The 243423-nt window shown below is 41.9% G+C and overlaps 14 protein-coding genes, 1 long non-coding RNA gene and 7 other non-coding genes across 28 annotated transcripts; 17 read left to right on the top strand and 5 right to left on the bottom strand.

Moving 5' to 3' along the window:
• Positions 1-1215: 1215 nt before the first annotated feature.
• krcp (kelch repeat-containing protein) lies at positions 1216-7080 on the top strand. Of its 3 annotated transcripts, none has more exons than XM_085351022.1 (13): positions 1216-1277; positions 1582-1743; positions 1830-1911; positions 2031-2078; positions 2188-2419; positions 2545-2634; positions 4123-4254; positions 4343-4530; positions 4617-4813; positions 4925-5019; positions 5117-5171; positions 6364-6461; positions 6851-7080. In XM_085351022.1, the coding sequence occupies exons 1-13, from the start codon at positions 1216-1218 to the stop codon at positions 7078-7080; spliced, it is 1671 nt and encodes a 556-aa protein (XP_085207148.1). The 3 variants fall into 3 exon arrangements, with proteins under 3 accessions (XP_085207148.1, XP_085207147.1, XP_085207149.1); XM_085351021.1 differs by having other exon boundaries at positions 2188-2428; XM_085351023.1 differs by lacking the exon at positions 2031-2078 and having other exon boundaries at positions 2188-2430; positions 2559-2634.
• Positions 7081-12581: 5501 nt separating this feature from the next.
• Positions 12582-64367, top strand: mark2b (MAP/microtubule affinity-regulating kinase 2b). Its single transcript, XM_085349672.1, has 21 exons — positions 12582-13910; positions 36102-36272; positions 37848-37901; positions 39909-39957; positions 40197-40262; positions 40651-40721; positions 40988-41044; positions 42766-43002; positions 44042-44161; positions 45073-45175; positions 45362-45474; positions 45717-45791; positions 46021-46078; positions 46396-46547; positions 47901-47995; positions 51365-51515; positions 53037-53038; positions 56237-56497; positions 62034-62072; positions 62788-62894; positions 63577-64367. The coding sequence occupies exons 1-21, from the start codon at positions 13860-13862 to the stop codon at positions 63924-63926; spliced, it is 2382 nt and encodes a 793-aa protein (XP_085205798.1). The 5' UTR covers positions 12582-13859; the 3' UTR covers positions 63927-64367.
• Positions 64368-69555: 5188 nt separating this feature from the next.
• On the bottom strand, positions 69556-77348 carry rcor2 (REST corepressor 2). Its single transcript, XM_085351020.1, has 13 exons — positions 77225-77348; positions 75690-75746; positions 74854-74934; positions 74509-74561; positions 74253-74414; positions 74036-74160; positions 73697-73763; positions 73354-73593; positions 73121-73198; positions 72760-72817; positions 71096-71163; positions 70641-70802; positions 69556-69903 (listed from the first exon to the last, which is right to left on the bottom strand). The coding sequence occupies exons 1-13, from the start codon at positions 77346-77348 to the stop codon at positions 69556-69558; spliced, it is 1623 nt and encodes a 540-aa protein (XP_085207146.1).
• Positions 77349-94568: 17220 nt separating this feature from the next.
• Positions 94569-94650, top strand: trnal-aag (transfer RNA leucine (anticodon AAG)). The gene has a single exon. It is a non-coding gene; the product is annotated as a tRNA-Leu (tRNA).
• A 2496-nt stretch (positions 94651-97146) lies between these two features.
• Positions 97147-104015, top strand: naa40 (N-alpha-acetyltransferase 40, NatD catalytic subunit). Its single transcript, XM_085349671.1, has 8 exons — positions 97147-97500; positions 99450-99545; positions 100364-100416; positions 100571-100666; positions 100981-101139; positions 101250-101333; positions 101573-101650; positions 102748-104015. The coding sequence occupies exons 1-8, from the start codon at positions 97495-97497 to the stop codon at positions 102893-102895; spliced, it is 720 nt and encodes a 239-aa protein (XP_085205797.1). The 5' UTR covers positions 97147-97494; the 3' UTR covers positions 102896-104015.
• Positions 104016-106925: 2910 nt separating this feature from the next.
• On the top strand, positions 106926-109497 carry b3gat3 (beta-1,3-glucuronyltransferase 3 (glucuronosyltransferase I)). The gene is made up of 8 exons (XM_085349670.1): positions 106926-107079; positions 107441-107548; positions 107677-107857; positions 107951-108134; positions 108232-108393; positions 108483-108569; positions 108711-108914; positions 109158-109497. Exons 2-8 carry the CDS (start codon positions 107455-107457, stop codon positions 109254-109256), a joined length of 1011 nt encoding a protein of 336 aa, XP_085205796.1. The 5' UTR covers positions 106926-107079; positions 107441-107454; the 3' UTR covers positions 109257-109497.
• A 6373-nt stretch (positions 109498-115870) lies between these two features.
• Positions 115871-120642, top strand: LOC146636729 (uncharacterized). 3 transcript variants are annotated; one of them, XM_085349668.1, is made up of 3 exons: positions 115871-115986; positions 117314-118059; positions 119456-120642. In XM_085349668.1, the coding sequence occupies exons 2-3, from the start codon at positions 117406-117408 to the stop codon at positions 119606-119608; spliced, it is 807 nt and encodes a 268-aa protein (XP_085205794.1). In that variant the 5' UTR covers positions 115871-115986; positions 117314-117405; the 3' UTR covers positions 119609-120642. The 3 variants fall into 3 exon arrangements, with proteins under 3 accessions (XP_085205794.1, XP_085205793.1, XP_085205795.1); XM_085349667.1 differs by having other exon boundaries at positions 117311-118059; XM_085349669.1 differs by lacking the exon at positions 115871-115986 and adding an exon at positions 116055-117146.
• Positions 120643-124528: 3886 nt separating this feature from the next.
• On the top strand, positions 124529-128478 carry LOC146636723 (uncharacterized). Of its 2 annotated transcripts, none has more exons than XR_014905484.1 (12): positions 124529-124544; positions 125114-125147; positions 125398-125428; positions 125790-125837; positions 126027-126072; positions 126337-126385; positions 126613-126662; positions 126860-126914; positions 127264-127307; positions 127819-127857; positions 128057-128139; positions 128338-128478. It is a non-coding gene; the product is annotated as an uncharacterized LOC146636723 (long non-coding RNA). The 2 variants fall into 2 exon arrangements; XR_014905485.1 differs by having other exon boundaries at positions 125790-125841; positions 126040-126072.
• LOC146636728 (small nucleolar RNA SNORD36) lies at positions 125240-125312 on the top strand. The gene has a single exon (XR_014905489.1). It is a non-coding gene; the product is annotated as a small nucleolar RNA SNORD36 (small nucleolar RNA).
• On the top strand, positions 126446-126510 carry LOC146636727 (small nucleolar RNA SNORD29). Its single transcript, XR_014905686.1, has one exon. It is a non-coding gene; the product is annotated as a small nucleolar RNA SNORD29 (small nucleolar RNA).
• LOC146636726 (small nucleolar RNA SNORD22) lies at positions 127029-127154 on the top strand. Its single transcript, XR_014905685.1, has one exon. It is a non-coding gene; the product is annotated as a small nucleolar RNA SNORD22 (small nucleolar RNA).
• Positions 127921-127992, top strand: LOC146636725 (small nucleolar RNA SNORD31). Its single transcript, XR_014905683.1, has one exon. It is a non-coding gene; the product is annotated as a small nucleolar RNA SNORD31 (small nucleolar RNA).
• LOC146636724 (small nucleolar RNA SNORD31) lies at positions 128196-128268 on the top strand. Its single transcript, XR_014905684.1, has one exon. It is a non-coding gene; the product is annotated as a small nucleolar RNA SNORD31 (small nucleolar RNA).
• A 433-nt stretch (positions 128479-128911) lies between the features above and the next one.
• Positions 128912-131118, bottom strand: arl2 (ADP-ribosylation factor-like 2). Its single transcript, XM_085351018.1, has 5 exons — positions 130952-131118; positions 130554-130664; positions 129796-129958; positions 129299-129379; positions 128912-129210 (listed from the first exon to the last, which is right to left on the bottom strand). Exons 1-5 carry the CDS (start codon positions 131014-131016, stop codon positions 129076-129078), a joined length of 555 nt encoding a protein of 184 aa, XP_085207144.1. The 5' UTR covers positions 131017-131118; the 3' UTR covers positions 128912-129075.
• Positions 131119-138320: 7202 nt separating this feature from the next.
• On the top strand, positions 138321-143059 carry batf2 (basic leucine zipper ATF-like transcription factor 2). The gene is made up of 3 exons (XM_085351017.1): positions 138321-138389; positions 139434-139553; positions 141995-143059. The coding sequence occupies exons 1-3, from the start codon at positions 138321-138323 to the stop codon at positions 143057-143059; spliced, it is 1254 nt and encodes a 417-aa protein (XP_085207143.1).
• Positions 143060-150093: 7034 nt separating this feature from the next.
• ppp2r5b (protein phosphatase 2, regulatory subunit B', beta) lies at positions 150094-196787 on the top strand. The gene is made up of 13 exons (XM_085351016.1): positions 150094-150297; positions 176276-176472; positions 179972-180073; positions 180564-180656; positions 181036-181166; positions 182994-183053; positions 187697-187805; positions 193189-193242; positions 194490-194540; positions 194675-194794; positions 195067-195194; positions 195888-195989; positions 196559-196787. The coding sequence occupies exons 1-13, from the start codon at positions 150105-150107 to the stop codon at positions 196785-196787; spliced, it is 1569 nt and encodes a 522-aa protein (XP_085207142.1). The 5' UTR covers positions 150094-150104.
• Positions 163786-163867, bottom strand: trnal-aag (transfer RNA leucine (anticodon AAG)). The gene has a single exon. It is a non-coding gene; the product is annotated as a tRNA-Leu (tRNA).
• Positions 196788-205102: 8315 nt separating the features above from the next.
• Positions 205103-206789, top strand: LOC146636718 (glycoprotein hormone beta-5-like). The gene is made up of 2 exons (XM_085351015.1): positions 205103-205303; positions 206601-206789. Exons 1-2 carry the CDS (start codon positions 205103-205105, stop codon positions 206787-206789), a joined length of 390 nt encoding a protein of 129 aa, XP_085207141.1.
• Positions 206790-213854: 7065 nt separating this feature from the next.
• On the top strand, positions 213855-217453 carry gpha2 (glycoprotein hormone subunit alpha 2). The gene is made up of 3 exons (XM_085351014.1): positions 213855-213963; positions 217071-217255; positions 217349-217453. The coding sequence occupies exons 1-3, from the start codon at positions 213855-213857 to the stop codon at positions 217451-217453; spliced, it is 399 nt and encodes a 132-aa protein (XP_085207140.1).
• Positions 217454-218978: 1525 nt separating this feature from the next.
• majin (membrane anchored junction protein) lies at positions 218979-230050 on the bottom strand. Of its 2 annotated transcripts, none has more exons than XM_085351013.1 (9): positions 229940-230050; positions 228094-228132; positions 227920-227995; positions 227636-227734; positions 227013-227029; positions 226630-226760; positions 222459-222525; positions 219498-219562; positions 218979-219024 (listed from the first exon to the last, which is right to left on the bottom strand). In XM_085351013.1, exons 1-9 carry the CDS (start codon positions 230048-230050, stop codon positions 218979-218981), a joined length of 651 nt encoding a protein of 216 aa, XP_085207139.1. The 2 variants fall into 2 exon arrangements, with proteins under 2 accessions (XP_085207139.1, XP_085207138.1); XM_085351012.1 differs by having other exon boundaries at positions 219498-219565; positions 228094-228139; positions 229950-230050.
• A 1004-nt stretch (positions 230051-231054) lies between these two features.
• On the top strand, positions 231055-232425 carry LOC146636715 (uncharacterized). Its single transcript, XM_085351011.1, has 5 exons — positions 231055-231343; positions 231470-231615; positions 231781-231920; positions 232005-232163; positions 232246-232425. Exons 1-5 carry the CDS (start codon positions 231099-231101, stop codon positions 232423-232425), a joined length of 870 nt encoding a protein of 289 aa, XP_085207137.1. The 5' UTR covers positions 231055-231098.
• A 571-nt stretch (positions 232426-232996) lies between these two features.
• On the bottom strand, positions 232997-237670 carry badb (BCL2 associated agonist of cell death b). The gene is made up of 4 exons (XM_085351010.1): positions 237530-237670; positions 236711-236857; positions 235453-235673; positions 232997-235351 (listed from the first exon to the last, which is right to left on the bottom strand). Exons 2-4 carry the CDS (start codon positions 236847-236849, stop codon positions 235235-235237), a joined length of 477 nt encoding a protein of 158 aa, XP_085207136.1. The 5' UTR covers positions 236850-236857; positions 237530-237670; the 3' UTR covers positions 232997-235234.
• Positions 237671-243423: the final 5753 nt, after the last annotated feature.

Raw genomic sequence — 243423 nt, 5'->3', positions numbered from 1 at the left:
ATTGATCTTCCGAGGTCTTCCTCTTTTCCTCCTGCCTAGAAGCTCAATCTTCAGCATTCGTTGTCAAATACGCGGCCCCTGCACATGTCCAAACCATCCTTCCTCTCTAACTTTGTCTCCAATCCACTCAGTCTTATGTATATGTATATGTTTCTGATGTATATGTTTCTAATTTTGTCCATCCTCCTCACTCCCAGTAAAACATCTCCACCTTTGCTTCCTGTCTTTTTGTCAGAGCCACCATCTCCAAAGCACAAAGGTCACTACCATCTTGAGTTTCACTCTTGCTGCTATCCTTCGGTCACAAATCACCCCTGACACTCATCTCCACCCTGCCGGCACTTCTTCTTCACCTCTTTTGTGCACTGTCGATTCCTTTGAATGGTTGACCGCAGGTATGTAAAATCATCCACCTTCACTATGTCTGCTCCTTGCATCTCCACTGTTACAGCTGTCTCACTCTCATTCACACACACATTCTGTTTTGCTTCTACTGACTTTCATTCCTCTTCTGCATACCTCAGCCTCCCAAGGCTCTCTTCCACCTGCTCCATGCTCTCAATACAGATTATAATGTCATCTGCAAGCATTAGAGTCCACAAAGACTCCTCCTTCATCATCTGTCAGCCTGTCCATCATCATTGCAAACACTCTTCCTGCACACCACTTGGTCCCATAAAGGTTGTAATTTATGTACACCCACTGTATATAATTTGTATAGTCTATGTTTCTATTATTAATTTGCTGTTTTAATTTCTAAATACCGGATATGTTTTCTTAATTAGTAAATAGAATTAACTTAGTAATAAAAGTAATGCCTTAATTAAAGTAGAATTCACCGTTTTGTTGAAGGTGTTATTGAACGCAGCTTCTGTTGCGTCTCGCAGCGCCTCCGAAATCAGGCCTGCGATTGGCTTGGAGCCCCCAAAGTTGCAGCCCTGAGTCTGCTTGAAATTCTTATCCGCGTTTGCCGTGCGGGCGGAGAACTGGTTTGCTGTGTAGCCTTCAGCGTCTACTAGAAACTGTGATGACAAAACACGCGCACCTAAACTGACCCCAGAGCTCGCGCGGAGTTCAGATACTGTACAAACAGCGGTGGCGGGAGATTGGGTAAAGAGTGATTTATTGAGATATTTAAAATCGTACTTTTAAATAAAAGAGTATAGTCGGAACCGGGTGGATGTTGTTTGTGTTTTTCAGGAGGACTTCGCGAGGATGGATGATTTCGGAGTTTATGCGGTTTTCGGAGTAAACGGGCCGCCTCAGAAGCTGCTGAGGTAACGCAGGCTTTCGACTCGCACATAATGTCATGTATTTGTTTTTCGTTTGTACCCGTGAGACGCTCATATGTGTCTTTAAATAGCTCAGTCGCCTTCAGCTAAAATTGCTGGGCTCAACAGCTCTGTCGCTACACTTTTATTGCTCCTCATTGGCGCCTCTTTGAATTAGACCTGTTTACACACAGTCGCTTAACTTCTCTTTCTTTAAAACAGTAAATACTTTTCGCCTCTCGTTTTTCTGCATGTAAATCGAGCAGTGTGCCTTTATTTGCTTGTTTCTTCGTTTGTTTTGCCGTGTCAGCGCTGAAGGCTCTAGCAGGGTCCGTGTTGCAGTTCCACCAAGCGTCCGCCAGGTGGTGCTGTTTAGCAGCGGCCGGTGGGGGGAGCGGATCTGCGTCAACGCAGAGCTCAGCGATTCTGATCGGATGCCCATCACTATTGGAAAACTGACTCCTTATAATAAGTAGGTTCGCCCTATTTATCCGTTTTGTTATTTTTTGTAATGCACTCTAACAGCCTTTCTGTGAATGATGCATATTTCACCTTCAGATGTTTGTCATGGGAGCAGTGGGAAGAGGAGACCTGGATAGACAGTGTGACACTGAACGTCTCTCTGGAGGGAGGAAACCTGGTAAATACTAAGGAAATCTAAAGAGCTTATGAAAACATTAGGATTTTCTTAAGTTAAAACTTTAAGATATGGACAGATGTCACAGGTTAATGTATATAATCTCCCTTTTTTTTCTTTAGTCAACAGAACCAGAAGTCATCATGGCCGTGAAGGAATACACTCCAAAGGTAATCTGATAAGGATGTACTGTGTCTTATAATATCACAAAGAAATGTTGCTGCTGTCGGTGAAAGCAGATAGCGATAATGACATTATTTCAATTGTGCTGCATCTCAGGACACGGCTGCTCCACCCGCAGCCCGAGAGCTCCACGGCAAGAGGAAAAGAGAGCAAACTGCAGAAGAAGAAGAAGGCAATGACTGGACAAAGAGAAGAGAAGAAGAAGAGAACACGTGTCCAAATGCAACTACTGAGAAGACCACACCTGTGCGCAAGGTCAGAGGTCAAGCCAAAGGCAGCCAAAAGCTGTTTGCAAGTGGTGCCGAAACCACCAAGCTGAAGGGAGCAGGTGGAAAAGGTGTTTTTTTTTTTGTTTTTTTTTTTCGTTGTGTTTTAAAAAAAAAAAAAAAAAAAAATTTCTTTAGGTGCTATTTCTTCTATCAAACCTGCTTTCTCTCTGTCCTCACTACACAGCAGCAGAGATGCAGGGGACTGTGGGAAGAACGCCTCCTCAGAGTGCAGTCCGGACGAAGAGTAGGCAGGCCAAGGCTCCCACACACACTGGTACTGTTTCTTTTCTTCTTCCTTTTTCTGTCATATTTATTTCCTCTTCTGTCCCAGCAGCTGACACAGCCCATCCCGCATTCACGCATCGATGTTTTCCATTCACTGCTCACTTGCAGGAAAGTAACATAAACCTGGGCGTGTGACTCACGCGGGGCTCGGCTCCCTCCGACTGTTTGATTTTTAGATTGCGCTGTTGGCATTGTATCGGTATTCCTGCAAGTCAAACAAATGAATCACTTGGAAGAGCATTTGGGGAATTATTAATCTAGACAGCGTTTCTCACTTTATTATCAGCATGTTGAAGCGCTGCTGTGTTTCATCAGCCAGAAATTCGAATTTGGCCTCTCTAAGGTGGCCATCAAACCAAGAGGTCAAACCAGGCCTTCCCAGTAAAGCAGTGAGCGAGTTTGCATTCAAGAGGCAATGTTGGGAGCATGTGACCAATCGCACCTCGTATGCAGCTATAGTCGAATATGTGAATGTGGCTTGTAGTGTAAAGTGCTGGTGTCAGACTGTGTGTGAGCACATAAACAACAAATATGAGACCTGTTTGCAATTACAAACAAGGCTCTGCAGTTTTAGGGCTATGTTGCCATATGTCTGTAGAATAATGAGACTGTCTGCTGCTTAATGAGAACTGCTTGCAGCTGGCATCACAAATGGGGGAATATAGCAGGGCCGTCAAACATGCGGCCAGGGGACGAGAGCAAGCTCTCTGCACGGCTATGCAAAGTGTAATAAATTGCAGTCAAGTCATTTTTTATGTCACCATTACTGTGTGGCCATACAATGTCACTATTACTACACAAACTTGAAATGAGAGCTGCATCCACACAGGAAATGATTCGTATGTCACTTTAAAGCTGAAGCCAGTTTCAGGGTCAAGTTGTCTAGGTAAACATCTAATGTAGTCATAAGCCAGTCAACAGTCTCCTGTGCTCTCATTGGTAGTTGAGAAAAGTTTATTTGTTATCTGTGAGTCGCTCAACTTGTTATCGCTGCTGGCTTTTTCACCTCCAGCTGCTTAAAGTCATTGAATATCACTTTCTGTGGTGTCTGGTTGTCACGTCACTGCCAGTGTGGACACAGTTTTAGGGCTTTTGTTGTTTGTTTTTTTTTCACCTTAAAAATACAGGTTTAACTGGTCGAGCTCACTTGAGAACTCAGTCAGTTTGACCCTGACTCTACAAAACTTGCACATGGAGGTCCAGAGCAGGTTATTTCTACAAATCAGGTTACTATGGAGATGTAATCCAGTAATGTAACACTAAAGTGAAGTCACTAAGCCCCAAATCCTGCTTGTAGTACACAGGATTCATATGATAAACATCCAAGCGCTGGAATGGGGAATACAGTTGAATTAGCTGACTTTGACATGGTTGTTGGTGACAGGCAGGCTGCTGGGAGTGTTTCAGAAACATGATCTGAGTGATGATCATGTCTGGCTACTCCCAACAGAACATGACATGTCGTGTTTTCTTGCAGCTCCGTTGGCCAGCCCGTCAGGTCGCTGGGGTCAGACGTTATGTCCCATCGATGCTCAAACAGCAATTCTGATTGGAGGCCAGGGAGCCAGGATGCAGTTCTGCAAAGATCCCATGTGGAAGCTCTGCACAGGTCAGTCAGTTCAACAGCATTTTAGACTCTCGTTGATACTACAGCTCAGGTGAGAGCCGTGTTTAAGGGGACGTTCTGTGTGCAACAGAGGACGTGTCCTGGGTGGCCGCGGAGACTCTGGCTGAGGGTCCGACTCCTGAGGCCAGGATCGGCCACACAGCCATCTACGACCCCGACTCAAGAAGGATCTTTGTGTTCGGGGGCTCTAAAAACAAGAAGTGGTTCAATGACGTGCACATCCTGGACACGCAGAGCTGGAAGTGGACCATGGTAGAGGTGCGTGGTGATCTGTGTCCACACGCTGTGCTCGCTTTATTTCTGTTTTTGTTTTTAAATGACTTCCTCCTGCTCTTCTTCTTCAGGCTCAGGGTAAGGTTCCTCCCCTGGCCTACCACAGCTGCAGTATGTTTCAGGGTGAGCTGTTCGTGCTGGGAGGGGTGTTTCCTCGGCCCAACCCAGAGCCCGATGGCTGTAGCGACTCTCTGTATATCTTCGACCCCCGCCTCTCCATCTGGTACCAGCCCATCGTCACCGGAGACAAACCCTCCCCCCGCTCAGGGTAACACGGCTCAGTCCAAAGCTTTATTTAACGCACACTTTCTAACTTTTTTCTTTTTAAATATAATTGCTCCATATTTTTAACCTCCTCTTTGTTGTTTTTGTCTTGCAGTCATTCTGCATGTGTGATGCAGGAGAGGAAGATCTATGTGTTTGGTGGCTGGGACACTCCTGTATGCTACAATGACATGTACATGTTGGACCTTGGTGAGCAACACACACACACAAAGTATCTAAATCAGGGGAAACGTGCAACTACACATCCATGCTTGCATTATTAAAATGCAACGTGTTTATGTCTTAGGTCTGATGGAGTTTTCTGCAGTCAAAACAACTGGGAATCCCCCCTCTCCTCGAAGGTATCGCACATAACACTTCAAAATATTATGTGAGCGTGTGAGACGTCAGAGCTGAGTTCAGTGTGACGATGGATCTGATCGTGTTACGCGTGCTTTGATGAACAGCTGATGGGCATCCTCTGGGGATACTTTCTTTATGTGTCTTAAGGAGCAGGCAGCTGCGCTTTATTATCCGCTGCAGAGCCATTTGGGTACTGTGTCAGGATGCTGTGAGGACATTTTCAGTTGTGCAGAGGTAGAAAGACACCAGGTTTTGAGGCTGATTTAATTTCCTCAGTTCTCAGAAAACAGACTTTTTTTCCCCCTAAATGAGGCAGTGCCTTCTGTGTGTCCATGGAAATCTTCTTTGATCCCAGAAACCCAAAACTAAAGACTCTTCACGTCCTCTCCATTTATGTTCAGTGACAGATGGTCATTCTGATTTCTCCTGAAACTAATGAACAGCTCTTTGTGTCTCCTCCAGTGATCATTCCTGTCTTCTTTTTGTGTTGTCTGCAAACTTAATGGTGCCATTTGTGTTGTGAGATGGTATCAAGGGCTCAAAACAGCCTGTGGTGCTCCTTTGGAGAGGATGGAGGGGTGGTAGGGGACCCATCCTGATCAACTTTGGCCAGGTTCTCAAGAAAGCTAGAGTCAGTGGGCAGATGGTGGTACAGTATAGTGTGGTGTGGAGGACACTGGAAATGGCAACATCTGTTGGCTTATTGGTTCTGTATAAATCCTGATGTGGGTCCAGAGTAGGTGGGAGTGTGCTTGATGTTTTTGAGGATCAGTCTCTTAGTGTTACAGCCTCTGGCCTGTAGTTACTGAGGCAATTTACTACAAACTGTCTGGAAACATGTGCTATAATGGATGTCTTTACCCAGGTGGGGACATCATGTACTGTGATGGGGAAAGACCGATGATGTTTGTGGGTAGCTCGGTTAATTCCACACTTTAGCCTCTGAGACCAGCTGCTTTTCTTTTATGTAGGCACAGCTGTATTATAAACATAACACAAGCAGTAACATTTAGGGACAAATGGGGGCTAAATGGAGACGTTTACGTTCCTCAAATTAAGGTTTAATACGATTTTAATAAGACAGGAGATTAAAATGAGAGCAGAGATTGTTACAATATCGTCTGCAGTCGTTTTAAGAACCTTTAAGCAACTTGAAGTTAAATGTGAACATTGTGTGCTCGTGTGTTTCAGCTGGCACGGCAGCGCTGTGCTGTCAGACACAAAGTTCCTGATCCACGGTGGTTACAACGGAAACAATGCCCTCAGTGACGCCTTCGTCTTTGATATAGGTGAGCAGAGGTTTGGTTTCTGAAAAGTAGCTTTTTTTGTTGTTGTTAATGACAGAGTCTGACTGATAGAGGATTTAAGATCAAGACAGAATTATTTTAGGGTTTTGGTAACGTAATTCCCAAACTAGGTAGGAGACACTGCTTATTCTACTGTTCCTGCACAATCCATACTGTAGGTCCGGTTGGTTCTGTGCCCAAAAAATATCTCCTTCACGTCCTTAATATTTAAAATAAAAGCCACAGACCTATAAGCAATAAATTAGCTTACATAAGTAACAATGTGTTAACCGCCACCTTCACCTGACTGTTGAGTTTATTCTGAACATAAAGTGTAAAAACGAGAATTAGCGGAAAAATACAAATTTCGTGCCTTTGTTTTGCGGTTTCAGACACCAACAGCTGGACAGAGGTGAGCGCGCCTGAGCTGTCTGTACCCAGGGCGGGGCACTCCATCATCACCATGGAGACGGCCGGTCACCGCTGCTTCTCGGAGGAAGATGAAGACGCGGATATGAACGGCGGCAGAACCCTGCTGGTGTTCGGAGGCGGCGACAACGAGGGCAACTTCTACTCCGACCTGACGACTGTCGCCGTGGAGGAGCTGCTCGGTGCTATTTAAAGAGAGAGCGAGTCAGAGGTGAATCCTCTCTGCCTCGCTGGATGTAAAGCTATTTTAACACCCTCACCCTTTGTTATTTATAATCCTGTGGGTTTTTATCCCTTTCTGTCTCCTTTCTTCTTTCGCTTTAAAAGGTTTCCCGGTTTTATTTGATACATCTGAGCAGGATTAAGAAAGATTTCTCTCATTATGGAGCTCCACTCATAAAAACAATATCTGCTTTAAAGGGCAAATTTGATGATGTAAATATGTTTGTTTTCCTCAGGTACTTTTTTTAAAATGTTGGTTTATATTGATTGTGTTTTTTAAAAACTGAGGCTAGTTCAGAATTTATTTATTTTTTCTTGCAGATATATGTAAGTGCATCAGAATTTTTTACAATGTTTATTCCTGCTTTTGTTTGTATTTGTCATCATCTTCAAACTATCAGCGGTGGGGAATTTTCCATTCATGTCACTGGGCTGTACCATTTTGCTTTTTAAAGGTAATTATTGTTTAACTATTGTATTTTCCCTTATTATATATATATATATATATATATTGTGCATATACTGGTTCAATGTATATACACTCAGCTTCAGATTTTGTTTTGTTTTTTTTACCTCTTGGATCAGTTTGATGTCAGAAAGAGCAGATATCCTTAATATGGTCATTATGGCAGAATGCCCCACCTACCTGCCGTGTAAAACTTCTTGCAGCCAGTGGAAGCTGGTTTAAAGGGAGTTATAATGGCTTGTATCAGACAGTATGAATTGATGGATGCACCTGACGCCCTACATAAAATAAACAAGGATTATTTTGAACTATGAATCATGCAAAGCTACTCTAGCAGAGTCCCAAGAATGAAAGTACGCAGCTGCATAATAACTGCTCAATATTAACATTATATCAAGTTAAACCCACTTGCATATTATTTTCTACATGGATAGTATGTAGAGTAGACTGTACAGTCTATGCATTACTGCATGGGAATACAAAATCAAACCAACATCAATTAAAAGAGGTTTGACAGCTTTAAACAGAAAAGGCCGTTCATGCTGCTGTGGTCACTTGACAGTAACGCAAGCTAACGTGAGACCTGCAGCGTGACACTGTTATCTTCAGAGAGCCAGAGCTAAATGGAGACTTTTTAATAAAAGATTAATGGAGCGTGGGAGGGATTAAGTTCATATCCGCTCGGTTCCTGATAACGGTGTCATGACTGTGGCTGTGTTTGAACTTTTTTCACTGGATTAAACAGACAGCCCCACGTTGGGTAACTTGAGATTAACAGAGGTCAGTAAATACACACTTAATTTAAAACAGAGATTCGTTCTCACAGCACTAAGAAAGAGTTTTAAGCGTGCGTCATCGTCATGGCCAACTGTTCTACGTACCTTAATACATAACCTGCAAAAGAAATGCGATCCACATCATCCCCAGCTGTAAATGTATTTACCGTAATGCAAAAGTTAGCAAACTTGCATGTTTATCTGATATGTGATGTATGGTGAACATGCCAGAGTCAGCTGATCCAGCCATAACGATAAGCTTTATCAAAAAGTACAGTTTGAAGCCTAATATTTAAAGTAGAGAGGCTGTCTGGATTCTGGTAGCTGAAGACTCCCTCTAATTCATGTTTTAGAAACTCTAGTCAGCCTGAATTCTCACAGTGAAGTGCTCTGTTTGTTTAACATGGTACTTTAGTCTTAACACCTCCAACTACCACATGCGACTTGAAAAACTAATATGCGAGTGATATCATCACAATTTCTAGTCCCTGTCGGGATTCTTGCTGCAGTGTTTTGGATCAACTGAAGGCTTTCCTGAGATCTTTTAGGGCAGAGGTGGGGAACTCCAGGCCTCAAGGACTGGTGTCCTGCGGGTTTTAGATATCGCCCTGGGTCAACACACCTGAATTAAACTATTAGTTCATTAACAGGCTTCTGGAGAACTTCAAGACATGTTGAGGATGTAATTTAGCCATTTAAATCAGCTGTGTCGGATCAAGGACACATCTAAAACCTGCAGGACACCGGCCCTTGAGGCCTGGAGTTCCCCACCCCTGTTTTAGAGAAACCTGATAAACAATTACATAAATTCAGCCTAGAAGTAACACGTTGAATAGCTTTTCAGCATCGTTGAGACAGGATGTTCTAGGACTGCTACATGTACATCAAACCTTTAGTTTAATGACCATCCAACTGAATATTTCAACAGTAAAATTCTGCTTTATTTTACATACAATTAAGACTTCAGTATGTTATAGATATCTTTGTCAAAGTGTCTCTTGGAAGGCGGCACATCTGCTGAGAGAGGCAGACATTTGCAATTTTTCTACCTTAAAAACTCAAAAACAAACTGGTCCCAATCAGTTGGAGGCCATCAAACTGCTTTCACCTACTCCATGGTATTTCCTGTGGCGATACAAAGGAAAGCCCGACTTCCTCAACATATTTTATTTTATACCTGTGGATATAAAACCGTCCTCACTTCATTATTTCACAGACTGTTGGAAAAAAAACAAAACGTGTTGCTATGCATCGTGCTTAATGGGCCACAAAACAAGTCTTTATTATGTTCATCATAACTAACGGTGATGTGCTTCAATCCGTTTATCTAATTACACGGTGTTGCACTTACTGTGATTATAGCACAGTGTGGATAAAAAGCCTGGTTTTTGGCTTTGGTTCTTTCCGTACTACTTTTGCCCACGCTGCGAGTCAGCAGCTTCTAAATTGCTAAGGTTAAGGGCAGGATTTTCACCCAGCGGACTGCTGAAGAAAGAATAATGGTTCTAAGGGAATCACTAATTTTATGTTTGTGTCCTCCACTCTTTTCCTGGCTTCCTTGGATTGCTCCATTTGTTTTATAGCCACCCCTGTGATACTTCATTTAATCTTCTACATGGTGGATAAGCAATATTACACTTTAATGGCCCAAAGCACTCCAGCATGCATACCTTTACACTCAATACAGGTGTTAATTAGAACTATTTGAAACATATGTGGGTGTTAATAATGCTTGAATTTGTCAGAGAACAGGAGATTATAAAGTATGACACAAAACTACAACATCAGTAGCTCCAAATACATGCATGTCATGCATGCAGTGACTTGAGCCATGGGTTATATAACAGTGTTGAAATATCAAAATTATAAAATAGTTAATAATTGCTTAAAATTTTGATTTTTCTCATGCTCCAGTGGATTTATAACTAAATAAGGGTGCTGCTTTAATCAGGTGCTGTAGTAGTAAAGATCTGTATTTTTCCACTGACTTACACACACACCCAGGCTGAGGTGGATTTCAGAGGGGAGTTGCTGAAAAGCACAACTGCTGGAAAAGCCTGACGATCACAGATCAAAGTGCTCATGGGTTTTTTTTGGGGTTTTTTTTTTTATCTGCTCTACTGGGAAAACTATTGACTGTATATCAAAAATAACTGTTACATATTACATCCTCAAAGCAACCACATACATTTGGCACATGGAAATAGTAATTGGAGACTCAAAGGCTGATATATTTTATTTAATGTTCCTCCAGTGACACTTAAAATATGCTTAGATTAGTGCAATTCAGTCTGCGACTCAGCCTCCTACACAGAGTGTTGTTTCTTCTCTACTGCAGCCAGAAAATGCGTTTCAGTGCAAATGGATGGATGGATGGATGTAATATAAGGAAGCCTCCTGCAGATGGCGACACTTCAGCACAGATTTGTCTGTAAGCAGCTTGTCTCCTGCTAAAATGGTCCATGTACAGTCTAAAAAAAGACTGTGGTGTCACTGAGTTTACATATTTACTGTTTTGCTATAGCTTTCTGACATTTCCCCCCCAAACTGGCATCCCTCTACTTTGATCCACCATGAAACTGGACATGATCCAGGTTTATGCACTGAGTGAAAGGTGCAGTGATTCTGCATTAACAAGGTTCATTATTAAATATATAGAGGGTAGATTGATATGCTAAAAGCAGGCGTGTGTGTTTCCTGGAACATACCCAGTGCACATACCCTGGAGTGCTCTCCCTCCATCATCAGGGGGGTGATTTTTTCCCCCCTTCGTTTATCGGGAAATCCTGCCAGTTGGATGCTCTCCCGGTCGTCCCCAACAACCTTTTCATACCCGTTCATATCCTGAATTCTTCTTTTTTATTTTGCACAACATCCTCACATTGTTCAAATGATGATTTTTTTTTGATATTGCACCTCTGCCGACCTCCCAGCTGACAGACTTGTGGCATCACTACTTCCAGTGGAAGTCATATTACCTTTGTCAGTCTATGGCTGTTGCTAAGTAACTTGAAAATGTCTGTACCTGCAGTCAGCATCTCACATTTTAAGATGGCATGAGTTTCTAGTTACATGTTATTTTTACAGCTGTGGCTGCCAAGAGGTACTGTTCTGTAATTGGCTTAAAAAAAAATCTGTCTTCAAATGGATTTGTATATCAACCAAAGTATTATTGTTTTAGTCCAAAATATCAAATCCTAGCCAATAGACTAGTTTTAGGCTTAAAGATCGAAGTGTTTATGTGCTCTCCATAAGTGTTGCACTGCACTGTAACAGTGTGCCTCACTAAATGAGCACTGGAATTCTTAGAGGTGTGATGGGAATAAGCTAAACGTGTGACAGATGAAAGGAAACAGGGATGTGACTCAGTGGTAAAAATATCTGGCAACTCTTGTATGTGTTGCCTGCAGAACTGGAGCTTCCAGGGATGAGCAGAAAGAGGCGTGTGTCCATAAGCCTGTTTACAGATGAAATGAATCTGTGCAGACATAATGAGGAAATACTAGTTACTCACTGAACGAAAGTCCAGCTTCTCTTTGGCTTTACTGAAAGGGTTCATGGGACTACGTGCATTCATGCTGTAGGCACTTCTCTGGGTTTTTTTTTTTTTTTTTGGTAATATCTGTAAAGATCAGAAACTTCCTCCAATCAGCACATTTATAAGTATTGAATATGACCATTAAATGCAGATTAGTGTAGTAAAAAAAGTGCAATCGCTCCCTCTGAAATGTAGTGGAGTACAGTCACATAAATCCGACATACTCGAGTAAAGCTTCTCATGTTTGTAAGATAGTAGACTTACTTGGGTGGGTTAAATTCCATCACAGCTGGAAGCAGAAACATGCACATTAACTTGTCAGGAGCGCTCTGTAAAAGACTTTGCCACAATATTAACAATGCAGGAGGCAAAGAGCCCGATAAAATATTCATCGGCATACTTAAATAAATCAATAAACCAAAAAAAAAGAGGAAATTAACTGAAAGACCGGTGAACTTTTGCACCCCGGAGGCTCCAAGTTTCTCTCTTCCATTATGTCTGGAGTTGAGCCTTCATTCTTGCCAGGTTGAGGAGAACAATTACAGTCTCCCGCACCTGCCATTTACCAGCATGGAGGAATTGCGGTCATTCAGCAGTAAAGGCTCGGAAAAAATCGAGTGAAGCCGAACTCAGAACTCCCTCCCTCCCCTTTCAAGTCGTGGTGCAAGCAAGCAGCCATGTTGCCGCGAGCTTGTTCCGGTATGAGGGCAGGATCGTGCGCATAGACTGCATTCGGGCGCAGCTCCTCGCTTTTCTCCCCCCTCCCCGTGACACGCACCTCCGAGCAAGAAAAGCCCACTTTGCTGATAATGGATTTTACAACTTGATGATTCCTCCTTCGGTCGGCTGGTGACTGGAATATTAGTCGGTGTACCGACAGGACGAACTGGTATATCGCCACACTGCAGTGCAGCACTGGTGAACGACCTTATTCCAATCACGCAACACAAGGAAGAGCGCCGGTGATTTCCGTGGATTTTGAGCTCTGTGGGTTGCTCTCTGGCAGTCACCGCCACTGCGGTCGCTGGGGAATAAGCTAACGAGCTAGCCTTACCTCAAAAAATCCTGAATTAGCTAGCTACATGGGCTAATGTCGACCAGTTAGCTAGCGGAACAAATTAATTTGTGATTCTCACCTGCCATGTGACCATTTCACAAGGTGCTGCTTTTATTTTTAGGATACCCTGGCCCCGGATAACTCACTGGGAATATTTGAATTTGCTTTGTGAGAGGTGGGAAGGTCGAGACCTCGCCGGGAAATAACTTTGGCCCGAAAGTTTGTAGACCTCGGAGCTGGTTTGAAGACCTAAAAGGAAACATCTCTGCCACAAAAGGAGAAAGACAAACGGCGACACTGCGCGATGAAAACGACGCCGTGTCAACATTTGCTGTAAATTTTGGCAAGCGGTCATTGGTTTCCCCAAACCTCAGTTGGCAACCTTACAAGTTAGCACGATAGCCACCTATCTGAACCTTGTCTTCTTTCAATACAACCATTGCCCAACTTTTTCTTCAGGCTAGCATAAGTAGCTAGCTGATCAAAACGTCACAGCAGCAGGTAGTTAGCTCGCGTCTTACATCCGTGCTATACCTCACTGTTCGCTATCGACGCAGATCAACTTGAACTGGGAACTGAATGCCTTCACACCCAGGCCGGAGCTGAAGAAAACATTAGTTTTTCCCATTTTCTGCTTGTTGACAAACATGAGACCTGCGGTTGCTGCTGCTAGCTAGTTTCGAGCTAGCTAGCTAACTCGGCTAGCCGCTGATGGTGGGATTCAACTTGTTGATTCACAGGCTGTCTGTCGCGCTGCTAGCTGGCTAGCACTGGACATCTGTTGGAGATTTTCCTCAGCTATCAACTACACAAGTTTTAAATGCTCAGCAGAGACTGACGAATCGTACTAGTTTCAAGGTTCCTTTTTCCATTTTTAATTTTTATTTTTTTGGCAACACAGACTCCTTCAAAAATGTCAACAAGGCCCCCACTGGTTCAAGTAATTGAAAATTCGGCCGGGCAGGTAAGATGTCCTTGTAAATGACTCTTAAAAATGTAATTATTTGTGATATTTGTCCACAAAATTACTTGAAGTTCTCATCTGCTGGGGAGAGAGGCCTTTGTTGGCCTTTTACAGGCTTTGGTTGTCTCTGGTTGCTTTTTTTCTCTCCTTCCTCTCCTGTGTCTCTGTTGTCTTTGCCACAGAGCAGTGATTCACCAGCTTGCCTACGCACTCACATTGGATTTCCCACTCCTTACAGGATAGCAGAGCAAATTTAGGTTTCTGTTTAGTCTGTGTTTAGACATGTCCTCCCACTTGACTTTTTGTCACTTTTGACCTTCTGCAATACAGGCAATCATAAAGCTGAAAGTCAGTTTTCAACACATTTCTTTATCACCAAGTTTGATGAAGACATGTAGATTTCTTTTTTATTTATTTATGCTAATTTGCAACTTACCTGTCCTTCTGGAAGAAAGTTGCTTGTTGCACTCTTTATTTGACAACCTTAAATGTGTCACAAAGCTATCAGACAGAAGAAGTGGCATTTAAATGGAAATGAGAATTTGTATTTCAAATGGGAACTTGCAAGGAGGTTTGCGCTTGGATATATCCTCAGTTTATTAACAATAAACCCTTGTAGATCATTGTTCAAGGGGAAAAAAGTAAAACTTGGATTGCAAGTAGGGCTATAGGGGGTGACTGAAGGCACTCAGGCTGTGCAAACAATAGGCATCTTCTGACCTAGTAAAAGCCTGCTAACCCCCATCCATATGTGAAAGAGCTCCAAAAAATCCCAATAAAAATTGAGATTCATCAGTTGCAGAGGCTGTGCAGATATGGTTTCCCGCTTCAAGAACCCTTTTTTGTCTATACATTTGATTAGTAGTTCTTTGAGGTATGTGCTCCAAATCCATACTAGATCGCTGGAAATAAGCTTCCATATCTGCAGCATCTGTCTTAATCTTGCAGACAGTTTTATCTTTCCATTATGAGAAAGCCGCATTTGCTCACATGAAAGCTATTATAGCTTCTAGTGAAGAGTGTGACTCGGGCAGTCCATGTTCAGCATCACGTGGTATTTGCCTCCTCATTAAAATCTCTGAATGTTTGATGGGGAAGGAAAATTGTCTAGGTATTGACAGTGTAGCCACTGGATGATGTCAGCAAGCGTTTGAAGCTAAACCCACTTTGCGGTGCTGTCCTACGAATGCATCTGTGGTGAGGATTTGCTTTTAGCAGCTGATCAGCAGTTTTGACGAGCGTGGGAACTTAACTAGAACTATTGTTTCCGACGTGCAAAGTATTTTTAATGAAACCTTTGTGAAAAATTAGATGCGTGGCTATGTAACACAAAAGAAACACAATAAGGGGAGTGCTACAGTGCACTCTGTCAAGCTAAACAGAAACGACGAAAACCCCAAACTTAAGTGTGAACTGCTGATGCATGGCCCTACCAAAATACAGAACTTATTTTATTAGCCAATAGGAGTGTGTCTTGGTAGTAAACACTGAAGGGTTCAAAGATATTTTTTTCTGTCTTTACTTCCCATAAAAGCAAAATGCTGACATAAGTTTACCAGTAGATACAACGCACGTGTACCGCTGCCTGTCGCCACTTCTGTTAAACCACTTTTTTTTCCCTTACACATGCAGTGCAGCTGGAAACAACTTCTATTTATTACCTGATGGACATATGTGCAAGAATGCAAATGTCTGATCAGACAAACTGTCTTTAACCTACCAGCTTCCTAATGAGTCCACATGATCAGTCAGATTTCACCCAAACAAAAACTTTTAGACTTTTTCACCTGTTTTCTGAGTTGTTGTTTAAAAACAGCATCAGGGTGTAAAGAAAAGTGGACATACGCTTATATTCATATGTAGGCAAATAAGTAGACACAGTGAGAATGAGACATGCGTACACAGCTACACCCTTATGGGAACAAAGGTCAGCAGTAAGGCAGTAGAGTCATCCACTGTAGCTGCCTTTCGCACACAGTACAAACAGACAGGGCATTTCCATCTCCAGTGGGATCTTAAAAGTTGACGTCATAGTGAAAGCTGGGCGCTTTTGGACATGTTGCTGTAAGAGAGACACGTATAAAGTCATGAGCAGAAGCTTCCTCACTGTGTTCAGTGTGACAGCTTCTGCACAGGACCTTGCCGAAAGAGAAGCGGTTGATTAAAATGTCAGACCTGGCTCCACTTTAGCCAGATCTAGAATGGACAATCAAACATTGCCCATTCTGATAGGCAAATACTTGAAGGCAGAATATGGAGCAGTGTTTAGTTTGTAGCACAGGACACACAAAGCAGGAAGGGAGATAAGTGCTCCTGTGATATCTTGTCAGGCTCATAAGAGTGTAAAACCTAACTGCGGTACCTTGGCGATTAATAACCCCTCAAACTGAACTTGTTGTCGGACGCTGTTTGTGCGGCCTTAACCTTATGTCGGTTTGAAATAATCCTGCTGTTGTTCTGAATGCGTCCATTCTCGTCCCACAGCATCCAGTGAGGATTTAGGGTTGGATTTGAGGGGTAAAAAAAGAGAAAAGTTTGGGGTCATGGCAAATTCTTAACTAGGTTTGTAGGCAAAAGGCCATGGATGAATACTCCCACACAAGTCCAGTCTGTCTTTAAAGGCCATGTATAGAAAGCCTTTGGTGTCAGGTCTCAAGATACGGGACAAAATGGCACCGGGCATGAGGACAGGCTAAGTGTTGACGAGTCTCTCTGTGCCCGTCAGAGATTTAAGTCTAGGTTCTGATCCTTTCAACCCACGAGCAGGTTATGATCCGCTTGTATCTGCTAAAGACGGCTTGATTGCAGTGGTTTGTTTTAATATTTTGAGGAACCCTAATTGGGAGCTGCTTTACTTGGCTTCAGAGTTTGCAAGCTTTTCTTTTTTTCCTTCTTTACACATGACTGCCAGCTAATCTGTGAGTTAATGGTTCTACAGGTCTGGGGGGATTGTGAAGTAAAGTTACTGACCAACACAGTTTTCCATTCAGTCATCATGAACAGTTGCTGCGCACATATAATTAGAGAGCTGTCAAATACAGAGAAGTGACTTATGACATCTTTCTGACGGTGTGAAATGGCAGATATGTTGAGTGGCTTTGATCGGACACGTTCTCACGTTGTGCAAGGGTTCAGGCCTGCTGTTAGTTTGAGGAACTTATTTGTGGTCCACATGAGTGTAACAACATTTCAGTGTTAAATAACAGGATAAATGCATGTTTACTACGTGTTAGGTTGTATTTTTGTGTTTAAACTACCTGGTGTTAAAATATTACATGAGTGCAGTTTGAAATAGGTTTTGGCACAGGTCATCTTGTTAACAAGTTTGCACAGTTTGTCCACTTCCCTAGACATGATCACTGAACTGTCTGATTTCCTGTTTTACAGTGCTCTCCCTCTATTCATTAAGCCACGTCTTCTGACCCACTAATATAGCTAGAAATACTGGTATGGCTCTTCAGGTCTGTCAGTTCATCCTTCTTTGTTTGGATGGTTGCACACTATGCCGGATCTTCCGCACATTATAGAGCCAAGCCATTAATTTGTCAAAGTTGAGACATTTCCTTATTGGGTCATTGGGAGAAAATGTAAAACTAACTGAACTAGATTTGGAAGTGGCGTTAGAGGTTTTGAGTTTTCATGAGGTTTATTTACACAAGTCTTTATTCCCAAAGGACTTGCAACAAGGAACAAGGAAATAAAACACAATAGGAGATAAAGCACTTGCCCACCTCCAGCCAGATGTATATAACAGTACATACAGATGTTACATCCTCACACACTCCTATTAAAATCATTATAAAATGTGTGGGGAGAATTTCCTCACCTTCAGATCAGACATAAACATGTTTTGTGTAGCTCACTGTGGTTGATATGAGGTGGTGGGCACGCACAATGGGATGGAACATAGTGATCTAGTTGTCTGTTTATTTGTTGTGTAACTCCACTTTTGCACTGGCTTTTTCCACTTTAGCTCCTGAAAGAATTTAAAATTGTTTTGTTTTTTTCAAGCAAAAACAAAGGAATAAACAACAAGATAAGCAAACAAATATCTATATTGCTCTGGGGCAGACAGATATTTTTACAGTACAGAATATCATCATCGGTATATCGGTTTCTTTTCTTGTCGTGTACACAGGACTATGGAAAATTTCAAACTTAAGGCATGTTCATATGCTTTATCTTAAACGGCTATTAATGACAAGTGCAGTTCGTAAGCCTTTTTATGAACCGTCATTTCTCCCGTCATACCTCCTTTGTCAAGTGTGTTTCAGTGCTGGGTTAATCATTGAGCATCCTTCTGACGCTTAGTGTGATTGAGACTGGTGCAACGTCATTTTGCATCAGACTGATTGGAGTTCACCGAATTAGTGAATGATTGAAGGTCGTCGACCACGTCTGCCATTGCTTTCAGTCTTGACAGCAGTGCCTTGAGCCTATGGTAATTGGTGAACTTGAGTGGATGGATATTAGCTTGACAACTGAGGGTTAAACTGTATTAGATAGTTACTTTTGACTGTTTTTAATAGTTACTAACTATTCCAAGCAGGATACTTTTTTAACTACTTAAAAACTGTTTAAAAGTATCCTGATGAAAAGATGCGAATGTAGCTCAGGTTTTGTAAACAACCCCCCCAAATCTTATGGATAGTTTGATCCTTTTACCTGTGGAAACCATAATCAACATGAACTCGGGGTTCCCAGCAATATACCTACAAAGTCGATGTGGAACTCTCCAGGCTTAGGTTGGTCAGGGTTGCAGTTTACCCTGACATTGGTCACTGGCAGACACCAGGTTACTTCTAGTTAGTGAGTGGAAAATGTAACTTGTGTACCAAAAAACAAAGTCATTGAATGAAGTGCATGGTAGTTCATTGATCTAAATCAGTTTATTGATTTATAAAATGGTTAATATAACTTGAACTGTTACAGTTCATCAGCAGTAGTTTCTATTTTAGCTTGACCTTTGTAAACGCCACGAGAACTGAAACAGTGATGCTTGCAGATTCAAAATCCTGTTGAGCGTCACAACAGAAAACATGAAGGAAATAGGAGTAGAGCTGAGCACAGTTTGATGCTTTTCACTCGATACCTCAGGCGTATGAAAGAAGGCAAGAATGTCCCACCAAGCTGGGGAGCTGGAAATGTAATATAGATAAGAAAGGAGCACTGAACGTGTGAGTGTGTTTACTTGATCTGTGTTCACCTTTCTTTTTTTTTTTTTTTTCATCTCTACATTCATGCTCTTTTTGGATGAGTCATCGTGTAAAGGAGCTATAGGACACATGTATGCACACACAAGTTGCTGTAATGCCCAGGAAACCATAAACCATGTCTCTCCCGCTCCTTATTAGAGCCATCACTAGGCAGATGAACAGAGAGACAAAGCTGGCCAGGGCCTTAGCAACAGAGAACCTGCCTTACACACACAAGCGTTTACTTCCTCACACTCGGATTTGCTCCTGCCTATACACACACACACACACACACACAAGCACAAGCAGAAGCAGTCTCTCATTTTCCCCTTACAACTGGGTACGTTCAGTTAGTCAACTGCAAGTGCATTTATACCTGAAGGTCCGGGTGCAGGTGCTACCGAGGGATCTGACCGACATGCACTGAAATTCAGTGCTCAGTCTGTGTGTGTGTGTGTGTGTTTTGTGTCTTGAGGGAACAGGGTAAAACAGGCCCTACCAGTTGAGCAGAGTGGTAGGTGTGGCGGCCAACTGTAGATGTGCGATTTGAAGAGCCTGACGTCATTTAGGTGAAGGTGTGGGTTTCTTTCACCACTTCAATGTAATTCAGTCGCTTGATATCAGTTTGCTGTGAATACTTGGATTTCTTCCTGTAATCCAGTGTGCCTGGTTTTTGTGTCAAGGAAAAGTTAAAAACTTGAGAACATCATTAAATTGTCACATTTTTGAGTATTAACTTCTTCATAATTGTTTCCTGAAGTAAAGCTATTTATGTAGTTTGACCTTTAAAAAACAAACATCTTAGTTTCAGTTTAAAACGAGGGCTTTCAAACATGCATCCGAAGTGCTATTGTTTTTGCTCTCTTGACTACATTCATGCTGTTGTGGTGCAGCTCAGTATCCAAAACATATTTCCCAAGGCTGAGACGGGCTGTGCCAGAACTTGATTTGCCTACTTAACTGTCTTTGAAAGTGGTTTTAGTTGCCCAGCTTAATATTTAACTTCATACTGCACTCATCACTATAACATTTGTGTGGATTAAACACTACAGGTACATTGTTACCACAAACCCATCCAAAACCTTACAGTGTAACCTGTGTCATAACCTGATGGACACTTCCCTAGAATTTTGACTGTGTTGTTGCAGCCCGCACAGGTTTAAATGCTGGGAACGGCGTCAGGCACCTGCTCAGGCTATGTTATAGGCTTAGAGAGACGTCATCTCTGCTTAGGGCTGGGTGCTGCGGCCAGAAATCATTCAAGTACAAGGACAGGACTGAAAGTGAGTTAAACAGCAGCCAGTATCCAAAGAAAAACTTTGAAAGTCTTTCAGAAAACCTGGAGATCTATAAAAATGTAAATAACTTTAACTGTCACTGGGCTCCCTCAGTTGGGGATAGTTCAAAGTTTTTGGAGTTGGCATGTATGAGGTTCTGATCCAGTGTTTCCAAAAACAGATGGAAATCAGTACGCTCCGCATCATGGAGTACTGACCAGCACAGAAGCCAGGCGATCTACAAATGGATTTTAGTAACCTACAAAAAAAATCAATCTCTCTAAGTGTATGCTATATTAAGAACATTTTTAGGCCTTTACTTTCAATCAAAAACCCGTTATGCACCATCATCAAAGCAAACTCAATCGACAGTAATTTTACTTTGCATGATGAGTGAGTTTGCTGCTCTGTCTACAGCCTGCATTGGTTATGTTTTTGGTTTAATTTGTTAGTTTGGATCCGCAAGTTCAAATGACTGTTTGTGAGACTGATTGTTTGAAAAATAAATTCCCACACGACAAATTTCGTCGACTTTTGCCACATTGTGCATTTGTATCAGTTGTTACTTATTTGTGTGACCTAAGTATTGCAGTGGAGCTTTGAGAATGGGCAAGTAAATGTGTTACAGGGTTGTCAGAGAGCATCTTTGTTCAAAGCGAGGTGGCCGGTCGTGGTGCTTCATCTGCATGTAACACGCATGTAACCTTCAGCTTTTCCACCCTGTGAGAGCTACACAGACCTGTTTACTCTGGTGGCTCGCACACACTGCTCACACCCAGTGTTACATAGCAGCAGGAGGAGGGCACACAAGGAAGTGTTATGCAGTGTGTCCCAACTGTGACAGCAGTAGTGCAAACACAAACTCTGAACTGATTTGACATGTACACACACATTCACTTATCTAGGGAGTTTCAGTGTAAGAGAACACACACAACACTACATTGACAGCAAACTGAGATCGAGCGTGACACCACCTTGTTAAAGTTAAGGCCTCTCAAAGATTTACTTGGCCTCATGCTGGGTGTCAAGTTTGTTTGGCTAGTATGGCTATATAGTAGCTGTACTGTACATAACATGTTAGCCTGCAGGATTTTAGAAGGCATGACAAAGAAGCAACATTAACCAGTGTACTAATATTACAATTGCTTTTTGTCCTGAATTCAAATTGAGATGGAGCTACACCTGGATTTATGAATTACTGCTTCAGCTGAAATGTTGCTTAATCACGTCATTGTTCCCTACACCCGAAGGAAGGTGCAAGCTGATATGCATTGGCACATTTCTTGGCACTTGCTATCAAAATTATTTCTCCTTTGTGTTGGCGTCTAACTGTATTTTAAAAACTGTCCATTATTTATTTATTTTAATCAAATGAACGGTGCATTTTCATATCTGCTCTTAAGTGAGGCATTTTTCAGACACTCGATATGTAACATCAACATTCTGCAAAAGTCTCCCATTCAGACATGGCCTGCTTCTTTTCCTCGTGACTTCATTGAGACATATCATATCAGTGATTTGTGAGTCTGTGTGAGCTCGGTGCTGGCTGATGGGCTCAGAGATACAGATCCCTCTTCTGGAGTTTGAACAGCAAAAATTCATTGTAGATTAATATTTCAATCTTACTGTAAATTAGAAGTGGACACCAGAGATGCATGCTGTCGGGGTATTGTGTGTGCATGAGGTAATACTGCTGCTTTGAAAGTTTTACGTAAACGTTCCAGTCATTGACTGTTACAAAAACACGGCCAGGCTGCTCATTCAGGCATAAAGCATACGGATTCTCTCAGACTAATATTAAGAAATGAAATGTTTATACTGTCCATGGTCTGAAAGCTGAGCAGAAAGCACTCTGTTAAATCCCAGACTCTCCCAGGGGCTTTAGCAGTAGTTTATTACAGAGTAGCCAACCCTTGTGTGTGTGAGTGTGTAAGAGACAAACGCACGCCTTTGCGTTGTCAAGTGCCACATTTCAGCACCAGATCATGCCCTCCAGTATCTGAGCGATTGACCACTTGAATTAACTTTTATTTCCATTAGCGATGTCCCCACAGCAGCAGGGAAGTCAGTCTGTTTTAGAGATGGCACGATACCACTTTTTTATGTCCGATACCGATACCGATATCATAAATTTGGATATCTGCCGATACCGATATGAATCTGATATAATGTTTTTTAATCAACAAAACTGTTTTTTAAATATCTTGCTGCATTTTGTATAAGTTCATACTCAAGTTTAAAACAACAACTACACTAAAGCTATTCTGTTATACCTGTATGCAAAAAAAAAAAAATTTCATAGTTCAGCAATACTGATCAATCTAATAAACTTAAACCTGCACCATCCTCCCTATTCTGGTATTTTAAAGAGTACTTAGCATAAATATTAAGCAACCTAACTAATAGGGTTCCAACTCCCAGCAACAACAAAAATAAATAAATAAAAAATAGGGAACCACCCCTCACGCTCCACCTCATGATGCTTAATCGACGTAATCAACCTTAATTTGATGCAGTGTGAAAAAAAATGCACAGAAATCAATTATTTTTCAAGAAATATTAAATAGATTCAACATCTTTCTTCAACAAAATTGCAGACTGCACAGATAGTACTTTTTCCTTTGGGAAGGTACCATAGCTTACTAGGGTATATATATTAGACTTAATAGTGACTATATACAGTAATGGACTTCTATTCATTTTACATCAAATTAAAACTTTGGGTGTCAGATAATTATTTATTAAAAGCTAGACATTTTAAATGAGAATAAGAAAGAAAAGTATGTCTTTGTGCCCCCTTTTCCCTGTTAATGCCCTATCGGCCCCCCTGGCTAAACTTTGCTAGATCCGCCCCTGCACAGTTACCAGCGTCAGCTACGTAGAAAAAGATCCTCGAGTAGAAAGTAATATTAAATACATTCTAACAACAGCTGATCAAGCTTAAACGTGCTGCTGTTGTTCAGCCACTGGTTTCCTCTTTCTGGTGCAAAGTGGGCCAAAAGCAAACTAGAGACACGGACTCGCGACAGAAAAGCCGATCAGCTGATCATTTAAGCAGTTTCATGATTGAAGTAGCAGCAGGAGAGGCAGTCGCTTGTTAAGCTTAATGCAGGAATGCTTTACAAACATTCAGAGATGGACTTACACACTTGCTTTACTTCTCTCGGGGATAACTTTGTCGGAGATGAAATGCCGGGTTGCTAGCGAAGCTCCAAATGCTATCCAGACCACCTACAGGTCCCGCATGCCACAGCCGCTCTATCACGTGATGCATACTGCTCCGACGTGCTAACTTCTGAGGTGAGTTACGGCGTGTTGCAAGTTTTGTGAGGTGCTTTCGTGATATTTAATGGATCGGATTACATTTTTTATTTTTCTCCGATATCCGATCCAGTAATTTAGGTCAGTATCGGACCGATACGTAATATCGGATCGGTCCATCTCTAGTCTGTTTAGAATGAGAATTGTCTGCAGCTAACGTTAAATCTATTTACCGATCTCCAACTTTCTGAACTGTTTTTGCAACATTTAACAAAAGCCGTTCTTTTGTATATTCCTTTTCTTTTCATGCCGCCCACTAAGACTAATTTCTAGGCTATTATTCTAACCCACTTCACCGCTAAAGCCCTGATTTTGCAACAAAGAAGCTGTCTGATAAAATTCCTGTTCACATGAGTCCAAGTGTATAAAGGTCCAGTTCACCGAATGCCAGATGTTCAGAAGGCTTGGTTGACGAGGATGAGTGTAAAATGTAACTCTTACACTTGTACAGCAGTTTATTTTTGCCCTGTAAGTCATGCATAATGCTGATAACGAAGCCTTATTAATCCTTGTCTAAGATGGCCCACAGCTCCTTGCGTTTTATCATGTAGAATTTGTTTAATCTATTTTGTAGTATTCACAAATAACAAGGAAATGCATAGATTTCTGTCAAATAACACAACCAGGATTGATTGGAGGCTGGTTGCCTTTAGTACCAAAGCCCCATTCTGAGCCAGGAAAACCCTGACTATGGTGATTAGATAATAACAGTGTGCTCTGTTCAGATGGATTTTTTCTGACACTTCTGACAGTTATGATACACAAAATATTGCCATCTAAGGACAATTAACTCTCTTTGTCACGTACACTTTTTATGTGCTTTGATCTTGGGTTGAAGAAAAGAATTACGGGAAGGAAGAGAGCACAACGGGTAATAAAAGAAAAGAAGTATGAAGAAGAAACCAGCATTAAGATAGATGGCAGGATTTAGGAAGTGACAAATCTCCATGACAACACAGCCATCATGACTTCAGCTTGGTGTGTGTGTGCGTGCGTGCGTGTTCCCTCTCACTCAGAAAGTAGAAGTAATGCAGCTTCTGTCTGTAGTTGTTCTGTGTGTAGTAAAGTAAGTTTGCACATTGAGTCCAAATGTTGTTGGGGGATTGAATCCTTGATGCAATAGCAAAGTTTTTATGACTTTAAGACTTGAGTTATAACTGTTGTCCCCATATTACCTAATTTCATATTAGAAATGTGCACTAGTCAGCTAGACATGTAAACATTGCTGCCTTTGCTAGTCAGAACCAGAAATGCTCGTTAAACTAAATATTCTTTTTTGGAATAGAAGGATTATTTTTGTTGCATCATTTGCTGGCTTTAAGATGCTCTGCAGCAGCCTCCTATTGGAGCTGCATTTCTGCTAGGTGGAAAGTTGTGATGGATTACAGCTGTGAAAAGCAGCACATTTCTGCACTGTTTTGATCTAGAAAACCAAAGGTGGTATGTAGCCTGTGTCATAGTAAGCTGACATAACCGCTTGGTAGAAGCATCGCATAATTCTATTCATGAAGAACGCTGCTGGTGCTAGCATTTAGACCAACCCTTGGCAAACTGACGTGGCATATGCATGCCAAAAAGTGCTTATAGGAATATGATCAACGTTTTCAAATCGCACACGAATGGGGACCAGCAGCTGCTTTCAGCTGCTTTTTCACAGGGCGCCTGTGTTGATGCCATGAAAAACAAACTGTGCTTTAAGTATCACCTGTAGCGAGAGCTGCAAGAAAAGATTATTTTGGATAGTCAACTAATCTGCCAAATTTTTCTTTGATTAGTCAATGATTATTTCAGTAACTGTTATCACCACTTTCTGTGGGCAAACCTCCTGTTCCAGGTTCCAGTACCTCACCTGCTCAAGTCTGCCCAACTGTGAATATCACCCTGTTGTCTGGTCCCACAGGCAATAAAATTAATGACCCAGGAAACACGTGAATTTGAAAATAGTCAAAAGTATTTTAACATCACTTAATAGGACCGTCAGAATAAAAATTAAATAAAAATAGCAAAAATGAAAGTGCTAGTAATGTTTAAGCAAAAGCTAATGTACAAATGGGGAAACTAAAAAAAGCTTTGAAAGTTCATGAGTTTACAATTACAGTGGACATGCTAACGATGCTCTCTCTCATGACTTCAGCCATTTGTAGCCACTCCTGTTTAATGGCTTACTACTAGCTAACAAAATTGAAATGGTGTTCGCTTAGCAAACATCATTCGGACAAGTTTCTGACAGGTAAGCTAACATAAACACTACTGTACAAACATTAACATAAACTAATTTAACTATTCATTCTGAAACGTCACAGCTCCAGGGTGATGACGTTTTAAATGCTCGTGTGCTGCAGCACTGCTGTCGTGGAAGGAAATGTCCACGTTGCACAGTCTGCTTTAAATTAGTTTTCTGTCAAATGCTTTCACATTTTTAAAAAGAAAAAAATATATATATCTTGTTTCCATTTTCTTCCGTCCTTTGTTCTTCTTCATTGGTATTGCGTGCGGTCTTGACAGACGATACAGGCGTTACTGACCCCATAGCTTCCTGTAGTGTATTGCGGTTACAAAAACGCATTTATGTGACTTAAGGATATAACTCAGCGTCGACATCATCGATTACAACGACAAATCGTTGCAGCCCTACCGATAGGACATTAGCTTACTGCACAGCATTCAAGGACATTGGTAGTGAGCAATTGGGGGCAATAAACTATAGCTTAATAACTTTGTTTCTTTTTATAGCAGCGTGGCTGCACTTGATTAAGCCCAATTTAATTTTTATTAAATAAGATTAAGTTTGGACAAGTGTATTTAAGGAGGACTGCTCTCATCAACTACACATCTTGCCGCCAAATTACAGCAAGAGGCTCGTTACAGACCACCTCAGATTTCCTCACATGGTAAATTGGCTATTTGAAGGCAGCGTACAAGCCTGTTAGTAAGATCACATGTAACTGACATCGCAGCAGCTCTTTTAATGAAGTCAGAGAATCTGGCTGGGCTTGAAAATTTTCCATTTTTCTTGTTTGGATGTACAGGCTTTCAATTACAGCTGAGTATTGTTGTAAACTGTCTTTAAAATTGAAGAAAAGCGAAAATTCTGAGTTTTAACTCTGGATTTAATTGGAAATTGTCCAGCTCCATGCTCTCTTTATAAGTTATAAGCTTTATTTTTTGATTAATTATCAGCTGTTGTTTTCTTCATTTGTAAGGTTATATTCATTACAAATTTATGAAGGAGTAATGATACCTAGAAAGCACGGTTCAGTATAAACCTGCCATGGTTTGGTACATTTCTTGGCTAAATCACTTAAATGCTCCATACTGTCAATAAGAAAATACTCAGCTCTTTACTCTTCACTGCAAAGCAAATAAAAGTGCATTCTACATATAATGAACAGAAATAAGCAATTAAAACTAGCGATGAAGTAGCACTAGTTTTCTACTTTTGTTAACACTGAGGACATGGCTCGTTGTGTAGACAGCTGATTGTCTCCCTGCTTATTATCAGCTGATTTGTAGGTTTTTGCTTTAGGGTAAAACTACAGATATTGATGTGTTGTCAAATAGGAAACTCAGCTCATTACTCATGCATTTAAAAAAAAAAAAAAAAATGAAAAAATTGTTTATCAGTTACTTTTCAGTCTGAAATACTACAGTGCAGTGTGTTGTTTCAAGCTTTCTCTGAGCCTTCAACAACAAACTGAAGTTGTCTTTAGACAAGAATGAAACGAGTCACAAATTTTTAGTTAATCATTTCAAATGAGGGGGAACATTGCGAGAATGTTTAATTGTTAACAGCAGTTTGGGATGTGCAATTTAAAAATGTAATTTGGAAAGAAAAACAGCATCTAATAGTAGCTGCCAGTGTACCATGTTAGTTGTTGCCAACATTGGCAACAAAGTTGCAAGGTTTTAATTGTGTGTAATTGCATTAGTTGACATGTCTTTGTCATAATGCCGCTTTTTTAGAATTAAACTCGCACAGTTTGTTACACTCTACAGAGATGTAACAAAAATAATCCTTCTATCCGGTTGTTCAGTGATGACGCGACGAATCCTACTTCCGGGTCTAAAGTAGTCTGCGTTTAATATGGCTTTTGTGTTGTTAACATGTTTAATGTTATGTATTTTCTTCTATTTGATCTCAAAAAGCTCCTAAAACAGTCAGTGATCACTGTTGACCTCCCTCGGCTTTTATTACCACTAATCATTTATTTAAGCTCAGTCTTTAAAACCTTAGGATGTAACTACAGCCCAGCCTATGCAGCAGTATATGAATGACTAACCTTGTATTGTGGATGGATTATCTCAGTTGTTCTCCTGGCTGAAGTTTGGTCCTTTTACAGCATCCTGCCATGCGATTACATTTGTTCCTGACCACCGAGAACACTCACGGTAACTTTTATCGAGTGGAAAAAAAGTTAGCTTGTTTATATTATGCTAACATAGCTGTGTCGCTAGCGGTCACCTAGCACATCATTATATACCAGCTAGCCCAACTTCAGTAACCCTACAAACGTCACTGCTGTTTAGTTTTCTGTCTTCATTTATGCTGGAAGTGATAGCAGAGCTGTACGTTTTAATTTGTTTCCAAAACCCCGCAGTCAGGACATGCTATATTGTATTTAGATAGAAGCTAGCGAGCTAACTCCCTGCTAACTTCTAACTCCGTTAAATGTCATAAATTCCGTTTTCATGGATGCCTGGATGTTAAACTCAATTCTTACACCTGGTAGAGCAGAACGCTGATCATTTTATTAAAGATGAAAGACTTTAGACAGTTTTTCAACTCTCAGTAATGCCATAGTGATCGTTTGATATATGGACCTGCAGCGGAGTTTAGACCCAGACACGGCTAGTGACGTCAGACTGAACAACCGGATACTAATTTCAGGCCGTTTCTCTTATAAAAACTAAAACTTTCAGTTGTGATTACAATTGAATGTACACTTAACACTTAATCAGTTTAATAGTTGATAATTAACTGGCATCTGGTAGTGGTAAACTGGAAAGAATGAACAGTGTCTGTTTCTCTTAATGTGCTGCAAGTTGGGTAATTTTAATTTCTTACCCTAGCTCAGTTTGTAATGATCATTTTTCTTGGTGTGTTTAAAGTTCACCTGTTCCCTGTTTTTTAAACCTTAGGTTAGCCCTCTGTTGTTGAGGTCAGTTGACACAGGCCAATCTCACATTTGGTTTCGGCTGTCCTACTATTAGTGCATAACGCGTACTTCTTGTGCAGCCCTCCCTTACTTTCGTAACTGCACTGTTGTATTTAAAAGAAAAAAGGCTGAATCTGATTGCCTTTCTCCCAGAACTCAGACTAGTAAAGGTCAGTGATTGGAAGTCAAAACACAGGCAGTACCTTAGATTAGCTCGACTGCTTTGTCTGTGTTGTGGTCAATTGCAAATGCTTGTGCTTACAGTGTAACAGAGAGTGGATTTAAGCTGCAAACATCTTGTCAGTGACTTTCCATCTTGAGTGTGTGCTGGGAGGTGTGTTTTAGTTGGACTGGGTCTGAACACTATACTGCCATTATATTTGTTTTAGAACAGGGCTGTCCTCACTGCAGATTAGTTGAGACGCGGTAGCCAAAAAAGTGTGGCTCTGAGTTTTGCGGGTGGCTTATCTTCCTTTATTTCATTGTACTGCAGATGTGTAACAGGTTGGTAAACCTTGTGAACTTTCACAGCCAACCTTGTATTAAGTAACAACAATATGAAACGGCCAAATTACAAATGAACTAAACTGTAAATTCACTAAAATTTAAATATAACTTTGAATATGGGCATTTATTTATAGTGGGGAAAGGGTACATCTGAGTAGTGTCCTGTGTCACCCTTACTGCACAGGCACACAGTTTCTTTTAGTATGCCTTAACAGTGTCCCCACAGTCTTAAGTTGCAAAGTGTATGAAGATAATTAAAATAACCCCATGGTATCATGTATTGCTTTAAAATTCATTACTTTATACAAACCAGAAACTTGTGTAAACATGTTAATGTTTGTGTGTTTACTATAAGGAAGTGGCTTACAAAGCTGTCAAGACATGTGCACAATGTGCACGTTTTGGTTCTAAGCATTCTATAGATGCTGCAATGCAATCGCCACAGGAGTGTTTAACTAAGAGATAATAAAAATAAAAGTTTTACAGTCCATATTTGGACTCGTTTTTTGTTTTTCATGTCAGCAACATGAATCTCCAAGTACTGTCTTGGAACAGAAGCACATAGTTGGTCCAGAGAAAGTTAGGAGTCACCATGGCAACCAAGAAAGTGAAGTTTTTAAAGAAGTGGCAGCTGTTGTAAGTTTTAACCCAAGCTTGTGGTTTGGTAAACCTGACCCAGCAGCTTTTGATGCCTAAACATAACCAACTTGTTTTTCACATTCAAACCTAAACACGCCCTCTGTACTCCATACACATGACTAATTTGTTTTAGGATAATGCAAGAACTTAATTAGGCAACAGCATTTTAATTATTAGCGTATTTAAAAATGATAAAAATCTGAGATATTAATGACCTGAATTTTGGTCTCTGGTAAGACAGCCATCTCTGCCACCAGAACCTCCAAATTGTGCAAATGTTCACACTGATGGCTGGTTGATGGATGGTTTGTGTGGTTTTCAGTTTGTAGTAGTTAGAATTTTTTATTTGAAAGTGGAAAAACGTCAGTTGTTCATGTATATGTAAGAGAAGTCATGTGCAGGCATCGAAAGTAAATGGTGGTAAATCTTTCTTGAGGAGCATGGGGGGGGATGTTTAAAGTCCAAAAATTCTAATCATTAGTTTTGTAGGTTGTGACTATTTCATGAGATGACACGAGAATGAGTTGACTTGAAGTTGTCTGTAAAATCTGGACTAAATTAACTCTCAGACCTCTGAGATAGCATAATTGAATATTTCAGTTTGAAAATTAAGACTTAAAAGCATGCAGCTGGTTTCACTGGAAAGGTTTTTTTTTTTTTCAATTTCATCCTTAATGTCCCTCATTAATGTGCTGGTATTAACTAAGGTTTAGAATTGTGCCTTTAATTTCTGTCCTTATTTTAGCGTTGCTACGTAGATCTGTTGGGATTTTTGTCTCCAATTTACTACCTAAGCTTTTTCCACTGAGAATAGGATCAACTCTCCAATGACCTCTGATGGTCTTGACGGACATGAAAATGTATATTACGCTGAGTCTTTGTGTGGTTAAACTCTTGTCTAAACTGTGTATATTACCAGTTCCACGTTGGTATTCATGAGTCAGAATCAACTTCAGAGTAATATGAGTAGAAAACAATGATGTCACTTATTGTCCTCCGACACGTCTATAATTAAAACTGGGGGAAGTGAGTATGCATGTGTGTGTATACTGGGGGAGGGGGTTTGCATGGTCTGCAGCTGCCCAAAAATGAAGGAAGAATCAGACGACAAAAATAGTCAGACATGAAAGAGGATAGGAGAGGAGGAAGACTAAAGAGCAGAGAGGTGTAGGAAGCATGAAGGAACTTGGAGGAAACGCACTTGAATTGTAAAGACCAGTATTTGCCCTCAGAACTAGTTTGCAGGACGTGCTATCCCAGCAGGAATCTCCACTGATTGTAGCTGTTTAGAGCAGCCACAGTCCAGTGGCCGAGCGAAAAGTCGGCTATCACAGAGTCAGTGAGGATGCGATACTGTTTAAAAAGCCGAGCTAATTGTGCACTTCACATGAAAAAGGCCACAAATACAGTAAACAGGCGAAAAAAGGGAGAACTAGATGAAGTGGTACAATGCCCCTGCACTCTCTCTCTTCATCTGGGTGTGAATTTCAGATGGTATTGCCCTCAGAAGTGAAGTTTCATACTTTACACTGCCTCGGTTAGCCCGTTTACTTTAAATATGCTTTAATGTTCTTCTGGCTTCTGTTTTCGTGTGTCAGTTTCTGTTTTAATGTAATGTATCAAATTGCGTTGTGACAGCAGGCACGCATTAGCCCTTTGAAGTGTCTCTCACATTTACATTCAGTCATTGTTTATGAACTAATGTTAATTAATACAAAAAATAGAACCATCTTTACAACTCCCAAAGATTATGCAGAGTTGCTCATTCACATGTAGATATTGTTCAGTAACCTTGTTGTTACCTGAAATACTATGTGTTTAGAAAGGGGCTGTCCCTGGAGTCTAACATGCTTTTATGGACAATCGCACTGTGGTAGGGAGCTAGAAGTGTAACATCCAGCAATCGGGCAAGAGTTCAGGTCTTCAGCGCGCGTGTGAAAAATTGGCTTAAAGTGTGGGAAAGCATCCTAATGACAAATTGTCCAGTCTTAACCTTATAGTCATCTAGATTTTCCTCTCCTTCAGCAGGAAACTAAAGGATTCACACTCCCACAGACTAAACTTTTGCATTTGCAGTCTCAGTTCAGTGTACGCTTGTCTTTTATTTTTAAAGTTGCCACCCAGAAATTAAACAGCGTGAATGACTCCTGCTGCTGTCGCTCTGGCAGACACAAATTGACAGTTCCTTTACTGCTCAGCAATCGTGATTACAAACTGTTCTTAACTTTACACCGTCACTGTATTGACCCCAAAGCGTGCACAGCTGAACAGTGGCAGTGCTGTGCTGCACCTGTGCTCTCGATGCAGTTTCTTCTGGATTCACAGAGCTGTTCCTCTTTATCTCCTCTTGCTGCATCTTCAGAAGTGTATCTCTGATGGGGATTTTTTTTTAAATGCAGATTGGAGACTAGAGAGCAGCCCTCAAACAGGCAGCGTTGCTATAACTTTAATGCAAGTAAACATAAAAATGTAATGCAATGTGTGGAGGATTACTGAAGTTTGGTTAGTTGACATAACCTGATGCACTTCCTCGTGGTAGCTGCAGAGCTGTGGTTAGGCCGTTATAACCGCATTAGGGAACATGTAAGATGGGGGTTAAATTGTTCCTAATAAGAGGCAGGCAAATGCCATCATGTGACAGGAAGTAGACAGAAAACAGACAAAACACCTGAAACGACCTTATCCACAACACAAGGTTAGTCATTCTTTGTTGCCGTGTGATAAAGTCCTGATCCTAAGATTAGCGTCCACACTGAAATCTTAGATCGCTTCATAGTGTTTCTTTTCTGAAGCATTCAAATATTTGACACGTGGAACATCGCGATGTCTGTTTTTCTCTCTATCTGGCTGTAGAGTCTGAGGCTGACAGCTGAGTAGGTTTCGGTTCACTGGAAATGACTCGACTCTTCCCATGATTTACAGTGTCTCCATCGCCACTCGTGTATTGTAATGCGGTCTGTTTGTGTGCAGTTGTCTTTATTTATTTAACACAGAATGGTTGATTTATTTTCTTAGTCATTGTTGACAGCGACAGCTTCACCTGTCAGTCTGGCTGGTACTGTCATTTCAGTCATATCCGCTGCAGTGAAGTCAAAGCACACATCACTGATTCCTGCAAACAGTTCAGTCATGGAAATGTACAGTTTCTTGTCTAGCTGAAAGTGCACTGAGAAGAAAAAGCCATGATGTGATTTCCTATGTACACATGGAACGTTATTGCAGTATAAGAGAAGTACAGCAATTTTATGTCGTATACTGGGATATTTGTAATTAGAGCTGTTTATATATAGTAGAGCTAATTTGTTAAATTTTGTGGTTTTTATAATGTGTTGTGTTACGAACTCTGAGGACAGCCCAACTGATGTAGAAGCTTTGCACCGTCAGATTGGGCCTCATTGTCTCAAGTAATGCCCACACTGGACATTTTGTCTGTCTCCCTCTCCCACATGTTCCAAAAATAAAAATCATTTGCTTCGCCCCTCACATAAGTGCACATAAGCCCCCTTCTCCTGTCCTCTGGGCTTAATGTAGCTGTCATTTGTTTTTTTTTATCTCAATTCCCCCGATTGTGTTGGAGCTTAATCTGGCCTATTATATGTTATGCAGGTCTGCACTGTCAGGATGAGGATGCTTGAGCATGTGTGCGCGGGGGTTTGTCGGGACGCAGACGTTAGATCATACCATCTGGAGCAAGGAACACGCAACCATAGTGAAGTAATCACGGTTATCTTTCTTTCCCGTGGCACAAGATTTGCTAACGGTGAAGACGGTGTTGATAAAAACGTGGTCTGAGGGTATTTTGCAACCCAACGGCAGCTTCTCATTCGCGCAAGCCAAGGGGAGATAATTGGGTGATTAAATGACCGGTCAGTGGGAGACGACGAAAGAAAGGGTCAGTTTGTACTGACATCTTTACTCTTTACCAGCAGTGTGAATTTCACCTGACGCTTTCTTCTGTTGGTATCAAATCTCTGTGAGATGTGTGCAACTCACACCCTCACCTTTGTGTGTATTCTAGTGTGTGTGTGTGTGTGACTCGTCACCCTGGAGCCAGTCGTTCTCTCCTCTGACCCTGATCCCCGTCACCTGTCTGCTCAGATCACACACACAGACACACAATTGCTGTGACCCTTTCCTGGAGCTGAAATCCAATCGCAGTTGCCAGCCATACAAAACTTGCCAGCACAGCAAGGTTGTGTTTTTCTTTTTTTTTTAAATGTTGGGGGGTGTATGTGTTTGATTCGAACAACTTACTGTCTGCTTTGAGATGAACGAAGGCTCAGTACGACCATGTTAAAGGACTTAACACGTACACATTGACCTTGGACTGAGTCGTGCAAAGAACTTAAATGATGTCTAAGCTTTTTTCCAAAAAAGCCCAGTAGCTGAGTTAAACAGTAGTTACACAAAATATCAAATGTTACAATTCAGAAACTTTTCCTAAATCACTGAAAATATGCTGAAAAACAGTGTTTCATAAAGTCCATCAGCTACATTAAATCTTTTAGTAATATGTAAACATGCTTGTGAAATCTCAGTATGCAAGAGACAAATCCGAAAACCTAATATTAGATGATCTTCATGTGGGACTGCACTAAAAAATGATGTTTCTGTACTCGAACTCGATGGATCGGCTCAGAAACACTTGGAACATCTTTATTAAATGGATCAGTATTTATTTCCTGGTTTTCTACTCTGTATGAGTAAATGCAATTAAAATGACTCTGGGGTAAAGCAGAGAATTGCCATTTTCTGTGATGATATTGTGTGATAAGTGCAAAAGCCACAACTATCTCATACGTCTTGTAAGGCACAGTTTATGCTGAACCATATTTACAAATTTCAGTGCCACATGCTGATGTTCATGGTTTTTTGGGGAAGGCCTTGCATACGTCATCGGGTCCTAATAGCATGCTAAATGTATACCACATGTATGGCTAGCGTAATGGTCTGGGTGCCCTACAGTCCAGACCTGTCACCAGTTGGACACAAGGCCCCAAATTGTTAAAAGCTGAGAATATGTAAACATGTTGAGACTGGGGAAAAATATTTGGCTTTGAGGAAAAAAAATCTACTTAGTAACTAAAAACTTGTTGCTTAAAAACAGGGTCAGCATGTCTCGATTATAACCAACCTCTAAGGGTCTGCTTTTCCTAGTGACGTAAACTTGAGACTGAGCGCACAGGTTTGTGTTATGGGGATATCCGCGTACCTGCTAATTTTTTGCGACTTTACAATGCACCAACGTCACCTCAGGCAACAGACTTGAAGAAAACCTCTGAAGTGCAACAGGAATGACTACTCGGCCGTCACGTCTCCAGCTGCCTGTGACCACAACAGAGGATAATTGAGGCTTAAGCCCACAGTGGTAGCGCCTATCCTCAGTACATAAGAGAACCAGTTTATCAGACTGTTAGCTTAGTTTTAGAGTTCAGCAGTTCTCTGACGTCTACACATGCCTAAATAATAAGCACTGTCATAATGTGGTAGGTACTACAGGGAAAACTGTGAATTTGAATCTTAAATGTTAGAAAGGGTGTAATGTGAGCAGTCCACCAGCAGAACCGGTAACCTATACAAGTTTTAATAGGAGAAAAAAGGGGAGTTTCCATTTCTTGCTGTATTTTTAATCAGCATTTGCTTCCCAGCTATTTACAGATTTTCTTACATCTGAAGCAACAGATGTGGCGTTTTCTCTATAATGGTGACAGCTGTCGGATGAGGACGGTTTCCTATTACATCTCTAGGTTTAAAATGCGTTATTACTGTCTTCCTCCAAAAGTTCACAGAAAAAAACGTGTGTTTGTGTGTGATGCTTATTTTGTTTCACTTGGGTAATTGTTATATAATCACTGACCCAAATGCTTTAAAGTCGTGTCCTTTTTTTTTTTTTTTTTAATATAATCACTGATTCTGTGTTCTTGCAGTTTTAAGGAAATAGGGCTGGTCAGTGGCACTAAAAAGTCAGCGAATCACAAACCTTTTAAATGCCCTGTAATTTGTGCTCTGTCATGTTTCTTAGTTAAATTTCTTTAGCCTTTTGCTTACAAGTCATTACATTGTCTTTATGGTTAAACTGTACTCCCTCTTTCACAGGAGTCCAAGTTATCATCTGTCCGCTCCAGTACGTCGCGAGGTCGAAACTCCGTGGCCACGACCACATCAGACGAGCAGCCGCACATCGGTAACTATCGGTTACTGAAAACCATTGGCAAAGGCAACTTTGCCAAGGTCAAACTGGCACGACACGTCCTCACCGGAAAAGAGGTAGGCATGAGTGCACGCGCCCACACACACACACACACAGGCTAGATTGGACTGTACGCTTTAATCTTATCCTGCGGTTCCACTTACAGAGTCGTTCTGACTTTGTGAACTTGGCTTTTATTTTTAGCTGCTTCGATCACATTCAGGAGAAATGCTCTAGTATTGACTCTTTATTTAACCAGAAACAGGCTCGTCAGTGTTTCAATAACAAACAGGCTATGCTAGGGAAACTGCTGAGACATGCTGTCATGTTGTGATGATGAAACCTGATGATTACTGCTGGTGGTGATAATAATAACAATAATAATAGTAGTAATAGTAATAATAACAGAAATAGTAATAATAGTGTACTTATTGACAATACAAGTATACCTGGTAATTAGACTTTGACAGAAAAGAAGCCTCAACCTTTTCTTTCCAGTTAGCAAAGATGGTAAAAAGCAGGAAAAATGGCTGCTAAGTGTTAATCTGTCTTCCTGGTTGCTGAGTGTAGGGGAGGGTTCATGCTGTGCTACACAGTTTGGTCTGAGGCTTGCATGGCTTTGGAGACAGTGCATCTGCTGCAGGAGATTAGTTCACCATTGTCAGCCTGAATAGAGACGCCCTAAATGTCTCCGGTTTACTTTGAATTCCAGATGTGATGTAACCCGGTGATCAGTCCCTTTAAGGGAAAAGCTGGGACTGCAGTGAGCCCATGCTTGGTTCTGTCTGTTGCCCAGTCAAGTCGGCTCTCCAACTGTGTGTGTGTGTGTGTGTGCATGTTTGTGAGTGTGTGTGTGTGTGTGTGTGTGTGTGAGAGAGAGAGAGTGGGGTGGGCGTGCTCTGTCAATGTGTGACAACTCTGTGCCTGACACCCTGATAACATGCCATGTGACCTGCTGGCTGGCGCACACGCACTCTCGCACAAAACGAAAACAAGGGATAGTCAGAGGGCATGAAGGAGTCAGATAGACGAGCACGACCAGAAACGGTGAAAGAAAGACGTTAGTTGACAGGGAAAGACAATAATTGGACTGAGGAGTAGCCCTCCCTTTCCCGTGTCCCTTTGAAGACACGATTCTTTGTTCCCCCTGCCTTCATGTCCTCTCTCCTCATTTTCTGCGTCATCCTCTTTTTCCTACAGCTCTCACTTTGAATCCATCCCATCTGTGCATTTCTCTCTTTATATATATTTTTTTCCTCTGCGGCTATTTTGATTATTTGTCTTTGCCCTTATGGCTTTTTGTTTTTCAGTCTCCCTTGCTGGGGACTGCTGTTGGATTATGAGCTGTAGGCCCTTAAAATGGCATGGATAAAAAGCATGCTTGAGCTTGAGAGTGTGTGTGCCTCTCTCCTATTTTCTATCCTATTATGCAACTATCACCTGCTGCGATTGTGTATTTATCACTTAATGCTGTGAAATTGTATCGTGTGTGTGTGTGTGTGTGAGATGTGTCCCAAAAAGAGAGAAGTGTGTGGACATTTGTGTTTGTGCGTGGCTGTCGCAGGCTGTGGTTTTGTGGGTTTGTGTGAGCAAAATGTGCCATAATAAATGAATCAAAGTGTAATGACAAGTGAGCACATTCTTGCTTCTAGGTGGCTGTAAAGATCATAGATAAGACACAGCTCAACTCCTCCAGTTTGCAAAAGGTGAGTTACCTTGCTTTCTTTCTCTCTCTCTCTCTCACACACACACACACACACACACACACACACACACACACACACACACACACACACACTCCCAGCACAGAATTTAAACCTCAGTCCTTCTCATCCCTTTTCTCAGAAGTCATTTTAAGCCACTCTCCCTGCCCCAAGTGTCTTTTTCTCTCGTTCTCCCTCGCTCTCTCTGGCTTTCTGAAGTGGTCTAGTTTTCGGAGAGAGTTTTAATTACAGGAAACAAGCTGCAATTACTTCCTTTGATCGTGGCAGGGTGGGGTCTGTCCACTTACACGCACACACTGTCTAACCATGTATACGTGCACACTGAATGCACACACCAACCACTTCACAGACATATATATATATATATATTATAACATAACATAACATAGAGTATGTACTTCTATAAACGCCGACGCACAGATGATAAGGAAATGTAAAGACGAAGGGAAAAGGTCACATGGAAGTTAGAACAGGAATTGGCAGGGAATGCTAGTTAAAATACGCTATCATATCTTGAAGTGTCTTTTTCTTTCTTTTTCTTTTTTAAACATTGATTTATATAAAGGCCGAACTAAGAATACGTCAGTCTGAAGCCTCAAGTCTCTAAATCTAAAAAAAAAAAAAAAGCCAAGCAGTTTTAGTTTCATTCAGAATAAGATTTAAATATGTTTACTGTGGACTATATAATGTGGCGGATTAGTACACGTTTGCACTCCAGTGCAATGTGGCTTATTTATCTGTTTTATTTGGGTTATCAAACAGTTAATACAAGTTAGTTTGGATTGCAATCCAAACTAAGAGGCTGTATTTTTGTGTATTTTTTCTTCTAGCTGCATAGCACACAATAGGTGCAACAGTGTAGCCGCTTTCATGTTAACATAAGCATAAACTCAGCTTTAATGTTTTGATGTCGTTTTTAGATTACGCTCAAGGACAGCAGTCTTTGAAGAAGGTAACACTTGTAACAAAGCAATAAATATTTTACACTGAGATGCTGCTTTAGTGGTGCATTTAGGGCTGTTGGTAACTTTAATAGTTCCTGGTTTGCATAGTTTTTATATGGATAAATAGTTAATGTGCCCATAAAGTGCTCAGTCGGCCTCGCTTGACCTTATCTGCTGACTCAGAAGAAATATAATGAGCAGGGAGCAGCGCATCTTTACGCCCTTTCCTGATATGAAATATGCAATGTTTTATACTACATGCACGATTTAACACTACAGTCTAATACATGGACTCAGAACCTTTTAAAATTTGGGGTCTGTATTTTGATACTTGGCTATTGTGGTTATTAAAAAGGCCATACTCCCTTTATGCATTTATGGGAATGCAGGTTATTACAGCTTATAAACTGTGCCTCTGTAGAGAACACAATCTCTCATTTTGGAGAAGCTTATGAATAGATACTGCTGCTGCACGATGCTGGAGGCATGAAAGACTTTGAGAAACATCTGGAACCAGCAGCTGTCAATTTGGCCGTGCGGAAACAGACAGAAGTGTTATTGGGTCTGATCTAGAAAGATTACGGTTCTGACTTTAACAGAAAAGTTATTGAGCTGATATGTTCAGATGTTACCTGCAGGAAGTGCTTGTCTAGAAAACGCTAAATAGTCGCCTTTAACTCATTTCTGTTCAATTATGCAATTCTAAATTGCACCAGACTTTAGATTGGTAGCTGAGTTACTTTGATCTCTGTTGGTATATCATCACTAACTGTTTTTGTTTTCCTTCCTCCTCTTGAACAGGAAGTGAGTGGTTGTGTGTCAGTGTCAATTTACCTACCACAAACAGAGACTCTGGAGTCTTTGTAATCACACAGAAATTACAATACTGGCGTTTGTTTTCGCTCCCTGTCATTTGGAGCAAATGCACATAATCAAGTGATAGACATTTACACTGGAGAAATGACCGTATAAATGAGTGTCACAACAAGAACAACTCCCTCTGCAGTCTGATGGCGTGTTTGACGGTCTGTCTCGTTTCTCACAGCTCTTCCGGGAGGTGAGGATCATGAAGATGTTGAATCATCCCAACATAGGTGAGTCACCCTGAAACATGAGGTTCAAGTGTGTCGTCACTTGCTGGGAGCCAGTGTTTTTAAGGCCATGTAGCCAGATAATATTAATCCTGCTATTTGTTTTTGGTTTTTTTTTATCCCTTTTTGCTTTCATTCTTGCTCTTTTCTCTGCTTCTCCCTTTGTTCTCTTCTTATTCCCTTGCCCCATCACTCCCTCCTCCTCCATTCCTCTTGCTTTGCCTTTCTCTTTCCACCTGCAGTCAAGCTCTTTGAGGTGATAGAAACAGAGAAGACTTTGTACCTGGTAATGGAGTACGCTAGTGGAGGTAAGTGCGTGTCACTGTGAAATGATTCCCCCTAAAAGTTGTCATTCTGTGATAGACCATAAGTAAAGGAAAAAAATAAAGACCTTTATAAGCAGGATCATTTGCAAAGAGCTTTATTATTGATAAATTTGCTGAAAAAGAATGCCACTGTAAATGTTGTTATAATAATCTATTTATGTTATTGAGTCAATGTGATGACCAGATTTTTATTTATTTATTTTGGTACTGCTGTTGTATCATTATAAGTCAAGTCTGTAATAAAACAGAGTATCAGTAATAAACTCCTAAACGACAACGTTCAGTTCAGTACTCCTGACCCTTTATTCTGGAGGCAGGTATCCAGTTCCAGCACTAAATCTGCTCTCCTCCTCTTTCTGTCGTCTCCCAGGAGAGGTCTTTGATTACTTGGTGGCTCATGGCAGGATGAAGGAGAAGGAAGCCCGTGCCAAATTCAGACAGGTGTGTTGGGTTGAAAACGGCTTTTTCCCCCTCCTTTCACAGAAACTAGTCCAACTTTGTAAGCGTCGTATGTTTCAAGCCAGTTTGGACTGATATTAAGAGTGTACAGTTTGTACTAAGTCTTGCATCACTAGCTCTATCCCGAAATTGCTTTTTGGATGAACTCCTAATGAAGAGCTCACTGTTTGAACCTCTCCATCCTGTCATCCCTCCTCTCCCCTGCTTCTCCCCGTTCCCTCTCTCTCGCTCACTTTGTCACTCTCCAGATTGTGTCAGCTGTGCAGTATTGCCATCAGAAGTGTATAGTACACAGAGACCTCAAGGTGAGAACACACTCGAAGGCATTATTGAATTAGAGTTGGTGTCAAAGCAACCTCCTCCCCTCTCCTCACCTCCACATTTAATCTTCATACAATTGGCTCTTTGAGCTGAAATCCCACCTCTGCAAACGAGTCACCCAGACGATATTCACAAAGTCTGTTAAACGCAAACATGTATTGTATACATTTCTCCTCCTATGTCATCGTTTTGTTGTTTTTTGTTATTTTTTTCCTTTCTGCCAGCTCATCTTAGATTATCCCAAAAACCAAAGCGCACATTATGCACACACAGATCCAAGGCCTCTGGGTCAGTTTGGTTCATAGTATTATTCAAAGTTGTAAATCCTCTTATTGTCCCACCAGACAGACCTGTAGTCAACACATTATCATGATTAGTGGGACAGAAACCTCCTATTTCAAAGTTGTTTCTAGTCTATTTTGGGTTTTTAATGAAATTTTAGCAGCTTTTAGCAAGGTTGGATTTCCTACGGATAACAGTTACTAATGGTTGTCATTTAAAACACACACACACAATAAAAGGCAGGCTTAGAAGTAAGCCGTTTCTGGTTGAGACAGAAGGATTATCATAACGCTTGCCTTCCTTCACATTAACACAATCACTGTTGATCTGAGGGTTGTAAAATAAAATAAAAATCGAGCACAGGCTTATTTCTAAGAAGTGCTCCAAAAGGGTGGCTGTAGACCTGCTGGTATCACCCATATTTGGCCATAAGGAAATTGGTTGGCAAGGTTGTAAACATGTTGATCTTAGACCCTCATACTTAGATTGACCTACTTTTAGAGCCAGCCTCAAGTGGCCACAAGATGAACTGCAGGTTTAGGCACTAATGCCATGGCTTCATTTTTCAGGGCTGCTGTTTGGTCTTACAGTGAGAGCAAATTTTGATGAGTGTGCATTTTCACACGGAGACTAAAATGACCCCATTTGAGTGCCAAGACTTAAAAAAATAAAAATAAATGAATACTGTATCGTTGATGTCATGCTCTACTGTATCTCTGCTTCTTTTCATGAGAGATAATAAGGTTGATGTGGATGACTAATAGGTGATTAATATCAACAACAAATCATTAAAAACCTGTGATCTTCCTTTTTTTTAATTTATTTTTTTTAGCTCAGAGGTTAGAGATGATGTCCGTATTGTATTTAATGTGTGCATGCACACTCTCACACACTCAAACGCACAGAAGCTGCAAAGTATTCAGAGCAAGTGAAAAGGAGAGCGGACCTGTTGCTAGGCAACCCCAGCCTCCTTGCTCACTGGTTCACTTCAAGCTTAAAGATACAAACACGCAGGAAAAAACTGTGGTCTCTCACGTTTACCCATTGTGCGCTGCTTGAACGGCACAGACGATTCCTGTGAAAGCTCTCTTTCCCACACAGCTGTTTATTTTAACCCAAAGAAAAGTGTTTTAGAAATCCATCTGTACCATGAATGTGCTACCTACAAAGCCATTTGCATGTCAGATCATGTTACATTTGATCCCAAGCTAGTCAGTTTCTTAATTCCACTTTGTCAGCAGCTCAGATTTATACTTTTTGTGCCTCTGATCTGATGAGCCCACAAAGCAGATCTTAAGTGTTTTTCATTTTTTGGCACATTTGGTATGGCGTGGTTTCTTTCCTCCTCTTTATTTGCGCTCCTGTATTTTGAACATAGTAAATGCCCCTTCTTCTGACCTCTCTCCTCGCCGTTTGTCTGCAGGCAGAGAACTTGCTGCTGGACGCAGACATGAACATCAAAATAGCCGACTTTGGCTTCAGTAATGAATTTACTCTGGGGAACAAGCTGGACACGTTCTGTGGCTCCCCGCCCTACGCAGCTCCAGAGCTCTTCCAGGGCAAGAAGTACGACGGGCCTGAGGTGGATGTCTGGAGCCTCGGAGTGATCCTCTACACACTGGTCAGCGGCTCGCTGCCCTTCGATGGACAAAACCTCAAGGTCGGAAGGATGAGTGTGTGTGTGTGTGTGTGCACGCATTACATAAGTGGAAGTCTGTATTCTGTGGGTGGTTGTAGTATTTGTCATGCTGGTTTCTGTTCCCTCTTCCTGCAGAATGCAGAAATTGAACTCTAGAATGGGTGAAAGTTATTATCTCTCTGCCTGTATTGACTTTCCAAATTTGCATTCGTTGATGATATGTGTTCGGTGTTTAAAGAGAGATTTAATGTTTCCTGAACTGCTTTTGCTACCAATCATTCACACCACCTATCACACTGTGCATTCAGTCAGTACCCACATGAGTCATTCTGGAAGTGCAGACACATTTTGGGTGGGCGATATGACATTGAATGTGATGGTATTGATATTAAAATGCCAGAGAAATATAATCTAGGCTTACTGAGCATGCCTTTTGCTCTACCTCCTATTGAGTTTTATGAAAATGCAGTGCTTGACAGAATAAGCACATTCATTACAGCTGAGTTAACAAGCGTTACTACGTGCATTAACCTGCTCCGTGTCTGAGCACATGAAAGTTGATAAATGAGCTGAACGGTGGTGATTTAAAAAAAAAAAAAAAAAAAAAAAAAGTTAAATTGCGATGGTACTCTGTGCCTGGGAACTGGAAGTGCGTTCTCGTATTAAAGCTAAAGAAATACCCACAAGTCAGTGAATTTCATTTAATGCTTATATCACCCACGTCCTGTGCTGCAGCTCTGATTGAATCAGAGCTTTTTGAAATGCTAACCAGCTTATATGAATATGGTTCCTGTTTAATAAAACTGTAATTCATTTGTAAGCATAGATAATGTTTAGCTTGGCTATGTGGAGCCATATCTGATTGAGGTAGGAGAATACTGATGAGATTTCCTCTTCACTCGCATCATAAAGTGTTTAATCTTTACATAAACCTTTGGATGTTTAGTTGCTTTGCTTTGCCCAAATTTATTTTCAAAGCAAAGCTGTGTGTGTGTTTGTGTTTAAAATTGCTGATTGTTTGCGCTTACTGTTGACTCTTCATATACCTGTCCATCTCCAGGAACTGAGAGAGCGCGTGCTACGTGGTAAATACAGGATTCCTTTCTATATGTCCACTGACTGTGAGAACCTGCTCAAAAAGTTCCTCATCCTGAACCCTTCAAAAAGAGGCAGCCTCGAGGTATAACGCACAGCAGTGCCACACGCACACACACAAGTCACAAAATGCCTTTAATTCAGTTACTGCATTTGTTTCCTTGTGAATGAAACGATCATTTCAGCCACCTATATGTAACTGCGTGAGTCCTACAGATGTTTTGAATGTAGCTCGTTGCTAAGAATGGTGTTTACAGCCCGTATAAGACTGTAAAGTTAGACTTGCTTCATCAGCCATATGTGAGTTTGTTGCTGAGGTGCAAAGTGCTTTTTAAAGACTTAGTAAATACCTGTTAAGAGTAATTTAATTTGGTTGCGCTGAATGTGGATGGAAGGTAACTTGCTCGGATGAAAAATATTACTAAGGTGACAGGGAGGGGGGAAGTGTTGCTGCTTGCATTGGCTTGTCAGGTTGTAGGTTTTGTCAGCGTATGTAGTTATTCCCGATCCTTGATTGGTCATGCTAAAACAACCCCATAAATTCAGTTTAATGTTTTTAAAAATGAGTCATGTGCCTGTTCGTTTAAACCCACTTAAGATTGTACGCACTTGTTTCAATCGGCAAAGTGCATCTCGCTCAAACAATGAACGTACAGTCTATTCTGCTTTAAGAAGCCAGTGGATCAATAACTCTTAACTGAACCCTGCTGTGATTGCGCTCAGCTTTTATCAGACATACAGTCTTTATATAATGTCCATTTTCATCATCGTGGACTCTGCAGCGTATGAGCGATATTGTGGGCTTCATCCTTAAAGTCTAAATGCTTCTGTCAGTGTAGTATCTGAATTGTGACACCGTTAGTTTCCCAGGAGAAAAGTATGGGTGAACTACTACTACTCTGTTCATCTTTCATCCTTCCCCACACTCCTTTCTGCCCATTTGTCCTTTTTGCCAACTCATGCCTCCCTTTATCTGTTTGTTTGGCTTTCTACCAGCAGCAGATAATGAGAGACCGGTGGATGAATGTGGGCTATGAGGAAGAGGAACTCAAACCCTACATCGAACCTCAGCCAGATTATAAGGACCCCAGGAGGACAGGTAGGCAAGAAAAAAAAAGAAAAAAAGATGACTCTCTAAACCCCCTTTTCTTCATCACACACAGCAACACCTAAGCCTGTATACATTCTCTCTTTCTCTTCGTCTTCTTTTTTAATCTTTAGGAGTTATATAAAGTTGGTGTCAGCTCACCGTTCTATTTATAACATGGTTTTACTGTATGTGCAGACATCATGCTGCAGATGGGATTCTCTCAGGAGGAGATCCAGGACTCGCTGGTGAACCAGAAGTACAACGACGTGATGGCCACATACCTGCTTCTGGACTATAGGAACTCTGAGGTTACTCAGGTTTTTTTAAATCATGCTTCACCCTGTAATACCAGAGTCATAATAACTATGCAAGGTACTGTTTGTCAGAGCTGAGCTGTCCTTTATGAAGAAGTGACTCTATCTTTATATATCTTCTTTTTAATAATATGTATATGATTTTTTTTTTTTTTTTTTAGTCCTTTCTGTTTACGTGACCTATACCAGTTTCTTTCTCTCTTGTATTAAGACGTCTGTTTTGGTTTTTCCCTCAGCTTGATGAAGGTGGCATCAAACCTCGGCCGGGAAGTGATGTAAGCAACATAAATGCTCCCCCCCCGCTTCATAAGGTATAATGAGAACACATAATGTCTTCAGCTAGCGCTTAATGAGGTTTCCCCAACTCCAGCAAGCGACACAGATACACTGAGTTGACCACACACATGTAGCAAAAGCTCTTGATGTTTGAGGTTCTTAATCATACACATAGGTCATGGCTTCTACATTAAACTATCCCATTGTGTATTTAAGCATGTTAAATGCTGCTCTGACCTTTTGTGCATCTTTTCTCTCTTTAAGGTACAGCGCAGCGTGTCATCCAACCAGAAGCCTCAGAACCGCCGAACCACCGACCAGGGTGAGATTGGTGTGTGTTGAAGGGGAACGGGAACACTGGAGACGTAGTTGTGTTGTAGACATGGAAGATCAAGACGAGGATAAGATTTAGGCTGGAATAAAGGTTAAGAAGGAGAATGAACAAGGAAGAGAAGGTTAAGCGAAGGAAGTAGAAGAGTGAGTGCATGAGTAGAGGGCTTGCTATGACTGCTTCTTGATTGATTAAAGTAAAAAAGGAAGTGACAAACCAGCAGGCAAAGCAGAAGAAAGGTCCAAGGTTCAAGCCTATTAAGTGCTGGTCTGATGCACTGTCTTCCTTTTTTTTTTTTTTTTTTCCAGGCTCCTCCTACTCCAAAAGGGGAGGTCAGACAGACAACCGGTCAGCAGGGGAGGATTCTGGGAGGAAGGGTTCATCAGGCAGCTCCACCACCAAGGTGCCGGCCAGTCCTCTGGCCTCGTCCGACCGCAAGAAGAGTGGCACACCCTCCACCGTGAGACCTAATACCCATGCTGCTGATATATTTGCATTTAAGCCGTATCAAAAACACAAAGGGTTGTATTTGCGTCATCGCTTGGTACACACACAAATTCCCAAACATGCGCACAAGTAACTGCTGCGTCTGCAGAGCTGTAATGTTTGCCCTTTAGTGTATGCTGTCAACAGCCATAATTACTCACATGCTGTGGTCCAAAGATCAAAATAATTCCTAGTTAATTATCAAACTAAATAAAAACAAGTGGCTTTTAAACTATGAACATCTTAACTGCTCTGCGAAAGTGAAACTGTGCAGGTGTGAAGCTGTTACACTGCCGTGCTATGTAGTTGCTTTTACATTAGAAGATGGTTAAATAAGGCCTTTATCTTTAAGTTATGTACACCCAAAACGTCTCACCGGGGATGAGAGCAGCGTCCACAAACCTGATGAAGAACTCGATGTTTCACAGCCTTGTGCCGGGCTCAGGCCTCCGAGAACGAGAGCTCAGAAGCTCGTCTTTCCGGTTACTCACACAACCCTGAACAAAGAGAACATGCATTCCACAGCACATCCGCCCGCATTGGTTACAGCTTCGTTCATTTAATGACATAAGCACGTGTCACATGCTTTAAGTGCAGTCACCTGCTCTCATCTGCTCAGTCGGCATCAATTGGCAGAACCCTGAGGGAGTCTTATAACCTTAACATCTGACACAGGAAGTGCCTGACAGGGATCTGTATTTGACGCCTACCATTAAACTAAAACGTAACTGTAAAGGTCGAGTGTGCATATGAAAAATATTTTAGGAAATTTCATGTCCACCCGTTTTGGTTTAAAGCCCCTGGACAGACCTCTTGGTAGGACTGTGTGGGTGTTTAGAAACTTTGCTCGATGGACTTCTCTCTTGAGGTTTGTTGCACCTGTCAGCTCGACACGCCTTTAGACATTTATTAATCATTTATCTGTGGGCTTTGGTGACATAACAGACATGTATTATAGCTCTGCCCAACCTCAAGCTGTGCAGAGCTTAACTGTCATTCTCATGGAAAGTGCACACGTGGGAGTGGAGAGGTTTCAAATGACTATTCAACATGTCAAGGTGAAAATGAATTGGGTTTTTTTTTCTTGTGTCATTCACAGATAATTTGGACGAGGGTGCATGAAAATTAATTTGATCCGGGAAATTCTCTTGAGCGCTAATTACGGCGGTTTTTCATTCATATTAGGTTGTTTAAGCTGCTTGTCCTTTTTCCATTTAGAAGTTTGCTGAAAGGCTGTTCCCTGGATACCTTGGTGGGGTCATCAACCCTTAATCAAACCTTTGTCCCTTTTTTCTAACATTTCTATTTTGATGCTCCTCCTTTTCAGAATAGCATCCTGTCCACCGGTACCGGCCGCAGTCGGAATTCTCCTCTGACCGACAGAGCCACTCTCGACCAGAGCATTCAGAACGGCAAAGACAGGTACGCAAACGCACGCACACTAAATACACACACAGAATTACAAATGAGAGAAGACAAGGGCAAACGCAGCCACTCAGGCGTTCTCACAGGCACTCTTTCTTGTCATTCAAAGCCCAACTAGTTGCTTTGAGGCAGCGCCGCGTCTTCACTCATATACACATAATACAAACACACACTCACCATGGTTTGTGAATGAAGCAGCCCCACAGCTGTCTCAGTGACTGAATCCCAGACCTTGGCTGGTACTCTCCAGAGCTCTGCCAGCTGGCTCAGGGAGGCCCGCAGCCTTCCCCCAGGGTGGGGTGAGCTCTGCTGGACATGGAAATCGGGCTCTCTCTCGGGAATTTAGGCCAAACCTCCAGAAGATTACAGATTACTCGTGATGGCCTGATGGAGGCCGGGAGAAAGCCCTGACGTGGAAGCATCCAAGTGTGCAGGTTTACGTACGCGATCTTCAAACGCTATAAAAACGCACAATAGAAGTGTGACACCTCCAGTCCCTCCAGAGTCCCTTCAGGTGTCACACCCATGCTGCACCCAGGTAAAAGAAGGTGCAGAAGTGACATTAATCCTATAAAATCACAGATGGCTAAAAGCAGCATTTAAGTTAGATAATTGATTTTCTTTAGCTTTAAGTCAAGCTTCCATCTTTTTCCCCCCTCCTTGTTCACTGGAACGAGCTACTGTGGAGTTTTATGGAGTATTCCCCCTATTTTCCACTTTCTAATTTCTCATTTTAAACTTTCTGCGTGTGATTCATCCTCCCGGCTCTCCTCTCATCCTGGATCCCCTTTCGGTTTTTAAAAGAACGGTCCAAATCTTGTTGCCCTCTGACGGTTCTGCGCGTGCTAACTTCTGGTGTCAAGCAGCTCATAACACGTCCCCGCATACAGCTATACGCACATCACTCATGCTTAACCCAGCCATGTGCTTTGTGGGCTTTTTCATGAGCATTAAACATAAAACCAAACCATAATCCCTACTAGGACGCAGCATTCATGGTCATGGTTCATACTGCTTTGTTTACCTGTTCATGTGTCCGTCTCAAATGACCCCATTGTTCCCAACGTGGCGCACCACCTACAGTATGGCAGATTCAGTTGAATCCAAGTAGAGGCTGTAAAATCAAGTCTCCTCTGCGTTCACTGTTGGAAACGGTCATTTGAGACAGCATTGCTTTTTTTAGTACTGTGGGTCTGTTAACTATGGTAGGCTCTAACTCAGTGGTTGTCATCTGCTTTGATTTTAAAGTTACTTTATTTGATCATCACTAATGCTTTGAAGTTTGGGCTTTTATACTTGTTATACCCTACCCACACCACCCCCCCCTTTCTGTCCTTTTCTAATTTCCTTAATTTGGCTTCTTTTATCTGCTGCTGAGCCTCCCTCTGGAGTCGCTCACATTTTCTTGGCACCTCCTTCCTTTGCTTTATTCGAGCTTCCTTTTCCCCCCCTCTTCTTGTCCTTATATTAATCTTTCTTCTTATTTCTTTCTTTTCCTCCCCTCTCTCTAAGGAGATTAGAGACTTGTGATGGAATATTAACTCTTAGTAGCACTATATGGTCCTCGCGTTCACCTCCTAATAGGCTTACATATGCACAAATACATCCACTCACATGCAGAGAGGCGGCTGGGCATGCACAAATTTCAACACGAGTCATACACGCTCACACTCACTACACACTGGGTTATCCAGTTAATATTTTCCATCACCAGCCATGCTAATCCCTGTGTTTCTCTCAGCTGTGTGCTTGTTTTCTGTGTAAATGTCCCTCTTTCTCTGTGTTCATTCTTCCACACTCTCTTGATATCTCTTGTCTCTCCACAGTACCACTCTCCGCTGTCCCTTACACTCTGTGTGTGTGTGTGTGTGTGTGTGTGTGTGTGTGTGTGTGTGTGTGTGTGTGTGTGTGTGTGTGTTTTCTCTTGTGCATGTGGATAAGGTCAAGTTAACGCCGTCGGTAATGTGCAGAGCTTTGTAGGCTGTAGCAGCCTCCTGATTAGCAGAGGGTTCAAAGAGGAACTCAGCATTTTGTTTGTTTTTGTTTGTTTGTTTTCTTAAGTAATTCTTAAGAAATGTCAGTTGTGCAACTTTGTAGGTGATAAAATAGATGGAAAAAGTTTGGATTGTTTACATTTGAGGAGGTATGTGAAAGTGGTAAGTCAGGAACTGCAAGCTCTGATCTCCTACCCAGCTGGTTTACTGTAAGAAACTAAACTTGTTAACGTGTCATTTGCTGGAATCTGGATTTTTTGGCATGACTGTTTGCAAAGGAAACAGTTTGTTGTCAGAATTGACTTAATATAGCACATTTTGCTTCTATCAGTAGTATTTATTTTGAAAATGTAACGAAGCAAATTTGTCTTAAAAGAGGCAACAAAGCACATTTATCCACTGACGGGGGAACTTAACAGGAAAAATATTGTTTGTTATTTTACTGTGTACATAAAGGATGTCGAGCTTTCGAGTGTGTTTTTCGTTTTTCCCCAGTGATGTATACACGTAAGGGAAATTTGGCCGATCTCTGCTGAACGCTCTGTTCAGAGGTTTTGTCAGGCTGATGCCTTCTCGGTGCCAGTTTGACGTCTGTGTTGAACTCACAGATGCACGAGTGCAGGTGGTCAGAACGGACTTTGGGGCATTGCGCTAAAGATAGAAGCTACATTACACTAAAGCCTCGCGTTGTCATGGAGGGAAGATCTGGCAGATTTTATACCGAAATGAAGGCACGGATGGTTGTTTTATTTATCTCTTTAATTTATAGGCAAAACTTTGTTTTTACTGTGTTTATTGACTTTATCCACATAATTTGACTTTTTGCTGTGCTGTGTGTGAGAGATAAGAAGCTGGTCTCCTGTGCTCTGCCCTCTGTGTCACGTACATTTTTATATGTAAAGTTAAAGGGACAGGCAGCCTTTTGAATGAGGTTTCACAATGAAGCAATGTTCACAGCAATGCACTGGCCCTCCTCCTTTGTTCCTGTGTGTGTGTGCGTGTGCGCGCGCGCGTTTTCTGTCGCTCTTTGTTTCTACTTCCTCTGTTCTTCCTCTTGTGTCCTGTTTTCTCTGCTCTTCTCTCCCTCCTCCCCCCCCCCCCCCCCCCCCCCCCCCCCTACAGTGTATGATAAGTGCTGCTTCTAACCATACTCCACTTCACCTCCCTGCCCACCTACACACAAACCCCGCCCGGTGTGCTTGTGTTTTGTTTTTGTTTGTTTTTTTTGGGGTGGATGTTTGATTGTGTCTCTGTTTGGCGTGCCTGTCCTGTCTTACTCACGTTTGTGGGTGTGTTTGCATATACGTGTGTGTGTGTCTGTGTTGGGCGGGGCACTCCTCCTCCTCCTCTTCCTCCCCGTCCTTCCTCTCAGCCTAAACACTCCGGGTTCCCGCGCCTCCACTGCCTCAGCCGCTGCCGTCCTCTCCTCCTCCTCCTCATCCTCGCGTCCCCGCCACCACAAGTCCCTGTCCTCCTCCAATCATCCATGCCCCTCTGACCTGCACGCACCACGGCCCAGGCAAGTCTCTCACACTCTTTTTGTCTTTCACACACACACACACACACACCTCTCTGCTCAGATCATCATCTTTCCTGCAATGGACACAAAAGAAAAAGAAGAGATGAAGATGGGATAAAGTGATTTATCCCAAGAAAGGTCCTCAGATTGTGTTACACCTGCTCATCTACACTAAATGCAGAATTGATTAAAAGCTTCTAAAAAAAAAAATGCAGCTGATTACAGGACCAAACATCACAAAACAGTAAAGTGTACAGTAATCAGAAAAAAATCCTCTTTTTCTTATGATGGATATCCTGCATAAAGCTTACGGTCACTGTATAACTTCATGGTAACAATTATTCCCCCCATGACGAAGCAGAACTGTGAAGAAACGTGCAGCAGCAAACACACTAAGTAACACTGCCATAAGTGAGGCTCTGCTGCTGCTATTCTTGCTGTGATATGCACTGTCTGCATGTATACATTCTCCACTATAACATCACCATAGTGAGATGGTCAACATTTCTAAGGCTTGCAATCATAGGCTCACCAGTTACTTAGCAACGGCCAGGAAGTACATCGCGGAGCTCAGAAAAGCTGCACAATTGTGGAGATGTTGACATAGCTCGTCTTTGGCCAGTCACTCACATTCAAAGCTCTCATCTATCAGTGGAGACATAACTGAGCAGGCAGGATTTGAGAACAAGATGAGCAGGTTCATTTTTTTTATTTTGATTTTTTTAAGCTGTCCTGTACCTCTGACAGGCCAGAGCTGTTTTTCTACTTGTTTTTGTTTCCTCGCAGCATAAACCATCTGCGGACTAACAAGAATTATGTCTCTATTCTCAGAAGCCTTAATAGATTGCATAAGAATCTTGGTTTGATAATCCTACATCTATTTTCTCAGTCCAGCGTATGAAATAGAAAAGCTGAAGGAGCGGACAATCCCTGCGTTGTGTCATTTAGAGGAAGTAAAAGAATGTGCAGTTGCTCTGGGGAGAACCAGACAAATTACAGATGTAGCTGTGTTACTTTCTGTTTATGTGAAAACACCTTTGTGTTATCTGTTGCATGTCCTCTATAGGTATTTTCCCTTTGTCCCCGATTTGATATTATGGCACACATTGTGTTTGTTGATGAGGGTTTTCCCCGGCTGGTAGAAATGCTTTTCAGCTGTTTGTGGGAATTTATCCACCTTTAAGGTTTCCCAGCCTCAGTGTTTTGTTCCCAAAGGCTCTTTGAGGAAGATTTTCCCCTCATACAGTCTCCTTCTGATATGTGTAATCCTCCTTCAGTTATGAATTTGCCTGGGAAAACCCCATTTTCATCTATTAAGCATTAACTGTGCTCTGACATTGTTTCTGTGAGTCAGTGAAATGGAGTAATGACCCGAGGATCCTACTGGTCATATGTGTGTGAAATGCCTGTGTGTATTTGCCATCTGTGTGTTTGTCTGTATATGTTGCTCTGCTGGCTAGCTCCCCTGCTTCACAGTGTTTGTTTCACGGGCTACTTTAACATTTTTGGGCTTTAGTTCAGACAGCCGTGTCTCACAGAACAAGGTGGAAGGACTGCATGTGTCCCTCAGCTACCTTAACTTCAGTCTGCAGACCCTCCAGCCATTTTTCTGATAGCTTTCGACCCTTTTTTAAAACAAAAAAAGACGACTGCTAAATGTCTGACTGATTCCACCCATGCACGTGTTAAGGTGGCCCTTTTTGGCTGTATGTGGTTTTGTCTGCTCTATGTTGAAGTCTTGTTCTGTTGCATGCGTCGTTCAGCAGTCAGCTTGAGCTGTTCAGAACCTGGTTGGGAACGCTGGAGAGAAGGTACCGCTTCAACACGTAGACTGTACCCTGAGTGATGATTAGGCACCTTTTTTCCAGAACATAATCTGTACCCTTAACTAGAGCAGGGCGATATGGCCAAAAATATTTATCACGATATATATTTGAAAATTTGCGATAACGATATAACCGACGATATAATTGATGCGAGACAAAATACAACTCCACAACATTACTAGCGCAAAAAGACAACCTTCCATTTATATTCACTTAAACAAGAAGCTGGTTTTTATGTACATTAAAGCTTTATAAAAATGTAACAGTGCAAATGCAAATTCCTTGCTGAAAGTTTAACCAAAAGGCATTTCCACTAGAAATGGGCTGACATATCCTGAGCATAACCATGTATAATATCCACTGAAGTTAAAAAGAGGTGCTTTGCAACATTAAACTGCAGTGTGCAGTACGTATGTTTCAGACCATAAGGTGCACAGGATTATAAGGCACATTAAGCGAAACAAAGCAGTCAGATAAATCAAACTTTATTAAACTCATTCTTCTTGCTTCCTCCACTTCTGTAACATTGATTCATTAATGTTGAATTCTCTGGCAGCTGCTCTATTCCCATGTTGTTGCAGTATATTAATGACTAACCTCGTATTGTGGATGGATTATCTCAGTTGTTCTCCTGACTGAAGTTTGGTCCGTTTACAGCATCCTGCCATGCGATTGCATTTGTCTCTAACCATGAAGAACCTTCACGTTAACTTTTATAAGTGGAAAAGTGTTAGTGTTCGTCCTCCAGCTTCACTGTTTATGTTATGCTAACATAGCTGTGTCGCTAGCGATCACGTAGCACATCATTATATACCAGCTAGCCCAACTTCAGTAACCCTACAAACGTCACTGCTGTTTAGTTTCCTGTCTTCATTTATGTTGGAAGTGATAGCAGAGCTGTACGTTTGATTTTTTTCAGAAATCTCTCAGTCAGAACATGCAATATCATGCTTAGGTAACTAGCGAAACTAGCGAGCTAACTTCCGCTAGCTTCCTGCTAACTTCTAACTCCGTTAAATGTAATAACTTTTGTTTTCATGGATGCCTGGAAGTTAAACTTTATAGTTACACCTGGTAAAGCAGCAATGCTGATCGTTTTATTAAAGATGAAAGAATTTAGACAGTTTTTAACTCTAAGTGATGCTGCAGTGTTGTTTGACCTGAAGAATACGGAGTTTAGGACCCAGATTACTCCCAGATTTAAGAGCATCTTAGTCCGACAAATACGACAATAACAACGGCCGCTTGCATGTTCTGCAAAAAAAATGTGCTTTGTTGTGTATCTGACGGACAAACACCAAACCAGTTCCACATCACGGAAGTTGCACCATTTTTACAAACCAATTCTGGTTCATCTGTTTCACTCAACAATCGGCTATGTGCGTATGAAAACAAAGGCACTGCGCATGCGCGTTTTACTCCCATTCTATCGCGATATTTCATTTTCCTATCGTTGCCTAACATTATACCGGTATTACCGTGAACGGTATAATATGGCCCAGCCCTACCCTTAACTCACATCCATTCCTGTTTGATACATCTAGTCTGAAATCTTTCTGAGTGACGTGTTCATAACAGTACTGCCATAAAGCAGGTTGGTGCTGAAACGTATATAGGGTAGGAGCAGACTACAATATGACCCTGAACCACCTTAGAATAAGCCTTTTCTCCACTACTTCACTTAATGTGCAATGAGAAGGAAAATAGGTTGAAACCAATCAGAAATATTAACCAGTCTGATTAAGTTTATCATCTTCAACTAAAACACTGGATACTGGTCCCTACTAATCTGCCTCATCCAGCTTTTCTCTCCTTGAATTTGCATCTGTGTGTGTGTGTGTGTGTTGGATACCTTTGATCTACTGGACAGCATGATCACATCTACATCAAATTAAAGGACACCCTCGAGCTGTTTTTCGCTCGTCTCACTGGTGCTTTGAATGGAGCCCCTTCTTTGGTCTTTTTTCTTGATTTTGAAGCTGTCAGTGGGATTGTGCAGAACCCTTTGGTTTCTGTTGCACTTGAGAAACTGCATTTTTGATCAGCACCACCTGCTCTCATAAGAGCTCAGCAATCATTCGAGCTAGACTGTGATCATACCAGTTACTGGCAACAACTTTCAGCTGGTAGGCAACTGTTAAGATGGGTACCTGAAGCGTCCGAGCGGACTTGCTACATTGCCAATAAGTGTTCATTTTTGTATTGCTGCTCTTCTGTGTTGGTGTTTATCTGTGTGTGTGTGTGCATGCATTTGTGCTTGTTTGTTGCCATCTGCTGCAGGCGTGCCGCAGCCACACACTGTCATGGAAGATGCACATCCCTACAAAGCAAATCCAGCCTTTTAGCTCAGTGACTGCAACCAGTCACTGAGCTAAAAGCGTTCTCGTGTGTGTCTGTGTGCGTGCATGTGCACGGGCCACTGACCTCATGTGGCTCTAAATACTGACTTGAGGGATTAGATGAAACACGACCTTGCGCTGAAGTTAACAGCACATCAGAAGGTGATTTTTAATCTTTAACTGTTGGACTAATTTTATGTTCCTGTCCCACACTCTTCTCCACTGCAATCCTCTCTCTTCATCCCTTTTCTCTCCTCCTGCATCACCTCCCACACTTCACTTTCGTCTCCTTCATCCTTCTCTTTCCGCGTTTCCTTTATCTCCTCTCTTCTGTTGTCTCCTGTCCCATATCCATCACCATTCTTTTTCATTTTCACCTCCTCGTTCCCACCTCTTTACTTATCGCACCTTCAAACCTTTTCTTGCTCACAAAAAACGTTTCGCACTTCTTTCCTCCTCCTCATGACCACGTCTCCGCTGTCCTTCCTCTGTGTCGCCTTTTCTTTACCATCCTTCCTTCTCTTTTTCTCCTTCTTGTCTTTCCACCTTCTCTCCTGTAGTGCGCAGCGGGCACCCGGCGCCTCGCCTTCTGCCCACAACATCAGCAGCGCCGCCGTGTCAGACCGTACCAATTTCTCCAGAGGGGTGGGCATCCGCAGCACGTTCCACGCAGGTCAGCAGCGTAGTGCCCGGGACCAGCATGGCTCCGCCTACCCCGGCGGGCCTGCTTCTCCATCACTGTCGCATGGCAACAGCCAGGCCCGAAGAACACATGGCGCCACGGGGATTTTCAGCAAGTTCACATCCAAGTTTGTACGCAAGTGAGTAACGGGCGTAAGCCGCACACAAAAAGTAAACACTGGTTAGTTGATGTTTGATTCTGTAGCGTTAGAGAGGAAGGAAGGAAGGAAGGAAGTCGAAAAACCTGAAGTACAGGAGAGGACGTGTGGTAGAAGGAGGAAGCGTGGAGTTTGGTAAATGCAAAGCAGTTGTGATAACAGCTAGTCTCTTTATTATCCAGTTACCAGTGCAGTTTAAAGTCTATGAGGTTTCAGCTTGAACCAGAAAATGACTAAGTTTCCATTACAAGTCATTTTGATGTTCTCCGAGGAACATTGTACTCTGTGGCCGTATCATCACTGAGTACTTTTTTAAAGGGGCTGGTCTCGTCTGTCACTAACCACGCGCTGATCTGTAACTGTGCTCAGAGCAGAAAGGGAGAGGAAGGGAACAGCTGTGCGTCCTCTATAATTTTGCTTGGAGCAGTGGTGACGGAGGAGTAATTTTGGTTGTGGTTCCAGTCTGGCCTAGTTTTCATCTCAGTCTTGTAGTGCAGGTTGCAGCAGTGAAGCCGCTGATCAGGGTACCTGATTGTAATAAAAGCCAGCACTGTTTATTTCGATATTTATAACTTTCTCTGGAAGTAAAGTGAACTTTTCCTGGCTGTCTAACTCTGCTGGGTAAATACAGGATACTGATTTTTACATTTGTCAAATAAATAAGTTTTAGTTTCAGGAGAATTCGATGTTGCTGATGTTAAAAAATGTTTAAGTAATCAAATAATGAGGCTAATGTGATCTAAAGTGTTGTTTTGATGGGTATTCACGCATGTTTCCTACTTTAGCATTTCCAGCAGCAGGTCTGCGTATGTGGACTTTGGACCTGACTCCAAATGAACTGCACTGTCAGTGTTTGTCATATAGGAAGAAGAATAGCATTCTGAGTAAATGATGCAGATTTTAGTGGATTTATTATTGGTTTTATTGGTCTTAGAAGATTTGTTGACTGACTCATTCCAGTGAACTACCGTAAACCACATGAACACAGTTGATTTTAGATGCATGGCCTGCAGGTTGTTTTACACTCGGCAAAGTTGATCAAGATGTTACATTTAAGATATCATATACTTAATAAGAGGAGTTTTTAATGTAGCTACCTCACAGTGAGAACAAATGCTAGAATGAGAGGTGCTCAGGACAGGAAGTGAAAACCTCTGACAAAAGTGAGAAAAGTTCCAAGTGAGCAATGTGCCACAGCCACCATATAAGGTTTTTTTTGTTCTTTTATCCTGCGTGTGTGTGTGTGTGTGTGTGTGTGTGTGTGTGTGCGTGAGGAGGGAATATGTTTGCTTGTATTTTTAGTTGTTTTTGTCTGCTTAAAAAATGATCATATGTGTAGCCTACGTGCATGGTGTAGAGTCTGTCTGTGTGTAGGGTACAGGCACAGCCACTCTCCAGGCCTCCCACTCAGAGATACTGTAGCTCCGTGGCGACAGTATCCATGGTTACTCCGGAGATATCACTTTTCCCTCAACTATAAATACCGCTACTGGGGACACCTTGATACACATGCTCACACACACACACAGACAGTTATGTGCCTGTAGCACAGCAGGCAGACAGATTGTGTTGCATTTGTACATTTTGACCAGTCTCTCTGTCTCGCGCGCGCACACACACACACACACACACACACACGGTAAATCTGTGTGTTTTGTTACCGTATCATATAAGGTCCCTGGTCTGGAGAGCGATGGTTTGTCTGTGTTAAAGGAGATAAAAGTTGTTGCTTAACGTCTGCTTTTCTTTTTGTCATTTGTACATGTGTGATTTGTGTTTTTTTTTTATAGCAGCCGTTCTCTCGCCTTCTCTCTTTCTTTTTAAAGTTTTATCACATTTGAACTTTTCACCTCACAAACGCTTCTTTTCAGGATCATCCCGGACATCTTTGTGTAAGGGAGGGGAGTGTGTTCAGAGAGAGCCCGTTAAATCCCTCTGAGGTGTTTTTGTTCACACATTCACACCAATAAAGGGTACATCTAAACACGTTCAGATTGCACGTCGACAGCAGTGCAGTAACTTCTTCTTTTTGTTGTTGTTGTTGTCCTTCTTCTCTTTGTGTTAACTGTGGTGTTGTTTGCCGTTTCAATCCCAAGTGAGTCTGGACTGATTTTTCTTTTTTCTGTTGAAGTTGGCTCCTCAGAGGGCAGCTTTGTCTTTTACAAGAACGTCATTGATATATGCGTTTTACACATACGTTTTTTTTCTCTTTCTTTATCCCTCTTTTGTTTTTGTAGAAATCTCTCGTTCAGGTTTCCGAGAAGGTAGGCAACATCCCCAACGTTAAATATAACCCCTTGATTTATATAAACACACGTCTCTTCTTTATATATATTTTACATATATATATGCATATATATATAAATACTTCCTCCCCTTTTGGTGTTTCGTGCAGCTTTTTGTTGAGATCTTCCTTTTGTGCCTTGAGCCTTTATCTTTTCACCTTTTCGTTGTTGTTTTTTTTGTTTCTCTGTGGTTTGGCCCCTTTGTTTTTTGAGCCTTCTGATTTTGAGTGCTGTGTTTTGGTCCATTTTCTTTCTCTTTTTAAAAATGTATTTCATTTTACTAACTCCCCTCCCTCACCCAGCCATCCACTCACTTAACTCACTCACTCCATCATCACGTGGCACATTAACACCTCACTCATCTTCCTCTTCGTCCCTCCATCGTCCCTCCCGCCCACCTCTACTTCATCCTCACCCCACATTTGTTTTCCAGTTAGATTGTGTGTGAGCTTGCATCTCCCTGTAGAGTCCCAGATTTAGGTCATGACGAATCCATCATCAAACTCATCCATTCCCTCATTTAACCCGTTCATAGCTTGAGGTGCCAGTCATGTTATTACTCTGGATCATAGTAAAATGTAAAACTAGTGAGGCAATACTAAAACGTGTCATGTCGCTGACCACGGTTTACAATAAATAACTCGGTGTAGAAATAACAGAAGCACAGCAATAGAACCAGTAGTCTCTTTAAAGTGTGGCTAACCATTATCCCAGCTAACCAAACCATCACCCATTTCACCTTCCTGCTTTCATTAGTTTGGCCTCCGTAATCTGAATTGCCTTAGCCACGCAGGCTAAAGGTGTCCTGTTGTTAGATCCCAGTGGGGAGGTAGCTTGGAATAAGTCAGCATACGGTTGTAGTTGTGGACGAAGTCAGAGAGGAGGAGGAGAGGGCCCAGGAGGGACGGGGCTGCACTATTTCCTGGAGGCTGCACTCTTTCCACTCATTCATTGCTCTGTTCTCACTGTAGCACTGGCTCTCTAACAGCAGCAGAAACACAAGTGGATGGCTTTGACCTACAGTGGCTGGAAAAGAAGCTGTTTGTTTTTTGTTTGTTTTTTTAATGCTGTGAATATATAAACACAATTACATTTGTTTCACATGTACGCACACAGACACACTGAGCTCAGTGTGTCTGTGTGTGTACATTAAGATAAAAACACACACCTTATTTCCATGTCCATCTACATATTTAGTCTAAATGAAAGACACGTGTTGACACATTTTACATTTCTGTATGTACACAACCAGACTGGACATGTCTCCTGATTAGTGTGTTGGATGATTTTAACCAGCAGGTCTTAGAGTGGACCATTGCTCCACCTGCTGGCTTAAAGCTGTTACTTTATTATCACGGTGAAATTATTATAGCTGTGTTTTCTCTAAGCTGTTTAGTGACTCTAAAAATATTTCAAATTGAAAATGTAATAGTAGAAAATGTCTAACTATAGGGTGAAATCTAAAGCCACTGCTAAACACATGACTAAATAGTAGTCACATATTTCCAGTGATTATCATACCTGTATGTTGGGACTGAGTAAGCTGTATTTAAAATCAATGAATCATCTGATCAGTCTTTTGTTTTCCCTTCTACGGGAAAACAAAAGACTGATCACGGTCACGGTGTTCCTACTCTGGGAGCCATTTTGCATCCCTTCATATCAAGTTAAATGGCAATGGGATGCAAAATGGCACAATGACTTTACATTGTTACAGAATTCCTCATCTACAGTTTGTTTGGGGTCTCCCCACACCCCACGCTCCTCCTCGTCATTTCCACTGTGCTATATTTTTAACCATGGCTTCTTTTGCAGAAGGTATTTGACATGGTGTTTCTGGTCATTCTTCCCCACCCCCCCCCCCCCCCATTTTCTTTTCAATAATGTAAAACAAGAATTTTGTCTTTGTCCGAAACACTGAATTGCAAATCATGTGTTGAATTTTTTCCATGTTTGTGTCACTTTCCAGGCATCGTCTGCACGTGTTTGGCTGTTGTCTGTGTTTTTCTGTTTGTCGTCTGCTTTTCTTGCTTTAGTCTCGTTTGTGTGCGTTCGTTGTTGTTTGCAGGTGTGAGAGAGGATGCGTGTGCATATGTCGAATGTTAGATGGGCTGCAAGTTCATGTGTTGTTTACAGGGAGTGTGTGTTCGTGTGTGTGTGTGTGTGTGAGAGAGAGAGGTAAACAGCTTTCGTGTAGATCAAGTGTTACTAATACAGGTTTTAACGCAGTGCTGGGATTATTAATGCTCCTAACCTCCTCCTAGCAACAGGACTCGCCCTCACCATGCCGACCATTCTCTTCCAAACCATTCCGTTTGGGATCTAAACAGTTCCACTTCATGATGTGTTCCTAACTTTCCATGTTTTTTTTTGGATTCCACTCCACTCCAAAGTGTTACACCAGTTACCCCACCGTTCCATTCTGTGAAAGTCCGTGCTGTTCCATACTCTTCAAATTACCCCCTTTCTGGTCCACAGTGAGCCGTTCCATTTGTGTCTAGCTATTTCATTCGGACTCGCTTCATTCTTAATTTATTTCGACTCAAACATTTTCTCATCCATCCCAGAGCGAGTTGAACCAGTTCCTTAAATTCCACCTTATAACTTTGGGTGTTTTCTAGGTAGAGTTTTCTAACATTAAAACAGGTTGAACAAGTCCATAGTGACGCATTGAATCTTTTGTTGTCGTTGGGTTGTTGTTTTTTTTAGTGTTAGTAAATACATGTTAATGTTGGCAGCAGCAGATGGCTTCCCCTACATGAGCGAGGTTCTTCCACATGTTCCTTCCTGTTAAAAGGGAGTTTTTCCTTCCCACTGTCTGACTGTTGGGGATTTCTGTCTTATTGTAGGGTCTGTGCCTTACATTATACAACTATTTATATTGGCAACTGCTGTTTTGATTTGGCGTTGTTTAGATAAGCTGAATTGAACTTGTTAAATTCCACTGAGTGGTGGTACTATGATAGTGTTTGCTCACAGTGGACTGGTATTACCTGGAACACCTGCAACAGCAATGCATTGTGGGCTGTGGAGTCCTTTTAGGCAGTTGGAGTGGAATTCAATATTTGGCACACACTTGAAGTGGTTGGCTTGGAAGGTTGAGGCGGGCATGGTGAGCGGCGTGACTGTGTTCAGCCAGCTGGTTTCCTGTCTGTGTACGAGCCCACTTGTTGCCATAAGCCCTTAAAAAAATATAAAGACTAAACTTGTGTTGATTTTTTTTTTTTTTCGAGGGGTCCATATGAGGGAGAGGGTGATGATGAGGGGAGCAGGTGAGATACAGAACAAACAAAAAACCTCCCACAAACCTCCCAGACGCTACCGAATCGCCTGCCAATCAGTAGAGTGGAAGCAATGAGTAGATGATCTGAGCTTGTTGTGAATGGTGGGGGCCGGGGTGAGGGGCGAGCTGTGGATGTGTAATTAGTTGGTGATGGTGGTAACGGTTTAACCAATCAGGGGATGGGAGATGAGAGGTGAATGGTAGCATCTTAGAGACTGAGAGTGATGGTGCGGAGGGTGATGCTGCATGGTGGTGCCTGTGTGTGAAGGGAAAATCAGAATCCAAGCGCCCCCGATGTGCGTTTGTGCGCTCGCACACCCGAAACGCAAACGCGCACTCGGGCCTGATCGACCCGCGTGCTGCCCGGCGAGTCGCGTGCACAAACGCACACAGGGGTGCTCAAATTTTTCTTTTTGTCTTCATTCATTTCCACAATCCTCATTATTTCCTTCCTCTGCATTCCTCCTCCTTCCACCTTTTTGTCTCTGCTCTTTAAATAATTCTGATTTCTCACACTTTTATCCTCATTTTCTCTCTTTGCTTATGCCCATCCTCCCTCCTTTTCCTGCCTTCTCCCCTTCCTTCCTTTTCTCCACCCCTCTTGCCCCTCCCCCATCTGTCCCTCTGGCCTCTCTTTTCCCTTTTATCTTTCCTCCTCTCTCGCACTATCTCCTCCTCCTCCACCCTCCCATCGCTCCACACAGGCCTGTGCTGACCAGTACTGTAGACAAGTCCGAGAAGACGTCCGGTGGTTTGTCCTCCTCTTCTAACAACGATGAGAACAACTCGTCTCCAGGATCTGGAAACACTGGTGGGTTCATGACAATTTGACTCTTCTCAACTCAGTTTTGGTCATTTTATATGTGACAGATACACAACACAGCAATGGAGGACATCTAGGCGATAGTATACCAGGGTGGTGTTTTTTCTGCTGCCGCTTCCCTTTTTGCAAAGGTTAAAAAATGGCAGGTTTGATATTTCTGGAGGAGACAAGCTCATGACTCAGAGTGATGCCATTGAGTGGCCAATCGGCGGCATGCTCTCTGTTTACATCACATTTTCAGATCAACTCGGCTTGCTTGGAACCCTGATCGAGCAGGAACTAAAGTACCTGGTACCAGGTGCTACCACTTAATGGAAAACCCTAAAAACAGAGTCCAGACAAGCTGAGTAGGTACTCGTGGAAACGGGCTATAAGAGAAACTCTACTTTTGGCCACTAGAGAGCGCTGTTGAGATCAGATATGGCAGACTCGATAAGTTGCTACATTTCCTGAAAATTGATCATCTCCAGGATTTTAAAGTTTCCTCATTCAGGCACACTAAATCCACCTCTGGTGCTGTTGAGGTCAGCATTTCTTTGTAGACAATCGTCTTAACCCTGGAGAACCCATGGGGTCAAATTTGACCCCATGGGTTCTCCAGGGTTAGTGAGGTTTTAAATTAGACATTATTGCTTTCTCCTCTCACTGTTCTTCTTCTCCACTCTTCCAGGTGGCACTGGCACCCCTCCCGCCATCTCCAGCCAGAAGGACCCTGTCAAGCCGCGCTCGCTGCGCTTCACCTGGTCCATGAAGACCACGTCGTCCATGGAGCCCACGGAGATGATGCGCGAGATCCGCAAGGTGCTCGACTCCAACAGCTGCGAGTACGAGCTGCGCGAGCGCTACATGCTGCTGTGCATGTCCGGGAAACCGGCGCACGACGACTTCGTCCAGTGGGAAATGGAGGTGTGCAAGCTGCCGCGACTCTCCCTGAACGGTGTGCGCTTCAAGCGGATCTCGGGCACGTCCATCGCCTTCAAGAACATTGCCTCAAAGATCGCCAACGAGCTCAAACTGTGAGCGCAGAGGAGCAGCGAAGAAGAGATGCAAGGGTGAAGGATGAGGGCGAGAGGAGTGATGATGCTGTAGGTTGGGTTAGGACGTAAGCTAAGGGGTGGGATCACTTTAAAAACGACACGATTGTTACGTCAGGTCTGACGTCGGGCTGCCAGTTCTGAGACTAGAAAACTTTTTTTTTTCCCTTAGAAGTTTGTTCCATAAGTTCCCCGAGGCGCTCGGATTAGAGAACCGGAGCCGAATTCCTCTGAGTTGTGAAGAACTTACAGGCCGGTCTTCTTCTTCTCCACCCCCCTGTAGGGTGAGGGGTTTCTGTCACGTTCTACTTAGACGTTCCACTCTTCTGCATGTCCGATCTTCTTCTTCTCTGTTTTTTAGGAGGCACACTTTGACCACTCCTATCATTTCTTCCTGCTATTTATTCCGTTTTCTCTGCACGGTTCTGATGCCAGAACGGGACAGGGTGGGGTGGGGTCAGGCGGGTGGATGGGAGATCAAAGCAAACAGAGGGATGCTGTGGGGGGGGGATCTTTGCTCTGAATGATTGACAGAAAGTTCAGAATGGATCGTGGAGCCTTATTTTGCTGGAAAACTCAAAAAGAAGTTTTGCTCTGATTCTCCTCCAAACCTGAGTGGACTAGAGCCTGAGCCAGAACACACACACACACACGGATTTTGGATGGACAAACTCTGCTGTTAAAGATTAAAGGACACCCCCCCCCCACACACACACACACACACACACACACACACACACACACACACACACAGAAAAATCTAATCCATCCACCTCCCTCCTGCCCTCACACACTCTTCGCTGTCTCTTCCTCCGCCTTCAGACTGAAGTCAGCACAAGCACATCCATCTTCTCACCTTTTCACTCCCTTTCTCCCCCCATTATGTTTTTTTTTTGTTTTTTTTGTTTTTTTAAATCTTTCACACAGTCACGTCCGAGGAGGTCAGTTGATCCTGCGGGCTGCAGCTTTGTAAGTCCGTACTTTTAGTTCTGTTTTGTTTTTTTTAAACTGAATTTCTTTATCGGCTTTTAAAGAGTTGTGCACTGGAAAAAGATCAGCATCTTATTAGAGGGGAGGACTGATGATGATGGAATTTTTCTTTTCATTTTAAAGTTGCCTTTCTTTTGAAGAATCAAATCTGGGCGTTTGTTTTCATTGCCATTTGTCAGCACATAAACGCTCAGATGATTTCTGGTTTCCTGTGGTTTTCTTTGGTACCTCTTGGTTGGCATCACGCCTTCATATCCAGAATGTCAACCCAGTACCGACGCATTTATACGCCCCCCGCCCCAGCCCAGTGTTCCCAAAGAGCAGACACACAAGTCGTGGTTGTTGGTATGTGTGCGAGACTGTTGTAAGAGATCACTGGAAAAACTAAAAAGCAACAAAAACGATTAAGGACGACATTGACGAAGAATGGTGAATTATTTTCTTCTACTTTTGATTTGATAATATATTTTTGTGTCGTCGAGTTTGTACAGATTTGGGGCGCAGTGAAGGCTCACTGTCAGATCACATCATCGCTGCCTTTTTTTTAAAGTTTTTTTTTTTGTCTCCCCCCCCCTCCCAAAGTATAAGCGCACCTTCAACACACGGACAAACCCAGCCCCCCTCCTCCTCTCCGGTGCAGGACATGTCGATGTATTTAATGATGTTGATGGTGGTGGTGTTGACGACTACTGCTCGTTCGTTTTTGGCCTTTTATTTTATTTTAATTCGTTTTCTTTTTTTATATATATAAAGGACTCGTTGGTCCAGAGTAGTTTGGAGCAGAGAGAGGAAAAAGGAAGGGGAAAAAAAAAAAGCAGGAAAGACTTCTCAGAGCACACGTTCACTCTCGAAACCACAAGCAGAAGAAGTCACTTCCTTTAACTCGTTTTCTCGTTGCGTTTGATGCTCCGGTTTTGTCAGTGCAGAAAAAGAAACCACACACACACGCACGGACAGACGCAGGGGTCGGAGTAAGGCTGGTGCCCGTCAGCTGGTTGTACCTAACTGAACACTTTTCCTTCTTTCTCTCACAATGACACACTGTCGTTTTATTTTTTTATTTTAATTTTATTGTTTTAGTTCTTTCAGTTTTTAATACGTCAGATTTTCCTTTTAAAACGTTGATCATTGTATTAAGGTGCTGGGTATTGGATTCTAATTATTCTGGCTGTTGCTGTTATATTATCTCTTTCAGGGTTGATTTTATTTGACATTATTTCGTTTTACATTGCTGTAATTTACATTGATTTAAATGTGTTTTGAGCGAACTGTAACTGTAGTGGTGGGTTTTTTGGGGGGTTGGGAGGGGGTGATCAACTCCTGAAAAATGTATTATTTGTTTTGTTTTTTTGTTTCTTTTCTTTTTTTTTGTGCAAAGACAAAATGATGAAAAATTACAATGATAGTAATAAAAACAATGATATAATGATAGCCGGACTCTGAAAATCCATTATATGAGCAGCAGTTGAGGTTTAGTGTAGTAGCCGCTGTGAATCTATGTCACATCACCTGAGCAGATGTTTGTGTTCAAACTTGGGCAAGTGGATGTTGTACAGGAGTGAGACCTTTTTTTTTTTTTCTTCTTTCTCTTTCGGCTCTTCCCAACGTGACTGAATCTTGGTTTTCATTATGATTTTTATGAAAGCTTTGAAGTTCAAGTTTGCATATTTATCAGAATATGCTTTGTTTTCTTTCTCGTTCTGCAGAAAGTCACAGAGGTCAAGCTCAGCACGCTGGTGTCTGCAGCCCTGCATGTGATGAATGCAGGTGATCCAACCTGTTAGAACTAAACAGGGTTTTGATGATTTGGCATTACGAAGTCATGAAACTCCCCTGCAGCACTTTGGCCACTTTATTACATACACCAGTTTGGATGTCCTTTTGCTTTCAGAGCTGCCTCAATTCTTCGTGGCACACTCCATATTCCAGTGATTAGATGGCAGACTTTCTGCACTTTTGTCTTGATGGGATTCTCCAATTGCACCACATCCAAAAAGGGGGTGGGAAAACTGTGGTAAAAAGGATTTGCATAGTCAACAACCACACTCAGGTAGCCTCTTGATCCTAAGGGGCCCAAAAATGTGCCAAGGGAACGTCCCGTGCACCATGACACCACCAGGAGGGTGGGAGGGATCCATGCGTTCATGTTGTTCATGCTAAATTCAGACCTAAACATCTAAACGTTGAAGCAGAATTCAAAACTCAGACGAGGAAGCATTTTCCAGTGTTTCACTGTCCAGTTTTTGGTGAGCTCAGAGTTGTCCTCAGTTTCCTGCTTTTAGTTGACAGGAGTGGCACTCAAGTGTGGTCTTCTGCTGCTGTATCCCATCTGGTTTGATGTGTACATTCAGAGATTCTCTTCTGCACACCTTGGTCATAACAAGTGGTTTTGAGTTACTGTTACCTGCACGTCTTGTGGATCATTCTAAGCCCCTATCGTAAATCCTAGTAGAGCAGTATTTTTTTTGTAACACTCAGACAGTCCCGTCTGGAACCAAAAGCATGCCACATTCAAAGTTACTTAAATCACCTGCCTTCACCATTCTGTTTGAACTTCAGCAGGACTTCTTGAACATGCCTAAATGCACTGATTTGCGTTAACAAATAGTTCAATATGAATAAAATGACTATCTATGACAGAAAATATAGCTTAGCTGGAGAAATGTCTTCAAAAACCGACATCATGAAGAATTTGGTCATTTGTTTATTCAAAAGAAAAAACGCCTCAAACAGTTCAGTTTCCACAATGTAAACACCTTGGTACATACAGTACACACAAGCAGGGTTTTTTGGAGGAACAAACAAAACAGGTGAAAAAGGCAAAACTTCTATTAAAGCCAAACGTAGCGATGCAGTTTCCGTTCCTCCTCAGTGCCGCGTTCAACTGAACGCTGAAGGCCTCTGCTAACAAAAGTAGGTGATTTGAGGCTACGCTTGGGGCAACACCACAGTTTAAGGAAGCTTAACCACTGACCTCAGATCTGCATAAAAAGGCAGCGATGCAGACAGCTGGATAAGAGTAGTCTAAGACTAGCAACAGAAATAAACAACAAAGGTCATCCAGACAGATGCTTCAATCATCTGCATTTGTTCATCAGGTTGTGCCATACCATCACTTTTGGAAGCACTAGCCATGAACAGAAAACTGCACTGTTGCACAACTCAGAAGCACTCAGTTTATTGGATAAATGAATCAAGTGGCTGACGCTGCAGCAAAGATGTCTTCCAGATCTCCTTTGACCTCTGCGCCAGGACAGCACAGGACTCGAGGCTGCCTTATCTGGACTTGGGGGGGGGGGAACACAAAGTCATCACCTCTTTGTAAAGTCACTTCTATAAATTACTCAGACACACTAACCGAAAGTCGCAACTTGCACTATTTTGGGTTTAAATGACTTGTTTGGCATTTTGACGAGTGCAGAGAGATACCACTCTGAAGTGGTAATCGAGGCTGCCGCTCGGAGACTGAGACCCTGCGAGAGCACAAACGAGTGTTTCCAAAAATGTCAAACTCTTCCTGTGTAAGAAACAATGCAACCATGTGAAATGTCAGACTCCTCTCTGACGCTCCGTGCCTAACTCTGCGTTTAAAGCAACAATACACTTTGGCAGGCGCGGCTGTCAAAGATCAAACATCACTTATTTAGAGAATATTAACACCATTATTGAAACATCACAGACTGATGTTTAGAGCTGCACTGCAGATGTTGGGGATTGATCACTTCAAATATTCCTCCAAAGTAACAAGATTTGAACACTGAGCAAATGAACAGCTCCAGAAAGGTGAGACAGAGCATGTTAACGGGCTCTTTTTCTCCTTTACGCTCAGTAATCAAAGTACACCATCTAATCTACTTACAGTAACTAACTGCCTACCTCAGGCACACCTTTTAAAATTCTAGTTGAACCAAAAAAAAAAAACCAAAACACCACTCCAGTTAATACTAGCAATACATGGCTATGAGGGAAGATTTCGCCCAACGCAGAACGAAAAGAATCAACAATTCAAAACCAAAATAAAAGATTCAGCTTTGATCACAAAGCTTTTGCAGAAGTACCTCCGCTCCCCTTTGAGGGTCTAAATCTGAAAGAAGAAAACAAAATGCTGCGTGTGACGCAGACGCCCTCTCAGGAGCAGCACGTCTGGCTCAGCTGTGGGCCACTCTTCCTCTTTCCCTCATTTATTCCTTTTCTTTCTCCTGATGGTTGTGTGGATGACTAGACCGATGCAACTACAGCATATAGATATACATAGTGTTCATCCACAGTCCTCCAGATGTTCAAGAGTTGCCATGGAGACGTGCAGGTGGATTTGCACTCTTGTGGTTGTGGCTTTCTTTAACGGCTTCATGATCCAGTGTCTCTTCTGTGTGTTGTGTGCAGGTAGTGTTTGGAGTTCCTAGCTCTGTGTGTGTGTTGGAGGACTGTGTTGGAGGTAGGTGTTTGTCAGTACAGTAAAGGAGCTTCACGTCACTAATGACGATTGATGTCACACTGGGGACCTGAGCGTGTCATTTGATGTGGTCGTGTGATGGTCCCAGGGTGAAGGAAGAGAAGCTTTGTGTTTGTGTGTTTTTTATGTGTGTGCGCGTGTCTGCGTCTACTCCTACTGCTGCGTGTGTCTATCAGTGTGAGTTGGGCTGCTCCACTTTAAGCCCGACCAGTGATGGAGGCATCTGAACTGCAGCGGAGGAAGAGGACGAGGTGGGAGGAGAACCCCTGAGACTCCCGGAGGAGGTGGTGGTGGCGGTCACTGCGGGCCGGATGAGCGGAGGTGGGGGGTGGTTGTGGGGAGCTCTGTTCTGAAGCGGGCGCGTCTGAAGAGGAGGTGGCTGACGGAGGAGGCTCGGGGGTGCTGAAGGAGGAGCTGGACGCAGCAGCGGGGGAGGCTGGGAGAAAGAGGACGGGGCGTGAGCGGAGGAGGGGGGAGAGGAGCTGCCTGTGGCGTCTGAGGGGGGGTCCTCCATTTTGACCTGAAGGGGGAGGAAAGAGACAGATGGAGGAGCGTCAGGAGGAGGTGCAAACAGGATGTAGAGAGGAACAAAAGCGGTGGGCAGATAAAAACTTTACGTTTTGCAATCGGATGCTGCGTTTGGCTCTGTGTGCTGTCACCGAGTGAGCAAATAGTGTGTCTGTGAGCACAGAGGCCCCGCCCACCTGCTGGTGGGTCGGACAGAGGGGTTACACCGACACCCAGTGTGAGATACATAGGGATGAGTTTGAACTGTGAATCACTCAAAGTTGCATTACGAGGTCTGTCGTTTTAAATCTGTCAGTGAGACACAGGACAGGGTTGGTGGAGATGGCAAAGCTCCCAGTCCTACTACTTCCAAATATTACTGAAGCTACATGTTGCTTTAACATGCTGTTGCATGTCCTACACTCAGTCATGTGCTCTCCTGCAGCACACGTGTTAATCCACCGCTGAAAGTAGTTCCATCAAACTAATAATTATTTACAGAGATACAAATCTGTTTACAGCCTTTGTCGTGTGTTTAATCCTTTATTAAAAAGCAGAAGGTGCAATTAAGATAGAACAGAGGTGTACAGATTCATGTGCAGCACTCACATGCTGACAGCTTTATATTAAATACAAATAATATTCTTACAACCTGCTTCAGTTTCATGTAAAACTTCTCTTAAACAGATTTCACGTGACAACAAAATCTGAAACTCTTACAGGCACCTCTTGGGTATTAACTGTCCTCACCTCCTCCTCCTCTACGCCGCCATCTGTAGCCGTTGCCATCTCCTCACCACTCCTCCTGGGGTCTCTCTGGTCTCGGCTGGTGGCCACTTGCTCCGCCGCCCACTCCCTTAGCACTTCGTCTAGGTTGAAGCGGCGCCGGTAGCTCACGAAGAACGAGCTCACCTGAGCAAGCCGGGGAGAGATGGAGAGTTGGCGAGGAAGAGAATGAGGACAAAGTGATGCCGATCTCAAGGACACAGAGGCGGACGTTAGAGGGGAGAAGACAAATGAAAGCAGGGATAATGGAGATTACAGAGATCCTATAGAGGAAACCGTTAGGCGGAGGATGAAAGGGAAAATGGAAAAGAGATGAAAAGCTGATAGGCAGCTCGCTCAAGTGCACTGCTGGGTGAGGTCAGAATAAGACGAGAGGTGGTCTTCACACACTTTCAACATGTGAGAAAGAGGAAGCTCACCTGAGCCGGAGTCTTAGTCCCGATCACTTCAGCGATGGCGGTGAAGTCTTTACCATAACGCCGGATAGCTGGAAAAGAGAAGTCGGGTTAATGTCCTGCCTGTACCAAGCAGCATATAGCAATCAAAAGCAACAGAGTCAGCCAGCTTCCTCTCGCTCAGTGAGGGGTGTGTGGCAGAGGATGTGAGAGGAGGGACAGGAAGAGTCACGTATGGTGAGCATGTTTACAGTTAACCTCCATCTGAGCTCAGCTGGCTCAGTGCACCTGCTCTTTTCCCGCCCTGACCTGCTTCACTGCACACTTTCAGGGTTTTTGTTTTGTTTTTTCTGTTGGAGCAGCTGTACCACATGGAGGTACAGGTTTTGCTCAAAGGCACACGGGCTGCAGCTGCTAATTTTACCTTCCACTTTTGTGGCTGATACGCTCCTAACAACTTCTGATTTTCTCTCCTCGTGCTCGCTTTTAAAGCTGAAATAATGCACACGATGAACAGACCTGAAGTTTACAGCACTTTCCAGTCCAACTGCACCCTGTAGCTCCATCGTGTCATGAAAAACTGAAACAAACAGGGCTCTCCCCCTATAGACTGTATACTGGTGATGGAGTTAAACGTCAGAACTGAGTAGATTAGAAGTGCCTTAAATTTGCATTCTGTCTAATGACCAGCAGGAGGACTCATCTATGGGCAAAAAGGGCATTTTAGGTCTTAGAGGTATACTGGGAAACAGTCCCTGGTTCCCTTGCGCTTTGACCTCAGTGAGCACTTTCTTAATGAGTTTGAGCTCAAATGCTTGTTTCATACCAAATAAAATGACATAAATTTTTATGTTATGGTCTCCATCAAGGACAAAGCTATAGATTAATTAGGACAACCATTCCCAAAGTCAAGAGTGGTGCAGCCCAGTTAAAAAACAAATTCCCACTAGGCCCACCCAATCCTAAACCTTCATGCTAATCAAAATACAAAACAGAAGTGATGCATTTCCTAGGAAATTTGATCCAAAATCAAACAGTGCAGGCGGTTGGCTATACATGGCTAATATTATTATATTATATGCAAAGTGATGAGGTCAATGTGTGACCCTCCTGTCACTGGGACAAAGACTTCAACACAAGGGTAGAGTAATGAGTAACATCACAACCCAACTACCTCCTATTACCACTAATTTCAAATTGAATTTCTGTTATTACTGCGATCCACCAGGGGGCCTCGGCCCTCACTTTGGGAACGAGCTAATGATAAGTTTTTGTAAGTGCTTCACTCACAGTCAGATCACCCCATACTCATGTCTGTCTTTGAAAGAACTAATATAATGAGGGCAAATACACCCAGAGGCTTCACAATAGGACTTCGTCACTTTTCATGTCAAAATAAAAATAAAATCTCTTTTAGGGGCAAAATTAAGCTTTCTAAACGTTACCATCCCTGAAGACAAAAACTCCCACCAGCATCAGCCCATTGCAAAATATCCAAAAGTAGCTCCTGGAGAAATAATCGAGGAGCTTGTACCGTACCAACACATGAGTACAGGCAGCTCCTGTGTGTGCAGAATATCAATATGAATGTCTAATAAGACATCTGGCTGTGAATGGGAGGCAGGTAGAGGAGAGCTGATGACAAGAGGTGCCTCTTGGAGGGGGAGGAAGCTACAGCCTTCACTCACCCTGCACTGCAAGGAGCTGCTCCTCTGTGGTCCAACGAGAGTTCATCTTAGGGGCAGGCTAGGAGAGAAAGAACTAGAGATTAGAATGAGAGTGAGGTAGGTGGTAGGAAACAAGGGGGGGAGAGAGGGAGGAAGATGGCAGTAAGAGAGCAATGAGCAGGTTAAGACTAGAGTCAGTCCCACGAGGGGTGAAATACTGTCTGGAGGGAGTTGAGGAAGGGCCGCGTGAATAGATGAGGAAAGGAACAAACTGGAGCGAGATCAGGGGAGGAGAAAATTGAATACAGGCAAGAAATGAGGCAGTAAATAAGGGATATGGAAAGGAGGGAAAGGGCATAGAGAGGGGAGTTTCAAGACTTACGTCTGTAGGTCTGGAGCCATCAACACCTTCAGCTAGGCTCTGCTTAAAACTGCTGTTGTTCTGTTTGATAGACTGGACCTGAGACAGAGGAGGGGCAGTGAGGTAGGGTTATTTTTTAGCTGGTAGTTCTTGCAGCTAAAACCTGCTTTGAGAACATTCATGTGCATTTACTCTTTGCATTTATAATCTGATGACCAAAGACATCATTAAATCCACACTGAAAACCCTGGCACCTGTCTCTTGAGTGAAACCAGCTGTGTGTCCAGCTGGCGAATGGTTAGAACTCCAGCATCGTGAGAGGCCGACAGAGACATGATGTCCGCCTGCTCCAGGTGCATGCCTTTGGGTGGCCTGCGGCGAGCTCTGAGCGGGTGGTGTCTGTACTGAGCTCCGATGTTCTCCTTCTTCACTGGACCGGAGCGGCTGGGCGTGGCTTTGTCAGAGCTGGTGCTGCTCGCGTTCTGTTTTGCCGCCTGTGTGCACATCGAATCACAAATATCATTCAAGTGTCAAGGCAGCTCGGTCCTCACCTCACAGAAGTTGTTTCTCTGAATGTGCGCACACACACTTTCTCACCTCTTTCTTGGCATCAATTTCAAAATCACTGTCACTGGCCTGCTCTCCTTCTTCAATCTCATCATTACTGCAAGACAAAAAACATAAATTACACAAAGCACACCAGTGTTTAAACTTTGTGCTGTTTTATTGTTGAAATTTCATCAAACACACGTCTGAAATGCTCTAAAATGTCAGCTGAAAAGACAAGAAATAATATCAGCCTGTCTTATTTATATTCATGAGCCTAGTTTCCCAGGATGCCGCGCTCACTGAGTGTCATTTAACAAAAAAAGTTCTCCAAATGTCAGATCTCAGGTGAGCAGTTGTTTCTCCACGATTGGTGAAGGCATCTCAAACCTGTCATCTTTCTCTCTCTTGTTGATCAGCCTCCTGGCCTGTCGGTCCATGACTGATGTCCTGGTTCTGGTCTTCTTCCAGCTGTAGTAGTACTTTACCAGGCTGGAGATCAGCTTGTCTGGAAGCTACAAACACGAAAAAAAGAAAATTTACTTTTCATCACTCGTTTTAAATATTTAGGGTGGTAAGTGCATGTGTGTCTCTCTCAGTCACGCACCATCTGCTGGATGCGGTGGAAGCTCTTGCCGTGGAAGCTGAAGGCCTGCTCGAACAGCACTTTATCTTCAACTGTCCACTCATCCGGGAAGGGGGTGAAGTTTGCCAGGTCGGCCAGTGAGCGCTCCACGTCGTGTTTGTGCCACAATAACATGCCCAGAGCCTGATGGAGCCAAAAGTCAGGAAACCAGGAAAAGTTTAGGTCAGAAGACAGAAAGAAATATAAACATCTGAGCTTTTGTTTCTGATGCCCTTACCTGCTCCATGTTGTATCCGTGTTTCTCCTTAGCCATGAGGATGTACTCGTCCACTGGAAGAAGATAGAAAAACTGTTAAAATAATACATAATAATCTAAAGATGGTGAAGGAGAATGAAGAGAAGACTAAAAAAATGAATAGGGGGGAGGGGGGGTTGCATAATAACAGAAAACAGAGAGATGAAGAGGAAAAGGGTAAGAGAGAGAAAGACCATAAGTGCACAGGAAGAGACAGTCGAGAGTTTTAATTGCCACCCTCCAGTCAGCATATATCCATTAAACTGAAGGTCAAGTTTTTTAGCTCGCACACATGAATACAAGGTAAGGCAGGTGTGTGGAGCTTACACATAGCATCAGAGAGCTGGCTGTTGGGACACCAGACCAACATGCTCCTCTGGTCCTTCTCACTGTAGCGGGCTGGGCTGTCTGAAAATGGAAACAAACAACACAAAGCGAACACTTAAATCCACACTTTGAGGTTATACATATTTGTCAATCCCTCTTTTACTCGTTCATGTCAACTCCATGTCCCTCCTATCCACCACTTAAGCTCTCTCAATCCCCAGCATCTCTCTTTTCTTATCCATCTACCCATCTTTGCATGTTTCCATCTGGCTAAAGCTCCCTCTTCATCAGCTGAACTCTTTGGGAAGTCAACATTTGTGCACTCCGTACAACAGATTATGCTGGTTTGCCTGCTTGTCCCCTTCTTTGGTACAAGCTGTTGAAGCATGCCGCCGTTCCTCCGTGAAGGTTATGACGACTGTTTCCTCAGCATCAAAACATTTTTCATCTACTCAAGCAAAGCAACAGGGCTCTTTCATGGAGGACACTTAATGTTTTTGAACCTTCTGATTTTGCATTCAATAACACTAAAACACTGACAAATAAGCGTCACTCTGACGTCTGCATTACTGGACAAAGATGACAGCTCCTCGTTTTCCCCTCCAGCCTTCTTTTCATTTTCCTGTTTTTTGTTCTATTGTAAAATGACTCTTTTTGACCTTCACTCCTCTACTAATCTGCATTCATCCGTAGTCTCCTCCACACTTCTCTTCAACCTCTGTGTCTCCTCTTGGAAGGAGACACAGAGGTTATTCCCTCCCTCTCTCTCTTTTTATCGTCAATTTTAATGCCCTCTGTCGTCTCCTTTTGTTGTGCTTTTCTCCCTCCCAGCTCACCTGGTTTGAACTCTGGGATCTGAGCCTGGTAGTCTCCTCCCACTCTGATCATGCTGTCTGCAGAGACAAGCGTACATAAGTTTATATTTCAAGAGCTGCAATGCAGGGCAAAAACATTGTGTAACACACCAGAAAAGGTTCCAAGTTGCAAAACTAAACAAAGTGGATCACACCACTGAACATAAATGCAAACCTCTTGATTTACTAGCCAATCTATGTCCCTACTCCCACCTATGGTTACGAGCTCTGGGTATTGACCAAAAGAATGAGATCGCAGATGCAAACGGTGGAAATGAGCTTTATGTAAAGGATGGCTGGGCTCTCCCTTACAGGAGGAGCTCAGTCATTGGAGAGTGCTTCAGGTATCTCACAAAGATGCCTTCTGGTCAAGTTGTCTAACATCACGCAGTTGTCACTAAAACTTCAAACTAGCATCTGTAACCATAAATTCATTCAGAACGTGTTTACTGAGGAATCTGAACTTCTCTTTTCGCATAAACTTCCATACAACCAGGTGTCTTTTTGGCATAGAAGAGTCTTCAGGGCAGTAGAAAGAATTCATTCAGGCATTTTTGTATTTGTTTCATTTTTTTTAGACACACAGGCTAAATCTAACTTTTAAATATAGTCTTAATGTTCAAAACAAACCAATTTGTTTTTAAATGCATCTATTGTTTATTTTATTATGTATTAATCTATTCGTACATAAGGTCAGCTACATATTTTCTAATTAACCATTAGAACAAAACTGTACTACATTTGTAAAAAATACAGTAAAAAACAAGTGGGGGGAAAACACTGGTATATGAAGAAAACATTTAAATAAAGAAAAACTTCCATGTACAACTTCCATTAATAAATAAGTAAAAACAATAAATAAGATAATCCAGAAATGCCATTTAACATTTTGATATTGTTCACCACCCGACGAAGACGAGCGGGTAGAGCATCGATGGGTGGCAGACATCAGGTAATTATCGCTGCGGTAAAGCTAGCAGGAAACTAGGAAGCTGGAGAATGTGGAAAGCGAGGAGTGAAGAGACTGTGAGAAATGCAGGGAAGCAAACCTGAAGGAGGAAGAGACAGATTACAGGTTCCTCTGGGACAGAGGACAGGAAGGGAGGAGAAGGGGATGATAGAAACATGAGCAGATGGGTGAAATGAATGGAGCCAGAAGGAGCATGATAAAGAAGAAGGATGCTTGATAGAAGGAACAGAGGAGGGAAGAAAGGTAACAGAGAGGAAAACTAGTTGTGTAAAACTGCCATTTCTTATCTTAAAATGGGCTCCTCAAAGATCAACAGGAAGTCAGTGGGTGAAGGAGAGAATGAAGGAAGGAGAGACATATGTGGGCAGAGGACAAGGATGAAGAGAGGGGATGACAGAGAGCACTGCAGCAATGCAATGCATGCAACAGGAACAGCTGGCAAGAAAATGCCTGCAAGTATCAGATGTAGGTTAATGCTCCATGTTAGAACGTTTACCGTGATATCTGATAAATCAAACACTATAACGAAAAGTGTGTACGTGTGTACCGTGAGCATGCTCTTCATCGCTGCTCTCCTCCTCAGAGTGTGGCTGGCTATTCCCGTTGGTTACGGTTTTGGCTCTGCTCCTGGACAGGACCCCAGCCCCCGAGCGCTCCATCACTGAGGGCATGACTGCACACACACAGACACACACATAACATGTCACTAGTTAAAAATCCACCATTCATCAACATTTCTGCCCCAAGCGATTCAATCTCCTATTAAACTATGAGTTATGCCTTGTTTCATTAGTGCACTGGCTGCTATTTGTTTCCACTTGCAACCCTATAAAAACCAACTCACGCTTGTAAAGTAAAATGGGCCCTTATGTTGCCACCTTGGAGGGAATCCCATTATCTACCTGGAGCTGAGTTTATTTTCCAAAAAGCAGCTTTCTATAAAACAACTCATTCAAGACCTCAACTACTTACGATTGAATCTCTAAATGCAAGTTTTCTGCTCAGGTTCTGACTTATCAAGAGCAAATCCCGACTAAATCAACAGGAACAACTTCATCTTCAACAAAAGAGCCAGACTGATTAACCGGAGTCTTCCTTTGTCGCTCCAGCTGATTAAAGATGTCTTCTTGTCTGGGTGGAGCAATACCCACAAACAAACAGAACAGAGGCCTATTTTACCCACTGTTTACAGTTCAAGTGACATGTCAACATCCCATTTTTCCCCAAATGAACATCTGTTATCTCACCGCAGTCGCTCTGTAAGAGCCATCAAGGACACGGCACTGAGCTCTGGACCAATATCTGACAATTTCTTTATGACGCTCAAATAAATAATAATATTAAAGATAAATAATAATAAGCAATTGATCAAATCAGTTTGATTGCAGTTAACATAATCAAGTATTTCTCAGCTAAAAGTTTAACAAGTCACATTTTTAGAGCCATTTACAAAACAAATCCTTTTAGAAAGTCCGCTGTAAAACTCTGCCAACTCAAACATCCAGAGCTACCTGCTGTGTCAACACCTTGTGACAAAGAAGAAGCTGAAAGTAGCTTTCTTTAATCCAACATATAATGATTAGATGAGTGAGTAATTAACTAGATGTGGTCCTACCTTTGTGTCTATTCAGAAAAAAAAAAAAACAGAAAAAAGGGTGAACCAAATTTTAGTTCAATACTGGCACAAAATACTGATATCAATACCAATCCCTTATTTGTTAGGCTGATAATAGCTGGTACCAATATTTTACATATTTGTTTATTTTTTGTAACTTTTATGCATCTTATTTTTGCTACAAGGATGCAAATAGACATTTAAAAAACTGATTTGACACAACAAGTAAATATTATCCACCGAGATGCAAATTTTACTTTCCTATCAGTCAACAAGGCTGCTGTTGGCTGATACCAGTACACCACCCATCTGCTGGTGCAGAAAGGCGCTGGTTGCTACATTGCAAGTAATCACACATAAAGAGAAATCCATTACATGAGCCCCTCCAACAGCAAAGGCAAAGCAAAGGTAAAACCCGTTCAGTGGGGATCTACGTCAACATCAGTAAACAAAGAATATAATCGCTGATGAGAAGAAACATCTACAAACAAATAAATAAATAAGACCCTCCTCTAAGAGACGAAGTGTGATCCACAGCCATTACTATACTATTACATGATATTTGTCGTCTTCTCGATGTCTCTACATCTCTGGGCCAATGAAATATTGCAGAAAGTAGCCTATCTAAACTCCCTCTTCCTCCTCAAGCGCAAACGATAAGAGCCCCTAAAACAATGACTGGCGACACCGGGCACGAGTCCCAGTGCAAACGCACGTTAAAAGGCGCGTGCTTTCATTCACCATCTCACCCGCAACTTCACTTGTCAACTTGAACCGCGGCCAGAACAAAGCATGGACTCGAAGTTGGGTGACCGATGTAGTTACCGTACCCCCGCACAACATACTGAGCCAGTCAAGCCTCTGCGGGGAAACGAGTCGCAACCCTCACGATCCTCGAGATTAAAAACCATACACACCAAACTCAGAGCAGACAATACAAGTGTCTGAAGCTCTCTGGTGGTCTTTGTCTATCGCTGTTCCCGGTGGCCTCGGAAACTACAGCGGCTGCCCCCCGTCCGGCTTCACTGGAAACATCGCCACCTTCAACACATCCCTTCGTCTTTGTCGATATACTCAAGTTTACTTATTTACAAGAGAACTGGCTGCGTGAGACCGCCCCGCTTCACTTTCAGCGAGTTTCGTGGTGGAAGGGGGTGGGGGGAGTGTTGTGGTAGCCTCTATCGCGGTAGCCTCAATCACTGGCAGATTTATCAACCGTTTCAAGAACGAGAGCTATAACTACAACATATTAACTGATAACCTCGACAAGGACTGGATACTCGTAGTAATACATAATACTCAACTACGCGATTACATGCAGGCTTTCCTCTTCTACATCCTTTTCCCTCATATGGCCAGATTTCTAAACTTTTCCTCACTTAAACACAATATTGGGTCATCAGATATGCTTTGCACTGTAGTGAACAATACCACGAGCAATTCGATCGTTTCGTTTTGGGTAATATGTCTAAAATCTATTTAGGTTCTTCACCGCAATTTTTAAGTGGGTAGTCTGATGATGAACACTTTTTGACTCACAGTGGTAAAAGGAAAAACAATAGTACTCCTACAGTGACTAGTCAGGTGCTCATGGCTCGCAAGAGTCAGCACAGGATGACCTTAAAGCGGGGGGGGACATTACATGTTAAAGTTAACATTGTAATAGGCGGACTGTTTTATAATATGTTAAATCCTGAGATCCCACCACTAAAAATAAAAATAAAAAGAGACGACGGACTCGCACCGGGTGATTCTCAAATTTGAGTCCCGTTTACTAGCTTTAAAAAAAATCAATATTTTTAACAGCTTCGTTGTACAGTCATCTGTACGCTGTGTCTCACTTTGAAGTCCTTTTGTTTTCCCCACGCGTACGCTGCTGTTACTACCAACGCTACTGTCTGCTGCTGCCCTGGAGTGAAAAAAAAAACTCGCTCTTTATGTCATAATTGCCCAACTTGCCGGTATGTTTAGGGTCCTTAAACTAAAAATAGTAGCAATTTCCAAGGTCCAAGTCATTCCAAAAGGCTGGAAACTAGAAAATATATATATGACATCTGTCCTCATCACCAAAGTGCAATTTAAGTCTAGCCTAGTTGGTCGCTGGGATGCTAACGTTAGCTAGTTAGCTTGCGGCTAGTACCCTCGCGTTACATTAGTAACGCCAGTAGTTAGAAGTGGAGATAATAGTCACACTGTACCTGTGTTTCGCTTCTCTCCGCTTCCCCGCAGCCAAAACTTCTCCGAGCCTCTGTCTGCAGCTTGCAGTCCCCTCCGAAGCGCTCAAAGGCAATTAGTGTGTCTAAAAAGCCTGAACTCTCGCCTAATTGATGAGCACAGTCACACTACAATGATGAGAACTGCACGGATAGATGGAAGCTGTGAGTGTGTATGTGCGCCGGGAGACGGACAACACCCGGAGAAAAGTGAGGTGGACATCCGCTTGGATGCGTTCGCCTCTCCCAAGCTTAGGAGCCGTTTGGATTGACAAGAAGTAGTCCCTTAACTATTAACTTTATCTCAGTCTTGGTTTTGGATTTTACCTTATGTGCCATGTGTGTGAATTGACTTTTAAGCGTGCTCACGTCAGTGCGCGATACTTAAAATCTTTGTCCTAAAAATATTTTGCCTTTTAAATATGCCTGCCTGATAATTCACGTCTTGATCATTACATCGTTAATGACCTTTAAATGGAAGAGAAACGTGTCGGTATTTCATTTTGTAAAACAATAGGTGTTAGAGAGTCTTAATCCGCTATCTATCAAAATCCCATAAATTAGGGACTACTTGCCAGTGTGTCGGCGGAGGGATTCAGTGCATCTCTGTACTGAGGCAGGCTGTCCAGACTTGCTTGGTGGAGAAAAGGGCAGGAGCGGAGCACAATTGAAACGAGTGTTCGTGCGTGTGCGCGCGCGAGTACGTCAGTATGCGAACGTGTCTTCAGGCGCGTGCGTTACTTTGTGCATAAACTGACAGTGACTCAGATGAATAGCCTCAGTGTGCTCGTTTTTATTTATTTATTTAAAACAGAACAGTTCAAAGAGTTGCGACCTGGATGTGTTTGTGTGCACGAGCCTGTGCGCGTGTGAGTTCACAGGTGGATGAGTGTGTGTGTGAGCAGAATGGGGGATGTTTCAGTGTTAGCTTTAGCAGGAGCTCTCTCACCTGATGCTGGGAATAAACCCACTAACCTTCGCAGTAACACTCTCACAGAAGCCACTGCTCCCGTCACCAGTGCCTGCTGCTGACATGTAACAGCCTGTTACAAACTCCTCCAGCTCTTTCTCTCTTCTTTCTTTCTCTGTGGCATCACCACTTCCTCCTCCTCTTCCTCCTCTCACTTCTCACCTTATCTCCTCACTGCTGCTCTCTCTCTCTTTTTCCATTTCCTTGTTTTTGCTCCTGTTTCTTCTTCACTACTTTACCCCCTTTCTCTCCTGCCTTCCTTCCTCCCCCTCTCCCTCTTCCTTCCTAAATATCTGCCCTAATTCTCCTTCTCCTCCCCCCTCATCTCTTGTCTTCTCTCTGTGCCCCCTCCCTGTTTTTTCTCCTCCTTCCTCTCCCTTCCTCTCCCCCTTCCTCTCTCCATTTCCTCCCCTCTTCTGCTCTTCCACATCCTCCTCACCCCTTTACCTTCCAGTAATGACTCTTTTCCTGTCTTTCTCCCTTCCCCTCCTTCCTTCTCTTCAGCCTCCTCCTTACCCTCTTCCTCTCCCCTGTGTCTCCCTCTCATGTCGCTTGCAGTTTTCAACTCTGTGTGTGCGTACGTGCAAATTCTTCCCCTCCCCCATCAGTTTCGCTTCGCTCTTTTCTAACCCCCCCTCCCCTCCCCTGCTCCTCTTCTTCCTCCCTCCCTCTTCTTCCTCCCTCTCCAGTCTCATTTACACCCTTTCCACCTCCTCTACCCTCCTTTCCTCTCCCCTGGTGTCTCCCTTCCCTCCTCTCCTCTCATTAGTCAGTGTCCATAACTCACCCCTCCACTCCACTGTCTCTCCTCGTGCTCAGTCCTCCAGTCCCTAACACATCCTCACTAATGAACAACTGCTATATTTCTCCCCTCAGCCCTTCTCCCCTTACCCGTCCTCCTCCCTTTTCTCTCTGTCCTTTCCTCTCCTCATCCTCAGTCCTCCCCTCCACTTGTCACTCCATCTCCCCCCACCACCTTCCCTCCTCTTCGCGCTCGGTTTCTCTTCGATCTCTCAGAGCCGAGTGTACCTCCTACTCTCTTTTTTAGCTCACTCTTTCTTCCACCTCCTCCCCCCCCACCCCCCCCCCACCCCACACACAGACACACACCCAAGCTCTCCACTTGTCTCATTTCTCCTCCTAGCCCGTCTATCTGTCAGTCTGTGTGCTCTTCTCTCTTCCATTGAGGCAAAACGTGTCTCCCGTACTATCTCCCCAAGTCTTCAGTCCCCCTCCTCCCCCTGACTCCCATCCCTCCATCTATTCCTCCTTTGACTCCCCCGAGTCTCTCTGATCTCAAGAGATGCAAGGTGTAGAATCAGATGCGATAGAAAGGATTCTTCCTGCCGAGGTTGGTTGTAGCTGCCGTTGTACTGGAGGACCACTGAATGTTTCTGCTCGTTTTAGTGCCACGGTGAAATGCGATGAGGCCTCATCGGTTTGCGACAGAAATGGATCAGGGTATGTAAATTCAAGCTGAGTTTAAAAGGACAATAACATCACTGGAGTGTCTGCTGCACAGCTCGGCCTGCTGTATATCTGCAATGTCATCGTGTGCACAAGAAATTAGGAACTCTTGCATAATAGATATGCAGCCGTGTCTCAAGGCCTCATCACTTTTACCTTTTTTTCCCCTGTAAAGCACTCTCTGCTTACAGATCAGGTGTTAATTTCCTGAGGCTCTGTGCTCAGCATGTAGTGCTCAAACCCCCACAAGTAGGTTCCAGGCCTTAGTATAAACTGTGATACAACAAGATGAACTTAAAAAGACACACGCAGAAGCACTAACACTGACATCCATTATCAGCCATGTTAGGAGCATGACTGCACTCAGCAGATTTAGTGTCAGTATTGACTGATGCAAAACTCCAGTCTGATGCCGGTGGAAATTAGTCACCAAAGATAGTCAGGATCCCTGCTTTGGGGCATAATTTACTGAAAAACTGCACAAAAACACAACATTCAGTTTTTGAGACACCTTTCTTACGGTCAAAAGCGTTGTTAAGGTGGAAAAAATGGATTTAGCCTCCTTGGTTTATCAGCTTAACTCAGAGGTAGTTTATCCAGTACCAGTCACAAACTGTAGCTTAAGGCTAGAAAGCTGCAAAAGGGTGCAACTCATCCAAACCCTTAAAATAAAAAAAAGTAAAAAAAATAACACAAAAAGCATCATGGCCAGCTTTTGACTCTTACGTGGCTCACACAGTTTAATAATATTAGCATATTTAGAGAACAGAACGATCCAGCCACTGTTCATGCACTCTTAGAAGTTGAAGAGCCTCAGGCAATCTCTTAGGTTTCCTCATTTTTTGGGTAATATTGACTTTTTTCAACTAAAAAAAAAAACACCCTAAAGTTTACCCAGTAACAGCTGGGATCTGGGATTGGTTGTGTTTTTGAGGTCTGGATTCTTGTTTAATGCTGTTAATATGTCACTTTCTGCTTAACATCTGTTGTTGCTTTATTTGAGTTGGGTTTTTTATAACACTCTTTAGGATTTGACTTCCTGCTTGGGCTTTGTCAGTCTTGTGAGTCACTTCAGGTTTGTAATATTTTTACGTTTTGTTTTCTCCCTCGATTCTGTTATTCGATCCTCCCCAGGGTTTCTCTGAGTCATGTTTAATCTGGGGTTTCTTGTTTGCATCTACTGTCTGTCTTTAGTTTCATGTTTTAGTTTGGTAACATCTTTTCTTTTATTCTCTGGTATTGAATTTTATTTCCAGATTGTCAGATTGCCTTGATTAGTTTAAACTTTGTCTCTTTCCGTCTTATTTCCAAGCCCCAGTGTATCGTCTGTGTGTATTTACAGTCCTGTCCTTCCTCTTAGTCTTTTTCATATAGCATCAGTGTATCTTCCCAGGTGAATTTTCTCTTTTTCTGGCTTCTTATGAAGATTGTGGGTTTCTTTTGGTTCCTTTTTGGACTTTGCTTTTAGCCCTAATTTCCTTCGGGATTAATAAAGTATTCTGATTCTGACAAATTAAAGTTTGCTTTTGAGTCTTTTGTTCATTTCAAACTTTACACCTTAGCTGTCCAGCACATTTTTTACTTAAAAGCTCTAGTACATATTGACACGTTTACTTCTACTTATTCAGCTTTGTAGCCTAAATTGCAGTGTAAAGCACTGGGTCAGTAAGCACTATTGCTAATAAATCTGTTGGATTATTAACTATAACGTCACCAAAGCTGATGCAACTCAAATCAAGCACAACAAATCCCTTTGAGTCACAGTAAGCCGGTGATGCCATTTTGGCATCTTTTGTTGAAAAATGGTGGGTTGTCCTTTAAAAAAAAAAAAAAAATAGAGATACAGCCTGGTACAAGGGCCTCCAGGGCTCTGAAGAGGTACAGTTAGTGACTGTCAGGGCGCGACCCAGCATTTTGAGTTTATTTTGTATGCCTGATTTCTTATGATGTATTAGAGTAATGGTAAGTTCTAGTGTTATTATTAGCATGTCTTACACTGAAAAAAGGGATTGGCCAGCTCTTGGATTTATGTAAGCAACTTGCGTGTATTTAACACAATTGCCTCATGGTTTAAAGTTAAGTGTAACTATATAGTGTAAAAACTACATGATATGCAGAGCGGGTAGATTAAATTGTTCATATCATGTTCGAGTGAAGTAAGTCAATGATATAGCAATGTTAAATCTCGCGACACTGCACGGGATTTCAGTCTTGCACTCTTTGGATCGTGGTTTGAGGAAGGCATCCATCTCAGTCAAGTCGAACAGCCACCTCTACTTTTTTTGGTATACCGAAAGAAGTAAATTGGGTGGTTGTTACATTAAAAAAGTCTACTTTGTAATTTGAACACAAAATTTTCATGTTTCTATCTTGAACGTAATAAAATCATGTAGGATCTGTACGAAATTCAACAACTTAATTTGTTCTTGTGGAGATGACATGATACAATCTAGTAAGAGTGGTTAGTTGCTGGACTCATGAAATTAACAAGATCACATGAGATTTCTAACTGCGGGAAAATCACTGGAGTAATAAGAGGCAGACAACTACACACACACAAAGTGTATGCTATTGCTTTTTATTGTGGTTTAACCTGTCAAGGACAAAAACGTACAGAAAATTCTGCATCAAGCCTTGCAATCATAGCTTTCCTACTTTTGTCAACCCTGGATTGGCGACATGGTGGTTAGCGCCGTTGTTTCACAGTAAGCAGGTCCTGGGTTCAAATCCACAATCTGGCTAGTTTGCACTGGTTTGTCTCTGGGTATTCTGGTGTCCTCCCACAGTTAAAAGTCATGCAGTTATTAGAGTTAACTTATTGTGATTCTAAATTCACCGTGAATGCAACCAGGAAAAAGACAGGAGGATGTTAGTTGTTGTAGATCCATTCAACTTTTATGATAACCAGACTCTGGACTTTTTTGAACATTATGTAATATGAAGACAACATGTAGTATTTAAGTAATCAAGTAGTACTGTGGTAAAGGTTATTGAATAGTGTTGAAATAAAATGACAAAATTGTGAAGGATTAAAATATTCCAAGAGCTCAACTTACTTAATCTAAACATGTTTCAATCACGTTTTATGAACACAAAATGCACAGGTTTATTGACTATGAATAAGTTGTGTTGATTTAACTCAGTTGTTTAAGTTTCTGCCAAAGCAAAATGTTTGTGTGCAACCAATGTCCACTATTGAATCAAGTAAATCCAACATGGCCTTTTTTTCAGTGTAATTAGGTTTTGTTTAGTTAAAGTTTCATCCATGATCCCTTCTGTTGTTTTCTGTTTCCTGTGTAAGTCTCTTGTCCTCTATATGTGATTTTTAGTTATGTCTGTGCCTCGTTCCCATTATCTGGTTCCATGTTCCTCTCCTTGTGTATCATTCTGTCTCCCCAGTCTGTTATACCTTTCATGTCTGTGTTTTCCATGTCATATTGTCAAGCTCGTGTCGTCACAGTTTTCGTCTCATTATGTTTGCTGTTTTATTTTGACAGTCTCGTGTTTCCATGTTCAGTGTGTATAGTTTTGTTTCCCTTGTGTTAATTTGTGTCAGCTATGTTCCTCATGTGTTTCCACTTCCCTCATTACCGTTCTGTGTATTTAAGTCCTGTCTTCCTTTGTTCGGTCTCAGGTTGTCTGTTGAGTTCTCGTCATATTTCCAGGTTTTTTCATGTTCAGGTTTTTATCATGTTCAAGGTTTTGTTCTTTGTCTCTTCTGTTTAGCATTTAGTTGTTCCCAGTTTAGTTCTGGTTAGTTTAGCCTCAGTGTGTAACTGCTTTTTGTTTTGTACCTTTTCCCAGCCACAATTAAACGGCTCGACTTTTGTTAAATTATAATTTTGTTCCAAGTGTCTGCATTTGGGTCCTCCTCCTCCCTCCATATGGTCTGCCAGTGCAAACCGTGACAAGTGATGTTCATCGGGTTGTCAGTAAAAGTTCTTTAAGGGATGATATAATCGGTAGCCACAGCAATCTTAGAAGCAATCTAACACTCTGAGGTCCTAACATTACTGAAAAAAATCTTAATTATCAGGGGGTTGTTTAAATAACAATGTTAATATGTAATAATCACTTTTTTTGATAAACAGACATTGTTACCAGAGTTATGCTCTTATATGAAACTGAGCTTTGATGAGTTTTATCAAAATTCTGTTTATTAGGTATCCAATCAAATGGCACTTCTTTACATTTCAGAGGTGTTGGATCCACATACACTCAGTGGACATTTTATTAGGTACACCTTGCTAGCACTGGGCTGGATCCTCTTTTGCCTTCAAAGCTGATCCAATAAGGTGCTTGAAACATTCCTGAGATTTTGCTCCATATTGACCTGACAGTATCGCACAGTTGCTGCAGATTTGTCAGCTGTGCATCCATAATGTGAATTTGTCGGTGACTAGTGACTTGTCATGTTCAAGAAACCAGTTGCGGATGATTTGATCTTCGTGATGCGGTGCGTTATCCTGCTGGAAGCAGCCATCAGAAGATGGTACAGTACATGGTGGTCATAAAGGGATGGGCATCTTCAGCAACAATGGCTGTGGTGTTTAAACAATGTTCAGTTTGTACTAAGGGCCCAAAAGTGTGCTAAGAACACATCCCTAACACCATTACACCACCAAAAGTCTGAACTATGATACAAGGCAGGCTGGACCCAGCCTTTCATGTCATTTTGTGCTAAATCTCATTGTTTGAGCAGAAATTGGGACTCATCAGACCAACACCATTTTTCCTCTATTGTCCAATTTTAGTGTGAATTGTACCCTCATTATCTTGTTCTTAGCTAACAGGATTGATGTTAGGTGTGGTTTTCTGCTGCTATAATCGATCTGCTTCAAAGTTCGATGTGTTATGTGTTTAGAGATGCTCTGCATGGCTTGGGTGCAGTGAGTGCCTGTTTGAGTTACTGTTGCCTTCCTACCTGCTTGAAGGAGTCTGGCCAGAGAACTGCTGCTCGCTGGATATTTTCTGTTTTTTGCACCGTTCTCTGTAAACTCTACAGTATATTGTGGGGGGAAATCCCAGCAGACCAGCTCTTTCTGAAATATTCAGATGATCTATCTAGCACCAACAACCATGCCACCTTCAAAGTCACTTAAAATCACCTTTCTTCCCCATCCTACAGCATATAGACATCTTGACGATGTCTATATGCCTAAACGCACTGAGGTGCTTCCACGTGACAGCCGATCAGACATTCGCATTAACAATTAATCGGGTGGAGAATAATAAAAACAAATCTGGTGAGAGTAGCCTGAAAATAAATAAAACGTTAAATATTCCCAGTGAATAGAGATAGACGTGTGATTCTGGAGGCAGATATCAGATATTTCAGGTCAAATATGGATCCTGTGCTGCATTTTTAACAGTGAGACAGCCACGAACTGGATATCGAGTCTCTCTTTTTCAGTTCTACGCTGCAGAGCTCTCTGTGCTGAAAGAGGCCTCGTTCTCATCCACCATTCTCCTTCAGTCCTTTCCACACTGCATCTGTTGATTCCCTCTCTCATCCTCCTCCCCTCTGCTTCTCTGTGTCTCCCTGCTGCCTCATCTTTCACCTCTCTCCTCCTCATCCTTTCTCTTCTATCTTCATTTACTTTGCTCTTCACCCTTTCAAGTTTGGTCTCATCTGTCCTTGTCTTGATATTCTTGGTTTGTGCCTGTCTATATATCTATGTATGTATGCACAGAGCATTACTGAGCTTCACAGTTGTGCGCGTGAACGTTTATATATATATATATATGTGTGGGTGGTAGTGGGAGGGGGGGCAGCTTGCTTTTTAGTATCCCCTCATATGCTGGTCTCTGTGCATATTTAAAGACAAAACAAAAGAAAATGTAGTCGAATAGTTTCTGTTCAGGTCCTGTTTATAATTCTGTGTTTCTGCCGTGGCTATGCATCCAAAAATAAAAGAAGACCTGCTTGTTACAGTGAGTATGGGGCCTCAGTAGGCTTTGTCGCGCCCCCTACTGACACATGAAAGAAATAGTTTTTCTACTAACAGCCAAGAGACAGATTCCCTGAAGACAAAAGACTGTGGGCGGGGTTTAGAGACTGGGCCATCTGCGCTGGGGAGGTTACTGAGAGAGAGAAAACCCCCCATACACAGGGCCTTTATTTGCATTATGGAAAAGTGGGTGGGCTTGTGTCGGTGGCCATTTCATATCCCACCAAACCAAGAATTCCCAGAGTCAACAATCCAGAGTCTAATAATTAACCCTTTTGTTTTGGGCTGGCCTTATTCTAGTCAACGCCAACATGTGGAAAAGTACTGAGGCGGCGACCCTTCAGTCGGCTTCAAAACGTCTGATCAATGAGATTAAAATTTATTTGGAAAGGCAGTTCATGGTATTAAGAATTACTTCACCACCCTTTACTCACCAGTATGATGTCATAAACTACAAATACTGATAAACAGAGTCTTTTGGGATTTGAGAGCGTATGCTCCAGATATAGAAGAGCTGATCATAGATGATATGTAACCATAGTTAACAGCTGAAGACCCTTACATTTAGCAAAAACCCAGTACACAATCAGTACCCCAAACTGTTCATATGTACAGGAAACACTGTAGTTAACCTGCAAAATGTGGAAGCTTGCTCAAAACCTTTTATTCTCGTCTCAAATGAACTTTTAACAATAATAAAGGAGTGTCATCACTGACATCGAATGCCTACTGCACCAGATTATTATTTTTCTGAGGAGAATGTTGCTACTGTGCCCCAAAGTGAAAACTCTCCACATGCTGAACTCATGAGGACAAGGTTTTACTTGAGAATTAAGAGGAATTTGTATATGTGTTTGTGATCCAAATAGATTGTTTCCTCTCAGCAGAGAAGTAGCAGTCTGTGGAAATCATCACATGCACATTATGTCGTCTGCAGAGCCCCCAGGTGAAAGTCAGAAGTATTTAAAACAAGCAGCTTTTGCACATTTTTTGCTAAAAATGTTGATGTTCTCAATTCTGAAGCAGCTTTTCCCTTTTTTTTTTTCACTTTAAATGCAGCGTTGCCAGGATAGTTAATCATCTGTCAAGATTTATTTTTTAGTGTAACTAAAGAAAGTCACTTTCACCAAAATCCCAAATTATTTCAGCGATGTGTAAACCAATGTGTTTAAACTGTGAGGAGATGAAGTCAGAATCATGCAGGATTTCCTGAGTGAATATTCTTCAGGTGCTGATTTCACTGGCATGTTTACTTTGTACATCTTGATGCATTCTCAATCATCCAGGTAAGTAAATCTCCAAAAGTTGATTCTGTTCATCTGGTCGTAGCGTTTTGTGGGAGAAACGTTTCATCACTCGCCCAAGTGACTTCTTCAGTCTCAGGTTTAGTTTATACAAAGCACCCTTACACTGTGAGGGGAATACTTTTCCCTCAGTGGTCACACATTATAATCAACTACAGTTACAATGACAGGAAAAAACAACAACTTTATTTGTTGTTTATTTGTTGGAGGATTCATCTGTCAGGATCTTAGATGTCAGCTGCACAATAATACCACCTTTAATTTCTGGGACATCAGTCTTTAAAGTCAAAAGTCTTATTAATGTGGAAAACACAACACAAATATTGCATTTGCTTAAAAACAATACTTCTACTTTGCCCACATGTAAACTGTAGACAGTATATTAAGTCACTTGTGTTAATGTCTTAAAACATTTCCAAACAATAACAATGAAAAATCCTCAGTTTGAATGAAACGCCGTGAAGCATTTCTTATGTTTTCGATAACTTTAAACGCAATTTGAGAACGAAGCCAAAGCAACAGCGAAAAACTGCAACAAGCAGGAACCTGCATATAAATATTTTACCAGGGCTACCGTCTGCCCATGGATGAGGAGCCAGTATGTGTGGCGGTGAGAGGCATCAGAATATAGGAAGATGCAGACGAGTGCCGCATACATAGCAGTCCCTCCCTGATATTTTTCAAGGGAGATAACTGAGAGTGTGTGGTTACGTGGAGCGACAGGCTGTGACTCTGAGTACTGGGTATTTAACACCTAGTGGGGTTGTCACCTTGAAGTTGGTCCAGAGAGTCGTTGACCCACCCTCTGTCATCATGCGAGTCGTTACAGTTCACAGGAGCCAAAGTGTGATAATGTGTGACCCTTAACAAGTCACATGATGAGCAGCCGTGTGTTCTCAGACAAATATCTGTAGCTTGGTACAGCAGATATTTACTAACAAGTAGAAGACTTATTGAAATATAAGTCTTCTAATAGAAATATAAGTCTTCTTATATAGAAGACTTATATTTCCATAAGAAGACTTATAGAAATATAAGTCTTCTAATAGAAATATAAGTCTTCTTATATAGAAGACTTATATTTCAATAAGTCTTCTTATAGAAATATGTATTTTCTATAAGAAGACTTATTGAAATATAAGTCTTCTACTTTTGACCACTCTGTTCACACGGTGATAAAGAAACTTATGGAAAAAATATGGAAAACAAAAAACAAACATATACAGTGGAAATAAAATATGCAACCGTGTATTACAACAACAAAATAACTGTAATGTCTGTCACTCCATTCAGCGACTGACAGTCAGTCCTCATAAATCCCCTCCTGCAGTAAAAGCAATGAAGAATCTATAGTCTTGCTTCCTCTTTACCTGAGCAGCTCCTCCATGTTCATTCAGATTTTGAATACTAGATGGACTCTTCACCTTACTGGTTTAAATGTTTGCCTACCAAGTGAAAACTCTCTGGTTTGATCCTGGGAGGAAACACAAATCCCTTTGAGGGATCTATCAGGAAGGACATCTGCTGTAAAAACCCTGCCAAGCCAAATATGCAGAGCTACCTGCTGTGGTGACCTCTTGTGACGAAGGAGGAGGCAGCTGAAAGTAGCTTCTCATGTCACATGCAATTTCATTTAAACATACATATTATACAGGCAGTAACTATTCAAAGGATTGACAGTTGTGCCTAATTATTTGCCTGAATGTGCTGAAACATGTGCAGACACTAACAAAGAAGGAGAAATGCTCAGTAGTAAAAAGTATACCCTAACAAGGATAACTGATGAGGCAGTATAGGAAATATAAACTCTTATGTCAACCTTTACTGGCTTGGCTTCCATTTAGAGCAGACTGATCTAGTGCGAACAATCCAATTGTTGGATAAGGCATTAGAAAGAAGTCACTGTGGTAAAGAAACCACAAAAAAGCAGGAAAATCAAGGTCAGACCCCTGGCTGTTATTAGGAAAAACAGCAGGGCCGTCCCAAGGAGACAAAATGTTACCACAAGTTTAACCATCCTGCGATATTTACATGAGCTGGAAACTAATTTAAATCTTTACAGATTTATGCAAATCAAAGTTTTTCCTAAAACAACATGCAAAATCCTTAAAAGGTTTGTGTTACTTCTGCACAGCAGAATTCAACACCTGGCGACATGTGGGTAAAAAAAAGTCAGTGATTCTGAAATAAATAAATAAATAAATGAATAAAGTAAAGCCCTGAATTTTGACAGTAGTGGCCCAGGTGGAGGTATCAAGCATCACAAGCAAATATCAAATTTAAATATATTCTCTCTGTTTGACCTTTGACCCGTACTGTGACCTTAAATTTGTCCTTCCCAGTAGCAGAAAATGTGTAATGCTGCAGAGTAAAGTTGCGTGATTTTTTAAAAAATATATTAAGTGACATGACTCCCAGAGTGCGCACCAATGACATGCAAATTAAACATTTGCATTTTCACTGTTGGTGCCCCACATTGTTAAGTGATGAACTAAGTTTGGTTGTGGAGATCTACAGAGAGACATGCAGCCAAGAAGAAGAAACCAACATGTCATGTTACATGTCATAACATTATCCCACCTAAACACAACATGCTGGTCTGGCCTGGCAGGCTGGAGCCCAGATAAATTTACCGTTAACAGACCCTTTGTGTGAACCGAACTTGAACAACGCTGCTTTGTATTGTGGTGTAATTTTGTCTCTACGTGGAACTGTTTTTTAAAATTTATTTTAAAATGTTAGAACGTATATAAGTGTGAAATGTAAAAAGTTCAACATCGTGGGAAACCGTCAATCATGCATTTAAATTGTTATATTTGGATTCAGCAAAGTCAATAAGAAATGTCACATTTCATCTCTGAAAAAAACCCGCTGACCAGTGTTATAGTTTAATGCAGATAGTTTGTTTTGATAAACAGTTAAAGGTTTTTAAATTACAACCTTTTTCACATTAGTTGCAATGTTTTGCGACTGATTGTATGAGCTGTTTGGGGAAATGCATCTTGTTTTACAAACGCTGTAAAAAATTTGAGAGTAATTGACAAAAACTTTCATTTCTAGCTTCAGTAGAATGAAATAAGAGCTGTAGTATGAACTGGCTAATTTCCCAAACCTACACCTCCACCTATTGGTCACTGTGGCAAACTCCTTCTCCAGACATGCCAGATTTGCCCAGAGCAGCATGGGGTTTCACGCTGTGGCAGTTATCTTTCACTCGCATGATTAACTATGAGCTATAGATGCACAACTGAGAAAAGTGGAGTATTTGGTTTGTATTCTTATAAAATCTTAGCAAAATAGCAGAAAAGACACTGAAATTTTCTACTGGAAATTCCAACCAATAATTATGTAAATATACTTAGAAATCATTTTCTTTTATTCTTTTCCATGTAAATTATTAAATTATTTAACCACTATTACTATTAGTAATAATGATGATGTAAAGTATTGTGATGTAAGTGCTAGTGAAGTAGTGAGTATATATTGTGAGAAAGAAATATTTTGAAAAACTTGCCCCAAATTAGAAGCCTCCAACTCCTGGTGGGAGACAAAGCTGATGGAGGTAAGGTCCTGTGGGACTTAAACCAGACTGACAACCAGACATATTGGTGTTTGAGAAGGAGAAGCAGACCGCAGTGGTGATAAATGTGGCAATCCCAGCGGACAGCAACATCAGGAAGAAGCGGCACAAGAAAATAGAGGCGTACCAGGGGCTGAAGGAACAGCTGGAGCAGATGTGGAAAGTGAAGTCCAAAGTGGTCCAAGTGGTAACATTAGCATTAGATGCTGTAACTCCCTAAACTGGAAGAGTGACTTCAGAAGGCAAATGTGCCATAATTTCACTAAACCTCCGTTGCTGCACAGACAAAGCACAGGAAAATGAACAAGCTCACGCGTGAAATGCGGATGCTTTGTTTTCACGTTGAGAAAACTTGTTCAGAACACAGTCGGTGCTTTATAAAAAAGAAGGGTCTTATTTGAAAATACAATGCTTACATGCGTTTTCTGTCATATATGCAGCTGTTTGACACATGCGCGTTTGAGTGACGGTAACGTCTGATTTTGACTCAGATAACCAGAAGTGGAAAAAAATGTATTTAATGAGTTACCAGATTACTGTAGCTGCCGCACATGTTACTCCCAGCCTGTTATTTATGAGCCTTTCACGTTTTGAGCATTATTCTGTCATAGAAGTAGTAAAGGTCAGAGGTCATCCTCCTGGTACTGAAAGTGCCGCGTGCTTCCTGACCTGTGCTGTCTGGCGCTCTGTCGTCACAAACAAGGAAACCATGTTCGCGCTAACGCAGCGGTGCGTTCAGGTACTGTCAGAAAAGTGACCAACAGCTCTTTCAGGAAAACAGGTTCGCACGTGGTAGCGTGGCCGAGCGGTCTAAGGCGCTGGATTAAGGCTCCAGTCTCTTCGGAGGCGTGGGTTCGAATCCCACCGCTGCCAGACATTTTTCAAGTACACATAGAAAGCTGCAGTCAATACACACAGAATATACTTTAAAGGAAGAACATCATATATATATATATATATATATATATATATATATATATACATACAGTATATACACTGGGTGAATGTGCAGTAGTAGGAGCAAGCAGGTGAATTCTGTACATTAATATGAATAGACATCTGACTATTTTACAGGATAGACAATATAAACATATTTAAAATTAAAGGAATTGAAATGTACATTGTGCCTTGGTTTAGTGTCTGGAAGAGTCCTGTCTCAGTCAATTATAGATGATGTGAGAGGGCGGGTGTGTGTGTTTAGGGCACGGATGGCTTGGGGATAGAAGCTCCTCTTGAGTCTCTCTGTCCTTGCCCGGAAGATGCGGAACCTTCTACCAGATTGCAGAAGTTGGAACAGTTTGTTGCCAGGATGGGACGGGTCCTTCAGTATCTGCGCTGCTCTAGTCCGGCATCTCCTGGTGTAGGTGTCCTGAAGCGGGGGGAGAGCAATCCTGCAGCAGCGTTCTGCTGTACGGATCACTCTCTGGAGAGCTTTTTGGTCCTTCACACAGCTGTTCCCGAACCACGATGTCATGTTCTGTGTGAGGATGCTCTCCACAGCGCCTGTATAGAAAATCCTGAGGATCTTTGGAGAGACCCTGAACTTCCTCAGTTGTCGTAGGTGATACAGGCGCTGCCTAGCCTTTTTGGTCTGGACCTGAATGTGGGCAGCCCATGTCAGGTCTGAGGAGATGTGGACACCAAGATACTTGAAGGACTGCACCCTCTCCACTGGAGCTCCATTGATGATAATGGGCTTGTAGTCTCTGTGCTGACCCCTTCTGAAGTCCACCACCAGCTCCTTGGTCTTGCTGACGTTCAGCTGGAGGTGGTTGTCCTGGCACCACGATGCCAGATTCTTCACTTCATCCATGTAGGCCGCCTCATCGTTGTTGGAGATGGCACCCAACACCACTGTGTCGTCAGCAAACTTCACAATGGTGTTGGAGCCATGGGTGGCCACACAGTCTGAAGTGTAGAGGGAGTAGAGCAGTGGCGAGAGGACACATCCCTGAGGTGCTCCTGTGTTGATGGTGATGCTGTTGGAGAAGCACCTGCCCACCCTCACCACCTGAGTTCTGCCAGTGAGGAAGTCCAACACCCATGCACACAGACGGCTGTTAAGTCCCAGATCCCTCAGCTTTGTGAACAGTCTGCAGGGCACTATTGTGTTAAACGCTGAACTGTAATCAACAAACAGCATTCGCACATAGTTACCCTGTTTCTTGTCCACATGGCTGAGAGTGGTGTGTAGGACGTGGGCGATGGCATCCTCTAAGGGGATTTGCATAATGACTACTTTTATTTGTTTTATTATTGTTATTATTTCATTTCATCCCACAATGGCAGCTACAGTTACTCATCTCCATTAACTGGAATCACTGAACAAACACTGGATTGTTTCCACTGTGGCCATGTTGATTGCCAAAATCCACATGTGACAAGTACATGCCGGTTTGTGAAACCATACACTCACTGGCTGTGACTTGTGATTGACAAGTTAGCAAATGATTGTGTAGCTTTATACAGATCTATTTTGAAAGATAGATTGACTAAAAGCCAAAATAGGCTTCATTTTTTATTCAGTATAACTCCAAATGAGTAACTGAGATCATAAATCAAGCATCAACGTGCTTACAGAGGTCAAGACAGGAAACTGTTTTCCTTTAGACTTCAATAGGACCTCAAGTATTTTTGCAACACAGCTGTCGCCATCTAGTGGTCTTCAGATGGAATGCAGGCTCAAGACACTTTCACAGCAGCTGATTTGCTATAGTTTACGCTTTTCTCCAGTGCCACTTTTCATGTAGTAGATGTATGTGAGGATACTGCACATGATGTTTAGGTTCTATATTTATTGTTTGCCTTAAAAAAAGTCTTAATTTTCGTTTAATTTTGAATTTTCGTTTTCAATTCAGTGTAAATTCACTTACTTTCCAGGGTGGGTTTGCTCATTTCAGTTCACCTTTATATTGTTTGAACATGTTAAGTGTTTGGCTTAAAAAAAAAGATTATAGACGGTCGAGGTTTAGGAAGTTCAGATTAAATATTACACAAACACAACACTTAAAGTCATGTATACATCCAAGTCTAGATAAACATGCAGCAGAGGCTCCTGATGACCATATCAATAAATATTACAGCTAAGAGTTAAAAAAACAACAACAACTTATTATTGAATTGAATGATTATTGAAGCTTTGTAAACAAACAATGTAGTTTAAATTCGTTTTCCATTTTATATTTTTATTTAGGTTAACATTTTTAGGTTTTAGTTTTGTTTTAAACCACTATAGTAAATAGTGTAGGGAGAGGAAAAGTAGGGTTTAGGGTTAGGGTAACCCTAACCCAAAATAGTCTTCTTAAGACTATTTAAATCTATTTGGGGGCTAAGGGTGTCAGAAGTCCGAGGTGAGGTGGAACACGTGAACGCAGCATAGCTGGACGCGGCGGAGAGGAGAAAAGAAAAGGGCAACGAAGCAGCCCGGATAATTCAGCCTCGCAGTCTTGGCGCCAATCCGACTTCAGAGGGAAATTAAACGGCTCGGTTTTCACTCACGTTGGAATCAAATTCGCAGCCGGTTGCTGCTTCTTTCAAAGCCTTCGGTCGTCTGCTGTAGCCAGCCAGCCAGCTAGCTTTGTTAGCACACTATCCATCATTGTCATATTCATCTGGCCCCCTTATTTCTGCCTGTAGTCACGATACTAATAACTCAGCAAAGCACCGGGACAATAGAGGTGTGTTTCTCCAGGGGGATCGAGCAGATACGGCAGCAAAATGGGGGTGAGTTGCATGTGTTTTTCCCCAAAAATATATATATGAAGCGAGGTGGCACAAAGAAAGGTTTTTAGCTCGTCAGTGGCTGATTAAGCAGAGGAGATATGAAAGAAAGAAAGAAGGAAGGCAGGAGAGAGGGAAAGCGAGAAAGACCATGGTGGATGGATGTGGCTGAAGGTGCTGGTTTGGCTGTTAGCCGTCTAGCTGCCTAAACATAAACCCAGTAACATAGCATTGTAGCGTTAGCTCGAGCACACACATGGCTTTTTATGACGTTTTCAGCTGGGTTACTGCATCGTCCTTGGCGTTGCGCACACTTAACATGTCATGTGTGTTGTGACATTGTTAGCCCGCTAGCCTTGTTAGCTGTCGGGGAATGCCATTACAGCAAATGGCGAGTACGTTGCTAACCATTAATGCTAGTCACTTGTGTGTGTGTGCGTGTGCGTGTGCGCGCGCGCGCGTGTGTGTACATTTTCCAAACAGGCCAGGATGTGGGGTCTCTTTCCCACCTGGCCTTGGTTAATTCACACATGTTGGAAGTTGATAATATGAGCTACCTGTCTACACCAGCCAGGCCTGCACACACTCTGAAGCTGTAAAGCCGAGTTTATTAACTTTAGCTAGACTTGACTTTGTCCTTCTCTTTGGCTCCAGATAAACCAATCCACGTGTCCCCCCTTCCCCAGCTCAGTGTGCAGCCTCCCTGTGCTTGGTACAGAGTTAATGCTTGGAGCTAAAGTTGGCATTCCTTTTCATAATTGCTCAGCCCTGGAATGAAGGAATTCAGTTAATGCCTAGTTGTTTCTCCAGTGAAGCACCAATTCTGCACCCTAAACGCACCACGACCAACTCTAATAACTCATGGAGTCTTCCAACCAGGGCAATACACTAATACTACTTGTGATTGTTTGACTCAACCAGACAAATAAGTATCTAAATGGCATGGAGCCACAAAAAAATCACTACATCAGGTCCAGAGGATGGGTATAGGAACTGTTAAAGTGTCTAATCTCTCTGTTGCACAGCATAAACGCTATCAGGGTCATTTGTGTGAGTTATGGCTGCACCATCAATGCAGATGCTTTGGACATCAAACCAGGAGCAGGCTTAATGAGAGTAACGGTATCAGAGAAATTTCCCACAGGGAGCAGCACAGGCTATAGAAATACTATACCGCTGTAATGGCTTTAGAATGAAAGCATTTCAGAGAGACAATAATCACGTTATTAAGAGTAATAAGCTCTGCTTTTTCATTGTTTTCCAGGCCTTGATGTATTTTTGGAGCTTCGATCTTCCCGGATGTGCTCATGCGTAGTGTCTGAGGGTCGATCTGTTCTCTGATTGATTTGCCACGTGGCTTTGGGGTTGTAATTAAAACGTGTACAGCAGCACACGTCATTATTAAACAGAAATTCAAAGATCTGCTAATACTCAGATGAGTGGGAAAGACTGCACTCTACGTTTGATCGATTTTGTGTGTGTGTGTGTGTGTGTGTGTGTGTGTGTGTGTGTGTGTGTGTGTGTGTGTGTGTGTTGGCGAAAAAGTACAGTGGTATCCTCTGGCTACTACCTGCTTCTGTGTTTGTGGGCTCTGCTGCCACCAGGTTTCATCGTGATTTCTTGTGACCTGACAGGCTGTAGCTGCTGTGCCAGAATGCTGCATTACCTTGTCATTTCGTCAGCACAGGTTACACTCTTTGACAAGAGAAGATCGATTCACCAGTAAAGAAGTGGTGAAAAATGGCTGGCACTGATCACGCGAAGCAGAGAAGGGAATAAATTAAGTGGTAAAAAAAAGGCAAAGGGTTATAGCACCTCTTTGTCTGTAGTGATCTCTGGATTTTGCATTTTTTGTGTGTCTGTGTCAGGGTGAAAAATCTCATTCTGATCCATCTGTAATTCACCAAATGTCCCCTGCTTTTTTTTCCTCTCCGTTCATTTTGTGTCTTCAGAGGAAGTCCAACAGAGCAAAGGAGAAGAAAGCGAGACGTCTGGAGGAGAGGGCAGCTATGGACGCCGTATGCGCCAAAGTAGACGCAGCCAATAAGGTACCTCAGTTGTGGATATGAGTGAAAAGGAGAAATCTTCTGCTGTGGCTTTGCACTGAAGTTAAAAATGCGCGGTTTGATTTTTGTCTCTCTCGCACGCTGTTCCATTGTAAGCTTAAGGCACGAAAAAAAAGAAGCTCGGGGATGCCCTCCTCACCCCGATTACAGCCTTAATTGATATGGGCATGACAGGAAAAGGCAAATACCGCACCATGTGTGCCTTTATGCATAATTAATCTGCATCATTAAATCCCCCACCCGTCTATTCGAATGCACGGCTCCTGCAGCTTGGAGGTTGGCTAGAGCGTTGGCAAACTGGAGGAAAACAGCTCGCACAACATGATCTGAGCTGCAGCAGCCTCCTCATTGGGATCATGATGGGTTTGGCTGGGTCGATTACTTTTGTGTCACTTTGTTTCAAAATGAGTTGCCCCCACTGTGGTGGATGTGATAACAGCAAAGGAATGCAAGAAAATCTCCTAAAGTGGACCATAGTTTCAAATGAATAAATGAGCAATTGAACCTGATTTTGAGGGTCCGTCTTTGGCCTTCATACTTAAATTCTCTGAGCCTGAGTGTCTGTGGTTTCGGCCCAGTGTGCCATAATCTGTCCAAGGATGAGAGTAGTCTTGATCTTCATAGTAACAAGGTGAAGCTGACCTTTTGTGTCATCGTGACTGACTAATGGACGTGTAGCCTGTCCTGCCCTTATTTGGCTTTTCAGGTCATTGAGCGTAAAGGCTGCTTAAAGGACATGACTGAATGGAGAAGAGTGCTGATAGTTTAGCGTTTTCTCATTCTGCCCTCTCTTCTCACAGCTCGAGGACCCCCTGGCCGCCTTCCCAGCCTTCAAAAAATACGACAGAAATGGGTACGCACTGCTTTGTACACCCGCAGAGGATTTATTCAGTATCCCGTTCCATGAAATTCATTCTTGTTTTGTGTTTTCCGCATGGAGGGAACAGCCGCTTTTCCCAGAGACACAGACTCATAAACTCACACGTTGACTTGTCCTCCCATTCCAGGCTGAACCTGCAGATAGAGTGCAAGAGAGTGACCGCGCTTAACCCGCTGTCTGTGGAGTGGGCTTTCGAACTCACAAGAGCCAACATGCAGACGCTGTAAGAAGTCTGTTCTCGCCTCCTCTCAGAGTTCGAAGTAGTTCAGGAACAGAGTGACCTATCTTTTTCAGAGCAGAGTGCAGATAGGCCAGAAATTCTTTTTGTGACATGAGATAAGGGCAGATGGCAAGATGTGGATCTGAGGCCATGAATTAAACGCAGAGTATAAAAAGAAGGTAGAGATTGAGTTACTGTATTTAATATTGTCTCATATTCAGTTTTAAACGGTATTTGTCCAGTTTAGAAAAATCTGAGAGCAAAGAATTCCAATTATTGTGCCATGCTCGAGTTCGTCTGCTGTCTTTCTGTTGCAGGTACGAGCAGAGTGAGTGGGGATGGAAGGAGAGGGAAAAGAGGGAGGAGATGAATGACGAGAGGGCTTGGTACCTGCTGGCTCGCGACGCCGACTCCTCCCCCGTGGCCTTCTCCCACTTCCGGTTCGACATAGAGTGCGGGGAGGAGGTTTTATATTGGTGAGGTACCCAGCCGTGTGTTTGTGGATTTCAGAAAAGATTTCAAACCTCATTTCTGTTATTCTAAGTTTTATCTTTTTTAAATTTGCGCCTCTTTCTTTGCTCTGCAGCTATGAGGTGCAGTTAGAGAGCAGAGTGCGGAGGAAAGGGCTTGGCAAGTTTCTCATCCAGATACTCCAGCTCATCGCTAACAGGTAAAGAACTTCGGTTGTGTGACTATGGGAGGGAACATTGTGGTGACTGTAAAGTTGGTTACAGGTGACCTGCACTGAATACAAACACAACTGGAGGATGTAACATCGCATTCACAGCACATTTATCATAACAAATGCTAAAACATGGGCTACATCCATCTTTTATATACAGTCTATGGTCACGCCTTCAGGTCACTTTACACTAAAGACAAGTGTTTCTTTTTTTGTCCTCTGTCCAGTACACAGATGAAGAAGGTGATGTTGACAGTTTTTAAACAGAACAAAGGGGCCTACCAGTTCTTCAGAGAAGCTTTACAGTGAGTATGCCGGCTCTTTAACGCTTAGGAAATCTGGAGGGTTTAACTGTAATGAGACAAATATTCAGCCTTTGAACGTGTAGTCTGGAGTATAATATAAGGTTATAATATAATATATGGACACTATATTATATTATTATGGAATATGATATAAGGTTAGTTGTCTGTGAAGCTTCTCAGTCATCCAGGTCATCGTAGTCTGTAATGACCCCAAGAGGGTCATGGACCCCCTATTGATCCTCTACCTACTCACACGAGCCAAGGTGTGAAAACAGGTTTCGGGTGAAGCCATCACATGATAGGGTGGGGCTAGGTTTCACAATGGGTTCACCCGAAATCTTGGCTGATTGTGACCCACACCCTGACCCTCCCATAGGGTTTATAATCTGGGACTGTCCACCAATTGCTCTGAAGAAGCTTCTTGGAGGAGAGGTGAAACGTCTTCAAGAAACCTAAAGAAGTCCAGACGCTTTTCTTTCCAAGCCTCTTAGAATATGACGTGGTTCACAGCTCAGTATTAATGGCTCCACAGGTGTTGTGGGTTAGTCTCTTTCTCATGAAGTTGCTGTCTTAGATCAGAAAGGAATGGGCAAAGCTGGCAGTTCCCAAAAATGTATTTCTGGACATAATCCAGGAATTTTAACTCATTTAATTTAATATAAATGAAAGATGAAATCATAGAGAAATGTGGAACTTCTCTGGCCTTTATTCAATGTCGTAACACTGGAACAGAAGCAAAGATTGCAACCGGATTTCCCTTTTAGTCCCACACTGAACTGGCGACTTTCATTTTTAGTGTTCAGTTTTGTTATGATCACTGCGCTGCAAACACGAGGACTGTTGAGGGTTATTATTGGGATAATGGAGACATCACGGCGCTGCCTTATTGAATTATCTTTTACTTTCTCTTTCGTGTGGGACTGGCGGGTCTTACAGTTATGGCGTCTTAATGTGATCGCCATCATTAGTGCATTAACACTCCAGGAAGTTCCCACTTATAAAGGTCACATACAGGCAGGAAACGGTCCTTCTTCGTCTGAAACCCGACTTCCTTCGGTCTCCCATTAACGAAGCTCGCCGTCTCCCCTCACCTCCAGGTTTGAGATCGATGAGACCTCACCGAGCATGTCCGGTTGCTGCGGCGACGACTGTTCTTACGAGATCCTGAGCAGGCGGACCAAGCACGGCGAGGCCTCGGCGGGACACACCCACGGGGGCGGACACTGCGGGGGCTGCTGCCACTGATCGGCTTCGGTTACGCCACGCGATTGGTTAAAAGCCAGCAACTTTAACCGGCTGCGTGCGAAAGCTTCAGCTGCCTGCTAGCCCACGAGTGGTTTTGAATTATGGAGGCCGACAGGTGGGAAAACCCACCTGCGCATTAAAAGCCGGCATCTCGATGCAGCGTGCAGTGTGAGCTTTCGCACGCAGCCTTTTCTATGTTTTTGTTTTGTTTGTTTAATTTGTTTTCCAGCCCCTCGGCTCATTGTCCAAATCATCTCTTCCCATTCTCATAACGCTGTTATTACCAGAACTGGTTTCCAGTCAAGAAAAAGCTGACGGTCTCCATCACGGAGACCGATCCTATCCCATGCAGCTCTCATCATCTCTGTGTTGCTATACTGTATTGGATCTGCTTCTTAAACTGTGGTTCAAGACCTAAAGTTGACTCTTGGCCTCGAGCTGTATTGAAGAAACTCCCCACTTGTGGTCTCTCAAGTGTAAAACGGGATTAGTTGAGTCTTGAAATCACAACTAAAACCATCCAAAATAAGCAGATAAAAATAACTCAGAGTTAGTCAGTTTCTACAATCCAGCTCGGGGTTTTTCTGGGGCCTTTGCACTGAGACGACTTGCTTGTTTCACTGCACCGGGGTCCTCGGATCAGGCTTCATGTGAGAGCCCGAGTTTAGGTCCTGGTTAAACCAGCACGAGAAGCGCCGTTGCACTGTAATATTATCTGTTCTGACTCTAGTTGTAAGTTATTCTGTAACAGAAGACACTGCAGCTAGCAGCAGCTGGCACGTGATACTGCTGTTACATGATTACAATACACCATCGGCACCACCCGCCTCCTCGATTCAGGTAAATGTATCGATGTCTCCCTCGCTTTTAATGCTTACAGCTTATCAAATGAGATTTCCAAGATTGCCTTTTTCTTTCGAGTCTCTCAGTAAAATACGTTTAAAAAAATGTTTTCTCAACATCATCAGTTGCTGTAAATCTGCATCCGACTAAGTAAATATTCCCAGTTTGTCCCCACCTGTGTCATATCGCCTCATTAGAGATGCATGCTGTAACTGGATGCTTTTTCAGCTTCACAGAAGACATCTTTAGTTGTGAAAATTCATCATTTGACCTTTCGGCCTCCTTTTTTTTTTTTTTTTTTTTTTTTTTGAGTTTTTCCTGCTTCTTGACCTGCACCCACGGCTGCCACACAGTTCTCATTTTTACTGAGCTTTCGGATTTTCGTAGTACACCCGTTTCCCTCTTTGCTTTTTAGTTTCTGACGACAAATCTGACGCTACTAGGCCTGTTTAAAAACAACTAAGTCCATCCTCCATTGCACTTCTTGCATATCTTGTGGATTTAAGGTGGAATAGCATCAACAGAGGTCACCGTTTGATCATATAGCTGCTTGAAAACGACACGTGAATGGATGCAGATGAGGGTAACGGCAGCGCACTTGAGGGAGCTTTTTTTTTTTTTTTGCTTTTTAAATTGTTTGAGTTCTTCCACAGTCTTAACTTATTTTCCTGGCCCCCTCCTGTAAAATTAGGTATTTTTGGGGGTGGGGGCGGGTGGAGTAAATCTAGTCTTAAATTAGGATTACGGACTAGTGGCTTCTAAAAGGTTTAGGTCCACTGCGAGAAGCAGCATCTAAAATTCTCATGTTGGTCTAGAATAATCTTAATTCCCCGCCTGTTCACAAAGCCTTTGATGTGTTTTTGGATTAAATTGCTGTTTTTAAAAAAAAAATTGATTTAGAATTGAGATTGACTGCATTGAACGGGGTTCTGTTGTGCACATTTCCAGCTCCATGTGTCCTTTATTTTTTATTTTTTCCTCTGGCTTTGCATGATTCAGTTAAAAATAATCCTTATTTATCCTATCCTGGCCTCTGGTGCAGTTTATTTTATCCACTGTCTCAAATGAGCTGTTACAGCTCCTGTCCCTTTAATAAGACAGCTGTCCTCTCATTGGCTATCCCTGACAAACTGATGGTTTCAATTGTCATCTATATTAAGGCTCTCCTTGACATCGCACAAAGCCAGGAGTAGATAAACATGTCTGAAACAGTGCTTCTGTGTTAAACTCTGAGTTTTTTGGTTCACAGAGAGGACGTGTACATATGCTGGATCCACTACTGTAACAGCACACCAATGACAGACAATAATGGAAATAATAATGAAAAGCCTGCTACAAGTACGTGGAGTTAGAGGCTGTTATGTGAAGTAGACACACTTGGTGTAAATGCTTGGTACTAAAATAATCTGGTACCAAAAAAAAAAAAAAGGGTTTGAGGAGAAAAATCTTACGGGATCCTGGGATGAAAGCTTTGGTTGTTTCCTGCTAAACGTACATTCTGCACCTGGAGACATGGTGGTTTTTCTTGCTTGGTTGAACTCTGAGGAACAGAAACAACTAAACATGCTTGTTTGCGGGGACTAGACTATCTGATTGAATAGTACAGTAAAAAAATTTTGTACTTCATATGTTACAATTTCAAAAAAAAGAGGATGTTGTACATAGAGGTAGGAGATCGATGGACTGACAGTCTCTCTCAGGTTAATCAAACATAATCAAACCTCATCTGTTGTACTTAACAGCCACGCTGTCAGTCAGTCAGCCGCTGGCTGGATTGGATTGACCCACGGCTCAGTCTTGTTACCATCCTGTTTAAAGAAACAACCGGAAAGTAGTCCTGGTATTCAGGAGGAGATTTTTGTTTAGTTTTATTCTATTCTTTGAAAATGTGAAGTTGCATGAAAGTAAATGTAACAAAGTTTGAACAGAGACTGGATCTGCACTCGGTGGTCATATTCAATCCAGGCATGTGGGCAGTTAAAACAAATAATCATAAAGAATTTTAAAAAGGCTCACTGGGAATAAAAAATAAAATAAAATAAAAAATCTTATGTGAAAATGTAATTTTTGGAAATGAGCCTGAATTTAATTTACTTTGAAGTCAGTGAGGACTTAATTTTTTATTTTTTTTTTAATGGTTCCAGATACAAAAAATTCCAGATACTGCTTTTGGTCTTTTCTCAACATGTATATAAATATATATAAATATATAAGCTGTTGTGGATCCATCTTCATTTCTTGGCCTTTTACAGGAGAAACACTTTTTTAAACATGATGTTAATAAAAGGCAAAAAAAAAACAAAAAACCTCGGTGTTTGAGAGTGAGTGTTCCAGTCCTGTCCGTAAATGACAATGAAAGGGAAAACTAAGTCATTCTGCCTTGTCAGTGTTTTATGTTACAAATAATGTTACAAATAAAGGAAAGTTGTTTGACTTTTCAAGAAATGCCTCCTTTTCTTTTTCTTTACTTTTTTTTTTTTTTTTTTAACATAAGTGAATTTCCATCAGGAAAAGAGGATATGTATGGAAATGTTTAATATATTTAGTATTTTTCTTTTTATAGGTAATTTTTCAGATTTTCATTATGCTGTTGTTACACATGTAGCTGCGTCAAAATGTGTTAAGGTTGCCGATTTACCTGTATAGACCATTCACTAATGCTTAACATATAGGTGTGGTGTATATTGCCAACATATAGAACGCACTGTGGAGTGATTTAAAACAATATGTTAAATTTGACCTCTGACCTCTCCTCCAAAGTCAGTAGAACTAAAGGTCAAATAATTGTTTTTTAGTTTCATCCTATCACTGTTTCTACTGACAACATACAGGTACATATGGAATTTTATATATTGGGATTCAAAATATTTAAATTATAATTTGCATTCAAATACGATGGCACATTTGACCTCTGACCTCGCTGTTCTAGCTTTCTTTCAAGTTGACCCTATAATGCAACCTTTAAAGAAAAAAATCCTCTAACGAAAGTACTGTCAAGAAAATGAGCTGCCTATGTGAACCTCCTTTTTAAGATTTTAAAAAATATTTGTTTTATCAAAATGAGTGATAATTAATTTGATAAGTACTTTTTTTTTCTTTCATTTTTACGCTGCACAGATTTCTGTGCCGCTTCTGGAACTGTCTGTGTGGCTGTAAATGTTTCGAGGGGGATTCCTTTTCGCGTCGCACAGAAACCGGACGCTGTTGGTACATTAGCTGCAGAAAAAATGTCATAGTTGAGCCGAATGAATGGATGCTGTGAGGTGCCTTTGCTCACATCTGTCCAAAATGACATGAAGCTCTGAGCTTCCATCGCTCAGCTCCGCCGATTGTCGCCTCCGGTAAGAAAAAGAAAAGAAAAAAATGGGAATGTTTGTGCTTGTCTGGTTAATACAGCTTAGCTTCCACTGGTTTATCATTGAGTTCAGTTTAGATTCATGTTATTCGACCTCGTCGGGAGTTAGGCCACACTGACCCGTGCACAGCTTCAACTTTTCCTCAGTTAGCTTCTCAGAAACGTCCCGCTGCATGGGGATGCTTTCCCTCTTAGCTTGTTAGCAAGCTAAATGTTGCTTGTGTCAAATTGGGTACATTTGAACTCAGTTTAGCTCCTCGGTTACAGCCTGCACAACTTCATCAGAACATAAACAACTGGATTAATAAGAAAAGCGTGAACAAGTTGCACTTTCTGTCAACTTTCAGCTAGTCAGGGCACCATGGCAACGAGGATGAAGCTAAAGCTGAAGACTGTATTTTTGCTCTACTTCATGGTCTCGCTCCTGGGCCTCATCTATGCACTGATGCAGCTCGGTAAGTGAATCCTACCTATGAGCAGAATGAGTAATGGTATAAAATTTCAGCATCAGCAGGTGTAAAGGAGTCAAAAATGTGCAAACCTGAGTGGCAGAGCTTCACTTTGCTTTGATTTCTTTGTGCAGGCCAGCGCTGTGACTGTACAGAACATGACTTCCCTAAAGACCGCACCATATCTCGACTGCGTGGGGAACTACACCGTCTTCAGGAGGAGATGAGGAAGTTTGAAGTAACAAAGCAACCTCAGAAGCAGCCAGCCAAACCGTCCCTGCCCACCATCTTTGTTATCACGCCGACATATGCAAGGTAGTCTTCCAAGCGACCATTGCTTGGTGTCCACCCTCCGCTGTGCATTCCTGCACTGATCTCACCCTCTCTCCGATTTCCATCTGTTTTCAGGCTGGTGCAGAAGGCCGAGCTGACTCGTATGTCCCAGACTTTTCTCCATGTCCCTCGGCTCCACTGGATCTTGGTGGAGGACTCGCCACACAAGACGCCTCTGGTGACCGACCTGCTGATGAAGAGCGGCCTGACCTACACTCACCTACACATGCCCACCGCCAAGGACCGCAAACTACAGGAGGTTCGTTCAATTTTATTTTATTTTTGTCTTATCCATGCATGTTCTTGCAAATTTTTTTGTTCCTTATTTAAAAACACTGAGTCATTCTCCTGCTCAGGGTGACCCCAGCTGGCTCAAGCCCCGTGGAGTGGAGCAGAGAAACGAAGGGCTACGGTGGCTTAGAGAGGACAGGAGGGCTCAGCCAGGAGGGGATAACCAGCAAGGAGTGGTGTACTTTGCTGATGACGATAACACATACAGCCTGCAGTTGTTTGAGGAGGTGGGATATTTAAGTGTGTGACTATGTTTATTTCTTTCACTATTAGGCTTATTGCTGATGCTTGCGAACAAATGTCCTCTTTTCCTCAGATGAGGAGCACGCAGCGGGTGTCAGTTTGGCCGGTGGGCCTGGTTGGAGGGATGAAGTATGAGAGGCCTGTGGTTGAAGGAGGAAAGGTAAGGTCACTGACATTTTGCCATGCTGCTGTTTTAAAGATGCAAAAATCCCCTGCATCTAACTGCACCTAAGAGCTAAGCTTTTCAGCTTTTTCATTTGATCTAAAATACTGAGATCATATTTACGATGGTTTGTTTAAGGTCGTTCGCTTCCATACCGGCTGGCGTCCCAGTCGGCCCTTTCCGATCGACATGGCTGGCTTCGCCGTTTCCCTTAAATTGGTCCTGGCCAATCCAGAGGCATGCTTTGACGGAGAGGCACCAATGGGCTTGCTGGAAAGCAGCTTTCTTCAGGGACTGGTTACCATGGATGAACTGGAGCCCAAAGCAGACAACTGCACTAAAGTACGTGTGTGCGTTAAGAGATAAGAATGAAGACTTGTCTATAATTGTTTTAGAACAGATGATTCAGTGTGAAATGCTTTGTTCTGAAGTCTTTTTTCTTTATGATTTATGGAAATCGCAGAAAAAGAGACCTTTAAGAAAGAAGTGTTCGTGCATTGGCATTTGCAGTAGTTGCATTACGATTCTAGTAACAGTTTATATATAAGGTCACATGTAGTAATAGTGTGTTTGTGTGCTTTGCAGGTGCTGGTGTGGCACACACGGACAGAGAAACCGAAGATGAAGAGAGAGGAGGCGCTGCAGGCTCAGGGACTGGGTTCAGACCCTGCTGTGGAGGTCTGAGGGAAACGCATGCACATCAACACACACTCACACACACATGTGCACACAGTGTGTGATTATATCCTGCTGTTAATGCTGCATAGGTAACTGCATTGTAAATACTGTAAACACTAAAGTACAGGAGAGAACCTGGTTTTGAGAGACTGTTACACCCGGTTGTACATATAGATGTGTATCGAGTGTGTGTTTTGTCATAACTGTGCTGATTGTATGTTAGTGTGTGCGTCTTTTTCGTTTTTGAGTTTGCAGTACAGTCGGTGTCAATGTTAAACTACTACCCGATGGGGGCGCCAGTGTATTAGTTTGTGAAGCCGTGCTGCTGGAGCACTGCGGCTTAAAACTGGAGGGAGGGTGCGTCTCATAGCAGGGTCGTCTTGTATCACTTCTGTTTACTTGTAGCTCAGTTAGACGCCTGTGATGTTTCCCGTTCCCGGCAGCACTTAGATGTTTTTATCAGGGGCTGGATGTATAAATGATGTGACAGGCAGAAACCGTGTATATTCCAAAACATGGAGTGGTATTTTAAAAAGAAGGATTTGGTTTTTCATTTCATTATTTTTAAATAGTGAGTTGAGTCAATATGATGATGAAGAAAGAAGGGGGAAATACAGACAACCAAGCTTGTCATTTTTTGTGAGTGTCTCATTCACAAACTGCCTTGTAGGGGGAAAAATTACTAAATTTTATCATTATTGTTAGATGATCATAAATGTTTGTGGCTTCATGTTATTGTGGGTAAAACCTTTGCCTAGCATGCCAAAGATCCCCGGATTGGGACTAGGAGGTGACACAAATGCAGCGTCGGGGTAGAACAAGTCAGTGTACTCCTATTAGCAGTCCCAAGGGTTAAGTCTGCAAGGGTGACCCCATGGGAAGTAAGGGAGCAGCTCAAAGGACCCTCGTGTACATTTCAGTAGTGCGGGTGTGATAATGAAGTACGAAAGGTTACTTTGAAGGTGTTGGACTGTTTATCACCCCAGTTTTGCTCACACAGCAGATTTGGGCTGGTGATGATTTCAGAACACATTTATCTTTTTTTCAATTCTGGGTCTGAATTTTATGTTTAGTGATACTGAGCTGCTTATTTGAGCTCATGTCTAAGCGTTTTGTGCAAACTGTTATTTTTATATACAAATGATTAACAAGGGAAGCGTCTACTAGACTCTGACAGATACAGGACATTTGTGGTAGATACCGATATTTAGGGGGTTTAAAGCAAAAACCTGATACTGATATCTAGAGTATGTCAGTCACATGGATATAATGTGTACCCTGGTTTAGCAGTGCAGCCTTCAGTGTCGTTCCAGTTTTCAGGCCAAGGATCAGTTACAACTGTGCACTTAGTTCATGCATGGCTTCTGATTTTTGTGTTTGTAAGTCAATATTCAGGATGTAGACCCCTTTTTTTTTTTTTTTTTTTTTTTTTTTTTTTTTCTTTTTACCCCTAAAAACAAGTCATCAGCATCAAAGCAATGTCAATAATCTTTACTCAAACTGTAATAACAATGTCTAGGATTAAGCATTGTAGAGCCAAGGCAGTGAATACTTACTACCGGTACGTCTTTTTTAAGAATAAAAATATCCATGACTGAGACGGTGTTCTCTAAACACGCCGAGCAGTGAACAAACCCCACGGACGACTTGCTGTTGCGTCTTTATTAAGCCCTCAACAACCCGTGTTGCAGACAAAGTGGTGCAACTTAGCAACACGGGCACGACAAACACCCGTGTAATGGTTCCACACCCAACGCATAAGTTCTGGGTTGTAACTGGTGTCATCACACCACAGCTAGTTTAACCCAGTGTTTTGTGAGCAGCTTTAGTGATGCTTTTTAAAAACCACGCTCAAAGTGGAAACCATTTAAGGCAGTGATTAAACAAACATCTCTGCTGAAGCGCATATAAACGAGTTATGCAATAAACAAACGTGTTACGTTTCGACACTGCTGCGATCAGAAAAACACTTGAATTTGCCTCCAGCGGGCAGGAAATCCCTGGTACTTAAAGATTGCAGAATATGGAAACTCGAGCTGTGCTTCGTCATCTTCCACACTCCCTGCAATGCAACAGACGCTGTAAAAACAGCTAGTGCCTGCTTACGTGTAATTAGTGCCTGTAAGTAACTTCTCTACTGGTGTATAACGTATTTATTACTGTTCTTTACATTGTACAGTGTGATCATGTCTGTCCCTGGCCTTGGAAATAAAAGTAATGAAAAACACACTTTGTCACTTTTGTTTGTCTCCAGTTCTTTTGAACTTAAGTGAAGCTTTTTTTTTTTTTTAAACAGCAGTTATATTGAAAATCATGGAGGTAGTCTGCGGTGAGACAGGCTTTTGCGGCGTTTAACCTTTGCTGCCTGCAGCAACTTGACACACCACATTCATTGTGCACATCTGTTCTCTGAGCGTGTCACTTTCAGTAGTCAAGCTGTGATATATGACTTGGTCCCTCTCCTCTGACCTGTCACGCAGCGTGTCTGTTATTTTTATCACGTTGTCTGCACCTAGCATCGTCTATAACGCCGTCTTCCAGCCGGATGTTCTGCACATTCACCACATCCTCACCTCACCGTCCAGATACCGAGCCCCAACTTGTCTGTGCCTGACAGCGACCATTGCAACCTGCTCAGTCATGGGTGATTACTCTCTCGTGGGCGGGGATTCTCTAACCTCAGAACAGCTGAAGTTGCGTGATTGACAGCTGGTACGCCCTCTCTAAGGGGAAGCGGCCCACTTGGTGACTATATTTGGAGCGTGTGGAGGTGTACTCGCGGAGGGACTCCAAGATGAAGATGCAGTGGGAGATGAGTAAGAGGAGCTGAAGTCAGAGCTACATGCACGCCACTGTTGGACCTTGATGAGTCACAAGTGCAGCTGCACGAACACGCAGTAGACGATATTAGTGGTGATACTGAAAGAAGTTGTATTATTACCTGTAAAAGTATGAGCTTCACTGTCATGAATAACACATCATTAAACTCCTTTTAATCTGTGTGTGTTCCTGATGGTGTGTCATCACAGCTGCAGAGGAACCCTCTGCATGCGTTTACATGAAGGTGCACAAAGGGCTATTAAATGTGACACGGGCAAAAAAGCAGGCATTGACACGCGCACACACACACACACACACACAGAGATAAACAGCTCCCACTTCCAGTCCCACCCAGACCAAGTGTTCACTGTGCAAACACTACCATATCATTGACCAGGCTAACTGATTTTAATCCGTATACACACGTTCCTACTCCAGGGTTTACCTGCATTAGAAGTTAACAGTTCAGGGTGTTACACTGACTCACGTGTGGTTTTTAAATGTCTTCTTGCGGCGAGCAAATCAAGGATGCAACCAATTACGGGAGGTTTTGTGCAAGATTTGCAGAGAGATTAATGTGTTAGTTGTGTTTGGATGAATGTATCTGTTTTGAGATGATAACACGTTTTGCAGGAACGCCTTCAATTTGAATCACGACCAAGATTCGTGCAAGAGTGGAAAAACTATAGTTGTTCTCTACATATCAGTCAGTCTAGTTTAGGCCATTCAACAGGCCTAGTTTTCCTAGGGTGAGGCACAGGGTACACCCTGGACAGGTCCCAGCCTGTCACAGGACGAACACAGGAACTGACAACCGTTCACACCTAAGGCTAATTTAGAATGACCAATTGACCCACTAACTTGTAACTGTCTTTTGACTACGAGAATAAGCCAGAGTACCCGGAGAGAAACCATGCAGACACGAGGAGAAAATGCAAACTCCACACAGAGAGGCTGCAGGTGGATTTGGACCCAAGACCTTGCTAGCCAAGATAAGCACACTGGTAAGAAATAGTTACAATCTTTCAAGGACTCCTGGGGCACCAGAAACTTCTACTGATCCACCTGAGAACCTGTTTCAGACACTGTTCAGCCAGAGGCCAGCCAGCAGACTTCTGATTTTAGTAGGCATTTCCCATCCAAATTCAGGAGGCCTCTGGCATATCTGGAAGACTGTTTTCTCGCAGAGCTAGGAATGTGGGATCGTAGGACGGAATGTGCAGTCCGATATCGACGTATGGCACCGTTTTATGTTCAGACCATCTAAAAGGTCTCTGACACTGGCTTTGGTCTTCCTATGGATCATTTGACTCGTTTTGACGCATAGATTTGAAGTGCGATTGTGTCAATGCCGAGTGTTTGCAGACGAGTCGACGTCTTTCATACAAGCTGCAGATGGCGGTCTGCTAGAAATCCGAGCACAGTGAGGTCTTTGGTGCAACACCCTCTTTGTGTTCATCGTGTAACTAAAAAACAGGGATGCTCTACTGAATCCAGTTCATGCCATATTTGTATGCTTTGAAAGCGTTTGGTGGGATTGTCTGCACTGAAACGACACCTCCCTAAGTATTGCAAGTGTCCTGCATCGACCGCGTTTTCTCTTGTTAATGCACTTTAATTTGTGAAGCTCTTTCTTTCATTAAAACTTTCATTAGAATGTGACCAATTATTTGCCTTGTGGAGAGAGAACAAGGCCAAACAAATCATTGATCTTTGGGCGTGCTTGTCCAAATTTGACCAGAGAAGAGCACGGCATACCCTCCACGACACTAAGTTAGACGTCCAGGGGGATTCAGGGCTACATCAACATCTATTGTGCCATCTGTGAAGAGAACAAAAAGCTACGTACGTTTTAAGGGAGTAAAACAATACTGCTGTTGTAGAAATACCAGTGATAAATCAGTGCATCCACCGGTGCTCAGTGGAAACAACAGCAAATGTTAAATTGGCAAACTTCACCTTCAAAAAGTCAACAAACCCTCAAGACAGCAAGTTACTGATGTGTAGCACAGATCATCTCTTTCACTGTGATTTTTGATTCATTCAAAAACAGAGAAGCTATAGAAATGTTTTTATGTTCTCATGCTATTCAGCAGAACTAAAAGATTCATATAAAACTATTAATCGAATAATAAATGATGGTGTGACTGAGTGAATTAGCTCCAGCTGTGGTGTACAATTCAATGACTAAACAATTACACAGAGTCTGAAATGTTTGTTAATACAGAACATGTGTACTTTTACTCCAGAAAAAGTTTATGTACAACTACATTACCATTACCACTTTTCTATGTATAGGATTTATGGCAGGATACCTCTTCCCTGTGTTTCCCTGTGTTCTGTAGCTCCACAGCTGGAGACCAGAGTGCTGAATCTACAACAGACATAACTAAAGTTAACCTGCTGGTTAGCTGCACAGAGCTGCACCCACAATTCACAAAAATTAGCCCACCTAGCATGCAGCAGCTATAAGTTATAAGACCCTTTAGATCTGCACAAAGTGACAGAAACAAACGTAACTGTTTTATCAGATCAGGTCAGACTAGTGATGACTAAATGAGGCCTCACGGAGTGTGCGCTACATGACCCTTACCGTGTTTACGCCGTGTTGGTGTGTTGCTTAATAGCGACATCTGCTGGGTTTAAAAATCATTGCAGGCACGCTGGATAAATTCATTCATTCAGTTCAGAATGGTACATAAATGTTATATTCCTGATGTTAACAACACATTCTGTGAAGAAGTGATCTGGTGATCCTTATTTCGCCCTTATGGCCGACCATGCCACTCCACTGGCAAAGGGATACAGTCCAGCTGATCTTCTCATGGGAAGGAGGATAAGGACAACTATTCCTGTCATTCCATCACAGCTAATAATAAGCTAACAAACTTACAGACAAAAACAGAGAAAAAACTGCAACCGCAGACACAGACCACGTGACAGGCAGCCTGGATAAAAAGTGTGGAGAGAAACTGAAGTCAGTTGATTCATTCTGATATCTGGACACCGAGCGAGTGACGAATTGTCCTGTTAACGTAACCAGCTGATGATAAAGTGCTAACTGAATGAAAGAAAAATGTATATTCCAAATAATTAGATTATAAAATGATCGATTAATGCAGTATGTAAATGGTTTTTGTACTTTGGACAGGTCGCCAGACTGTCACAGGGCTAACATTTAACCCAACCTCACTAATTACATATTGTTGGACTGTGGGGGGAAGTCCTAGTATCCAGAGTAGTATCCAGAAAGTTAACAGACTGTTCAGGTAAGCCTCTCCAGGACCAACAGGATATACAGAGTCCCCACTGTATGTTGGTGTAATGCATAAGAATGCAATAACTGAGCTCACAGGCAGAATAAAGTTGATAGAGTTTTTATAAAAGGTTCATCTATAAAGAGCTGTTTAAAACAAAGTATGAGGTAAATCAGAGATTGAATGATCAAAGTTTCTAAGTCATAAGGCTTCGTGTCCATCTCCACCAATAAATCGTTTATTTGACCATGGAGACCCTGGCGCATTGAGCACTGAAGGCAAAACTCTGTTGCATCCCTGCAAAGCCTCTATAGCTGGATCCCGCGAGTTTACCCAGCAAAGGTAGGACGTGCGCTGCTGCTGCTGCTGAGATTTTTTTCAGTAAGTTAATATTTGACCTGTTTAATACATGGCTTTATCTCTAAGTCAGTGTGTGTTCAAGGATGTAATGACAAGGTGTGTGTGTAGGTGGAGAGAGGGAGAGTGTTTTACAGCGTGTGTGTGTGTGTGTGTGTGTTCGTACCAGTGACGAAGACTCTGCAGGTCTGGGCAGGGTTGGCGTGTGACGTGTATGAGGGCAATAAGCAGCGCTCCCGGCTCCGTGTCACTCACTCAGACTCACACACCGAGAGGGGAACGAGACGAGAGCGAGAGATCTGGTAAGGCTGCAACTATTTCTTCACCTGTTGAAGGCGTTACTGTTTAATATGTGGTAGCAGGCATTTCTGTTCACTCCTGTTTAATGCTCTCACTGTTGGGCTGCTTCTCAGCCCTGTTTAATTTTTAACACTTTAATTTAGTCATCCTTTTTTTTTATTCGCCTCCTATTACACAACACCTTTCAGTCTTTATTTTGCAATCTGCACATTATATGAAACGTTACCTGCACTTCGCAAGTCTTCGAGATTTCCAGGACGCCGTTTGTCAGAGCACAGAAGGACGTTTTTTGGTTTCCTCTTCTGTTTGCCACCCTTGTAACAATCCAAAGTCTTCATTTGTTTTAAAAAACAAAGCTGATCTGGAAAGGACACCAAATATGTCTGCAGTTTCTGGTTATTAGCAGGAAGTGTACTCCTTCAGAGGAGCATTAGTGTGGACTTTGTTATTATGTAACTTGCGGTGAAACGGTTTACAAGGTGATCACAGAGGGGAGGGGAAGCGATCTTGCACTTTTTCACTGCAGGGTCAAAACCCCTGAGTACGTCTCATTTCTACCAGCAGCGCAATCAGTGATGTCACAGCAGCTGATTTCTTGCCTCATCCTGGACTAACACACATGTTTGTTTGGCCGCTTTTCTTTTATTAATTCGTGCCAACGCCACCGGCACATAACCTCGTTGGTGGAGGTAATAATGCTGCTCTTCCTGCACAGGGAGTGGAGCAGTCATCAGCCACTCCAACACAGCCAGAATATAAGGAACTCATCTAAACAACACTGTGCTTACACGGGACCCCTGAAAAAAACATGTCGATGTTTGACGCAGATTGTATGACTGACTTTCAGAACAGGTGGAGAATGGACAGACAAGCAGGTCGCTGACACCGACAGTTAGTCTGAAGTCATTGATTTTGGCTGCACATCCGGCTGTCCGACTCCCTGTGTGTTTATCTTCAGCGCTAAGAATGCTGCGCGTTCAGTTTTTTGACATCTGTTATCATCACAACCCCGATAACATTGACTCTGACCTCCAGCCTCGGTCACGGCCACCGATATTCAAACACAGACATTCTTGTGACGCCTGCATAGCATTTCTGTTGTACAGTACTTACCATCCAGAGAGGCTGATAAAACACACACATACTCACATTGATGTGAAAAGTAATTATCTTTCGTCTATGGTCTTTTACGCTTTTTCCTTCAGCTTTTATCTCCTATCACTGTTCTTGAAATTTTGGCTGCCTGTATGGAAATGGATCAGACTGTGCGTTTGACAGAGGGCAGGGTTATGTAACAGCCTTAAACTCTAATCTCTCCTCTCTCAGCAGGAACAAACCAGGAGCAGAAAGAGTGTGTGAGAAAGTGCACCAGAGGCCAAAAGAAGTAACAGACAGAAACTCGAAGAAACTCCAACAAAAAGATGGCTATTGGCAGGAACTCCAGGATGAGCTCAGTCCGAAGCTCCATCAGGGCCCCAAAGTTTCTGGACAAATCGAGTGGCTTCTACGGTCGCCTCGACGAGCCCGAGGCCGCCACAGAGGTAGAGGAGACTGGTGTAAATGTTTGCAACATAGAGGAGGCAGTCTCGAGTGACCCATCCATCACAGCGGTGCATTGTTCTGATGAGAAGGAAGAAGGCGAGGTGTTTGGCTTCAGCGAAGGCATGATGGAAGATGACGACGAGAGCCTCCTGAGGAGGAAACCCAGCCGCCGCAGCAGCAGGTGGAGGAGAAGCTCCAGGAGGAAGCAGAAAGAGGGGAGAGCAGACGAGGACGCAGCCAGAGAGGAGAGGCCCAGCCTGGGCACGGAGGGTCCAGCTGACTTCCCCGAGGACATCAGGGTGAAGATTGAGATAGAGATGGAGAACCTGAAGAAGGTGGAGGAAGAAAATGAAAAGGCGGGCTGGGAGAAGGAACCCGTGCTCGTTCACTTCCCGGCTCGGGAGGACGCTGACGACCAAGTCCTTATCCGAGACAAGAAGAGAGGAAGAGAAGACGAAGAGGAGGAGGAGAGGAGGATGACGAAGGAGCAAGAGGAAGGGATGAAAGTGGTGAAGAGGAAAAATTACCGCAAGGTGAGAGAAAATGTGCGGTGTTGTTTTAGGCTGCAGACTTGTATCAACTTCCTCTTCAGTTTGTCACATTTACATAAACTCCATATTTAGCTTCGCTGCGTCGGGTTAAACTTTAAGCCGAAGCTGAAGGTTGTGTAACTGCACGCCCAGCATGTGTGGAACAGAGGGGTAAAGTTCTCCCTCGCCATCCTCCACGTAATGCACTCTGGGTTATTAACTGCCATGGAAACTATCTTATCACCTTTATAACATGTTGCCACTGCGCGTCCAAGGTCCAGCGGTCACTGGTGCGTGTCACGGCACATGAAGTCACCCCCAAATGAGTTTTTCCTCTACGTCATTTTTAATGACGAAAAATTAAGCAGGTTATTGTAAAGAATTTCTGCTCCTGCTGACAGACACACACACACACACACACACACACACACACAGGTGACATTCCTGTGGCTCCTCTATCATGTCCTTTGATCAGTGGAACGAGGTCAGGTGATGCTGACCCGCCTGCTAAACCCCACACCGTGAAAAAACATTCCAGTGCTGTTAATCAGCTCCGCTCTGCAGACGATTGGTTGGTTTCTGCTCAGTGTGCGGCGCTGGTTAAATATTTAGTCATGAGTTACCACAGCACAACCTGTTTCCAGTGAGCTCATTATTTTCCAGATGGACTTTTAGACAATAATAAAGCTCATTGGTTCTTTTTATAGAAAAGGTCAATAGCGTGTCTCTTGGAATTTCCCAGGAAGCAGCCGTGCTGCGACACAACAGAAACAATCATTAATTTGTATACTGAGCACAGGAATTCCAGTGAACTCCAGGAAAAATCCTTTTATTCCATGCACAAGAAATGAGCCTAGAGCAGGATAATGTCAAACATTAACATTCAGCATATGTAAAAATTCAAAGAAAACCTTCCAGTAACACATTTATATTAAGCAAATGGCTACTTCCAGGTGTTTATTACTATTTTACCTGTTTAATGAAGCGCTTGGCCAATTTAAATTCAGCGTCTAACTACAAACTCAATTCAAGACTGAAGAGCTCAGTCACAAAACAGCTTCATGGAGCTGCTTTGATTCCTGACTCATTATCGACACAAGAGCACTGAGGTCTCCTGTGGTGGGATCCTTTGGGTCCTAGCAGTTGGTGTTTGCTCCATTGTTTCACACATGCTCGATCGGACTGTGATGTAGAGTTTCGAGGGCGCTCGAGCAGCTGTGTCACATTCCCTGAGGTGTTGCTGAGCTGTTTTGTCTGTGATGCAATGTCCTGCTAGGGGAGACTGCTGCCATGGGGGAGTGCCTTTATCATTGTAACATTGTAACTACATCTGAGGTTCTTCTTGTCACCTGTCAGTGGCTGTAATGTAGCTAACCCTTACTCCTCCTGTTCCCACCAGGCCTTGGACCGAGCACTGCGCCGCGGCTGGGAGGCCTTCGTCGCCAACCTCTACAGCGTCACGCTCTCACCGGTGAACTCCTCGCCATCGTCGTCTTCACCGTCGTCGAAGAAGAAGCACCAGCACAATTCAGTGTTAGCAGAATTTCAATAGAAATGGAGATAGAGATGGACAATGAAGCTTGAGGCTTCTTAACTTTTTATAATATCAGGGTCATGCAGCGTTTTACCGCGACTGCTGCAAAGTATCGGACAATCCTGCCTGTATAACATTTACCACATGACGTGTCTGAGTCATCACCTCAGGAATATTAATCAATTATGTAACTTACTGAGTCTTGATTACTCAGCTGAACCTTTATCGCCTTATTAGGATGCACCTTAGTCAGGACACAAACTGCAGGGATCCACTTTAGCTCGATGGGCTGCTGGTTTTACAGTGAAGTCTATGAGACTGGCCTGAACAGAAATCCCTGGTCTTTATGTGACTGAGTTCAGCAGCTGCTCGTCCCCTTCTGATCTCCAGTTTTAGTCAAGTAAGAGCATTTTAGCTCTTAATATCCAGTTCGTTACTAAGAGCTCGTTAAATGATCTCTGCTTCCTTTGGTTTAGCGCTGTGAAACTCCTCGAGTGTTGATGTGTAACCAAAGGGGGTGGAAAGTTTAAAACGTAGCAGCTGACTGATGGACTTTAGCTGTGGAGTAATACATACTTCTGTAGGATTAACCGTGGTGCTCGTTGCCTAATCAGACAAGCTATTTATGAGTAAATAGTATGCAGTAAATCAGTAATTAAACTTTATTAGGGATTCACATTATTATGGACACATTCTATTATTTATGTAGGCTTTATTGCAAGTGAAAAAGACGGACAGGGTCCAACCTTGTGCAAAGGAATATGTAAGAGTTTCTATTAGAGCTTTTTAGCTTTTTCCTCATGAGGTCCCTGCGTGTGTTCTAGTGAAGGTTATTAAACCTGAAGGGACAGAGCAGGGAGGTGTAAGCTTAGATGTCCGTCCAGAAAAAGATAATGCTTATTTTTGGTCAAAAAAGTCATATTAAATAGTGCATATTTTCTCTATTTGAATGCAAAGTTGTGTCTTTTTTATGTGTTTGATTTGTAAAACTGACGACTGTATTTAAGAACTATTAATAATGGACGTTTGTAGATGTGACAAAAATGCAATAAATGGTCTTTAATTTTCAAACATTCATTCATCTATTTTTTTTATTGCCCTTATCCACTTCACAGATACTGAACCAAATTTTTCAGTGGTGCGACTAAAAATAAATATTTGGTCGCACAGGTGCGACCAACTGTTCCGGTAACAAAAAAAATCTCTGCAACTCTCCGTGTGGTCAACAGCAGACACACATTATGCCCCTATCGTGGACTAAACCAATCAGAGATAGTCAGGGGCGGGACCTCTCTGATTGGCCGTGGTCCAGTTGAAAGTGCAGGTGGAAGAGAGAGGTGAGTAGCTTGAATAAAGCGATATCAATTCATTAACGGATTCCACACAAAGACCTAAACACAGAGCGGACCCGACACATCAGAATCAGCTTCGTCTTTCTCGGCTTTCTCACCCGACGGCCCGAACACGGACACGCTGTCGGAGCTTAGCGATTCTTCGGGTCCGCGCTGTGTTTACGTCTTTTTGCGCTGATTCTGAGCTGCAGGTTTTGTCTCTCTCCAACCAAAATTCACCGAGCCAGCAGCAAAAGAAGCAGCAAACTGCGCTTCACATTTGATCAATGTCGTCATGAATTCCCTCTGACTTTTGCTGTTTTGCTTCCACCACGATATATATATATATATATATATATATATATATATATATATATATATATATATATATATATATATGTATATATATATATATATACACACACACACATAGATATATATATACATATATATGGGCATACAGGGAACGCCATAACCAAGTGTCCAGCATAGTATACAGAAACATCTGTGCCGAGTATGACCTAGAAGTCCCGAGGTCAAAATGGGAGACGCCCCCTAGGGTGGTGGAGAATGGCCGAGCTAAGATCCTTCCAGATACGGACACAATGGTGGTGGCTAACCAACCGTACACAGTGGCGTTAGACAAGCAGAGGAAGACGGCCATAGTGGTAGACGTAGCAATACCGAATGACAGCAACATCAGGAAGAAGGAACACGCGAAGCTTGAGAAATACCAAGGGCTCAGAGAAGAGCTTGAGAAGATGTGGCAAGTGGCTCCAGCAGATCCCAGGAACAACATCGGCGAGCTCTGTCCAGAAGAGCGCATATATATATAAATTTAAAAAACATACACTTTAAAAAAATTAAAGGAAATGAACACTTTAGATCTCAGTGGGAACAAATCATGCAGATCTATACTGATATGGACTGGGTAATGTGCTGGGAAATAAAGGATCCCACATTGATAGAAATGAAAATGATCAACCTACAGAGAACCTACAGCTCCAAAGACACCTTAAAAATCAAGTTAACAAATTATGCAGCAGCTCAAAATGATACTCAGTAGTTTGTGTAGCCCCCACGTGCTTGTATGCATGTCTCAGATTGTTGGAGCATGCTCCTAATGAGACAGTCTGGTCTCCTGGTCAATCTCCTTCCAGATCTGAACCAGGGCATCACTGAGCTCCAACTCAAACATAAAGAGCTGCCCACAGTGGGTGAACCTGTGAGAAAGGGAGTGTGAGTTTCCACCAAGTAATGTGTTTGGTTCTTACAGGTCGAGTCAGTGAGCATTTCTGTTGCTCCTCTGAAGGTCAGGCGGTCTAAACTGAAGTCTGAGCCATGGCTGAACGACATCACTCGGGCTGCTCGAAGAGAGCGCAGAAAAGCAGAACGCAAGTGGGAAAAAGACAAACTACAAGTGTCTTATGATATCTTAAGAGATAGCTGGCATAAATATCAGAAAATTGTTAAGAACCAGAAATCCGCCTATTTTGCAGGTGTTATTAACGACAACTGCCATAAGCCCCGTCTCTTATTTAGTATTTTAAACTCTGTTCTTAACCCTCCCCAATCCAACTGTACAGAAGCTTCTGCTGAAACTTGTGAAGCTTTTTTAAATTTCTTTGTTTTTCTTTAATAGATTTTATCTATTAGAGCACATATTTTACCCCCTTCTTATGACCCTTCTGTTATTTTTAGCCTTTAGCATTTTTTAGCCATTTTGAACCTGTGTCTCTGTCTTATCTGGGTAAAATTGTCACCCAAATCAAGTCTGGTTCTCCCAGGGATGTCCTTCCCCCTCGTTTTTTTAAAGAAGTTTGGGACACTATTGGACCTTATATTCAAAGGCTTATAAACAGCAGCCTGACTTTAGGCGATGTACCTGTAATTTTTAAACAGGCAGTGGTCCAGCCTCTGCTGAAACACCCTGGCTTGGATGGCTCCTTCAAAAGCTGCTCTGGTTACCATGGAACGTACTGTTTCAGGTTGGATTCATCATTTGCTGTCACTATCAGGTTATTTTGCCCTCACACATGAGCTGCTGGCTGGCAGGAAGTATCAGAAACACGTTGTTCATGTTGTGGTAGCACTTCATACTTCATCCAAGCACTGTGTGTTCCAGATTGATGGCTGGACGGTGTTTCATTTTCTGCCTTAAAAAAAAACAGAGAGAGAGAGAGAGAGATAAAACCATGGGGTTTTTTTTACACTTTGGAGAATCCGAGCATAATAAGTGAGACATTTGGACATTATCTCTTCATGGGGACAAGTCAAGACTAGAGAGGGGAATGAGAGATGATAAGTAAAAAAAATCATTCCTAATTTAAGGTTGTGTTCAAATCTTGAACTCAGTGAAAAGAAATCACTCCAGTAAATGAACAATGTTTAGTTTGCAATAGTCATACCCAGATCCTGATCTCGCCCACTGCTGGAATGGAGGATATTTACATGAAAGAATAACACTGTGGAGGGTGGAAGAGTAGAAAATCACGTGTTCTGAGTCAAAATTGCTTTTGCATTATTTGGCTACGCAGGTATTACTGATAGTAAAGTGCTTCGCTGTTTAAATATATGTTGTGCTTTAGCTGGATAATTCTTTTCTGTCTTGTCTGATGTAGAAATTGGATTTCCCCCGCACACACACTCACTAAGGTCTGTAAAATCTGCAGCCTGTTTCTGTGTCTTTGCTGCCATCTGGTGGAGGTAAAAATGGCGCTCAATCTTAGCGGAAGTGACGTAGTAAAATCCACTCTCTGTAGGCTTTCTCCAGCTACATGCTGAGAGCGATGTTCTTGCGTTAAAAATACAGAGTTTAGGTTGTGTACAAAAGACTCTATCCAGTTTAATTCACCCATAGCTGAATACAGATGAGAGGGTTTTTTTTTGTTTTTTTTAAATTAACTTTATTTATCACATTTTAGACATACAGTCAAGTAAAACAGGAATCACATAAAAGATGACATTGTGGTAGTACAATGAGGAACAGAGAGAGGGACAAGGACAGTGAGACAAAAGTGAGTACAAAAGATAAAATAAATTAAGGGGAACATAAATAAACAAAAGTTTGCAAGAGCCAAAATCAAGTTAGCAGTTTCAATCGGTTATAGATGTTAACAGTCTTGAGAGCCTTAGTGTTTTTTGATGAGGAGATTGTCCTTATATATTGTGCAAGTTCCATTTTTAATACAAGACGTTCAGGCTTTCTGCCGAGGACTTTGCTTTTGTGTATATGAAATTTTGCCAAAAATAAAACCAAATTTATAAAGAAGAAAGCATCATTGTCCTTGTCTTTAAAATTATAATAGCCAAAGATAACATCCTTATTAAGATTAGGGAGAACAGAGTCAGTAATAAACTTGTGGAAATCCTTCCAGAATTTACACGTAAATTTACAAGACCAAAACCAATGAGAAACTGTTTCAGGTTGTTCTTGACAGAAGGTACAATTTACATTTATTTCAGCCATAAATTTGGACAAATATTGTTTGGTAATACAGATGAGAGTCAAGATAAGCGTTAGCCACTCGGTGACGTTTGCCGGTGGGCGGAGTCCAACAGGCGGGACATAAAAACGAGATGCACCGCGCTCTTCTTCCACTTCCTTCGATGTTCTGGCAGAGGTAAGATTTGTGCAACACTTAGCCGCTTTAGTTTAGTTGCAGAGTTTATCCACTAACTGGATGATTTTACAGAAAGAAACTGCTGTAGTGATGCTGCAGTTTCACGTTAGTTCACGTCTCATTTTCAGCCATTTTAAACGCTGCGTGGTGTTTTTGCTAGAAGTTTCTCTTCATTGAGCACCGACCAGATTTTAGCGTAATCTTCAACCATCCACCAGCAGAATTTAAACATTTCGACTGAAACTTCTGTCACTACTAATAAAAATATGTTCTCTACCTGATGCATCCAGTATTGAGACTTAAACGTAAAGCAGGCTTGCATTTTAATGGCTTCAGAAGTGACCGCACGGCAACTAACAGCGTCTCTAAATGATGAAACTTTTCACAGACCTGTCCTGAATGGCAGTGATTGCACTCTTTTTATTCTGATTTGAGACGCTGTTAAACTCAGTTTTCATACTGTTTCACGCGAACAGTAGCACGTTAAATTCTAGCGGTCACGTGGTAAACGGCATGGCTAGCTGGTTGCTAGCTGCAGCATGCTAACGCATTCTTTCTTTTCTTTCCAGATGTGGAGCTGTTGGAAACGTGCTTCCTGCACAGGTAATGTCTGTTTACAGAGTCGCTTTATTGCATTATAAGATGGAGAGTAGGGTTATGTAACCGTATTAAATGGCATAACGTGAAAGGTCATGCTACTGTGATGACCTGTTTGAACTCTCTCACTGAATAAAAACGTTGAAGACAGCATTTCAAACACTGAGTAGCATGAAGGAATCACCACTGATCGTCTAGTGCTTTTTCTTTTACAACTCTCTAACGGCGCCATTTTTTTCTCCTCGTCTGGTTTCAGGCATGGCCTGTGAGGACACTTCCTACATCAGGTAATTAGAAAATGCTCCGACTGCTTCAGATTTTAATCTGGATTAGGAATTTAAATGATCTCTCTCAGTGGCTCTGCAGTTAAACATCTGTGTGGCTATAAATGAGCATGTTGTGCTGCGGTGATGAGTCTTGGAACTCTCTCTTACTGAATCAGCGTTTTGAAGAAGCTTCTTTACCAGATTCTGAGCAGCATGTAGGCTCCAACCTGATTGTGCTGTAATGGCTCTTAAAACACTTTTATAAGACAATGACTGTGGTTTAAAGTTAAGGGCAGTGATTGAATTGACAAATCTCTAGTTCTAATTTCTTGAGGGCTTAAATACAGATCTCATTAACAAAGATTAATTTTTTTCTGTGTAGGTCCTCTGATGTGAACCCCGCAGTGTTCAGAGTGGCTTAAATTCAGAGGTCAGTTAAGATTTTCTGCCGTTGTTAAAATTCCACAGTAGGGTTTTAAGCATGATGATTACCATTAATGACAAGCATATGCCTGATTAATGTGATGTCAACCTTTAATCTGATTACCCTTTAATTTAGGATAACAAACATGTAAATGTTAGTTATTGCAAATGATTAACAGTCGTATTTCTTTGCTAGGCTAAAGTTGGAGTTGTTTCAGAAGGAAGTGATGCCAAATCCGCATGTAAGTATTAAGCTTTAATTTTTTCAGGTTAATGTGAAATTCTAGAAATTGAATCTGAAATGCTAAATTAATTTATTGGTTCCATAATGTGAGGCATTTCTGACTGTTTGAAAGGATGAAATGGGTTAGCACCCATCAAACACCTGGACGACATATGTCACATGGCAGTTTGTCACCAAAGCCCTGATCAAACATGCAAGTCCTTAATGGCACAAGAAGTAGTCCCTGCTTTTTTTTTTATTAACGGCCCAACTTCTCCTTTAGGGACTTCCACCAAATGCTTGGGGAGGAAGGCAGTCGAGAAAGTTTCAAGGTAAGGATTCTTTCTGTTGAGCTTGTCGTGCAGAGACGAGACGTTTCATCTGCAGCGCAGTTTCAGTGATGATGATACTTAGCTCACTTTGACCCGATGTGAAACGACACGAACGTCTGAGCAACTGCAGCTTTTCACTTTGAAGGATTTCTATAATCTGTGTATTTTATTTGTCATAATACAATCTGCATGGCCGCTTGAGTGATGTAAATGATTTCTGTTGTCAGGTGACTTGATGACTGCTTCAGCAGCTCCATGGAGGCTTTCCGGTTTGAAGGTATGTTTAATAAAAAAAAAAATCTGTGCAGTTTTAAATATTCAGACCTGCTGAAAATGATGAGAGAAATTTTGGAATCTCGTTCGTCTGAACTGCTGTTGATAAAATTTAAATCTGAAGTCAGTGACGGTCCACAGGAAACACTGTGAGACTTGAACCTCCTTTCTGTACCTTGACTTGATGCAATCATTTTACAGGTAGCTGAAGTTTGGACTCCAGATGCTGCCATCACCATCCCAGCTGTTTGTCCAGGTGGGTGAACTCTGTAGCTTCGTTTTAGTGCTCATCTAGACATCTTTATGTAGGAGGCTTAGAGCTTGATGGACTCTAAACTTTTATTTAGACTGATGGGTGTCACTCAAGTTTCCTGTATGATGATACTTGCACACGTCTTACGCCTCGTGTCAATGCCAGACCTGAAAAGGTGAACCCACTGGTGTTGCCTTGGCAATAAGGGGATGACCTGTTGGGGTTACCAACAGTCTGAATGGAAACATACTGGAATTGTGAATCATCTGATGTTTATCTGCACGGGAACAAACCTGTAGTCTAACGTCATTGTGAGCAAACGTTGCTAATGTAACTTTGTGTCGTCCTTCAGGACAGAGCTGCCTGTCAAAGCTGTGAGCTGGACGCAAGCCCTAGGTAGGTGCTGTGCATGTTAACATCAACAGAAAAGTGATCATAGTGAAAATAAAGGATGAATGATTCTGGTATTAAGGTCTAAAACTGTGCAGTCATGCTTCCTGTCTGATAAGACTGTGAAAGCCCTGGATCTTGACTTTAGTACTGCTGGGTTTGTGCAAATGATGACATGCCAACACAGTCAAAGAGGGGGTTGACTCTACCCCCTCCAACTCAGTTGGTCTCCCCTCCTGTTGGCCTAGCATGGTGCTGAGAACCCTGACTGTTACCCCTCCAGGTGTAAGGTGACCTGCTGGTGCTCTGATGGAGAAGGAGTGCTGACCGAGGCATGGCTGAAAGGTGTTTTCTGATCGCATCCCAGAAATGTCATATTTAAATTTCTTTGGCACTTTATAACACAGTGGCTTTGAATGCTGCTTTATAGATTTGCTTCACTAAAGTGTTAGTCAGTCTGACAATTTCCCCAAAAGAGCTTCAGCAGGATACTTAATACTTGTCTGTCTTTAAACAGCTTTAAACACCAGATCGTCGGTTCAGTCAGTTCATGCTGGTGAGTACAAACACTGGTTCTGTTTTAACAGCATGCAGCAGCTTAATGTCCAGTTAAAAATTAAACAGAAGTGATGAGGTTGTTTTACCGCCCCAGTCTGAAGATTCGTGACTGATTGGTATACTCTGATCTCAGCAGCTAAAATGTGTTCTCAGTCACTCCACAAGCAGACTCTACTAACACATTTCATCTATTGCAGGTTTCTTGTTTGAGGCAATGGAGTCATGTGGTTTGTGTCCAGCACCTCATGTCATGAGACTGACATTGCGCACAGTCATGATGGTGAGTAACCAGTTTAAACTGGAAAAGTTACTTAATTAGGCAACGGTTTAGTGTTAAGCAGAAGTGATGAGGTTGTTTTACCGCCCCAGTCTGAAGAATTCATGACTGATTGGTATACTCTGATTTAAAACGGACATGATCATAACATGAGTGTTCCTGCCCTCCATGTTTCTAAGTGTTTGTTTTTAAACTTTGCAGATTGGACGGTATGTGCCACATCGTGACGATGTCCTGTGTGCTGCCACCAAGATGACTGCAGTTTGAACTACACTGGAATTGTGTGGACACCTGTGATAATGTTTACATTTGTGGGGTTCTGTCACTTAAAATTTGCAGTAACAAAACAATAAAGTGTTTAAAATTTAGCAGACGAAGCTGTTTTATTTCAAGTGTGACTGTGGGGAGACTCGATAAACCAGAACATTTTAATAGTGCAAGTTTTTAGAATGTCAGGTTTCTGGCTTAAAGGGATAACACAGGGTGCTTTGTGTTGTAGCACAAATTAAATCAAACCTAAATGCTAACTGTCAAAGAATTGGCTTGAGGCTGATCGATGAGATGACAAATTATGCAGAACTGGCCTGTGCAAGAATGGTGGAAAGCACCAAATTTCTCTGTAGGCGCTTGTGATACAACCAGAATTTGCAAAGAATTGCATGTCAAAGAGAACTTTAGACTACATAAGAACGAGCATAACAAGTTGTCTGCAAGAATCAAGTGTGGATGTTGTAAGAAGGCAACTGCAGTGTTTTGCCACAAGAATGGATGAACTTTTATTACTGGGTTCATACAAGTAAACTATGGTAAGTCTCCTTTAAATCAGTGCAAACCCAGGACTGCTGGGTAAATCCTTACTTGATGGGACAAGTATAAAAGCATTCAGTCACTAAAGGCGGCAGGTCATGAACAGAGACCAGCTGGTCTGCAGTTAAACATTCAGTCAGCAGTGAAGATCCTCGCAGCGATGTCATCTAATAACCAGTCCACGCCAGCTAACAAGTTCTCTCCTGTTACTGCACTGCAACCAATGATACACCAGTGATGACTTTTGATGTTATCCAGGGCCAGCGCCTGCAGAAGAACAAAGTGTCAGCATCCACCGTGATATATGCAACTATATCATTGCTGAAATGCAGTGTCAAGTGGGTGCAGAGCTCACCTCTCGTATTGCCTCTTTGGACAGAGCTCCTGGTAAATCCTGTTTGTTGGCAAAAACCAGCAGCGTTGCACCAGCTAACCTCTGCAAAGAACGGAGCGCAGCTTATTTAAAAATAGCATAACGTGTTCATACTGAAATCAAATATTTTGACTCTAGCTTTTAGGGGTCCATGGAGGCCAGTGTGAGTTGCCCAGTTTTGAAAATATCTTAAAAGATAGAAAGTCCAGACAACTCAGAAAAACGATTAAAGATTTGCTTTCTATTAAAGATAAATGGATACTTCTGATTGGTTTGGGCAAAATATTCCTTTTAAATGACAGGTGGAATACCAGGGTTAAGGCTGGTATTCAGGACTAGTGAGTGTCACATTTTTACACACCTACCCTTCTGGTCTAACGGTTACTGCAAACCTATTGCGTTTACTCTTTTATCCTTTAAAAAACAAAACAACCAATATAAAGGATTCTGTCACTCCACTGTGTGTCATTCTCATATACCTCCTCCAGGAGGAGTGCGCTGAGCTCCTGTCTGCAGTCTTCCAGTCTGAGTCTGTCTGCGCTGTCCACCACCCACACCAGCCCATCTGTGCTCTCAAAGTAGTTCCTCCAGTAGGAGCGCAGTGACTTCTGACCGCCTACGTCCCAAATATTCAGTTTAAACCTGGAAACACAAGGAGTGGGAGGCATGAATGGAAATGTACAGACTGAGCTAGAAAAACAAAAACAAAACAGGTCTAAAGAATACTTTTGTACATTAACACAGGAGGTTTTCAGCAAACGTTTGCCTCCCTTCTACTTTTAAATACCGTACGAACCACAAGTTGGCAAGCAGCCTGAGAGCGAAGTGCTCTGATATAGTCCCATTTGGTTTTATGGTAAGATGGGGCCTGATTATTTAAGAGATGAAGGATTTTAACTTTGATTCTGGATTTAACAGGCTGACACACAGAAATAAAAGCCAAATCAAAAGGCGCCACAGGCGGAAGGAAATAGAGGCAAATAGATCTGAAGGGATAAAGCATTTCCTGTGACTTTTATTCCTTTATTACACTGAAGCTTCATTTATTATTTGTCATGGTTTTCACACAAGACAATACACAATACCTACTTTCATATTCATATAGGCACATTTTAATTTTAGATTATTATATCGACCATCTTTGAAATTTTTCCTTGACTAGATTAGTTTTTTTTAAAGAAACATGGGTGTCAAAGCAACGTGCGTGTGCGCGTGTTTGAGCCAGTGCGCGCGTTACCCTTTGTGCTCCAGCGTTTTGATGTTGAAGCCCAGTGTGGGAGAGATGGTGCTGACGTCCTCCCCGTTGAATTTTTTCAAGATGGTCGTCTTCCCCGCGTTGTCCAGACCTCTGCACGCGCCAGGTTAAAGACAACTCACACACCTGAGAAGTTTTAATCGATTAATCAGCGTCTCGTATATTTACTAGAATACGTGTAACAGCTAGCATAGCAAGAAGGATGAATCCGCACAGAGGGAAAAATAAAGAGAAAGGCGTTATCCGGCATCTTTATCTAACGACACAGACACACAGAGAAGCTTGCGGGTTCTTATTTGATACATGTATAGTTATAATAAACCAAGTGCACGAATGCCACTTTGTTTTCAGCCTAGCCAAACCTGTCACAGAAAGGATACAGCATCAGCAGCCTCATCTCGCGCTCCTTCTGTTTCATCTTCTTCAAAATTGTTAGTAAACCCATCGTGACGCTGCCCCGTTTAACTGTTATACTGTAATAAATGTATGTTATAATTTTAAAGTTTAGTATGATAATGTTCGGCTCTCGTAAGCAGCATTGCAACTCAGGAAGAAGCCAGAGTGTTAATCCCGCCCCATGTAGCCACCGATTGGCTTGTTTTGCAGCAAGAGAACGTGGATTGGTTGCTTTCAACTTCCGGCGCCGGCAGATTGGTCAGTGTGCATATTTAAGGTGTGGCCGGGCTGTGGAGGCCAGAGAACTACTGTGATGGTTTGCGGCAGCGCCTACTTGTGTCTGTTGTGGAAATTACACATTTGAGTCGGTTTGGGGAATGTTCTAATTTTCAAAATATAAAATGTTAACGATCTTGTGAAAATGAAAACAAGCATCAGAAATGTGAACATTTTTACATTTAGGAGTTATAAACGAGTCAGCTATTTTTACCACAGTTTTCAACCACTGAATCCACTTTACAGATTTTTGCAAATATTTCTTAGGCGCTTCTTTTCTAACTTTTAACAAAATACACTGGAAAAATTGCAATGACACCTTTTTGTGAATTATGTGATAAATGTGATTTATTAATAAATATTAATAAATCTAATTAAAAATCGAATTAATCTAAGTTAATGTACAGAGAACCAAAGAAAATAAATACAGTTCAGGCTCTGTAGTCCAAAGCTTTACCATACCAGCTCTTTCCCTCTTCTTCTTATTCTTCTTAAAAAATAAATTAAAACAAAAACATAGTTTCTTAAACTGTAAAGTAAAATCTGAGTTGTTTCATATTTTTTTCTTGCGTGATTTACTTAAGATAACAAAACAATTTAAATTAACAACATTTTTATGTGGGAATTAAACAAGTCAGTTAATCTAAATGTAAAATATGAATTTGTTTAGAGAAAACATAATATATTTAAGTAAGATGTGACATTTCTAACAATAATTGGTCTAAAATAACTCATTTAATCTATTCACATTAAGTAAAACATATTATTATAAATAGCTCTCCCTCACAGGGAGCTGGTGTGGATGTGGTCAAATGTCATTGTATGCAAATACTTCTGCAGCGGTGCCTTCACAAGATGGTGAAAATCAAGATTTTTTTGTGGATATTTGTGATTGATAGTGATGCTGTTTTTCACACTCTGTACTTCTGCAGCGTTCCTAAGCAGTCAGCTTATTTTAGAACAGTTTTCACTTTCACTACTGACTTTAATTACTCTTCTCTGGCCCCGGTGGCACCAGTGTCCGGCAGCCTCGCCTATGTCAGTGCGCCCCAGGGTGGCTGTGACTACAATGTAGCTTGCCATCACCAGCGTGTGAATGGGTGGATGACTGGTTGTGTAAAGCGCTTTGGGGTCCTTAGGGACTAGTAAAAGCGCTATACAAATACAGGCCATTTACCATTTCTCTCCAGAGCATACCGCCACCTGCTCCCTGCTTTCATTACAGATTATAATGTCATGTGCAAACATAAGAGTTGCTGGAGACTTCTGGCTCCTCATCTGTCAACCTGCCCATCATCACTGCAAACAAGAAGGGGCAAGATGGTAATCCTATCCCCTGGCTCACTGTCCTCATACATGTCCTGCACCACCCTCCTGACTTCCTGATACAGCACCACTGTTCCTCTCGTCTGACCTATCCTATATTTTCTCTCGATCCTTAAGAACACAGTGCAACTCCTTCTGACCTTCTCTAAACTCCTCCATCAACACTGTCAAAGCAAACAACACCTCTGTAGTGCTCTTACTCTCCATACTGCTGCTCACTGATCGTCACCTCTGTTCTTAACCTAGCTTCAGCAACTCTTCAGCACATCTTTCCTGTAGCTTTATGGTATGGCTCATCAGCTTTATCTCTCTGTAGTTACTACAGCTTTGCACATTACCATTTTCTTCTAAATCAGTAGCTACACTTCTCCACATGTACATTACTAGTCAAAAGTTTGGACACCTTCTCATTTAATCTTTTTTCTTTATTTTCATGACTATTTACATTGTAGATTCTCACTGAAGGCATCAACTTGTGTAGTGAACACAAAAGTGTGAAATAACTCAAAACATGTTTTTCAAAATAGCATCCCCTTGCTTTGATTACTGCTTTGCACACTCTTGGCATTGTCTCTATGAGCTTCATGAGGTCGTCACCTGAAATGGTTTTCTAACAGTCTTGAAGAAGTTCCCAGAGATGCTGAGCACTTTTTTGCCTTTTGCCTTCACTCTGAGGTCCATCTCATCCCAAACCATCCATTGGGTTTAGGTCAGGTGACTGTGGAAGCCAGGCCATCTGGTGCAGACCTCCATCACTCTGCTTCTTGGTCAAATAGCCCTTACACAGCCTGAAGGTGTGTTTTGGGGTCATTGTCCTGTTGAGAAATAAATGATGGTCCAACTAAAGGCAAACCCGATAGGATGGCATGTTGCTGCAGGATGCTGTGGTAGCCATGCTGGTTCAGTGTGCCTTCAGCTTTCAGTAAATGCCCAACATTGTCACCAGCAAAGCATCTTCACCTTCCTTCTCCATGCTTCACGGTGGGAACCATGAACGTAGAGACCATCTATTCACCTTTTCTGTATTGCACAAAGAAACAGCAAGTGGAACCAAACATCTCAAATTTGGACTCATCAGACCAAAGCACAGATGTCCACCGGTCTAATGTTCATTCCTTTTAGACCCCATTCCTACAAAACTGCTCAAAGAAGTCCTGCCATTAATTAATTCTTCGATCTTAAATATGATCAACCTATCTCTAATGATCGGCTATGTACCACAGGCCTTCAAGCTAGCTGTAGTTAAACCTCAAAAAGCCATCTCTAGACCCAGCAGTCTTAGCTAATTATAGGCCAATCTCCAACCTTCCTTTCATATCAAAAATCCTTGAAAGAGTAGTTGTCAAACAGCTAACTGATCATCTGCAGAGGAATGGTTTATTTGAAGAGTTTCAGTCAGGTTTCAGAGCTCATCACAGCACAGAAACAGCTTTAGTGAAGGTTACAAATGATCTTCTTATGGCCTCTGACAGTGGACTCATCTCTGTGCTTGTCCTGCTAGACCTTAGCGCAGCGTTCGATACTGTCGACCATAATATCCTATTAGAGCGATTAGAACATGCTGTAGGTATTACAGGTACTGCACTGCAGTGGTTTGTATCATATCTATCTAATAGACTCCAGTTTGTACATGTAAATGGAGAGTCCTCTTCACACACTGAGGTTAATTATGGAGTTCCACAGGGTTCAGTGCTAGGACCAATTCTGTTTACATCATACATGCTTCCCTTAGGCAGCATCATTAGAAGACATAGCATACATTTTCACTGCTATGCAGATGACACGCAGCTCTATCTATCTATGAAGCCAGATAACACACACCAATTAGTTAAACTGCAGGAATGTCTTAAAGACATAAAGACCTGGATGGCCGCTAACTTTCTGCTTCTTAATTCAGACAAAACTGAGGTTATTGTACTCGGCCCTGAAAATCTTAGAAATATGGTATCTAACCAGATTCTTACTCTGGATGGCATTACCTTGGCCTCCAGTAACACGGTGAGGAACCTTGGAGTCATTTTTGACCAGGATATGTCCTTCAATGCACACATTAAACAAATATGTAAGACTGCTTTCTTCCATTTGCGCAACATCTCTAAAATTAGAAATATCCTGTCTCAGAGTGACGCTGAAAAACTAGTTCATGCATTTATTACTTCCAGGCTGGACGACTGTAATTCATTATTATCAGGATGTCCAAAAAACTCACTGAAAAGCCTTCAGCTAATCCAAAATGCTGCAGCAAGAGTGCTGACAGGGACTAGAAAGAGAGAGCATATTTCTCCTGTTTTGGCTTCCCTTCATTGGCTTCCTGTTAAATCCAGAATTGAATTCAAAATCCTGTTCCTCACATACAAGGTCTTAAATAATCAGGCTCCATCTTATCTTAATGACCTTGTAGTACCATATCACCCTATTAGAGCACTTCGCTCTCGCTCTGCAGGCCTACTTGTTGTTCCTAGAGTATTTAAAAGTAGAATGGGAGGCAGAGCCTTCAGTTTTCAGGCCCCTCTTCTGTGGAACCAGCTTCCAGTTTGGATTCGGGAGACAGACACTATCTCTACTTTCAAGATTAGGCTTAAAACTTTCCTTTTTGCTATAGTTAGGGCTGGACCAGGTGACCCTGGATCCTCCCTTAGTTATGCTGCAATAGACGTAGGCTGCCGGGGATTCCCATGATGCATTGAGTTTTTCCTTTCAGTCACCTTTCTCACTCACTATGTATTAACAGACCTCTCTGCATTGAATCATATCTGTTATTAACCTCTGTCTCTCTTCCACAGCATGTCTTTTATCCTGTCTTCCTTCTCTCACCCCAACCGGTCGCAGCAGATGGCCGCCCCTCCCTGAGCCTGGTTCTGCCGGAGGTTTCTTCCTGTTAAAAGGGAGTTTTTCCTTCCCACTGTTGCCAAAGTGCTTGCTCATAGGGGGTCATATGATTGTTGGGTTTTTCTCTTTATCTATGAAGCGCCTTGAGGCGACTTTTGTTGTGATTTGGCGCTATATAAATAAAATTGAATTGAATTGAATTGAATCCTTCTGTATCCTCGCCCAAACAAATCTCTTCTGCTTGTTGCTTTTCTTTGGAGTTGTTTCTTAGCAGCTATTTGACCATAAAGGCCTGATTCGTGCAGTCTGATCATTTGATGTAGAGATGTGTCTGCTACTGGAACTCTGTGTGGCATTTATCTGGGCTCTAATCTGAGGCTGCTGACTCAGATGAATTTTTCCTCAGTAGCAGAGATGACTCTTAGTCTTCCTTTCCTGGGCGGTCCTCGTGTGAGCCAGTTTCACCAGAGCGATTGATGGTTTTTGTAACTCCACTTTGGGACACATTCAAATTTTGACTGACTTAGATTCAGATCTTAAAGAAATTACAGACTATCGTTTCACTTATGCGATTGGTTGCCGTAAAATGAATTCTAACAGTTGTCAAATAAGACAGTCAGCTGTGTACCATCCTGACTTCTGCACAGTACAACTGATGGTCCCAACCCCGCATTAAGAAGGCAAGAAATTCCACAAATGAACCCTGACAAGGCAGACCTGTGATAGAAAAAACATTTGTCAACAAAGAAAAGCGTGGCTACTTTCAATAATCTAAAATATAAAACATATTTAGAGCTTTTTATCAATGTTTTCTTTGCTACATAATTCCATATATCTTGCTTAATAACATTTGATGTATCTACAATATAGAAAGTAGTAAAAATAAAGAAAAACCATTAAATGGAAAGGTGTGTCCAAACCTTTGATTGTGTATGTCATTTGGATGAACCACCTTTGCACTCTTCATTCTCTTCATAGCTGCCCTCACTTCATCCTTTCTTATCCATGTTCCACCCATCTTACTCTCTCTTACATTTTCTACACCCATCAGTTCCTCAAAAGTATTTCTTCCAACTTGTCAACACCCTGACTTGACTCATTAGCACATTTCCAACTCTATCCTTAATCACCCCAACCTGCTGCTCATCCGTTCCAGCTCGATCTCTGTCTAGCCAATTGACAAGTTATTTTCGCCTTCCTTTATTGCCGAGACTCAAATTCAATGCACTCTAAACATTTTTTCTTGCTGTACACTTAGCTTCTCAGTTCTTCATTGCACTTTGTTCATTTCCCACTTTTTTTTGTCTTTTTCTTTTTTTTTCTAGACTCTTCCTTCAAATGCTTTCCCGTATGTCTTTAATTCGCCACCAACTTTCCCTTTCTAATTTCCTGTCAAGAGGATACACCACCTACCTTGTTGGTACTTTCCCTCACCACTTCAGCTGGAAAACATTTTCACTCTTTAACACCAGGAATAGCAGCATTTGGGGGGTTTTTTGGTTTGTTTTTTTTGGGGGTTTTTTTAGGAAAAACCGAATATATCATACAGTGGATGTATTTAGAGCACTTGTCTTGTTCTACATTTTGTCACTTTACAGCCTTACACTAAAAAAAAGGATTACATTAATTTTTCCAATCATAATACCCCATATTTACAAAGTGAGAAAAATGAATGTATTCATTTTGGAATAAGGCTGTAACAATGCAAAAAGTAGAACAAGTGAAGTGCTGTGAACACTTCCCAGATGCGTTGTATTTTAAACTTTCCAGCCCTTCAAGCCCTGCAGTGAGCCGGATTGGATCCCTTGGTGAGTCTGGTCTGGTCCTCGGACCAAATGTTTGACATCTCAGAGATAAAATGTTACATTTCAAATTTGAGACAATAGTGTAAAAAAGTAAATAAGGGCAGCTTCTAATATTAAGCTAAGTTTAAAGGAGAGAAAGAAAATAGAATAGAATGCATTTTATTGTCACTATACACATGTGCAATGACATGCAGACAAAACAAACAAACCCTTCAGCCTACAGGCTGGATCAGGTATCTCTGAAAATCCCATGAGTTAGCCATTTTCTTCTCGGCTTAGAAGACCTGAAGCCATCAGAGCTCAAATGTTTCTGTGGAAAGTTACATCATTTTCTGCCGAGAACTCTTCCAAGCGCTGGCTTGTTTCTGGAGGCTTGGACAGCAATTTCCTGGCAATCCGCTTTAGAAATTCCCTGCACGTGGGGAAGGAGACACCTTAGTCTATATATGGTCAGCAGACCCGAGCGCTTCCTGCCCCTGTGAAACTTTCCCCAGCCATTTAAAATAACGCATTCACGTGCTGTCGGAAATTAGGATTTCACACGTTGGTCTTTTCACAATCCGGACCTTAAAAGTGTGACGCTAACATGTCAGAGATGTTAGCAGAAAAACACGGATTTACTGCGTGACGTGAAGCTGCACAACAATGTGCGCGTGTGAGAGATAAATCGAATGCACTTTGTAAGCACGTGTGGGGAGTGAAACTAACATGCTGCACCTGAAAGCAGCACGGCCACCCCCTCCAGCTTTGCAAGGCAACGGGTCAGTTTAAAATAAAGAGAAACCGAAAGAGAAAGAGAACCGCAGCATCATGTTGCATCATCTGTTGCCAGACCTGCGGAACTCATAAGTCATCAGATAAAGCGACTGAGCGCCTCAGTCAGCGCCACACAGTCACCAAGCAACACATCCGATGTTAGTCTGTAGCACGGCAACAGGTCCCAGCATTACCTGCTCTGTAACCTGCACTCCTGCTCTGTCCTGATATCCCGATAATCGCGTATGAATGGATACGGCTTCCCCTGCTGCACTCATGGTCCAAGACAGGTGAAAGCCTCGTGCTGCCGCAGGCGACCAGCCGACAGGTGAGCCAGTCTGCTGCAGGAGCGTGGGTCAAGATGTCCCCGTTATACATGGACTCCGGGTCCGGGTCCGAGTCCGCCAGCCCCAGCAGTACTGCAGGATCGGTAAGTTCCTCTTTCTCGTCTCTTGACTCGATCATCAAATCCCCGTATTCAGGTCATCCTATGGACCTTTTCACGCTGTTGATGCTAAGAGTAAACTTATGTGATGTGAAATTCACACCGATATTGGTTATAATTATGGGCTACAACAGGTATAACACCCATTCACTGTTTATATTGAGTCAGATCCTCTTCTGATTAATGAACCTCTGGCTTTTTTCCTTTTTACACTGTAAATAAAAATGATATATTATTAAAGCTAAAGTTATAATTATTATCATTATTGTATAGTAATATACAGCAATATATCGTAATATATAGTATTAATTATTAGTCATGCTAGTTATAATCATCATCCACTGCCTCTAAAACCACTATTTATCAACTCAGATCCACTTTAAGCCCTCCAAACAGATCTGTTTGTAAAATAAGTGATTTATTTAAATTTCATTTAAATTATTAGTACCTTAATTATCATTATTGTTATTAGTTTTTAAACTGAGTATTGGTCTTCCACCTCTGGTGCCCTGAACCCTCAGTTCACGTCCGGCTCAGGTTATTTACTGCAGTTATCGTGTGTGTGTTTGCAAAGTATACACAGATTGTATATACTGCCTGTAGAACAGTCAGCAACAGCTGTGCTGAGTGAAAATTGAACTCACGAAATGAATGGAAGGTGTAGTCTAATAAAGACCTGAATTATTGTGTGCAATAAAAAGAATCTTCCTTGTTATTTGTCATATGGTTTGTCAGCCCTCGCCTTTGCTTCGCATCACGCGCTGCATCAAAGCACTTCACGTATTATTGACCCGCTTTATTTTGAAGGGCCACACGCACTGTCTCATGTGATTGGTTTGTCTCATGACCTTGTAAGTCATGTTATACCTTTAAAACAAAAACGCGGTATCGAAATGAAATCGATACACGCCCTTTAAAAAGAAGAAAGCCAAAGTCAAAATAGAAGTGCATACTTGAACGCCCACTGTGTCACTGTGCGGTCTAATTAACCCCAGATATTTCTCCTTAATTCTGTTGTTGTTTTGGCAGGAGAGAGAAAGAGGGGGACAACAGATGGGACCCAGAGGGCCAAAAAGACGGGAGAAGAACAGGGATGCAGCGAGGAAGAGCCGCAGAAAACAGACAGAGAGAGCAGATGAACTTCATGAGGTCTGACTCCTTTCCCCCTCTGCTTCCTTCCATTGTCATCCTCTGACTCTGTCACTTTCTGTCTCCTTTTCACACACAGCCTGTTTGATGAGCAGTGTGTGTATGTGTGCGTGTGCACGCGCGTGCGTATTGTGTAATCTGGCAGCATGCTTGCAGGCGTTTCTTGTAAATAGCCTGCTTTAGGAGAAGGACTTTCACTCCCTCTGCTTTGCCCTCCCTATCAGCCCTCCCTTTCCTGTCTGCCATCCACACACACATATACACACGCACACACACAGACGCATTTGTTTTCAATCTGTACTTGCCTGTCTTTTTTTTCTCCCCTGGGGGGCGGGTGCAAATTCCACAGGTCAGGGTACACATCCGCACACACGGACACGCTTCCCAGAGCACTCAGTCAGATTTCTAAAGTATCTTTGATGACCGCGTGCTTACACACAAGCCTAACAGCACGTAGCCCTGAAAACTGTTTCAAGGTCATACATGCATTACAGTTATGAAGGGTTATTGTAAAAATGTGGTGTTCAAGATTTCTTACTGTGATTTGAAACCCATCCATTGAAGCAGAAAGTATTCAGGTGGTGGTGTTCTCTAAAATACTGAAATAATGTTAGCTACTAGTTACATGAAGAGCTAAATGGAACTAAGTTATTGTGCATCGTCATATGCTGGTGATTTTGATAAGCAGTGGCACACAGTTGTACATACAGTTAATCTGTTGATGTGCATCTTTAAGCACGGTGGGAATGCTGCATCTTAGCACGCTTCCTGTGTTGCGTTCACTTCGCTGGTCACCTGCTTTGGTTGTTTGTGAGACCTTTAATAGGTTCCTCTTGTCTTATTTTGCTAAACTTTGCACTTCTGTATTCCAGCCAGATTACTTGGCTCGTAGTTTTAAAATTTCTCCCATCACATGAGATCTGCAGTTTCGTTTGATAATTTGATAATTATGCTTCATATGTATATATATTTCTGTACAATTTTCTTTAGCCTAGGTCAATTTTTTTCCTAATACTATCTTAAACAAATTTGCCATTTCCAATTCCAAAAAAGTATGAGTGGACATGAGGATGAGCCTAAGCCACAGAGTCCTATTTAACCAACAGGTTGAGTTGTACAAATTCAGGTTTCTGTGCAGTAAAAAGAAGCATTTGTTCTCCTGTCATGTCACTAATCTGATTCGTCCGTCGGTTCACGCTCATAAATGTGTTTAATTACTCTCATTCTGACAAAGAGAAAACAAAACCTCCGGTTTGCTGTGCTGCACCCGAGCTCGTGCTCTTTTACTACCACTAAGCTCTATTTTCCTTTTAGATTACATCCTACCTGTTGTAACCTGCTCAATATGTCTGCGTGTACCAAATTTATGAATGGGTGTGAATGGGTGTGCGTGTCTTTTTTTGTGTCGGGAACTCGCACTTTCGCTTTCCCTCTTTCCTTCTCTTTCAGTTCTGCTGCGTGTGTGTGTGCTTCACTTGAAGTTCTGGGAAGTGTCGTTGCCTCAAGCCACTCGAACTTGTTAAAAACTCAAAGTTGTGTCAGCAGCTTACAGTTTAATGGGACGGAGACCGTGACTCACAACTGCATAGCACAGCTCTGACTCTTCTTCAGGGCAACTGTCAAGTTTACACTTTGATGTTAAAAGTAGACGAATGTTAGCTGTGCTGAAGTGACGGCTCATTAGAGTAGATTTGAATGGGTCACAGTTCAAAATAATCCTTAGTTAAATCTTAGGCATATCCCCGGCAGATCCAAGAGTAGAAAAAAACAGTCAAAAACAGTGAATTTTATTGTTAAAGACTGAGTTCATTAGTTGTATGTATTTGAAACTATGGCCACCAATGTAACAGTATGTATATAAGACCAGTAAAAAGAGGAAGAGCATCTCAAAAGTGCTTTAAGTTTACCGCTAAATGTAAAGAAAACCGTTGTAAATGCTCCAAAAAGGCACGTTTATTGAGAAAGCTTTTTGCCACATTTCAATTCAAAATTTTCCTAATTGGTCCCATGCATTAGTCTGCACTTATCAGCAAGGAATCACTTTTTGTTCTCTCTCCACCGCCTACCCACTCGTTTCATGCTGATCTTGCAGCGCTGTCACTTAGGAGCAATATTTCAGTTCTCCTTTGGGGTTCTGGCGTTGGCCACACTTCATGCCTCTTGTGCTTTCTATTGCTGCACACTCTCGGAGCCTTAAAGGAGCGTCATTAAGATTGTTTCGCTGTGTCGTTTTATTACTGCGCAGCACAGGCTTGGTGTGATATTGTTTGTCCTTTGATGTATGTCTGTAATAAGTTTTTATGGCTGGTGAGCGCCTCAGTTAGGGATAATAAAGATATACCTGACTTTTCTTCTTTACTATTGATCCCTCCGCTTTGTCTTTTTTCCCCCACCCCCTTATTTAATCGCTTCCTATTCCCCTTTGCCCTCTGTCTCCTCAGGAACTCCAGAGTCTTGAGCACTCGAACTCGGCTCATCATAAGGAGATCGCTGCATTGAAAAAGGAGCTGCACCTGTTAACGACGTCGCTGGAGCGTCACGAACCTTACTGCCGCCTCCCCTCCAGCCTTGCGGGTTCTTCTTCAGCTGACTGTCAGACCAGCTCCAACCATCACGGAATCGCCGAGGCCTCGGACTCCACCGTGGCTGCTTCCTCTGCGCTCCCCTTCTCTCTGACCTCCAGCCTGGGACTTCAGAGCCTTGACTGCGTCAAAAGGAACCATGTCTCTCCTCCAGCTAACACAACATTAGCCTCCTCTGCTCATTCTTCACCTAAGCTCTTCAATTCCTCCTCTTCCTCTTCCTCCAGCCCAGTGACAGTTCCCTATTCAGCATCTTTCACCACATACACAGCTCCGCACTCTTTATTTAGCAAAGAACCTATAATGACCTCAAGCACAACAAATGGTATACCCATCTGTGACGGTCTTATTTCAAACCCCGTTCCCTCCGGTGTGCTCTCCACAGCTGCGCAGCCCACGCTGGAGCAAGACACCCTCTGTGAAATGGGTTACACAGTGGACGGATTTTTTAAGGAGAAAACATCTTTTCTAAATGCTACAGCTGACGCTACACCCCCTTATTCCCATTTAGAGGCTGGAAGTGCGGGTGTAGTAGCACCGGGTTGCGTGCCCCAGATGCCTCCATGTTGCTTTAGTGGAAACCCAAGCAGTTCAGTTTCACCGTCTACTTTTTTACCATCACCTCTTCAAAATCCTCTTCCTCCTTCTCTTTTAGCTCCAGCCGTTTCAGGTTTGGAGCCATCACCCATGCCTTCTTTTTCCTCAAAGCAGAGTTATGATCAAGACAATACATCAAACAGTGTGTCTCTGCTCTCCCTGCTCACTGTCCCCGGTCCACTTGATATATCTCAAGCTACCTCCAGCAGCTTCGATAGGGCTCCGTCTGAACCTCCGCCATTGGCGCCACAACCAGGGGTTCCCTCAAAGGAACTTGAACTTTGTGATTTTTTCGACTGGCTCATAAGTGGGAATAATAACCAGTAGCGCTACAGAAAAGTCATTTTGATTCATGTGTTGTGAGGAGATGACCTCTGGACTCAAGCTAGTAACAAACCAAAGACTGAATGTCTTCTGTCATATTTCATATTCATACCAGATGCTACTTATTTATTGAGCTTTCTGTTACGAAAATGCAGCGATTTCATGATTGAGCTTCCATTTGGTTTGGTCACAGAAAAATTGTCAATCTGAACCCTGCGGTTTCCAGAATGCAACCAGTAGCTGACTAGATTCTCATGTATTTGTACCTCCAGCGTCACAGGTTATCTCATCCTCTCTGAGACTAAAGTAATCTTTATGTCTGCGCTTATTAGTAAGTGGCATAAAAATGCCTCCCGAACTTTGAGGGTCTTTGAGCAGAAATCTCTAATTTCAAGAACGAACGCAATAAATTCCAGTGTCTTTTTCCACAGTCAGTAATCATTTGCAGGCACCGCTCTTTCCTAAATCATGAAAAAGGAGACATAGTAAAACTGAGTCAACATGGTGAAACTTGTAACTTTTAATTTTAGATTGGGTGGAGTGGTCCTCTCACTTCCTTGCAACTTCACAGAAAGGTTACCAGAATAAATTTCCTTCTAAGCTGCAATACAAACACAGGGCAGTGCCAAAGTTAACAACACATCCTTACTCACTTTCTTCTTCTTTTTATTTATGTACCTTAATCTTAATTGAAGACACACATTCTCAGCACATATTCTGCTACTGCTGCTAATTGATATTTAAATCTTAAAGTGAAATCAGCCACTTTCATGAAATTGGTACAGTACAGTGGGATCGCTGGCCTTCTAAATTCCCTGTGAGCCACTGTGAAGGGCTGCTTTATTACAAGGTTGCATTAGAATGTAGTGATCCCAGCTATCAGAGCTAATAATCCGGTTGTTCAGTCTGACGTCACTAGCCGTGTCTGGGCCTAAACTCCGCTGCAGGTCCATATATCAAACGATCACTATGGCATTACTGAGAGTTGAAAAACTGTCTAAAGTCTTTCATCTTTAATAAAATGATCAGCGTTCTGCTCTACCAGGTGTAACAATTGAGTTTAACATCCAGGCATCCATGAAAACGGAATTTATGACATTTAACGGAGTTAGAAGTTAGCAGGAAGTTAGCTCGCTAGCTTCTATCTAAATACAATATAGCATGTCCTGACTGCGGGGTTTTGGAAACAAATTAAAACGTACAGCTCTGTTATCACTTCCAACATAAATGAAGACAGAAAACTAAACAGCAGTGATGTTTGTAGGGTTACTGAAGTTGGGCTAGCTGGTATATAATGATGTGCTACGTGACCGCTAGCGACACAGCTATGCTAGCATAATATGAACAAGCTAACTTTTTTTTCCACTCGATAAAAGTTAACGTGAGTGTTCTCGGTGGTCAGGAACAAATGTAATCGCATGGCAGGGTGCTGTAAAAGGACCAAACTTCAGCCAGGAGAACAACTGAGATAATCCATCCACAATACGAGGTTAGTCATTCATATACTGCTGCATGGGCTGGGCTGTAGTTACATCCTAAGGTTTTAAAAACTGAGCTTAAATAAATGATTAGCGGTAATAAAAGCCGAGGGAGGTCAACAGTGATCACTGACTGTTTTAGGAGCTTTTTGAGATTAAATAGAAGAAAATACAAAACATTAAACATGTTAACAACACAAAAGCCATATTAAACGCAGACTACTTTAGGCCCGGAAGTAGGATTCGTCGCGTCATCACTTAACGACCGGATGGAGCTAACTCTCTAACAGTGTAGCTCATTGACAATGGTCGAGTCAGATCATGTTTATAACATTTTAAAGTCTTGTATAGGAACGTGTTAGTGTTTGTTTGGTCTGTTTTTTTTGTCACGCACTCTTATGACTTGCTTATACAAGCATGACTTCCATGTAGAAGCACACTATGAGAATAAATAACCTCTTATGTATAACCGTTGACTGGTTAACCCTTCAAAGCCTGAACTGTGAAACGATTACCTAAAAATTCAAACTTTATTGAAAATGGAGTGTTTATTTAACCTTTTAACGACATTTAAACAAAAAAAATTTAACTATTAATTTGCACCCTGCATATTTTTGCAATTTATCCCTCATAAATGAATCAGAAGGAACATATCTCACTGATGATGTAGACATCAGGATGATGTAAACCCACGAAAACTTTAAAAGGTTGAAGACGGACCTGCAGCTGTTGTTGCTGAAGTTATTCATTTTATGTTTGTTCATAGAGCCCAAAAGGATAATTATAGATGACGTAGAAATAAAAATAATTTTTGGATGTCAAGGGGTGGGTGATGGGGGGTGCACACAAGTATGCTGTGCATGGAGTAATGGTTTTCACCCATTATTTTTCAGGTGGATTGGGAGCAATAATTACCCTGTAATTTTAATTCATTTGTAATTTTAAAAAATCTTTCTATAAATCAGATGCTATATTTGATGCAGCTCTTGCTTTCCATAAAAAATATAAAATTGTTGGTCCAAACTGACAATTTAACACAATTTATGTTTTAGTACATTTTTTGTGCTCATTTCAAGTGGTTTGACCCTGTGAACCAGGAGGTGGATTAATGTCTTTTAAAGAAACTGCTGCTGAAAAAAGTGTTTTTTCCAAGCGATCCTTTCATTTAATTATTTTTTTTATTTTATATATTTGCTATTCAGCCTATATGGTATACCTGTATATTTGTGCATATGGCAGTTGTGGGGCTTTGTAGTATTTGTATTTATCATGGATCAAATAATATATTGAACAAGGAAACTAATAATAAAAATTATATTAAAATCGGTTTTATGCTTTTAAAAAAATACTGTCCTGATTGAGTTTTTAAATTTTTTTATTTTATAATACAGTACAATTTTCAAGCAGTTCAGCTCACTCATTCATATGCTGTTACACAACATATGAATATTTGTTTGGGGTCTATTAGCAGAATTATGCAAATTCTGTAATATATAGCTGGATGTGCTTCTTGACACCAGGCAAGGCAGATGACTGCTCGGGGCACCGGGTGCCTGGTAGTGCCCTGAGGGCTGAGAAACCTTAAACTATGCAGTGGCATCTGGACCTTCAACGGATCCACTTGTTCACAGAAGCCTCGACAGAAATAGTCTCACTGCGATAAAACAAAAGGCAGTCAACATCCAAAGAAGAGCTTTGAATGTCCTTCAAGAAGCCTGGAGAACTTTTCCTGAAGATTACTGAAAATAATGTCGAGAAAGCTGCCTAAGAGAGTTCAGGCTGTGACTTTCAATAACTGTACAAACTCTATTTTTGGTATTTATATCCTCATATGTTTGCAAACCTTTCAGTAAACCAGTGCATCTATTCCTCTTGTTTCTGTCAAAGCATAACAGAATGAGGAGTTACTTTTGCACAGCACTCTATAGTATTAACACTGCATAACCAGACAACCTGGTCTTGGTCACTGTTGCTAAAATAAACAAGGTCTCTGCTGTAGTAATGTTTTCCTTGTTGTTTTAGAGGACTGCTGTTGGTGCTGTCAGACTACTCATAACATAATGGTGATGAATGCTGGTTGGAGGGGCCCCAACAGACTCCACAATGCCCACTGTGCACAGCTAACAACTGTAGACTGCTCTAATGAAAAGCTCCAAAATGCTGTTGAATGTCGGTTAACCAGCACGCGTCTCTAACAGCACCACAGCCTCCCTGATAGCAAATGTAAAGCAGAGCATCAATGCTGCCCTGACCCACACTGTAAACTCTGTGTGTGTGTCTTTATCCCGGAAGATGACTGGGTGAACTCACCTGATACACCACATAGGGGACAAGGGTGTAATGTAAAGCAAAGGACGCATGCGCAGTTACAGCACTTACTGCACTGTAGTCTCTATGAGACAAAATAGGCTTGTGTGTGTTTATGGGGAGAAAATCAGTGTGTGTGTGACTTTGAGAAACAGATGAAAGGCGCGGATAAATGCGCCTTTAAATGCACGTGCGTGTGTGCTTACACGAGAGAGTGAGCGCGAGCAAGTGGCTGAGCGGGCTGAAGAACAATGGATGGGACTTGATCCTCAAAGCCAGCTTCACCTCAAATAGGAGGAGAGCAAAATGGGGGAAAAGGGAGGGGGAGGAATGGGGGGGAGGCGGTGAGCGTCAAAGCGGTGCACTGATGGAGGATAGGAGGGGATATTTCTTTACTGGATGAAACGGCAGTGAGAAAGCCAAAGGTGGTGCGGCAAGAGCAGGAACGCCGATGAAACACCTGCTTATAATCGAGCGGCTTTAAAAAGCCAGGGCCGGCCACGCGTAAATAAAGGCAAATAAATAAATAACTCCATCATATAGCGTCATCCGCAGTGGAGGAGGCTCACTCCTCTCTCTCCTTGCACCACCTCAAGGCTGAGGAACCTGCGTCAAGACGCGGAGAGTGAGACGAGGCAGCATCTGCTCAGCGCTTTCAAAATAAAATCTTTATTTTTTATTTTTATTTTTTTTGCTGGCTGAGCCTGTACTCCGCAGTGAAAAATGCCAGAGAAGATTCATCATAGCTGACCGCCTTAGTGCTTAGTGCCTGTACACGAAAAGAAGTTAAACATGTTGGATTTTCTCTGTTAACCATGAAAGTATCTGTGTAGAACAGAACGAGTAAGAAGTTCTTTCTGCGCATCCATTATACTTATAAAGAAAGAATTCCTGAGCTCAGTTTTTATTTGGTACATCTTGCTGTTGTTGTCTAGACTGAACTAGAGAAATCAAAAAGAGACTTTCAACCTTGCTTTCATCTCTACCTGCACGTTAATGCTTCAGTCCAATAGCACTGCAGTTACCAAAGTAACCAGGCTTATTGACATCCATGATGATCCTGAGGAGCTGTCTTAAGGGGTTGCCGTATTAAAATCTATTTAGATCTCTGAAGTTTCCTTTTTTGTGACTACACAGAAGCCCTTAGGCTCCACCAGTAACCCTCACAGGCTAAAACAGCTTTTAGGTCTGAAAAGTTAAGCCACAATTGCTCTCACAATTACTCCTCTGGTTGTAAAGCAGAAGTACAGTTGTTTAGAATTACCTGGGACCAGGGACTAGAGGTCAAGGCCACTAGTTTCCAGTCTTATTTATTAAAGGGTGACGTTCATTTTATAAATTATGGTCACAGTTAAGGCATTTAGAAAAGTTTTGTGAAAATATATCGTTAATCAAAAAGATTTTTGGGATTCACTTATCATTAATACAGCCGTTCACACTGACCGAGTAATTTTGCTGGATGAATTTGCAGCATTTAATTTTTGAACAAAGCTCAATTTCCAGATCCAGACACACAGATTTAACCAATCAGATCACTGCATTTGGCAACAAGTGCACTTGTACTTCTTGTAGCGTACACCGGTACAACATACACAACTATATGGAAATAGCAAAATAATACTACTGGATGCTGCAGAGTCTCAAAGCACCTTAACGGCGAGCATTAATAAAAGTGACTGTGTGATGATGTTGCGGCGCTGGTGTACTGGCCTTATTGGCCATTATTATTGTTACTCTTTATTCTTTTGTGATTTTCAAGTAGCTGCTGATATAGAATAGGAAACGTCACTGACAAAAAGTGACGTCAGTTTGTCTACTATCATCTTTTATGTACAGTCTATGAAAAGGGGCTTGATTTCCGCAATCCAGACACACGCTTGCACAGGTAGCCTATTTTATTTTGAAAGTCATGAAGCTTCATTTCCGGTATGTTTCCGACTCATCGCGTGCATGTTGACGCAGCTCATTGAGTCGCTGTAGGACAACCGGATAACGGGAACGGAGAAGGGGGTACAGGAGGAAAAAAAAACAAAAAAAACCGCGTCAGTGTGTCAGACGCAGACGGTTTTGCTATTGTATAACACAGGCCTTCAGCTTTTCCTCTGCCGGCTGCCCCTGCGCGGAGGAGCGGCCTCTTTTTTTCTTTCATTTACCTTTTTTCCCTGTCCTCTGACCGCGGAGGGAGACGCCGAGCGGAGCTGCGGGGCTCGCCGTTACATCGGAGGACCTGCACATGTCGGTGCGGTGAGGGACCGCTTGTTTCCCCGCCCTGATACGGTTGAAGGAAGGCAGGAGGAGGAGGAGGCTGAGTGGACTATAACATCTTTAGCCTTCAAAGAAATCAAAGAAAAAAAAAGAAATATCAGGTTTTAACGGTTTAAAGAAGGACCCATTACAGAGGGGGGGAAACGAGGCAGGAGGACAACAGTGATGCCGCAGCTGAAGTGGGCCCAGATTGATGATTTTATGATATCATCATTCACCGCCAGGACCGAGCACTGATTTTTATTGATAAAAAAAATCGAGGAGAAGAAGCTGTGAAGTGGCACGGAGGGCGTTTGTTTGCGTCTGATCCGGATAAACAGGAGGTGCTTTTTGTCTTTATTTTTTAAGCCTATCAGGAGCTCAGCTGCTTGATATCATACAGCAAATAAACATCCAAATCCAGGCTGATGACTTAGGCGGTGTGTGACGCCAATACAGCAGCAGCAGCAGCAGAGGCGTGTGTGTGTCTGTGTGTGTGTGAGGAGGAGACGCGCCTGTCTGAGCATCATCTGGTAGCTGTTCCAAGCTACTCCTGCACGGCGATGATACACAAGCGATTCTTTTCATCTGTGTGTGAAAAGCTGAAGCTTCGAGGATGATGATGACGATGACGAAGATGCCATTTCCAGTCCGGCTCTGATAGAGACAACGAGGCGCGCAGCACGTGACTGGACCCCTAGAAAATCTAGCTCTCTCTCACCTCTCCTCACCTCTCCTCCGCCTCTGCACCTTTCTCCCCCATCCATACTTTCTATCTCTCACCCCTCTCCTCCTCCTCCCTCCTCCTCCTCCTCCACCACCACCACCCCTGGAGCCGCTTTTTTTTTTTATTCTGATCAGTTGATAATCCATCTGTGATTCAGATAGCCACCCACTCCCCCCCCCCCCCTCCACCCTCATCCTCTGCTTTATTCAGCCTTACATCCTCTTAATAAACATTCCCCCTCGTTACACACTCACTCGCAAAAGCATCCACACCACCTCCACCTCCAGCCATCATGGAGACGACCAAGCTGCCTCCGTCCAGCCCGTCCTCGCCGACCACCAGCTTCTCGGTGCCGTCCGCGGAGAAGGTGGATGGCTTCCCACGAAGGTCCATGCGCAGGGCCCGACAGAGGAGGTCCCACAGCTCCTCTCAGTTCCGCTACCAGAGCTCCCAGGTGGAGCTCACCCCGCTGCCCCTGCTCAAAGGTGAGGCTCTGATTCCCCCAAAGCAGCCACAGATCAATGTGAGAAACAACAGCTGGAACATGTGACACTGAGAAAGCTGTGACAGTAAAAGGTCACAGTCAACTCTCTGTGTTTGCCTTCTTTGCTCACCTACATGACTAAAACACAACACACACACTTATCCACTGACTGGTTTCCACTTAAACATGCTCTCCTCTCAGTCCTTGTCAGGTCTGACAGGCGGAGGTGACGGTGGTGGATTTGGTTTATTTAACAGATCTGCTGCCTGTCTTCTTTTGGATATGTAAAAGGTAGGGGTGCAACGATACACAAAATTCACGGTTCGGTTCGGTTCGATACTTTGGTGTCACGGTTCGATATTTTTTCGATACAAAAAAAATGTTCATGCCTTTTTAATTTGTCATTTATTAAAATTATAAATATATATTTTAACTCAAAAGTACAGTTTTTAAATTTAACCCTAACCCTTGTGCGTGTTTTTTATTTTGACAGCGAATGCGCACCTGCGGACCACTTATGTGCAGCCCTGGTTATTTAGCTCGTCATATTGCAGCCACAGAAATTATTTTGTCCATGAAACCATAAAGCTGCACTTTCTTTTTGCCTTATAGTCTGATTTGTCATAACTTCTCCGTTTTGTGGTAAGCTTTTCTTTGGCTGTCACTTCTTCGCCCTGACCTGTCTTATTTGGCTCAGCAGAACTAAAATATATATCTGTCTGTGAAGGTCATCGTAGTCAAATATATATCCTGCTGCTTTTACACACGCACTCACATAAGCTCAGCGATTCTCTGCGCGATCAACCTCTCACATGTTTAAGCTGCGGGAGATTTCACTTGTCATGTTTGCATAGTAAGCTAACGATTAATAAGACGATGTCAGAGGAATTGGTGCACAAATTATCATCACTCACAGATCAGTGCTGTCGCTCTCTATACACAGTTCGCACGATTGCAAAGTGAAAGCAAAAAAACAAGCGCAAATTCAAACGCGATTTCAATATGTCACATATTGACAGTGGCTCACCGATGCCAATGACATAATTACCCAGCTACATTTCTGAAAGAATGCAAAAGCATTGACATATATTTTTCCTTCCTACAATAGCCCGACGGGCAGGGCAGAGATAGATTTTGGTAGCCCGACTGAAAAGATCGCTAGCTCCAGGACGTCGGGCTAGCGATATTGCAAGCCTTGTATCTGATTGAGGAATCACTCATCTTTGGAAAAGAGAGTTTATTACAGAGAAATGTCTCTTTCCAAAATAAAAGCTATACTATCCGCTTCTTCTGGGCTATATTCTCAGCAGCATAAGGAGAATCATGTGCTAACAGCTGTCTAAATGACTCGGCTAAAGTTAGTAGCATGCTTGCTTGTTTTTTTTCTGCTTCCACTTGTCTTTGCACTAGGATGATGTCGGTGTAAATGTGCAGTCATATTCGTTGTGTTCCCACTAGTGCTTTCAGGTTAATCTCGTTGAAATGACCTTAACGCCACAACACGGCAAATCTCCGTTAACGAGCTACCGCCGATCGCCCCGTGCATGGGGCTAGACGGCCAACACGTTAACGAGCTAACTGCGCTAACACACTAGTTCCCACCCATGTAATTGAGCATTGCATGGCACATCCAACATACTGTTTTACTTTAGTCCATGACTCGCTTACCTTCAGGGTCATACGTCACATGAAAACCAAAATAATTCCAAACGCCAGATCTGAATGAGGGTGGGGGAGGTCCATGTTACAAGGAGAGCTTAACTTCTGTCTCGCTAGCTTGCCCTGCGCTCTTCCTTCTGACGATGCTGTCTGTGTTGAGCGCTCAGTGAATCTGCGTTCGACTACTCCGCCTAGGCTGCACTGTCGAGCCTAGGCGGAGTAGTCGAACGCAGATTCACTGAGCGCTCAACACAGGCAGCATCGTCAGAAGGAAAGTTGATAAAATAAATTAAAAATTTAGTATTGTTCGATACATATGCGTACCGAACCGAAAGCACTGTATCGAACGGTTCAATATCGATACGAATATCGTTGCACCCCTAGTAAAAGGCCTGTTGTTGTTGTTTTTGCTGTTGTTGTTATTCTTCTTCTCCTCTGTGCTGGGACAAACAGTCCTTTTCATTAGCAGTTAATAGATTAACATGTGTCATGCATATTTACCCCCTCCTGTCAAATGTCGGAAACAAGTGAAAAAATGACCATCGCAGTATTTCACAGCCAAATAATAACAGAATCAGTTTAAGGTCCTTTTAAAGCAGCAGTGAATTTTTGCAGTGGAGGAGCAGAAGTAGTCCGTGCATTGAATCATCGTTGCATTTCTGTCCTTTAGGTGGTTTTGAGATGTGACTGTTTCTCAGTCAGGTGACAGTGAAGTGTCTGTTTTTTTGTTTGAGACGAGCTCTCATCAGACCGTATGCTTCCTTTTGAGCTTTTTTATAATTTGTCTTTTGTTTTCTTGAAGATGAATTGCTTGCATGGAGTCACTTCATTTGCATTGACCACTTTCACCCACACTAAGCAAACCCATCCAACATGTGCTTGTCTTCTTGATTGGCTGATAGTGGGGTGGGGCGGGGGGGATGAGAGAAGAGTCTCTCCATCATGAGGCCTCTCCCCTTGACGGTCACTGTCAGTAAGACTGCCTCGGTGAATAGACCTCGGGTTGTAAAATCTGTGAAACGCCAAAGATGTTGACATTCAGGCTGGTGCAGCATCCACCATGAAGGCAGGCAGAGCTGCGCTATTTGCAGGTCTGTCGTTGCCATAGCTGTAATCCCAGAGCTGCAGTTACTACACAGAGGCCAATTTGATCTGTGCAGGCGTGTTGTGGCCTTTTAGATTCAAGCCCCGGGGATGCAAATGCACCACCCTGCATATTCTGTATATTCTACCTGCCTGGGTGAAGCCTCCTGGTCAAGCCACTAGGCATGGCCTGCTTTACGTGTGCATTAATGTTTGCGGTGGCTAAAGATTGTTTCTGTTTATCTTTTATAATGAAGATTTGTTTCTTAGCCCAGCCTGGAATTGGTGCATCCCAACATCATACTGTGGAAAACCTGTGATTGGAATAGCTAAATGAATATGCAGTGGACTGTAAAGTAAAACAAAGATAGTAAAGTGAAGTAAATGCATGGATTCATGGATGATAGAATTTTCTGAATCCAGCTGTCAGCTCTGAGCTTTAGCTGTTTGAATGTCTTTGGTTTGTGGATGCTTGGTTTTGTTCTTGAACAGTAACGGGCGTAAAAAGAGTTCACTGACATTATGGCTTTTCTATAAACGTGCTGCAGCATTGATTTCATGCACAGGTTCTTTAACAGCAGATATTTTCTTGCTAGGCTTTGTGTTTAGGCAGCGAGTACATGTTAGAGCTGGCCAGATCAATAAATTTGTACTTTGCTTCACTCAGTCAACAAACCCCATCGCTTCATGTTTCGTCCTTTTTATATACGTTCTTGCTCTTCTCTGGCTTCGTGGCTTTACTCCTGTCTCTCTCGTTTGCGTGTACAGTACAAAAGCAGGTTGCATGTGCTCGTGTGTCCTTCTGACCCTTCTTTATAAGGTTACTCCCCCTTTCACTTAGCCTGCAATCTCTTCCCATTAACCCTCTGAAAAGAAGACCTCTGTGCTTTCAGAGGAGGCGTGAGCTGTGTGCGCCTGCGTTTTAACTTCTTCTGAAGCACGTGAGCGAGGGGTGTGTGCAGCAAGGTGATAAGAGGTTTTTACCGCATCAGTACAGCGCCTTTGGTTGAGGTGGGTCTCTGCACATGTCCTGTAGAAGTCCCAGTTACTGGACTACTGCTGCTGCACTGTTTCTGGACCCCCTTGAGGAACTGATAGTAAGATTCTGCAGCAGGAGAAGCATCTGGTGTGGGGAAGTCTCTAACGGGAAGTATGTAGGCCAAGTGTAGACAGACTTGTGGGTGTTTTTCCCTCCAGGGAGTCACATTCTCTTTGTTAATTTGAACTCCTCCTCCTGCTTCTTGCACTCGAAGCTCTGAGCAAAGCTTCATCTCATTCTTGTGACATGACAGAAATGAAACTGGAAGACCTGACATTTAACAGCAAACTAGAATATATCATAGAAATACACATTTTTAGCAGTGTTTAAGCTGAGCAACAGTCAACTATTCTGGCTCACACAGAAAGCCCCCAGGTTGGATTCAAACCTAGGCCCTTCTTGCTGTGGGGCAACAGCGCTAACCTTCCCGCCTCTGTGGCTGTTTCTGTGTTAGTTTTGTAACAGTCTGTTTGTCCAGGGTGTCCTTCACCTCTCGCCCTGTGGCATCTGGGGTAGGCTCAAGCACCCCCACAACCCTGATTTGGATCAGTGGAATGGATGGATGGCTTAGAGCAGAAATATAGAGAACCAAGGACTTTTTTAAAACATGTGCTTGATTTTGCTTCAAAACAACTTATTTGCACATGGAACCGTATATTTTCACTAAAAGCTCTCAGTAGCTTAAAGCCAACTCTCTCGTTAGTGGTATTCAAAAGGCATTGCAGTGAAAAGTGAGTCACTAAATGTAAAATAGCAAACGTACAAAAGGGAGGTTTTGGGAAATTTGAATGAAAAACAACATTTTCAACTGAGTTCAGAGATTATGAATGACTGGACAGCAGGAATGATCTAACAGCGTGTCTTTTTCAGGTCAGAAGCCTTAAACAGGCCAGTCCTCTGGTCTCTTCCGATCCACGATCTGTAGTATTATCGTGTAAAGTTCCTCAAGCTGTTAGCTGATCTCTGAGAGGTTCATTTCCTCACTGACCATATTAATGGTCCCTTTTAGCATGGAATCCATTCATAGCTTTGCGATCTGAGTAGCCTGTGAAATATATCTGTCTTAAAAATATATTTTTTTGTGGGTTAGACGAAGACAAAGTTCAGTCCAGAATCAATGCAGATCTCTAAGAACAGCAAGTGTAGCGAGGTGGACAGCAAATGTCTAGAAGTTGAGTTGTATTTGGACTTTTATTGAGTCACGTGGGATGGAGGGAAATGATTATCACAGTTATTTTGATCAATATCAATCACTAAATATAGTGCAAAAATGCTTTTACTTCACTGTCATGTAAACTGTTTGCACATTTGCTGCACCATTCCTTTGCAGCAGAATAAATTTGCTCCTCTTTATTTATCTAAATTCAGAGCATCTCATTGAAGAAAAGTATGAAATATAAATTGTACCAAAGCTTAATGCAAAATTAAATCAACAGAGCTGCTTCACTTTAACACTGTGCTGCAGCCCTGTGAGTTTATCTTTACAGACGAATGTGTGTTTGTGCGTCTCCTAGAAGCAAAATACATTCGTGGTGCCTGCAGGATGAATGTAAATAAAATAAACTTGAAACTTGTGTATGCCTTTCCACTTCTCCTGTGATCTTTGCCATCAGCGCAGGTTTGCAGAAAAAGGCGAAAACATCTTTTTTGTCCAGTGTCTTGACCATTTTGCTGAAGTCGTCGTTATTTACTGATTATCGATCACGTATTGTGCCATATCTTGCAAACTGGGATGCGATTGCTTTACTGACTTCAGTTCAGACTTCATCTTTGTGGGTGGTGTTGACACGCCGACATGCTGTGCAGCCTCCTTTTCCTGGACGTGCGAGTTTGTGTCGGATGCTGCGCCGTTTCTCTTTGGCCTCGTGCACTGGTCGTGCTGCAGATTGTGGCGTGTTTTTAGACGGCTGACTAACTTGTGTTTCTTTGCAGTGCAGCCACGTGGCGCCCTTATGATTTCTTCTTGGTTAACGTCTCTTGCCCTAAATCTGAATTATTTCCAAACAACAGATGACGATCTGCTTCAAGGGACAAGCTCTTCACCTTCTGCTGTGCCACAAATTTGAATTTTGTGTCAGTGCTGTGTTATCTGTTGCATATCACGGAGGTCAAGCGTGCTCAGGGAACTCCACACTGTGCGGTCCAGGGAACAGCTGTGATTGGCACATGCAGGCACAGTATCAGGCGCCGATTTAGGGAGCGCTTGATTTGCCTTTGCTTTGCGTTTTGTTGGCAGAGCATGCAGTTTTAGTATTGCTCAGTCATTTTTATTTATTTTAATGAACCAAAATTGTGATTGAGATTAAAGCTCAGCTGTCCAGCCCTACTTGGAGGTGGGTTGCAAAGCAGCTTGCAATTTTGAAGCAGTTCTAGACCTGCTAAAGCAGTTTATATAACATACAATTTATGAGTTACATTATTAGATGTGTAGACAGGTATCAGCTAATCTAAGGTTGCTGGATTTTAAAAAATGCTGGCAATGGACCATAATTAGCACCACATACTGATGCTGTAATCAGTCATATTAACTGTTACTGCGAATTTCACAGATATGACATAAATACATGTATAAAGCAGACTGGTTAAACTTTAGTGTAAGGGAGCAACTACCTTGCTAGTGTTTTGTTGAACAAGGTATTGACTTGTGATTGAGATTCAGGGCTGGTGATTTGACGTCGAAGTGTTTCTTGAATTACAAGATGAAGGAGTGTTATTAATATTATTCTTCAGATAGTTAGGGATAAATCAGACAAATTAAAGACTACTATGAAGGTTTTTTTGCATTAAAGATGAATAATGTGAGATAAACACATGAGACTTGTGTAAACAGGGAGCTGATCTGGAACACTGAACTGGCTAATAAAAGAGTAGCAGGCACAGCCAAGAAAGTCAATTAATCCACAGATGAAGGGTGAAGGATACTGGGTCCCTATAATCCTTTTTTACAGTGTATTCATAGTTGGCCTGCAGCATGCATGTGCGCACGTACACTCACACACAAACACAGGCATTTCACTGCTCTCTGGGCGCTGTGCTTTAGGACTGGTTCTTCAAAGCGGCTGCTTCGATGTGCAGAGGACATTTGGTCTAAATAGAAACGCCTTTTTAAAACGTGAAATTTATGATTTGTTAAATCCTTTACTAGCAAAAGACTCTTTTTAAAAAAAGATCCAGGAATACTTTTTTTAAGAACAGCTGACACAACCTCACATTTCTGTTCCACTTTCATGAAATCATGATATTAGACATCCCCTTTATTGCAATTAGCACGTGCTCTTGTTTTGAGTGGTTCTGCTTCATTAAAATCTAAATTCTCCTGTTAAAACTGAGCTTTAACAGCAAAGTTTTAAATAGATGTCAATAATTAGCGTTCACAAATGAGATCCGGTTCAATTTCAGCAAAAGCAGGTGATTATAAAGTCAGAGAACCAGCATATCAGCACATACAGAGCCAACAGACCGGCATCAGCGATGTTTTAGACACAGTGAAAGCACTGCCTTCCTTTCCGCTCTCTCCACACTTTCATCATTGCATTAAAAAATTATAAAACACTTGAGGATGGTGTCCAGTAAAGACGCTGGGAGTTAATGGTTTGGGAACGTAGCCAAGTGGATCTAACTGTCCGCGGTCCTCTCTTCCCTGTTTCCTTTTGTAAAATACCCGAATCAGTCTGAAAGTGAGCAGCACATGGTAGCTCTCTACCTACCTAACCACCCATCCATCCATTAGTCGATGAGCAATCCAAATCCTAAAGAAGTCATTTTGCAGGAAACCAAGTCACTAAAATGAGTGAAAAATATAGATTAATTGACTGGTAAGAAAGTAAGAACTGATCAAATTAATCACCATTAAAGGTTAAACATTGTCCATGTAGATATTTGAGCTCTTTGAAGCTCTTATATCAACCTCTTTAATAACTGAAGCTTTTTTAAATGCTGATAACATGTTTGTGACTTTCAGCTGTGCAGAGCACATAGACCAGGGGTGTCGAACTCCAGGCCTCGAGGGCTGGTGTCCTGCAGGTTTTAGATATCACCCTGTTTCAACACACCAATATCAAATGATTAGTTCATTATCAGGCTTCTGGAGAACTTCAAGACATGTTGAGGAGGTAATTTAGCCATTTAAATCAGCTGTGATGGATCAAGGACACATCTAAAACCTGCAGGACACCGGCCCTCGAGGCCTGGAGTTCGACACCTGTGACATAGACTATAACAATGGATAGTCACCGTAACGTCACCCTCTGGGTCAGTAAAATCCAATATAAGCTTCAGGAAAAGTATTTTTCCGGTTCCATCTCAGTGTTTTGAAACTGGACATGATGAGCGAGGGTGGATCCGACTGAGGAACTGAGAGATACTGTGCACTCATTGGCTCCTTGACTTGTCAGTTGCTTGGTAGACATGCCATACTGTTTTTATTATCCTTTTTTACTCTAGCAGGGATCAAGAATTAAGAAAACAGACATCATGCAGTACTATAGGATAGGATTTGAAACTAAACTCATCAGGAGAGTGTTCACTAAGGTCAAAGAGCAAAGATGTTGAGGCTCGTTTTCCAACAGACTTCTTAACAGATCTGTCCGCCAGAGGGAGTTGGCCTTTGCTAGCCATTAGAAAGAATAGCGGTTTAAACCACTTAACTCAATGGCAGAACATTGCACACACATACAGTCAGGTTAGTGTTGCACGTAGGGGTGGGGGTGGGGTTGATATATAGCGTGGTATGGCAATATTTTGTGTGGCGATATTGTATTAATGCATAGATGCCAAATATCAATATTTTATTAGATACATTTGATTTTATGTGTCATGTGATTGCCACCTCTATTAGCAACACCACTGCTAGCACCATAGACTCCATGATTTATGGATTCAGGTTCATTTACAATGACTGTATGGTAGATGCCAGCTGTGTTTTGCCAGGCTTTTATTCGTCTCACTTTCCACCTTTCTTGTATACAACTTCCTGTCACATAGTGAGAGTGGTGCTGCTGTCTGATGGGACTATAGTGCTGGCTAAGGGCATCTAAGAACAACAGTTAATTGCTGTTGCACATAAATGAATATGGATAATTAGCTTAACCTATTAGTATTTCTGGTGCCAACAGAGGGCAAAAATATTTAATCGTCTAATTAATTGCACATATCCCTAAAGGGATTCACCAGTCAGATCCAGAGTTTTGGCATTTTTTTCTTTACATATTATAGAAGAATTTGATTGCAGAATTATTAGCTTGGGGTGCCCATTGAGTTTGTCCCGGTTTTAGTCCTCCATTTGCTCAGGTGCACTGCAGTTGCCTGCCTAGATAGAGAACAGGCTGTTAGCTCAATGCTCCTTCACAGTTGCGATGCTCTCCCCTGGGGCCACAGACACCAGCACAGCTCCTCGGTCACGGGTCTTGTGTCGCTGCTGGCAGGCCAACGAGACTAAGGTCACATTCCTGTTCGACATCTAGTCAGCAGACATGCAAACTTGTGATTAAGATCTGTGGCCTTTTCCCACACCAAAGAGAATTTGCACGTATGTGATTCAGGATGATTTTTGAGATTACTGAGCCAGCTGTTGCCATAGATTAAAACAGGAACCTGCAACTGCTGTGAGCAGGCCTGACATCCACTGACCTTGACATCCACTCAGTCTCTGTTCCCTCTGCAGCTAAGTTTCGCACTTTTCTTCCTGTTGCACTTAATATAGTACAGTATACTAGAGGCCTGTGCTTCCACTGTGCTTACGTTCTTGTCTGATTTACAGTAATTCATGTAGGTCATGTACAATCCGCACAACCTCTTTCTCAAACAGACTGAATCGACATGAAGAACAAAACACACCATGAGCAATAACATCAAAGCAGAGGTGCCATTGCTGCTGGTAGAAATATCAACAGTGATTGGTTAAAATGAAATAATATGTGTGCTAATAGAAAAGCCCACATGGTGAATGAAAATAAAAGCACCTGCACTGCAGGACAAATGTTATTACTGTACAGAGAAGTGATGTCCAGATAGCAAATAAGCATGATAGGAGCTAGAGTTTAGGATTAGGTCTTTTTCAGGTTTTACCACCAATCAGAGGGTGCCCCTCCCTGACCCTGGTTCTGCTGGAGCTTTCTTCCTGCTAAAAGGGAGTTTTTCCTTCCCACTGTCACCAAAGTGCTTGCTTGATTATTAGGCTTTTCTCTCTATTATTGTAGGGTCTTTATCTTACAGTAAGGCGACTGTTGTTGTCATTTGATGCCATATAAATAAGTTAAAGTCGAAATTGTGGTTTTACTATGCAGCAGATCAACAATCATGTTCTGAGCTGCCCGAAAAATGTTCCCAAGGTCTGAGTGTGCGTGACTGTGTGTGCATCTGCGGGGAGATCATGGGGCTCAAAGAGAAAACACACAAAGCAGACTTTCTGCTCAGCCCGGCCCAGCAGCTCATTCTCCCCCACTTTTACAGCTTACATTGCATATTTGACTGTGGTGAATGATGTAATCCAAACATGGATCAACAGGAGAGCCAAAGTAAAGGGAAGGTCGAAGCTCTTCTTCAAGCCCTGCCCTATGTCTCATTTTCTACTTTTAAAATTAGGGCATAAGCAAACATGTATCTGTATTTGGAAATCACAAGATGATCATACTCGAACTATTCCTGTAAAACGAATGCCACCAGAGGCTCTAGTTTTGCCGTCCCAGTTAGAGGACAATTTGGTCAGGCTCACCATCCTATTGGTAAAACAGCAGCAAATGAAGGGCAAAATAATAATAATAATAATGAAGCATTTGTTTCACCACAGCTGTTTCTTGCAGTCATCCATGGTGTTGGATTTCTGCTCATCAAAAATTGATACCTAGTTGTTTATTATTACCTCCCACACTTATGTGAAAGCAGCAAAACTGCAGCATGCACATATTTCCATGCAAACAGCCGCCCGTGTGCAAACTAGCGTTGGCATTTCTCACTGATATTTGAACCATGCCAAAGAAATATTCTCATAAGCGAATAGCCATGCATGATGTTCTCCGTCCTTGACATTTTCATCACTGGCTGCCAGCAGCAGTGGCTTTTCAAAGGGCTGCTGAGTGTCTTCAAATAACTGAAGACCCTAAAGGATGCTGTGTGAGCTTAGGGAGCGTTAAATCTCCCGTACCTGAACAAAACCCATTCTGCCAGTCGATGTAGCATTTAAGCAGCTCTAAAAGCTACGAAACACCCTGCAGACATGAGACAAGCGCTACAGACAATCGGACTCTGTTTCACAGAGTAACAGATGGTGAGTTGATGCATTGTGGGATAATAGGAAGACCTGAATGTCATTTCATGTTTTGAATAAGTGGTTATGTGAAGTAATAGTTTAGAAGCTCGTGTTCCCCTTTAAGATAAGAAATACTCATCCGCACAGTAGGTAGTCAGTCTTTTTGCAAGTGTGCTTCTTAGCAGCGTTTCATTTGCCTGATTATGTTATCAGCCCACTGAATGCTCTTTACCAGGTCGAAGTATGCTTTTTTAGTGCCTCTGCTTCTGATAGGAAATGCATTTCAAACGCTCCCACTGCTGATTTGGAAAGTACAAAAATACACTGCTGCTTGTGTTTCGTAATGTTCTCGAAAATGGGCCATTTTCACGGCTAACAATGAAGGGATTAGAAGGAAAAAACACGCCGTCAGACATTCATATTGAAATCTGAAATATTGAAATAAGAAAATGGTATCTTATGTAGATAGAAAAAGACTGCAGTTTTGTTCAGTATGAGACTTACTGTGTTTGAAGTTAAAAAATAAATAAAGGTTAATATCTGGCAGCGTCACACTCTGCTAATGGGATAAGGACATTTCTTTGAGTTAGAAGATGAATTCTAATAAAAGTTCAGTCTTACTCTTTCCACTGGTTCAGTGCAAACTGGGCTGGTGATGTACGCTCACCGGCCACTTTGGCTGTTGTATTTAATGTGTGGTCAAGACGACATAATGTACTAGGGCTGGGCCATATCATACCGTTCACGGTAATACCGGTATAATGTCGGGCAACGATAGGAAAATGAAATATCGCGATAGAATATGGGTAAAACGCGCATGTGCAGTGCCTTTGTTTTCATACGCACATGGCGGAAAAAGCGTGCCAGCGACAGAGAATGAGAAAGGCGAAAGCGGATCGTTGAATGAAACGGATGAACCAGAATTAGTTTGTAAAAATGCTGCAACTTCAGTGGTGGAACTGGTTTAGCTTTCGTCCGTCAGATACACAACAAAGCACTATTTTTGGTAGCACATGCTAGCGGGCCGTCGTTATTAAAGTGTTGTTTGGAAAATGCGGCACACTTAAAATCAATCCTTTGATTTTTCTGAAAGTCGACAGTGCCCTTTATAATCCCGTGTGCCTTATGTATGAATTCTGGTTGTGTTTACTGACCTCGAAACAATTTTATGTCGTACACGGCGCTCGAAGATCTGTCAAATGTTTTAGTACGACTTTGCTAAGCTACGAACCCGCACCACTTGATGGATTGTCGGAGCGTTGCGGCTACCGTAGGCAGGAGCCTCGCGGAGTGATACGTACTGTGCTTCAACATAATATTACCGTATTATGTGTGTATAACCTCTTTTTAAGTTTTGTGGATATTATACATGGTTATGCTGAGGATATGTCGGTCAATTTCCACTGGAAATGCCTTTTGGTTAAACTGTCACCAAGGAATTTGCATTTGCACTGTTAACTTTTTATATAACTTTAATGCACATAAAAAACAGCTGCTTGTTTAAGTGAAAATACGTTGATTTATTTATTTTTTTTGCACTAATAAAGTTGTGGAGTTGTAAAGTATCTTGTTTAGTGTCAATTATAATGTCAGTTATATCGTTATCGCAAATTTTCCAATGTATATCGTGATAAATATCTTTGGTCATAGTGGTACCGGGTTGATCCCTACTTTTAATTCTTCGTGTCATAGATTCAACAAGGTGCAGGAAACATTCTTCACAGACTTTGGTCCATGTTGACATGATAGCATCACACAGTAGCTGCAGGTCTGTGACGTGAATCTGTGGATTGAGATCTGGTGACTGTGGAGGGCGTCTGAGTACAAAGTGAGCTCCTTGTCACGTTCAAGAAACCAGTTTGAAATTATTTTTGGTTTGGTGTTATCCTGCTGGAAGCAGCCATCAGAAGATGGGTACACTGTGGCCATGTAAGGATGGAAATGGTCAATAACAGTACCAACCGGAACCCTCGGTTGTACCATTAAACCACCAGCCCGAACCAGCGATAGGAGGCAGGATGGATACACGCTTTCATGTTGTTTGTTGTGCATTCACAGATGCTCTTCTGCATCTCTTGTTTGTAATGACCTCTGCCATCTAGCTACAGATGGTTGTGTGGGAAAATATAGTAGATCAGCACTTAACTTGAACTTCAGCAGCTCATTTTGATGATATGTACAGAGTTTCTGCCATTTGATTGGCCGATGAGATATTAATGAGCAGTTGAACAAGGGTACCTAATGCGGTGACCGGTAGGTGTAGATAAAAAGCAGCTGTGTAAACCTTTGCGTTAATACGTAGCAGAAAATGGGTAACCTTATAGCAACATAGTGGCTACACTGCGTTGTTTTTCTGTCTCTCTGTTTTAAGAGAGCTGTGGATTGAGAACACAACAATGCATTTCTACCTTGAATCAGAATATTTTATTGATCCTTAAGGAAGTTATGTAAAAGAAAAAGTCTGGCAGCGGTGGGATTCGAACCCACGCCCCCGAAGAGACTGGAGCCTTAATCCAGCGCCTTAGACCGCTCGGCCACGCTACCATGTTGCCTAAGGCATGCTCTGCAAATGCTGCAACTATGACAGAAGAATTGTAGTTAAATAAAAATGCAGTTTTTTATTTTTTTATACGTATTCTATCATAATTCTCTAATATAAATCACAGTTGCAGCTGCTACTCCCGTAAAGAGTAACTGTATCATGTAAAAACTGACTGGATTACTGACGTCATGTAAACCAGTATCCAGTGTGGTTGAAGTCTTCTGTAATACGAGGTGCAGATGACTCGGAGTATTTCCCCTTCAGTATGGCTGTCTGCTAGATGATTTAAAATCACTTAACATAATAACACATGCAGCTTAGTCAAAGGACAATTTCACTGTCAGCATATTGTTGAAATCGTTTATCTCTTTTTGTCTGCTTTATCTGACGTAAGGTAGTTTAATTCAGTGTCAGACACTCACTTCATTTAGGTAGCTTAAAAAGGATTTATTGTTTTGATATAGCTGATTACCATCAAATGTCATAATAATATTGGCACCTGTGAAGTAGCACTCACTGGTCTGCTGGCTGCTTTTCATTTTTCTTACTGTAACGTCACAAAGCATCACAAAGTATTTTTTTTAATAGAAAGAGGTCGTACCTTCTGCATCTCACAAGCCTGAAGGCAGCATCTGCAGTTGTGGTCACAAGTTAACATACACTCATCAGGGGCGTGATCGTCGTAGCAGTTTTGGGTTTTTAATATTTTCATGATGAACTTTTCTTTTTCCAGGGTGCAACGTACAGCGTCCATCTTTAGTGAATTGGAAAAAAAAATAGAATCGGCACACAAATTTGAATTTTCTCTAATCCATACAGGATTAAATGTATACATGCACCCCCACTGATATATGGTTAAAATGTTGCAGCTGGACCAACTCGATGCTTTGTGGCACTCTGGCTGGATATGTGATCATTGTTGTTGGTAGAACTGGTGGAGATCATTTAAATCTTCTGGTTTCCTGGCACAGAACTGGCTTTAAATCAAATTTTGAATAGATTTGAGTTGAATTTAGGACGTCCATTCCAGAAGCTTAATGTTAGCTTGATTTATCTGTTTCAAAACCAGCATTAATATGTGTTTGTGATCATTGTTCTGTTGGAACACCCGATTGTATCCTAGTTTGAGCCAACAATCTGAAGGCAGTCCTCCTTCACTATTCTATCCACTTTGTGCGATGTACAAATACCACTGGTAACCAACAGCCCCAGAGCATGCTACCACCATCATGCTTGGTTAGTACTTAAGTCTTAAAGTTTAAAAGCTTCAGCTTCACCCCTTCAAAATTTTTTGTCTCATCTTATCATCAAACTTTCTCCAGAATGCATTTGGCATTGGATTTTGGAGCACTGGCTTCATTCTTGGTCAGGTGATATAAAGTGTGCTTCACCATGGACAGTGAAGCTGGTGTGTTCTAGCAGTTTCCAGTTCATGGCATGAACTGGAAACTTGATGGTTCCTGAGTTGCTCCCGAGGAACCAACTCCTTCACATTTTAAGTGACATTTTGGGTCTTCTTCCAGATCTTGGTACAGAGGTAGACAATTGTTTAGACTAATGACTCTTGAATCTTCACTTTGCCCATCAGGCATCTGGAATGGCCGACCAAAATTCTGATCTCAGCAATCTTGAAAATTTGTTTAAAAGCTTGGTCCGTGACAGGGAACCAACAAAATAAATGAACTCCACCAATCCACAAGAAGATCAGATGGCTACCAAAGTCATCTAATTAAAGTTATCTATTTGATTCTGTATTCAAACTTTAAACTTTTGATTAAACTCCTGTAGATTAGAGAACATTTAATTTAAAATTCAGACTTCTGCACTCACTTCTTGTTTTTTAGTCATCAAAGGTGTCTGCTGTATAATCAGTTAAAAAAAATCCTTAAAAGCCCCAAATTACCGTGACGTTCATGGTCATGATGAGTGTTTATATACATCAGTGGTGCTCTGCTAGTCCATTGATGGCTAATGCTAACAAGGCAAAATGTACTAACCTGTGGAATAAAACTATGGCAGAGGAGTCATAGAGTAGAGACACTTAACCAAACATGTCCATAATTCAATAATATTTACAGTATCTATAAGGTTTACAAATATTAGCTAATATTAGCCACACCAGTGAATGCTGTGCTAGCTCAAAGAGCTAAGCCGAGGTGCACTTTATCCAGCTGTACCTCTGAATCTCCACATTTTTCATTTCCCCTAAAAAAAGCACATGTTTAAGTATTTAAAGTTATCCTTGTGTATTTCATTTTCCTCACTACTCTCATTTTTTTAGGGTTACATACTGTATCTGTCAACGAGGGAAATATTGTCTGTGCAGCGTATCATAACCCCACATGAGCAGCCCCCGTGTTCACATGTTTGTGTTTTATCTTGTCTGGGCTGTGTGTTTGTCCACATTAAAATAATGAATGTACAGAAGGCTCTGTTTTAAATGTGCTGTTTACTGTAAAACATTCACCTTCTCACACAGATTGCATGTGGGCGATTGAATGACTCTCTCTTTCTCTGTGTGTGTGTGTGTGTTAGGGCCAGCTGGATGGGCCTTGGTATTGGGTTACAGCAGGCATGGAGTAGTTTTTGCTCTCTCTGACTGTCTAAGATCAATTAAGAGGGAGCGTGGGGGGGGGGAGAAAGTGAGGGGGATGATGAAAGAAATGGAGTGGATGAGGAGAGAGGAAATGACTAAGCATTAAGCTGGCAGGTGGAGGAGGAGAGACGGTAGAGATAAAAAATAAAATAAAATAAAAAAAGGATATTGCAGGGGAGAGGATGTAATGAAACGGCCAGCAATGCAATAAGCACGCGCGCTGCAGTGTCACTGAAAAAACAGTGGATCCTTAAAGGAATACAGCGATGCTCGGGTAAATAAGCTCTCTGATTGAATCACTGCAAGTTTCAACCTTTGTGGGTGCTTCGCTATTAAATATGCACACGTGCAAAGCAAGGCCAACAAAGAGTCATCAAATCCTGGCCGAGCCGTGAACGGTCGTTTTGAGGAAAATGCTCTTAGAAGGGTGAGATATTAAAAGCAGGAAAATAAATACGCTGCAAGGAGCTTGCTCCCAGTTTGCAATGAATCACAAGCAGCTTTAAAAAAAAAAAATCATGCTCGGCCTAAATCAAGGACAAGAAATGTGAGATTTTTTTCATTTATCACATTTCCTTGTTTGTGAAAAGCAGCAGCAACAGCAGCGCAGAAAGCTGCTAATCAAATGTTGAGGATGTCTCCAGCTGGGATAACCTTCTCCCATATTTGTTTACTAACCGTCTCCAATTTGTGTTTACATCTCTCACAGCAAATATTCTGTTTCGGAAGGAGAATTTCAACATCTTTGAAAGTCGCTCTGCTGTCAACGCCAGTGTGGACTTTAAGAAAGGAGACGAGTGGCGATGCTTGGCAGCTCAAATAGCTTGTTTCTTATTGATCCTTATGAGAAATCCATTTCCTGATGGCGACTAATCTGATCGTAGGTAATGACCAAAGCAACAAAAAATAAATAAATCACAGACAACAGATGTGAACGCGCGGCCTGAACGCCCAGTCGGTCTCTGTTCATTATGCTTTGTGGTGGAAAAGTGTATTATTAGTAACATTGGATTATTTAAAGATGGGCTTAGCGCGCTACTTAATCTTTTGCCATGACAGAGGTTTCTTTCACAGCCTTTGTCACACAGAGAATGGCTGAGTACGGCATAAAGACTCGCTGCGTGTTTTGATATCCGCCGCTATTAAAATATAATGCCGATTTGGAGCGCAGGTCTTCAGATGTGGCTGTCGGCGTCATTGTTATTCAGTAACAAGCTTCACTTCAACCTCGTTTTTTTGTTTTACTTTAGCATGCACGATGAGAAATTACTGATACATAAGTATGATTTTGTCTTGTTTTTTGGCACTCAGAAGGTCCTAGCGATGATTTGACCTAAAAATAGGAAAAAAAGAGATAATAGTCACTTTCTTAAAAGCCACAAGACCAATCCTTTCTAAAGTTTATAGTAAATTTTATTTTGACCTTTCAAACATCCTGCACAACTTTTAAAAATTCAGACCACGATGATGACAAAATCAGCTTGCCTAAAGATCATGTCAGTCTTTGTAGGGTACAATCATGTTTGATTGTACCCTACAAAGTCCGTTTGGTTTCCTGGATACAAAACATCTCACTTTATCTTAAATTAGACATTTAATATTCATGTCAAGCTCACTATTTTTGTTCTCAGACTCAACTAGAGTAGCTTTGCATGATTCACAGTTCAGAATAATCCACTTTTACCTGACCAGATGACCATATTAGGAATATCCTCTCTCAGTGATGTCATGTGGACCCAGGACTAGTAAAAAATGTCTAAAACTGAGAGTTTAGAGCACCTTGGAGCCTGAGCTTTTGCCTCAAGAAGATAGCTTGAATTCATTACAATACAGAACAATAACAATATAGAATACATATGACAGAAAATAAGCACTACATTAATTAAACTGCCCCCCCAAAATTACTCTTACCACTTACACTTGTGACAGTCTTGATTAGCTCAAGTGCAGTCTGGAAGTTTGAATAGCGATTTCATATATTAATTTATTTAATGCCATGATTTGTACAATTTCCCTGAAAAGCAGATCATAAACTAAATAAGATCATTTGCACAAATCTGATTAACTTTTTAAAGCTTTCATATCATTCTGATAATTACAAAAATTAAGAAACCCAATGGTACCCCAAACTTAATGTGGCCTTCAGGTTAGCTCAAGAACAGTGAATAGGGAGCTTGGTGGAATGGGTTTCCATGGACAAGCAAATGCAATCCAAAATGTCGGATGCAGTGGTGTAAAGCACGTCACCACTGGACTCAGCAGAGAAGTGTTCCCTGAAGTGGTGAATCACGCTTCTCCGTGTGACAATCGAGTCTGGGTTTGGCAGTTGCCAGGAGAAACAGTACTTGTCTAACTGCTTTGCACCAAGTTTGGAGGAGGAGGGATTATGGTGTTGGGTTCGACCCCTTTGTTCCAGTGAAAGGAACTGTTAATGCTTCAGCATACCAAGACATTTTGGACAGTTTCCTGCTCCCAACTTTGTGACTGCGCACCAGTACACAGTCCTGACCTCGGCCTGATAGAAAAACCTTTGGGATGAATTAGAGCGGAGACTGTAAGAAGCTGAGGTAGTTCGGACACCTGATGGAGAAACTGGAGAACAGACGTCTGGAATACCACATTTATGCCACCAAATTTCATGAAAAGCGGTTCTGATATCTGAGCTGACTTGGAGGAATATAATAAGAGCAAAAACCCCCCAAAACACCACATTTTTTTAACCATTTCTGTTTGCCAGTATAGGCTCGATTGCCTCTAACAGTCTGTACATACAACACTATTTACATCTTATATGCTAATACCCAGCTGGTCTCATTACCAATTCTCAGTACCGTCACCAAATGACAACTTCCAAGTATTTCCTGCTCTAATTTAAAGCACCAGGATCACTGGTCCTGAGCTTCCCTGGGAGGTAAATTGTTGTTTACACTTCAGTCTTATTGAAAACGCATAAAACGGGGGACGTCTAATCGCACATCGCAACCCTCGCTTCTCATTAATCTTCCTAATCATGTTGTTTATATGAGCAAGATACATGTTGCACATGTTTCCCTGACAGTTTGCCACGATGTGCACAGATCGTGTGTTTCAGGAGGATTAGATTATTTAGAGATGGACTTAAAGCACGTCACCTAAACCCCTTAAGGTGATATTTATACCGCCCGGACTTTTACACACTGCATGGTGTCTCAGCTCTGATAGCTGCTGTAGCTTCCTTCTACTATTTATAACTGTGCCATTCTCTGCTTTATCTCCCTCTACCTCTTTCTGCCCCCCCCCCCCCCCTCTTCCCTTCCCTCCCCATCCTATCTTCCTCTCTGCGTCACTTTATCTGTGCATTGAACATGTGCGCTTAATGACAGGGCTGCAGAGGCGGCTTGCATGGTAGCTAAAACAGAAGCTGTCCTCCTCTCTTGCCGTCTCTCTGTGTCACACACTCAGCCCCAAACAGAATGACTCTTATTTAAAGAGCTGAGCTGTACTTGCTCATTTAAAAAAAAAAACATCACATGGGGAGGGAAGGGAAATGAATGAGTGAAGAGAGGGACCAGAGGAGAAAAATGAAGGGAGGAACCTATCGATGGATAGATGAGCGAGACAGAAGCAGAAGGATGAGGAGGAAGGGGATGATGTCATCTTTTAACCCTGTACCGCTCCCCTCTCCTCTCTCCTGTTTCCTCCCCAGATTCTTCTTCCTTCTTTTCCGTGTCGCTCTCCAGCAGGACTATATTTAGTCGCATGCAGCTGGGGGTATGTGAGTGTTTGTGTTTTGATGGTGTTGCGGCGCTACTCAGTCTTACATTTTAATGCTCCCGTTACCAAATCAGCCCTACCCTCCTCTCACATTTTTACTCTACGTCACATTCTGTCTGTTCCTTCTCCGTGGTCCATCGTCTTTTCTTAATCGGCCACCGAGCGTTTCTCCTCTCCTGGAAAGCAGATGCTGGAGATTTCTCTTATGGTCAACAAACCCTTTTTAAAAGAAAATGGCTCAGCTTCGCTAAAACATCATCCGTGCCTGTGGGCTTCATGACCAGATCTGTTCAGGTCATGCGTTCGTTCATGGTAAACACAATCACCATCCTGCTGCTGATGCACAACACATATTTACAACTGTTAACATGTGATTCCACAATGATGATAAAATTAGAGCCCAACAAATGCAGTGTTGACTCCGGATCGAGCACCTTTGAGGAGATTCCTTTTTTTTTCTGTTTAGTTAAACTTCAATTCCAAATCACAACAAGAGTTGCCTTTATATATATAAAGAAGCCAAAGGGGATAGACAATCCCCTTTGCGCACGAGCTTGGTGGCAGTGGGAAGGATAAACTCCCTTTTAACAGGAAGAAACCTCCGGCAGCACCGGGCTCAGGGTGGGGCAGCCATCTGCCACAACCAGTTGGGGGTGTGAGGGGAGGAAGGCAAAAACAAACTGTGAAAGCCTAAGATTAATAATAACTAATGAAACTATATTTTTATGACACGTTGCCTTCCCACATCGCACAGTGAGAGCTTTGTAATGATGCTGAATTGTATCAGGAATTTAGCTTTTAACTCTACATGACAAGATGCATGACAACAGCACTTGACACAAGCCTATTTAGGTGGTTTTTTAGCAACAAGAAAAAATCATAACATCAGCTCCACTGTGTGAACCTGAATGTTTTAGACATGAAATGAAACTGTATCATATGAATTTATAAATAATTATAAATATAAAAACCGTATTTTGACCTGCAGAAAGAACAGTTTAATTACTCGAACCCTTTAGGCTTTAATAAATAACACACACAGGTTTGAGTGGACGACAGTAACTTTTCTTTGATTTCCCAATGGAAAAACCTCACAAAGATGCTGCTCTGATTTGGATAAAAATGCATTTGAGGAGAAAAAGCGATCCGCTCGGCACATAAAGATCTCTGTATTTTGTAATTGTGTCTTTCTTTTGTATAAATGGTTGTATTTTGGTATAGTGGCCCAGATGTTTGAGGCAGCTATTTAAGACTTTCAGTTTATGTGCAAATGAACTTCTGTGTATCAGTAAAATGTAAAATGATCCTAATTTTCATTCTCACATTATATGTGAGCTTTTATCCCATAAACTGCGCACTGCTTCTTTATTAATTTAATTTTCTTCCCTAAACCGAACATAAACTCTTGATCACTGTAGTTCAGCTATTGTTAAAACTTTCTAACTTAATTGCTTTTTCCATACCTTCAACTCCTTTTGCACCTTCAGAATTTTTAAAAATTCATATGAAAGTATTTTTATCGTGCATCAATAGTAGTGAAGATAAGGGGGACGCATTAAAGGGAAAACCTTGACCCTCTGAAAGTGATCGCAATTGGCTGGTGTGTTTTGGTCCCACTTTTCTCCTTAAGAGGAATGATTACTGCAAATGAATACACAGTTATTCTTTTCAACTTTGTTAGTTGACACAGAAAGAAAGACAGCAGAGACACTTAGGACAGGATTGAACCCGAGCTGCTGTTTTTGGCTATGTGCGTCTAGCCTCCGAGCGAAACAACCACCCGTACACAGCTACACAGAGTGAACATCTTCGTCCTATGATGTAACATTTCTATCTTAGTGGAAATGGTTTTTTTTCAGGGTGACAGTCCCTGTCTTTAGGGTAGATGTTAACAATATACATGCTCGGCATCAACATCTTCAACACACTTTTAATCTTTTTAAAATTACCATGCTACGGTGCGTCGAATCTGTCCTGACAGCATATTGCGGCCTGAACTCTAAAACTTTAATTCATGGATTAAATAATAAAAATCAATAAGATGTTATACAGTATTATATTAAGTTGTCATTTGGAAGCAGCTTACTTTCTAAAGTTAATGTGGGTTTGCTTGCAGTGGCCTGATTACATTAGCGTTTACATTTGCATTTATGACCCTGGGGACATGTTTTTGTGCACCTGACAAATGCAACACAAATATTCACTCTCCTTTTGCCTCTGTTTTGGCCTCCAGCCTTTCCCGAGACAAACGTTTGGGTCTTTATTTGCAAAGTGGCCTACTTTGTTCACTCTTTGGTCATGGGCAGGCAGTGTTCAGCAGGATTTAGATCCGTTTCCCCTCAAAATACCAGCCTATCGCTGGAAATGAGGTTAAACCAAAGCAAAAAGCTTAAAGCTGAGAACGTTACATATAAAGGAAAACTAAAGAAGTTCAAAAGACCAAACTGATCAATTATTCTTCTCATGTCTGAAAAAAATTGTTCTCTTTGCAGCCGTACGAAGACCAGCAGCAAAAAAAAGTATTAGAAAAGCAGTTTTTGAGTACTGATAGCTTACCGGCTCTAATACATGAGTGTAGCTGGGAATATTTTTAAGGGAAAGGGTGTTTGTATTTTACGTGCTTTTATATTCGTGTGCTGCTGATGTAACGCTGGTGTGTGTGTCTGTGTGTGCCACGTCGATGATGGATGTCCTGAGCTAATACAGACGCACTAAATCGAAAAATAAAATGTAACCGCTTGCTTTTAATGGCAGCGGTGTTACAGTCAGAGCACGGCCAATTTGGATTGTCAGAAAACATGAAAATAGCTCAGTCACAAGTTACTCAGTGTGATTAAGATCCTTAGTTGATATTCTAATGGCTTCACTGACATGATATTAAAGCTGCTTTGAATAAGCGAGTCTGCAGTGACCTGCAAAAAACTGAAACGTGCTCATTATCGCCTCAGTTTGATCCGTCTGCCGTCTCATTGTGTATTCAATTTGTATCCTTGTAAATTCTTTTTCTAAATCTAACCACTGTCTGGGCCTGTCATCTCCCTACACTTCCCCTCTCTTCTCGGCTCTTTGGTTTGCTCTCTCCCACACTTGCTCTCACACGACCCACCGAGTCCCTTTATTCCCTTCATCCTTCCTCTCTTTTTCTCACCTCCCGTCCTCGTTGCCTGTCTGCACGAGCGCACAAACGCAGTTTTTCATTTCCTTTTCTTTTCACCTTACCATGTTCGTTTTTTTCCCTTCCTCCTCTCAGTCCCGCACGGTATATCTTCATACAATTACTCTCCATTAAAAACGGATTAGATTTCACCTTCACAGTCGGCCTACAGAGGAAGAGCAGAAAGGGAGGAGAGGTTGAGAGAGGACGGAGAAAAAACAGGGGTGTGGACCTTTGAGGAGTCAGAAGAGAAGATTGGAAAGATGGGAAGGACAGGGGGTGGTAGATTAGGAAGGAGCGAGGAAAAGTGGAGCGGTGGGACACGTCTTCACGTCAACGACATGAAAATGTTTGTACTTTTAGACTCGCATTTGTTCTCCGAGTTGTCAGAAGAAGTAGTTCACCCATGGACTTTTCACACTCGCTTTTTTCCCCATTGCAAATAGTCAGAAGATTGTGCGAACTTGGCTTTCACACGTTTGTCCAGTCACAGAGAAATGGCTCCAATTCAAGAACAAATTGACCACTCAGTGCAGCTCAATGGATGCCAGCCCCAACCGCAACCATTAGTGTTTATGGAAGGCAAGAAGGTTGTAGAAACATCAGAATGAAGAGCTTGATGGAATGATTACTCATGGAGCAGAAACAAGACGTGACCTTGATCCTAACCCCAAAGTGCTAATTCGGATAACCTGGGTCACTGATCTCGTGACTGAGATATTACCGTATGGAAAACACAGAAGGGCACAAACGATGAAATAAAACGGACTCGACAGAGCATGTTCTCACACCTCAAGCGAAGGGTAGTCCTTGTCTATCCTTGTGAAGCTCTGTGCCAAAGGCAGCAGATGGCTGTGGTGTGCCCACAATAGGTGAGGGGTCTGGGGCTTGGAAGAGCTCTAGTCAGCACTCCCATATTCCTCCTGTGCTTCCCACCTGGGGGTTAAGAAGGGTTAAAATTAATCCACTCCCGCTGTGTGTGTGAGTGTGCGAACCTTCGAACACAGTTAGTCTAGACTGTTTCCCAGCCACTGGTAAGCTGTATTTTTTCCTCTGACAGAGGGAGATTAATGGGACATAGCAGACTGAAAGGATATGGAGTAACCAGTATACACCAGTTCAGTTAAATGCAATTAAATGCCATATGTTTTTAAGTATGGTATTTTACACCAGTTTACAGATGCATTAATTACTTTTCTCTTAGCATGCCGAAAATCATCCGATTCTGGTCTCTGGTTAGCTGACCAGTGTATCTGTACTTAGTTATTTTTAAAGTTTTAGGTCTGTGAAGGTTCTGTCATCCAGGTCATCGTAGTCTGAGGAGCTCTGGACTTCTTTAAGTTGCTTGAAGACGTTTCACCTCTCATCCGAGAAGCTTCTTCAGTTCTAAGGTCAAATGGCGGAGAGTCCCAGATTTAAGCCCTATGAGAGTGTCCCCCCCCCAAAAGAACCAAGGTGTGAGAACGGGGGTGGGTCACAATCAGCCAAGGTTTTGGGTGAACTCATTGTGAAACCTAGCCCCACCCTATCATGTGATTTCCTGCGGCCAGAAGGGCCGGGATGATCTGGGACTCTCCACCATTTGACCTTTGAGCTGAAGAAGCTTCTCAGATGAGAGGTGAACTTAAAGAAGTCCAGATGCTTTTTCTTCCAAGCTCCTTAGACTTTAAAATTTTAGCTGCTGGTTTAGTTGGATTTTTTAAAAATGTTGCTGCCCCTCCCTGGTGGAGGTTCTTCCTGTTGAATGGGAGTTTTTCCTTCCCACTGTTGCCAAATGCTTGCTCACAGACAGTCATCTGATTGTTGGGCTTTTCTCAGTTTCACTGTAAGGCTTCTACCTTACAATATAAATTGCTTTGAAAGAAATATTGTTGTGACAAAACTAAATTGACTGTAATCAAATGTAGTCAAAAAAGTGGATGCAAACTCTGGAGTAAAAAGTTTTCATATCTACGTCTTTAATTGAGGATGAAGTCATACATGTGCAGGAGGTCAGCACATTCAACAAAGAACACGGAGAAAAAACTACAAATATTGCAGTCGGGGGTTACATCATGAAACAAGAAATGACAGGAACTGAATACACCCAAAGTCCAAAACCATTACATGAACATCCTATGACACCTTCGCATTTTTACATTGTTGCTGTTAGCATGTTAGCACAGAGGAGTTGTTTTAGTATTTTGCACTAGTTTTTTTAACATAATTTTTCTCCGTATGGATTTGTTTATTATCTTTCAGTGCAAGCCTCTCGTACATCTCACTCAGATGTGGATTTTTTGCTGCTATTTTTAGCTATTGAGTCATCAATCATCTGGTTACTCATAAAAAGAAACCAAGCATTCCCATTGGGCAGCTGTCAAACCCTGCAGCTCTCTATTTTCTGTGTGGATTTAATGTTTTTATTTCTTTTGCATAAAGCTTTACAGGCTGCATTGAGTTTCTCACCTCTGCACCCTACCTCCCCAGGCCTGTGGAATCAATTTAAAACTCATTGTATGAGTTAGGGCTTCAGTAATCCAAATGCATCAGGCACTTTCTCTTTTTCTGTGAAAAGTGGAGTTCTTGGAGGCATGAGATTTCAACGTGACGACCAGCAGCAGGTAGTTTCATCGTGACAAACTGGTCTAAGGAATGAATCTGACAGGTAATAGGAGTGAGATACAACACAGCCCTCTGGAGGAAGGTGTGTGTGTGGACAGTCGTGTATGTATGCGTGGGTGTGTACAGATGTGTTTGTAGAGTAATATTCTCTATCCCAATAGCTTTTAGAGAGGATCCGCGCCAAACAATACGTAAACCCCAGCTTCCTGCGTTACGCTCTACACACAGGGAAGCATTTTTTCGTTTAACCTCCGTGTCTGACGTTTTGCTTTCTCTCTTTCTTCCTACCTCTCAATTGTCCAGACGCCCCGGTGGCAGAGCTGCACGACCTGTTCTGTAAGAAGCTGCAGCAGTGCTGCGTGCTGTTTGATTTCCTGGACTGCGTGGCTGACCTGAAAGGGAAGGAGATCAAACGTGCGGCGCTCAACGAGCTGGTGGAGAGCGTGGCCACGAGCAGAGGAGTCCTCATAGAGCCTCTCTACCCGGAGGCTATAAAGATGGTACAGTAGGAGGGGAGGTTAGGGGTTAAAATGATGCACCAGTGCAAACAATTCCAGCCCAAAGATAAAGATCATAGATCATAGATAACTGAAAGGATGCACAAATGTTCCTCTAATTTTTATTCGTTTGGAAACATGATTACTCTTTTTCTTTGATCTTATAAAAATCCCTTAAAACATGGGTCATCATTTCGTACATAGTACTTAACTTAAAGCACTCCGAGTACAGTTAAATATTGAACAGCATTAATGTGGCACGCCCCTTTTGCTTACTGGTTAATTGTGCAGTGACGCAGATAGAAATCAGCACTGTGTATATGCAGCTCTGCACAATGAAGAGATGTAGGAACACAAAGACACCAGGGAATTTATTTATTTCCCATTTCCAGCATAACAACAGATGTGTACAGATATCAGCATAAAATATATATAACATCATTTACATACAGCAGTGAACGATTTATCTCTTGAAACATCATTAGTGGAGACAAGTGGTTGGATAGCAGCGTAACTAGTAAAACTGTTATTCTGCTGGTTCCCCTTGTTTATTCTAGCTTTTGTTTATGTGTGAAAATACTTAACAGTAAATGTGGGCTTGGAGGATACATTATCTAATGTAAAGGTTCTTTCTTTTGCCAAAAAAAGATGCTGGTAGCTTTCTTAGACTTGCAACACACTGGCAGAAATCCTGGTTCCAGTGGTCAATGTTCATGTTAAGCATGAGGATAGCATGTATACAAATCCCTATGAGCTTGAAGCTCAGGTTTTAGATGCTCTGGCGCTGTGGCTATGCCCACAAAAAGTAAAAGCTCCAAACATCCGTGAAAATCTTGTGCTTCTGAGGGGCAGTCAATCAGAAGAAAGCTGGGAGAAAGGACCTAAAACAGCCTGTTTCAGACGAAGTATGAACTGAGGGGCTGGACTGAGGCACGGGTGAAGATGAAGAAAAAAATGTGATTAATACAAAGTTACAGTAGTACAGTTTAAGAATAGAGAGGTGGAAAATTAGTGCGCTTTAAAAAGCACTAAAACAGTAATGGAAGGGTTAAAAAAGAGACCTCAGGTACAAGGCAATATTCTCCAATATTCACTATCCAAAAACCAAACCAGGAATATTTTGGGAATGGACAGTGACAAACAGTGGTGGGTGGACGAATGAATCGATAGCCTGATACTTGAAGGGAGAAGAGATCTAGAAGGCCGGAAAGACATTTTCACCTGTGAGTCAGTCCCTGTCAAACACCTGGATGCCCATCCCAAGCTGTGGGGAAAATAAAGAGAAGCTAGTCAGTGTGGTATCCAATGGAGGATCTCCGGTGGAGTTACCATGGGAGATAAACAAAGGTGATGAGCGAGGGATAGATAGATAGATAAATAAAAAGGGAGGATGGGAGAGAAAAGTAGAATGCTTACAAAGGTGCTAAAGAGCAATCGGCTGCACAGATGGTGAGAGAGAGAGTGTGAGAGATGGAAAAGAAAGGAAGAAAGAGTGGAGTGAAAGTGTGGACTCCGGAGATCCCAGAGGATAAAGAGAGGAGGAGAAAGGAGGGTCTGAAACAGGAAAAGAAAGCCAGCAGTAGATAGAGGTGCTATACCCAGAGGATGCGAAAATGCTGATAGGACAGAGGATGGGGGTGGAAGGAAAGTGAATGAACTTAAAAAAGCTTAGAAATCAAACTCTTAAAGCCAAGTGCAGCATTATGGAATGAAAGCAGCGTAGGAGAAACATGCCAAGAAAAAAAAGTGAGGCTAGGTTTGCTACGCTTTGCAAACCTAAGAATCTTAAGTCGAGCTAGACTCTCTTTGATGCTGTGTTATTACCCAGTTATTACCCAGGTTAAAGTCATACTAACGTCCTCACAGTGATGTCAACACGTATGCATCATGGAAGTAATGCGATTGCCAAGAAAGAAAGTCGGTTCATTTATGCACTCGTGACTTTTTTGTTTCTCTTTTCCTATAAATAACTGCGTCATTGTGCTGTGGCATGGAGCAGATCAGCACTGATGAGGTGTTACTGCTGCTTTGATAGTGACCTTTAGCTCATCTGCATTTTTGGTTCTCTTGACAATACCCCATAGGTTCTCTGTGGGGTTAAGGAGTGGGCTCGCCAATCAAGCTCAGTAATAACAGACGCGGTAAACCATTAGTAGTAGTTAAGTACTGTGGTCAGCAGAAGGAAGCATGAAGTGCTCTGGAACCTCCTGGCAGATGCTGTGTTGACTTTGGACTTGTAAAAAACAAAAACGCCACCATCACCAATATCAGCAGATGACATGACAGCCCAAATCATCACAGACTGTGGAAACTTCACACTGGACTTCTAACACCTTGGATTCTGAGCCTCTCCACTCTTCCTCCAAACTCTAGGATGCTGATTTCCAACTAAAATACAGTGTGTAATGCAGCAGTCCAGTTCTTTTTCTCTTTAGTCCACACAAGACGCTTCTGATGATGTATCTGGTTCTGCTTTCCTGAAGACATCTATGCGTGCTCACTCTTCATGTGTCAGCCCACCCCTCATTAATCTCTCAAGTTCTTCTGTCGAGTTTTCTTGACAATCCTCTCAAAGCTGAGGTCACCGTTGTTGCTTGCAGACCTTTTTCTATCACACTGTCTGTCTGAGCAACAGTCCTGTTACCGATCATCATCTATGGTTTTCCCTCTGTTGATGATCAACATCTGGACAGCTGTCGAACGAGCAGTGCACCGAATGATTGCGGCTGTGTGTGCTCACCCAAATAAAAAGTGTTTATGCTGTTTAAGTAGTAATTTAATCAAGCTTAAAATGAAACGTGCAAATTTAAGATACTTTGATGTTCTGGACCTCTTTGATAGTCAAAGGTTTGGAGATGCACAGTAGGAAAAGTTGCAGCAGATAAACAATCTTAAAGATAGTGAGATGGAAAAATGAACAGGTTAGATGATTTCGGCCTATCCAAGATTCACACAGCGCTTTAAAATGAGCAGGTAACGACAGGGTGAGTTAAACCTTCAGATGTTCAAGTGTGACCAGCGGTAGTGGAAGTTGCTTGGAAACTGATAACATAAACCACAGAAAGACGTTTTTCCCTCATCCCAAAACGTCTTCACGCTTGCTAAGTAGATGTCAGTTGACATAAAAGATTATCACAGACACCCACCAAACACAACAGCTTTACTCCTGGAAACGTTCCATCGGAAGGAGAATTGTTTCATTGTTGCAGCGACTTTTCCGAGAGTTAAAGTGACACAAACGTCCTCAAACTGCAGGTGATTACTGAAGGTAACAAGGCTGCCACGTCCATTATGCGATAGAGTATTAAAAACGATTCATCGCCTGCTTTCATCTCTGAATTATTGCCCATTAAATCCACAATTGGCGAGAATGCATTATTTATTCTTCACTAATCTCTTTTTCTTCTTCCTCCTCCCTTTGCATTTTCATCTTTTCTACTTCCTGTCTCTCTACTTCACACTACCTCCTTCTCCTTGCCTGCGTTTATGATTTTTTTTCCAGATCTCGGTAAATATCTTCAGGACTCTCCCACCCAGCGAGAATCCAGAGTTTGACCCTGAGGAAGATGAGCCGACACTGGAAGCCTCCTGGCCACACCTGCAGGTACACACCATACATCCGTGTGACATGCAGTCACGTGTTGCTGGAGATTTACAAGACTTCATCTAAGTTAACATGAAGGTGTAATGGGAAAAAAAGCACAGTTCAGGCAAAATATGCCTTTAGCACTGTTAATTCTCTCACAGTGGGGTTAAATTGCTTTTAATGCTGTGTTGAGTGTTTACCTCATTTAGATCATTTAAATGTTGGCTCAAGTTTTATGCCAACACATTATGAGTTTAGCCAGCATCAATAACAAATGCAAATCCTGCAAAAAACCCCCACAAATCCTGCATAGACTCGATGTTTACCCATATGACATTTAGACATGATGTACAGTCACTTTACAGCATCTTCAGGAAGAGATGAGTCAAAATGCGTGTGTGTCTTTGAAAGAATAGTTTGACATTTTGGATGCCACACTATCCACTGAAGATAAAAACACAGACACGCCAAATGTTGTGTAATGTTGTGGTGTTTGTTCCTCTTTCAGCTGGTGTATGAGTTCTTTCTGCGTTTCCTGGAGAGCCCGGACTTCCAGCCCTCCATGGCCAAACGCTACGTGGACCAGAAGTTTGTCTTGCAGGTAATCCTTTCCTCTTCATCTTCTGGAAAGATGCAAAACCAAAGCTTTGAAGGTGTAAAGAAATGAAGCCCTTCTCTTAAACATGCAGCTGTACTTCTCAAATTTCATCAACTATGACCTCTCAGTGCATGTATTAAAAATTGACTTTTTTTTATGTTTAATGTGTTATTAACTGTTATTGTAATATTCATCCTGCTGCATTTGGTACAAATGTTTGATTTTTCTCCAGAAGCTGAAGTTTGAGAGACTAATTGTAAGAGTGAGGAGGTCAGAATTAGAGCGCAGTACTCACAGGTACAGACTTTCATTCATAGCAAATGTGTGTGTGTGTGTGTGTGTGTGTGTGTGTGTGTGTGTGTGTGTGTGTGTGTGTGAGTAGCTCCTGGAGTTGTTTGACAGCGAGGACCCGAGGGAGAGGGAGTACCTAAAGACCATCCTGCACCGCGTCTACGGAAAACTGCTGGGCCTCCGAGCCTACATCCGCAAACAGATCAACAACATCTTCCTCAGGTACAAGCTACACCAAACCTCCATCCAACCCATGCTCATGATTTAAAAACGAATAATTCAACATCACATGACAGTCAAAGACGATGAGCAGGAAGGGGAGCGGGCTCAGAAACCACGTTTTGTGCATCTATCCTGCATAAATGATAATTATGCTACAGCCACAAAATGACCTCAGAGTTAGTACTTAAACCAGCGTGCACCTTGTGAGAATACTTGTCAAATGCTGGCTCTTTGTATCTCTAATTGAGGTTATAGCCTGAGCTCCAAAGGAGCTATTGCTCTTCTGCAAGAACAAACTTGGTTTATTGGTTTGGCTCTACTTTGCCAAGCCCTTACAGGGGTTTGCATGCTGTGTTAATTCAGAAAGAAACGAAAAGATCTTTTGGATCCTGCAGCAGTTCATTGTAGTGTCTGCTTGGTATTTTTGTTGTACTAGAACTTCTAGTTTATAAAGGAAATTATTAAGAGTGAAAACAGGACTGTTAATGTAACTAGTGTTGTAGCAAAAAGGTCAAATCTAGCTTTAATCTTTAATCAGTTGTATTCTTTCTCCTACAAACACAACATGAATGTGTTCAGCTCACTGAATGTTCATCCTACATGTGTCCTAAATCACAGATTGATCAATCAGTCGTGAAGATGATTATAGAAGATTATATTGGTTCAAAATTGACAAAAAGATGTAAGACTTGGAAACTATGATTCTTACAAGTGTGATGTTGATTGTCGACACATAGAAAGTACTGTGGAAACATTTAAAACATCACGTCACACATGACCTCTCTGACCTGTCCTTCAAGGTCGATCGATTGATCTGAAAGTCAAAGCGATAATAACGCTCTACAGAGCTATTTAAAAATATGTTTCTTATTGCCGTTGTTTGTACTGGCATCATATAGGTATACAGGAAATGATATGTGGTCATTCTAAACAGTAAATTACTTCATAGAATGTCTTTTACCATTAAAACTATGTTTTAAATTCTACTGCCTTTGTTTGTGTTGGTAACATTTGATACTGAATGATACTGTTATATGAGCCTTTCTTTCAAGATTCCCCAGGATGGGTTTTTAAGACAGTATAAATATAATAATCTTTAATTATAAAATGTAACTATAACAAAAACATTATTATACTCAAAATTATTTGAAGTATTTTCATGTCTTTTGTCTTGTGTCCCTCAAACCTAACTAGTCATGGCAGATGGCTGGTTGTCCCAAAGGCTTCTTCCTGTTAAAAGGGAGTTTGTCATTCCCACTGTCACCAGTGTTTCTGTATCATTGTAGGGTCTTTACCTTACAATATAAAGTGCTTTGAGGTGACTGCTGTTGTGATTTTGTGCGATATAAATAAAACAAAATAAAATTGAATTGAAAATATTAAAATAGGTTTAACAAGCCTGCACTTTGCTCTTCTTTTTTCTGCACTACAAACTTTTTAAAGTACGTTAAAAACTATGTTAAAAGAGAACAAAGAAAACAAAATGCAATACTTTTCTTTTAAATAGTGATACTGCCCAGAGAGTGAGCTGCCTCAGTGAAGGCGCTTCTTGCTTTTCATTTTTTCCTTTTGCTGAATGTAGTTTCAGCTAAAATGTGTATAAACTTCACATTCAACTGTGAATGTCACGGAGGTGTGCTTCAGACATGGTTTGATAGGAAATTTGTGAATACTAGCAACTTTCATGCACGCACAGGTCATTTTACAGGAAGATAAAACTGTTTATTTAATGTTTATCTAATTCCTGTTTTTAGTGTTGTTTAACTATCAGCTGTAGCTTGATTTAATAGTGCTTTTGCCTGTGTGTGTCCTGTCTCTGACCTTCAGGTTCATATATGAAACTGAGCACTTCAATGGAGTTGCGGAACTGTTGGAAATCCTCGGCAGGTTTGTCTGCAAAAGCACACGTTTGAACTATACGCTGCTGCTGTGCTGCACACACACACATATACTCTATACTTGCCAGCTGTTCCTGTTTATGAGACAGCCGGCACCAAAAACTGGTTACAAAGCACAGCCGCTGCTGCATCTGCACGGCACATAAAACAATATGCATTTTTATTTTTCCTTCTTTCTTATCAAGTAAAGACAACCCAGGGTGACGGCAAGGGAAATGAGAGTAAGCAAGGGAGGGGAATGAGTAAAGGGGTGAGGTGGGCGATGGTGCAGAAAGGAGAGAAGCGGGAGGAGGTGGGGGTTAAAGATATAAACGAAATATGACTCACAGGTTTGTTTAATTTCTTGCCTTCTTTTGTGAGGGAAAATATGAGGAAGACAGAAATGAAGAGGCAGCGAAGAAGAAAGGCAAACTGATAAACAAACACGCGTTTCTTATGTTGAGCCTCACATGTAAACAACCAGGAGCAAGAATGGACGAATCAGTGAAATGTGCATGCTGTCATTGTGAGATATAAAAAACTACTATCAACACCGTGTCTTCGTGGTAGCTGCTGAGCTTGTGGTTAGCCTAGCATATCAGACTAGGTTAAGGAGAAAGCGATAGCCTGGCTTTGTCCAAGATGGGGAAAAAAAGCCTCTTTATCAACACCTGTGGACCCGTTATGGTTACATTTGATATTCTTAGCAATAATATTTAGCAATAGACTTTATTTCCTAAGGAGACTGAGGTCAAGCGACATCTCCCCACTCTTTTGGACAAAGTGTCATACAGGGGTGGCCAGTGCTCTGTTTTTGCTGTGGACTGTGGTCTGCTGGTGCGGACACCTTTCCCCTGTGACAGGGGCAGAGTAGACAAACTTATCGAGAAAGCCGGCTCAGTGGTCGGTTCTGATCTTGAGACAGTCCAGCAGGTGGCCATGAGAAGAATGCTCTCAAATCAGTTATGATCAACACCCACTCCATGCGCTGGTAGTTATAGAGTAATAGCACAGTAGCACCTTCTGTCAAAGACTGATTGCACCAAGGTGCAAGACTGAGTACCTCTGGAGGTCCTTTATACCAGCTCCTGTAAGACTGTTCAGTGTACAATAATAATAATAATAGCAATAATATAGTAATAATATTTTATCCACATGTTTAGATATTTGCAGATATTAGTTCTAGCTGTTTTATTTATTTGCATACATCTATTTATTGCTCTGTTGTTAATTAGCTGAAGGGGTTGTAACTTTAGAATTAGCACCAAAGAAAGAGCTACTGTTAGTATTGTTGGCTAGCAACAAATAAACATTTCCAGTCATATTGCTTTCACTCAAAAAACCCCTAAATTTGTTATCTGCAGGAGACACAAAAATAGTTCTGGATTTAAGTAGATGTACTGCTTCCAGTAGATTAGCTTAGATGCTTAGTAGCTTAGATGAGTACTTAGCATTATATCAATTTTGCACTGATGAGGATTAGGGCCACTGAAAAAAATATTTGGGGGAATTCTGACCATAATCCTCTTCTGTAGCCATGAAAGCCATTTTAAAACAGAACAGACTCCAGAGAAAAGTCTGAATTAAGTTAGCTTAATGTTTTTAGCTCATCCGGCTAAAGTACAGATGAGCTAATGTGATGGCAAGGCGCCCATCTGTCTACAGTGCAAAAGAACAGCATCCTTGCAAACAGTCATCGCATAATGAGTCTTCACTCAAACTGTTGTGAAGTAACCTGTGAGCTGATGAGTTGCAATGCTACTGATGTTCTGGTTTGATGCTGACATATAATCTAAAGCTACATAACAACCTAGCTTTTTAGCAGGCTATATAGCGGTAGCCTAATGGTCTTGTTATGCTAACAAGGGCACTCTAGTAAGTCTAAGGCAGAGAAACCCACAAAGGCACAAGTTTAAAGTCACAGACAGGGAGTAAAAGATGCACATGGCCCCCAGGATTACAGGCCCGTGGCATTGACCTCCCACATCATGAAGACCCTGGAAAGGCTCATCCTGGACCAGCTGCGACCCATAGTAAGACCACACCTGGATCCCCTTCAGTTCGCTTATCAGCCTCGTCTCGGAACTGAGGACGCCATCATCTACCTGCTCAATCGTGTCTACACCCATCTGGACCAGCCGGCGAGCACTGTGAGGGTCATGTTTTTTGACTTTTCCAGTGCTTTCAACACCATCAGGCCGACCCTCCTGGGTGATAAGTTAGCAGCGATGCAGGTGGATGCTTCTCTGGTGTCCTGGATTGTTGATTACCTGACAGGAAGACCACAATATGTACGTCTCCCACAGTGTGTGTCTGACAAGGTGATCAGCAACACAGGGGCACCACAGGGGACTGTCCTCTCCCCCTTCCTCTTCACCCTCTACACCACAGACTTCAGCCACTGCACAGAGACATGCCATCTTCAGAAGTTTTCTGATGACACTGCGGTGGTTGGATGCATCAGCAGGGATGATGAGACAGAGTACCGGGCTGTGGTCGACTCCTTTGTCACGTGGTGTGAGCAGAATCATCTGCAGCTCAACGTGGCAAAGACCAAGGAACTGATCGTGGACTTCAGGAAGACCAGGAAACACTTGACCCCTGTTTCAATTCAGGGGGTCAGTGTTGACATTGTGGAGGACTATAAATACCTTGGAGTACACATTGACAATAAACTGGACTGGGCTAAAAACACCACAGCACTTTACAGGAAGGGCCAGAGTCGTCTCTATTTTTTGAGGCGACTGAGGTCCTTCAACATCTGCCAGAAAATGCTGAGGATTTTCTATGAGTCTGTTGTGGCCAGTGCGATCCTCTATGCTGTTGCATGCTGGGGGAGCAGGCTGAGGGTCGCAGATGCCAACAGACTTAATAAACTAATCCGTAAGGCCAGCAATGTTGTGGGGATGGAGCTGGACTCCCTCAAGGTGGTGTCGGAGAGGCGGATGCTGTCCAAGATAAAGACAATGTTGGATAACACCTCCCACCCACTCCATGACATGCTGGTCAGTCACAGGAGCTCGTTCAGTGAGAGACTGAGATTACCGAAAAGCACCACTGAACGACACAGGAAATCATTCCTGCCTGTGGCCATCTCCCTGTACAACGCATCCACTTAACACACTGTTTGCTGCTACAACTACACATGTTTCTTTTCCAACTATTTATTTATGAGTGACTTATGTATGTATGTATGTATATATATGTATATATTGTACTATTCTTAGTTAGTGTATTGTCTGTCTTGTCTTAATGTTGGTTTAAAATGGAGCACTGTAACAAAAAATAATTTCCCCCAGGGATCAATAAAGTATTCTGATTCTGATTCTGATTCTGATTGACATCAGCTTCTTGATGTCGGATAGTGAAGCCTCGCTGTGAAGCTGCATCCGTGTTTTAAGTCTGTAGCCAGAGCAGATAAACAGATGTGCTAATGATAATTTAGAAATGGAAAGACTAAGACAACAACCCAAAGAAGTAATAAGCAATAAGAACGCAAACAAATCAGTATCAGAAACAATAAATATTAATCCCTCTCAGGGGAATTTCGGCTAATGGAGTCTAGCCTCTGCCCTGTGTGTTTGTCTTTCCTTGTCTGATGTTATACTTAGGAGTTAAAAAGAAGGATGTATCCAGACTGAGAGTGTTTTTTTTCCTGCCATAAGAGACCAACAGTAACTTTTCAGCTCTTAACAATAGTGAGGCGATCTCGGAAACAAGTGGCGGCTCAAGGAAGGCGAGGGAGAGGACGAGTCCAAGGTGAGGGAAAAAGGAGGAATGGAGGGATAGATGGAGCCGGAGAGGGGACGAGTGAGTGAACAGTGAGTCAGAAGTGGAGGAAGGAGGGAGCAGGAGAGGAGAGAGAGGTTTGTATTCATGTTGGTGGTAACAGAGGTATTTATAGCTCCTCCCACACATGGAGAGTGCGGGAGAGAGATGGGTGAGAGAGGATGCGGTGCATAGATAGAGGAGACGAGGAGGCGTTCAGAAAGAGGGCGAGAAAGGAAGCAGAGAGACAGATTAGAGGAAAAGCAGGAGGGAGATATTACTGAAGGACTCCTCTGTTAAACTGACAACAGCGCTATTAGAAATGAAGACAGACGGACGGACTGATGCAGACAAACACATGAATCGCCCGTGAAAAAAACTGACGGGCGGCTCGTTTTACAGCTAAATGAGCGTCGCACTTTCCAAGTTTAGTTCCCACTCTTCTGCTGCTCATACTTTTCTCTCTGTGGGCAGCCGGTGCAGCTGTGAACAGAGCAGACCACGCGCTCGTCCAGTCACTCGGAAACGGACACAGTACGAAAATAGAGTCTGAGAGCACAGATGAATGCACAGGCGTACACATGTGTGACTCAGAGGAGGGTTTTTTCTTTTTTGAAGCAACACATGATGCTGTGGTGTAAATAAATATTACCATTCGCACCATTCATTGATTGAAACGTGTTCGTTAGAAGATCGCGTTTGGTAACAGGTGACTGGGATGTTTTTGGACAGGTGGCCTTAAAGTTGGAGGGTCGTGGTGCTGATTTTTAAACAGGATGACTTAAGTAAAAGGCGTACATGTGCTTTTTGTCATAAAAAAAAACCCCACATACCCCCGAGAAACGACGGTCACTTTTAACTGCCTTCTCATCTCCTCTGTTCCAGCATCATAAACGGCTTCGCCCTGCCGCTGAAGTCTGAACATAAGCAGTTCCTGGTTCGGGTCCTCATCCCGCTACACACGGCAAAGTCCCTTTCCATCTTCCACGCGCAGGTCGGTGACTATCCTACCCTCACTACCAGTTTATATTTGTGCTTTAACGTTAGACTCTTTAACAAAGCTCGGCCCTGTCGTCAGCTTCTTTTGATTTTATGTACCATGGGAAACAGTTTTCGACACCTATTTATCACCACGAATGCAGTCACATTTTTTGATGTCGTTTGATGCCCTAATTACATCCGAATGAAGAGGAGAGTATGTGTTTGAATGACTGATGTTCCTTGCAGCCGTACTTTCCTGTGTCCTTATGTGTATTTTGCTTGTATTTGTTACATTTTCAAGCAAAAATACCTGCCTTCACTCAGTTTCAGTCCATTTTAGAGGATTCTTTAGATACTTTGTTACTGTAATATACTGGGATATTTATAATTAGAGCTATTTTGTTATATTTTGTAACTTCTTAATATATTGTATTAATTAATTTAGTTTAGTTAGTTACTGTTCTTACTGTCTTGGAGCAAATGTGACCACATCATTTCCTCTGGGATTAATAAAGTACTCTGATTCTGGTACTAGCAGCCTTTAGTAAAACACATAATTTGCTCCCATTTCTTGAGCTGAATCTATGAAAACTCACACAGATAACCCAGTTTGACATGCAAAAAATAGCATTTTTTCACCATCGAGGTGATTCCCGAAGAGTATATCTTGGGAAAAATTGAGGAAGTGGGTAAGTCGTGGGGAAAAGAAGAAGTGGCAGGCCTGAAAACTATTTATAGTAGATGAGCAGTGTATAAAATTCATGTCTTAAGATAAAATTAGCAAAAAAATAAAGACCTCGCACAGGACCTGAGAGATATAGCTATCTGTAAAACATGATGGAGGCTCTGTCGTGGTTTGGGGCTGCATTTAAGTCAGGAGTATTGGAAAACTTGTCAAAACTGATCAAATTATGAACATAGAAAAGTTCTGTCAGATTTAGAGGCACCATGCAATGCCATCTGGAAAGTGGGTGATTGAAAAAGACTTAATTATTCAGCCTGACAGTGATCTCAAACAAACTCCCCATGCAGTGAAAAAACCTACTTGGACAGAAAAAACACAGTAATAATACATTTTATTTAATAAAGCACCTTTCAAAACATTCAAGGACACTGTACACAGCAGAATAGAGACAAGCAACAACAACAACAAACATAACAATTTACAAATTTATAAGGATAAAACATGGAGCAATTAAATAAAATAAATTAAAATAGCAGGATGGAAAAGCTTATGTGGAATAGGCTTTTGTGAACAGGTGAGTTTTGAGTCTGGCCTTAAAAAGAGAAAGGGAAGCGATGTTTCTCATCTCAGGAGGAAGGGAGTTCCAAAGGCGGGGGGCAGAGCGACAGAAAGCCCTGCGCCCCGTGGTAGGTAGCCGAGGGGAAGGGATGGAAAGAGAGACACCGAGCGGGAATGGTGATCTGAACCAGGTCAGAGAGGTATGAAGGCGAGAGATGATGGATAGCCTTGAATGTATACAAAAGTATCTTGAAATTGATGCGGTATTTAACCGGAAGCCAATGAAGCTGCTGCAGAACACGGGTGATGTGGTGCATAGAAGGGGTCCTGGTGATAATATGGGCAGCAGAGTTCAGGTCACGTTGAAGCTTATGGAGAGATTTTTGACTAAGACCAAAAAGAAGAGAGTTGCAGTAGTCGATCCGGGAAGTGACCAGGCTATGAACAAGAATGGCAGTGGCGTGTGGGGAGAGAAAAGGATGGAGACGACTAATGTTATGAGTAGTGAAGCACCGTCAGTCGTGGATTGGCCTCCCCAGAGCCCAGACATCAACATAGAGCAGTGTGAGATCATCTTGACAGAGAACAGAACAGATCTTTCAGTCCCCTTCAGGAAAACTGGAGAATTATTCCTTAAGACTACTTAAAGAAATTATTACAAGAAAGCTTACCTCACAAGTAAGTGTTTAACAATCAAGGTGGTCATACCAAAAATTAACTTTTAAACTTTTTAGAATTGCACAAACTCTGTTTTTGCCTGATATACTGTATTTCTTTCTATTTGTGTTTCAACTGGTTTGAATAAAATAACATATAAAAAATGAAGGGTAGCTCAAGACTTTTGCACAGTTTTATATTCATGTCTTTGTAAACTAAATCTATAGAAAAAGATCTCCAGGTAGAAGCAAGCTTGTTGCTTTTATTCTTGACAGACACTTTAATCGGCTATCCTAAACTCTACCTGTCACCATGACCATTGTCTGATTGGTCTCCTGCACTTAAAAACATCTAAACAAACATCTGGCTTGAATATATGTATGAACCCAAGAAGAAGTAAGTGAGCTTAATGTGTCTAAAATTGTTCCTGGTAATACTTAGACATTTTAGCAATGTGTCAAATGTACCACTAGGAGGCAGGGTTGAGTCACAGATAGTGCCGCTGAGAGACGCACTCACATCTGAGTTACATTCGTGTGTGAGTGCCTTTGATTTTTTTTGGTGTTTGTGTACGAGTATGTGTGTCTGGGTTATTATAATACTTGGTGACACAGATGGCTGCCAGTCTATTGTGTTTGTGCACGCCTGTGCATTTTATTTGTGCCATACTTTGTTTGCTTATGCAGAAGATACAGTTTGTTCCCCACAAAATGTGTGTCTGTGTGTATTCTGGGTCTCAGCATCACTGTGCCCTACATTTCTCCCCATCTCTCCTCTCCCTGTGGTTCACACACATAAATTATTCACACACTCACACACACTCGGTTTGACAGGGTCACGGGAGAAGCAGGGTCTTGTGGATGGCAGTTTTGTACTCAGTAGGTGTGGCTGTTCAGGACTGACCTAGTTCTGGATGCCGGTATCAAAATATGATATCACAGCAAACTGTTTAAACATCTTAGAAGATGAGCACTGAAATACATTTGAATGTATTGATATCACTGACTTAGAGTATGTGGCCCCAGTGTGGGTTCAGTAAAGCTAATCATCTATTCAGCCATCCATTTTCCTAACAGCTTCTCTCACTTAGGGTTACAGGGGGCTGGGCTGGAGTCTCTCGAAACTATCATAGGGAGTGGAAGCAGGTTACACTCTGGAGGTCACCAGCCCATCGTGTGGCTAGCACAGACAGATAATCACACTCTCACATTCACACCTACGGCCAGTTTAAAATCACAGCTTAAACTGAGCTTCACGACTTTGGCTGTCTGATGAAAATAACACAAGTAACATCAGTAACATGTCCACATCGTCTCACACAAACATGTTTCATTAAATGCAGATATATTTGCTTCAACATAAATTAAACACAACATTGCTAAACAATTTTTCTCTTATTTGGCTGCTGCAAGCTTCTTAAAACAACAATGGATTGTGTTTCAGCAGTAGATATAAACTCATATACAGGAACAGGAACTTCCAGGGTGGCAAGTGTTTATGATCGGAATCTGATTATAAAATGGGGAAGCAAGGGATGCAGTACGGGGGCTTTTTTATTATTCACTTGTGCACTGGCAAAATTATTCATGAACACAAATGGAGTTCTCTGCTCTCCTAACCCCTTAACCATTACCAGTCATTAACTGTGTCACCAGTGTAATTAAAAAGTGTGTTCCTTAGCGATTTATGGCTGTTATTTTCGGCTGCAGGTCCATGGACTACTGTTTGCAGCTCAGATTTTAAAAATATACATATTTTCATTTCTTAAGCATATAGTTAGGCTTTGAGCAGTTACTGTGGATACTGAAGTGTGAGATGTACTGAAGTGACTGAAGTCTATCATTATTTGATAGTAATAACTTTATTTTTATGAACCAACCTTCTTGGACGGTCTCATTCCTCTGATTTCAGTATTTTTATTTTCTTTAATTCCAAAGTGTGGAAACAGTATAGAGACACTACAAAGATGATTTGGTCATAGGCTTTATTTAGCTGTAATATTTGTATTCCAATACTGTATTTAAAGAGCAAAAAACTGATATGCTATAAGTTAATTCTCACATGTGCAACCAGAAAAAGTTTTAGGCCTCTTAGCTTGACATGTTCCAGTCATTGCTAACTGGACACAGGCATGCGCATGATATAGACAGATTTCAATGGAACCAGGGGCAAGCAGAGCTGCTTTTAGAGACACTAGCCAACTGTGGCCAGAAGATGACAGTAATTTAAAAGATGGTGCAAACAGGCAATGAGAGAAGCTTATGGAACAGATTGTTTGAGATGCAAGGACAGAGATAGCACTCACTTGGGTTTTAATTCATGTCTTTTGCTCGGTTTTTTTGGGCAAGCAGGGCTTGCCTTGCATTTCCATTATCAAGTAGAGCTGACTTCAGCTCCAAAAATAGAGCTTAATTTGACCTGTCACCCTGACAAATCAATATCAGTAAAATCTTTACAAAGGTCCACAGAAGTCTACTACATAATCCCTGCCTAACAATGACCTCATGCAACCGCAAACCTTGACTCGACAGCAGAATCCAATGTCATATTTACCCCAAGTTTCTCAAACGCCTCACTAATGCTTTAAATAGTTTGCCCACTTTATTTTAATCCTCTTCTTTTCTCCTGCTTTCTTTATATTCCAGCTTTCAACACTTCCTTTTTTAGCCGCCACTCCCTCTTACACTGTATTTTTGTAAACATGTTGTGCCACGGGTGCAGCAATAGGAAAGTCTTGGATGAAGGGAGAGAAGAAGATGAACAAGAAAGATAGCCAGTATGGAGAAAAAGGGAGATTAGACAGAAAAATCTGTAAGAGATGAAAGCTCAGACAGTGAGGCAGACAATGATGCTGCAGTTCAACAAGGTGGCAAAGGAAGGAACAACAAAGAAGAAAACTGTCCTACAAAAAGATCTAAAAACATCATCAATAATATGACAGTATAATCCCAAAAAACTTTTAATTGAGTCACTTCGGCTCTAACTTATGAAGATAAAATGAACCACTAGTGTAATACTGGGAACCAGTCAAAGGATAGACGGAGGGGGAGAGACAAGAGGTCTAACCTCTATCTCACATTGCCCTTAAGGGACTTTGCGTGTGTGACATCACTCCTTCCGAAGTAAACACACGTACACACAGTCTCCGTCGCCACGGTGCCCACTCGCCACGGCAACCGGCCTGGGCGGAGGGGGCAACCGCAGAACACACATATGCAAACACACAAATGCACACACAATATCAGAATAATAGGAAATGATTGCCGCTAATATAAGAGGAGACAAAAGCTGATGTAGCTGCAGACACACACTCACACGTACGCGCACTCGCGCACATTTGGAAAACTTGTCTTTCCGATCTTTAGCAGTGTGTAATCCTGAGGGATAAGTGCTAAATTCCCCATTGTCTCGTTGACAGCGCCAGAGAGAGAGAGAGTGCGTAGGTGTGAGTGTGACAGTTTGTGTGTGCGTAACCCCGTGTTCTCTGTCGTTACAGCTGGCCTACTGTGTGGTGCAGTTTATGGAGAAAGATGCCACAGTCACTGAATATGTAAGACTGCTTCTTCATTCGCTGTACTTATTCCAACACGTTTTATAAAGATTTTCAGTTTTTTCCTAAGAACTGAAAATATGGGAGAAAATAATGCATGTGAATAATCATAGACGCTTTAAAGCTGTATGAATCATTTCTTTAAGGTAAACAGTGGGTCATCTGACTATTTGTGAAGTGAGGAAAGACAACTGTAGAGATAAACTCACAAAAAGTTATTGGACGAATAGAATTTCATTTATAAACCGTCAAAACAAAGTCGCCTGAAAGCGTTCTTAATTGCAAAGTAAAGACCGGCAAAAATACGACCTGATATCACCACAAAGTGTGTCCATGTCACGCTTTTCCTCTCCAAAACGCGAAGGGAAAAAACACGCAGAAGTTGCAGTAAGTTGCAAACAATAAAAGTTGCAAACAATATAATAATCATGCGAAAGCTTTAAACTGACATTATTGACACATTTACATGTAAACACATATTAACTTAATCATTTCTGACTATTAAGAACCCTGAAATATACTCTATATGTTTTTTGATTTCTTGGCTTTAAAGATATTATCTCCCCCTGCTGGCGCTGCAACATGCGTGCATGTCTATTTCACATTTTGGAGAGGCAAAGCATGGACACGGTGGACCGGTGTGTCTATTACACGTTTTGCTGATACTGGGTTGAATAATACAGAGGAAACTCTAACAATCAGATGAGCCCCTATGAGCAAACACTTGGCGACAGTGGGAAAGAAAAACTCTCAGCGAGGGGCAGCCATATGTTGTGAATTTCCTGAAACTAAGTCATTTGATCTTTTTCTGATTTGATTTTGGGGCCCACAACTTCATTATTTTGGTTTAGATATGCTTCTGTTCACACTTTACAGGAAATTCAAAATTATTCTGAACATTTAGCTGCACGCCTTTTTAGTTTTACTCCCCGAAGAAACCAGTTTAAAATGTTTTAAAAAAATCTTTCTCTTTTTTTTTTTTTTGCCTTTTTAATAATAACCAAAATAACCGCATGATCCTAGACTTTAGACAGATAGCAAGTAGGAGTTTTAAGCAGCATGGTTAATGTTACCCATGCAGCCAGCTGAGAGTCAGTGAAAACTTAAAGACATTATTCTTAATGCAAAAGCCAGAGCATGGAAATGACTCATTGGAGATGGTAGAGATGGATGTCAGCCAGCTACCCTGCTGAGCTAATGGCTTCAGTGTTTATTTCTCTTAACATGTGCTCATATTTGCTCTGCAGATCATCAGAGGGCTGCTCAAGTACTGGCCTAAAACCTGCACGCAGAAAGAGGTGAGACCGATGACGACGAAAAAGCTGTTGATGTTTCTTTCTCCTCAACTGTTGCATCGCTGCAACTGTGTCGATTTAACTCGTCCTTCCCTATCTCTCTGTATCTGCATTTTAAAAAATGTGCACGCACTTAGGTGATGTTCCTGGGGGAGATCGAGGAGATCCTGGATGTGATAGAGCCATCTCAGTTCATGCGGATTCAGGAGCCGCTCTTCAAGCAGATAGCAGCCTGCATCTCCAGTCCTCACTTCCAGGTGCTAAAATAACGCAGAAGTGGAAACAATAACCACAGAAGTCACTCACAGATTAAAACCGCTTTGGGTGTAGACAGGATTAAAACAAATGTGATTATAGTAATCTGATTACCTCCAGGTATTAGGCTGGAAAATCAGTTACTTCTTAGACGAATCAGTTTAATAAAAAGAATGTTGCACAACTCTGATGAAAGAAAATCAACTCTTCTTTGTGCCCGTGTGTGTGTGTGTGTGTGTGTGTGTGTGTGTGTGTGTGTGTGTGTGTGTTTTAGGTAGCGGAGCGGGCTCTTTACTTCTGGAACAATGAATACATCCTCAGTCTGATTGAGGAAAACTGTCAAGTCATCCTTCCACTGGTGTTCGCTACCCTCTACAGAGTCTCCAAGGAGCACTGGAACCAGTCAGTGGCACGCATAACCACTCCCATCGTAACTTTTTGTTTAGAGCTTAACCTCTGTTACGAGCAAATATCACAACTTGTCCAGTCAGAGGGTGAAAAGGGTCATGATGGGTTCACAGGCTTAGTCGTTAGCTTCAAGTCCTTATGAATACAGCCTGATGTTCACTTTCAATTTATGGTCCCATTAGAGTCAAAAAGGAGTCTGCAGCCGTGTGGCTCATACGATGATACGCCACGAGCGTGCATAACCCTCCGTTTCTCACTGAGATCTGCTCCTCATTCGTAATATTCGGTTACAAACCCCCAAGATGGCAACATGTAAAATACTCAGGCCAAAGCTTTCCAGCTTAAAGTAGGCAGGGGCTGGTTTCCATCTTTTATATTCAGTCTATGAGTTTAGTCTGTTAGTGGCGAGTTCATTTGGGAAGATCTTTTGTCATATTTTAGGCTACAAATTAGTTGAATAATGAAAATAATTGTTGGTAGGAACCCTTAAGTTAGCCATAACAGAAGTCCTTTTATTCTTGTCTTTATCACACACAGTATTCAGACCCTGATACTATACTGCCATATTACTATACAAGCTCCTGTTACGTTTCACTATTCATTTAAATTTTTAGGTACACACCAAATGACTTTTTTCATATTCTCACCATCATTGAAGCATTTGATGACCCATCTGTGTTTCTCCAGGACCATCGTGTCTCTGATTTACAACGTGCTGAAGACCTTCATGGAGATGAACAGCAAACTCTTTGATGACCTCACTGCCTCCTACAAAGTGGAGAAACAGAAGTGAGTGTGACTCACTGCTTTTGTGCATGTCTTTGTGTCACTGGATACGACGGTGACAACAAGAGGAAGAAACTAAGAACTAAGTCATTTTTTAGGCGGCGTTTCTTCCATTATCTGTCACATTGTATTTCACGTTGTAAGTATGTATCGCTTAGGTCATCTTTTGGACACGGATCACATCATAATTCCAGCCTCAACCTCAAGATAGTAGATACCAGAGGAAAATAAAATCTACAGGGATAGTTCAGCAGTTTGATCATCTCTTAATGAAAAGACACGTTTTATTTGTTAAGTGATGAAGTAAAGACTGGATGAATTTATCTAAGTTTAGCTTAGGATAGAAAATTTGGACCCTGTTATTCACGAACTAGATCTAGAATTACATATCTGTAAGAATTAGCATTTTAATAGAAGCTGAAATTAGAGTCAGGGATGACAGTCCGATATAAATCAGCGGTCCCCAACCCCCGAGTCGTTTGGTACTGGGCCGTGAGAGTTGAGGCCCGGTACCACTTTCTAATTTCTGCCCTTTAAACTTAACTACTTTCCTTTCTCCGCCGCCTCTCCAGGGAGCTGAAGCGAGAACGGGAGCGTGCCGAGCTCTGGCGAGGCCTGGAGGAGTACCAGGAGCGCCGGATGCAGATGCTCACGGAGGCCGCCAGGAACCAGCGCAACCTCCAGGAGCGAGGCGAGAGAGGGGACACGCTTAACCCTTCCTCCCCGCAGACAGCTCACTCCGACCAGCCCGAGCCCAAGCCCAGCGGGGCCTCTTCTGGAGCCGGGGAGAGCGCCACCTAGGTGTCACTCCATTAGATCCAATGGGGGGTAGGGGAGGGTTAGGGGACAGGGAGAAATCAGGAAGATGACGGTAAAAGTGTTGGGAGACAGAAAAAGGTACAAAACAATCCACTGTTTTTTTTCCTCTGTCGTCTTGTGTCACGGAGGTGGTTGCTTTTTGTAAAAAGGCGCAAACTCGGTGATCCAAGGTAAACACTGTACCTTCTTTCTAACTGAGTTGTGTGAAACTGGTTCACATTTTGCTGTACACACATTATGTTGCAGACCAGAAGATAAATACTGTCCGAGTGCAGACTCGTGGAAATTTAAATTCGTGGAAACGGCAGATCAGTGCCCTGAAATCGGTAGCTGGCCTGCTTCAAATCTGCCTCAAAACGAGAGATATAACATCTCTTTTGGTGCAACACTTACCACGTTTAACACATTTCTAAGTCACCTAAGGGAGGACGGGTCTGCGCCGTGGCCTCGTATTTATCTTTTGGTCAGAGATGCTGATTTCATGCGTGGATAGCACAATACATCAATAAACAAAAGAAGCAATTTCACACAAAAGTCCCAAAACTATTGCCGAACCCACGAACCGCCACATAGACGCGGGCGCAGGTACATTTTTACTGTAAATATCAGAGGACAGAGCTACAGAGAGTTTATCCAGGTTAAACAATTCACACGCCAACAGCTGATTCATGCACCTGAATATTACTTTAAATCACACTGTCTCACACACACACACACACACACACACACATACACAGACACACACGGCTGATTCTGGCGTTAACTCCTCTCCCAGTCTGCCGGGTTCCACCAAAGGATGAGCCTGAAGTCCCTAATAACCACTGATGAAGATGATGATATAAGTACAATAATGTTCCTTCTTCTTACTTGTTACTCTACTACTATTACTCTACTCTAAGTACTACTGATGATGATAATGTTTTTATATATATACATATGTCTCTGGATATTTCTGTAGTGTATTACGGGAGAAACACTAGTGTAGCAGATATCATAAAGGGGAAGTCCACTCGAATTCTGAATTCACATCACGTGTTAAATGTGTGAGGCTGTAATGTGAGTGCTGAAATTCAGCAGAATTCCCCTTTAGCAGACCTTAAAAGGAGGAGGAATGAACTGGATTGGCATGGGTGGATTTGCTTTCATTCATTACTTGTGGTGTGGTGGATTTAAAAAAACAAAGAAATCCCCAAACATTCCACGTTTAAAGCTGAATCATTTTTTTTAAAGGTGCCGTGTGGAGTTTTGTTCTAAACACAGTTTTACGTTGATGATTTTATGTCTCACTCATCATGAATGTACTTTGTCTGTTAGGGAGGCCTGGTGAATTTACATTTTTAACATCCGCCTTTGCTCGCTAAAAAAAGCTACATATGCTAGGTTTAGCTTCTGTGGTGATACCCACTGGTTTGTGAAGTCCTGTTTTGAAGTTTGGCTTTCTGGATCCAGAGGTTATTGGCTAATGATAGCAACCTTTGTTAGCAAGGTGCATACACTGAATGGGAGTAGCATAGCCTCAATCCATGCATCCATCCGTGACTGATGGCTAATTAATCCTCGACGTGTTGGTCGACGTGTTGGTCGTCGTGTCTGCGAATAATGGCTTTGCCACGACTCGGTACTCGCCGCAGTATTTTCCTAAATGATAGGCGTGGCGATTCAGACAGAACCTCCACATTAGCGCTGGTTCGGTCAAAATCGTAAATAAAGAAATCACTGAATGTTTATTTATTCCAGAATGTCTCATCTTTTCAATACTGTTGCAATCTGTAAATCTGTGTCAATAAAATGGTTGTGAAAATTGACGCGATCGCCACAAAAACTAACCAAGCGCAACTTGATGCATGTTGAGCATACATGGGCCTTTAGGGGGTGCCCGGGAGGCATCCTGGTCACAAACCACCTGAATCGACTTCTTTTCTGTGTGGTGAAGTGGCAGCTTTAGTCTGAGCGCCTCCTGGATGATCGAGCTTCTTAACCGAGCTCTAAGAGAGCACACCAACCCCACAAACGCTTTCCACGTGGGTGTAGTTGACTGGGTCAGATTAGCAGACAGCTAGGTTGGGTTCCACCATTAATAAATATTTCAACAGGAGAGCTTCAAGTGGTCATTTGAGGAACTGCGGTTTTGGGCACATTTGCTTCACTTTCCAGCATTTTCTGGCACAAATTCTACACATCACTAAATGTTGGATCAGGAGAACAGCATGAAATCAGTATTGTGAATGTGTTGCTTACACGCAAACAAAACTTGGATCCAGTCATAAAACATGCTTTATCTATCATCTCTTATTGGTTAAAAGTTCCACAGCTTACCTTTAATTTTAATTTGGCACCAAATGATGATTTTTTTTTGGTGTGTACGTGTGTCTATTCTCTCATTTAGAACCTCATCACAGAGTATTAAATTTAAACGAATCCAAGCAGACTCATAAAGCCCACCCAACACATGAGAATGAATGAAACCCACCGCATGTGTGTCAAATCAAAAGAAAAACACCGCAATCCAGTTGGATTTCTGAACCTGGAACGTCTGCAGGTTCGAGCAGACCAAAAGCTGCTAGATGGTGACCATGATGAGGAAGCTTTTTTTTTTTTTTTTTTGATGTGAACCAACAAAAATCTGTTTATTCTTGTCTGATCATTATGATAGAGTGATGGGATACAAGAGAGGGAGGAAAAAAACTGAAAAAAAAATTATTTTAGCAATATTTTCATTCTTTCAGGATAATCTGTGTTTTTTAGGGGGTGACGACAGGAAGTGGGTGTCACACTGAAACGTTTACCTCCCACTCTTGTTTTTACTCCTGTTGCGTCCTTGATATTCACATTGTCTTAAAGGTACCTTCTGTGTAGATTTATTTGATGAGAAATGATTTTGCTTTGTAAATTACGTTGTTAATTTTATTGGTTTTTGTATAATCTTGTTTTTTGTGGAAAACTGAGTCTGATGCTATTTATTTTCTATTTGATCAGGAAATGTAACCTTATTTGACGGTCAGGTTGTGTGTGCGTGTGTGTGCGCGCATGTGTTTGCGTGCGTGGGTGCTTGAGCGTGTATCCAGTGAGTGTTTCGGCGAGCAGGAGATATGCGTAGACAGAGCGACAGAGAACGGGAGAAAGCAGTCGTCTCTTTGCTTCTTTTTCTCTCTCTCGCCTTCTCTCCTTCCTGTGGGACAGGGTTTGAATCCGAATGTATCGTGAAACAAAACTGATTGTTCTTTTTTTTTACGCTTGACAGGCAGAACTAAGTGTCGGCTGCTTCGAACCAAACTTTCAAAAAACCCCGCAGAACCGTTTTTTTCCTAGACGCTCACTTAAAAACTTGTCTGAATCAGCAATGTTTCGAAATCGTTTCCATCTTCGTACCAAAAGGGTTTTTTGCTTTCAAAATTTGGTGAAGCGGCTTTGCGTTTTTTTCTTTTCTTTTTCATAAAGACCTTACAACTTATGTCACCTTTGACGCCAAAAACCAAATTTTGCCACTGTTTGATAGCTACCGTCACATAAAGGCGCCTGAGTTATCGTTACAACAACAGGACAACTGAACACCACCACCAGTCTATGGGTAACGCTAGAAGCGGGCAACTACAGATAAGTTATTGGTGCTGGTTTCATTAATTTGACTTTTTTCTTTGATTGTATTTTGCAAAAAGAGTGCAAAAATCCAAAGTCTGATTTCGTCGTCATCCTCAATCGCCTGAAACTCCAAAAACAAGTGGAACATTTCCTTTCTTAAATCCTATAATTTACTCCACGTCGCCACCTGGCTGACAACGAGAGACCCTTCCATTTTTGGGATTTCAAACATTGTCTTGATTCAGGCAGGTGACACTCAGAAACACAATCGAACAGAGACAAAACTTGACCTCGCTGTCACTAAACTTGGTTTGCTTCATGATTTTTTTTTCTTGGGTTGCTTACTCACAAACCCTCTAGATTGTTGTTGTTGGGATGACCCCAGCTCCCACTGTTCAAGAATTCTCCATGATAATGATTAATAATAATATTCCTCAATTCTAGCATTCTGCCATCCAATCAGGAACTGCTCCAGAACAGGAAGTGAGAGAGGAGAGAGTGTTTGTAGAGAGCTCCGGTGTCGCCTCACAGACAGCCATCAAGCGCTGCTTTCATGGACGCTCGCATTTCCTCTCTGTGGCCGTTTTCAGGAGGCCAGATTTTAACAAATGCTTTAAGTCAGAGGGGCGATGTGGGCGGATCTGATGAAAGACAGACAGTAAAGACAAAAAAAGAAAACAGGAGGGGGAAGATAGAGGAAAGAAAAGACATAGACACGATAGAATGGCAATAAGTCAGAGCAACAGAATGAGAATATAACGTTACCGAAACCTACTACTGCATTACGTAGCAATTTCACTGAATTTCTAGATTTGCACTGTCTGCCCAATGGTCTGTTTGTTGTGTTGAAGAAAAAAAAACAAGAGAAAATGATAAAGATGATGCAGACGAAGAAGATGTATATTTTGGGGACCAACACAGTGGTGGGGGGGTTTGAATGTAGAGTGGCTTACTACTGTATGTATCATTACAGGGAAGTGTAGAATGGAGAAAAAAATATAATGTGCTAAAAACTAAAACTTCACTTTGAGAAAACACTCTGGAGTCTGTGTCTTTTTTGCATCGCCTAATTCCTATCAATGATTCTTCCATTTCCAGACATGATTGGGATACTTATCACATACTTGCCAAACTTGAGACCTCGGAATTGGGGAGACATTCAAAAGGGCTGTTGGGGGGGTGACATACATATATACAAAAAACTCGGAATAAAATTAATTGGATTTCACCGGGTGTCCAAATTCAGAGGCTGCATCCACCTGAGGACCCGGCCTTCGCGGTCTAAGTGGGCTGAGTCCTCCAAAAGCTGGGTAGGCTTGGTTTCCAGTTCCGCTTACAACTTTGTGTGGTGTTGCGTTGAATGGTGTTGTAAACTTGTCCACTTTGTCTTGTTGAACCAGCACTGTGTCTCCCGTGTCAACTTTTGAATACTCAGCTCCCCGTCGTTCATCAGCAGAAATCTTTGATTTTCCTTTCTGTTCAGCGTCTCTGTCACGCACGTCCAACTCCGTTGCTTTTGCCTCACCGATGTTCGGTAACTTTCCTCTCATTTTGCGGTTGAACAGGAGTTCTGCTGGACTTTTGCCCGTGGTTGGATGTTCAATGCTGCGATACACTGTCACATATTTTCTTAGCTCTCGCTTCCAGTCAAGTCCTTCGGCTTGTGCGATCCTGATTCTTTTCATCAATGATGCATTTTGACATTCCACTTCCCCATTTGCTTGAGCCCATTTTGATGTAGTTCTTATATGTTTGATTCCATTAGTTTCACAATATTCTCTGAACAGCTCAGATTTGAACTGTGGGTCGTTATCAGATTTGATGGTAACTGGTAGCCCATGTCTGCTAGATATACAGTCAATAGAGTCAATGACTTTTTCAGCAGTTGTAGATGACATTACATCATACTCATAGTACCTACTGTAGTAATCTATCAGTACAAGTATTGAGTGGTTCGAAGGTAACGGTCCCAGTAAGTCTACCGTAAAAATCCGGCTGACCGTGTCCTCTCCTTTCTTTTCCCCGGCGACACTCATCGCCGCCATCTGCTCCTCCACGTGTTCGCAGTGTGAAGCCACCTCTAACGTGCGAGTTAGAGTTAAGCCGGGACCCTCCTCGAGCAGCTTTCTCCGTACATATTCAGAAGTGCATTTACTCAGGATAGCGTCCCTTATCTGGTTATCATTGTCACCTTGAAAGTCACAGTCTTTTGCAGCTCGCCTTAAACGTGTACAAAATTGTTGCACAGTCTCACCTGGTGTTTGGGACAATTTGTGGAAAGTTTGGCGTGCGTATGCTGCATTCACTTGAGGAACAAAATAAGTGTTGAGCGCAGTCACCGCCGCGGTGTAATCCTTCGCCTCTCCCGTCTGTGGTAGAGTGGAGAAGACGTCCTGCACGTCCTGTCCGGCCAAGTGCAGTAGAAGAGCGCGTCTACGCTGTCTGATCGCGTCAAAAGAAGACCTTTCCCATCAGCAAACAACTCGATGGATGTTAACCACGCGTCCATCTCAGTGTAGCAGGCGAATGGTTGAATGCCCGACTTTTCCATGTTAGCCCACAAGTTTTTGCTAACACCGTGCCGCCGCTGGGTCTACTTCTCACAAAAACAAATCCAGGTCCGTGTCATCCTCGTCGCCATTGTTGTGTGCCCACCTTATTACTGAATTAAATCAGGACATAAAGCACGGTCTTTATCTTGCTTTATTGAACACTGTCCATCTGACAACTAGCCACTTAACGGGGCCTCCTTCGGAGAACATATCAATACATGACAATGATGACCTGGATGACTGAGAACCTTCACAGACATATTTGCACTAAAGTTATCAGACAGTAAAATATAAACATTCTATAATATGACAATATTTTTTTTATCCAAGCGTTTCTGTGTGAAGGGCATGAATCCAGTATGATTATCTTTGTAGCAATAATCTTTCTCAGGCACCGCCTCTTTTAGGAAGAAGTATTATTTCTATATTTTGGAATTTAAGAGAATTTGCAAGATTGCCAGCTGGATTATGATGCTTAGCCATTGGGAATCTTTCAGCACTTCTTGTCTTGCTTTTGTGCTCAGAGATCCTGATTTTTAGTTCCGATTTTGTTTACTTGTATCTGCTAGCGCACAAGGGTATTTTAACAAACTGACTATAATTGTGACTCTGGTTTTTAGATTTTCAACTTGGCAGTGCCAGTGTGTGAGTGCAAAAGAGCATCCCCGATGGTGACAGCACTAGAATGGGTACAGTTTAAACAGTTCTGTAGCTGAGGACACAGTTAATCTGTATTCTGATGCATTAAGATCATATAAATGAAGATTGCAAACACTGCTGATGTCAGCGGTTTGACTTGTGCATTATATATATATATATATATATATATATATATATATATATATATATATATATATATGTCTTTAAGTTATTAGTCGTTTTTAAACCAACAACCATTACCAAGATTTGTGTATATTTCTATCCATTCTGTAACTCTGGTGTACAGTTCAGTACTGCAACTCCCCACATGACACTGCACACACACACACACACACACACACACACACACACACACACACACACACACACACACACACACACACACACAGAGAGAGAGAGAGAGAGAGATATACAATACAGGATGAGGTTAAGAAAATACAGACAAGCATCATTATTTTCCAGGGAGTCTCCATTATTTCTGGCTTGGGGTCTCTAATGGTATTTTATTGTAATTGCTATGATGTCAGAGTGTCCGTCCGCCCTATTGGCCTTCTAAAAACAATAACAAGGACAGATTGGTTCCATTCACTGGATTGTCCGGACAGAGAGAGACCCGAGTCCTGCAGCTCAAACCCTCTGAAAGATCTTCAGCTGAAAAGGTGAGAGATCGTCTTCTGAAACATTTTTAAAATAAGGTAGGATGGGTATGCGACAATAACAAATTGAGCTTGATGTGCATGGTTTTGTTCAGATGCTTTTGCAGTCTTTATTGAGTCATTACAGAGTGAGTCCAGTGACCGTGGTCTCAGAGCTTCTGAAAGAATTTAATTTTCTGCTAACTTAATGGGGTTGTATGTATTCTTAAAAGAAACCAGTGAAACAGTTAACAGTCTGGCTACATTGAGTTAAATCCAGCTGTTTCAGTAAACTTCAGGTGGGTTGCTTGAAAACGTTCAGTTTTTGAGTAAACGTCTCCTGTAGCATTAAAGACCTTTGAAAAGACACAAATGTTTATTGTGTTTCCTACAAGAGAAGACGAAGATGAGGTTTTATGCACGTAAACACCAGTGTCAGGTTTCCCATCTGCAAAGATGTTTGTACTCAACACTAAGAAATGTTTTTGTGTCCAACTTTTTAGTGGCGTTGCTGGCTGCAGTAGCCAGAGTAGACACTAGAGGGAGTTGTGAGTCATGCTCATTGCCACACTGCTGTAGATCAACTTCTGTTCTCATGTAAAATATTGACAATTCATCACCTTTACTGGCTACTATCACTTGTTTTCAATATACAAGAAGAGATATACACTGTATAGGTATATTCTTTAAGTAATTAGTGATAATATTTCTCCATTTAATATTTTTTTCTTCAATATCAATGATAGCATCTTTCCATGTATCACAGCACATCATATGTTCCTGATGATTAAGTGAAATAATAATATGATTTACTCCACAAAGCTGCTGAACTTAACCCTCTTTATTTATTATTTGTTCCATTATACCCAGCATGCACCTCCACCGTATCGCCTTCTCCTTCTTCCTCCTGCTGGTTGCCGGGGCAGCCGTGCTGTGTGTCAACGTGACAACAGTGCTCCAGGGTTTCCGTGGATGCGCAGTGCGGGAGTTCTCCTTTGTGGCCCACAAGCCTGGCTGCAAGGGGCTGCGCATCACCACAGAGGCCTGCTGGGGGCGCTGTCACACGTGGGAGGTAGCTCTCTCTCTCACACACACACACAGACACACACAGAGAAAATAAATGTCACATCAGCTACTTGTAACCTACACAGGAGTTTGTGTCTTTAATGCTGGGATACTGAAACATCCAATAAAAGAGTCATCTCCTATTAGTGCACTAATAAGATGTCGATACTACAAATTTTGGTATTGATCTGACACTAAGTAATTACGGGGCCGATAGCGATACTGATACTTAGGAGAGAGCAGTGTGTTTTAATTTATGAGATGAATCATGAACACTTTTTAATGACTGCCTAATCACTGTGATTTTCATTTTACACAGTAATGACACACCTTTCAGCTTTTTATGTATTTTGAAACTGGGTTTTTTGAAGACATGGAATGTAAATACACCTGTCTCTAAAGGACTTTGGGTTATTTTCTGTTGTTTTAATGCGATATGTGATATAGGCTCTCCGACCTGTTTCCCCACGTCATGTCTTTGCTATGTATGTATGGTCGGGGGGGTCCAATTTCACTGCAGGTGTAAAGACATTTACACCTGCATTTTTCATAGTGCATATTTGAGGTATATTATTTTACTTCCATAAACAAAATAAGTAAATAAGATTTCACATAATACCGTTGGCTATATACTGAAGGTAGCAGATAGAGACATTGTGCTAGAAACAATCTTTTAAAAAACAACAACTTCATTTGCAAACAAAACAGGAAAACATCTTAGAAGAGACATATCCAGGACAAGGACATAGACGACTCAGACGATACAATAATCGAAACATGGGGGATATACGAGCGAGTGTGGTGCGTAGTATGATGTGCAGGGAAGAAGTGCTTTTAACCAAAACTGGTATCAAACTATCGATATTTGGATTGAACGTCCCACCTACATGTCCTAGGACTTGTACCAAACTATAACAAAGCTGATGATCTGTTATTGTCTTGTTAGCTTTCTGGTAACTTTTTTTTTTATAAGAAATGCTCAGATCCCAGTCAGGGGATACCAATCTTCCGCTGTACTTCTGAAAACTTGACATGTTAATGCTGTACATCTGGGTAACTTTAGACAACAACAACTTGCAGTCTCTGTGTTTTTCAGACTGTTTTTTTATGTCAACTATTACTACATAAAATTTGAAGTTTGTTTTTGAACTACCAAAAAAACCACCAAAATTTATGTTTCTTTGTTTTTAGTTCAACTTCTTAAAAGCTTTTAATTCATGTGAGAGTCATTGAAGTTTGTTTCCTCCAATCGCAACCTGTGATTCACCTGTGTGTGTGTGTGTGTGTGTGTGTGAACCCTGCAGAAACCTGTACCAGAACCCCCCTACATCCACCGTCACCACCGTGTGTGCACGTACAACCGCAGTCGCCACATGACCGCCCGGCTGCCCGGCTGCCAGCCTGACGTCTCCCCTCTCTACCACTATCCCGTGGCTCTGGAGTGCCACTGCGATGTGTGCTCCACACAGGACACAGAGTGTGAGACCTTCTGACAGACAAGGCTCTCCTCTCCCTAAACGCTTCCATCAACAGTGTGATGGCGGAGTCTGAACTGAAAAAAGATAAAAACATGTGATTCAAACTTTAAGTTGGTGGTGATAGCACTTAGAAAGATATAACAGCAGGATGTTTATACTGAAAAACAAAAAAAGTCCAGGAAGATGGATATTTCATGACTTTGTCAACTAACAATAATGTGCATCTATTTTGCATCTGCTGTAAAAAATACAAGTAATGTCATACTCATAATGTTCACGATACTCGGTTTCTCATTATATAGACTGCAGAAAAATTAACATTGAATGCATTTTGTAACGTAACAGTTTTCCTGTCCTTGTGTACCAAGTTATACCGAAATTGGATACAACTAATATGTTTGGGAATACTCACAAATAAAATAAAATAAAATTCCAGCCCGCAGTTTTCCTACTTTTACATCAATGTCTGAAAAGAAAAAAAAACAGGTAATATGCAGTGCACTGTTTGCAAGAGCTCTTCGTCAGCATGTAATACTTAAAGGCATTAAGGAAAACACACTATAAGCAAACAAAAACTATGGGACGCAGTTACCTGTACCATAAAACAGGCTTCAAACACATTAAAGATGACATGGGTGAAAATAAAAGGGAAAGCTAATGCAAGGGAGGTGAGGGCTGTTAACTCGCTATTGATCATATGAGTCATCACATTAAAGAAATGGATGGGTCATTATTACCATCACTGGGGTTAGCAGGTGAAACCTCCGCGGGACCCTCAAAACCGGCACCAAAGGAAACAGCCCTCGTTACAGGAGACGCAAAACATCTTCAGAAACCTAAAGAGGTCCATTTGCCTTCTTTTCAAACTCTCAGATTACTGGACATGGCATCTGCTTGTCTGCCATCAGAGACATGACAGCAGTGCACATGAAAGGAAATGGTAACAATTACAATGTATTTACTGAGTAACGCTCCAGATGTGGGCAGATTTGCATTAATTCCAAAGGCAGGCTGGTCAAAGGCTTTCTACCCATCAGTGTGTGAAGCACTTTGCTTACCATGACGCACTGTTTCTTCTTCACTCACCTTTATTCGCTCTCTGTGTGGTTATACACAACTCCACGTGTAATTTCTTCCACAGTTTCTTTTGTCCCGTCTTCCTCCCTTCATCTCCAACCAGTCTCGGCAGATGGTCGCCTCTCCCTGATCCCGGTTCTGCTCCTTCCTGTTAAAAGGGAGTTTTTCCTTCCCGCTGTCACCAAGTGCTTGCTCGTAGGGCGACGTTTGATTGCTGGGATTTTGTCTGTACTAATGTAATGTCTTTACCTTACAATAATACGAATGAAGAGTTATAAGCTGCATTCGTAATCTGTACTGGCACATTCCACAGGCACATGCTAAATGCATGCTAAGTCGCAGACTAATAAAATGGTAGAATTACTTCTTCTTCTACTTGGACTGGCTCCACCTCATAGCAAGCCAGATTATTAGTCAAATATTTCAATTAAAACAAGGCAGGAAGGCACCAGCAGCACAAACACAGTTACGAGTTCCAGTTCAGTACCTTCAATTACTGGAGGTGAAACCCACCCAACCCAAAACAGTCATGGCTCCTTAGTAATCAAGCAATCCCCTCACTCCACTCCAAGCCTTCACAATGTCCGAGTGCATGAACCAAGGGAAACTATAGAGACTGAAAAACAGGCTGTAAACATGCTTTTGAACGCTGTAAAGTCGAACATTTCAACTCAGCAGTCTGTGGTTATTGTTTCACTTTTACAGCCAGCCTCAAGTGGCCGTTAAGGGAACTGCAGTTTCTGACACATGCCCACAGTTTGCCTCCTGGTTTACCTACAGATTACAAAGGATTTAGCACTGTATCAACAGTGAGAGATCAAGTGGTTAAACAGTGTGCTGTAAGTGAAATGGAAATAAGTGTGAGCAGCTTCACATGTCAGGCATCTTCAAATAAATCTCACACTGTTTAAATGGATGCAGGCACAGTTTAATCCAGTAAGTGACATCCTGATGCTCCTCAGCACGCTGACTGTCAGATGAGTTCACAGGAACACATTCCACAGGCTTTTGCTCTGCTTTTTGTAGACAATGCTGGCCTTTTTATATTTCCACTCCTCCGTGTGTGTGTGTGTGTGTGTGTGTGCACGTGTCCTCAGAATGGTACACCTTGAGCTCACTTTGTGGAAACTCCACTTTCCTCCTGTCAGTCTAAATTAGTTAAGTGTTCTATGTGTGTGTCTGTGTTTCTGTGAGCTTGTGTGTGCAGTCTGAGATATACGATGCTATTTCAGATGCACACAAAGTAGTTATGTACAGCTGATTTGTGTCACTTGTTGGAACTATAAAGATACAGAAAAAGTAAAAGACTGTATGCTTGTTAATTTGTGCGTCTGTGGGTCTGTGTGTGGTGTGTCTAAGGTTGTTTGCATTATCAGTGGAAGTAAATGGGTCGGCAGGATTAAAACATCATCTTAGAAACAGGAAAACTTTGTCTAATCCTCTCCGTGCATTGTCTCTGCGCCCAAAATAACACACACGTAATTTATCTCAAACTCACATCGACTTCAACACTTTGACAGCACACACAATATCCCGTCAGACGTGACGATACACACACGTACGCCGCTTAGAATAACAGTCGCACACAATATCCCTACCCTCACTTCAGACACACACACGCACACAATGAGATTAAAATAACAGGGCAGAAGTGGAAGCGGACACATTAATGATATTATAGTTATTCAAGACGCCATGGTTTCCATGGCAGCTGAAAGCGACGGGGACACTGAGCGATACAAACATCAGTCACCCCGCTGAGTCACCCTGGAGTAATATGTGTGTGTGTGTGCGTGTGTACGCTTCAACTCAGTTCATTGACTCCTGATGAGGTGCTGTGGCCCTTTCAGATTTATAACCTCTCTCTGTCTCTCTTTCTTTTTGTTTCTGGTTGGCATGGAATAAGAGGAAACACACACACACACACACACACACACACACACACACACACACACACACACACACACACACACTGTGACCGTCCATGACACTTGGGGTCAACAGGCTAATAGTTTTATGACTCCGTGTGTGTATAGGTGAGGGGTTCACGGTGATGATGTCACACATTCCATTTTCCATTGACATAACTGGAGTGGGAATGTTTGGGGTAGAGGGGCCATATTGATAATTGTGTTTTCCTAAGAAGGTGTGTGTGTGTGTGAGAGAGAGAGAAGAGTGTGTGAGGCTGCACACACTGGAAGCACCAATGTTCTCAGGGGTTGAACTGCTTTGCAGTACCATGGAGATATAACCGCTTATGTCATTCAAATAAAGTGTTCAGAGTGTCCTGGTAGTGAGAAACGTTACCATGTTTTAGCTACAAACTCAAAGTCATGATAAAAGTGAAATTCATGTATGTCTTGTCAATAATGCACATGTCATTAATATTGTTACAGTTATAGTTACAGAATATCTCTCCATCCCGGACAGCGTCATTACTATTTTATATTTCTAATTTTCTAATGATGTATTGATATATTTTGCAATGTTGTTTTCAGTGTTGTTCACAGTGAGACACTGTAGGTGTCTTTAAAAGCCAGGGAGCAGAAGCTGCAAGGAAGAAAAGCCCAGCTTTCTAACTTTTGCCTACAAGCAACAGGCTTGAAATTTTAAAAATGTTTCTAATCTATGTATATTTTTATTTATTGATTCCTTACAGTGCAAATCAGCCGATTCTTTTCTAAAGCCATTTTTTTATTGTGGTGTATAAATTATTATCATTTGCTATTGTAAAGTAAAATAAAACAATTCCACTAAATAACTTACAGTAAACATTTTGTTTTAATTAAAAAAAATGTTTAATCAGAATCATATTTTTAATGCTAAAATATAATAATTGCTATTATCAGTGAATTTTAAAATCTGTGCTTTTACAAAAAGTAGTTTATTAAGACGCCAAAAATGATTACAGTCTTTAAAATGATGGCTTTACTGAACAGGAAAATCAGATTTACTGGTTAAATCTAATGTTTCATTAATTTCCCAAAGAAGTCCAGCATGTGGACTAAATATAAAAATGTGACTTTAGTAATTTAGTAATTTGTTTTAAACCAATTTAAAGTTCTAAAGTATTAGTGTTTTTATGGCTGATGGTCTAAATCTTTTGATAAGACTCATGGGACTTGGTATTTTTGCATTTTCTCTCCACATTTATCTATAAGTAAATCACAGAGCAGAATCTTTGAAGGCACGTATAGAAAGCAAAGTTTTGATAAGAGCACAGAGCAGCCCTCCTGTCTTACTCACTGTTGTTACCTTCAGAAATTGCTTGCAGAGTTTCACCTTCTGACATCTTTTGATCTCGAGTGACAGTTTCACTCAGAAACATCTGTTCAAAGAACCCAAACCAAAGTTAAGTTTTATTGACTTTATTGACTTCTTAAAATCGTCTCTACTGGCACAGTATCCAGTTCTGTCAGGGGCATAGATGGCTTTAAAAGGTCCACAGTTGTATAGCCTAACATCAGTGGTCTACTCGGGTCCCAGATTCTTTCTCACAGCATTAAATAAAACTCAATGAAAAACCAAAGACATTAAAGTATCCCTCGGGAACCTTTTTAAAGATTTACACAGCCATCAGCGGTCTGATCTGGCAGTTTGGGACATTAGCGACATGTTGCTGAAGCTGCTGTTAAAAATCCAACTAATAATGTGGGAGTCTATTAAAAGAATGTCTTTACCTGCTGGAGTTTGGATGAGGGTGGTTGCTAAGCTGACTCTCTCTGTTCATGATGAGGAAGAAGAGAAGCAGAGCCAGCTGTTCCCCACAATATACAATATACCTACCATGTGTCTCTCTCTCTTACTAACACATACACACACAGTTGACCCAAACCCACAAAATCTTCGGACCTGACCCCGTCCTTCCTCCGGCAGCCACAAATGGAAAAGCCAGCCCGACTCTGTATGGGCTTGTGTGAGGTCCGCCTTTCAGTTCACTCGTGCTGTGTATCAACTGGCAACCGAGGCCTACAACATTATTATTTCCTGTGTGATTTGTGTGTGTGTCTCCGTGCATGCATGTGGGGCAAAGCTGTGAGCTTGATGGAAAACCTATCTAGTTTTCCTCTGTGTCACAGCAGCGGTCCCCTTAAAAAGGTTAAAAACTGGGGAGCCTGAGACAAAGGGGGAGGGAGTGGTGAAGGGATGGTAACACGCTCCAAGAAGAAGTCATTCAGGAAAAAACGGTTCACCTCGATTTTAGAATATAGAGAGAATTCAGTACCACAAGTTTTGTCGCGCAGGTAGAAAGAGCAGCCACAGAGGAGGAGAAAACGGGAGCAGAGGAAAAGAAAAAAGCTTCAGACACACTCAGCTCTCTAATTGTGGGCGTGTCCAGAGCTAAAAGTGCCTTCGTTCTTACCTGTGTTACTTATATCCCTGCATGAGGCTCAGAACAAGCACTCTCTCACAGACACCTGTCAGACGACACACCCTTGCACTTGAGAACTCTCAGCTCTGCATCTCCAGGTAAGAGCCTTCTCCTTTTTGTTTAGTTTATTTTTTACACCAGATCTAAACTTTAATGCACTTAGAAATTTAAATCAAATGGTGCTTTTTTCTTTCTTAATTTCCTACAAACTAGATTATATTGACATTACTAAATTTTAAGGAAGCGCTTTCATCTTTTTTCTCGCTTCCTAACATCCTGCTGTGGGAGGATTTTTCATGTATTATATAATAAGAAACATATCACGGTAAAAGCACGTCTTGCGTCATATCAAGTATCCATAAATATGAAAAAATGCTATTTTTTATTCATTTGCATTTCTCAAAAATACATCCAAATGATGCAGTTTGTAGAAAAGAGTTTTGCAGGGGTTTTATTTTGAAAGTCATGACTACAATTGTATCCCTTTGTTTTCAAAATTATCTTTGCAAAACTAAGCAAAGTGAATATCATTTACACAATGGTTTTTTGGAGTCCGTAACATGAAAACAAACAAACATATATAACACACTAATATGTATTTATTTTAGTGTATCATATTCACGGGAAGAGCTTTAGGGTTAAGGAAACAGGTTAAGTTAAAGCTAAATATTTATCTTTTACTTTTTTATTTTCAGAGAAGCCTAAAACTTTTCCCAAAGGGGGGAAATTTCTACTGTCATGCGGTCATATGTAAGCGGCTTGACTGTTGATTTGGTTGCACAGGCAGTGTTAATGGCATCCCCCAAGCCTTTCTGCCAATGCCACAGTCGTGATTCCTCGGAAGTAGAGCTGGAAAGAGCTGCAAATTTAGAGGCAGGGGTCAGCAGCGTGACTTTATTGTTTGCACACGTGTGGGTGAAGTTGGTGGGTACGTCAAACCTACGATGTTCAGGCTCATCGATCGCGACTTGTGTTCGTCTGCGTGTGCGCTTGACATATATATTTGTGGCTGTGTACGTTCTGTGAACTTAAACGGAGTGCGTGCGTGCGTCAGCGGGTACCTGTTAAATGAAGCAGACTGTAAAGATAGAGACAGTGTTGTCTTTATTCACATCAGCCGTTACTCAACCGAGTGACACACAGGCAGACATGCAGGATGGGAAACCACCTTGGCAGAAAGAGCAGGAGGCTCTCAGGAGGCCATTCATTTGAGGGGAAAGTTCATCCTGAGAAGATTTTAAAAAAGGCATCGTGGCTTCTTCATGGCCCAGAAGACCAAATGCAAATCTGATTTAAGTGACGTAATGACTGGCTCCAACTTTTTTTTTTGGCATGTTCTTCAAAACCAAACAATGCCTGCTCGGCTTAAAGAGGTTAAACTCTCCAAGATTTTACAGGAAACCAGGCAATAAAATAAGACAAAGCTGAAAAACTCTTTTGTGCAGCAATAATCATTCTGAGCCGTCCTGAGGCTGCTCTGATTTATTGCGCCAAGGATCGGAAACCACTGGCCCTGTGCATTTTGCATGATTTCCTTAAAAGCTGGGGACAAAACACTTTTTCTCTTTCCTGGGTTCTTGTAGCAACATTTAACGTATCCCTCTGTTTGAACCATTCAGATGTCGCTGTGCATGACCTCACATCTCTGCCTGCTGGCCCTACCAGTGATCTCACTCCTGCTGCTCTCCTCTTCTATTGGTTGGAGCTCCGATGTCCTCACCCCAGGCTGTCACCTTTACCGTAAGTTTTGAACTGTATAGTTCAGTTTCCAGGTCTAAAGTTTGTGGAAGAGGTAACCAGAAGAAATTCACAGATGATTCGCGGATTCAGTATGCTCATACTACGGAAATTACCCCACCTTTGGCTGCACAGTTTTATGCGATATTCAATTCCCAAACCTCTTCCAGTGTGGGCTGTTTCTCAGCAGACACTGTAGCCCCTTTCCAAACTGTAAACCAAACAGGAACCAAATTTTGGGTGTTTTTCTTCAAATATAGGTTCACCAACCAGAATGGAAACAGTTCGGTGTTGCTGCAGTGTCCACTTAGATATACTTTTTTGTTCAAAGTTAGCTTTTAGCATTAAATCCTCACAGACTTAAATTATGTCCTATTCTAGCAGCATTATCCTGACAGTGCCAAACCATACTTTTCATAATTGTGGTTTGGATCTTTTTTATTTTAACGTATTTTACTTTTTCATGGATGAATAACCTCAGAGACTGAGGTCTGATTTAAACTGACTTATAGGCTTTTGCATTTATAAACATGACCGAGAAACAATAGTCCCACAATCAATTTGTATGTACTTGTCAAAGTATCATACATCCACTTTCTTCCACTTATCCAATTCAGCGGCCCCGCGGGGTTCTGGAGTTTATCCCAGCTGCCATAGCATGAGCTGGGTACACTCTACAGGACGCCAGGCTGTCCCAGGTCAAAATATCATTTTGACATTTTCATTGTGGACTTAAAAAGTACACTCAGCATTTTTTCTTTGGGGGGGGGGGGGGGGGGGGGGGGGGGGGGGGGGTATGTAATAAAAGGTAAATGGACTAGTTCTTATATAGTGCTCTTCTATTAACTGCACTCAAAATGCTTTATACAACATGTCTCATTTATTCATTCATTCATATATGCACTTGTTTTCTATACCTTTTCTACCTAAGTGCTTTCTGTCTAACATTCCCACACTGATGGACGCACTGGGGAGCAACTTAGGGTTCAGTATTTACCTAAGGTTACTTGGGAGCAGCCCAATGCTGCCTTCTCATAAACTTATAATTCATGCATTAAAAATACATAGGAACTGGTCTGAAGTTGGTGGAAACCACCGTGCTCCACCATGTAGCCAGAGACCCACCACATTTGCAGTACACCAAAGCATTACGCCAGCTAATGCTAAGCTTGAGTGTCCATTACATTCTCACAACATATTAGTGCTAATTCACTAAGCGCCAAAGTGCACCAGTGTCACTTCAAAGAAAGTTTTATTATTGTCAGCAAATAGTAGCTGATAGAGGCTAACAATAGCTAATAGACAGTACAGTAGTTAAGGGTGGCAAAGTTTAGCATATCCTCACAAATCACCACAGTAATATTCTTCAGAAGCAAGAATGATGATTTGTATGGGATGATTTTCACAAATTTTTGTTCACAAATTTTATACCGTCTCCCAGTGTAAATAAAGTTGGACACTTTTCACATGGCATTGGCAGGTGAGGTGAAATGTGGAAATGGCAGCCTTCCACAGATAGGGAAAAACTCCCGGATGGATTCAGTCCAAACGGATCAGCTCAGTCTAAATTGAATGTTTTTTTGGCCGTTTGTCCTACAGCAGCCACCGTAGCAAGGACTATGCACTTGAATCTGAGCAGACAAGTATCACATGTGGAGTTCCCCAAGGTTCCATCTTGGGACCCCTTCTGTTTAACATCTACATGCTCCCACTGGCACAGATTATAAACAACAACAAAATAAACTATCACAGCTATGCAGATGACACACAAATATATATCACAATGTCACCAGGAGACCGAGGCCCTGTACAGGCTCTTGGTAAATGCATTGAGGAAATCAATGACTGGTTGTGCCACAATTTTCTCCAGCTAAACAAAAACAAAACTGAGGTAATAGTCTTTGGCGCCAAAGAAAAACGATTACAGGTCACCAGAGAACTTCAATCTATACATCTAAAAACCACAAACCAGGCGAGAAATTTGGGTGTAGTGATGGATGCAGACCTAAACTTAGAAAAACACATTAAGACAATAACAAAGTCAGCTTACTATCACCTCAAGATTATATCAAGGATAAAAGATCTGATGTCTCAACAGGACCTGGAAAAACTAGTCCATGCATTCATCTTTAGTAGGCTTGATTACTGTAACAGCATCTTTACAGGTCTACCTAAAAAATCAGTCAGACAACTACAGCTCATTCAGAACTCTGCTGCTCGAGTCCTCACTAAGGCCAAAAACGTGGACCACATCAGTCCAGCTCTGAGGTCCTTACACTGGCTGCCTGTCCGTCAGAGGATAGACTTTAAAGTTCTGATGCTGGTCTATAAAGCTCTGAATGGTTTAGGGCCAAAATACATCAATGACCTCCTGACCCAGTATGAACCATCCAGATCCCTCAGGTCATCTGGATCCGGTCTTTTATCAGTTCCCAGAGTCAGAACCAGACACGGAGAAGCTGCATTCAGCTTTTATGCTCCTTATATCTGGAACAAACTCCCAGAAAGCCTCAGATCAGCTGAAACACTCAGTTTATTTAAATCCAGGTTGAAGACTCACCTGTTCTCAGCTGCATTTGAATAAAGCACCAAATCCACACTTTAAGCTTAAATTTCAAAACTTACATTTAACTACTGATTTTATCTATTGTTCTGATTTTGTCTGTTTTGCTTTTATATACTGTTGTTTGTTTGTTTGTTTGTTTGTTTGTTAATTAGTTAGTTAGTTTATTTGCTTGTTTTATTCAATTTTAAATCATGCTTTTTATTTGTTCTTGTTTCTAATGTCTCTGTAAAGCACTTTGAATCACCTTGTTGTTGAATTGTGCTATACAAATAAACTTGCCTTGCCTTGCCTTGCCTTGAATTGGGAGAGGTAAGAAAACAGAACTCAGTTGATTGGAATCTGCAATCTACTGATATCTAGTGGTGAGAAAATGTACACATTGAGAACTCTTATGCATTTCATTGTATGACAGTGGGACATAACTAAGCACTCTTGGACTTAGTGGGAATGCATATCAAAGACCATGATTCTTTGGGAGTGAGCTATTGGTTAGTCTTAAATTCCTGCATGGATCTGCAAACCTGTACTTTTCCCCCTCCTCCAGCCTTCAACGTGACCATCCGCAGTGACCGTCGCGGCACATGTAAAGGCACCCATCTGGTCTACGCCTGCGTGGGCTACTGTGAGTCCAGTGCCTTTCCATCCAGATACTCAGTACTGATGGCCTCCAACTTCACCCACAACATCACTTCCACTTCACGATGCTGCACCATTAGCAAGGACGCCAAGGTAAGAGGTGGGAGATGTTGAAGAAACAATTATAGGAGCAACTACTGCTTCATTTTTACTGTTGTTCATTTTCTTTGGCTTCTCTTCACTTAGGTCAAAGTTCGCCTGGACTGCCCGCAGGGTCGTCACCATGACGAAATAGAGATCCTGACAGCGAAGGCGTGTCGCTGTGACATGTGCCGCAAATCACGCTATTGATACACAATGATATTATACTGCATACTAATGTTAACCACAATGAGAAACCAGGTTACAGTGTAGGCAGTAAAATACTGACAACTTTTCTTTTTCTGTCCATTTTGGCTTGTTTGAACAAAATTAACTTTAACTGACATTGTAATATGGTACTTTCATAGCAGGGCCTCCTTCACTAAAGTGGACCTATTATGCTTTCCCTTAATTTTGTGAAATATATATAATTTGCTTTAGTGGTGGACGCTCATATTAATTAAACTCATCCTTAATATGGTCATCAGAAGCACAGAGTTTTGGCTATAAACATATATATAGTTTACATATATAGCACACAATTCAAATCTTTTGTTTAAGACAGACAGCCAATCAGAACAAAGTGAGCCTGAGGTGAGGGGGAGGAGCTAAAACGACTTATTTCTGACAGCAGAAGAGCTGAGGGGCTGCACCAAGGCTCAGTATTAGATAATTAAAGATTAATCTGATATGTGATTCATGCAAAGCTACTCTAGTAAAGTCCAAGATCGAAAATGAGCATAACAGGAAATGAAATAACAAGAGATCCAAAATAGAAAAGCTCCCGGCAGTACTAAACGTACTAATGACCACGACACCCTGAAATTGTAGACAGTAAATTCTCTGGCTACAGATCTAACTACTTTATTACTGGATGAAAAATTCACGCTTTTTAATGTGCTGTTAGTTTTTTTGTGTAAAATGTGATGTAAGAGAAACTTGATTGACATGCTTTGAGTTTAGGCTGTAGAAACCATTCTGTCACACACACACTGCACACAAACTAAACATTTTTATAGTGTTGCCTCGGGGCTTTGAGGCTTGGCAAACACTTCATAATTCAATCATCTTTCATCACACTTTGTGACTCAGTAGCAAGTGTCAGGACACAGATATAATCAAACTCGCAGGAACCGAAAGTCAGATTTAGAATGACTTTAATATAAAATGAATGAAAACATAGCAGTCGATAAAACAGTCGAGTCATGTCTTTGTTGACTTCGATTAACAAAAAAGTTGAAATACCGTCTTTGGAAACAACGTAAAGCTCAAATATATGAGGAATGTCATTCTTGTAGTAACCACTAATCACAGTCATGAGACCAAAGAATGTACACAATTTATTTATATTTAAGAATCTGAACTAAAGTCATTTTGTAAATAATATCTATTGATGAAACCAAAGAATGTTGGAAATGAAAAAGAGGAACAATGCACTGTGTAATTTGTAATGAAACTGTATGTCAATAAATTTCTATTCTGCAACTTTAAAATAATTTCTGTGAATTTTCTATTTTTTTTTTCTTAACAACCACGCACAAATAAACTTAAGCGGTCACATAACATGCCTAACCACAACCTCTATCCCTAAGCTTAACTTTAAATTCAGCCTTGAATTAAGTGATAAATGTTGAGTGAGTTTGTGCTCCTATGAACCTCATTCATCACTGACTCACTGTACACGCATCATATCAATAAACAATTCAGTTGGTAATATTACTGAGGAAATGCTTTTCTAATTCTCTGGATCTTTGACGAACAATGAGAAAGGGAAGACATGGCTGCAAAGAAAAAAAACAAAGACTTTTAGAGATTGTTGCAGTGAACGAAATGCACATTTGATAACATTAAGACAGGGTTCTTGGGCTCAGTCCACAGAGCTGCTACCGTATTTCATTACCACCACGAAAAGACTTGTTAAATGGTTTGGCATGCTCGTTCAGAACATGCTCATGTCAGTCCTTGATATGCCTAAGGACATCGGGCGACTGTGAGCAGGCATTTCGCAGGAATACTGTAATTTCTGTGCTTACATGCACAGGAATTACAGCATTCCTGCAGAGTGGGACTTCCCAACCCATTGTAATCTTTGACATCTTATTTTATCAGCAGATCGACCGTACAAATCAGCTCTTGTTTCTCCCCTGGGTGTAAAAAAATCAATTAACTGTCTGACTGTTACCCTGCTGTGTCTGCCTGCAGCATTCAAGGAAAAACTCTACTGATGGTGTTGGCACTGCACTGTCATACTGACCTGGCCAGCTGCTTCAGAAATCCTGGTCTCACAGGTGTCCCCTGCTCCTGCAGTACTATCTCAGGCTGCTTTTATTTAAAAAAGAGAAGAAAATATAGATAAATAACACACACCTGCTATAACTTGTTTTCACCACTTTTCCCATATGGTGATATAACCCCAAAAAGCATAAAAAACCCAAATACCCCCAAAACAAATCTAAAATGTTCAAGTATGTGAATTGACCAGGACAGAGCCACAAAAGGGCATAGGAAGAGATGCATTAACTAAGCCAGTATGAGGTTTTCAGTGGTCCATTCAACAGCCAACTTGTTATGTGCACTTTTTCAACTCTTGTTAACTCAAATATGTAACCAACCAATCACATTGCATCGCTCAATGGCTTTAGACGTGAAGACATGGTCCAGACAACCTGCTGAAGTTCAAGCTAAACATGTGGAACCTTAAAACAGATGGGTTATAGCAGCAGAAGACCCCACCAGGTACCACTCCTGTAAGCTAATAATGGGAAACTGAGGGTACAATTCATGAGGTCACCATAACTGGACAATTGAAGATTGGAAAAATGTTGTCTGGTCTGATGAGTCTGATTTCTGCAGCAAAATTCAACTTGGTCTGAATGTGGTGTAAAAACATAAAAGTATAGATCCCTCCAGCCTTATATGAATGGCTCAAGTTGGTGTTAGTGGTACACAATTGGTACTCTTTGGGTCTCGTAGTACTACTTTAGCATTATTTAAACGCCACAGCCTCTCTGAATTCTGTTGCTGACCACATCCATTGGTACACAACCACAGTGAGCCAATCGTCTGATGCCTACTCCCAGCATGATAACGCAACACGTCACAAAGCTCAAACCATCTCAACCTGGTTTCTTGAACATGACAATGAGTTCTTTGTACTCGTATGGCCTCCACAGTCACCAGATCAATCCAATAGAGTAGATTTGGGATCTGGCGGAACAGGAGACTTACATCACAGATGTTCAGCAAACAAATGTGTAGCAACTATGTGATGCTGTCATGTGAAAGACTCAGAGAAAAATCTCTGAGGAATCTTTCCAGCACCTTGTTGAATCTGTGTAATGAGAAATTAAGGTAGTTCTGAAGGCAAAAGCTGAGCCAAACTGATAGTAGCAAGGTTTACTGAACAGTAATAAGGTGACCAGCAAGTGCACATTTGGCTGTTTCGGTGAACAGAAACAGCCAAATGCGACCACAAAATTCTTTCAGTAAGTGAAGTCCTGGGTTATTCAAAGGAGCTTGCAAAGAAAAGTGTCTGGACTTCTTTAAGTTGCTTGAAGACGTTTCACCTCTCATCCTAGAAGCTTCTTCAGTTCTAAGGTCAAATGGTGGAGAGTCCCAGATTTAAACCTAGTGGGAGTATCGTCCCCAAAGAGGGACAAAAGGACCCCCTGATGATCCTCTAATCGCCTGAGCCAAGGTGTGAAACTGGGTGTGGGTCCCAATCAGCCAGAGTTTCGGGTGAGCTCATTGTGAAACCTGGCCCCACCTTATCATGCGAATTCCTGAGGTCAGATGGCCCAGGATGGGACTGGGCGTTAAGGCGTCTGGGGAGGGAACTCAAAACTGGATTATAGATGGCAGACAGTTGGTGTGGTAAACCACTGCCTCTGTTCAAAGATGGTCGCTCACAGTGGACATAGATGGCTTCTTTCACTCCTCTTTCAAACCATCTGTCCTCTTTGTCCAAAATGTGAACATTGGCATCCAATTTTTGAACAGAGAGGAGTGAAAGAAGCCATCTATGTCCACTGTGAGCGACCATCTTTGAACAGAGGCGGTGGTTTACCACACCAACTGTCTGCCATCTATAATCCAGTTTTGAGATCCCTCCCAAGACGCCTTAACGCCCACTCACATCCTGGGCCATCTGACCTCAGGAATTCGCATGATAAGGTGGGGCCAGGTTTCACAATGAACACACCCGAAACCCTGGCTGATTGGGACCCACACCCAGTTTCACACCTTGGCTCAGGCGATTAGAGGATCATCAGGGGGTCCTTTTGTCCCTCTGCGAGGGGATACTCCCACTAGGTTTAAATCTGGGACTCCCCACCATTTGACCTTAGAACTGAAGAAGCTTCTCGGATGAGAGGTGAAACGTCTTCAAGCAACTTAAAGAAGTCCAGACACTTTTCTTTGCAAGCTCCTTTGACTACGATGACCTGGATGACTGAGAACCTTCACAGACAAGTCCTGGGTTACTAAAACTACATGTAAAAAGCAAACTACGGCCTTAAAATAACCACAAATTTGCAGTCAACATTAGTTTAAATTGAAATTAATTTCATAAAAATGTTTGCCATCCTTCTCTTAAAGCTCGTATGTACATTAACATCATCAAGACCACAACGTTCGAACATAATTCTTTTTAAAGCTTGCAGACTTGTATCGACACTTCCTTCTCAGCGTTAAGACAATAATAACTCAAAGGGCTGACATAACAAGTTTAAATCATTTTTTCCACTTGAAACAAATGCTGAAGGGGAAAAAAAGGAACAGAAGCGAGAGGTGGAAAAAGACAGAGTGGACAAATGTAGAAACAGAGGATCAGGTTAGATGAAAGGGCATGAACGAGAAAGGAACGGAGAGAGGGGTAATTTTGGATTTTACTGCTAATTAAACCAAAGCACATCACCACTCTCTCACATGCACACAATTACAGAGTTCTGTGTCTGATGTAATGCTATTATTAACCTTAATGACACTAGTTATCCTACCTGTCTGCGCTAATGTTAGCCTCGGGCTGCAATAAAAACAAAGATGCTACAAGAGTGTGTGTGTCAGAGAGGAAATGAAAGGGTGTTACAAGACTGACATTAGAGTTTGAAGCGTTGGAATCGTAACTCTAAACAATGACTGACGCTTCAATTTTACACGGAAGAGTGTGAGAATCGATCAGAAGTTACGAGTAAAACGTCGAACTGGAAAGGATCACCTTGTCAACGTGTCCTGGATCTTCTTTGGTCTTTCCCTGAGAGTGCTCACTGACCAAGTCCAACTTGCTGTAATTTAGACACAGACAACTTTCAAGTATCTGAGGAACTTTATTATAAATACAAGAAGATCTGTCAGTCAGTTTTGGTTGCCTCGGCAATAATTGTCCTGATTTAAGTGTGTTGGTGTGATCGTTTAAGTGTGCGTTATGCTCGCTCGGCCACCACAGATCGATACCTTTGTCATCAAATGGAAAATGTTCGCCTTTGATTTTTTTATTTTAACAAGCAAATAGTGGCTCCACAGATTAAGGTGATACATTTGAGGATTCAAAATAGGATTTAAATCTAGCCCATCTATCAGCATTCAGTCCTTTGCGTATTTGCTTAGGATGTTGTTAAAAAGTCCAATTCCATGTCTACTTCAGTTTTTAGAAACAAGGCCTTACATAACCTTTAAATGCTTTTGCTATTATTCACAAACCGTAGTACGATCAGTGAATGCAAGTACCTGACCCAGTCCCTGAGGCAGAGGAACAAGCAATCAAAATTTCAACTGGCTTTACAGCTGCTTTGAGGTTCTTCTGATGAGCAGCTGTCTCACTACAGCAAACATCTCTGTCGTTGAGGCCTGGTCTTTTGAAATTTGTGTTCAGCTCACATGGAAGTGTGTAGATTACAGTGGGAGAAATGTAGTGGAAGTACTTTGCCATGTGAGCAAATAACTACACAATGCCAGTTGTGTATGAAATTTGCGCATAAGCTTCATCATTAACTGCTTCCTTATACTGGATCAAGTGTCTGCTTATCAAAATAGTACATGTCAAAAAAAAGCCAACCTTCCATGAAATATCCTTGTACATCTTTAGATCTAACATAATCTGCCATCCACACTATATTAGGTCAGTGAGCAAGTACAAAGAAACTCTACAAGCGCCCTTAAGGGCACTAAACTATTCATTTTTTCTTGTGACTAAGGAAACTTTCTGGTTCAGAAAGCTTCCGATTGGCCAGAAATCTTAAAAACAGCAGTGCTTATATGATTTGTGTGCAAAAAACAAGAACTTCTAAATCCAGATACATAGAGGCTTGAAAATAACCATCATTTAGAGTCAAGGCCCAGAAAAGAGAAAAGTGAACCAATGGTGGCTTGTGTTAAAAATACAATTGAGAGCCTAACTATAACTGATCCTGCTTCACAAGAAAACAGTAGAGATGTAATTCATTTTTATCAGGAAGTCCTAAAAACTCCCTCCTTCAGTTAATCCAAAATGCTGCAGCAAGAGTCCTGACAGGGACTAGAAAGAGAGAGCATATTTCTCCTGTTTTGGCTTCCCCTCATTGGCTTCCTGTTAAATCCAGAATTGAATTCAAAATCCTGCTCCTCACATACAAGGTCTTAAATAATTAGGCCCCATCTTATCTTAATGACCTTGTAGTACCATATCACCCTATTAGAGCACTTCGCTCTCGCTCTGCAGGCCTACTTGTTGTTCCTAGAGTATTTAAAAGTAGAATGGGAGGCAGAGCCTTCAGTTTTCAGGCCCCTCTTCTGTGGAACCAGCTTCCAGTTTGGATTCGGGAGACAGACACTATCTCTACTTTCAAGACTAGGCTTAAAAATCTCAGTGAAATTTTATTTCCTGTGAATTGGTTCTGAAGCTTGAGGCTGTGCCGTTTGCAGGGTGTGTGTGTGTTTCCTGAGTTTTAAAAAGGAGACACTTCTGTTTACATAAGTTAAAACAAACTAGATGGAACACGAGACCTTGTTTATGTGTGTGCACACATTTCAAATAATAATTTTCGCCCCACTGATCTGACTGTCAGAGTGATTGAGGTGGCGCCTCTTGCCTGTTTCATAACTGCAAGAACCACTGAAGCGTGCGTTTGTGTGTGTGAAACAAAGTGGTCGTCAAAATGAATGACTTAGTGATTTTATGAGCACAGTTTGATCCCTAAACTGTGCGTGTATAATACTTGTATGAACAAGTGTCCTCTTATTGTTCGCATCGTCTTATAACAGCAACATAAATGGACTCCGAAGGAGAACACAAAAATATGCACTGGCTTCTTTCCGAGAAAGTTTACCTATGTCAGTCACCTCAGTGACTCAGTCACCTTATTTCACCTGAAATAGAGTAAATCTAAACGAGGGTTAAGGCCCCCACTGGGTGACCCTTTGTCGAGCTCTGCGTGTACACAGAGCCAATACAGAAGCTACAAGATGTGCATTGGTGCAGTCCTCCAGATAGCCAAAAGTATGTCAGCTATGAGCCGATCCTATATAATAATAATCATCATAACAATAATAATTATAACGATTAAATAAAAAAGGAATACACCAGAAGACTAAAATATGTTAATCAATAGAAAAAAAGTGAGAAAAAGGGCGATAAAAGATGTCATCACATAAAAAGCAAGTCCTTAAAGGAACTGACTCTACAAGCTTTATGTCCTCTTCTAAGGCCCCAATTGAAAAAGGATGATGACCTTCAGACTGAAAACTTGACTTTGGAAAGGCTCCATCCGTGGATCTAACGCTGTGACTGGCTCAGATGAAGCAGAGGGCAGGTCCGGGCGTGCTTTAGAAGTTATTATTATCTTAAAATCAATTATAAAATGTACAGGGAGCAAACGGATTAATCCATGAAGTCAGGATTAGAACAATGTTATTCTGCAGTTTGCATTGGTTTTAAATCTAGAGCTGGATCTAATTTAGAGGAAGCAGAACTGGACAGCTTTTTGTTGTTGTTGTTGTGTTGGTCCGATTTAAATTGTCCAGTCAAATCTGTCCCCCTTTGGGTTCCAAAACAGCCCTGACCTGTCGAGGCACAGACTTCACCAGACCCGTGAAGGTGTGCTGTGGAATCTGACCATGCCACTTGCCCTAATGCTCTGTGGTCTAGTTCTGATCCTCACATGCCCATTGTTGGTACTTTCAGTAGTGGACAGGGGCCACCATGGACACCCTGACCAACACGCTCTCATCCCAACGTGGAACATACCGATGACTGTGACAAATTATCAGCATGTTTCTATTGGATTCAATTGACAACACAAAGCGTTTGATAAGGACACGGAAGGGTACCTTTCTCGTTACTATGTGACACCTAGGGGTGTGACACATCGTCGGTATGTTACACATTGAGATTAAAGCTCTGCCCTGACTGGTCTGTGGTTATGCAAACAAACTGTGATACTCTGTGTATTCTGACAACTGTCTATCAGAACCAATAATAACTTTTTCCCACAATCTGAGCTACAGTAGCCCGTCTGTTGGATCGTACCACACAGGCCAGCCTCCCCACGAACCTTGGCCATTCATGACCCTGTCTCTGTTTCACCACTGTTTCTTCTTTGGACCACTTTAATAGATACTGACCATTGCAGACGGAAACACCCTACAAGAGCAGCAGTTTTGGAGACGTTCTGACCCAGTAATCCAGCCATCACAGTTTGGTCCTTGTTAGACTCACTCAAATCGTTACGCTTTTTCATTTTTCCTGCTTCGAACATCAGCTTTGAAGATAAAACTCCATCTGCTATGTGCATCCGGGCTTCAGTGAGGCTCACCTTCTACGTCTATAGTTTGTTTACATGCTCAGTTGGCTCGCGCTCAAGTTTCTGCTGAAGAGCACCAATTTCTTCTTTTAACTCTCTTTTCAGTTTGCCTTTCAAAGTGCTTAGTTCGGTTTTTAGCTCTTGCGTAAGGTCTTTTATGTCTCTACCGATTGTAGCAAGCCAAACTCGGAGTGTCTCGTTGTGAACTTGGCGGTCCACTTCTTCTGTTGTGCCATCTTCGCTTTCCAAGACGATTCCAGGTTGTACCACAGCTTTGTATTGCTGCCGGTTCGTTTTTCTACTTCTTTGTTCATTCCCACCACCCATCATCTCACGTTTATTTGGCCTGTTAAAGTATGTGGTGGGTTTATTATGCCCAACTTAGGGGAGTAGCTAACTATGTGTCTGCTCTCTCGCCACCTTCAACTAGCTCACCATTTCACTTCAAACCAAGTGCAACTTCTGCTGTTTTCCATTAGCATAAAACTTGTCACAAGAGAACCAGGTGAGTGTTGAAGATATGCAATTTTTACATTTTCAAAGACAATTTTAAATGTTACAAATGGAGCAAATGCAGTTTGTGAGAGATGTATGTAGAGAGAGAACACTCACCCAGTCACTGCCACCCTGTTTTCGGCCTCCGTGTCATTGATTAAGTCCTTTAGTATGGCCTCCTCTAGTGGTGAATCTCTCTTTAACTGAGGCTCAGGAATGGAAGGGATGTGCTGCCTTACATCATTCTCCTACAGAAAGACGCTTCAATGACTTCCCAGCTCGACTGTACTGTTGTATTACCTGATTGCACTCTATTATATTATAAGGAAAACATCATACAACCTTTCATCTAGTCACTGATTTTAACTTTAAACTATGTGTTCAGAGCAGAACTTTTCGGCACTAACCACAGCAACATATATTTCTTTGTTTAATAGTTTGAATATAAAATGTAAACATTCTCTCGTGTACTCTTGTGAGTAACATAATAATCCACTCACCTCCACTGATTGAGATCCTGAAAGAACACAAATAAACTGACATGAGATATCATCATCCCTGAACACTATCCTTGATCATTGTTCTCATTTCCCAAGATTTTCTCTCTTTGATTCCTTCCCTTATTTCCTCGTGTCTTAAAGATGAGTTATAAAGAAGGCAGGTGTAAACCAACAGGGAAAGAATTTTTTTGTTTTGGAGCCATAATTTTAAATGAAAACAGTTAATATTAGGTATTGCACAATATAGCTGTGTTATGATGTATTGTTATATTTTATGGGCCATTTGACATATTTTATCTGTCAGATGAAGTGGAGTCATCCTTAAGAGATGGACAGAGGAGAAGCAACAAGGTGGCATAAAATAAAGAATAGAAAACTGATAAACCTCTATAAAGTATTCGTCCATGCCTCTGCTTGCATCTTGCTTTTGATGACACAAAAAGATAAATAAGGGTGACGAATTAAATCTCTCTTCCCAGATTCTGTCCTTAAAACATAATTTAAAAAAAAAAAAAAAAGGTGAAAGTCAGTTTAGTTGAAGCTTCCTTTACTTTATAGTGTGTTATGTTAGTACGTCAGCTTTAAAGCTGCAAGATATCCAGCAGACGTGCAGCTGCCCTCACCGTTCTGCATGTTTTTCTCCAGGTAGAGGATAAGAGTGAAAGGGTAGATGCTCAGATTCATCTCATCATGTTTGCACACACTCTCCCACTGTTTCTTATCTGACAGCTACAGTTAACAAAATACACCAGGCGGGAGCTACCATTCACATTTTGACTTCTGTGATCCTTATTACATACCTATGGACTGTATTATATCAGTTTAGTAGCATAGGTAGAGAAATAATGGGTCAAATTGAGGGATGAAAGGCGCTTAAACGCAGAGATGATGCAGAGGTGAAGGATACAAGGAAAGATGATGTAATGGGTGGAGGAGAAGGGCTGAAGGTCATCCAGGTTGCCAAGAACGGTTCTAATAATTTCCTTAAAACAGAGAAGAAGAGGCACAAACATGAAAAGAGGATCTAAAAAAGAACAGTGTGTGAAAGAACACATGGGTGCTGAGAAGGATCCACAATTACCTCTAATTCCTGATTGAAGGCGACTTCTCCCATAACATCCTGTTGGCTGTTGAGACACACCCATTTGATGCTCACATAAAGTTTCTCTCTTAAAGAAGTTGTCAACTTATTACAAAAGCAGTAAGGTTAAATATAATATCTATCGTGTCACTAAAGGCTTTTTATCAACCTGGCCATCCTGCTTGGAATTCCCATACGAACTGTGCTATTTAAACCATTTCAGCATGAATAGTTTTCGATGACTGCAAGCTTCTTTGCAACCCACCTCCACCCCCTCTGTTACCACTGAGGTTCTGCTGCTGCTGCTGCTTTGATAGAGTATGGGTGGACACCAGAGCAGAGCCATACTGTACGACCAAATATGACACACTGTGGTGAGAATATTTTGATTAAAGTTGTCCTGACAGAAATAGAAACGGTTAAGTGCTGCAGGGCTTTAAATGTGTAAAAAAAACATGTATGTTGTATTTTAAATAACAGAAAATAGCTTTAAGGCAGAATCAAGGATCACTCAGACTTTTATTATGGGGCATTATCCTGGAATATAGACATACAGCTCCAGTGAGATATGTTTCTCTTTTGCTGATCAAAATAACTGCCAGGAATCATATATCGTGATATATAACAGAAACCCTTATAAAGAGTGGCATTAAAAGCACGGAAATCATCAAAGCTTGAAGCACAGCTGTTTCCCCAACTGATTTGGGGATTGAAAACATTTTACAGTGCTTTAAAGAACTTAGACTATCAAAGGAAAAGGGATGTCCCACGTGGCAAGAAGAAAAAAGGTAGGTGCAACCTGAATCCTTACTTTCTCTGCAGCGCGTGTACTGATTTGAAGCTGTGCTGCAGGTTTGCTCTGCTTTGAAGACATACACGTGGAAGTGGAATCGTCTCAGGCTTAGACACAGTTAAAGTATTTCATAGCTGAAAATGCTAGTAAAGCTCATTCTGGTTTGGAGAAAGACTACTAAGAAACGAGCAAACAAGAAAGTCTTCACTAGCACACAATTAGGATTCGACTGTTACCATGTTTATTTCTGCTTTTTTATGTGGGGATGTGACGTTGGTTCATTCTCTATACTGAAGAGAGGCAAAATGCACTAATCACAAAAATCACAGGAACACTTTGAAAACACATCAGATCTCAAACAAAGCCTTGTTTAGTAGAAGACTAAAGAGACGCTCGGTTTAAAGGCGCTTAGCATTACAGTTGTCTCTCACTGTGACTACGATGCTTGATAACTATACTGATATTGACTGAGTCGTGTATTAGGAATGAAAGCATGCAGAATTTCCTGAAAATGAAAATTATCAACCTAGAGAGTAACTGAACTCGAAAAACTCTGAAAATGGGCCGAAATTTCATTGGAGCAACTCAAAATGGTACCCAGTAATTTGCATGGCCCCTACGTGCTTGTATGCAAGCCCGAGAATGTCGGGGCATCCTGGAGGAGTCTCGCTACCTGTGAAACTTTTGTAGAGTCCAGGTATCAACTCATGCTATCAGCAGTGACAGTGATACTAGCCAGATGCAAAACTAGTTAAAAAAAATAGTGACAAACGATCAGGAGGGGAAAAATGTCAGTGACGTCCACCCTCTAACACCGTTGCTGTGTTGGGGGTTGTCTTATTGTCGCCCAGTTGTTGTGAACCTTTAGTTAATTCCATTAACACTGCAGCAGCTGAAACTAATTAACAACCCCATCTGCTGTTTAACTGACCACATCAATATTGCTGAAGTTTAGCTAATATTAAGCTATACTCTGATTAAAAAGCCTTCCTTTCATTTTTCTGAGCTGTACACATATAAACTAGAGCCTGAGTACGAAACACTGTGTATAACACTGCCTTGCCTGTAGCTGGAGCCTCCTCTGATCGTGAACTTGTAGATGAAACTCCCTGCTTTAAAGAATCGAGTTTCTGGGAGAGGAAATGAGAAGGCCTGCAACGGCATAGTCGACCTAAATGAGCTTAGGAAATAAAATGAGAAAATTAGCCAATTCATGTATTCATTGTTATAGTGAGGATTCAATAGGAAATACAGCAGGGAGAAAATGTTCAGATAGCTATACAGGGCAGATTTCACATGCAGTACTGTCCTTACATATGTTAGAAAAACAAAATTTCTTTCTCGCTTTAGTTTTTTTTTAATTACCGTATTGTCTAATGCTTAAAATTGCGACCTCGAATTCGCTACCTCGTTCACTGGGTTATCTCCGACCTCAAGCAGACCGTGAACAGTTAAATCTGTATCCGTCAATCAAACGTCTGATTCGTCTCGAGATTTGCTGAGCAGGATATATTCCCGCCTTCCGGCCGCTCGGGCTGCTGTGATTCGTTGGATCCCTCACGTCTTCTTCCAATCCACAGTGTCAGAGCAGGTGTCACTATGGTGACGGCGAAAACCGACCCAACTGTCACGTGACTGTCAGCTGACCACATATGGTAGCTAGTAGTAGGAAACTGTGCTCATGCTGGAAGTTACCTTTGCTTTATAACTTGTTAGTAATTTCTTTGAGAGGACACTGCCAGTGTATGCACCGCCTTTCCTAAAGAAGTCACTTGAGGTGAAAAAAAGGTGGGGTGGAAATATTTTTCACGTAAAATTGTTTATATATTAGAGTATACCGTCCCCTTCCTGCATTGTAATGTCCACGTGTCTGCCTACAGAAATTATTAAAAGTGCTCTTCAAGTGTCATAGTCTTCATACACTGTGACCAGCTAAATTAGTGATGTTAGTTTACATCTTCGTGTTGCTTGCCTTTCTTATTTTGCGTTAGAGAAGCACCAAAAAGTCTCTAGTGGAACAAGATAAAATCTGTATTGTTACCAAGTTTAAGGAAGTGCTTTCAAGCAATTTTCCAGTGATGTAACACACAAAATGGGGCAAAGGGCAGCAGAAAACCAGCTAAACTCACTTTCTCTATCCGTCTTTGATAGAGCTTGGCAAACCAGTTATTCCTAACAGGGTGCAAAGTAAAGAAGGGCCTTGCAGTCCAGGATGTCGTCCACCACCACCTCCTCTGTTACCCTGAATACTGGGGTTCAAATGCCCCTCCTGGGGTTGGGGACTTACAAGTTGCACGGCTCTGAAGAAGTGTATCGCGCCGTGGATGCCGCCCTGGCTGCGGGTTACCGGGCCTTTGATAGTGCAGCCGTCTACCGGAATGAAGCCGACATGGGCCGATCCCTGAGGGAGCTCCTGCACAAGCATGGCTTGACCAGACAGGATGTGTTCATAACCAGGTGATGCACAGGCTTCTAAAGCATAAGTTGACACATGATTTCTAAGAGAACACATTGGGGCTTCTAAAGCTGACTTGAGGTGTTGCGCTGCTCATTCAGATCCCTGTTTCTCTTCCTGTGTTTCAGTAAGCTGGGCCCTAAGGATCAGGGTGAGCGGGCTATGGAAGGTGCCCTTCACAGCCTGTCTCAGCTGGACTTGGGTTACATTGACCTCTATTTGATTCACTGGCCTGGCACGCAGGGTCTAGCAGTGGCTGATCAGAGCAACCCAGGTAGACTCCACTTTTTTTTTTTCCAGGTGTTTCGAGTGATCTATATTTCATTGCTGCACTAACTGCACAAAACCCATTCAAGCTGTCTTCTCTCATTCCTCCACTGCAACATAGCAGGCATTGAGTAACGGCAGAGATGAGGTCCTAATAAATATTTGATCCCAGGAAACCGAGCTCAGAGTTGGGCCACGCTGGAGGAGCTGCATGGCCAGGGGAAGCTGAAGGCCATTGGAGTGTCCAACTATACAGTGGCTCACATGAGAGAACTAATGCAGAGCTGCAAAGTCCCCCCTGCAGTTCTACAGGTACAGTGCAGGAGTTTGAATGGAGGACAGTGAAAGACATTAGCAGCTGTTTGAAATCTCACGTTTTTTTTTTGTGTTCTTCAGGTAGAGTTTCACCCACGTCTGTGCCAAGCAGAGCTGAAGAGTGTTTGTGAGGAGTATGGAGTCTGTTTCCAAGCATATTCCTCCTTAGGCCAAGGAGATCTGGTTACTGACCCTGTGGTCCTGGAGGTGGCAAAGCAGTGCCAACGCACCCCCGCACAAGTGAGCCCACTCGCTCTGCTATCTTGGGTATACCTTTGTTTTTATTGCAAACATTTTAAGGTTCTTCTGTCCCTCTCCTCAGGTGCTGCTGCGGTGGGCGGTGCAGCAGGGTGTCGCTGTGCTCCCAAAGTCATCAAACGCAGACCGAATACAGGAGAACGCCAGACTTTTTGACTTTACACTGAGCGACGCAGACATGGACAGACTGTCAGCTTTGGACTGTGGACAGAAGTACTGCTGGGATCCGTCAGGGGTCGCCTGAAACACCAGCTTGTGTCCTCCATGATGCCTTTTTGTCTTCAGTTTTACAGTGGTAGTTGTTTTGTTTTGTTTTTTTTTTTGGGGGGGGGGGGTTGGGTTGTTTTTTTTTAAAGCTGTTACAAGTTTTGTGTCGACACTTTGTTAATTTCAAGACAAAAATACAGCATATTGTGGTATGAACTCTAAATCTATGGAACGTCACCCATCACATGACTTTATTGTCAACCATAAGCCATGTCTTAGTGAGAACCTTTCCCTTTGTTATTGGATAACGAAAACTTTTACATATCTGTCAGTTTAACTGTTGCTCCTTATTCTTCATAATCTCTTGCCTTTCCTTTGCCTAATATCTTTGACTAACCAGAAATCTCCATTGAACATAACTCAAAGGTCTTCTAAACCTGTGTAAAGACAATTAAAAGAACAAAATACCTTTTAAAAGCTCTCTTAAAATTATTTATTTAGACCAGAGTTTTCACAGTTGTAGAGAAAATACATTTACAAGTCATTAAAACTGAAAAAGAAACCAAAATAAGAAAAAAAAAGTAATATTAAATTTTTATTTTCTCCACACACACATCTCCAGATTCAAGTAATACTAAGGATGGTTGCAAAAAATCCAGGTGCCCAGGCAGGTTTGGGGTGTGTTCACTGTCACGGATGTTTAAAGTCAAAAAGAGTTGCCAAACTCCACATCAGCCATTTTATAGTGTACGCGTGTGTCACTTAAAAATCTCATGACAGTAAATGCACCGGGACATTTTTGTGCTTTCTGTTTTTCCTCTGAGTGTAACTTGTGAAAGCGAGCAGTGAAGTTTAAGGCTGTAATTGGGTAAACAGACGAGGCTGGCTATGCGGCGTCACAGGTCACAGCATATTCAAGGCAGTTCTTTGCAACATTAAATTCATTTAAATTCCATCTGATCTTTATTTTCAGCAGAGTAAAGCTTTATAATCTGACCCAGAGTTCTCAAAACTGTGTGTGCACTCCCTGCAATTAGATAACATGGGTCTAACGTGTTAAAATGCAAAATGCTATTTCTTGCTTAAACACTCGTGTCTCTAGAAATCTGATATCAGAAAACTCCTCATCCCTTTTTTATAATGGGAAGTAGTTTAAATTTGACAAATGACCAGTCAAGACACATGTGACCAAAAGGATGGTAGAACAGGATGAGTGTCAGGTAAAGTTGCCACCGTTTGATTGTCTGGAATTCTCTGATTAAAAACCAAGCTATATATATTTATATACGCATATATATATTTTTGAATTTGAAAACCATATAAATGCCTGCACACCCGAGCACTTCACAACTCAACGCTACAAGTCGAGAGGAAGGAAGAATAAGACAACTTGAACAAACCCACTATCATTTTCAGCAATCACGTATTTATAAACAAGCCACAAGTAGCCCACTCATGTTTACCGAGCTGCACAGAAATGCTGATCTTTGCCCTTAGTTAGAATTTCCATAAAGCATATATATTATGCGCCTTACGTGCCTAAAAAACACCAGCAAAGCTGGCATCAGATCAGCACTTCTAAAGCTAAGGCATGAGAGTTTATGAGCCCATTTTAATCACATCCCCTTACAGGTCAAAGTGATCAACTCACATTTAAACTGATTAAAAACAAAATAAACAACAAAAAACATCAGGATGTGATTTCTCCTGAAAATCCTTCAAGCAAAAAGCAAGTGGAAATCCCTCATTTTTAATGTGACTGGACTCTGTATTCACCCATGCACCGAGAGCTCAGCACGCAACATTTATCACAACAGCCATGGATTGTACACTGCCTATTGCTGGGTTAGCCGAGCTTAACAGCACGGTAACCTCGTTAATAAAATCTGGCTAAACCATCTTACTCACCCCCTCCCCACCCTTTACCATTTCATAAAATGTTAAAATATTTACACATAAAAATTTCAATTGTTTGTTTATGCTCGTCCAAGGCTTTAAAAACATATTCATATTGGATTGTGCCTTACTGTTTAACGCCCTCAGCTATTATCCCTGAAGTTTTACAAAAAAAGATATTACTTCTGCATCAGAGATTGTCCTTGTAAAAGATTTTTCCTTTTTTTTTTGGGATAAATTTGTGATATAAAGCAGATGATAGTTGAGTACAGTTGTTTAAGAAGAGGCCTAAACCGAATGCCAAAAAGAAAGAAAGAAAAAAGTACTGTCTCCTGTTGCTGGCAGATCGTTTTGGCACAATATGAGCGTGCAAGTCAAACACGAACAGCTTCTGGAGATTTCCTCATGAAAATGAGGAAAGCAGGAAGGAAAAAAAAATCTAACAGCATTCAATTTGGCCTTCAGTAGTCAGGTGTTATTCCTCTCTCCATACACAGCACACCGTGCAATGTCAATGTGAGAGACAACTGTAATGCTAAGCGTCTTTAAACCGAGCGTCTCTTCTACGACTAAACAAGGCTTTGTTTGTGTGTTTAGAAGAGATTATAGCCCCTCTCTCGGCCCATCTTTTTATCCGTTTTGCAGGATTCCGGCAGCAGTTCCTCCTCATCACTGCCTTTCAATTCCACAGTGGACTTCCCAATAACATTGTTTACACCACACTCAACACGAGTACAAAAGTTCTATTTAAAGGTAGTTAACAATGACATAAAATGGCATGACTATGATGGGATTCACTGAACATGTACTTTTTTGCTTTTTACTGCACGTCCCACTCTTTTTGATCGAGCCAAATCCTCTTCAGTCTTGTTCTGATCTTAAATATTGTCTCTCGGCTACAGTTTCCCCAATCCGCTCCTCCGGACCTTGTATCCTTGTCCTCTCAGTGCTTACTCAGTGCGTTGGTTGTGGTTTTCAAGATGGTTGTTCTCTCCTTCAGTCTCTTGGTGACTAAAGAGATAGCTCCACCAGGTTTTAGAGTGGTGCAGCTTCTTGACCTTCATCTCCTGCACAGTGAAAGAGGAACAATGTCAAGTTAGCAACCTATCATCACCATCTTTTTTCCCCCAAAAAACTAATTTAAGCCTTGACTCACTCCCATTCTTACCCCTTTATCTAGTAAGCTGTCAAACTCGTCACTCATTCGTCGAAGCTGCCTGCCGTACTTCTTGGCAGCCCACAGAGCAGGGGGAGCTGACTTTGACCTTCGCCTGAATGGGTCTCCCTCTGTGGGAGTACAGACCTCATCCTCCCCTCTAGCCATGAGCTCCTCATCCCTGGCAATTGAGGAAGTGTGGGACTCTGAGTTCACCCTGAGCCTTCCAGCAGCTAAATGGAAAAAGGAAAAGTGAGATGGGTTCAGAGTGTTTTAATGTAAGGCAGATAGAAAGGAGGAAATAAAGAGTAATGTAGGAATAGAGGAATTTAAATCATTAGTTGTCTCTGCGACCAGCGACTGTTATTGTACACTGTTATTTTGGCTCTTTTCAGCTGCACGGTAAAAAAAGAGCCAAAACATCCTCCTATAGTGCTTTGAATGAAGCAATTCAAAATGCAAAACAGGTTAGCTTACAACGCAACCTCATTTTAATGTCCCACCCCAGAATGCATCTCAAGAAAAATAAGGAGAAAGGATATATTCTAAACTTCTCTACAGATACAGCCAAGAAATGGCTAAATAAAGGGGTGGGGGGGATCTCATCTAGAGCAGGCTGTGGTAACGTATGCTGCAATATATGTTTTGCCATCAGAACTTCTGCTCAGTTAATCCACAACATACAACAAGGTGCAACATCCAGGGCTGAACAGTAAAGCCAGTGCACAAGTCCCAACAGCTTGCCCTCTTAAAGTACAGTTAAAAAAAATAAATACTGCAGCTATAAACATGTTTACAACCATATACAAAAAAAAACAGTGTTTTAATCTGTTCGCATAATTGCACCCCTCATGCCAAGTGCGTGCCACTGGTTGGGTTGTACTAAAAGACACAAACAAACCAATCAGCTTTTCAGCAAGTGTGTTTTAAGTCTATTTTTTGTTTGCTTACCAAAATTAATATCATACTGTAATAAGGACATCCCTTGCTTCCCCCCCAGTTCTACCTCGTGATTCAAACTGTACATAACAGAAAGAGGAAGCCACAGCGATGTCACCCTCTGGTTTGTGGGAGATCGCCTGAAAGCCTCAAGCATTGTGGCCTTGGCTGTTGTTTTGGAAACCGGGTGCAAAGTGACCACATCTGAACGCGTGAGCTGGGGAGTTATCACTAATCCACAAATCTAATTATGCACAATTTTAAGTGTTGATATGGTCCAAAGGGGTTGGCTATTCCACCGTATATCAGACAATTTATTTTGTGTTCCTACCTGTCGTTTTGGTTACAGGAAGGGAAAGCGTCTGGGGCTTGCTTTCTTGAGCTTGTCCTGCTGACTGTTGGTTTTCTCCTTCCCCTACCTCCTCTGATGCCTCTGAATCACTGTCTGAATTTTTGAAGTTTGCAGCCATCCTGACATCTGGAGAGATAGGGTGGTGTTGGAAATATGAACGACAAAAACGGTTAAAGAAATGACAGTGTGTCCTTAAGTGCATGCACATAACAGATCAATATTGTTATGACCGCAGCAGGTTAATACTGGCGTTGCTCTGCCTTTGACCTTTCAAGCAGATATAGAAAAAAACCCCACAATGATAAATTGATTATTTTTTTAAATTTACATCTTATTCTAACAGAAGACTGCACTGCAAAAAGTTGCTATATTGCAAGTGTGCAATTTTATTGTCATATAACACATTACCCAATTATGTGTAAATATACCTAAGACTCGTAAAATGGGATAATTCATTGTATCGATGGAACAGCCACAGAGCACACCCAGCGGGCTATATCTTTCTTTTTAATGCCTCTGATACTGGCCGGTCCAAAGGTATTTCACTTTAACTACCCACAAGATACCAGACTTGTTTTGACAACACGGGCCTGTATTTGGTGTTATTAATAAGGATTTGATACTTGACTGTTGCTAAATTAACCAATACACCTTCTTCTTCGGTAAACACACTCTCTCGCTTGTTTTGTTGTTGACTGAAGAGGACAAAAGAAAGTTCCTTAAGGGCGGAAGCTGCTCCGGCCAACCTTAGCTAGCAGCGTTTGTAAGGAAATGACTCCACAAAAAACGACTCCTTACCCGAATCTTTATCGTGTGAGCCTCAAAAGTGCGAGTGTGTCTTTAGTTTGCTTCATACGGTCGCAGCTGTTGTTGTCCGCCTCTTGTCTTTTTACTCTACTGCACACTTTAGCTCCGCGCTCACCCAATCGCCGCGCGTCACTGCACCGCAGCGGCGCGCTGACGTCACTGTTGCGAGCTAGGACTGGGCTGTGCCTTTGTTTGTCTCACCGGCTTACCGTAATATGCAGCGTAGATGCGCAGTACCAATTAACTCCAAGAGCCGCCGCATTTTTTTTAACTGCTGGATTTCTAGTAAAATTGCATAATAAAACTTTATATTTAAGAGTCCCGCTTTTACAATCCCACACAATAAATAATACCGAGGTTGCATAAAAAATGCTCTTAAATTAAAAGTACTGCAATTTTACAGTTAGTCTTTATTTGTTTTTTGTTTTGTTTTTTTATTTAGTTTAATAGGAAAAAATATGCTGCACTCACAAAATATACATTTATTAGTGTGTCATTACATCTCCTAACAAACTAATGCCTTCTTATGAACTTAGAATTATGCCAATGAAAATACTTTTTTTTTCATTCAAACCTTTATTTAAACAACAGTACAATACAAAATAGAATTAAACAGTACCACATTAATGGTGTTGTACTTACAAAAAAAAAAAAGATTGCATAACATAGACAAACAAATAAATGAACAATATTCAGAACCTACGATATAAACACGCGAGGGGGAAAAGTAACTGATCAAACCAAAGAATAAAGTGATTGAAAGATCTTTATTTTTTCACAAACACCCATAGTTTTTATAGCTTTTGGGTTAGTGGAGTTGTACAAGTTCAAAGGAGAATACATAAAAAGAGGGATGTCTTCCTAAACATTTGGACTTGTGAATATGAAATGTAGCCATTAAAATTAACAAGTTAGTCATATATCTGTTATCAATGTTGAATTGTCTTTGGTTTTTGTGTAGACCAAATAAAACATATTTCCAAAACAGTACCAATCCTTTAAATACATTTTCTGAGATAAAAACATAAGCTCTGCCAAAAATCTTGCACAAGGTTACAAAACCAAAAAAGATGCATAGTAGAGTCCTTGGAAGTTTTACAAAAGCTACAGCTTGTATCAATGTCTAATTTGAATTTGCTTTGAAGATAATCTTTAGATGGATAAATTCTGTGTATTAATTTATAAGAAATATCTTTAATTTTGTTGGTAATTAAAAACTGATTAGGGAGTCTCCAAACTTCCCAATATTGTTGTCAGTAATTATCATCAGCAGATTAAACATGTGACCCTCCCATCTCCAGACAGCTGGCTAAATGACAACAGCAACTGGATATAAGCTAATATGCCAGCTAATGTTAGTTTTGAGTGTCCTAAAAAGAAAAAAGACCCTTTTCCTATGATAAAAAGTTTTCTTACATTCTTATGTCTCATGAGAGTTTATTAGCTAAATGTCTGAGTCTTACAATGTTAGATCCGCTTAAAAGAAAGTTTCACTAATGCCAGCGAGCATCAGCTAAAAGCGTAAAAGCAGACAGAAAGGTTCAGGATATCCTCAATAACTCACCTCAGCATCACTGTCACTGGACAGAAGTGAGTTTCACTGACCCACAGTTTCACTGTGGATCTGACTTTTATGGCCTTAAAGTGTGGCCTTACCTTTACTAAATTGCTCCACTCCAGGTCTACAAGTCAGGTTTTTAGGTCTTCAGACAGGGGCCTCTTATGATTCCACGTACCCATGTGAAGGTAAGGATGACTTTGCTAAACCAAAGTACCAAAACTTTGGAACATCTAGAGTTTCTTTATTTGCACTGCACTGCTTGGGAACTTGAAACATCAGCTTGCTCCACAGATTTTATATATATTCAATGGAATCAGGTTAGGGAACTCCATGATCTTAATGTGCTTCTTCTTTAGCCACTAAGAACCTTCACAGACATCTTTAGCCACTCCTTTGTTGCTTTGGCGGTATGCTTTTGGTCACTGTCATGCCAGAAGACTCATCCATGGCCCTTCTTCAGTATTCTGGCTGAAGGAAAAAGGTTCTTGGGCAAGATTTTATGGTACGTGCCCCCATCCACTGGCCCCTCAATGCAGTGAAGTCGTCCTGTCCCCTTAGCAGAAAAAATGCCTTAAATCATAATATTTCCACCTCCATGCTTGACTGTAGGGATGGTGTTCTTCAGGTAATACTCAGCATTTCAGCTTCTTCAAACATGGCAGGTCGAGCTAAAACGTAAGACAGGCCTGTACTTTGCGGGTGCTGCAAAATTTCAGTTATGAATTCAATTATGGTATATGTGTTACCAGTGGTGACTGTAGTCCCAACTGCATTCAGATCATTAATAAGCTCCTCCCATGTAGTTTTGGGCTAATCAAACACCTTTCTCATAATCACTGTCACCCCATGATCTAAGATCCAAGATTTTTGGATCACGGAGCTCCAAACTGAGGGTGACTGATCTTTCCATTTCCAAATAATCGGTCTGGAAGAGAGGTTGCAACAGAAGAAACTGATTCTGTGGACAGACATAAGTTTATATAATGAGTTGAGATTGGGAGTATCTGTAAATGGCTGAGTTAACAGAGTTGTTGTGTCGGAGCCAGAATTCGGGCTCGGTTATAGGGGATCAAATACTCATTTTAAGTCAATGACATGCAAATAAATTTATAACTTTTATGTAATGTAATGTTTTTTTCTAGATTTTTTTGTTGATATTCTGTCTCTTTCTATTAAAATGAAACTAATACAAACATTTGAGACTGTTTAATTTAAGTGAGCATTTAAGTGAACAAACATGCTAATTCAGCAGTGGATTAAACATTTACTGTATCTGATTAATATGACTATAAATACAATACAAACTTTGCCTTATAAAGAGCAGGTAGAAGTAACTCCATAGTCATTTAAATTACATTTATGATGAAAAATGCTCTTTTCTTTTCTCCTTCCTGAAATGAAGTGCAGGGAGGACTGACAGCAATTTGTTGCTATTCCCTGTGAGAGCACCAGGTGGGGAGGCAGGACTACAAACTGAGCTGCAACTTAAGTCAAGAAAGTAATGGGCATAAACTGTTGTTATCCTACGTGTAACTACAGCTCCAGAGGGAGTTCCTGCATATCTATGGCTTCAGCAATAATGCGTCTGTCAGAGAACTGATAATGTGAAAGCCTGGCCTCGAGCAAACCTGTATATGGCTCAATGTCCCATGTGGATTGCACTTCATCATCATCAACACAGAAAAGTCAACCATGTAATTATTAACCTTTAACTTGTTTTAAAAAATGTAACGCTGCCTCTAGTCCTCATCTCCACCTTTACATCATTCTTCTCTTTCCATCTTTCCATCAGTCTGTTTTTGCAGAGTCAGTAAATGACACCCGAACAGGAGGAACAAACTGTTTCTGTGGACACTGTGATGTGATTTGAAGCGATGTGATGCAGCATTCTCTGATTCAGTGTATCCAAATGGAGCTAATGTGAGTTTACAAGTTTAGACAAACATCCAAAGCCTTTCATACACTAATGGATCGTCTCAGAAAAGAAATTATTAAATAATCTGTTCTTTTTCACTTCTTTTGACCTCTATTTTGGGATGGATTTCATAGAAATTATACAAGGGACTTTGGGTTGGATTTGGAAAGCTATACAGTTAATATCTGCTTTAATCTGTGTGTGTGTGTGTGTGTGTGTGTGTGTACTCCCCTTAAAACTGCCATCCATGACAGTGTGTGAGTGTCAAAGCTCTTACGCACTCTGTATGATCAGGATAATTTTCACACGCAAGCATGGAAGCTCAGAAAGTGTGCGTTTGTGCATGAGTCTGCTGGATTTGAGCTTTATCCGAAGGAGCTATACAATTAGCATCCATTTATATCTCCCTGTACCAACCTCACCCTGCCTCCCTGCCCCTCATCTGCTAGTTATTTTGGGAAATGGAGGCGTATGCACTCCCACACTGTCTCCAAACCACCACTCAGTGTGTTTCAGTGCACCCATCTGTGTGTGTGTGTATGTGTGTGTTTGTGGTTGTGTCCAAGCAGATCCCAAAATGTTCCTTTCAATTTAATGCCCCGACACAGCCTGTCTACCGGCACCACCACAGCTGCACTCTGTCCTTTCGAATATTTTCCTGCCTTTGCAGACCCAAGTTCAGTCAGTTAGCTCTGTGCTGGTGGCGAAGAAGGAGTTTTTGAATACCTGAGTGAGAAAGAGAAGAAAAGAAAGGTGATATGAAAGAAAAGGACAATTTGGTTACCCAGTTCTGAAAAAAATATTAGAAATGCAGTGTGTACCCGCTACTTTGAAATGCAGCGATACAGACAAAGAAAGTGAAAAAGCAACAGATGAACAGATCAAAAGTAAAAGCAGTCCAAGGGATTTGAGAGATGTCTGAGAGTGCAGAGGAAGAGGTAAGGTAACGGAGGAGCTGAAAAGGTGACATCGTCTGACGGAATAAAAATGAGCTGGAGAGACAGAAATTCAAGGATGGCACATGTGAAAGAGACAGGAACACAGAGAGAGAGCAAACTTAACCTACATCAGAGTGAATCCACTCCTGCAGCCTGCTGCTTCGACTCGAGCCCTTTCATCACTGCTCTCGGTACATGCTCATTATATACGGACCGCTCCCTTGCTGTAGTACCAAGTCACTCTGTGATCACAAAGCTGGCATTTAGCAGCTTTCTAATTTGATCCACCCCGCCCTTGTTTAGCTTGCTGGTCTTATGAACCAGCTCTTCCTAAGGTCTTAAAGCCTGGGAATATATAAATGGGTAAAAACGTCTTTTTCTGTGGTGCAGAAAAATATCAAAACATATCAAATCGATCCCATCTGATAACAAACAAACAAGTAATAGCCTGACAGAGGAAAGCAGTGTGCTTTGATCATTTATAGCAATCAATGTTTGGACCAAAAGTGGTCCATATCTGCAGTTATTGTTGGTTCGCGATGACTCAGCTCAGCCTCAGGTCCACCCTATATGTATAGCTATGTAGTGGCATTTGGGCCACATCTGGGCCACAAAACACTGCTGTGTTCTTGTCTAGCCTGGTGACTTTTGGGCCACATGCACTCCACATAACATTTGCCAGAGCTGTAACTGAGACAAACATGTCACAATGAGCCCACACAGGGCCCAAATGTGTCAGCTCTGGACTGGGATGATTTGCACCACTTTCATATCTGTAGCCAGTTTGCAGAGTTTAATATAAATAATGAAAATAAAGAAGACGGCTAACCTAGCTCTGTCTAGAATCAAAAAATACACCTACCAGAATCAAAAATATCGCTAAATGGTATCTTCATTTACTATTTAGAAATAAAAGTGTAACTTGGTGACTTTGGTGAAGATATATAATTCAACACAAAGCCACTTGTGAAACTGGAACATGACATTTTACACTTTTGTTATTTTTTGGTGGTTTAAAAACCAGTATTCATTTATAATAGCAAAAAGTTGAGTTGCTGTAATGTGAAATTACCAGAGTAGTGATTTCCCGTAGGGCTGGGCGATATATCGAGTTTTTTAAAAATATCGATATATTTTTATACGAGATATAAGATGTGATCATATCCTTTATATCGATGTAGTCTATGTTACGTTATAATTAGAGTTGTGGAGCCACAAGTTCGCCTCTCTTTCGTCCACTTTTGTCTCTACGCAACGTTACTCCACAACTCCCCCTCCTCCCCCATCGCTTCACCTGCAGGCAACGACAAGATGGACACGGCAAATCTCCGTTAACGAGTTACTGCGCATCGCCCCGTGCGTGGGGCTGGACGGCGTCAACGTGTTAACGAGCTAACCACGCTAACGCCGTGCAGCCCAGAGGGACTGCACAGCCTAGAATCCTTTCATTCTCTCATAAGTTGACAGCGCG

Source organism: Diplotaxodon limnothrissa, linkage group LG3 (genome assembly GCF_057381915.1).
Source record: "Diplotaxodon limnothrissa isolate DT_005_m linkage group LG3, D_limnothrissa_male_GT1.1, whole genome shotgun sequence".
Taxonomy (NCBI): Eukaryota; Metazoa; Chordata; class Actinopteri; order Cichliformes; family Cichlidae; genus Diplotaxodon; species Diplotaxodon limnothrissa.
This window is presented reverse-complemented; position numbering and strand designations above follow the sequence as displayed.

What these genes read in the sequence shown, in the direction of transcription:
- krcp (XM_085351021.1), top strand. Translation starts at nt 1,216, where the DNA reads ATGGATGATTTCGGAGTTTATGCGGTTTTCGGAGTAAACGGGCCGCCT. An exon ending in AAACTGACTCCTTATAATAA is followed by an intron (nt 1,744 to 1,829) that starts GTAGGTTCGCCC and finishes TTTCACCTTCAG; the next exon opens with ATGTTTGTCATGGGAGCAGT. An exon ending in CGCCTTCGTCTTTGATATAG is followed by an intron (nt 6,462 to 6,850) that starts GTGAGCAGAGGT and finishes TTGCGGTTTCAG; the next exon opens with ACACCAACAGCTGGACAGAG.
- mark2b (XM_085349672.1), top strand. Translation starts at nt 13,860, where the DNA reads ATGTCAACAAGGCCCCCACTGGTTCAAGTAATTGAAAATTCGGCCGGG. An exon ending in ACGTCCTCACCGGAAAAGAG is followed by an intron (nt 36,273 to 37,847) that starts GTAGGCATGAGT and finishes TCTTGCTTCTAG; the next exon opens with GTGGCTGTAAAGATCATAGA. An exon ending in TGGACTATAGGAACTCTGAG is followed by an intron (nt 45,475 to 45,716) that starts GTTACTCAGGTT and finishes TTTTTCCCTCAG; the next exon opens with CTTGATGAAGGTGGCATCAA.
- rcor2 (XM_085351020.1), bottom strand. Translation starts at nt 77,348, where the DNA reads ATGCCCTCAGTGATGGAGCGCTCGGGGGCTGGGGTCCTGTCCAGGAGC. An exon ending in GATCCCAGAGTTCAAACCAG is followed by an intron (nt 74,935 to 75,689) that starts GTGAGCTGGGAG and finishes TTCCATTTTCAG; the next exon opens with ACAGCCCAGCCCGCTACAGT. An exon ending in GGACTAAGACTCCGGCTCAG is followed by an intron (nt 70,803 to 71,095) that starts GTGAGCTTCCTC and finishes CGGCTTGCTCAG; the next exon opens with GTGAGCTCGTTCTTCGTGAG.
- naa40 (XM_085349671.1), top strand. An exon ending in AGAGCCAACATGCAGACGCT is followed by an intron (nt 100,667 to 100,980) that starts GTAAGAAGTCTG and finishes TTTCTGTTGCAG; the next exon opens with GTACGAGCAGAGTGAGTGGG. An exon ending in GGGGAGGAGGTTTTATATTG is followed by an intron (nt 101,140 to 101,249) that starts GTGAGGTACCCA and finishes TTTGCTCTGCAG; the next exon opens with CTATGAGGTGCAGTTAGAGA.
- b3gat3 (XM_085349670.1), top strand. Translation starts at nt 107,455, where the DNA reads ATGGCAACGAGGATGAAGCTAAAGCTGAAGACTGTATTTTTGCTCTAC. An exon ending in ATCACGCCGACATATGCAAG is followed by an intron (nt 107,858 to 107,950) that starts GTAGTCTTCCAA and finishes ATCTGTTTTCAG; the next exon opens with GCTGGTGCAGAAGGCCGAGC. An exon ending in AAGCAGACAACTGCACTAAA is followed by an intron (nt 108,915 to 109,157) that starts GTACGTGTGTGC and finishes TGTGCTTTGCAG; the next exon opens with GTGCTGGTGTGGCACACACG.
- LOC146636729 (XM_085349668.1), top strand. Translation starts at nt 117,406, where the DNA reads ATGGCTATTGGCAGGAACTCCAGGATGAGCTCAGTCCGAAGCTCCATC. An exon ending in AGAGGAAAAATTACCGCAAG is followed by an intron (nt 118,060 to 119,455) that starts GTGAGAGAAAAT and finishes TGTTCCCACCAG; the next exon opens with GCCTTGGACCGAGCACTGCG.
- arl2 (XM_085351018.1), bottom strand. Translation starts at nt 131,016, where the DNA reads ATGGGTTTACTAACAATTTTGAAGAAGATGAAACAGAAGGAGCGCGAG. An exon ending in GAGATGAGGCTGCTGATGCT is followed by an intron (nt 130,665 to 130,951) that starts GTATCCTTTCTG and finishes TGGCGCGTGCAG; the next exon opens with AGGTCTGGACAACGCGGGGA. An exon ending in CCAAAGAGGCAATACGAGAG is followed by an intron (nt 129,211 to 129,298) that starts GTGAGCTCTGCA and finishes GTTCTTCTGCAG; the next exon opens with GCGCTGGCCCTGGATAACAT.
- batf2 (XM_085351017.1), top strand. Translation starts at nt 138,321, where the DNA reads ATGTCCCCGTTATACATGGACTCCGGGTCCGGGTCCGAGTCCGCCAGC. An exon ending in CCAGCAGTACTGCAGGATCG is followed by an intron (nt 138,390 to 139,433) that starts GTAAGTTCCTCT and finishes TTGTTTTGGCAG; the next exon opens with GAGAGAGAAAGAGGGGGACA. An exon ending in GAGCAGATGAACTTCATGAG is followed by an intron (nt 139,554 to 141,994) that starts GTCTGACTCCTT and finishes CTGTCTCCTCAG; the next exon opens with GAACTCCAGAGTCTTGAGCA.
- ppp2r5b (XM_085351016.1), top strand. Translation starts at nt 150,105, where the DNA reads ATGGAGACGACCAAGCTGCCTCCGTCCAGCCCGTCCTCGCCGACCACC. An exon ending in CTGTTGGAAATCCTCGGCAG is followed by an intron (nt 183,054 to 187,696) that starts GTTTGTCTGCAA and finishes CCTCTGTTCCAG; the next exon opens with CATCATAAACGGCTTCGCCC. An exon ending in TTTCCATCTTCCACGCGCAG is followed by an intron (nt 187,806 to 193,188) that starts GTCGGTGACTAT and finishes CTGTCGTTACAG; the next exon opens with CTGGCCTACTGTGTGGTGCA.
- LOC146636718 (XM_085351015.1), top strand. Translation starts at nt 205,103, where the DNA reads ATGCACCTCCACCGTATCGCCTTCTCCTTCTTCCTCCTGCTGGTTGCC. An exon ending in GGCGCTGTCACACGTGGGAG is followed by an intron (nt 205,304 to 206,600) that starts GTAGCTCTCTCT and finishes TGAACCCTGCAG; the next exon opens with AAACCTGTACCAGAACCCCC.
- gpha2 (XM_085351014.1), top strand. Translation starts at nt 213,855, where the DNA reads ATGACCTCACATCTCTGCCTGCTGGCCCTACCAGTGATCTCACTCCTG. An exon ending in CCCAGGCTGTCACCTTTACC is followed by an intron (nt 213,964 to 217,070) that starts GTAAGTTTTGAA and finishes CCCCTCCTCCAG; the next exon opens with CCTTCAACGTGACCATCCGC. An exon ending in CCATTAGCAAGGACGCCAAG is followed by an intron (nt 217,256 to 217,348) that starts GTAAGAGGTGGG and finishes CTCTTCACTTAG; the next exon opens with GTCAAAGTTCGCCTGGACTG.
- majin (XM_085351013.1), bottom strand. Translation starts at nt 230,050, where the DNA reads ATGCCGTTGCAGGCCTTCTCATTTCCTCTCCCAGAAACTCGATTCTTT. An exon ending in AACAGGGTGGCAGTGACTGG is followed by an intron (nt 222,526 to 226,629) that starts GTGAGTGTTCTC and finishes TCTAAATTACAG; the next exon opens with CAAGTTGGACTTGGTCAGTG. An exon ending in ATCCAGGACACGTTGACAAG is followed by an intron (nt 219,563 to 222,458) that starts GTGATCCTTTCC and finishes AAATAAAAGCAG; the next exon opens with CCTGAGATAGTACTGCAGGA.
- LOC146636715 (XM_085351011.1), top strand. Translation starts at nt 231,099, where the DNA reads ATGTCGTCCACCACCACCTCCTCTGTTACCCTGAATACTGGGGTTCAA. An exon ending in TCCCCCCTGCAGTTCTACAG is followed by an intron (nt 231,921 to 232,004) that starts GTACAGTGCAGG and finishes TGTGTTCTTCAG; the next exon opens with GTAGAGTTTCACCCACGTCT. An exon ending in GCCAACGCACCCCCGCACAA is followed by an intron (nt 232,164 to 232,245) that starts GTGAGCCCACTC and finishes CCCTCTCCTCAG; the next exon opens with GTGCTGCTGCGGTGGGCGGT.
- badb (XM_085351010.1), bottom strand. Translation starts at nt 236,849, where the DNA reads ATGGCTGCAAACTTCAAAAATTCAGACAGTGATTCAGAGGCATCAGAG. An exon ending in TCCTGTAACCAAAACGACAG is followed by an intron (nt 235,674 to 236,710) that starts GTAGGAACACAA and finishes TTTTCCATTTAG; the next exon opens with CTGCTGGAAGGCTCAGGGTG. An exon ending in ACAGCTTACTAGATAAAGGG is followed by an intron (nt 235,352 to 235,452) that starts GTAAGAATGGGA and finishes TTCACTGTGCAG; the next exon opens with GAGATGAAGGTCAAGAAGCT.